The sequence below is a fragment of the Onychostruthus taczanowskii genome, unplaced genomic scaffold (assembly GCF_017590055.1).
Source record: "Onychostruthus taczanowskii isolate IOZ18803 unplaced genomic scaffold, ASM1759005v1 scaffold95, whole genome shotgun sequence".
Lineage (NCBI taxonomy): Eukaryota > Metazoa > Chordata > Aves > Passeriformes > Passeridae > Onychostruthus > Onychostruthus taczanowskii.
In genome coordinates, this window is record NW_024507546.1 from 1,796,837 (window position 1) to 2,050,074 (window position 253,238).

General features: G+C 42.9%; 3 protein-coding genes across 8 annotated transcripts; all 3 read right to left on the reverse strand.

Moving 5' to 3' along the window:
• Positions 1-431: 431 nt before the first annotated feature.
• On the reverse strand, positions 432-16,681 carry NOBOX (NOBOX oogenesis homeobox). The gene is made up of 9 exons (XM_041426821.1): positions 16,615-16,681; positions 13,560-14,183; positions 13,070-13,176; positions 12,816-12,934; positions 11,796-11,929; positions 5,387-5,660; positions 4,604-4,893; positions 2,226-2,606; positions 432-535 (listed from the first exon to the last, which is right to left on the reverse strand). Exons 1-9 carry the CDS (start codon positions 16,679-16,681, stop codon positions 432-434), a joined length of 2,100 nt encoding a protein of 699 aa, XP_041282755.1.
• Positions 16,682-20,007: 3,326 nt separating this feature from the next.
• Positions 20,008-54,640, reverse strand: ARHGEF5 (Rho guanine nucleotide exchange factor 5). 5 transcript variants are annotated; one of them, XM_041426777.1, is made up of 16 exons: positions 54,406-54,640; positions 53,435-53,835; positions 32,314-35,863; positions 30,858-30,939; positions 30,425-30,489; positions 29,899-30,158; positions 28,845-29,005; positions 27,828-27,980; positions 27,061-27,190; positions 25,423-25,497; positions 23,953-24,042; positions 23,483-23,637; positions 22,663-22,824; positions 22,217-22,287; positions 21,783-21,887; positions 20,008-21,578 (listed from the first exon to the last, which is right to left on the reverse strand). In XM_041426777.1, exons 3-16 carry the CDS (start codon positions 35,846-35,848, stop codon positions 21,424-21,426), a joined length of 5,199 nt encoding a protein of 1,732 aa, XP_041282711.1. In that variant the 5' UTR covers positions 35,849-35,863; positions 53,435-53,835; positions 54,406-54,640; the 3' UTR covers positions 20,008-21,423. The 5 variants fall into 5 exon arrangements, with proteins under 5 accessions (XP_041282711.1, XP_041282710.1, XP_041282709.1 ...); XM_041426776.1 differs by lacking the exon at positions 53,435-53,835 and having other exon boundaries at positions 32,314-35,860; XM_041426775.1 differs by lacking the exon at positions 53,435-53,835.
• A 36,884-nt stretch (positions 54,641-91,524) lies between these two features.
• On the reverse strand, positions 91,525-205,610 carry LOC121347878 (fatty acyl-CoA reductase 1-like). Of its 2 annotated transcripts, none has more exons than XM_041426853.1 (12): positions 205,525-205,610; positions 153,439-153,664; positions 120,078-120,253; positions 117,094-117,273; positions 112,221-112,398; positions 111,093-111,137; positions 106,295-106,413; positions 105,180-105,247; positions 101,955-102,126; positions 98,058-98,187; positions 97,093-97,220; positions 91,525-96,086 (listed from the first exon to the last, which is right to left on the reverse strand). In XM_041426853.1, exons 2-12 carry the CDS (start codon positions 153,625-153,627, stop codon positions 95,924-95,926), a joined length of 1,548 nt encoding a protein of 515 aa, XP_041282787.1. In that variant the 5' UTR covers positions 153,628-153,664; positions 205,525-205,610; the 3' UTR covers positions 91,525-95,923. The 2 variants fall into 2 exon arrangements, with proteins under 2 accessions (XP_041282787.1, XP_041282788.1); XM_041426854.1 differs by lacking the exon at positions 205,525-205,610 and adding an exon at positions 204,781-204,891.
• Positions 205,611-253,238: the final 47,628 nt, after the last annotated feature.

The window sequence follows — 253,238 nt, forward strand, 5'->3', positions numbered from 1 at the left end:
TCTGAAAATGTGCATTTCTCAAAAAGCACACTGAATTATTTTCTTCTTCATTCTAGGAGAAGGGGCAGGTAGGGCTGAACAAGCTGGCATTTTGTTGGTTTTGTCCTCTTCCAAACCTGGAAGGGCTGGTTTGGGATCCAGGCAAGATTCCCAGCCAGCCCTCACTATGATGAATTTTGCAGTCATCACCAGGAACAGCTTTCAGAGTGGCTCGTAATTGCAATGAGAACTCCTATTCACACGTCTTGGAAATATTTGTTTAGGCTGTTCAGCTGAGGATGAGTGAAGCAAGTGTGAACTAATGAACATTCCCAACCATTCTCAGCTTATTACAGGTAAGAACTAACTTTTGCTGTAGGAAATGGAAATTCTGGAATAGCCACACAAAGCTGTAGACTCAAAATCTGTCCCTGTCTATACTGCTTAGTCTTTCAGTAGTGTATACCACTGCCAGACATAAGCCAGTGTTCTACAGGAGGAAGAAAAAGGAGAGGAGCTGCAACATCCAGTTCCTGCCGGATGCTCCATGGCGAGACTGAAACAATAGGCAGTACCAGGTCTTATTTCACAAGGTACAAGAGGGACACCCTCATCACAGTAAATATAAAAACTATTTGGGCATTGTCTGTGTCTAGAAGCCAGTGGACAGACTCAGGGTTAAACACAGCAAGTAACAAAGGAAATGCATGGCCCTCTTCCTACAACATGATGGTCCTCCCTCACAAGAACAGAGCCTGATATCCATTTTAGCCACTCATATTACACATCCTACACATCCAGGTGGTTACAGCTCCTCTGGGAAGCATAATTCCTGGGGACTGCAGCTCTCAGAATGAACAATCTCTTCACTGGAGTCCTCTGCTGCTTACCACTGATTTTAGAGAAACAGATGAAATGTGTCCCAGGCAAAGCAGGAGCCAAGATGATCAAGCCAAGTTCAAACAGATCAATTCAAATGGGATACTAAAGCACTTAATAATAGACAGGGATCTGGTACACTGTCAGCATTTATAGTTACAGTGCTGCTGTTTATTGTTACAGTTTTACAACAAAAATAATTTTTTAGAAGTAGTTCAAAGCTAGTACCAAATCGGTGGTGGACTTCCAAACAACACTTTTCTGCTGTCTGGAGCCCCAGTTGCTGGAGTTTCTCCTCCTGTTTTGCATATATCTCATTCCTTCTGGTTTATCTTCCTGTGTATTCCAGGACAGCAGCCAGACCTTCTGACACTTGCATGATCTGGAATTTTCACCCATGAGACTCTGGTTCCTGTATCAGCTCCTTCCTGTCTGAGGGTTTGAGGGCTGGTCAAGACTAAAATTTGTTAAGAAGGATAAAGCCAGGAGACTTGCAAAACAACAAAAAAAAAAAAAACAACAAAACAAACAAAAAAAACAAACAAACAAACAAAAAAAAAACCAAAAAAATAAAAACAAACAAAAAAACAAAAAAAAACCAAAAAAATAAAAACAAACAAAAAAACAAAAAAAAACAAAAAAAAAAACCAAAACAGAGCAGGAACTTTTATTGAGTGCAATATCCCTGCTTCTTTCTTCAGCAAAAAAATAATCATGGCAACAAGAAAAAAAATACAACCAAAAAAAGCAATAAAAAAGTGCATCTGTTGCAAATATTATCCTTGTCTCTTTTTGACTCTTGTTTTGCAGAGTTTAAAATAGTAATTTTCCCTCTTCCTTTTTTCCTCAGAGTGCAGCTTCAGTCATTAGTTTCTTCTTTAGTTTCTGAAAAAAACCCCAGATTCGTAAGAAAATGTGACACAAAATACCTTGAATTTTTCAAATGTTTTACATCTCGAAATTAGATACGCACCCCTCACAAAGACATCCTTTCAAAGACTATTTATGGCATATGACACCTTTCAACAATTCTAGAGTAAGGTAATTCTGTTTCCAAGACAAAAGCCTGAGAATCCAAACAGAAAACCCTCCCTTCCTCTTCTCCCTTCTTGGTGAAGTTTCACCTTGAAGAGAAGTGTCCATGGCTCTGGAAGTCTTAGAAACAATCAGTTCTGTGTAGCCATACAGCTCACAACAAATGATGTCTGAGAAAATACAGAACTTCACCACCTATTTTAGTGACTTTTCTGTCACCATTTAAAAAAAAACAGATGGATCTAAGAACTAGGTATAAGATAGGTGTAGCATCATGGGAATTGTCTCAGGCAGCAGCTCACAAAAAACATTTGCTAGAGTTTTCATCCTACATTCAGGGGAGCTACTGCTGTCTTGGAACTCTTTCCCCTCCTCTTTCTCCAAGAAAACATTTAGCTGATTACCAACAATAGTCTCTCCTTTCTTGCTGCTGCTCTCTAAGTCCTCTTTTTCAGCGAGTGCTGCCAAGTCTGGCTCTGTTTGGTAGCTCTGGTTGGAACTTTGCTCTGGTGGTGTCACTCCCTTTTGTCTTCCAGTCTCTGGCATGGATTCCAGTACTGTTCCATTGGGCACTTGAAGGAGATATGGCTCTGTGAAGTATTGCCCTCCTGCCACACTAGAAAAAGGCATTTGGGAATGCAGCTGATTGGAGAAAGGAGCTCCCTGCATGTAGAAATCACTCCAGGGCACAGCTGGATAGGCAGGGATATCTGCTGAGGAAAAAGCCACCAAGAAAAGAATAATGAAAATAATGCCTATGCACAAGATGTGTGCGTTGTGCTTTACTCAGCGCAAACACAGCACTGCTGTGCAGCAGACACCACACACAGAGCAAGGATCACTTTGCTCTTTACTCTGCAGTGTATTTAACCAAAACATGGTTCTTAGGAAGAAAAGCTTACGAAGTTCATAGCATTGTTATAATCTAAAAAAAAACCCATGCCACTCAGCACTGATCCTGAGTGTATATGATGATAGTAGACACCCCCTCCGTTTTTTTTTTCCAGTCCCATTTTCTAAATTAGCTCTGTCAGGCATAAGATGGATACTTAATCTTCACTTTCATTTATAAAAGCTGTAAACCAGCAATATTTTGTTAATTAATATCCATAATTCAACTAAGCTGCTCACTTGCTTATGTGCTGATGTAAGACTCACAGGTGTGTCTGCACTGATAGACTGCCCTGCACTTTGGGAATCCTGGAACCTTTTCAGAAAGAAATTCTTCCCTTGTGAAGGCACTGGAACTCAGAGGAGTTGTGGCTGCCTCATTCCTGGAAGTGTTCAAGGCCAGGTTGGATTTGGCTCTGAGCAGGCTGGGATAGTGGAAGGTGTCCCTGTCCATAGAAGAGGGTTGGAACTGGATGAGCTTTAAGGTTCCTTCCAAACCAAGCCATTCCAGGATTCTATGATTCTGTGAACTTGGTCATCCCCACTGCATAACAGAAAAGCCATTCACTGCTGATTGTGCTCTGGACAAAAGTATTGAATAAGAGAATATCAACTCTGCCTCTGTTCCTTCGACAACCTTCCAACTTCACCAGCTTGCACCTTTAGAAACCCCTTGATGCGCATACAACATGCCCCACACACTTGGGCATCAAGCTAGAAACACATTTAATTTGATGCAGTTTGGGGCACAGCCCTCTTATTTCTGGCACTTCAGACTGAAAAACCACAGAAAATAATAATTATACCTTGGAACTAGAGCAGGCAAGCAGGGCCATGTGTGTTAGATAGTATGGGTGCTGCCAACCTGTCTTGAACAATGTCAGCTCTGAAGAGTGGGGACAGGAGCCAGCTTGCAGCCTGATGTGAGTCAGACTGAGTCAGACTTGCCTCCCTGACAAGGTCCACAGAACTGGTACAAAAACAGCAGCAGTATCTGTGGCCTAAAACTCTTTGTTCTCTCATGTCATAAGACAAGGGATGGAACTTTTGGAGCATGACCTTAATTTAATAAACCTGTCAGTCCAAATGAATTAACTACAACAGTTTGTCATTTGATTATACTTGGGCCTGAATAACTTCAAAATACAAAGCCCTAACACAAAACAAGGAGATCAACAATGCCATTTTTACCTAGGAGGTTTTTTTTTTTTTTTTTCAGAAAACTATGCTGGACTGCCTTCATCTCAGTGCTGTTGCAAATTCAAGTCAGAGGAAGAATCTGTGTCCATACTCTGTTGGCTCCTGTCTCTCTCTTCTTTTGCACTACCCTAATATACATAACATGATCTCAAACTGGTTTCTGCAGAAGCCAAACAGAGAAGGCTGTTGGCTCCAACTACCTCCAACTATCCCATCTGCTGTGGCATCTTTTCCACTTTGCACCCTTGACTCACCACATGCAACAAAGGGATGTTTGTGTACACAACAGGACACTCCTGAAAAACTAAAGTTACTCTCCAGTGCAGCCAAAACTTCTGCACTATATGACACATTCACATTTTATGCTCTTCCTGACATGTGCAGTCTGGGTAGTAACTTCTGATTCAAATGAACACGTTACTCAGCACTTAAAAAAAAACAAGCATACAAGGAAATTAAGTGATAAAAAGATGGGCACATCTATAGATTTGTGCAGGCATGTAGACCATTCCTTCTTTCTGTCACAGTCATCAGTGAACCCACTGATCATGCTGAATGTTTCAGGGTATTATTTAGTAACTCCAGAGGAGCGGGATGCCAAAATAGTTCAGAAATTTACCTGAATTGTCACTTGGCTGCTGTGGCATGACTCCCCCCATGTGGTTTTGTACATAGCCTTGTGTGGCTCCATAGGTTATGGCTTCCTCAGGGAAAGCTGGATGGGACTCCGGGGGTGTTGGAGGAGGAAAGTGGTCACTGGAGAACATATTGTTGGCCAGGTGACCCTGGTGACACAACTGGGAGAGCTGATAGATTCCCCCCTGGCTGCTGTACTGACAGTAGGTGGCCTCCAGGTTGTCTGCAGGCTCCAGCTGCTCCGGATAAGGGCAGGAAACTGGTGAACTGAAGCTGCAGGAGCAAGGAGAGAGGCAACCCAGAGATTAAAGGAGGGTCAACAGCTACATCAACCTATCCAATTAACAACTGTTTTATTGCCAACCCTTCCTCCCAAATGCCAGGCACAGAACAAGGACAACAAAAGCCACTTGATCGAAGTGCTTTCCCAGCAGGGTCCCTGAACAATGGGAATTAGTGGGTATTATCTTCCCACTCTCCAAAGCACCCCCAAAGCTTGAACACCCTCACTTTCACTTGACAAGCATGCAATTCTGAGAGCACTCTGAGTACAGGTAGCACCTGTCTCACAGTAGGCATCCTGTCCTATTATGCACTCTATACAGCTTTCCATACTCCCTTTAAAGGATATCGTCACATCTGCCCCTCACTTTTCATTAATGCTCCCACCTAATTCCTCATCCCCCGTCCCACGTTCACCCTCCCAAGGCTTCTCCCAGGGACTGCTTTTTTCATCTCTCTCAAAGACACTCTCATCTGCCCCTACCCTTGATTCTGGACGCTGTAAGAGAAGGCTTCCCCGGAGCCATTTTCCTGACGGGCCAAGTTGCATTCACTGCTGGGCGTGTCCAGCATCAGGGGAACAATGTGGCTGTGGGGGTCGAAGGCCAGGCTGAGCGACAGGCTGGCCCTGCGGATGGGAGGAGGGCTGGGAAGATTAGGAAAGCACTCCACACCGCTGGTATCGAAGAGCAGCTGTGGCAGCACCTTGCTCTGAGCTTGCGCTTCACAGGGTGCCACCATTCCTGCCACCGAGGAGGCTGTGAATAAAACAGACTGTCACACTGGGAATCTGCAGGAGCAAGCAGAGGGAATGCCAAGAGGAGCAGGACAGAAAAGCAAGATGCCAGTGAAAGAGTGGACGTTGTTGATGGGAATAAAAGTAAGTGAGTACTAGCACTGCTGTTGAGAAGCAAAAGGGAGTAGTAGCAAGCTCTCTGGAACACAGAATGATGTTTCTTGGTTAAATAAAATTACCTTTGTGATTTCAGTCTCTGCATACTATCTTTATCCAGCTCTCAAGAAGGCAGCCAAATGAAGCAAAGTACTTTTTGGAAAAGAGCCAGGAACAATTCCCAAGTCATCTTCCATTTCTACGGTCCTCCGGGAGGAGTGTGCTGCACAGATCACCCTTTAGAAAAAATGAACTGTGCTTTTAAAGAAACAAAGCTGTGCCTTTACAAATCCACTGTCTAGGCTGTTTTGAAACACATTTTCACTCCCGGTTTGGCCCCCGATGAGTCATGCCAAAAACAAAAATTAAAAAAGTAGAAATGGCAGCTGAAGGTCCTTGGGAAAAAGAAGATGGGAGATGGGAAACACCTTTTGGTTGGCAGAATCTTGTTCAGTGACCTGTCTCCTCAGTGACTGCTGGAAAAGAGAGAGGAACAGTCTCCTACAGAACAGCCTGTGTGGAAAGACACAACAGAGGAAATTGAAGATCAGAATCAGGTATGCTGGCGATCCAGAGTAACAATTATACTCGAAGCTCAAGAAGCTTGGGCATGGTGCAAGAAAATGAGTTTCTCTCTTATTATGGCAATTAGCAAATGGTTTCTCTCTTCACAAATGCAGTCATCACGTGTGCAGGAAGCTGCAATGATTTCTCCAGTCTAGCTAGGCTGAGCCAGCCCAAGGATGAGGAAGAGAAGAGAAAATATCACCAGCTGCTCAGGTGAAGCTCTCCCACACAGGCAAAGCTTTCACGGAAAGTCTCAGCTGCACTTCACCCCTGCAGGCATAGAGAGTTACATCAAATGCACTCCACCAGGTGTGACTCAAAGGCCTTAAACACAAACCTAAACATAAAGATGCCACAACAAGTATTAGCAGCCTTTAGAGAATTTTGGAATGCATGTCCAGAGAGCTGATTAGGAGTTTCCACTTCAACATCTTGCAACTTTTCATCAGCAGTTTCTCAGATTGCTCAGTGTGCTGGGCAGTTTTGTGCCTCTTATTGCACCTTCCCACATTCTGGTTTTTTCCATCTCTCTGCAGCCATGGAGAGAAGGAATCAAATGTTTCAATGAAAACGTTTCAAGTTTTCAATAGCCCGGATTTTGGGCTTAGTCAGAAAACTGAAGCAAAATCTAGGATGGCATCTCTAAAGCATTCACATACCCAGGCAGTTCTCAGTCGTTTATTTTTTCTGTTTGACCACACTATTTATCCATGCCAGGCAGCATCTCGGATGTACTTGTTGCATTCCTGGGGTTTGGCTTAGTTTCATTTCATTTCAGAAATGAAACTGAAGACCTCTTTTGATTTTTTTTAAACCCTTCTTTAGCACTGGTTGCCCTGACCACTGTGCCTCAGAATGTTCACACAAACATTATGGAACAGCAGCCATGGGGAGCACAACTTACCTGAAAAGCAGTCTATATCCAGGTAAAGCTCCAGTTCAGTAATGACAGCTGTTCTGCAGATGGCCCTGCTCTTCCTCAGGATGAACACAACCAGCCCAGGAAATCACTTCTAAACCCACTTCCATACCTACTAAGAATAATTTAATTTTTAAAAAATATTTGCAACATTTAGTGCAGGTAATCTTTGTGGATCATGGCAATAGGATCCTCAGGCAGTGAGACTGTGAGACAGCACCCTCGATCTCCAAAGAGCTGGTTCAGCCTTTTCTAAAGTTTCCTCTGCTTCTCTGTCCTTTCAAAAAGACACTGACATTTTGCCTTCTAAATAAAGTCACAAATGCAGTAAGAAGAAACAATTCCCAGAGAAGTCGTATCTGCTGAACCTGAAATATCTACAGAAGCTTCCAGAGTTGTTCCATGAAGAATTCTGACCCCTGGCTTGACAACGCTTACATTGTACAATTCTGTGTCTCTTCCTGATGCTGATGTAGAGAGAGAGAGAACCTCAGAAAGCTTTCCAGTGAACATGGGAATGTAACAGTAGGATTTTTATTTCTTGCTTCCATTACTTCTGGGTTCTCAGTCCATGAGACAACCTTGGGAATTTCTGGAGACCAATTTAATAATTTACACCTTCAGATCTCTGAACCAGTCCTGGCACTACACTTGACTTAACTCTAGAATGGTTATTCTGTTTGCAGCCTTTACTGGAACATCAAGGGCCATCACAAAGCTTTTGACAGACTCATCCTTGTCTTAAAATTATAAGAAAAGAAATTTTTTCAAAATTTGTTTGAAAGCCAGAGTCGTATTAAGTGAAGTAATTGGACCTTGTAATTATTTACTGTTCTTTGACAGGCCATATCCAGCTTCATTTGCCTTCATTGCTCCCAAGATTTCCATTACAATCCCATCTCTGCCAGTGAATTTAATCACCTTGCTATTTGCTTAATAGAGTTACCTGCACAGGCTGGGCTCCTGACAGGTGTCTCAGCAAGGCAAACATGAAACAAAGGATTTCCTGCAAAAGCACCAGTGGGACAGAAAAATCTCCTCCCACAAAAATCTCTCTACCAGAGGTACAAAAAGGAACTTTTCTTTCTAATGGGTTAACTCTAAAGAAAACATAAGCCAATTAATCACAGATACATATGTATCAGCAAGAAATCTCAGAAGACCAAGCTTCAAATAATTGCCAGTGTCTAAAAATGCAGCCATTAATTTCAATCATGCTGTCTAGCAAAAGTGAAAAAAAAAAAAAAAACACCAACAAAACATTTCTAAGATCAAAGCAAGCTCAAAACTGAAGTTTTGAGTCACAAAAGGCTCTTATGGCAAGTAGTGTGGCTACTATATCCAAATCAGAAGCCATAACTGCCAGCAAGGTAACACACTCCTCAAATACAACTCACTGACATTTGAAATTAGCTTGTTTGGGGAATTGGTAAAAACAGTGAGACATTAAAAAAACCACCAAACCCACACACCAACAGTCAGAACTACTGGATAGAGCAAGGAAAAACAATGGAAATTGCAGCACTGAACACTCTGCAAAGGTCTCATGCACTTAAGTAATTTTCTTGTCCTGGTGAAAGTGGTTAAAAAGAAAGCACCTGAATAGCCACTCCAGCAGGCCACACTCTGTGGGCCCAACTGCACCACAACACAGAAATCACAGAGGCTTTTGCTGAAACCATCCATGAGCTGTTTCCACAAGGGACACCATTAAGCAATTGGTTTTGCCTTGTAAATTGATAACCTTTTTCATTCATCTGTTTCCTCTTTTGAATTGCTCCTGTTAATTTGGATTTTATCCTATCCAAGTTTTGTCTCCTTCATTTTCTGAGATACCCTAATAAAGAAAAGGGGCAGTCCATGGATGGCCATATTTCTAGGCAAGCTCTTTTTTCCTGAACAAGAATGCTGAATGGATTCAAGTCACACTGGCTTTCATTTTCCTTCTGTTTCATTTTTTGTTTTCATTTTTAAAGAGAAGAAGTCTGACTTTGCAATGGTAATCAACAACAAAAAAGTGAGTTTTGTTTCCCATAGCTGTGTTATCCTGCACCTAGTAAGGCAAAACTGCAACTGGAGCTTTCCAGGTGTTTGTGCCACGCAGATCTCTCTTCTACAAGGATTCTGATACAAGTAGTATCAGTCTTTTCTCTCAGAGAGGACACTTGCCCTTTTTCTTCCTTACACATTGCACCAAGAATTCAGATGGGACCTTTCTTTTCTATCAGAAAGGATTGCTTGTGTTTTCCACATGGAGAGCTGGATCTCAGTGCGCAGATTCCCCAGAAGGAAATGGATCAATGCAAGCTGAGGACAAGATCATGTCCCTGAATTAAGCTTTATTTCTCTGACAGACATTATCTAACAGGGCAAATAGCTTCATGCTGAGAGACAGTAGGTTTAGGTTGGATATTAGAAGGAAACTCTTCCCTGTGAGGCCCTGGCACAGGTTGGCCAGAGCAGCTGTGGCTGTGCCATCCCTGGCAGTGTTCCAGACCAGGTTGGATGGGGCTCTGAGCAACCTGGGCTAGTGGAAGGTGTTGCTGCCAATGGCAGGAGAGATGGAATGAGATGATATTTAAGGTCTCTTCCAACCCAAACCATTCTCTCATTTCCTGATATTCTCTCCTGACTAAACAGTGTGTCAACTGAGGTACTTTAGGAACCGGGAGAGGTTCCTAAAGCATAAAAATCACAGGATATTTGGTTTGTTTCCTTTAAATTAACTGTTTCACAAAACAATTGGTTTCTATCCAATTAAATACAGGGCTCAACAGACTTCACCACTTCATCACTCTGAAAGCAGTGAATTACTCAAACATTGTGACCATATACTCAAACATTTTGACCTCTGTTACAAGAAGTGGAAAAACTGGAACTGACTGAATAACAGTTAAAAAGGTCATTGGATTGAGGAAAGGAGTCGTTGCCTTGGGACGATGGCAGGTAAATTTAAATGACAGAAGTACCAGACTAGGTTATAAAGCAAGTATTTCAATTACATACTTTTAGCAACACATGAAGCATTCTAAGCTTACAGTTGCTTTCCCCCACACCAAAATACCTTTAAGGTAAAAACACTATTAAAAAATTTGAGTAATTTCTTAGAAAATGAATTGCAGGAACTGGCCTTAATACTTACAATTAAATACTGATATATTTAGAATACAACGAGGGGAAAGACATAATGGCATGACATTCCAAAGAATTAATTACAGTGGGAAGCAGGAAAACACACACAGCAGTACCATATGTCAGCATATCTACTGCTTGGGATATCCATCCCTAAGGAAGTGGCGGAATCCTCATCACTTTTTGTATTGTGCCAACTTGGAAACACAAATGTATCTAGGAAATGCTTTAGGGAGCACTCCTGACTCGAGGGAATGCTCTTGGACTGCACACATCAATAAACAATTAGACAAATCCTCTCTCTTTCATTGCCATCAATCTTTTAACAGAGATTGGGTAGAAAACTGGTTGAACAGCACACCCCACTGCCTTAAAACTCCATTGCAACAGTGATTAAATTCATCCCTCAGCTTTGGAACTCAGCTACTCTCACTCCCTCAAGGTCTCGCACAAAATGGAAACCTGCCCTGCCTGGAGAAGCCAAGGAAGCCCCTTAGGATGTTTTAAGGTGTGGTGTAGCTGATGGAGCCTTCAAAACACCAGCAGTTCACAGAGTTCCCCTTCCTTACGCAGCTCACGTGGCTCATGCTGTAACCAGAAAGTTTCCATCCAAACCACAATATGGGGAGTGTGTATCTGCCATGGAGAACATCAGAACCAGAACAACACTCCCCTCATCGTTTACAGCAGCAGGACCAGGGTCAAACGCCTGTTATAGAAGAATGCCCTGCTCACTTATGCTTATGAAGTCCTACTCAGAATTCCTTGCTGCCTTGTGCTAGGACAGAAACAAGGGCTGCAAATCTGCCTCACAGAGGCACCACCATGCTGGTAGATAACTGGTTGAGACTCAATCAGCAGTGAGCTGTCATACCTGCAGTCACAGAATCATTGGAAGAGACCTTAAGGACCACCTCATTACTCCCCCCCTGCCATGGGCAGGGACACCTTCCACTGTCTCAGGTTGCTCAGAGCCCCATCCAACCTAGCCTTGGACACTGCCAGTGATGTGGCATCCACAGCTACTCTGTGCCAGTGCCTCACCACCCTCACAGGAAAGAATTTCTTCCTATTATCTAAACTAAATTTCCCCTCTTTCAGTTTGAAGCCATTCCCTCTTGTCCCACCACTACAGTGGCTGATGAAAGGTCCCTCTGCAGCTTCTCTGTAGGCCCCTTCAAAAACTAGAAGGTCTCCACAAAACTTTTTCTCCTTCAGGCAGAACAGCCCCAACTTTCTCAGCCTGTGGAGTGATGTGGTGCTGCTTTTTGCACTGATGGCACAAGGCTCTGACATGGCCTTTCCTAAAGCCTTTGGGAACCTCCCAGCTCCACCAGCTAATGCTGCAGCTGTGCAAAACACACATTCTGGTCAGGGTCTCACCTGAGGCAGAGGTGGGTGATGGAGGGTGTGTGCTGAGCAGGCTGGAGGAGTTCCCAGCTCCAGGGTCTCCTCCCAGCACACCAGGCTGGTCTCCAGCAGTGTCAGTCAATGGAGGCACAGGCAGAGGAGGTACCCTGCAGCAGACACAGAGGACAAGGCAGGGCATTGTGACCAGTCATGCACTCCTCTATCTGACAAGGGGCAGATCCTACATCACCAGCAGGTGCAAAGGGAAAGCACTGGCTGACTACAAGTGCAAGGAATGCTGTATCAAAAGTCTTTGGGGAAGCAGCCCCAAGTCACTTGAATAGGAGAGGCAGCAGAAACAGTGCAATGGAGTAAGGTGCACTTCAGTTTCTCCTCTTCCACTTAATTTTTCCTCTTTTCATTCTGTTTTCTTCATAAGAAGACACTCACTCCAGATTGCCATAAATACATCCCCATGGAGATTGATTTCTCCCCTCAAGCATTCACCATCCCTTGAAAGATCCTCTTACATATTCCCTTTCCCCCTATTAATGTCCTCTGCTCACATATGAGAAGTGCTACCTTGGATTTCTTCAAAGAAATCTATGACTTTCTAAGACTGATGTAATCAAGCAGCATTTCCATCAGCAAGTGAAAATCCATGGAAATGGAAAGTAGTGGTGGGAGAACCAGGTTAAAAGAATCCCCAAGCACACTCAAAGCACCTGGCTGATGCATTCACAGACAAACTAAAAATGAAGAGATGATTCCATAAACTTCTCCACCTCATCCCTTGCTCTTTACATGATTTCAGCCAGAGCAATTTCAATTGTTTTATTTCAAAATTAATTTGATTAATCTGTGTTACAGGTTAATTAAAAGGACTTTTAAGAGGGTCCATCACAATTTGCCCAGAAATCTGACAGGCTACCTAGATCCAACTCAATGCTCAGCTGTTCACTGTTAAAAGGTGAAGGGGAAATGGCAGAAGAAAATATTTAATTGCTTAGGTATCAGTTGTGGAGAAATGAGAAAACAGAGTAAGTTCCTTACCCATAGCCCTCTGATCCAAAGGGGACAGACAGAGCTGATGATATTGGGTATTTTCTGTTGCCTTTTATACTCAACTTCTGCAATTTCCGCCACTTTGCCCTGCGATTCTGAAACCAGACCTGAAAAATGGGAAGAAAGGAATGAATTCAGGGAAGAAACCATCTACACATGGGAACTCTGACAATGTCCCAGTCCCTGCCCATCCCTTTTCTGCACAGAACCCACAGGCAGCACTGTCCCCCAGCAGACATTACCAGGATACGCCGTGGTGTCACACCAACCACAGCTGCAATCTCTCTCCTCTTCTCATTGTCAGGATAGTGGTCTTCCTGGAACATCTTCTCCAACTCTTCTAGCTGCTCTAGAAATGATGCATTGTCCAAAGAGAGAGAGAGAGAGATGGGAAGTATGTGACAAGAAAATAAGAAAAACAAAATTAAAAGGAGAGGGAAACAAAAACAAAAAAAAGAGAACATTTTTACTATACTAGAAATACATGAGTAACAAACGATTTTTTAAAAATAAACCACAAAAATAAACAAAAATCTTCGGTTGTTTCAAAAGCAAATAGCATTGCTAGTGATGCTTCAAATGAAAGACACTCAGCAACCTTTATTAGTGGAAGTCTTCACACACTTAATGGTGTGGAGTGCAGTGTGATACTAGTTAGAGCAGATCAGCACGGGGAAGGGAACACCAAGTGCCACTGGCACTGCCAGTGTCACTGTGTGCCCCGGGATCTACCTGCACTATAGAAGGTGCGGGGTTTCTTCTTGACAGGTAAGGATTTTTTTCCCTTGGCCACATCACAGCTGCCTCTAGACTCCAGGACTGAAGAGCCCTTGTAGGAATTCTGAGCTGCAGTACTGGTTGGAGCACCTGTGGATTGGTGAGGGGCCAGGCCGATCTCCTCCTGCCTGCAGGCAGCTCCAGCCACTCCACTGGATGCTTGTGTAGTTTTTTCCTTCTTTGCCACCTTTTCAGTCCCAGCAGGGCAGTAACTGTCAGAGTGCTCTTGTGACCCTGACTGATCTGTGGGCTCCTGTGCTAATCCAACCTTCGTGTCACCGCAGAAATCCAATGGTTGCTCACAAGCCAAGGCAAAGTCGTGCTGGCCATCAGGGACAACAGAGCCTTTGGAAGACAACCCAGTTGCCTGCAGGGTGCTGCATCCCCCATCTTCTTGCACCTTCTTTACAGAGCTATTCCTGTCTTCTATTCCCAAGTTATCCTCAACTATTTCTTGTCTGACTGTGCCTGGGAATGCAGGTAGCACACTACTCCCTGCACCGTGGCCACCAACGGCATCAGCATCCACCACAAGGTGCTCTGTATTCAGCAGCATGTTCTCCTTCTCATCCTGGCACTCTGCAAGGCAAAAATGAGGGAAAAAAACCCCAAACCCCACCCCACATGCCCATTGCCTAAGCTGGATGTGGCTGGATCGGGAGTTTCAGTTATGGGGGAAGGAAAAGCCCACACAACAAAACCCAACAAGAACCAGAGAGCTGAAATAAAGACAGGTGCTGGCAGGAAAGCAACAGCAAAGAACCTGATACGGTCAATATGGAGATGTTCAAACGTGTGATGAGAAAAGACTAATTTTAAAAGCAAACTGTAAACTACAGAAGAGGGTAATTCCAGACACAGAGAATAAAGGGAAGCTTGCATATTACAAATACAGTAGTGGGAAAACAGCCTCAAGGGTAATACAGGTCTCTGGAATAAGCAACAGAACAAAAACCTGACAAGATCCTGCCCCCTTATTAAAATGAGCAGAAGAAAGAAGCAAAATTCTGGTCTGCTGTGTCAGCAGGGATTACCTGACAAATGTCATCACTTTTTAACTTTTATAGAGTTCTATCATACCAAAGCTGGCCAAGCAAAAAACCATTAATTGTACAAACTTCTAATAACTGCCTCAAATTACTTCTCTGAAGCTTCAGCCACACTTCTGAATAACAGATTTACGGGATAGGGAGCGAAATAGGGGGATAAGGACAAAATTAGGTACAGAAGTCCAACTAAGTTTAACAAAAACCACAAACTGTGTTACAATAAGACAGACTAAATAGTAGAAGACAGGTCAGGAAGAACACAGCAAAAGAAATAATTAAAACAGGCAACAGAATAATATAGAAGCCTTATACTTTCCCAGCTGGCACATACATTTCGAAATAAAAAGTCAAAAAAATCTCCCAATTGGCTCAGAATGCATGAGTCTGCATGATTTCTGCTACTTAATTTTTTTTTTAAGTGATTGTTTCATAAGAATGGGAAGTAGAATAATAAACCCAAACCCATGTATTTGCCTCTGTCTGGAGAGAAGAAAGTTTGAGCAGACTGTTGGCAGCATTTCAATAGCACATGACAACAGAAAAACTTGATAGTTTAATTTTTTGGGGAAAATATAAAAAATAATTTCATTTCACTGTGCTCTGCTTTTGATATATATTAGAGCAATGCCAAAATAAAAGATTTGCTTCTGCCTCAATGTCTCTTTCTGAAACAACTGTTAATCAAGGAGGAGCCCCACAATTCCAAGCAGACCAGAGAAACTTCACAGAAGTATGAGGGAATGGCAGGCTGCTCCAAGAGCATCTCATTTGCTTTTTATAGGATTAAGAGAACCAAATTAGTTGCAGGGGAGAGAAACAAAAGCAGGAAACTACGCAGCTATAATAATTAGCTCTTGTTAAGCAGCAACAAGTTCCACTGCAGTTAAATGAGATTAAATATCCTGATGGGGAGGGTCAAGAATTGAATGAGGAAGAAGATGTCTCTGGTCTATATAACTCCTTTTTCCACCATCCTCCTGGTTGCATCTGAGCTTATCTCACTCATTATATGAAAAAAAAAGAGTATGTGCCCATTATTTGCGCAGGGTTTTTACTTGTTTCTACATAAACCCCTGTATGTGTTTACCGCACAAGTGTCCAAGTCTTATGTGGGTACCTTGTATCTGTAGAAGAAATGGATACCTGGGAATTTAATATTCTTTACAGAAACAGTCCTCCAAGTGAAAGTAAAGTGCTGTGTTTTATTTCTAGAACAGACAGCAAAAATCTCACAACCATCTGGGACTGCCAAGGAAAAGAGATTAAATGAAAACCAAGTTTGGAGAGAAAGATGGGCCTTCCTGGTAACAAAAGGAGTTTTAAAACCACTCCTTTCTCCCCTCTGTTCAGAGACCAGACTGAACATCACTTTGTCCCACTTTTAGAAAAACAGAACGTTAACTAGAAGGGATTTTAACGAGCGGGAACGAGTCAGGAATAGGTAGTCTAGAACACCTGGTGTACTTGCAGCAAGTCAAGTCCCCTTTTCCATCTCACAGCCACCTCCTTAGACATTCCTCGGAAAAAGCCAAGCACTTGAACCGCAAAGTTTTTAGGGTTGTTTGGGGCATTTGGTACAACGCCACCTGAACACACACACGGCAGGGGACAAGTAACAGCCCCAGAGGTCCCTCCGCACAAGGAGGGACAAAACTGGACAGCGGGGGAAGGTGCAAATGAGAAACCCCGAGGCAGAGGGAGCCGCCCGGTGTGACACAAAGGAAAGACCCCCTGCCCCTGGCCAGGTGCTTTTACAAGCAGGAGACACGAGTGCCGGAGAATCCATCATTCCCAGCCGCGAGGCCCAGGACATGGAAGGCTAATGAGTGGCCAGATAATATCGCTGAGGAGCGATTATCCTCCCCTGGGGTTGCTCATTAGGCTCATTGCCGGGTGCCTCCCCCCAGTCATTAAGTCGAGCCGGCATCACTCATCCCCCCTGCCCTCATCCACACCCTTACCACAGCCCATTCCAAGCCCTCCGGCCGCCCGCTCCTCCGGCCGCTGCTCCTCGCCCGCCCCGTCCATGGCGGCTCCGTGGCGGGCCCGCTCCGGCCCGGCCCGGTTAATGCCCCGCCCGGCGGCCCGTGCTGCCCGGCGCCGGCCGCCTCATCAAGGGCACCTGGGCACAGCGCGGCAGGCCGCCCTGCCCCGCAACCCCAGCACGGGAACCACGCTGGGCCCCTGGTCTCCACACGGAGGGAACGGGACTGTTCCAGCCTCGGTGAAGAATGCTCCTCGTGAGGAGCTGGCTAAAATGTCGTCGTGTGCACCTTGGTGTTGCAAAACTCGCCACCTGTGGATGAGGGGAACCTCCTTGTCAGGACTGCTAGACCCAGTTCTGGGCTCCTCAGTACGACGATAAGGAGCTACTGGAGAGGGTCCAGCGAAAGGAAACAAAGATGATGCGGGGTCTGGAATATTACAAGGAGAGACTGCAGGGTCAGGGTCTGTTCTGGCTGCGGAAGACTGAGAGGGGATCTTGTAATCCATATAAATAATCTTTAATGGGTGGCATGAGGATGGTGCCCGACTCTTTTCACTGGTGGCCAGCAACAGAGCAAGGAGTAATAGCCATGAACTAAAGCACAATAAGTTTAATCTCAATATGAGGAAGACCTTTTATTTCCATAGAGAATGGCAGAGCCCTGGAATAGCTGTCTAGGGAAGGAATAGAGTCTCCCTCTCTGGGGACATTCCAAACTCATCTGGACATGTTCCTGTGTCACATGCTCTGGATGACCCTGACTAGACCATCTCTAGATGTGCCTCCCAGCCCTAAGAATTCTGTGATTCTGTTGTTTTCCTGTGGCCTGGCAGGAACACATTTGTTTAGGTGTCCAGCAGCTTGTGGTTCTTCAGCAGCTGGGGGCTGCAAGGAACAAATGGCATTTCCTGACTTGTGGGCGCTGTAATTGGCGTCCTTTCAATGCTTAACAATTCTTACTAAAAAGAAGGCTCCTAAGAGAGCAGCACCAGGCATTGCTTGCATGAAGAATGAGACTCGTGTTCTGATGCACCAAAACAGAACATCCTTCATCCTCCTCCTGTTTATTAGCTCATCATCGTGTTGCTGGCACAGTGCTGTTCTCCTGACTCAAAATTCCTGTCTTTATTTCAAGGTTCACTTTTGGCTTCTAAGGCCTTGCTTCTGCACATGCTTTCACCTGAATCGTTTCATCAGGTTAAACGAGTGTAAGCTGAAAGATCTGTTCCAACATTTTGGAGCCAGTATAATTGGTCTAACAGTGCACCTAGTTCAGCCATCAGCTGCAAGAAGTTGGGGCTAAAATGGCATTTAGTTTGTTAACAGGATTCAGCTGACAAGACACAACGTCTTGGAGGGTCATGGGACCCCTTCAATATTAGAAAAAAATGCAAATACAAAAATCACTATCTGCTTCAAAAGTTGTTTCTGAGCAAGGTTGTGTTTATTTACTGAACTCTGGTCCCAATATCACCTTTTTTGTGAAAATAATAAGAACTGTGGAAAATGCTTTCATTTATTTTCCTTGAGGAGGGACCAACACAGGTCTCCAGCACCAGGAATTTTTGGGGGTTTTTTGAGCCATACATATATGTGTTTGTGTGTGTATATGTATATATATATATGTATATATAAAACCATGTATATATATTAAACGACTTTATACTTATATATACATATATATATTAAACTACTTTATACTTATATGTATTTTAAACTACTTTATATTAAAAACATCAGCCATCATAAAATTTGATTTTCAGACAAACACCCTGACTTCTCTGCTTCTCAACAAAACTTTTTAAATGCAGCTAGTGCTTGTACTTCACTGCTGTCCTTTTCACAAAAAGAAATTAGTGTAACTGCCCTCTGAGAGTTGTCTGTAATTATTTCTTTTTTTTGGAAATCCTGAATTTGTTTTGTCCATATACACTGTGTGAGTCTCCACAGGTTCCTGGGGAAGATACAGTGGCACCTCTCACAGAATCTTGGTGGATAGCAGGAAAGTGTTGGGATTTGCATGACATACCCTATGCTTCTGTTTAATACTGATTTGCTGGTAAATCAGGTAATCCACATTAGATAACGTGGGGAGAAATTGTGGCACAATTAAGACTGTCATAGGACACAGTAGGCACTCCGCTAACTTGATTCCTGTATTGTGAATGTGCAGTTGGGAGGGATATTGTACTAGTTTAATTAAGTTTATACAAATCAAAGATACATCAATCAGTTTCAGTGTAGATTTGTTTATGGATTTTGGTGGCAGGATGGTGCTGGGGCTAGAAGTTTAACTAAATATTGAGACGTTGAGGCCTGTCTGAAATGTAAGAAATCAAAGTAACCTGGTGTATAAGCACTTGTTCTTAGAAGCGAAAGCTGACCTTGAAATGCTCCTCAACATACAAAGGCCTGACATCAGGAAATTAAGGCTGTACCTGTGACAGGGACAAGTTAACCTTTGATCCAACTAGTTAAAAAGAGTATAGAAATACTGTCAATCATGACAACAGTACCCTTGAAGCTTCCCATGTCAAGTGGAATTTTAACAACATATGGAATTAAGCATATAAACCACTTTGGGAGGCTCTAATGAACAATCTACTGCTTGCTTTCAAGAGCAGAATTTGAAAGAGTAAAGAACTCTCAACCTGAAGCGTTGAACAAGATGACGTCTAATTTAGAATGGGAATATGTATGGCTGGCTCTTCCTGGATGAAGCTGAAGTGGATGTGGGATGCCTCGACTGCCTGTGTGAGATGACCTTACACAGCTGAACTGATCCCATGGTAGCGTTCTGTGTCCCACCTGACACTGACAATCCTGGGGACTTGGAACTGAATAAATTCATGACAGCCTGGGACAAGCAGGCATTTGGGATATCTCAGTATTCTGGGTCTTGCAAAGGATTATAACCCTTCTTCTGTGAGTCTGAGGTAGAGCTCTGCTTTGGCTTTTAGCTCGGGACCAGCTCCAGTCCTTCTGGGGGGGTGGGGGGGAAGTGTTAGCAGATTGTTGTCTGACCATAGATTACAAGTTGAATAACTGGGTCCTGTCCTTCTGCTCTAGTGGGCTGGACTCCCATTTTCTGTAGTTCATCCCTTCAGTTTACCTTCAGTTATGGATGACTAACACCACTGTGGAAGAGCTGCAGCATCAGCTCTCTAGGGCTGGGGATAATACTGAAGAACCTTAAGGCTGGATAAACCCAGCTTTCCTCACTGTCTTTGCTAAAGAGAACTGTTTGTACTTAACAGTCACTTAGAAAGGAAAATTGTAACAAAAAAAAAAATACTGCATGTATATTCAGTAAATTGAATTACTTACACTTGAGAGGAAAACCTAAGTAACAAGGCAAGGAGAAAGCTTTTTAACTGGAGAAGTGCATGAGTTTATTAGGACTAAAAGCAACATTTTTCTTTTAATCCAGCTAAAATTATTGATATAAATAGGCCATAATAAGCTATTCTAGATACAATGTAAATGGGATTTAAGGGCAGAATGTTATAGAGACAGAAAGCTGGATATACAAAGGTAACTAATTCTTCAAATATATTAAATGCAAGAGGCTACACGTGGCTTTCTTTGGTGTATTGATTCTTAAACTTGATCTTGCATTGACTGAGCTGAACACTTTAAACACAGAAACAGTATTTTACACTTGAAGGCATATCCTCAAATAGACAGGTTCTGCACAAATGCATGTAAACTGGACTTAAAACCAGAGAGTCCTTAAAAGAACAAAGACCCTGGTGCATATTTTGCCTTTATCTACAGTGGCTAAATATCTTGGTGCTCTCCATAAGTGTGCAAAATGGTGCATGCAATACCACATCAGCAATCAGAGTAAGAGCAGCACTAAAGTGCCACTTCATTACATGTGCCTAGTCTTGGTTATTTTGTACGGGGCGTGAACCAACATCAAATATTGATCTTTGTCAAAAGTCACTGATCTTCCAGGGGGAGGCAGAGGAAAAAAAAAAAAAAAAAGGTCAGTTCAGATGGCTTGGTGGGATGCTTGTTCAGAAGAGAGGTGACCTTTGTGAAGCAGATTTCTCAGCATGATACTTCTTATGTGGGGGAAATCATCATGGTGTCTTCTGAAAACTCTGCTTAATTCCAACGGATTTTGTAATGCTGTCAAGGACTCTTAACAGCATTTAGATAGGCAAATATTTGCCTATCTAAACCCCTGTAGACTTGCATGATCTAATACATAAATTGCCCTAAATGGAAATTACACTATGGAGATCAACGCCATGAAGGTATCCAGAGGATATTCAAACGGAATATTCTCCTCAGCTCTGTTGTGCTTTGCACTTAGCACCTTCCTTCTCAGGAACTCGAAGCTCTCAGGCTGCTAATACTAGTGAATTTAGCCTCACAACATGCAGTGAGGTAGGTAAGTTTACCCCCATTTTGCAGATGGCAAAACTGAGGCAGAACTCTGAAGTGACTTGCATAAGGTCCCGCAACTTGTCAGTGGCAAAACCTGGAATATACTTCCAGAAGTCCAGACCCCAGACCTTTGTCCAATTTAAGTCCCTCCCTACTACCACAAAGCAAGCAATACATGCAACCTTTATCCTTCCTCTTGCTGCCATAGTCCTGCTGACACAGAGGAAGTTTTTCCTGATTGGATTCCCGCTTTCTTTGGCGAAAAGCGCCTGGTCCTGTCAAAGTGCTGTGTATTATGCTCTTCGCAGAGGCATTTCTTCTGAGGCACAATGGAAAAGCCATGGTTTCCCCATGGCACAGAGACTGTACAGGTCCAAACAGAGTCTTATTTCTTGCAGAAGACCTGCTGCTTGGCATTCTTCACCCGTTGCTCCTCCTTCAGGTTCTTCTGCCGTACGTGTTTGCTGGAGATGTTTTCCACATGTTCCGAGGGGAACCAGCCTCTCTCCCGGTCTGAGAGTTTTACTCCTTCTATCCACCCTGTGGTGTAGGGAAAAGCACAACATGAGGCAAGTCACATGTTTTTTTCATTGTTTCCCATTAAAAAGCCCCCTTCAAAAAGACCTTAAGGGCAAAGGAAAAGATCCCCTTTTGGCTTCCAAATAAAGCATACTAAAGAAGATGAAGAATTCCTCTGCCCTCTCAATCCTACAGTTTAAGACAGGCACTGTTCATTCTGCTCACCATCATTGCTGTACTGCATAACCATGATGATATCTGCCTTCTCCAGAGCCAGTTCATCGTTTTCCCGAGCCTTGTAAGTCTTTATGCACTGAACCTGTGGTGCATCTGAAGGGGAGGAAAGATCACATTGATATACTGGAAAGCAACAGTAAACCTGTGGGCATCAGCTCCAGAGGAGGTGGAGAATAAGGAGCTGCCCGAATAAAAAGCAGAGAACTGGAAGGGAAGCTGCAGGACTTAATCTAAAATGAAGCCTTAAAACATGTAAAATAACTGCCAGCACCCAGCACTGAGGGAAAGCCCATGAGCATGTTCTTTATCTACAAAACCCCAAGTATTCTGCATTGGAATCCTTCTGGGGTGTCCCACCTCACAGTGCTTGTGACTCCTGCGAGCCAGCCCACCCCATTGCTGCAGCAGCAGAGCAGTCTCACCAGGGCATTCCAGGAGGTCCGGTTCTCCCCGTGGAGGAGCCAAAGCAGAGATCCACCTCAGCTTCTCACTGCTGGAAAACAGCACAGCATAGGTCTCAGCATTCAGTGTGAGGGACAACAGCCTGGTGACTGAAATGGGGTGTAGTGGAGGGGTGTTTGCTCACACAAAGGGAAGCAGAGAAAGGAGGTGGGAAAAGGCAAAAATTCCCATTTTTGGAGTCTGATGGTATGACATAATGTGGTAGTATTGTATGAGCAGCTACGATGAGAGAGGAGGAAGGTGTTTCACAAGGAAATAGTTATAGCAAGAGGATGCTTTTCAAGACTTCTGCTTAGCAGCTGCATTTGGTATTTCAGCATTTGAGTAGATGAGGGACAACCATCAGGCTACAGGAGGTGTCTGGCCATGGTAACGAGATATACTAAAGGTAAACCTGAGCTCTTACTGTGTCTCTGTCCGAAACAAGAACTCCACTCTTTTTCCCTGGTTATTCTGAAGCAGAAAGAGACGGAACAGATTCTTGTTTGCCCCGTGGAGTTTCATCTCACACTTCTCCCCGCGCACGTAAGAGAAAGCAGCATGGTCAAACACAACAAAACGTCCACCCCTGCAGGTCAACAGGAGGAACAAAATAAGGTGAGAGTTTTAAGGTGATGAGGGTTACACGTAGTCTGCAGTAAAGCAAAAAGCTTTTAATGAGGCTTCTCTGCTTCAGACATCCTAAGCAGTGCTCTTGTTAGAACTCTCAGAAGACCAAAGAAGAGAGAGAAGGGATTTAATGAAAAGGGTAGAAATACTAAGCTCTGTCCTGTCAGAATTTTGTTTGGTAGCTTACAGCTTAAAAACAAACCCACCACCCTCAAAACCCCAACACAACAAACCAACAACTCTCTTGACAAACCAGTGATTTGCACATTCACCAGTCCGCACACGGTGCTTTAGGAAGAAATTATTTACCAAGTAAAACTAGAATAACTTGAACACTTGTTCAAGTGTTTCACATTATAGAGATACAAAGGCAGAATAGAAGTGTTGTGCTAGGGATCACAAGATATATTTTTGTATTACAATATGTAATTAAGCGCTGGCACTATCAATTTCCACATACTTGCATGATACTCACATCAGGTCGGGACAGGAGAGTGACTTGACAAAGGCTGCCACTTGCTGGCAGGCAGAGGGAAAGGACTCTGTCACCAAAGCACAGACCCCGAAAGAGACAGGTATTTTAGAAGGGGCAGCAAGAATTGTGTTGAAGCACTCACTCCTTGGGCCGAGACAGGAGCAGACAGTCATTGAAAAGGTGTAGGTAGATGGGCCGGGTCGTGACTTTCCATTTTGGACTCAGGTTATTGAAGTCCAGTGCTGTCAACTCTCCACACTTCACAAGTCGTCTCGACTGTGAGATGAGTGGGAATATCTGCAAGACAAAAATCAATATTTATGCACAAGAAAAAGGGTCCCTATGAGTTTTGAATTTGCATTTTTGCCTTTCTCTTGAGGAATTGCGCTTTCAGTTCTCCAGCTGGAGAAGTGTAAGTCATGGCAGACACCTTCATGAGAAGGCTGACATGAATGACTGGGCAAGGGAAGCACTGATGAAGAGCTGGCCTGTGGATGATGTTCTGGTTCAACAGCTCTGTGTACATCTGAGAGGAAAACAAAAAGTGGCTTTGTGAGGAAAGACAGAAAATACATTAGGCTAGAGCAAGGCCCAAGGAATGGATGAGCTCACCTTGCACTCAAATTCAATCTTCTGGCTGAGGTAGATCAGCTCTTCAGTGCTCTTCATGCGCTGGACGTTCTCATTGCAATCTTTGATGAGCTGCAGAGGAAAACAGATAAGCAGTGAGGTGGGAGCAGAACTGCATGGTGGGATCAGTACTCCTCCCAGGAGCCCCTCAGGTGTAAGCAGTAAGTGACAATTCCTTAGGCATTCTCCTGCAAAAAAAGTATATATTACAATCAGAGAATGTTCTGAGATAGAAGGGACACACAAGGATCATTGAGTCCAACTCCTGGCCCTGCACAAACACTCCAACAATCCTACCCTGTGCCTGAGAGCATTGTCCAAACACTCCTGGAGCTCTGGCAGCTTTGGGGCCGTGACCATTCCCTGGGGAGCCTGTTCAATGTGCCATGACCCTGTGGGGGAAGAATTTTCCTGATATCCAACCTACCCCTCCCCTGACACAGCTCCAGCCATCTCCCGGGTCCTGTCCTTGGTCACACAGAGCAGAGATCAGGGCTTGCCCCTCCTCCTCGTGAGGAAGCTGCAGAACTGCTGTGAGCTCTGGCCTCAGTCTGTTCTTCTCCAGCTGAACAGACCAAGTAACATCAGCCACTCCTTTTGTCTTCACCTCCAGGCCCTTCACCATCCTAGTGGCTCTCCTTTGGAAGGTCAAGGCTAGTCGCCTCTGCATCAGAAGAGACACTGGAGACATCGGTAGAGGATAAAAGGCCGACTCTCAGCAGGGGGCCAGTCCAAGGTTTATTCGGAGCTCCCCAGGGAGCCCTACACCTCAGTGGTATGCCTTGCTCAGAGTAAAACAAAAGGAATCTCAAGGTTACATTTAAAGGGGGGGAGGAAACCAAAGGTAGATACATTTGCTGACCAATAAAGACCCTCCAGGGATGCAACCTTAGGGATGGACATTTGGGATAGTGTATAACATCATCCTTGGGGGGCTGACCCCTGGCCTCGAACTAATCACTCGACGACTTGGACCGAAAGTTCTAGATAGAGGGGATGGGATGCTGAGTGACTGACAGAGTGCCAGGGCGGCGATTTGGGGATGACCTCAACACAGGAGAATCGTTACCCAGGTAGAGGAAGGGGGTACACCATTTGGGGAAAATAAGGGGATACAAAACCAAAACTACTACAAAGTATTACAAAGTATAAAAGCACACTACAACACTTTTGTCTTCACCTCCAGGCCCTTCACCATCCTGCTGGCTCTCCTTTGGAAGGTCAAATCATCCCTAGACAGAACAATCCACCTTATGAAGCTGTAAAAATTTTAGATAACCATGTGTCCCAGAAAACTTTAAACCTTGCCTCTATAATAAACAGGATAAGAGGAAGGGATGCCATAGAGTAATGCTGTGGGTTTTTTTCAAGTAAGATTTTCTTGCAGGGACAAGGGTGGGAGTTGATGATTAGAGACAAAGGTAAGACTGCAGAAAGGATAGGCACCTTTACCTTTTCAAGTGCATCATAGGCCTGCGTTGCTTGCACTTCCTCCTCAGACCCGGGCCGAGTTCTTTTCAGGATGTTCTGTGTGAGAAAAGATGATTTTCACGATGCAAACAGAGAAAGGTGGACATTACCACCACTGAAGAGCACAATAAATAATAAAGCAGAAGTAGCTGATGAGACATGTGGAGACAAGAAAGCCAAAAAATTGAGATGCAGAATGTCACTGTTAAGTCATACTGACAGTGCGTTCCTGTAAATCTAAATTGTATTAATTATCACATAGAAGTTATATGGCATAGGAAGCAACCACTAGCTAAACCACAAGTGGATGTATGAACAGAACAGAATTGTCCTTTTCTCCTGTTAAAAAGAAGCTCAAATAATCAAAAAGAAGAATTTCATAGAAAGAGCTCAAAATTAATTCTTTAGGGGCTGGCTGGTTCCCTGTCTGGATGGCTCTTGATTAGTCAAATTTGCAGACAAAGCATAGACACAGACTGTCTTCAGGGGGCAGCCAAGGAACCCTTGCTTTGTTTTCCTAGCAGGAAGCCAGAAAGTTCAATAAAATGTAAATCAGCATGTTCTGAGAAGACTCCATAAATTCTTTATTGGGGTACAATTAAAGTAGTGTCACAACAAAGCCCTAAATGATTCACAAACAGCAATGCCTCATGCAGTGCCACATCCATAATTTCCTGAACACCTCCAGGGATGGGGACTGCATCATGTCCCTGGGCAGCCCCCAACCCAATACTTCCCAACTCGTTTTGGGAAGAAATCCCTCCTGATGTCCAGCCTGAACCTTCCCTAATACAGCTTGAGGACATTTCCTCTTGACCTGTTGCTTGTTCCCTGGGAGCAGAGCCTGACCTGCCAGCTGCACTCTCCTGTCAGGGAGCTGTGCAGAGCCACAAGGTCCCCCCGAGCCTTCTTTTCTCCAGGCTGAGCCCCTTTCCCAACTCTCTCAGCTGCTTCCAGATCTCAGGTTCCCTCTGGCTGAGATGATCCCGAGGTGTGTTGAAAGTCTCTTTTCCCCAACCCAGCCATCAAAGAACTGATCAGGAGTCTTCAGCTCATGTTCTCAAGGTTGTTTATTATTTTTTATCTAAAACAGTTGCTGTCTGGCCTGCCGAGATCTGTTCTGCAGGTCAGTCTGAGGCACACTCCCCGCCCACAGGGAGTGTTGTCTTTTATACTACAAACTACATATTTGATATGTGGCCCAATATCCATACCTATGTTAGACAAGTGACTTTATAGTCTAAACCAATCCCAAAGTGCCACCATCACCAATAAAACGGAGGCCAGGAAGAAGAAGGAAGAAGGACAGGACAACGCCCAGATTCCTCCATCTTGTGCCCTAGACCCCCACAGTAAAATTCTTCAAAATTCCACCTTTCACCCTGTGACAACTACTGTTATGCTACCTAAACTTTTGTGACCTTTAATTCTTCATACAGAGGTGGTAATTTGTTCCATGGGTCAAACTCAAAGCTACAGGGGTCTCTGGCTGCATGCCAGGGTCTCCAACCCCCCTGCCAGGGCTTTGAGCCATCCAGGGCATCCAGAGTGTCATGGGTTCTGATATCCAAACACAGCTTGAGGGAAACTTGAGGGAAGGCAGAGAATCACCACAGTTACCTGTAGGAGGAGTTTGAGTCGAGTGATACGCTGGAAGGGGAGGATCAGGAAGGATTTAAGTGAGAGGCGCTGGCACACTGGATCACTTTCTAGTCTCTCCAGGACTTGCTGGAACCCTGCATTTCCATTTCTGTGGGAGCGGCAAAGAAAAAAAAAAGACATCCAGGCATCAGAGTAAATAAATAACCTTCCTAGTATCAGATTTCAGGGAATGCTGGAGTACTCCCAACAGTCAGGTTTTGTCCCTGGGGCAAGAGGTGTCAAGAAACTGCACTACTCTGCTGCTGAAGAGCAACTATGGGTTTCTAACAGCTACAGGATGGCAGTACAGCTGTTATTATCTCTCTCCTCTTTCCACAGCTCTCTGGAGTAAAAGCCAGAAGTAACATCTACATTACAACTCGCTCTATCAGCAGTGCTCCTTTCATGGGGACAGTGGTGATTAGCACTCTGGCTCTCAGTGACCAAGCCTGAAAATCACTACCCAGGATGGTAATTTTTGCTCTCTTCAGTAGAGGGCAGACAGAGAACAGCCTGCAACAAGATCAGACATTACATATTATTTTCCTCTCCAATGCTATGGGACAGAAGCCTGCAGGAGCTCTGTCCTGCTGTCACAAATGCCATTGAACTGAGGAAGGTTCTTCTGGGGGGTGTAGCAAGAGCACTGCTCAACAGCCCATTCCTGCAGTATTCCCCATTGTTTGAAAGAGTCAATATTCATGGAAGTAAGGGGGAGAAGGGTGCAGCAAATGAGAAAAACTTACAGTAACCTCTGGAAGGTTTGCTCCTGATATGTCTGGTTTGTCACATATGGTAGATACACCCGGCGGAAGTCGGGGGCGTGTTTCAGAGCCACATCACACACATGGAAGGTGAACATGTCCTCTTCAAATTTCTCCTCCAAGTCAAAGAGGAAACTGCAGCACATGGATGTGGTGCCAAAAAAGGAGAGGGAAATATCAGTGTCGTTTAGTCTTCTAAAACCCTGACGGCCCACAGACAAGCACAAGTCAGCTCTTTAGTTCTAGAGAGAGTGTAATGTCTGGATAATAACAATATAGGGCTTGGTATCAGCAAGGAAAAAGCAGAGGCGAAAGACCTCTGTTCTTGAGAGGTCATGCTTCTACAGGCATGGTCAGGAAACAGCTGAAAACTAAGACCTCACCAGAATAATCTTGGTGGTAGAAATGGAAAAGGTAGCAGCAAACCTTACCAGCTTAGTCATTTATGTAGTTAAGCTTTGCAAGAGGAAAAGCAGAACAGAATCCTACAACACATAGGATTCCTTGCATGTGGGGTCATGTTCACATTTCATGAATTACGCTCTATTGATTCACATTAGTTTCTGTCAAGTGATGGTTGTAACTTACTGTTTTCCCTTTTTTCCCCCCGCTTTTCATCAGTGCTCATGCAGCTGTCCCTTTTGTCTTGTATTTGGCAGGAGCTGGTTTGGGTTGAGGTCTAGTTAATCAAGTTTAATTGTAGTTGAAAACAGTAGCACAAGGCTACATTACCATTTTGATCCCCTGCAGTGAGCTCTGTGCACAACTGAACCATAATATCTGGGATTTAACACCAGAATTCACACTGCCCTGTCACCTAAAAAGGTGAATATTCCTTTCCAGGCATTAGGTGAATATTCCTTTCCAGGCAGTGTTGGTGTGTCATCACTAGGTGCTGTGTCTGCCTTGAACAGTGAACACACAGAAGAGGAGTGAGAAACCTTCCTGATGGAAGCACCATGTGCCTGTTAGACCTGGAAGCAAAGGGCCACGTCTCACCTGGCACTGACATCGCGCACATCAGAGAGGCGTGAGAAGAGCCACTGGCGCTCCTGGTTGGTGAGCATTGCCTGGAGCTCTGCCGAGCGCTGGAAGTGATCCACTGCCACGTTCAAACTGCGCAGGTAGGAAGCCTCAGATATTATCAGCTCAAACTTGGCCTTGGGAGAGAAACCAAGGGAGCACAGCATCAGTACATAGCACAAGTCTGTGAGGAATCCTACAGAGAGGAGACGGGGCAAAGCAGGAAAACCTCCCAGCACATCTTGCAAGGAGTGTGTAATTACAGAAGAGAAGCTTTAGAAAGGAAGGGCAAGCATGCTATTATAGACTTTCTTTAAAAAACAGACTTGTGGTATGACTTAAAAATAGTTACTTGCTCTCATTTTACTTTTTATTTCCCCTCAACACCACTTTCACAAGCTCCCATAAAGTCCAGCATCTGTACCACACACCTTTTCTCTTTCATCATGCTTCTCATGCTGTTGTTTTCACCTCTTTCTCTGAGTCCTCCTATCCACTTCTCAGATCCTCTTATTTTCTTTACCCAGTTTCTCTGTACCATTGTGCTGAATCCATACATCTCCCAGTCTCCTCTCAGCCCTGCAGCTCACACAAGTCAATTTACTAAATTCACACAGGTCAATTTGCTAAACTCATATTCTACCACAGAAAATAGAATTTACTGTGGTTTTATTAGAATTTCTCACAAGCTTATGTATGGGAGAATGCTGCAAGTCTTCTACTTTTACACACCCTTTTGCATTGAGCATACGCAAAACTCCCTATCTTGTTACCACTTTTCCCCATGTCTGTTTTCTTGGAGTTATTTATACAGTGCAGAGTGCGTCCTTCAGTGCTGCTTTTCTCTAAAATTCAGCACTTCAGCATTGCTCTGCTTCACACCCCATGCTGCTTCCAGTGGTAGAAGTGACCTCTGCCTCAACCACCTGCATTCCCACATCACAGATTTTGCCCTCTGCTTTAACCCCTCTTCCAGAGACTCTTTCTTGACTACAAGACCACCTATTTACTTGTCACATCTGTCTCTTACCTCTTGCAGCCTCTGTTCCTCACGGGACATGTTAAGCAGTATTCTGCTGCCCCGTACCATGGGGATGTCCTGCCAGAGGGATGCATTAGATGAGACTGACAGACGTTGCAAATATGAGTCCTGGGGAGACAGCACTTTCCTCCGTAGCCTCGGGGAACTTGGGAAACTTGATTCTATATCCTCTGGATAATCCACCCTCTTCTGGCTTTGGATGGCCTTGTTCAGAGCCACATCACTGTACTCCTGATACAGCAATCTTGCTGTGGAGAAAGATACATACATTTATCTTTTTTGTTGTAGCAACTCACCCTCTGCTTCAACCTGGAGAAAACTCTGCCCCAGACTGGGAGAGCCAAATTCATGCAGAGCTCCCCAGCTGCCCGAGTGTGCTGCAGGATTCCAGCTGCTTTCCTTGCTCTCTAACACTACATCCTCACAACCACCACGTGGCAGGAGTCCCTCTCCTTTGTGCTCACTGCAAGGTGGAGAGGGGACTGCCACAGCACCCCAGGCAGGAGGCACTTACAGGAGTTGATCAGTTTGGAGTGCCGGCGCTTGAAGTTCTCTGTTGTGTCTGCAGATTTTTTCTCTCTGCCAGGGAATAAGGATTTCAAAACACAGAATGAACGGAGGGCACAGCACCAGAGATGGCTTATCCAAACCTCAGAAACTGCTCTGTCACAACAGGGACCTCTTATTTTCCAACAAACTCAAGCTCCACAAGCTTTACTTGACACAAAGGGAAAACTTTGGCTTAGTGGAAAGGCTGTCCTGAAGGCACAGAAATACCTCTGTTGCAGTAGGGTTCTCTTCAAGAGAGCATAGACTGCAACACAGGCCTATGGCATTTAATTAAAGTTTTCCACTCCTTATCATCATCTTTGGTAACTCAGAAACAATGGAGGTGTCTGTGCTGCACAGGGATTGGGGCAAATTCTATGGGTCTTTGAGAGACTCACCGCATTATAACTGTTTCTGAGCTGACTGGTGGTTCCCTGTGTGCCTTGTGAACTTCTTCCTCTGAAGGAACAGAAGAAACCTCTGCACAGAAGACAATTGGAAAGTAAACACATCAGTCAATTTTTAGACTTAATCTACAATCCAAATGATGCAGATACCACTTACCTATACCCCACCTAAGTGGCAGTCTTGAGCTGGAGTACAGGTGCCCTCGTGGCATTTATTTCTGGGTCAGAAACATTCTAGTTTTAATAATCCTTGACATTACTTACACTTTACATCTGTTAGCCACATTTACTCTTCACACAAAGAAAAAGGTTGACATTTTAGGTGCGACAGTAACTCTAAGAGCTCCAATTATGCAAGCAAAGACATTGCCTGTGTGCCCTGTTTGGTGCTGACCTTACATTTTGAACTACTAGGGCCAGGCATGAGGAGATCAATGGAGATGAAGTGTAAAATTGGAGAAGTCCTTTTGATCTGTGAGGGATTTAATCAAATAAGGTGTGAAGAAATTCTAAATCTGAAATAACTGGAAGCAGAAAAAGGAAGAAAGCCCAGAGACTGAGCTGCAGTTATGGATAAGTGGAAAGACAGTACTATTGCCTTGAATATTTTAAAATTTGGAATCAAGAAATTACAGGTCAAACATATTAACAAATCTTGAGATTCAAGTTCTGCCTAACCTTTTACACCCTTCCATATCCCTCTCCTTTTCCTCTGTGCCAAAAATACAGCATGTTTCAGAGCTTCAAAAACAGACTAAAGTAAGAGCTAAAAAGAAGCAATTATTTAAAGTTCATGTAAGATATAGTAATGAACAGACATACATCCTGATAGCAAATACTGCTGAATGAGCTGCATTAGAGAAGATGCATGTTTTCCCCTTGTGACATCAGTGATTTGACTTCTGTGCAAGCTGGGACCTTGGGTTTGACAAATTTCCATTCTTATCTGTACTCTCAAATCCTGCGCTCACAGGAAAAATCTTCTTTTTTAGAGGCCAAGTGGGAACCTAAAAGTGCCAGTTGCAAAATAACGGGAGGCAGCAAATAAACAACTGATAAAGAGATGTGGGCTACTGAGGGTATGTGCGTGGCTAGTTACTGCCTCAGGGATCCATGAAATAAGTTTATTTTAGCAGGTATTAGTGTGGAATGGGGAGACTGAGCCCCAGAGTGCATCCCTCAAGGATGCATCACTCAAGGGAACAAGCAGGATTCACAGGGAAGCAGAGAGGAAGGAGGGGACAGCTGGAAAGGTCAGCTTGGGGCAGGATAGGAGAGGGCTGTAGGGCTGGAGCAAGGAATATCACCGGCAAGGCAAAAGAGCCATGCTAAGCTCTCAGCTCTCATGCCTCTCCATCACCTTGTTTATTTAATTTAATCCTACTTCTTGATAACTGTTCTAAGTTGGAGGGGGGAAGGAGGAAGGGAAATGGAAGAGAGGACTCACGCTGCAAGATGTCTGGTGGTACTGACATCCTCTTCAGGCCCTGACGGTGCCAGTCCTTGGTTTTTACTCGGCTTTTAATTGGGTTTTCTTGATTGGCTGCTGGGTCCTGCACAGCTACCCCAATAGTTTTTTTGTCTGGCCAACTTGATGATTTTTCCAAGGGTGCATGTTTGGCCTTTTCTTCCTTTGGCAGGTGTTCTCCTCCTTCCAGCCCTTGCCTGACCCTCCTCTCACCTTCTGTTTTCTCTGTGACTGCCAGTGGAGCCTGGATGGTCTTTGTGTCCCCACCGAAGCTACCTGTGGGCTGCTCCCATCGCAACTCCTTGTCCTGGCAGGTTGTTCTGGTGGTCAGTGGCAATGGAGGGCTGAGACGGAGGAAGTGGATAGGATTGGTGAATGCAAGCATTGGAAGGAGCTGTGCAGAGTCTCTGCTTTTGGAGTCTGGGGATGTTATCAGGCCTTCCAACGAGGGCCAAGAAGGGTGGTCAGGTGAGGATTTTCCACTCTCTATATCCATGTGGTGATCTGCTGTTTCAGGACTGGTGTCAGAGCAGCCAACCAGCATTTCGTTTCCAAGAGCCAAAAAACTTTTGGTCAGCAAACTGACCCCTGAGTCATCAGAAGTCTCTGTATCATGGGGACCTGAGTCACCAAGATCCCACTCTCCACTCACTGGAACAAGGTCATCTCTCTCTGCTAGACTTTCTCCATCAGAAGCAGAGGCTACGGAGTTGGCATCAAATGCAGAGGTAGCAGTCCGGAGAGGACGGCTTGGAGCAGGGTGAATGGCTCCCAGCTTACCATCATCCATCCCACAGCTGAGGGGGGGCCTGGAGTGCGGTCCAGGAGCCACCAGCTGGTAACCTTCAGGGGCTGGAGGTGGAACAAGGTGATTTGCATGGAGTGCAGGGGCCTGAGCTTGACTGGGCATTTGGACATGGGAAGGAGGATGAGGAAGCTGTTTGGCATCAGGCTCAGACACCAGAGGTAGGCTTGAGTGGGACACAGGGGACAGAGGTTGTCCTTGCTGGTTCACAGCAAGGACCGTATCATCTTCGGATGGCCAAGTTAGGGTGCTCAGGACACTGGAAATTCTGGATCCAGGCTCTTTTTGGTATAAACTGCAGTCAGGCTTATCAAATAAAGGCACTTGTGCTTTATGATCCACATCTGCTGTCATTTCTTTTCCTTGTATAATGGCACTTTTTTGAGGAGAGATTTGCTGAATTGTCTCTGGGTGGCTCAGGGGAGTGGAAGTCCTTCCTGGTGTTTGGGATGCTTCCAGAGGTCCTGCAGTACTAGCCACAGACCCCCTATCCCCATGAAAGCTCCCTTGTAGAGGAAGGGAGCTCGTGTACGTTACAGAGAAAGAAGATGGGCCACTAAGGTCCTCATGAAAGCCTTCCTCAGAAGTAAGGAGTTCATGGGAAGTCTTGGCCTCCCTTGCACCTGTCCTTACAACAGCGGTTTCTGCTGGCGTTGGGCCCCACCCTTGTGCAGGAGCAGCTTGGATGGGTGGCTTCCCTGCAGAGTCTGGCAGCTCGTTCAGGCTGGTGCCAGGACAGTGCTTGGGGGTCACAGAGGGTATTCTGGCACCCTCCTGCTCGGGAACAGATGCTGACACCACTGAGGTGATCTCTGAGGGGGAAGCCGGAATGAAGTCCCAAAGCTCAGCTTTTCCTGTTATAGGATGAAGATCTATGGGATCAGGTGGCTCCAAGTTACTGGTAACAGAGGAAGGGTGTGCTGGAACAAGAGACTCTGGGTTCTCTGTGCTAAAAGGTGCTGTCACCCCTCCACAGAGTGATGCATCTCTTTTATCAAACCTCTGGACAGCTTTTCCATGACCATCACTGTGCTCATTCTCTCTGCCTAATCGTGTCTTATCATCCCAGTGAGTTTCTCCAATATCCTGACCACCGATGGAAAAGCGGCCAGAGTCCTCCAGGTCTTCTGCTTGGTCAGAGACATGGCACATGTGTGGAGTTTCCCCCACTGGGTTCTGGTTATTTGAGGACAGAGGGCCAACAGCAGGTGGCTGACATCCAGAACCTGCTTCTGTGACATGAGCTTTCAGCAACACGTCCTCACCAGGATGCTGATCCACAGAGACAAGTTCCCCAGGAGGAAATACTGATCCTGTTTGCTCAGACAAGGAAGCATACTCCAAACCACACACATCCACATTATGCCTGGGAACAGAAGGTATCTCTGACCCAAAAGCTGATGATAGAGCCTCTAGTTTCAGCTCTTCCCCCAGTCTGAGCTCTTCCTTCTGCAGTTGCTCCTGCTCATTTTGTTCCTTGTTTTTCTGATCTTTGAGCTCCAAAGGTTTGCCTTCTTCTGGCAGATTCTGCTCTTTGCACTCTTCCTCCTCCTCTTCTTGCTGAAGTTCAGACACTGCCTCCTCCCAAGCTGGCTCCTTATGCCTTCCCACTTCCTCTGTGCTTTTAGAAGTACTCTTTCCTTGGAAAGCACTCTCTGCTGAAGGGGCAAGTCTGCCCTCAGTTTTTTTGCGATCATCTTCTTGATGAAGGCATTTGGAAGCAGATGAGATCTCTTCAGGAACCATTCCCTGGTCTTTGACCATACTGGAATTCCCTGTTTCACCAGGTGAGTTGTTTCCTTCTGCTGGTAGTGAACTTATTTGGCTGTCACATGTCAAGGTGGAAGACAACTGATGGAAAGAGGCAGATTCTGTATTCTTTTCCAAACCCTGGGGTGCTCTTAAGCTTTCCTGAACATCTTCGGAAGGGTAAGGTTTAGCTTTAGTGTAAGGTTCTACTGCTCCCTCTGAGGCAGGCTGCTCATCAGGTGCTGGTGCCAACTTTTTGGTGCTTTGCTGCTGCTCTGCACCAGCATCAACCTCCTGCAAAGAATCCTTGCAGATGTTATCCAGAAAGGGTTCAGCCTTATAATGTCCTTCTGAAACAGTTTTACACACCAAAAAGCACTTAGGTGTCTCTCTCTGAGAGGAAATGGCATCAGCCAAAGGGGATTTAGTTTCCTGGGCCTGAGGGTCTGAACCATGAAAAGCCAGTTCTGCCCGGCACTGAGGAAACTCATTGCTGAGCTTCACAGCCTGCAGGATGGGGCTGCCAGGGGCTGGCTCATCCTGGACTCTGCTGTGAGAGGAAGGGTCCTGGTTGGTTTCCAGGTCAACCAGTTCCAATTGCCTAAGTTTAGGAGAATAATCCAGTCCACCCCCCTCTAAAAGCATTTCTCCTTCCAGTTCTGAGAGTCCCTTTTGAGGCTCTGTATCCCCTTGGCCTTGTTCCAGTCCTGCTGGCACTTTTTGCATAGAGTTAGAGGGCCTGCCCAGCATCTCTGCTGCTTTCCCTGGAGCAGCAAGGCAGTCCTTGGGTGTGCTGAGCTCTGGTCCCTTTGCAGAGTTAGATGGGCTGGTGCTCATTTCGGCTGCTGTGTGAGTGGCATGATGCTCTGCTTCCACGGCTGAAGAATCCCAGGCTTCCCCAGTGATGCTGCTGGCTCGTGGGGGAGTGGTAGCTCCCTCACTGGTTTCTTCAGACTCCATCAGTGACACATCCTGCTGAAGAAAAATGTATTTTTCTGTTACTACTTCACAATGATATGATGGATCTAATTCACTGCTTCTACTGCAGCTGATAAAAACCAAAACCAACAATGCACACCTAGTGGGTGATAAGAAACACAAAGACTGAGAATGGCAAACACCACATGTAAGCTTGAAGTATTAGACTAACACCAAAATAACCCCACTGGTGTCTTTTTAGTTTCACATGCAAATGCAGAAAGTGATTTTGGTTGAAGAGCAGAGGTGCTGAGCTCTCTGCAATGGCCACAGGGCAACTTAGGGAAAGTGGTGACCATGGCTGGTTATCTCAGACGCAAAAGGGGGTACCAGGAGGCATCAAGAGAACAAGAAAATTTTCAAAAATCTCCACTGATTTTCATGGGGCAAGGTGGACAAATACTCCTGGCCTCTTCTAGCTGACTTTAAAAGCTCTCTCTGATTTTTGCCTGTTCTTTGGAGCTGATGGCTCTCTTTGCGGATCTCTGTGTAGGTCTGGAACTCATTGCAAATGATCACAGAAATTAATTAACAAAACATAGGAACATACAAATTTGATTAACAGGTAACTAGGACATGACACAAGACACAAGATATTTGCAGGCTGTAAACCACATGGGTTGAGAGGAGTAGCTCTGGTGTGTGTGTGGACTAATCTACAGACTAGAAAGAGAAACTACGTCATCATTTAGTCTACTCTTTTAGGGAGGGGGAAAGGAAAAAAAAAGGCATCTCAGGATTGTTGGACAGTTTGCCAAAGGATATAGTGGAATTTCCCATCCACTATTCCATTTGAAGTTCAGACATGACAAAGCACTAGACATTTGGGGTATGTCTGTGAAACGGACAGAAGAATCTGATTCACAACTTTTATCTCTCTGTCTTCTACCATGATCCAAAATCCTTACCTGGAAAAAACCTGAGAAAGAGACAAACTGTTGTGGCTCCCTCTCTTTTCTTCTACAGTGATTTCCTTGTGCTAGAGTGGCTCTGTAGTCACAAGTACCAATCTCCGATCCCACACAGAAAGTAAAAGCAGTAAGGGCACAATTACATCTGAACTAATTGTCCCAGTTAGATCCATGGCCAGGGCACGCCTGGCCTGAAAGCTGGTTTAGCTTCTGTTTTCCCTTACATCAAGTGAAACAAAACATCTGTTCTGAAGGGAAGGAGCGCATGCTCTGGAGTTAGAACTGAAGCATTTTAAAAATCTTCATTACAGAATTGTATTGTCATCACAGAATGGTTTGGGTTGGAAGGGGCATTAAAGATCATCCAGATCCAAGCCCCTGCCGGCAGGGGCACCTTCCATTATCCCAGGTTGCTCAAAGCTCCTGAGCAAAATGTGGCCTTGAACATTTCCAGGGACAGGGCAGCCACAGCTTCTCTGACCAACCTGTACCAGTGCCTTCCACCCTCATATTAAAGGATTTCTTCCCAGGATCAAATCTATATCTCTCCTCTTTTGGTTTAAAACATATCCCTCTTGTCTTATGACTACCTGCCCTTGTAAAAAGTAGCTCTCCTTATTTCTATACACCACCTTTAAGTACTGGAAGGCTGAAATTAAGTCTCCCTGGAGCCTTCTCTTCTCCAGGCTGAACAACCTCCATTCCAAAAGAAATTAGGAAAATAATTGAGTTAGCTAATTGACTTAACTCATCAGCTAACTACTTCCTGTGTATTTTTTCTCACGTAATCTTTAATTTTTGTTTATAGTGAAAAGACAGTCTTTCTTACAAAACCAGGCCAAAACCAGGGTTTTTCAGCAATTTGGATTTTCCCTTCCAAGCACTGCGTAGTTGTAATAGCTGTAATTTTAACAACCAGTTTGTTTGTCTTTTCAAAGAGGTATGTCCATTCAGGGAGTTCCCACGGACTTTCCAGCTGCTGTCAGCTGCTACTAAACTTCCTGGATACTGCTAAACTCTTTTCAAAGGTTCCACATCAGATCCCTCTTGTACTACATTGCTATTGGCTCTCCTGGCTACCCCACCTGAGTCTACTCAGCTCCAGACCTAGACAAGTACTACTTCTCACACCTAACACAGACAGTCTTCAAACACAGGCTCCACAAGAGCAGAGAGACTGTTTAGGGAGACATAAGCTCCTGGCTAAGGAAGGTTTACTATTACCAAAGGTAGGATGGCTCATAAAGATCTGAATAGTAAAGTGCTCAATCCCACACTTTGTCAGGGGAAGAACTCTTGCTCACTGTGCTGTTTCACAGTGAATTTCCTCTTAAGCTCAAAATGCTAGTTTCCACCTCCATGGCTCTGTTGCAAAGGATTTGGACAGGTGAGAGGACAAGTTTAAAGCTGCATTTGGAGCAGTTCCATGATGATACTGGGAGGCAGGGTAGAGGGAGGTGCACAGCACATCAACACTGGAAGCTGCCAAGTGAGATTTGTCTTATCATATTACTGCTAGGTGTTTTGCACACCTCAGGGAGAGCAAGAGAGGAGTTTTGAGAAGTGAGGCAAGAGAAGGAGCAGGCAAACTTTCTGCAGAGACACAAGAGGAGGACTTATGCATCTTGCCAGGGAAACTGTTAACCTCCTGGTGGAAGGCTGGGAGCACCATAGTAGAAGACATGTCTGCAACAAGGATTTCATGGAGATGGAACAGGAAGTAATAAAACGAGACTGACAGCACCTGTAGTCTTCGCATGCAGAGCAGCTATGTACAAGAGCCCAGTAATTACCAGAAGAGAGTGTCTGTGGAGCACAGTCACGTTAAACTCCTAGTGCAGGTCTTCTCTATCAGAGGAGGGCCCAGGAGACCCCCAGGAGCTCAGCTACCCAAAGCAAACTTGCAATTAGCATTTTCAGCAGGGCCAATAATGCGACAGAGCAGCACACAGGACCTATCTAGCCTCTGCCACTATACAAACTCTCAAAGATAATTCACTGTTTCCCCTTTTGGGGCTTACTGATCTTTCACATCTCTCACTGGATCAGATGATCAGCTGGCCATCACTCCCTCATATCCTCTGTCTGTGAAACAAAGTAAACTGATGCTCCCTGTTGAGATAAAGCCAGGCTCTCCTCTAGAGAGGGCCTAGAAACACCAGACTTCAGCTCCCATGCACTCAGCTTTTAGGTGATTCTGGGTGCACAGAACCCCTCCAAGCTGGAACAGTGAGAGGGAGCAGCTGGCCACATGCCAGCACAAAAACAGAGGGGCAATGCTTGGTCCTGCTGCAGTCACAGGCACAAAATCTGAAAGGAGAAGGGTGAAGGAGGTGGCCTGGTGAGCAAGAAAAGGACAGCAGTGAAAGCATGAGGGCACAATCCATCCGCAGCTTTCCCAGATTACAAAAGGCAACGTGAATGTTGTACTTCCTTCCACTGTGGGTTAATTCACCTGGACGGAGATGACAAACACTTCTGGTTTTAAATAGAAAGTACCTCACCTTCCCTCCCCCCCTCCTCCAACAAACAAGAAAGGAGCAATAACAAGTACTATCAAGCACAGACAAGCCCTTCAGCTAGCCAGGAAGCAAGGCTACACACAAGTGGAGCCCTGAGATCCTCCTCCTCCTCCAAAAGTGGGGAGAGATGGAGCATTCTGCCTGCCACCTCGGCCCTCCCGCATGGTGCCGGGTGCCGCCTGGCCACCCTTGGCCCCACTCCCCATCCTGCTCCCCTGCCGCAGGCCATGGAGCAGCCCACACGCCCAGGCTGCTGTGAACACGCTCCCAGCAGAGAAAGTCCTGCCCTGTGACGCGGGGATGGAGCTGCTCCGGCCCAGCTGCAGCCATGAGCTTCTGGCAGCTAGAGGAAAGGCGTTCACAATAATGTTTGAACGGCATGGGCGAGGACACCCTTTTTCTCATTGAAACAAAGGGTTTCCCAAGTAGTCCCTAGTTTGGGTTTATCCTTGCTGGTGCAGCCACACCATTGTGTAGAAATGCCAAAGCTGGATTTAAGGACTGCAGCTCAGGCAGGAAAAGAGTTTCATGTTTGGCTCTAACACCCACCCAAAAAACAAAAAGGCTGCCCTGAGCCTTTTCCTGCTATCTCAGCTTGGTTTAATCATCTTGGTCACACAGTTCAGGTACACTTTAGAAGGAGCTGAAAGAGGGGAAATTTATGTTAGATATTAGGAAGAAATTCTTTCCTGTGAGGGTGGTGAGGCTCTGGAACAGGTTGCCCAGCGAGATTGTGGCTGCCTCATTCCTGGCAGTGTTCCAGGCCACATTGGATAGGGCTCTGAACAACTTGGGCTAGTGGAAGGTGTCCCTGCCCACAGCAGATGGGTTTGGGACCAGGTGATCTTTAAGGTCACTTCCAACTCCTTATCATTCTGATTTGAATCCGCTCAGAGCCAGCCTTTCTCCTTACAAAATCCAGAGCTCAGTGTGCAGGACAGCACCATCTCTCCCAGGAAGCAACACACTGGACTTCAGTTTGGTGAGACGCCCAGGAAACTGAACACAAAGCCTGCCCTGCCACAAGCCTCAATTTTTATACTTCCTCAGCTAGTCCTGCCATGCTTAGGCTGGCTTCCTCAGCTGCATATATTCCTGCACATATATCCCACTGCACATATTCCTCTGCAAAGAAACAGTCACCAGTCTTCACACACCACCCCCGGCTGCTCTATCACTGTACAACCCATCAAGGGAGGTGAAGGAGGGGGGTCAAAATTCTTGAGCTCAGGAAGAGATAACACAGGGTGCTAGAGATAAGAAGGAAGGAGGGAAATAATGCAACGTGGAGTCAGCTTTGAGAGCATACAGAGCAGAAGGAGCTTGCTGAAGGAAAAGGCTTAGAAGGAAAGTAAGATGATCTAAAATAGCAAAATAATGTAGAGTTTACTGCTGTGCTACACAGCGCTGGTAATGTTCCGGGAACCAGGAGCTGCCTCAGGTGTCTTAGGCAGGGGAGAACAAAACACAGCTGCCAAAAGCACCTGACCTCCTGGAAAATGCATCTGAGCTGCTACTGAAGCTTGAGAAACACAGGTGAGACCTCCCAGTCACACACAGTGCAGAGAGTTTGCCCGAGTTTTAACATACCCAGTCGCAGCTTTCACTCGTCATAGGCACACTCAAGATACGCTGAGCCTATTAATTATGTAATGACTCACTAACTGAGGGGGGAAAAAAAGAGGATACTTTTCCATACTTTTCTTACATTGGTTGGTATTTAAGTAGATTATAATACTTAATGCTAAAAAAAAAAAGGCGTCAGAGAAACATAATTTTGGGTTGAACACAATTTCATCTTGGAAATTGCTACTGAACATTTGGCAAACAGCAAGTGAAGCATGGGGCTTGGATTGTACATTGCACTTCCCAGAGATGCAATAAAAGTGATTCATTCTTAAGATAAAATGGGGTCACCTGTAAAGCAAAAAACCCAGTTCACTCTAAGCAGAGGTTAAGTTTATATTCGCAAAAGTAATGGGTAAGCCTTGATATTCTGCAGTTTTCTAATGAGAATAAACAATAATAGTGTGTGATTCTCACTGCTAGAGCTCAGTAGAAAGATAACTGACACTACTTGGTGAACAGCAGAATTCTCACAGTGGAAGTAATGTATTGAGTCACTGCAAGTTGCTCTGTGTAGGTCTCTCCATAAACTCTGGGAATGGAGACACAAGTGACAGAAACATCTAGAGCACAAAAAGAGGCAAGAACTTCCCAAATTACTTTCCCCGTGACATTTTATGCAGAGGTGGCTGCTAGCAGCATGCTGTACACATTCCTAGATGGCATGTCTGCCATGAACCCCAGGAGTTCTCAGTTCCTCTTTGAGCAGGATGATTCAGGACCTTCATGGGACAGATTCTCCAGTTAGAGGGAGAAATCTGAGAGTCTCTCACTGCGCTATGGATGTGTGAGCCAGAATCCCACACTGCTGGTTTTGAGTCTCAGATTAAAGAAGGCTCATGTTTGCACCAAACCATTCTGACAGATGCAAATGCCCTTAAGACATCAAAGGACCTGGAAACACTTGAAAGCTTGGCCTTGCCCAGTCTGCACAGTGGAGCCATTTGTGTAACCTGTACCCATTCTGAGCACAGTTAAGCTACAGACAGATAAGGATGAACAATATTCAGCAAACTGAACCGGGAAAAACTGTCCTGCCCTGCAGAGAGGCCCTCCAAAGTTATCCTGTCTGATGCAAACAGATAATATAACCTCTTTCACAGTCAGACCAAGTTGCACCTGGAAAATTGTCAGATTTCTGGTAGCTGTCAGAGCCCCAACAGAAGATAAAGTTGGAATATTTTAGCAGTGTGGGATGACTCACAAGCTAAACACTGATATATACCCAGCCATAAATAAACTGGCAAAATCCTGCATTTGTATTAATAGGTAAAGCACATCCTATGCAACTAAAAAAATGCTAAAATACCCACAAAACTGCACTTTCTGTGGTAGTGATAGCACAGTGTCATAAGCCACAAGAACAGCAGAAAACCATCATTCTCTGGCTTCAATATCGTACCATCAATTGGGGAGCACAAGAAGAATTGTTGGATTCAGAATCCCACGAGATAGCAACCACAACAACAAAACCACACATTTATCCTTATGTTGTGCCCTTAGAATGCATGTTTTCAGCCTTAGCTCCCCATATCAGCTTTAATTACCTTATGACTCCAGCAATGAGATTTATTTTAAAAAGTTATGAGATGTGTATCACAATAAAATCACAAAACTACTTGGCAATACTGTAGCAGTGATGGAGCTTTGTACTGAAAACTGTAGCTAAAGAAAGAAAAAAAAAACCCATCCAAAAGGGATGTAAAGATGTATGTGGGGAAAAACAGGTTTTGGTACAACCCTCCCCTAACCCAGCTTCTCAGGGAAGAAACCATTTTTTTCTTGGAAATTTAACTGGTGTCTTTAGATCGAAGAAGCTACCACGAGACAAGTTTGGTATTGGAAGCAAAAAGTATTAGATATAAATAAAATTTTATAAGAAATGTAAATGTGGGAAAGCACCAGCAAGGACCCCTTGCCTCTCCCTCGTGGAAAAATAGCTTCACACACCCAAAGCCACAGGAATTGTGTGGGTGCTGAATAGGAAGGTACTAATGTGAACACACAGAAAACTTGTTGTTCCTCACGGTCTAAAGCTTGTATGGCCAACTGGCACAGGTTTATTGTGCACATCACAACATTTTCTGTTTCTCATACAGTCCCACTTCCTAGAATCATGTGGTTATGTGAGAGTTTTGGCTTACAATTATGAAAAAAAGGATGAATGGCCTTTAATGGGCATGGAAAAGGCCAGAAAAACTAAGTATGACTCAACAATTAAATCTCACTGTCTGGGTTCATTTTAATTTCTTAATCCTAAACTTAAATTTGTAACTAAGGAGAGGAAGGGCAACTCCCCATTCCCTCTCTGCCTGACCCCTGTTTTTCAAAGGTTGGGACTCATGACACTGCAGAATATTTAGGCCTGATGCAGTGAGTTACATGAGCTATCAGAAACTAAAAAGGGCAGTGAAATACACTGTGATATAACTCAAGTTAACTAAGATGAATAATCAAATTTGTCAGGCCCAATTTAGGTATTTGCAGATATCCTGCAAAGTTCACTTGTTTATATTCCATTCCTTAAAAAAAAAAGAAAAGAAAAAAAAAAAAGAAAAAAGGAAAAGAAGAGTTTCTTCAATTCCTTCTGCTGCTGACTGTACCAACACCACTTGGATCTTAATAAATCTCAGTTAAGACCTGACATGAAACCCTGAAAATCCAGAACACCTGAAATCCAGAATAGACGAATTTACTATTCATCCAGGTTGCTGCCAACATCTCCCTCATGCCAGTGCACACATGACCATGCATGAGCCATCCCAGGGAGTTGTCAAGACAAAAAAAAAACAACCCAGGAGCAGAATGATGTGAGCAGCCATAAAGGCATGGCACAGGAGAAAAGATAAGTAGTAAAGCTAAATCTGACAGCTTCCTGCAGTAGTTGTATATGGAATAAGAGAATGGTTTGGGTAGGAAGGTTCTTTAAAACCCATCTCATTCCCACCCCCTGCCATGGGCAGGGACCCCTTCCACTATCCCAGGTTGCTCAGAGCCCCATCCAACATGGCCTGGAACACTGCCAGGGATGGGGCAGCCACAGCTTCTCTGGGCAAACTGTGCCAGGGCATCACCACCATCACAGGGAAGAATTTCTTCTTAATATCCCATCTAAACCTACTGCCAGTTTGAAGCCATTGCCCCTTGTCCTGTCACTTCAGGCCCTTGTCAAGAGTCTCTCTCCACCCTTCCTACAGGCTCCCTTCAGGCACTGGAAGGCCACAATGAGGTCACCCCAAAGCCTTCTCCTCTCCAGGGAACAATCCCAATTCCCTCAGCATGTCTTCATAGCAGAAGTCCTCCAACCAGCAGGTCCATGTCCTCCATGTGCTGGGACCCCAGAGCAGCTGTATAAGCTGCACAAGAGGACAAGAACACAGGACTGGGCAGCAAAGCAGGAACAGGAAAGCAGAAACCTGGACTTAGCCCTACATTCTGGTGAAACCACACCCAGGATCCACAGGCCAGTCCCTGCCACTCCAGTGTAGGTGTCTCTCTGTGTGTGACTGCCAAGCACTCTGCACACAGAGCCAGTGCTCCCTTGGCAGCCCACACACACCAGCAGCAGCAGAGCAGGGGGGTTTTACACCCTCAGTCCTGGCCCTCTGCTAGGAACACATCTGCTGCTCTCCCAGGTGAGAAGCAGGCACCAGGGAAGCAGGACATTCTAATTGGGTTCACAACCATTTCCAAATGAGCGATTGTTTTTATGGTTTTATGTTTCCTTGTCTAGTTATTGCCACTGACTGAGCCATTCTGGTGAACCCACAGCCAGCCTTCTTCCCATAGGAAAGGGCTGGCTCTGAGGGGATGTTGCATGGAAGAGAGGTGAATTAGGAGACAGCCCCTGTCCAACTCTGAAAACAAGTAACAACATGTAGGAGATCCTTGGAAAAGCCCTGGAAACCTCCTCAAACCACCTTCGAAGTCTAGCAGGGAAATACTCCAAAGGGAAGGGAAGGGGAAGACATTCTTGTGATCTTGTCTTTCAGATCAAGCTGTGAAAAGTTGTGTAAATCAGGGGTTTAAATGCTGTTACTGATATACATCAGTCTTAGAAAATGCTTTTTATAACCAGCTTTACCAATTAGTACTACCTTATTTCAAGGTTTATAGTAGTAATTACAGCCCATAGATGTTGTAGTTAAGATTTAGCATTAATTCCTAATACTGTCATTAACAGTATATTATAAAAATTTTAAAAAAAAGGTAGAGACCCACAGATACAAACTTAAAAAAATAAGAAAGAGCACTGACATTCTCTATTTCAGTATTATTTCCCCTTCTTTGTCAATGTGCAAAAATTACATCCACATATTTTCAAGTTCAGTACACCTCCAAGTGTGAATTAATTAAAAGCATTCATTTTATACCAGCTCAGAAATATTACTAACATTTCTTTGATGCATTAGTTAAAATATTTTTCCCACTTTAATAATTAAACAAGTTTCAATGCATAAGGAACAACTAGAGATATTTTCATCCTTCCTCCCTCTGTTTTCATTTTTCTGCAAATGAATGAGGGGCAGAATCCATTTTCCACCACCACCCTTCCAGATTCTCTAAAACTGCACTCCTTGCTGGCTTCATGATCTTCAGATATTAGCTGAGCAATCAGGATCTTAAAGATTGCCTTTGGGAGTCTTTGAAGACATCAACTCTGCCTCTTCTTGAACTGGCCTACGGCTTCCTTTTGCTCAGCCCTGTGGCACGTAACACCACCTCTCTCTTTCCCCTCCCAGGTCCCACCTTATCAGATGGCAATGCTGAGGAGTAAAATAAGGTCTGTGTGCCTCAAATTCACCCCAAGCTCCTGAATTCAGTGTAGCAGTGAGAAATCAGAGGATGAGGCAACTTAACAGCGGCCTGTGAGTAACAGTAGAAAATCGAGCTGATAAAATTTCCTTCACCTCTTTTATGACATGGTCACAAAATGATAGCTCTGGCTGAGGAATGCCAAGTCCTCTTGTCCCCCGGCCTACACAGGCTTGCATGGCATATTCCAATTGGACTGGTGCATACCTTCCCATCCACAAGAGACTTCCCCCAGGAAGCCATAGGCACCAGGCAAATGAAATCAGAGACTCAGCTCCTTCGCCTTCCCATTACCTGCAACACGCTTTGATCAGCGGGGCATAAATAAACACGTAAACATCCCATCTCTGCCAAGGTCAATGAGATGCAGCAGAGTTCCTCCAGTTACCTAAAGGAGTTCATTGGACTTGGGATGGGTCAAAATGCTTTGCTGTGCTTAAGAAAGAAATCACTGGATGTAGCAGCAAAGCATATGATGTGGTGTGACGACTGTAGCTTGGGAAAGCTAAGAGCAATAGAGAGCCTGAAGGGGGAAGGGTTGGGATTGTCAGTGGACCATGCCCAAGAAGGAGGGAAGAGCTAGAACTCTCCTTCTTGGAGTCCTGTTCCCAAACACCTTCCTGTATGGAAAATTTGGTCTAACTTCTGCCAGACTGATACACCTGGGAAACCCAGCTTTCAGCACAGATCTTTGCTGCCTATTACTGAAGCCAGCACCTCACCTCTTCCATTCGTGCCATTGAAGGTGCAATTACAGATATCCCCACAGCAGGACATGCAGCATTGCTGCTTTTGATGCAAACATGCCAAACCTTTGGCTATTCCTGCACTTGCCCTAACAGAAGGTGGCAAAGACGCACCCTGCTGTTTTAAGTCTTGCCTCTCCTCATGGCTAGGGCTTATAAGCATGGGTGCAGTCACTAGAAATTTCAAGCCAGTGGGGCCCACAAAGGATATCTGTTATCACCAGTAACATAATCCAGGCTGGAAGGGGAACACACATTAGGATATGGGGGGGCTCTCCTTCCTACAGTGCCTCACTGCAGTCATTCACTAAAAGGAGTCTCTACAGAAGACTTAGATTGTAACCAGTTTTGGCGTATTTTTAGGGCAATGAAGAATGGCCCCCATCCAGCAGAATTTCCAGTTCTGTATTCTAGCTGTTTGCAGCAGTTTCTGCCTGACTGAGGGTCATCTGTGCAGCTGGGGTAATAGTAAACTCTCCTACCTCCCAGCCATACTCAGAGGATAAGGCAGGGAGTGGCTGCTCAGTGTACTGAATATGCAAAGGCCTGTTATAAACACCATATCTGATTGCAACCATAAGCAAAGTCTTATTTAAGCAATCCCTTCCCCAACAAAAATAGATCAGCTGATCACTCTATTCTTTCCTTCCGTGTCTTTCTGCCTCCAAGTTCTTCCAGATAAAAAAACACATTACTAAGATATTTTCCTTTTGTGCTGTAAAGTTGTTTACTACAAATAAGAGAGATTTTCCCCACAATGTAGCATACATACTTGATTGTTTTGGCTCATTCTGGCATTGCACTTTTACTGGAGGAGTCTCACTGCCCAGTCACTGAAAACCCCACTCCCATAATCTCACGCATGTCAGATATTCATATTCTAATAGACATATCTAATAGATATGTCTTATTTCTCACTGTGCTCACATTCAGGGGAGACCCCTTCTCCAATTCCATTAATTTTATGAACTTAGGACAGAGAGCATCAGTTACTTCTTGCTCCCACTAAACACAAAACTGTATTTCTCTACCAAACTATAGTTTAAAACCAAGCTGGTGTTTTTGCATGTGCCTTGTTTGACACTTCTGTATTTGTCTCCCACATCAGTTAATACCTTTTTCACCTTTCAGTGCACTTTGTTCACTCTTTTTAGCAATCACAACAAAACTTTTTACAATGCCACCATTTAAATTAAGCTTTCAAGGGCAACATTCTAGTAAAATGCAGTTATGATACATTTCAGGGCAGATTTGCTTCCATACTGCCTTGCCGAATGTGAGATTTCTGATCATGCCAGTTTTCACTGCATACACAATGCAACACATCTCACCTTTTCTTGTTCTGGTCTCTTCTAAAGTCATTTGGCTATGACTATCAGAGTCAGAATCAATCCATCTTTCCCCTTTTACACTCAGATGCTTATTTTCATGTCTGATATCACTATTATCACGCACTCAGCAACTGAATAGACAAAAATGACGCTGGTAGACAACAAAGGAAGAAATGTCTGTGGTTCATCTGGATAACACCCACTGGGCAATTCAGCTGTCATGATTCTAGACACACAGACACAGTTTTTAGCTGCTTTTCACAGCCCTGACCCTCCCTTGTGACAGAGCACACACTACAATGACATAACTTGCATGTCTGGCCTTGCTCTTCCAGGATAAGGCATATTTCATTGCTCCAGCACACCTCCAAATTGCTCATCTTCCTCTCTCTGCCCTCTCCGAAATGAACCAGCTCAGTTTACTCATTGTGCAGGGGCAGAAGACAAGGCGAACTGTAGGACTGATGCGAGAGGACGACTGCCTTCCCAGATGGCACCAAAACAAGCAATGTTCACCCTGTGCCTACAGGAACACCCTACAGCCTCCCTTTCAGCCTTCCCCACATGCCCTGACAGAACATTTCCTCTTCCCAGCTGTGCCCAAGGATGAGAAGAGAGTGACAGTACAGTCATGTATTCCCTATACACATCACCAGTTGCTATTAAGAAATTACTTGGTGACTTGAAGGGTAAACCCATTTCCCTCAGTCACTAGCACATTTAAGCAAACATGCCACAACCTATAATTTGTTGTAAAAATATGGATGGTCCCACTTCCCTTTGCCTGTCTCCCCACAGCATCCTCTCTCTGTCCCACGGTTTGTCACAGCAAAGAGTCGTAACAGGGTTGTGTGTTGTACTGCAGCCTTGTCAGTGCTACCACCCTTGCCCATAGTGAAATTCTGCTTTCCTGTACCTGGGACATGCCTCTCCAGGAGAACACACCTTGCCTTGGGTGCCTTCCAACTCAGGATATTCTACAGTCTTGTGGGGAGGAGTAGAGAAAGGAGAGGAAAGCGCAGCATTCTCAAAGCACTCTAAGATCTACCAGCTCTATTGTATGCAGACTCAAGCCTGAAATACCTTCATGTGCAAAGCAAGTCACAGAAAAAGAGAACAAACAACGAGAAGAGTTACTTGAGCCATACCAACCATCAGGACTGAATCCTCACTGTTCTAAATATTGTTCACTGTTCCTGTCCGAAAGAGCTGGCAGCATACTCAGAACACCCTTTCTTCCCTAAATCCAGCAACAGAATGGAAATAGATACACTGCACCTTCACAACTTCACCAGCAGCTTGGCAGCCCTCACCTGTAAAACCAGACTGTGATCTCGGAACACCTCAGAAAGAAGAGTGACTCAAATGTTGCAGATGGATTACATTTCATAGTCTAGAGTTACCCTTGGATGCCAGCACTATGGAATACCTACAGCAAAACTTCTGCATCTAAACTCAGCCTTAATCCAAGGATTTAGCCTGGAGCCTAGACCCACTAAAGACATCTGATGCTACTGCATCAGAGCTTCGCTAGGCACTGGTATGGCATCTTTTTCCTGTGAAAGCTATAATCTTCCCATCTACTCTTTCCAAGTTTCCACGAGACCATCATCACAGACAGCAATCTGTAGTGAAGATTTCAGGGCCCAAGTAAGATTTAAGCTATTCAAACAATCTGTGTGGGCATTTTTGATCATTACACCTGTAAAGGTGAGTGTAAAGCACACATACCATACAGCTTACACATCCTGATTTTTTGCAGTTGCCCAGCAAGATCACGGGCAAAGCATCTTCTACTCCTCCCGACAGCGGCCTTTGTGTTAGCTTAACATTGCTTTGTGCACCTATTTCTATTATCAAGTGAATATACAAGTGTAGCTACGGCAGTCACTTTGTGGCAGATGTGAACTTGTCCCCGGATTATCCCTGGGCTTCTGCAACCTGAACAAATCATGCCCTAACATGACCAGGATCTTAATCCCCTCCCCTGCCTCCAGAGAGGTGTATTTTGGATTCATAAACTCTACTGCTGGATTCGTTGATGAAGCAGGAGCTCTCCCTCCCCTCACCTCCTCCAGTCACACCCTGTGCAAGGCTGGGTCTGCTCACCAGTGCACAGCTCTGCTCTGCCCATGGAGGGGACCACCCAGCTGTTGGATCCCACTGGGCACCACCCCAGCCTGGCCCCTGGTGGAGATTTGGGAATTTCTGTCTATGATCAGCCTTAGGAACCCCAGTGCTTAATGACTCTGAGCACCAGCAAGGCTGTGGGCAGTCACTCTCACACACTGAGCCCCTGCAAGCAGCTGGGTGTTCAATCTGAGATCACAAAAAGGTTGTTTGGTGTCCAAATGTCACACACTTCTCTGTGACACTGCAAAAAGGATATGTTTTCAGGAAGCAACTTTATGACCATCTCTGCTTTAATGCAGTATTCTCCCAGCAGCAAGTTCCTGTGCTTCCTCCTACCTCAGTTCCCTCCTTGTCTGCTATCCAATTACAGTTTCTTCAGCCACTCCTCCTCAACCTCTCCTAGCATCAGAACGCCCTCTATTTTGTATACCTTTACATATGTGTGTCTATATATGTACATTTGTACACATGTCATGGTAATCACCTTCCCTCTTCTAAATTTTTCCCACTATCAAAACCAATAGCCCTCCCCCTGACCTTACATTGAACTTGTACTAAAGTCATGGGAATTTCTTCTTTGACTTCATCTCGCTTTTAACCCAACCCCCCAAACATCAGGCCAAAACAAGTCCCCACCATAGGCTCTGTTCCTCATCCTGCAGTGTTCTGCATGGGACTTGAAGGAATGGCGTCTAAGAATAGATGGGGAACGGATTTTGTATCAGCAAACCAATTCTACTCTAAGGGCAAGAAAGCTGGAGTCACTTAATGGAAAATACAAGATTAATGAAGCTTTCCCAAAAGGGCACCCCACCTTGCTCAGCACTGAGAACTCACATCTAGAGCACATGAATGCATTAACTTAGAACTTTTCTGCACCACTGAACCCTTCATAGGTAGCAGTGTGTCACAGCCAAGGCTCAGACCTTCTTCTTACACTAAATGCTCTTTCCCACACAACAAATTTCAACACGCACTTCTTGACCAAAGACATAAAAGCATCTGACCTAAACCCAGTCCGGGCTAAACCCAGTTCTCCCAAGCCACACAACAGAGTTAACCTGCACTACTGAGTAAATCAGGGCAGCTGCTCTCACATGTCAGCTGCAGAGGGAAGGCAAAACGATACACTGCCTTCTATGAAGATTTAAAGGTAAGGTGTGCTTGTGACACCTCCTAGTTTCACCAACTCTTCACCTTGCCAAAAGGAGTTCCATCCTCTGCCCTTTCTCTCCTGGTGCTAGAGGTGCATGTGTGGTCTCACAACAAACCACAGCAGAGAACCAGCAGAGATGACAACAGGCAGGCACGACGGCTTCTTTCAACAGCAGTGCCAGCTGAGAGGATTTGTGCAACCACAGCCTGTTTACCCAAGCACAGAAATGTAGGAACTAAATGTGTGATTCCCGCTGGCATCTAATCCTGCTGTTGGAAAAGGTGGTCCCTCACCACATTTCTCATGCCCGGTGTCATGCTACACTTCAGCAATCTCTCTGGCCATAAGGCAGGCTACTCCAACTTCTATACTTTTTTTCTTTAGGGAAGGGGGTTAATATTCAGTTGGAGCAGTGACTGGACTGATCTGAGGCCACTTGGTCACCAGAGCTGATCCGAGGGAAGCAGCAGGAGCTTGCAGTCAGGACTGGATGAGAACAGGATCATTCCTTCAGCAGCAGCCTGTTGTGCTGCTGGGCTGCTCATTATGTGAAGCCCAGCTCCAAGCAACACGAGTTACTTAAGCACAGTTCCCAGGAAGCCCTGCCTGCACAGAGACACCAGGCCAAGCACCCTCCATCACTGCTCTAAACCATGCTGATCACCCAGACTCCAGCTCCATGGCTGCCCTCTTCCCAGAAGGAAGAGCTCAGCATAGCTAGCAGCCATGGGCTTGCAGTAAAACAGACCATCTTTTAGCTGGAATGTGTCATCCTGGCAGCAACAGGCTTTCATGTCAACCTGGCATGAAAATTTGTAGCAAGACTTTGTGGTTAGAAGCCAGGTTGGACAGATGGAGATAAGAAATTAGCGAGGGTAATCAGCCATTGGAATAATTTACCCAGGGAACCAGTGCAGCCTATCACCTGATACCTTGAAATCAAGACTGGGTACTTTTCTAGTAGAATTTTGGATTCGATGCAGAGATAACCAGCTGGGAATGTAAATACCTGCCAGGGGTCAGGTCAAGGTATCTGTCCCCAGCTGGCTGATACTCTGAACTGTGTGATTACCTCAGGAAAGAGGGAAATAACCTCTATGTAGAGCCCAATTGTCAAAACAATAGAGCATTTGCACTGAAGTCACTTCTGAGTACTTCATAAAAGATTCAACAGGAGCTCAGTGAGGAGCTGCAAAGCGGAAAGGAATTGCAAAACTTCCGAGGCATGACTACTGAAATAAACTAGCAGTGGATAATTTAGCCAAACAGTAACTAAGCAAACAACATCAACTGGAAAGATACCAGATGACAGAAAGCACAGTAAACACTTAGAATCAAACATCCTTGGAAAAAAATGTGATTCCAATTAAGAACTGGAAATCCCTTGCGGGCTGTTCCTTAAGTTTTGCCTGGGACAACTATGGAGAGTGAATGTAATATGAATACAAACTAATTAAATAAAACAGCCCATTTTAAACAAGACTCGAAAGTAGATTACATAAAAAAAGAGAAAAAAAGGAAATAAAAAATCATCAAAAACGATAGCATTATTTGGCTCTTTCCTGCTAGAAAGCACATGGAATAAGCATACTGTAAGAAAGGATAAGATTCAACAGAACAAGCACAAGAACATCCATCTAAAATTAGCAGAATGAAAAAAAAAAAAAAAAAAAGGCCTGCAGAACAGACTTACTGTCAAAATCTACCAGGACGCACACAAAGTTCTCAGAGGAACTATTTGTGTCCCACTGTTTCAGAGAGCAGGAGCATCAAGCTCAAGCCCAGTTGCCTGCTGTCACAATCAACTGGACCCCACTGAAACTTACCCAGACCATGAGGCTGCTGTACAGGCAGGACAGGATAAATGCCACCCTCAACCACAACCTGGCAAAATAAGGTTCTACACAGAAGACAGCTGAACTCTTCATAACATTAACAAAAACTAAGAACTCAGATTTGTTACAACTTCAAGTCTGATTATGGATGCCTCCTCCTCACCCAATTCAGGTGCAGTTCTGAAATCTGGGTCACCCATACATTATTCCTCCAAACCAAGCCACCTCCCTCTGGTGCAACCCTTTAAAAGTACTCTGCCCTTATCCAAGCCATCTCAAAGTCATTTAGGTTATGAGAAACTCCAAAACACCAGGGAATCAGGTCACAAAACTTCTAACAGCACATTACACACGTGGCTTGATCCAGGAGGAACAGGCACCCAGCTCCAGAAGAAGCCAACATAGGCATCCATATCCAGCAGCACCCTCGTAAAGTCTGCAACAAGTCAACACCGATGAGCTGAGCTCAGATCTCTGACCCCATAATTCCTACCAGGTTTGATGCAGTCTTAGCCAATATCTGGGAATAAACGAAGCATCCAGCAACGACAAACGTGGGTGCTGGGAGGACGATGGGTCAGGTGAGAGCCGTGGGAGCTCTGGATCCCCCCCTGGCAGGTTGGTTGGGGCGCTGGGGTTGCCATCGGAGCTGCTGCGGTGGCCGGGGCTGCGGGAAGGAGGCAGGAAGCGAGCAGCAGGCAAGGATCTCTCGCCTTTCGTTCGTCTGCCTTCCCTCCGTGACAGGCCATAAAAGTCACGAGGCAAGGAGGAAAACAAGGAGGTGTCCAGAGTTCAAGAACAGCACCCCCGCGACTCCCGGTCCGCAGCTCCCGGCGGGAGCTGAAAACCCGGCGAACACCGTGGGATCTCGCTCCTGCGTGGGAGGCACCATTTCTGCGGGAAGAGGCTCCTGCTGCTGCTTGGCAGCCGAGCCTGGGACCGGGCCTGCGCTCCGGGCCCTCCCTGCTGCCGGCAGCGGGCGGGGGAGCGGGGGGCGGCGGGCTGCCAAGGATACGGCCCCCAGCCAAGGATGCGGCCCCCGGCCGGGCGGATCGGAGCCCCCTTCGCCGTCCCCTCGGGGGGCACCGGAGCTCCCGCGGCGCCCGGGACCCCGAGGGGCTCCGCGCCCCGATGGCGTCCGTACCGCGCACTCGCACCGGGCCCGCCGCGGGAGGAGCGACGCTCGCCTTCCCCGGAGATCCCTCCTCCCGTCCCCCTCGGGTCCTAAAATGGTGGGTCGGCCGCCCTCCCTCCCCTTCCTTCTCCCCCTGGTCCCGTCCCCCCCGCCCCGCGCTCCCGGAGCCCGCCCGTCGCCCCCGCCCCGGCCCCCGCGGGGCAGCCGCCCCTCTATCCGTCCCGGCCCGGGCTCCGCAGGGATCCGGCGCCAGGCCCGCGCCTCTCCCGGGAATACGGCAACGGCGATCCCAGGAATACGGCAACGCCGCCCCCGGCGGCCGCCCTTACCTGCGCTGGGCTCACATCGCGGGGCCGGGGCCAGCGGTGACCCCCCCCGGCGCCCCTCAGCCGCCGCCTCGCCGCCGCCCTGCGCGGGGCCGCAGGTAAGTCATGAGTGCCGAGCGCGGCTCCAGGTGAGCCGGGCACACCTACAGGAAGGCAGGCGGGCCGCCCTGATTGGCGTGCGGGGCCGGCGGCCGCGCTCCGACGGCACCGCGGCGGGGCAGGGCAGGGCAGGGCAGGGCAGGGCAGCGCAGGGCGGCCGAGGGGCCGCGGCGGACACGGCGGCTCTGGCCCCGCTCCTGCTTCTGGCCCCGGCCGGCCACAGGCCCTGACACGTCCGAGCGGAAGGTATTTTACTTTTTTTTTTTTTTTTTTTTTTTTTTTTTTTTTAATTCATTAGTTAGAATACGGGTGAAGGTCCTAGAGGGAAAGCCGTACGATGAGAGGCTGAAGTCGCTCGGTTTGTTCAGCCTGGAGGAGACTGAGGTCAGAGCTCTCAGCAGTTCTGCAGCATCCTCGTAAGGAGGAGGAGCTGGCCCTGATCTCTGCTCTGTGTGACCAGGGACAGGACCCAGGGAATGGCTGGAGCTGTGTCACGGGTGGGTTAGGGTGGATTTTAGGAAATGTTCTTCACCCAGAGAGTGGTTGGGAACTGAACAGGCTTCCCCAGGCAGTGGTCACAGAACCCAGCCTGACAGAGCTCCAGGAGCATTTGGACAATGCTCTTGAGCACGGGGTGGGATTGTTGGGGTGTCCGGTGCAGGGCCAGGCGTTGGGCTGGATGATCCTTGTCGATCTTTTTCAGTTTCAGACTTTCTGTGATTCTGCAATAGCTGCATCCCTCTCAGGTTTCGACACAGCACTTGTTTGCTTTGTCTCTGGAGTGCAGCTGACCCACCAGCCTAGGTCTCTCGTCCAGCTTAAGACTCAGATGCTTTTTATTTTTAAGCTTCCTTCATTATCTGAGTCTCTTGTTTTCCCGCTCCTTAATTTCACATGTGTGAACCCTTTGTGTTTTCTCCCAGCAGGCAGCTGGGGGTTCAAGGAAAAGTGTTGGCTTTATAGGAATACAGGATCCCAGGCAGGATTACATCCAAGATCATCAAATAAATGTAAATTAATGAAACACCTGAATTCAGAAGAAATTGACCAGGCCATGGGTAGAAAAATTCTGTAGGCCGCATTAAGAAGCTGAGTCCACAGATAGAGTTCCTGGGCTTTCTGTCTCTTGTAGGTACACAGGTGCTTAAAGGGATACAGGATTTATGTGAGGATGCACTTTGCCATAGTTCTTTGCTCACCAAAATCACAAAGTGTGCAAAGAATTATCTTATACAGGTGGCTGAGGAAGGCGTTACCTATATTATATATTCTGTCTCTTCAAATTGATATCCAGAGTTGTCTCCTTGCTAAGTCTGCTTTTTTCTGCTAATCATTTCTTGAGGCTTACAGGTGTGTATCCTCCAGGATGTGCTCTGAAGATTTCAGCAAAAGAGAAAGAGGAGGCTTGGCTCAGCCACCAGAGAAGCCCTGCAGCCCACATCTAGGAATCCTGAACCCTCCCTTTCCTGCGAGACCTGTGTGGAGTCTCCCAGGCAGGAAAACTCCCCTCAGAAGTGGCACACTGAGAACTCTCCCCAGCCAGCCATGGAATCATCCTCTGCCTGCTGCTGCCTTCTGAGTCCTCCTTTCATTCGTTTGTGTGGGTGCATTTTTTCAGCAGAGTGGATCAGCTCCTGCAGCTGAGATTCAAATTGCACATCACTGCATTTACAGTCAGATGGAAGGAAAGGGATGCTTCAAATTCCCAGGAGTTGACTCTGGATCATGTCTCTCTTGGTTTGGTGTCAGACCTCAGGGAGATTATAAAAATAGCTAGTGCATCTTCCCACTGCATTTTCTAAGTTCCTAGGAGCTGGCAGCAGGTTGGAGTTGGTCATCCTGACTGGAAAACTGCTTCTCTTCTATCCAGAAAAGGGCAACTTACTGTCTGAGGTGAGCTTTCCCCTGTCCTTGGCACCTCCAGCAGCTGCAGAGGCAGTTTTCCGTTTGATTTTGTGAATCATGTCTTGAGGTACCTTGCTTTCTCTGCCTGCTGCACAGAGTTTGAGTGCCTGAACACATCTGGAACCCAGCAGAGTGTGAGCAGGAGAGGGCTTGTCCCATGCTGTGAGTAGCCCATGTGGATTGGGCTGCACTGTCTCTTAGCCCACAAAACTCTGGGCTACAGCAGTTGAGTATGCTCCTTTCCCTTCAAGGACATACCTCCTTGGTGTGTGTATATATATATATATATATATATCCCTGGTGTGTCCCTTCCCTGCAGAGAGGCCCAGCAGCACGAAGAGCAGGGCGCTGTACCCTGAAGAGCTCCTGCTTTCTGCAATGCCGGGCTGAGGGGCAGTTGGGACATTAACCTCCCACTCCAACATCCTCCTCGTAAACATCCTGTCCCGCTCAAGTCCTGTGCTGTCACATCCTCTGTGCTCTGCCCAGACACTATTCTGGGTTTAGTACTACATGCAGAGCACACAGCTGGGCATTCCAAAATTCAGGCAGGCAGCAGGACAGAACAGAACAGTAACTTGGTTCAGCTGCTGACATACTACAAGTACTGCAGAGGAGGAGAGTTGTTTAAATGTCTTCTTAAAACTAAAATCATCTGCTTGAGCCCTCCTTGGAAAGCCAGTTTGCTCCCCTAGGTGTGTTCAGCAGCTGTACCTTACTCCAAGCAGATGCAAACCTGTGCATATGGCATGAAAAACCTTGGTAATAATGGAAGGGAGCAGAAGAGAGAGCTTGGAAACTGCAGCACAGTAAGTTTACACAAGCAGCAAGTAAAACACCCATCCCCGGTGAGTCAGTCCTGGCCGTTTCCTTCATTTCCTCCAAGGCTCGCTGTGAACATCCAGTGGTACCAGCCCTTCTGAAATCCAGTCATCTCCTTTCCTGCCTCTTGTTTACAGCCTCCAGCACTGCATTTTCACTGCAGGCTGAGAGAAGTGCAGACTCTCCCCTGGCCTCAGCTTAGCTTTGGTAGCGCAGTGCTCTTGTTGCTTTTGGGGGTGCCAGCACCTTCTTGAGCTACAGCAGGTGCTGAATTAAGAGAGGAAAAAGTGTCACAGTTACACAACAGGGTTTTAAAAAAAAAAATCTTGAATGCAGCTGTATCATTGACAAAGGTTCTTTATCCCTACAGCCATACCTTTGGATTCAGTCTGGTAGGGTAGAAAGAAGCAGTGGGGTATTAGGTTGTTTTAAGTGTGCAAACCATCCCTCAGAGATATGGGTTGAATCTTCCCTGCTTCAGACTGAGATGTATCTCATGCTCTGATTTCCCCACATGACAGCAGCTATGGAGGAGGACTATTTTTAGCTTTTGTTTATTGGTTTGTTTACAGGAAATTCTTCATTTGTGAGAGTGAGCTTGGGTCTGTGTTAGTCTGAGAATCTGCTTCAGTGCCAGTTGTGGATGTATTTACAAGGGTGAACTGCTGCTGTTGTCTGGGAAGAGGCATCATTTATCCCAGGTGTTCAAGAAACTATGGGTTTTACACAGACAAATATTGATTTCTGGGATGTTTCCTGAAATTTTCTCAAGGAGATGTCCAGGCAGCTGTGACAGAAAAGTTTAGGAAAATACAGAACTAGGAAATTCTTTTGGGTGATATGGATAGAAATGCTTTTCTGGATGAAACTAATTATAAATCTACATTGCTGCCATAACCTGAGTTAATAACAATAGCTCTGAGACAAAACCCATATTGTCAAAGAACATGAACATCCCAAGACAAGAACAGACCAAAATGGGCTTCCTCCATTTCCTTCTCCAGTATCCTCTCCTGGGAATTCTGAATAGCCTCCAGCCAACAAGTGTCCTAGATACAATGCTGTGTCTGCTCTTATGGAGTAAAACCAGGAGCAAAATAATCCACCAAAATTATATATCTTTATAATCCTTATTCAACTTCACCCAGGTTTGGGTTTTGTTTTGTTTTGTTTTTTCCATGCAAAAAGCAGTAAGGATTGTTTGTACAAATGGATACCTGCATATGAACCACAAAGGGATAGTTTTTTGTCATGATGAATTTTGTACAGTTACAGGGAAGGTGTACATTGGATGGATTAAGTGTGAATGGCCCGTTTCATATGTTGTACAATTTTTTTCCAAAGTAATTGCAGTGCCTGGGCTGATGTGCATGTCAGGCCATTGTCCTACACAGCTAAATTCCCCTTTTTTAACAGGGTCTGCCAGGAAAATTTAAACAAAAGGACAAGGCTGCAGACTGTCTTGAGACAAAGGCAACTCTTAGAGGCATGAGAGTAAGGAATGGTCTGGAGAGTCCCTGCCTGTCTGCCATGAAAGGTGATAAAAGGATGTTTTTATTTGCACACATCCTGTAGCCTGACATTGCCCAGCAGTTCACTTGATTATAACTCCTGCCTGTTCTAAAAGGGATGAGGTGGTTCTGAACTTGTGGATGTAGGCCTGGGGGAGGCTGATGTGCCTTCCCAGCTCAGTTTACAGCTGCAGTCCAGACTGATATCAAAGAAAATGACTGCTCATGCCACAGCTTCAGAAGGGTGTGGGCTGCACACATGCAAATGTTGGTTTTGTTGACCTTCCCTGATTTGGATGGAATTGAGGGTAGGGATGGCCAATCTCAAACAGCAAAAGTACGCAAGATCGCCTCAGATGTTACTTCATTCTTGCCAAGGATGTAAAAATCATCAGCTGGGCAGAAGGGAAGACAAAGTACCACTCAAAGCATAGCTACAAACTGAAGAAAGAAATCCCCACAATGTATCTCCTGCTCAAGATTTTGCATGAACAGCTGCAGCAAAACATGACTCAAAACTTCACATGTATTTGCTTATATACTATTTTTCAAAAGACAGAAGGAAATAGCTTAAAAGTTAGTCCAATTCCATTAAAATCCTTTTATTTGGAATTAATAAAATATGGATTCCTTTCACAAGCAAGAAGCTCCTTTGAATAAATATTGGGGGAAAAAAGGGAGCTATGCTAAAGAGGTTATAGTCTCTGAAGCAGTTACCAGCCTTTAATGATACATACTGTGGTTAAAACCTGTTTCCTGCTCACCAGTAGCATTTGGCAGCTCAGATGGAATTCTCAGTGGGACAGTAGTAAGCTCTTACATATTTAGAAGGATTTCCTTCAGCCAAACTTGCAAAAATTGCATTTGATACATGTAATGCAGTGTAACATCACATTCTTTTCTTCCTGTTGAATATATGGCTTTTTAAGCCCTATTCCCACCTGATTAATATACAGAGATTTATATGGAAGTGTCCGTGCAGGTAAATAACACAAACTTGAATTTAAAGGGTTTTTTGAAAATATGTAGTGCAGGGAAAGAGTGGTTTATGAGCAAGAACATTAATGAGGGTATTTTTAGTACTTTACACTGAATGTCAGCAGTGTATTTTACTGAACAAAATTATGGCAGTAATTTCTGGCCTGGAGTCCACACATATCAGGAGGTCCATGGGCTACCTGAGGAAGATTCACAAAAGATACCCAGGAAACACAAGGCAATACCTGTAAACAAGGATCCAAAAAAATAAAAGCAGGTTGAAAAACCCCAGTGCTTCATACTATTAAGATGCCTCCAAAAGGGCAGAAAGACATTATGGAGGAAAATATATTTACTGGGGGAATGAGTAGTCAGACAAAGAGGAAGACAGAAAAGCTTTTAGTGGGCTTTGACTTTTCCCCATCATCCAAAGTTTTAATTTTTGGTAATCCAGGATCACAACATTGATATGTCCAGAAATACCACACACAAATTTTGAAAAACCTTAATGAGAACTGGTTATGCAAGCATTTCCAAACAGCTGCTCTTTTATAGCAGTCAATATAGGCAATTCCAAGCTCATTTACAATTTCAAGGAAATCAAAGGGCTTATCTTTTTTCTGCCCTGAGATGCTCCATGCAAAGGATATCCCAAGCTGCTTGTTCCTGGCAGGTGCCTTTCCCAGACTGAAATCCCCAGTTGCAGCTCCCAGGGAGCCTTTGGGAGGCAGCCCTTGGTTTCTTGCAGTGCTTTCCATTTCTGTGTTGTGGGATTCTGAACTCCACAAAAAGCTGGATTTTTCCCTAAATCCTTCTGTGATTCTTCTGTTGCAGCTAAATCCTTGTGCAAATCTGAAGCAGAGCCCTCACACTGCAGTAAATTGTTGTCCAGCCCATGATACCTTTCACATCCCTGTGCAGGTAATTGCTGGACTGGGGTCTCAGCCTTACCTGCACCTCACACACTGATGTTTCCCTTCCTTCCTTAGCAGTGAGAAAAAGCCTAAATAGAGAGGATCCAGGATAATGAGCATTGTCTGCTTTTCCCCTTTGAGAAGTCCTGGAGTCCTGGACTCTTGAAATACTTCTACTCCATTTGGAAATGCTAAAGCAAGAACTTATCAGAGTCTTCCTCTGCACTTTTATATATGGGTGTTAATGGCAATAACTTCAGTAGGGCTGGGGGGTGACACTCAAGGGCTTCTGTAGAAATGATTCTGAACAAACCAACCCACTCACTACCAGAACATCTAGAACATTTCATTGTGCTTTTCTGTTTCTTTCACATTCAGGTAGGCCACTTACCCTGTGGTCATTTCTTCAGGCTTTCTGCTCCGCTATGAACTCTAGAAATAAATTACGGTAAGGGAAAGGCAGAATATGGACAAAGTCACACCACTGCAGGTACTCTTATTCTAGTCCAGACATGCTAAAATAGTTGGGACCTCTACAAAACTAAGCATGGAGAGCAGAAATGAAATCAGCATGCTGCTTTCAAGGGGCTTGCCAAATATTCCTCTGGTTTCAGCTGAAAGAGAGATGTGGCTGTGTAGGAGCTGCACGTGTACAGGCTTTTCCCATTGCAGGCAGCTGCAGCACCTGAGTGAGTGCAGCCAGGTGGGAGGATGACACTGAGCAGCTTTGCCCCATGCTCAGAACAGCTGCCTCTGCCCCAACCCCATCCTGCCCATCCCTCTGCACTCGGAAACCTCGGTGCAAGGAAGTCACTTCTTCCTAGCTAAGGTCCTCATATGATCATGTCCATTTAAGTGTTGTTGCTTGTGGTGTAGGTCAGTAGTAATGACTTGGGCCAGCCCTTCACTTCCCTTCCTCTTGTTGGCTAGACACAAAATCCAGCCCACAAATTAATCGGTCCCATTTTCTAATAAAGAGGAACCCCTGTTCATTAAAAAATTGCACACAGAAGTCATTAGTATGTATTAAGGTCCTCTTCAGTAACTGTGAATTCAAGCCCTTAAAAGTTCAGAAATCCCAAATTCTCCCTGCATTCCAGATTTGTGTTTGGGATTTTTTGTTCTGGTTCTCTTGCTGGACAGAATTACACATAGTAGTGTAGCTTTTAACAGGATAAACACAGTAATTCTTTTTGCAGAGGAGGATAAACAAAGCTGAAATGTGCTTCCCTCTCTGTTCAGTGTCTTTGTACAAGTCCTGGAGGTAAGAGATCTCCAAGCCTGGATGTGTGATAGTGGAGTGCCCCCTCATGGGAAGCTGTTCCTGATGCTGATTCCTGGCTGCATCCAGGTGAGAGAACGTGAGCCCAAACACCATTCTGTTTGCTGTGCCTGCTCCTCTATATTGGTTGTTGTCACACCAGCAGGTTTAGAGAGCAATTTCCCTTTTCCTCCCTCAGGTACTTTTTGTTTTGGGCACTGGCTTAAGGCTTTTTGTCAGAATGTTGAAGAAACGTCCACCGTTTTATTGTAGTTTCACCTTTTTTAAAAAATAAAATCTCTGGGATTTTAGCCACCCATGGTGGCTTTCCTGGCGGCCCTAAAGTTACGTAACATGAGTCCTGTAATTAGATAACAAATCTCATAATAGAAAAATGAGCATATATTCCTGAATCACCTCCATGATGTTGGCCTGTTGTATACTGAGAGAGGATTCCCTGTGCCCCTCACTCTCCTCAGTTCTCAGAAAAGTAACCTTTCCATGGGAGGGATTATAATGGTGGATGTAAGCTTGCACAAAAATACAATCATGCACACAGGGTGGGGAAGCATTGTTTGTTTGGAGTTCTGATGCTGTTGTTGGAAGGGCAGACTGAAGCAGGATTGTTTCCTATGAGCAAAGGCACGTTTTTAATGAATTGAGCTTTTGTCCTTTAAACACAAAAAGAGCCTTTTTTGTGATTCACACTGTGTGATATTTTCTGTTTTATTTGCATTTAGTTAAGAACAGCACAAGAATAATCCTACAAATAAAACATCAAAGCAGAATGACCCTATAAAAAGTGTGGGGTTTCTGCCTCAGCAAAAAAATTTGCTGCATTACTGTGGAGGCTCAGGGTGTAAAGTGGCTGTGGTAGAGGCCACATTCTTGTCCGGTGGTCAACATGCATTGTCACACTCTTCTGACATTTTCACACCTCCTGAGACACATGAGTTGAAGTCCCCAGGGAATCAGAGAATAAAGAAACAAAGACCAAAAGGTTATTTAAAAGCTACCATAAGTAGACCTTCCATTCCTAGGACCTCCCCCTCTCTTGTTAGTGATTCTCAAAAAAACCATATGAGGCCCATCGTCTTAGTAGGGTGCTCACATCCAACCCCTGCTACCTCTGTGTCCTGGAGCATTGTCACATTGTTCTCTGTGATTTGGGGGTTGTGCCTCATACTCCCTGCAGGATTCCCCACTTGAATATCTGTGCCTTTATCCTACCTCTGGTGCTGGAATGCCTTCCTGGAAGATCTCACAGTGAGCACATTTCTTTCAAGGGCTGGTTTCCTGCTGAGGTGCTTTCACTGATGCTGAGTAAGGACGGGGTGAATCCTGGTTCCAGCTCTTCTCAGTGGGAGCAAACAGATCAGGCTTTTCTCTGGGGTCAGCCAGCTGATTCTGAGTCAGGTCAAAATTCCCATCAAAACCCTTTCCACATATATGCCCTACGGGAATCTGCCTAGATTGTTTTGGCTTAGATACCCATTCATCAACTGAAAAGAACCCTAATTCTATGTCCTTTAGGTACTCCATTACAATAAGATGTACTGGTGGCCTTAATTACTCCTGATGGACTGGGAAGGTCAGAATGCCTCTCTGTCTTGGGAGTATTCTCTGCAGTGGGTCCCAGAAGAACCATATGGTCTGGTTTCTTCCAGTGCCTGAGGTATCTTATGGCCCTATATCATCAAATGGTGGAGAGATGACTCTGTGATCTTGCTGTGAGACTGGCCCAGGCCACAGACGTTTCAACAGGAGTAAAAGTGCTCCACAGAATATAAAGTGGCTGCTGCTTCTCTACATGGGAGCAGACTATAACAAAGGAGAAAGGTTGGTTGCAGGAAGGAGGTGCCATGGGACAGAAATAGCACTGAAAAGTCTTGGCAGCATTTACCTGCTCAGCAACTGCAGGTTTCTTTGAGAGGAAAGATCAAAGTTTTCTATCCAAATAGTGTTTTGAATTTGAATACCTGCATTGAAATCAGGATTTGTAAATCTATAGTAGCTTTGTTATCCAAATGCAAAACTTTTTACTCATCACCCATATGTTTAATGACCCATGTGACATGCATGGGTGGTTTTTAGTTTATATTTGAAAAGGGTAGATGGATTTTTGCTTTCCAAAGGCTAGCTTGGGGAATAGCTCTTGGCAGTCCATCCTCTACTGAGAGAGCATGTTGATGTCTGGTTAACTTCTGGTGAAGGGGGTTTCACAACCTCCCAGATAATATTTGCCATCTCTGGCTTACACAGAGAAAGTTTTTGCAACATCTACTCTTGTTCTTTTCTCTTGTCTTTTTTCCTGGAAATTAAGTTGGTTAGATCTTATCTCTGTCCTTCCAGCAGTGTAATCACTGCCTCGTTTAACAGCAACCTCTCGTGTACTGCAACTGCACTGTCATGTCTTGCCCTATTTCCAGTCTTCTCCTCTAGACTCAATAAACCCAGTTGCCTGCTTTCTTCCCAAAGGTTGTTTTGCAAACCTCTTATCGCTGCAGATGTGTTCCCACACCCAGCCTGCACCAGCCTGGCTGTTTGCTGTTGCCTGTCCTGTGCCAGCGGTGGCTTCTTGCTTCTCTCTGGCTGTGTTCTGCTGCACACCCTTCCCTGTTCCCAGTGGCTTCCCGTGGTGGGGTTGGCCAGGATTCCTGAGTGGGTGTAGGGGGCCCTGCTGGGCCAGGTGCTGGGAGCGGGTGCCAGGCCCCCAGGCCCTGCCGAGCACAGGAACCGGTATGTGCAGCTCACTCCTTGAGCATCCCATTCCTGCCAGGAATGGGATGTCCCTGTGGGGCTTCGGGGCTTTGTCCTCAATTCCCAGGTTCAGGAATGTCACCAGCTCTCTCCTCAGGGGCTCCCAGATTACAGCATCAGAAAATGGTTGGAAGGGGCATTAAAAGCTCATTTCATTCCAACCTCCTGCCATGGGCAGGGACACCTTCCACTATCCCAGCTTGCTCCAAGCCCCATCCAACCTGGCTTTGAACAGTTCCAGAGATGGGGCAGCCACAGCTTCTGTGCCAGGGCCTCACCACCCTCACAGGGAAGAATTTCTTCCTCATACTTAATCTAAACCTGCCCTCAGTCAGTGTGAAGCCATTCCCCCTCATCCTGTCACTCCAGGCCCTTGTTAACTGTCTCCATCTTCTTTCCTCTGCATATTGAAAGGCCACATAAGGTCTCCCTGGAGCCTTCTCCAGGCTGAATAACCCCAACTCCAGGCCTGTCCTCACAGGAGAAGTTAATTAATTTCTGATTGATTTTTGGTAATCTGCTTTAGAGACTCTCCTAGGGGGAAGAGGTTCCCATGTTCTAAGGAGCGTGAGCATTTCAGGAGCTCCTGAGGAGGAAGGGCTGCCAAAGAATAGGTGTAAATCATCTCCTTCGTTTCAGGAGCACCAGCTTCCATGTTCAGTTGGAGTTATGTAGCCTCCTTGTATCACCTATTCAGGGAAATCATGGTCACGTGCAGTGTTACAACACCAAATCCTTCCAGTCTAAAGAGCACAAGGAGTATCTAGAGAGCTTGTTATTACCAGTAGTCTAATTTATTATAAAATTGACACATTCTGCTGTCATTTATTTCACTCTCTTCCCAGCAACCTTCTCCCCCAGATTATCCTTATATCATTCCCTTGTTCCCAAGAGATTCAGTGACTCCAAAGCAGGTATTTTATCCCTACTGCCTGGACAAGATACCACGTAAAATGCCTAAGAGCATGGACAAGGCAGGTTCTCCCTGCTGATCCTCCCATGGGGATGCCAGTAAGAATTCTCTGCTGCATCTGGCCACTGATCCCTGGCTATAGGACCATTGATCCCTGGATATAAGAACATTGATCCCTGGATATAGGAACCTGCTCATCTCTAATTCCTCTACATGCTTGTATTTGATTGAAATAAGACAGTTGGTTCCTAATGGGCAGCTGACAGTGGGATAAAAAAAAGCTGTATTTCCTTCAAAAACTAGAGCTAAAAAACATCCCATGCCTGTCAAAACTACACCATGAAATTAATCTCCAAATCTGAAAATATGTATTAAAATCAAAGAGAGCTTCTGAACTGTCTTTGATTTTGAAAATTCTTGGGAGAAATGGACACTGTTAGGTGGTGATTCATCTGACCTGTTTTAGGTGTCTACCTTAGGAATAGGTGAATCATGCCCTAGAAAGGCTGCTTCAGTATTTGAAAAATGGGCTTTCTTTATTTTGCTTGATGATCTATTCTCAGTTTGTTATTACTGATAATATTTTACTATTTTTTTAATACTCAGTTAATCTTTGCTCAGGACAAGGATAGGCTGATAATATATCTCTCTCTGAGAACTGTGATTTCAAAAAATAAGCCGTTTCACTCTTGTGATTTTGCAGTTTGTCTTCTGAAAGGGATGTGTGGAATAGAAACAGTGAAGTCATAAGACCAGAGAAGACAGAAGCCCAGAGGGGAAAAAGGTGAGCAAGTCAGAATCTGAAACAACACAGTCAGGAAACAGATTATATGGTTTCTCTAAAAAGCTTGTTAGGTCAGTTAGAGGAAAAGGAAATGTGTATATGTATAGCTGTAGTTTTGCTAACTGTATATGAAAAAGGCAGATTAATTTATTGCACACACTATCCAATGCCATTATACTAGATATTATACAATACCAGGATATACTCTTAGAGATTTTATATGTGCGTGTGTGTACTGTGTGCAGATATTATGTGCAGAGCAGCTTTACAGAAAAGGGCCTGTGTGTGGAAAGTGGTGGAATAATTAATTCTTTTCTTACATCCAGTGAGCCAGCTTTTTAAAGTTGCTGAGACAACTCTAATCCTTCAATATAGGATTATATATACACCTGCAGATGGGACCTCACTTAATGGATGGTCACTAATGTAAAGATTAACTCAGTGAGGTGTAGACTTGTGCTCTAATTCATGTTCCTGTGGTTGTCTCCCAACCCTAGGCCAGGTTTAAAGGTTCTTCATCACAGATATTTTATTCTCTCTGTTGTATTTGCTTTCCCCTCCCAGTGAGCCTTTGTCAAGAGCAACTAATGAGCTGCATTGTGTCCTTTTCCATGTATAGGCTCTTATGAAGTCTGTATTTTAAAGTAGAAATGTGTTCATAAACCTTATGTATGAAAAGGGTGATAGACTGAAAGATAAAAGTAATTTCGTTGGGCAGAAGTTAATTTACAGTAGATGAACACACTGTTATTCAAAGTAAACAGCATCCAAGCTATTCATGGAATGGCATTTGTCTTCAGTAAACATTTTACATAATACATGCAAGTTATTCATGGAATGGCATTCATTTTTCATAGAAGTAATATGTAATGCTGGCCACTTGGGACTCCCAGGAATTAAAGATTTGATAACAACATGGTCTCTCATCTTATTTTCCATTATTTTGATCTCAGAGCTACAAAAGTGGTTGTAATGTGAGGGTTTCATTATTTTTTTTTTAATTCCAGACTCCCTGAACATTTCCAGTCAACTGCTGTACATGCAGGTGTACTAACAAACCTTTGCTTTCCTTTGTGACCTCTCACAGATCACTCAGCATTTGTCCTAATGCCCTCCAAAAAGTCAGCAGCTTGTAAATTGGGAATTTGCGATGTGTCTGTGATGACTTCAGTTTTGGGAGGTATGGGATGCTATTTTAAAGCATAACTGGGGGGCAGGGGCTTTCTTTGTTGCAGGTACTGATGACAAATTCCCCTACAACCTCAGACATTAATCCTTGGGAAAAGTGAGTGTCAGGAGCCATGGGGCCATTTATGGACAGCCTTTGCTGGAGGTGGGTGTGGGCCACCACAAACTTCAGCCAGGAGGAGCAGGAGATACTTTGCCTACTGAGTCATGGCACTAAATGTGCTTTTTACAAATATTAACAGTGAAATTCAGTGGAAGAATGAGTCAGGTCATTGGTATTTAGTCTGAACCAGAGTTGTGAAACTTCAGGTGATTGTGTAGGAGGGAGGTTACCATGATGATGTGCATCATTCATGGAAAACACTTGCTTACACCTTTCCTTGTGTTTCTTCTTGCTTATGTAAAAATCCTGTAGGTATTATCACCTGAAAGATTGAAAGGCTTTTAAAAATTTCCTAAATTAAATTCCTGCTTGCCATCCCTGGATGCAATTCTGAGATTAAAAAAAGCATCAGTATTTGCACAGCTTTGTAGAATTTCCTAGGACAACCCCAAAATAAGTGGTGGCTTTGTCCACATTTTCAGAGTGCTGCTGCAGTCATGATCATCATAAAAAAAGGAAAATACATAAATGGACCGTGCAAAGTAACATGGTTTGTGGTTGGACTTAATGACCTTAAAGGTGCTTTTCAACCTAAAAGATTCTGAGTAGTTTTGTTTGACCTCATTGCAGCCTTCCAGCATCTGAAGGGAGCCTGCAGAAAACATGGAGAGAGACTATTTACAAGGGCCTGGAGGGACAGGACAAGGGGCAATGGCTTCACACTGACAGAGAGCAGGTTTAGGTTGGATATGAGGAAGAAATTCTTCCCTGTGAGGGTGGTAAGGCCCTGGCACAGGTTGCCCAGAGAAGCTGTGGCTGCCCCGTCCCTGGAACTGTTCAAGGCCAGGTTGGATGGGGCTTGGAGCAAGCTGGGATAGTGGAAGGTGTCTCTGCCCAGGGCAGGGAGGTTGGAACCAGATGACCTTTAAAGGTTCCTTCCAACCTAAAGCATTCTATACTGTGAATCCTTTCCGTACTTCTGCCTTTGGATGGTACAAAGTCTTGATGGAACAACATCTCCACAATTCCCTGCCCACAGCAGCAGTTGGTCAGGCACCAAGGAGCATGTCATATGCCTCAGTAAGTGATTTTAATTGACTAAATATATTTTTTTGCTTCTGAATAAATCTCTAAATTTTTAATTATTAACTTTCCATCTTTTGTGTCAGAATCACTGTCTTTTGGTAGTGGCCAGTATTTAGCCTGTGTCTCAGGCATGGTTTTTGACCACTATAAACACATTTTGCACACTTCTGGATAGCTGCTTATTGCTCAGGAACTGATCCAGCTAAAAATAACCAAATTACTTTTTAGCCACTGAAATTTCAATCTGCATCCCCCTGCAGCTGCACACAGAGCTGCACTGACACCACAAGCAGAGCTCAGAAGGAAGTGACCACAAGTAAACACAGACGAGGAGATGAGGCTTTTGGAAGAAAGGAAAGTGGAACCAGAGCTCCAATGGGATGAGCAAAGTAGTACAAACCTGGCAGCTCCAGTCCTCAGAGGTACTTAGCAAGACATGAGCACCGATTTCAGCTGTGTGACATCCACTTGGAAAAGATGCCTGAATTGAACCTCCTCTGAGGATACTTCTCGTGTGCAAAAAAGGGCACATTTCTGTTTAATGCCTTTGTTCTGCTTTCTCTTAACTCCCTGCTGCTCTCCCCAGGTTCCTGTTTGATGGCATGGATATATGGTTGGCATTACCAACTTAAGGAATCCTGAGATGTTCGTTACCACCCACCCAAGACTGCAATTTTCCCTCACTTGTGCCAGCCTTGCTGTTTGTGGAGCTGTGCTGAGCACTGGATCAGGGAAGCAATCCAAATTAAAAATAACCCAGTGGCATGGCTGGCGATGGCAAGAGCTTTAGCCATCCAGGATAATCTGCAGTCACAAATCAGTAAGAGCTGCTTGCCATTTCAGCTGTCATGAAAGCCCAGCCTCAGAGATACCTATTTAATACAAGGAATATGAACCTTTCAGCCAGTGAAGGAGCCTAGGGAATGAGGAGGCAGGAATCCTTTGCCCATGTTCATAAAGGACACAAGAGCAAACCTCATTGTGCCCAGATGGCAGCACAAAACATTTTCACACAGGCTTTGCTTTAGCAGTCCTTCACGTGATGCTTTTGGAACAAAAGTTAGTGGCAGTGTGTGCCATTCCACTGATGGATGTTCTTTATTCTGTGGATTAGGGAGAAAGCGATGTGGATTTTTAAGTGTACTGCAAATACGGGGGCTGTGCCGTCGCCAAGAAAATGAATAAAAAAGCCTTCTTCACTGACAGTTTCATGGTACAGAGTGAAGTAACAAGTTGTGGTTGCATTCCAGAAGAGGATGTATTCCTCTTCTCTGCTCTAGAGAAACAATGCCACTGCTGTGATGCACAAGCACTAACATTCATGATCATACCAGCAGTGACTTTACTGTCACCTACTGACAGACTTGGAGGAAGTCTGTAATTAGTCATTCTCTCTTGCATTCCAAGAGCCATGTCTGGTTTTCTTCTGGCATCTCTCTTCAGTTCATGGTTCATGCCTCCTGGGTTGAGTATTTTTAAGTACCAGTCATTTCCTTTTTCTTTCCCTCCTGCTTCTGACTTGGCACTTCACCTCTGCTCTCCCCAGGAACGTTCCTGCTGGGAGGTGACTGACTTGAGCACTGATGGCAAAGGTGGTGAATTCAGAGACTCAGAGCCTGAGGAGTTTCAGGATCTTCTCAGGTTACATTTCTAGAGAAAAGGAACTCACTCTCTTTCCACATGCATTCCTAGCTCTGGTCAAAACAAGGTGGAAGATGCAGGTGAAAGCCACAATCACATTGGCAGCTGCATCCCAAATTAGCTAAAGGAAAGTGCCTGAAGCTTAGGGCAGGATGTGGCTGCCCTGAGGCAAACCCTGAGTGCTTTCACAGCAACCCTGTCCTCAGGACAGCCCTGACAGGTAACATCAAGGCTGACCATGCTAGGGAACTCGGATTCAAGGGTCCAGACCAAATACCATCATGTTTTACCATCTTCTTTCACCTCTCTAAAAGTATGAGGATCTGTGTTCATTGATCTTATTCTTCCTTCTCTAGACACAGGAAAAATGTTCTGTTTCAGCCCCTTGATCCCTACATTCCATTGCTGCTTCCCTTTTCCCAATAATTGTTAAAATACTTTTTTTTTTTTTTTTCAGTAAAGCATCTTGTGGTTCCTTTTTCACCCTGTGTTCACATAAAGGCTTGATCATATGTCCAAAGAATTGAGAAGATGCCTGAAATCCCTCTAAAGTGTACTATATGTAAACTCTGTTTTTCCTGTTTTGTTTGGTATTTCTGCCTGAAGGCATCAGGAGAAAACCAAAGGTCATCTGTTAAAGAAATCAGGCAAGAAAAGAAAGCAATTGACCAGCAAAGAGGCACCTTCTTAAGCACAACAGCAAAGCTGTGGGAAGAAACTTCCCAGTCCTTGTCCTGGAAGATATCTGCTAAGGCTGGGAGAAGGGACATGGAAGGATACACACAGGCCTGTCAAAAGCTCTGCCGTCTGTAAAAGCAGGGGCACATTCTGTGTGCTTGGAGGTGCTCTGGGGTAAGCAGGGCGAGGCTGCCCTTTTGTGAGGGGAGACACTGACAGAACAGGGACAGACACAGAGAAGCCTCCTCTGTGGTTCTGTGTTTGAAGATGGGAAAGCACAAACATCTCAGCCACAGGCAGGCAGAGTTCAGCAGCATTGTGGGGAAGCTCAGCTAGAGGGAGAGACAGAGCAGAAAATGTCCCAAGGAAACACATGAGCAGTAGGGCAACTGTAAGAGCTCTGGAAAGCAAAAAGAAGCAAGTCCAGGTATGAGGGATCAGCGGGGGATCTGAAAAGTTACAGCCCTTCTTCCATGCAGCTATTATCACCCCCAAATTACATTTTCCCATGAGCTTCAGGAAGTCCATCCCTCCTCCAGTCTTCCTTCCTAGTTGTTCATCCAATTTCAATCCCTTCTATTCTCCCTTCCCCTCATGTGGCGGCCTGGTTCAGCCGTTCACCACTGCAATGGGAACATGCTTTGGGACACCTTGACTTTGGGACTGTTGCCTCTTCTGGCTCCCTTTGCTCAATCTTCTGAAATTTCCTTTAGTTCCTTTTTTTTTCCAGAGAAGGGGCTCCTGCTGATGTGTCTCTGTCTATTCAGACCAGTGTTGCTGAAGTGAAGAAGAAACAGAGCCTGAAGTAAAAGTCTCCTGTGCATGCAGGGACACTTTTTTTTGATATATCTCAAAAATGTTTTAGAGAATAGGCATAAAATACTTATAAAATTTACTGAACACACAAAAACACACCTCTTGTGAAAGACCAAAAGAAATCTGTTTTTCCAGTCACAATGAAGCAGAGTGTAAAAAGCTGTATTTCAGTCATCACTATTACATGTTTTTTTTTTTTTCCTAGCAGCGGACTAGAAAACTGGATCCCATATATCCCAAGCAGCACTGAGAAAATAACCTCCTCAGAACTAGGTTCTTCTACCAGCAGGATGGTGTGTCACTGCAGAGAAAAAAAGACAAACCACTTTCCATTACAAAGGAAAGGTGAGCACTGAGTGCCCTCCTCTGGCTTTTCAGATTCTTTCAGAAATGTGAGAAAATTAAGCCAAATTTTAAGAATGTCCCTCAACTCCAGATTCTTGGGCTGAGAAACTGATGGGAAACTCACTCCGGGGAGAAAGAAAAAGCAAGCAAGAAAAAGGAAAGGGAGGGAAGGGAATGATAAAAAGAAGGGGAGAGAGAGAGAGGGAGAAAGTTGGGATAACAACACCAGGGTGACAGATTTTATTTCAGAGACGTCATTCATCCATTTGTCTCTCTCAGGTATTTCTCAAGTGCCACAGTCCCACTGAAGGATCTGAGCACTGTTAGCACAACAGAAATTTGCAGTATTCTACATCCCACAGCTGGCAGGACCATTTGGGCACCAGCTGCTGACCATAGGTCTGGCATGGAGTGTGCTAGGGGTGCTCTGCTGGAATTGGAGTAACTAGTTGGCTTTATCCAGTAGCCTCCCACTGGTCCTGAGGGAGGAACTGGCTGGTAGAGAAGCCAGTGAGGTGGCTGCTGTCAAAGTGAACCTTCTGGTTCTTTCCTTGTTGCACATCTCCAGTATGTTCTGAATTTGTCTTGTGAATTTATGCTGCCGACAAAGTGATTAAATCCCAGGAAGAAGAGGAATGAATATACCCTGTAACTTCTGCAGCAGCAAGCGTTTCAGACTCTCAAGCTACATGACCACAGAAAGTGAAGTGCAAACAGGCCAGGGGAAATTAATTATTTCAGCCAAGTGACACTGAAGAGGCAAAACTAACAGTGGCTGTGCAAAGGAACTCCAGTTATGTGCTTAGACTGGTGAACAATCCCATCATCCTAGCTGCTAGGGAACAGCTGTGAACCCTAAGGGCACCTCCATCTGGCATAGCTCAAAATAAATTAGTAAAGATCTTAGAAATAAATCCATGTCAATCCTTTTAATTTATAGAGCATTGCTAAGTATACATAGTGCTTCACAAAGCATGGGGAAAGGAAAATAAATGCTCTGAGTGTTGATGTGAAGGGGCAGACACCTATCATAAGAAAGGGTGAGAAAACACCTGCACCTTGGCCATGTGGCAAATGGCATTGGATTCTGGTACCAGGGAAAGAGGATGGCTGGGCTTTGGGATGCAGAACTACAGCCTGGAACCCCCTGCACAATTCCAGTCCGTGCTGGGGATGTGTTGGGAGGAGGTGACTGAAAAGCAAAGTGTGGGCTAAGGGCATCACCATGTCCAGCTGTCTGGAATCCAGGCAACCTGGTGTGGTCATGCCCTTGACCCCCACCTTGTACCTCAGGCCTGGACCAGGAGCTGCACACCTTGGCTCACACCCAGGGATGCTACCAGCACCTGTGCCGCTCTGGTGTGACATAAGGAGAAGCTGTGACTGAAGCCCTTCCCACAGTGGCAGCATCTGAAAGGTGGGTGAGGGCAGTTGTCACTCAAGCAGATCCCACCCTTGGCTCACTGCTGTCCCAAAGCACCCCTGTTCCTCTGAAGCCTTTCTGGGACCAAGTCTCCAGGAGAAGGGACATGTTCCCATCACAGCTTGGAGGAGAAGCTGCCCTCATGAGAAAGTTCCCACAGAGCTCTGCTGCGCCCAGCCCATCCTGCTGGAGACCAGCTTTCCTTAAACACCTCCTCTCTAGGCAGCCCATTCCGGTGCTTCATCACCCTTTCAGTGAAAAGTACTTCCTGATGTCCAGCCTGAACCTCCCCTGGTGCAGCTTGAGGCCATTTCCACTAGTTTTGTCCTTTGTTCCCTGGGAGCAGAGCCCAACTTCCACCGTGCTGTCCCCTCCTGTCACAGAGCAGGGATAGAAGGCCCCCCTGAGCCTCCCTTTCTCCAGGCTGAGCTCCCCCAGCTTCTGCAGCCACACCTCACCAGATCTGTGCTCCAGACCCTTCCCCATCTCGGTTCCCTTCCCTGGACATGCTCCAGCCCCTCAATGTCTATCTCGCAGTGAAGGGCTCAGAACTGGACACAGGATTTGAGGTGTGGTTTCACCAGTGCCCAGTATAGGGCTGTCCTGCAGCCCCTCCTCTGCTATGCAGCCTTCACAAGCTCTTTTACACTGCCACATTTTTCTGTTGTCTCTCTTTTTGTCTTCACCTGACACTCCCTGGCATCTCTTTATATCACAGTTGTTCTCTGATTGGGCCCTCACAATTCTTCATTCCACCTCCAGAAAGAAGAGAAGGCTCTGGGGAGACCTTACTGTGGTCTTTCAATATCAATCGTTTCCATCTTTCACGTAGGCTCCCTTCAGGTACAGCACAGGGTAAATCTTACCTGTCTTTTCAGAATTTGCCAATGTTTTAAGAACCTTCTGGCTTTTCATGTGAGGCATTTTGGACTTATCCCATGGCTTCAGTGGGTTTTATTCTGCCAGCTAGCCCTGGCAAGACTGCGATGGATGTCTGCCTGCATTTGAGTGCAATGCAGTTTCCTTGAGTACCCAGGTGGTGGCAGATGTGGAGTATATTAAATCAGTCCTTTCAACATGTTTTGCAATGGAACCAAACTTTTTCTACACGGGTTGAAGATGAAACTGTTACTCTTTAATTTCTCTGACACCATTTGAATGGTTTCCATTTAAAATGGGAAATCTCTGCTTTCAAGTATAATTAGTCTCTAAACCCAAGTTATCTTCTATCTTATTCAATTTCTTATTCAATTTCTGCTAAATCAAACTTTATTGACTAGACTTGTTGGGGAAGGGCTACTTATTATTTTAGGTTTAAAGTAACTAATTAAGTACTGTTGAATTACAGCATCTGTGTGTGGAATTAATTCCTGTGTCTGCTGTACGTTGCAAACTATCCACAGTATTTATTAAGGTTTCCATAGAATTTACGGGGCTACCAGCACAGTAAATAACATGGGGTTTGCAGAGGTAGGGTGAGCACAGAGGATGCCGGTGATAGTTTGATTTCTTGCTTTCATACATGCCAAGGAATTTATTTGGTTTAGTTCTTTCTTCAAACCCAGCAACTAAGCTGTGACTGCTGTACAAATTTTCCTGGGTGACAAATATAGGGTGAATATTTTGAGTCTCTTCAGGTTTGTGCAGCATTCCCTGGTTTTTGCTCCTGTGGGCATCCCAGCAGCACCACTGGAGCTTATGTTGTGCTGATACTCACCATGGCTTTTGAAGTCTTTCCCTGAGTCTGTGCTTCCCATGACAGATTCTCCATTCCTGTAAGTCTAGTCTACCATTACAGAAAATGAAATCCTCTGCCTCTGAAAAATTCACTTCATTATCCTTCTTTGAAAAACAAGAAAATCCTCAAAACCAGGGAGCCTGCCAAAGTGCAAAATGCATCTACAATATACTACCCGAACCAAAATGCATGGAGTAAAAATAAACGTGGTAAATCAAGCTTTAATCCCAGTCTTAGATTCCTTTGATGCTTTTCCAACTGTTTGTTCATCCCAATTTTTCAAGTGTTTCCAGGAAGCATTCATTCCAATAGCCATACTGTGTGTAACCATACTTTGTGCAATTCCTTCATTTCCTTGGGAATATGGTGGGCTCTCTTTTGTCCTGGAGATTTTGGAAAGCTGAAATTTGGGCCATATTCAATGACAAAAGGCATCATGCAATAAATCGTACTAGAGCTTATTCTCTATGAAAGTGCTTCCCATTTGAGGGAATTGCATTAATGCTGCTCTAGACTGAAAGTTGTTTGTGATATGAAACACCATTTCACTTTGTATTTGTACAATATCTAAGTGCAGCTGCCTCCGCCCAGTTCAAGGTCCCTAAGAAGCTGCTGTTGTATAAATAAAACACAGTTGTAGATCCCCAACTGCTGGGTTTTTTGCATATTGCTGCTAAAATTAGACTGAACTACTGAATTTGAAAGGAAAAAGTCTGGCTGTAACTCCTGCTTGTTAAGGAAAGAAAGAACTGTATATAATATTCAAGCTGGTGAATTTGTTATCCACTGGTGACCATGCCATTGAGATCTTGGGCACATTCCCAATAGCTCTGCTGAGATGGAAAAGCAACCACTTTGGCCTGGGTTGGAAGGGACCTCAAAGATCATCTAGATCCTGCCATAGGATCCTCATCAGGGAAGACAAGCTGCAACACAGCTGTGTCTCTGTTCTCTGTTTAAGCTCTGTGTAAGTGAAGGGCAAATGTGCAGCTCCTTCCCTTGCTGTTTTCAAGTTTTATCATTTGGCTCAATTTTGCAGAGAGATTAACAAGAGAAGATGATGAATTAGAACCAAGGCTGCCTAAAGAAGCAGCAACATATCCACTCTGTAAGCTGGAATCCCTGCACAACCAACTTGACAAAGTGCTTGTTCCACAATGACCTCTTATTAAAACTGAATGAGGATTTGAAAGATGAAACATCTCAAATTACCACAAAAGGTACTCCATATACAGCTACTGAATTGTCTAAACTGAAAAGGGAATATAGCTGGGAATGTGCTGAATTTATCTGGAACTGAGTGTTGCATTACCCTCCACAGTGCTTTATCCACAAGCTATGACGAAAGAACTAAGCGATCAAGCTGGAGAATTATTTCAGTCTATGCAACCACAAGCCTGGTTTGATGGATTAGAACCTGGATCATGGGTTACTACCCTGCTAAAGCCTTTAGGGCTTACAGGCCAGAGAAAATGGTTAGCATGAGTTGGAACTGCAATTGTCACTGGAGTTATATTTTTAAATATTGGCATTAGCCTAGTTAAGTGCATTATAACATGCTTATTTATCCTTGGCATTTTCTACTTTTCTATTTTCTCTCTTCCTTTTCTCCTTCATGAGGAAAAACCACAGGTGAATAATTGCTTTGGATCTCAACATCTAACCTCATTTGTGTTTTCATCTCACTTTTGCATGTGTTGAGAACCTAACTCCTTTCAACAGCTGTGGATTCAGGCAAAACTTGCCTTTTTTTCCCAGCAAAGTACCAGAAAATCCCAAAACTGATGCAGAGTGGAGATATCTTCTGCATCACCACTAATGAATGATCATTTTCAGCCCTAGAAATTTTACACTGAAGAACCTTTGTAACTTTTAGAATATAATTAATGTCTTATATGCAACCACACTACAAAAACCACAATGTAACTTAGCTGAAATAATTATCCTTGTCTTACATGATTAAGAAATCAGGATCCAATCCAGATTAACAAGGCTAAAAGCCTTTAAGGACTGCTGGGCCACCAGCCACAACAATCTTTAAATTTATGGATCCACGTTAAGACCTCAATGTCATCCAGGATTAGTATTTCACACTGGCTGTCTCTTTTTCCAGAGTTATCTTGCCATAATAAGTTGTGTGACTAAGGTCTAATATGGGGCTGTGTTAGTTCTTTTTGAAATTATTCTAGCTGTTGACCTCCATACAGTTATCAGCTTCAGAAACTTCCACTCACAACAGAAACACCTCAATTACCTGCCTGAGTGCATAATTTCTTCAGATGCACTTTAATCAGCAAACTTTTTCAAAATTCTCTCCTGCTGTCAGCTTAGTAACAACTTCATGAGTTATTTTATTTTCTCTGATGAGAAGAAAATGATTCTGAAGACTGACAGCTTAAAAGCAAAATTGGGCAAATCAGTGCCAGTTTTACAGATCTGGAATTCCAGCTGTTTCTCAAAAAATTGCCCTCAATTTCCTGTATTTTCAGATCATTATTTCTTATACTTGTACCATTCCATTGTTATTATTATTATTCAAAGAGAAGAAAATGGACATCTCCAGATTTGCGATCAGCAGAGAAAGGGAAAACCCAGACAAAAGTTGCCAGGAACAACAGCTCTGGCTGGTCTTGGACTCCCACCTCTAGGGGCCACCTCTATGTAATATTTTAGGAAGGACAAAAACTCAAAGATTCATTTCTAACAGGAGTGAAACATTTTAATAATGAATACCATAAACCCAACTGAAATACAAACTTCAACCATTGACTTCACGAGGACATTCTGCTTTATGCAGAAGGACATTAAACATCAAAAAAGTTACGAACAGTACCCCTGAGTTTTCACTTTCTGAAATGCTCAACTGATGGAAATTACAGCTCAAAGATACCACCACAAGATCACATTGAAGGGATGTCCTTTAAGGCCTCTTCATTTGCCTTAAATTAATATCCTGATTAATTAAGACTAATCCAAAATCCCACACAGTAGAAACAAGTGTGTGATTTTCACAGTCTGTAGTCTCACAGCAGAAGTGACATACCTGGCCCCACAGTTTTAGCTTTGGGACAGAATGTGACATTGTCAACAAGAAGAAGACTTGTTAAGAGAACCAGTCTTTCCTATCCCTAAAATCTAAACCTTATTTTATTAATGACTAGGAGTGCATCCTTTTAACAAGGTAACGTAAAAAACACAACTACAAACCACAAAACCAACCATGCACAAACAGCATCAGTTCAAGAGGTAAGACTTTCTGGCAAAGGTACAAGCCCAAAGGTTTTTTTATCCCAGTTCAAAGGTAAAGGAGCTTATTTTTTTTTAACACTTTCAAAGCTTAAAAGGTTCTGAGACTGCCCCAAGTCTGTCACTGATGGAACAAGGTAGGCCAGACCAACACGTCTTAAAACTCTGCACTTTCCAACCCTGACAGACCCAATGTCAGAGTCCCACAGGGGAAAAGAAAAAATTAAAAAAACCCAAGTTTCCTCTGCTGTTTTCACAGGATGACGCACCTGAGCCTCTCAGTGTTCATTATTTACACCACTCCTACCCCTAATTAATACTTAACAGCCAAAACCACATAATGATCCAAACAGGATATGACAAAGTAAACCCAGGCTCAAATGAGTTCACCTTTGAACAAAAGAACATGGGCCCTATAAATCAATTTGGCTTTTCCTCATGAACTCTTGGTAAGCAAGGTAGACCTGAAAGGTGGTATTTTGTTCAAGGCTTTTTGGTTTGTGTTTTCAGGTAGGGTTTTTTGGGGTGGTGGGGGGGTTGTTTGTTTTGCACAAAAAGCAGAAAGTACTTTTTTCTCTTTTGAGCAGGAGTACCGACCTGAGAATCAGCTAAGTCAAGGACACCTAATTTAAAGAATTCCTAAAGGAAGGAAGTTTTTGCAAACAGATGCTGGGAACAGGGGTGCTGTTAAATTGAACATCTTTACATAAACATCCTGCTTCCCTCTATATAAATCAGACTTAACAGGAGAAACTTAAGTCATCCCTGAGAACTTTATCATTAGTTTCATTAGGAAAGGTGCGATTGCCCAAGTACATGCTGAAAGACATACCAGGTAAAAAATACACTCAAGTTTGATAATTATCTTGTGCACTTCAGTGCATCCCAGGGATAAAGATCTCTTGAGCTGCCTCAACAAAGGTCATCCCTGGCCAAAATCCCTACAGGCTCCAGGGCAGGGATTTGATCAACTGCTGCTTGTTGATGCATCTGAGTGTACAGTCAGCACCTTCACAGGTACAACTGCAACACCAGAGCCCAGAGGTCACCTGCCCCAAGCGACAGAACGGTCAAGAAGAGTCACAGATGTTTACACTGGACACGTTCACAGCACAATGCTGAGCAAGCTGCAGAAGCCACAGGATCTTGAGAAACTGGGAGCTGAAGTGCAGGCAGAGCTCCAGAGGCAGATGAAAGGGATAAGGCACTGGCACCTTCACAGGAGAGGAGACCGCTGGGATTCAGAAGGGGGCAAGAAATGGATGCTGCAGCAGCCGCCTGCTGTCCTAACAGGAGTCCTAAGCTATAAACATTGGAATTTAGGAGAGCATTGCCTGGGAGCAGTATATTCAGTTGCTTCTGAATTTCCTGAAGCACCTGCAGCTGACTTCGTTGATTCAGGAGAAGCATATCCATGTTTTCCCTCATTTTCTTTACTGTACAAAGAGAAGGGAATGTTAATGCTTGCTATGTAAAAACACAGGCAGTTCAGAAGTGTTTTTCTACTTACACTCTTCAGAAACAAGATTCCAGTGATCCACCTCACTTTCCTCTGCACCACACCTTTGCTCTTCTTTCTGATGCAGAGATGTAAACTCAGGTTGATTTGCATCTGAAAGGAAGACACTGGAAGTCAAAAGCTGCAAGGTCTGCATTCCAAACATGGCAGCTCAGCAACAACCCTTCCTCTCATCCACATCTTAAAATTCAAACTTCATTCAAGTCACAGGTGGTCCAAAACCTAAGATTAGGTACATACAGGTTTTTTCTTGGTTTTGGGGTTTGTTTTTTGTTTTTGTTTTTTCTTTTTTTTTGGTTTTTTTTGTTTTTTTTTTGTTTTTTTTGGTTTTTTTTGTTTTTTTTTTTTTGTTTTTGTTTTTGTTTTGTTTTGTTTTGAGGTGGGGGCACAGGGAAAGGAGGAAGCAAAGCTGAAGCAAGGGATCTGCTCAGGAAAGGGAAAATTGAGATTTAGTAAAAAATAAGTTTGTATTTGCACACTTTCTCTAGAAGCAGATACAGTGTTAGACTAATCTGATACTACTCAGTGTCCAACTGAAAGGGCAAAAATGAGACTTTTCTTCAGAAATTATAAACTCATCTGAAGAAAAAACAAGGTTTAGGAGTGTAAGGTTCCATGTTTAGGGTTCTTAGGCCACCTCTCTGTATCTATGTATCTATGGACTGAGAGTTCTCAAACCCTACGTTAAGAATTCAGTTTTGCCATTCTATCACAAACCTGATTATAACTTCATCATTATTCACATTGTTAAGGTGAAAGCCTTGTTTTTTTTGGTTTTTTTTTTCCCAGAAGAAACAAACAAAAACAAGTAAAACAACTCCAAACAAACCAACCACAAAAACCGAAGACCTCACAGGCAAAACACCTGCTTCTCAGGCCAACACCCACAACAATTCTGTGGGTGTCTAGGCAAGACTCAAGATGAAAATCTAGAATATTTTTGACCAAGGATAAAGGGACTTTCCAAATAAAGGTACAACAACAGGGAAAAACACCCCACAATGTCAGTTTTTATCCCTGAGTTTCAGGTCATTACTAGAACACAAAATATTGTAAAATCCAGAAAACTCCCTACTTGAAACAATCCCTTTGTCTGTCAGCCTGTGCTGTGCTAAGAATATTCCAGAGGCTTGCCACTTTAGACAACAAGCTAGGATTCAATATCCACATATAACAAAATTTGGCTGCTAGAGATGACCAAGGCACTGTTTACAGCCTTTTGCAAGTCAAAATTCCTTACATCTCCCTAAGCTTAGCATTTTGGTGGCTGAGCTCTTCTGAAGATCTAAGGCTAGACATCAGGCAACATTATGAAGCATGAGTTAGTGAGATCTTTATTATTAGTGGGATCTGAGAGCTTTGGGGAGTCTAAGGTGCCAGGCAATCTTCGTGGTAACAACTAAATTTCAACTTTAGCTTTTTCAAGTAACTTCCTCAGGTGGCAGAGATAAATACTGGGTGGGGGGGGGAGAGTAACAAAACCAAATCAACCAACACTCATATTCAGAGCAAAGAGGAAAAATTCTTTAGGAACAAACAGAAACCAGAATATTTCATGTAACTCCTGACATTTTGTGTAACTTGAAATAAACACAATTCAGTTACCTCCTGTGTGTTCACTGGGTCTCTCTCTCAGATGTTGGTGTCTGATGAAGTTTGAGCTCACATTGAAGCTATTTCCATGCTCTGAACGCCTACAGGGCTTCTCATCTGTATGGACTCTCTGATGTTGCAGCAGAGCTGTGTTACCACTGAAGTTCTTTCTGCACATGGTGCAGGAAAAGATTTTCTTTTTCAGATGGGTTTTGTGATGAGCAAGGAGGCTCGAGGCACGGCTGAAGCTTTTCTCACATTCCTTGCATTTGTAAGGCCTCTCCCCCGTATGGACTCTCTGGTGAACCACCAGGTTAGCCTTCCTGCTGAAGCTCTTCCCACATTCTGCACACACAAACACCTTTTCTCTTGTGTGGATTTGCAGGTGGGTCAGGAGCCTGCAGTGCCCCTTGAAGCCCTTCCCACATTCTGGACACTTGAAGGGTTTCTCTTCACAGTGCAGTGTCTGGCCATCAGCACCAAGGATGAGCTTCCTGGAGTCTCTTGGTTCATGAGAGGAAACATCACAGGCTGCCCCCGTCTCTGGGCTCTGGGCTTCACGTACCTGAGGCAGCTCCTCTTGCTTAAGGTCTTCAGGGAAGCCTTTCTCCTCCTCATTGTCCCCCAAAATGCAGTCCCCTGATGGAGTAAGAGACCCATCTTAATACTCCTCTGTCCCTGAGGCAGATAGGCTGCTCCTTGTAAAATAACTCAATTTCTCAGGGCTACCTTCAGCTTACACCAGATTCTCTTTTCCCAAAGAGGAATGGAAATTCTAAAGACTAAGACAATAAGGGGGAGAAAAGTGGCAAAGGCAAGAAGAGAAAGGTAGGAAATGTTCCTCTTCTCTTCCTTCCCCCCATTTCCTTGTACTTCTTCCCGTCAGAGAATGGCAAAACAGACTGCCAAGATGAAGGAAGGAATGGAACATGCTGAAGCATCTCACCCACCCCAAATATCTACTTTGAGCTATTTGTTCCTGCAGACTTAGCTCAAAAGCTTTCCAACCGGCTGAATTATCATTAACACACTATTTCAAAGCTGGGCATTTGGGTGGGGATCTTTCAGCACAAAAGAGCCCATCCAACCTTCACTAGGCAAGGCCAGCAGAGAGATTCAGGTTCTCACTTGTGCTAGTTCATATTTTTTTTCAGAAAACAGTTAAATTATGTCTCTTGTAGGTTGGCACACCAGGTTTTTTTTCTCTATCACAACACCAGTTGTAAGTACTATAAGGATACTGTATATTTATGCATCAGAAGGCTGGGCTCTTTATTGATTAAAAAAAACCCAAACCATCAGCTAATTCCCAATTAACTATTACAATCTCTTTTCATAGCTAGATCTAATGCAACATTTACTTTCCATGCAATGCCAAGCCAGATAAATTGCATTCTGAAGAAATGCATCAGAAACATGTCCCTTTCATTCCTAAAGAATGCAACCTCTTTATTTCAGAAGGGTATATGCACCATCATACACCCCACAGTAAGCTCTAGCTATCTTATGCAGATGGGTAGATCTTACATTTACAGCTGTTCAGCACTTAACAGAATTATAAGGATCACCTAATGAACACTTAGCCAAGGCAGATTTTTGCAAGCACGTTCAGGTGTTTACTATTAATTCAAGCAGAGGCTTTAGTAACTAGCATCTCTGATACAGCATTAAAATAGTACTCACACATTTAACACAAGAAGAGTTTGTTTAATCCACTAACAACACCAAACCAGGCTTTCTACATTCAAGACAGAACTCTGCAGCGCAATTTCAGTCTTACTTTTATGATCCAAAAGAATAAAATTCTTAAGTAATGTGTCCTTGAAGAGGCAAAATGCTCTGTTTACATAGACATGGCTACCAACATCTGAATAGCAGCAATAAAATAAACAAACTTGCTGACAGAGGGAGTCCTCTCTCTTATATCAAGGAATTACACCCAAGAAGAGCTTTCTCCCAGAGGGATGAAGAAGGCTCTCTCTGAAAGGAGCACTCATTCCTGACGCTACAACCACGAGACTGATTGTTCCCCGAGAGCCTGGCAGGTCCCTGACAGTGAGAGGGAACCACAGAATCCTCCATTCCCAAACACACCCAGAGCCAGGCACTCACACACTTTGGATTCAGCTCCACAACTCCCTCAGACCCTCCTCACCTGTGAGAAACCCTGGAAAAGGAGTGTGCTGGCTGCTCATCAGTCCTAACAAACTGTATTGTCTCATTTTAGAAGAGGTGCTGGAAAACCGCAGCAGAAAGAAACCCTGAACACCACTGCAGCCTTGCCTCAGCCTGGCATGGCATCCCGAGGACGGAATGCTGGCACCACGCTTCCCTGCAGGATTTAACTAGCAAGAGTTTACACCTCACCTGGATATTCTGCAGCATCACTCCTCTCAGGGCTCTGGAAAATAGAAAATATGGACTCCATTGCTGGCTCCATCTGAAAGAGGAGAGGACAAGGAGCATGGAACCTTTCCCAGCAGATGCGAGCAGAAGGGGAGGGGCAGACGCTGGTACAGCACGCTTCGGCAGTGCCCGGCCTAAGGGCGGCAAACGTGCCGAAGTCAGCGAGCCCGCCGGGACCGAGAGCAGCCTGCAGACAGACCTGACCTGGGTGAGCCGTGAGCTTCATCCAGAAACTAGCCTGATAAGGAGCGCCTTTCCCTAAGCTCAGTCTCCCTGGAAGCACCGACCAGCCCTCGGGCTACGAGGCCCGCTCAGCCACCTTACCTCGTGTTTCCTGCCACGCTTTAATCCCCGGCCCGCTCGTCCCCTCCCGCGGGGCCGCTCCGCCTTCTCCCGAGCCCCGGGCCTGCTCTGCGGGGCTCTTGCCTCGCCCCGGCCTCGCTGCTCCCCGGTGCCGCCGGCGCTTCCCGGCACGGCCCAGCGCTCCTGCCCGGGGCCCAGACCCGGCCGGGGGGTCAGTGCTGCTCCCCTCAGCCCCGGGAGCAGCGGGCGCTGCTCGGGTTCGCCCTTCAGCATCGCCAGCCCCTGGAAATGCGGCGGGAGCTCTTGCTCCGCTACCCTGCGCGGCTCCAGCCCGCGCTCCGGCCACGTTCGCTCGCTGGGTTCCCCCAGGGGCACCACAGGGCTGAGCTGGCAGGGGTGCAGCTGGGCAAGGTGAGTCAGGGAATGGTCATCGTCCTACCCCTCTGCTCGAATCCCCCAGCACAGGATTGCATCCGGATGGTTCTGGAACACTCCCAGTGAGGGAGACTCCACTCCCTCTCTGTGCAATCCGATTGCGCAGCCTTAGGAATAAGGTGCCGCGATAGGCTCGTGGAACTGAGCAGGAGCTGTTTAATGTGGTGCTGCCTTAGGTTGCAGTGCAAGCTGTGAGCGGGTGTGTGCTCTGTCTGCTGCTCTTTAGGTGGGGCAGTTATCATCTGTTAATAGGCCATCGAGTCTCACTGCATGACTGATAAAATCACATCATCCCATTGTGAGGTACTCCAGCCAGTGGGAGGAGACAACCATTCCTACCTGGATAGAATCTGAGACTTGAAAAAACACAGGCAGCATTTTCCCACTGGATTCCTGGAGGAGCAGCTTTCTTTTGCACTGGATTCCCAGAGGAAGACCAGGCCCATCTACACCACCACTGGGCCTTCAGAGGAGAACTACACCCTTCTACAGGATCCCTGCTCCAACAGAACCATACCTGTCATTCCAGGAGGACTGCAGCCACCATTTAATCAGACTGCTACCGACACCCTGACCAACAGGGTGTCAGGTTGTATTCTGACTCTGTCACTGTTGTTTTGTATTACTGCATTCTTATTTTATTTTCCTAATAAAGAACTGTAATTCCTACTCCCCATATCTTTGCCTGAAATCCCCTTAATTTCAAAATTACAGTAATTTGGAGGGAGGGGGTTTACATTTTCCATTTCAAGAGAGCCTCCTGCCTTCCTTAGCTGACACCTGTCTTTTCAAACCAAGACAGGAGGGAAGAAGTTCTGTTGACATTTACCGTTCTTTTGACATGTGCTTTTGTTGTTCTAGTTTGGTTTTGAACCCTTTTCCTGTTCTCCCTTCAATCCTCCCTTCCCCTTTGTGTGGTTGCAACCTGTGCCAGGATCTCACGACCCTTACAGGGAAGAATTTCTTACCAATATCCAATCTAAACCTGCTCTCTTTCAGTGTGAAGCCATTCCCCCTTGTCTTGTCACTGCAGGTCCTTGTCCATCTTTCCTGCAGTTTCCCTTTAGGTCCTGGAAGGTCACAATGAGGTCACCCCATAGGTTCACTCCTCCAGGCTGAACAATCCCAATTCTCTCAGTGTTTTCTCATAGGAGAGGTGCTCTAAATTTGTTTAGGGAACATTAAATATCTGGGTATTAACAGATCATAGGGAGTCTTAGAGATAAGGAACTCCTAAGACAGCAAGACTCTGGGCCAGAGCTGGGTTTCCAGCTGTGTCCTTTTGGCTCACTGCAGTTGTTAATAAAGGATTGTGGAGGGACTCACAGTCTGTATTTCCCATTCCAGAAGCCCTCCTTTGCTGTGCCAGCCCTTTTCTGCCCTGTGGGATCATGGCTGCCTCTTTCAGACCTTCTCTCTGCTCAGGCACACACCAGGGCCACGGAGCAGCTCTTTGACAGTGACATCCTGCAGCTAAGGGCACAGGTTTAAGTCCCATGTGCTTTCAGTAGTAGCCACTCCTTGGTGCTGCTCTAAACTAAGATAATTATTTTGTTTAACTTCTGGTTTTCAGGCCATTTCCCCTTATTTGTCAGGATTAATTTTGATTTGGGAAGAGCTGGATTCCATGATCCTTGCGGGTCCCTCCCAGCTCGGGATATTCTGTGATTTGATGATGTGACCTTGTTTTATGGCAGTTTCAGGTGCTGCTCATTGAGCAGTCTGAGCTTTTCCTTCTGCAGTTGTGTGCTTTGGAGGATAGAGGTATCCCAATCACAGTAACAGCCAGTATTTTGCAATAAACAGGATTATTTTCCCTTGCCTTCAGAGTCCATGATGTAGATGTGAATGAGCTTGTTGCATTAGATGCTGTTGGTTGTCAATAGACCTTTATGCAGCATCCTAATAAATCACATTCCAGCAAGGTCTGTTCTTCCCTGCAGGGAAAAATGGAAACCTGGATTAAATGACTTCAACATATTGGAAGTTGGTGAAAGAATACTATTCCCACTATCTAAATGAATCTAGCCTATAGACACCAAAGTGACTGAGTGTCATAGAAAAATTAATTAAGAAATTAATTATTTTCTTGGCCCAGCAGAGCTTGAATTGTGTGGCATGATAGCTTGTAAGACCACCAGGTAACAGAAGTGCAAAAAAGATTGTGAAGAGTTTTCTCACTCATCCCTCAAGTTCACTAAAGAAAGCAGTGGGTCTTCATGCAAAAATAGTGTGTAAGTAATAAAAGAGTCTGTTGTAATACATGAGTAGGTTACAACACATAGCTATGGCATTTTATAATTTTATAATTTAAAATTATTGCATTTGGGAAACTAATAATAATCATTTATATAAAATTCTTTCAAGACTGTATCTCAAATTAGACAAATCCATGTTAGATGTCTGTGCAAGTAATTTTAATTTGAAAGACATCATTTTCACTAACTTAAGTAGGAGGCTTGGGTTTCAATTTAACAGGAATATTCTGAGTTCTAACTAGCCCTGTCCCCTGCATTGTTCACAGCCTTCCCACCTTGATGCCAAGGTTTTAAAGAGCCTACTCTTTATCCCTGCATTCAGATCCTTAATGAATCTGTTGAATCCTCTCATCTGGGGTTACACATAATATAATTTCCCAGGTTAACAATGAATTGCAAAGAAGTATTGTGATTTTCTGTCAGGTTTTGCATTAATTTTGCATTAATTTTGCAGTGTTCTTGCCTCAGCTTATTCGTGAGAATGATCATGTGAGATAAAAACCTCTTAAAGCGCAGACTGTATGCCATCTCCAATTCCTCTGCTTTTAACAATGCCTCTCACTCTATTGTAAGACAAAATTTGATGTGACATAATTTGCCTTTGGAATTCCACACTATTATTCTTTTCCTTTTTAACTGCTGAGTGACTGCTGAGTATTGTTCTTGTACTGAAGTCAATCTCACTAAAAATAGTTCCCACATTCTTGTCCTCTTGTATTTCCTTTGTCTTCTGCAATCTTGTCCATCTTTCCTGAGCTCTCCAGGATATATACCAGCCTACCTCAGCTTGCTCCAGCCTACAGGTGACAGTAAAAAATCTAGATTAAGTACTCTGTAACCTCTTCTCTGTCTGCTCTGAGTTTTTACCCTTTTGATGCTGATCTTATGTTTATTACATAAATTATGCTAATTTTTCTACAAAGACACAGATTTTTTTTGTTTGTTTTTTTTTCCTCTGTTGTCTTCCAGTCAATAACCTTATAGAATGTTTTTGGACTGTTCTGTGTTCCAGTTACTTAGTTGTTTGGCCATGCTTTATTTATTTTTTTGTAAATACATTATTTTATGTAATCTGACCTACTTGTCACCTCCTGTGCCATTCCTGTTCATGACTTCTGACCAGTAGGGAAATTTGTGGCTTGTCAGATTTACTCTCTTAAACTTTTTTTTTTTTTCCTTTCTCTAGTTGGAGACAGTACATTCTTTAGCAGTTCCTTAAAGGACATTTAAGAGCCCATCTTCCCACAAGCTGTTCTCCAGGGGATTTACCTGCCTTGGGATCTTACTGCTGGTTCTCTGAGATTGCAGACACCTGATTTCTGGAAATACAGTCCTTTCTTTTGTGGTGGGTATCCAGTTCTCACCATTGCTTCAGCAGAAGGGTGGAGCAGGATTTTTACTTGCTTTTTATGCCCTGGGGTAGTAGATGTTGCCTGGGATCTTTTCTCTCAGTATTTTGTCTCACTTCTGATAAGGTAAAATCCTTCTTATCACAGCATCACTGATGTTGGAAAAGACATCCAAGAATGTAAGCAAAACTTATCAATGTTTCAAATCCATATTCATCGCAGGACACAGCACTTCCAAATAAAATGCCAAATGCTGTAATAGAGCAAGCTGTAAACAAAAACTTCTCAGCAGATAAATTCTTGCTTTATATACCAAAATATATTTACCATTTTGTATTGCTCATTGACTGATTTTTTGCTTTCTAAGGCTAAACAGTATCTTAATTAGAAGAAATACTAATAGAAGCTAGTTGGAAGTTTACTGCATATTAAATTCTAGCTAATTCCTTTGCTTGCTTTCACGTTCTATATTGTCAGTAATTATGACAATGAAGACTAGGAAAACAATTTAATTTTTTTTTCCTGGAAATATTAATCTCACCCTAATGCCAAAAAAAATAAAGAATTAATAAAATAATGCAACTGTTGCTTTTACTATCCCACCACTAAGACTGTCATCTATCAGATGCCTAAACTCACATCCTCTCTCCCAGCTTTGACTGCAGAGTGCCAAACTTGCGCCTCACTTGGCTTTTCAAGCTAATTTACCTCATTAGTCTGCTCACTGCTGAATTTGCCCTTGCTGACTCAATCTCAGTTTATTCTTTTGGCATATCCTTCCTGGCAGCCCTTTATTTATCAATAAAGCTTTCCCAGAGGTGCTAAGTGGTAGCAAACTTCCCATGGGCAGTTGACATTTCTCTTTCCCCAGACCACCTGTCACATCAACCTCAGCTGGGGGGGGAGTAACAAAATGTGCTAAAATTATCAATAATCATGGATTGTGAAGAGAGGACACAATTTTCTCTTAAACTCAGTGTTGCATAAACACAGTCATTGTTGAACAGGTTCACGCTTTCAAGCAGCCAGTTTTATTTATTACTCTTCAATTACAGTTGTGTTTTTACTGTCTGTGGTTTTAAATTTTTCTTTCCTCAAGTTCCTCAAGTTCCACAATGCCTCCATTTTTAAAAGCCTGACGCAATGAGAAAGATACATTTAAATCGACCTGCCTCTCTCTGCAAGATTGTGCCATGCTATAAACCTATTACTTTCTGGTCAAAACCTAACTGCCAGAGGCACTGCCAGTGCCTGAATTTCGGGGGCTCTCCAGTGTCTCGCACAGCAAACACTTGGTGACAAATGACAGTGGCAAAGGACCTGTGTTATCAGTAGCAAAATATCAGTCTTTGTGTGTCTCAGATCTTGCCCATCTACTGATCCAAATACACTTATAACCTCTTCCTTCAAACATTTTTGCTGGCATTTTTACCAGCCCTGATTTCTCTGGCCAGTTTATATAGGTTTAATCCAGCGAATTATGTTTCATTAAGCCAGTGGTTCCCAAGGGTTTATATTCTCTGGAGTGGTTGTGAATCCCAGTTGGAGAGGAGGAGCGTGCAGTGAGAACTGAATCAAAAATACAGAAGTCGGGCACAAGCTGAGGTGGGAATTCCTGTTTGAAAGCCCTCTGAAAGCTCTCTCCATATCTTGTTCAGGGAAAACTGGGAAAAGATGGATCACATTGGCAGCTCCAGAGCTATTGTCTTGATCCTCTCTTGCCTGATCTTCTTTTACAGATGATGCATTTCTTTGCTGTGCACTTTTGCTGTGGCTTTTTTATCTGGGACTGGGTGTTACCTGCTGCTTCCCTGGAAGGAGCAAGCCACCTCTGAGACTGCAGTGCACATAGCTGCAGGAATTTGTATTATCAAGGCACCTGTGGCAAGAGAAGTAGATGAGTGTGTGGCCCTCTCCTGGCTCTGGATGGGCTCTGGTTAATTCAGCTTCCTCTGCTGTGGTATCCATTCCACAGGTAGGGTGTGAGTCCAGAAATCCAATTTATCCACAGCACATTTCATAGCCAATAATCCTGGGAGTTAGGAACTGGGACCTGTGGCCTCAGTTCTTAATGAACACCAGTTGTCCTTAACTGAGGGAGATGGCGGGGAAAATTGAAAATTGGCTGGGGTGCCTTCCCTTGAGACCTGGTGCTTATTCTGTGTGAGCTATGGTGTTATCAGCTAAGGATTTTTCCTACTTTACATAATTTTCCTCCCCCCCTATTTTTGCTTCCCTTAAAATATGAAAATTAATGCAATTTTCCTCATTTATTTATTATTTGCCTTGATAATACTGGGCAATTAGAATGTCGGAAGAAAAGCTTTAAATATTGAAGACTTCAGGTTGACCTTCAAATCTGTTCCTTGAAAAGAGGTCAAACTTTCTTGCTGATGGCTTTAATTCATTGATGCATCTTAATGGAAAATTGATTATTTTTTTCTCCATAAAGATCACATTTACATATAAAAAATGGAAAATGGTATTTTAAGGAAAGACTTGCTAACAAAATGAAAGCGGTATCTTTGATGTATGCCCTGGGTTTCAGAATTGGAAATAATTTTCGTTAAGCAAAGGGTCATGATAATGCTGTGTCTTTTCCACTCATTGAAGTCTGCTATATTGCAAGGAAGTGAGAGATAATTACTAGACATTATTTACTCTTGCTTGACAGAAAACTAACAATATGAGGTGAGGTCTCTATACTTAAACTAAAAAAGTGGGGTAATATACTCAGGTACAAATGGGATGTTTTTTGGGGAAGTTGGCTGGGTTACTCCAAATTTTTCTTTGCTGCAGACCTGTCCCTCTGAGTTTCCCCAGGACACTCATTACAGCAGGACCTTTCAGTCTTCTGTATCAGGGTTAAAAATCTCACTATTGCAGCCTTTAAAATTTTTGTTTCCCTCCTGTAGGCGAAGCTGCCATTCCACTGACAGCTGTGCTGCAGATGTGGGCAGATGTGCTGGATAGGCAGCCTCTGCTCAGCTGCGATGGCCAGCAAGTAACCACCTCCTCTAGCAAACCAAGCAATGCAAAATTACCGTAGCGTTAAAATATTTTGTTTTATTAAATGTTTCAAAGAACATAAACATCATATTAACAATTTTATGGCTGAGGTTCACGCAATTTGTGGTTGGACCATTTTATCTGATTTGAGAGCTCAAAAGGTTACGCCTTAACATTAGAAACTCTGTAATTAAGATTTGTAACAGGAAGTTGTCTCATAGCTAACAAGAGGATAGAAATAGCAGATAGAACCGTAGAAACTTTGGGCAGTGGGAGAGTACATATTTTACTATAAACTGGGGTCTGCCAAGGTCATGTAAGGATAAGAAACCTTTTCTAAGTGGCTTCATATTCATCTGAAAAAAAACAATTCATAATTGGCTTTTAAGCAATGGAGAAAAGTGGGATAGTACATCTTTAATTATTCCCCAAATACGCTTCTGGATTTTAATTCTCTTTAAGTAAATCTGTACCACCTTCATACCAATATTTAGCACCATGTAATGGGGTGTTCACCACTTACCTTCTGGGGAATGTTATTTGCTCTGTGCTAGAATAAGGGGTCCAATTGTACTAAAGTTGTACTGAAAGTTCATCCTTGCTTTCAGCGGTAGTCAATGCTGGAAGAGCAACAGCATGCTTTCAACCATGAAGCTGTAGCTTATTTACAAATAAAAGGATGCCCCCCTCCCTCTTTTCCCAGTTGCTTATTCATAATGACTCAATTAACAGCTACAGGTTAGGTTCCTTTTACACTGGAAACAAGGGTATGTTTTAATCGCTTTGCGGTAAACTGAAGTGGAGCAGGGCACTCCAAACAAGCACAGCCTCGCACTTCAGGATAAGCTCCACCGCTTTTACCGTGTCTGGTTACTGTTGTCTGGTGCTGGAAGATGCAGCTGTACACACAGGCAGATTTACTCATGTTTCCTTAGAAAATGTAAAAGAACACATTTCTGCAGGAGGCGGGTAATGGGCCAACAACCTGTGATTTATCAGTGGGTCTGTTACCTCTCCCTCTCTACTGTGGAAAAATTGTTTCTTAACATGGAACAGAGGAGGGTGGAGGGGTAAGAAATTAATTTGTTTTAGGAACAGACATGCTGATGATAAACAGCTTTGGTTGTTGTTCAAAAGCAGTTAAAACACAGATTAATTGTAGGGATTTGTTGTGGTTTGTTATCACCATTTAATTAAAAAAAGATACTTGTTAATTGCAAGCTTCTGCCTATTGCTGATGGTGGAATGATATTCAGTGTTTTCTTTCAGATTATCTTCCCCAAGGCTTGGGTTTCTTCAGAGCACAAACAAATCCACTGAGAAGCACAAAGTAAACCACTGAACATCAGCCACTGCTTGAGATGCAAACAAGTTCTTGTACCCAGCTCTCCACAATGACAGTCACAGCTGGCACTCAAGGGCCACTGCCACACATCAGCCCCTGCACTGAGGCTTTCTGAAATATGTCTGTGCTTCAGACCATCAGCTGGAAACATCTCAGGCCACAAGAAAATGGATTAAAGATTCAAGTTCCCCTTGATGTTACATGAGTGTTAAAACAAGCTAACAGCTTGATCTACCCCAGGCAAGGCCAGAGCTCTGGAGCCAGCTGCTGGCAATGCTGTGTGGGCTACAAAAGGTCTCCAGAAGAGCAGACACCATCTGCAACAGCTCTGTTTTTCCAACCCAATCAACTCTTGCTGTTTTTTTGGGGCTGAGTCGCTTTTCTGCAGCCATTTCCTTTAGCAAAATGCTGAAGAGCCTTAAAATGACATACCACCACTGTTCTGAATGCAGCACATTTTTGTGTGTTCAGAAAACCAGGTCTGGATATGCTCAGGGGAGCAAAAAATACACTTCAGACTTGTGGGGACAATACAGCCTGTGCACACAACTGTGAATACCTACTGGCATATTGTGAGGAATTCCTGGCATGAGCAGGGGAGGGGAAGAAAAGGTGGGGCTGACTGGTGTTGTAGCAGCTCTGCACCTTTGACTTTTCTGAGACCCAAGCTTTTGTCTATCACGTGCACAGCCCAAGACTTATGATCCCCTTTAGTGTTGCTTCTCTTTGTCCATAAGGCAGGCACTTAAAAAGACTTTCAGGATAAGTGTTGAAATGATTTCCTGATGTTTGAGTGGAAGTTTGTTTCAAAGTGATCTACAGTTTTGGTTTGCTTTGTGTTTTAGCCTTTTTTATGAGGACTGCAAGCTGCCTGATGACCAAATGATGTAACTGAGGGAATGCACTCTTCCTGGAAGAATCCCTGCAGCAACCTGCCTCAGCCCCACCAAGGTAGCAAACTACAATGCCACAACCTTCCCCAAAATATTGCTGTGGCAGCACTGGACAGGGAACGTTGGTCCCAGCCCCTGAATGCAGAGCTCCAGGTTTCCCAGGTGGTGACACCTTGCACAGCATGCCCTGAAACTGGAAAACATATGCCCAACAACCAGTTTCACTACAGGAAGAACATTTCCAAGGCAAGTGCTTCAGAAATTGGCATCTTTGCAAACTGGGTGCTTGACCTATTTAAGCACAGATCAAAAGCAGTATGTGACAAATACAGAGGTCTGTGGCAGGCAATGCCAGAGCCCTGCCATACTGGACAGCACATTTCTGGCCAGGTTCTGCTGCGGGCACCCTTAGGCCACTGCTTGGAATCAGACCTCTGGGGCATACAGGGCAAGATTAATTCCTTGAACCTGTAGAAGGATTTCTGAACCAGCTTGAAGTGCTCAGATATAAATGCACTGTCAAAATTTGCTCTTACCTTCATTACCAAAACCAAGTATAATTTTTGAGGAATGCCAGGTTTGCAAATTCTCTGCTCTTCTCAGCTCACAAAAGAGCAACTGTGTCACTTTGTTGTGTTTTTTGTGTAGCATTACTTTTTCAGACAGCTGGCATGACACAAGATTAGAGAAACTGGGTGCTGCATTGAAGACTGATCATCTTAAAAGTGCTTATTCAGTGTTATCTGAATAAATAATATTTCAGTGTAAGATTTGACTTTGAAAATCTGACAATGCAGTAAATTTGTTGCTGTTGTTACACCGCTACTTTCAAGAATGCTCTCTCTCTCTGGCCCCACAGGAATTTACAATTCACTACAAGAAACAAGGATCTCCAACAGCTATGAGCATTGGGAAGGTCCTTGGCTTCCTTTCTAAACTGCAATTGAATTCTAAAACTCTGAAAAATCGAATTCTAAAAATTCTAAACTGCAGGACAAAGTGTGTTACCTTCACAGCTGCATGACTGTTCTTACAGAGAAGTCAAAGAATCACAGAGCTGCTTAGGTCAGAAAAGACCTTTAAGATCATTAAATCCAACATTTAACCTATTCTCAAGAAAAACAAGTTTCAGACTTTTTAATGCCTCCTGACAGGAATGGCAGCAGAACAAGCCCAATGATGTTTCCTCCATGTGTGTCTTTACACTTTCTTTGCCACTGGAAATGATCAACTGCAAACTGATTTCGCTGTAATGAAAGGCCAGTATCAGGCTGGTTTTGAGCTACAGGGAGAGAGATTTCCTGCAGGGGAAAAAAAGACCCATACTTCAAAAATAATGACACGTTTCTGTATTCTTCTTCTGAATTTTATGAAGCCTTCTCTTCATTCTCAGGGTTAATACAGCATTTTTCAAGACCCCCAAAATGTCCCAAGCAAATGTGATAAATGAAAGACCAGGAATTTTTTAATAGACTGAAACCTTAACCACAGGGAGAAAAGAAGACCTCTCTGTAAGAAAGCAGCTTGTGAGTGAGCAGAGTTAACACAGGTGCAAGAATACTACATGTGTCTTCAAGTATGGCTTGAAAGCATCAGTCCTCAGCAGCAATACAAGACAAGATCTGAAAACTGTCCTGTGTGTTCACTGGCCTCATGTGACTGATGTTTCCCCCTCCTAAGTTTTGAAAAACTGAGAAGGTGTAATCTTGTTTTTTTCAGTAAAGTACCATTTCACTGAATGAGAATGAATGAACAGCTGCTTTAGGAAGACCTCTTACAGGTGATTTCCTCAGCTGGGTCTCCTCTGGTGGCATCCTTGTCTTCCAAGGTCGTGCTTTAAATTTGCCTCTTTTGAGGAAGAAGATGGGATTAAGATAACCTAAGGAGTAGTATATGGGAAGACAATGACTTTGGTTAATCCTTACTCTTGCACATCAGACTTTAGATGAGAGGTCCCAGCTTGACCTGTTCCTAAAGCTTCAGTTATGGCTTTAAAAATTGGCCTGGTCCTATGGAAAAAAGACCATATATTAAAGCATTAGTTAAAATTAAAAAGGTGAGCATGTAACAGTGTACAATAAGTGCCAGCTGCTGTTGGAGGGAGTGGATTTTTCTGCTACTTTCAGACCCCGATGCCCACAGTTGCTGATCAGAGGAGATGGAGGTCCTTCTGGAAGAGGCTGGTTGCTGATGAATGGCTTCAGTGCCTGAGGGTGCTTGATGCCCTGAAGTAGGACAGGAACTTGTAGCAGAGGCTCACCACAAAGTACCAGATGTTTCGAGCCATCTGCGACCTTGCGATGAAGATGCGCCAGATGATCACAAGGAGGGTGGTGTTGAATGCGTATCGGATGTTCCTCAGCCTGGGAAAGAGGCATCTTGTCAAGAAACACACAAACAACGAGAAGCTCACCAGCCCCCTGCATTTCTTACAGGTAATTCAGGAATAAATCCTATTTACAAGTGACCTTTGGGCTTTTTGCCATTCCTGTTTTAGTGGAGACACTGTGCTGGAGTCCTTGGTCTTGCCAAGGACTGTGCTGAAGCTGGAGCACAGTGAATAGTTCATGATGTAGGTGGAATAGCTAGTATTGGAATTCACTCTTGTTCTTCTCTCACTTCAAACCAGAGTGAAGTCATATGGTGAGGTTTTTCTTTAGGACAGTCTGTGTCCAATACTTTCTGCTTTGGTCTTATATACTGGCTATCTCTGACTTTGCAGGATTTGGGGCAGCCTTGAGAACCTCACAGGAGTTGACAAGCAAGGTTCTCTTATTTGGGTGAAAGCTCATCTTTAGAGTTGTGAAATTATACAATGATCATAAATGGTCTTCACTGTTGCAATACTGCAGCACTGGGATATTTTATGTTTTGCGGGGAGTGGGTTAGTTTACAGCATCAATTTCAGTGGTATTACTGAATTTTTCAGATTGTAATGATCCTGTCTTCTTTCTGTCAAGCAGAAGCTTCTGCAGTTCTCTAATTCTCATTTTCCCAGTGCTTGACCAAGGGAAAAAAGACAACTAAAGACCTTCATTTTTTTAAGACCCCTTTTAAGATAAACTTTATCACTGCACCACAGTCCACGGTCTGAGGCAGTCAGCAGTCCATTCCTGAGGTCCCTATAAACTTCCTAAAAATGATCCATGAACAATGAATTTGTTTAGGATTCCTTGCTATGGCAAACTATCCCCTTATTCTATGTTTGTAAATACCGACAAACCGCTGTGGTAAGAAATAAGTTATCTCCATTTTAATTAATAATAATAATAATAATAATAATAATAATAATACTTTTGCAATGTAGCTAGACTTATTTTCCCCAAAGTTAACCAGGAGCTCTTCTCTTTGTCCCTGAGTGTGACTTACTTGCGTAGATGCTGCTTTGCTGCTGGAATTCCAGCCATGTCCTCATTTAGCAAGTACTTCTTAGCACCTATGCAGTAGCTCTCAATGTACTCTGACCAGTGCAGCTGGCGAACATCAAAGTTGTATAACTGGGATTTAAAGACAAACAGTGAAAGCTGAACACCAGAGTTCAAAACCAGTTCATTTGAAGCATCAATTATTCATTGATCTCTGTTCCTGACAAGGCCCTCTCTCTGAAATTCTCAAAGCCACTGAGCTTCCAAGCACTGGCAGACTGTGTTTCACAGCAGCTGGTTAATGTCCCACCCAGTTGGGAATCTGGGCAAAGCAAGCAGAAATGTAGTGCTAGCTAGCAGAAAATAAAGGTGTCTATCTTTCAGGTGGCAACTTTTCCACAAATACATATATTTGTACACACACACACACACAAATGCACAGACAATCATGGAAGAAAAATGGCATTCCACACAGGCAAACGTTCAAATGAAAACCTCCAGAGAGTTTTAACGTGCCACTAAAATTATGTGTAAATAAATTAATTGGACATTGAGTCAACAGGTCCCTCTGCATCGGTGTTACTCTCAGCTCTGCAGCTAGATCAGCAGAAGTCCAGGAAATGGATCACTTTGGTGTTTGGCATCAACAAAATCTTGTTGCAGAGCCAACTACCACAGTTAAATTTGCGTGCTCATACTGGACAAATGGTTAGCAAGCCTCAGGCAGCTGTCTCTTGGAGCAAAGAAAGGCTTTGTAGAGAGGAAGAAGTTTTCATAGAATAGGTTGTGTTGTCAGTGACCTGAAAACACTCTCCTGTGATAAATGGAAAGCTCCTGAAATAAATAATTTCAGATTAAAATCAATTCCAATCATCTAGATATCATTTAAATGCTCCACAATACACCAAAAATAATTTCTGCAGATGAAGAGAATCTGAGATTAGCAACTCATATTCAAGACATATTTACCTTTCTGTCCTCTGTGTTAAGGTGACTCATTAACATATTCATATTATCTGAAGACCAGTTCCAGGACTGGGTGGAGAAATACTGCAGGAGTGTCATAGACTTGTGCAGCCGATTGATAATCTTCATCATTCTGAAAGAAAGGGAAAGCATCAGAGGTGAGCAGGGAGTCTGACCTTATGTAGAAGCTGCTGCTTTGTGTTTCCACCAATCCAGGTGAATAAACATTCCAATTCCTCCTGAGCACTGCCCTGCTAGTTGCTAGGCCAAGAACTTGCCCAGCAAGTCCCAACTGCTCCAGCTGAGCTCGAGCCTAGAGCTACCCAGCTTTTATTGTTGGCTCCAACACGGGAGCCAACATCATTGCCACTGATGTCCACCTCACTGTCTGACCTAAGCAAGGGCTGGAAGCTGCACCTACCGCATGTTCCACCGCTGTGGACGGAAGAGCCCATCTGAGCTGGCATGAAGTCTGCATCGCAAAGGTACAGTGCTGCTGTTCCCAAGGTGGGTACTTCTCTTTCTGCCACAGGAATTTTCTTGTGCTCCCAAGCCTGAGTTGTGAACTGAAGCAAGGCTCTGATTTTTGGCATTAGCTCCAGTATTTGGTGACCACATCTGCAGTATGGACACTGAGCTCAGAAGTCATTTGCTCAACTTCAATTTTCAGACACAACCAAAGAATCACAGAGTAGTTTGGGTTGGAAGGGAGCTTAAAGATCATCTTGTTCCAACCCCTGCCATGTGCAGGGACACCTTCCACTATCCCAGGTTGCTCTGAGCCCCATCCAATCTGGCCTTGAAAAGTTCCAGGGATGGGGCAGCCACAGCTTCTCTGGGTAACCTGTGCCAGGGCCTCACCACCCTCACAGGGAAGAATTTCCTCCTATATAATCTAAATGTACTTTTTTTCAGTTTGAAACCATTCCCCCCTATCCTATGATTACACTCCATGTTAAGTGGCTCCTCTTTTTTCCCACTGGTCTGCTTAAAGTACTGAAAAACTGTTACCAGGTCTTCCATGTGCCTTTTCTTCTCCAGCCTCAACAGTCCTGGCTCTCCCAACCTGTCCTCATAGGAGAGGTGGTCCAACCCTCTGACCATCTTTATGGCCCTCCTCTGGACCCCCTCCAACAGCTCCACGTCTCTGCTGTCTTGCTTCAGAGGCATAACTGCTTAAGGGCTTGGGAATGAAGGTTTAGGTCCTCTGATGTGTCTTGGCCTTTTCTTACTGATTTTTTATACAAAAGTGGATGACGGTAATGCTGACTTACGCTGCAGGATTACTTTAGTTGTCCCAGTGATCATGAGTGAAAAAGGCCTCTGGCAGTTGTTTTAAAGTGTGATGTACAGGGCTCGGTCAATTCTGAGAGGACACCATGTCCTCTCAGACTGGGTAAGGGCAAGAGAAAGCATTAAAAGGCTGATTTTTGTGGAAAACAGCTGTTTTCATTGAAAATATTGAGCTGCCCAAGGGGTAACACAGTTGCTGTGACAAATAAAAGGTGGCAGTCTGTGGGAGAATGGTGTGAGGCTGGCCTCTCCCCACGCAGATGTGACTGCCACCGTGATAAGCACTCAGCACAGCACAGCAAGACACAATGAGTCCATCAGTTTAGAGCAGAACTGTGCAGCTCATCCAAAGCAACTGGAAAGAGCACTAAAACCTTAGACAGGCACTCCTTCTTAAAGTGGCTTTCATTTTAGAAGCAAAGCAGACCATCAGATTAAAGGAACCTTCATTCTGAATAATTATGTGCACATCGACTGAATGCAGTTTATCTGAACTGCTTTAAATTTATTTCAGAATAATCCTCCTGTGTAGGGCAAGCACCATGGGGCAAAGCTTTATGAATATTTTAATACATTTTAGGAACTTGGGAAGAAGAAATGCAGATAGATTGGAAAGATCTGAAGCTGCCCGTCAAGCTGACTCCCCGAAATCTTTAAAGTGCTTAGGACTAATGGAAACTGACAGAAAAAAGAAAGGATAAGAGAACCAACTCGTTAGTATGTGGGAAAAAATCTTCCCTGTGAGGGTGCTGAGGCCCTGGCACAGGTTGCCCAGAGCAGCTGTGGCCGCCCCATCCCCAGAAGTGTCCAAGACAAGGTTGGATGGGGCTCGGAGCAACCTGGGATAGTGGAAGGTGTCCCTGCACATGGCAGGGGTAGAACTGGATGATCTTAAAGCTTCCTTCTAACCTAAACCAGTCTGTGATTCTATGATCTGAAGAGGTGTGTGTGAAAACTGCGTTTCATGTCAACTGTCTGAGCTCAGTTGATGTGACCACATTCAAAACATTGACTAGTAATTTTTATGAAGGAAAGGTCTTCTGCAAAATATCAACTGAATAGAAACATGGCAAAGATTTCTTACAGGAAATCTCATTTTCCACTATGGAGGAACTGAGAGGAATAAACTGAGTATTAGCTCTCACTGTGGCCACACTTCAAACATGCATTTTGTCTTCTAGAAAACTTTTTACAGCAATTATTTCTTTATTTGCTCCCATACAGAGCCGTGCATGAGGAGATCCTCAGGTGAGACAGGATTGCCCCAAGGGACTACTAAGGGTATAAAACCACATTATGTTCTAAGTCATGGATAGATGTGCAGCACTCATAGGAAGCCGCTTAGGGCAGTTTTGCTTGATATCTGTAAATTTATGTGAAATCAGCTTACACCTAAAAAGCTTCTTTTTTTATTTATTTATTTATTTTTAATTTCATGTGGTTTACTGCCCTTAGACCATAAAGGTCTGATATTCAGGTATCTGGGAAAAGAAGAAACTATGAGCTGTTACTGTTCTTCCTACCACATTTCAGCAATACCTGGATGAGCTGAAGTAGTGTTAAAAAAAAAAGGAGAACTATATTAAAAAAAGCGAAGACTTGGAAAACTCCCATCTTCATTGGTGAGCCATCTTTGCTGAGGCTGCAAATCTTAAAGTTCAGAAGATCATGCTGAGTTTTGTTTGACATTTAACTACAGTATTTTTTGCAGACAGTGTCCACTGGTTAATAATGCCAATCAGCTTAATGAAAAGAAATGTCAATTGCAATGGCAGTGCCAAGATCTTACTGCTGCCCATTTCAACAAAGACTGGAGATTCCAGCCTTATTTTCAGTTTACCTCTATTTCTAGGGTAATTCTTTTCTCCTGGATAACTGGAAGTCTTTTTACAGACCAATTTGCCTCCAAAGCAGAATGTCAGGGATAAATCAGAGCAGCTGACATCAACACAGCAGTGGCAGCCTGTTCTCACACTGCACAACAAATCCTCCTCTGTGGTGACAGGGAGTAAAGGAGGACAATGTCTGGAGTAACATTACTTACAAGAGGATTCCTTCCACATGGAACATGGATATTGCTGTTCATCCAAGCCATACCACTGCCAATGCTATTAGTTCACAGTAATGGTGAACTGCCCTCCTAAATATAAGTAAAATTTAATCATACTCAGAAATAGTTGCTTCCTAGATTTCAGACCAGTGCTGGAAACAGCTACTTAGGCATTTGATTTATGGGAAAAAAACTGTATTGGCTGGTATGTTCTAAACCTTGCCAGACTCAAGTCCATACGCAAGCTCATGCCACACAGGGGTGATCCCATTGGAAAGCTGAAGTGGTAGAGATCTGGATATAGAGAAGACAGAAGACTACCGGCCCTCCTCTGCCTGGGGAACCTCTGAAGCATGTAAAACCGAGTTCAAAAGATGTGCTGTTCTCCAGGTGGTGGGAAGGGTGCGAACCCTGGGCTGCGCTTAACTACAGCCATGCATTTCCTCAAGAGGAGGAGACGGGAAGAAGCTGAAGGACTCCAGTTCTCATCACTGGTTCAAGCTCAGCTCTCCACAGGAGTGGCAGGCATGCAGGAGGCTGAGGGCACCATTCCTCACCTGGGCTTTCTCCCCGTGAGCCTCATGTACAGGTCGTACAGGATGGCAGGTGCCTTGTGGCTGACTGTGATCCAGTACTGGTTAATCAAGTAGCTGGAGGTCATGTGAGCGTTGGGTGTTCGGAAGGCCTGCTCCAGGGGGTTCCTTTTGAACGTGGACATGACGTACTGCCCTGCAAGGGAACAGGCATTTTTAGCAGGCAATCACTCACTTCCAGCTGGGCTGGAAGCACAGTGCAGCACAGCCCAAGCTGTGCTTCACACCTCCAGCCCACAGCTCTCTGAATTGTGTCACCAGAGCTTGGACCAGGTTCCTTCTGCTATGAAAATTGATGACTCCATCTATTGCCTATTTGAAACCCAATCCTGCTCCACACTTAACACTGGCAGACAAAAACCTCCTTGTCAAAGCACCTAAACATAAAGGAGGAAAAGCAGGCAGCTTTAAGAGCTTCAAGGAGCTGCAGTTCTTCTTCCACCTGCAGCAGATGTAAAAGAAATTGGTAAGTGCTAACATTTCATTAGATCACTGAAACTTTGATCTGCCACCATAAAATAAAAATGACAGGGTGGGAATCTTCCCTTCCCTCTGCATGTTAAGGCACAAAATATGCTGGGTCTGATTCTGAGCTCTGGCAATGGCACAGTGCCACAAAGCGGTATCTAGATGTGCATATCTAGGATATTTGCATATTGCAGAGGCTTAACAGAACTGCATTAATTGAGTGTAAGACTATCATCCTAGGGACTGATAAACAGATGGTGCTCCTACTCCTGAGCACCAGCAAGCTCCAGAAAGAAGAATTTGTGGGCTTTTTTCACTTTCTAAAAAATTGATTTGAGAGTTAACGACATCAGTCTGTGCTCATATTATCATTTAGTCTCTAAGCTTATGTTACAAATAGAAGATCAGGTGAGAATTTGCAAGCCACAAGAAACGTCCAGATCATTCTCAGATGAGCAGATTCCAAACGTAACATTCAGACAGGACTCTCCAGTGTCTGTGCTCAGCTCATTACTGCACTTTAAGTAGTGACTTTTGCTGCACTTCTACTAAGAACCCCAAAGCAGGAATTTGTCACCTCTAGGAGCTACTCCAACGACTTAGTGGGTGGGGGGATCTTTCCCCTCCAACCTCAACAAAAAAATGCAGCAGCAAATCCTACAACTCAAAGGCAGGTTCTGCAGGGGGAGAACTGGACACAGGTCACACCCAGGTTAGTTTATTCTAACAAGAATAAACTGAACTTAGTTTTTGCTACGCTGAGCATAATCTCCAGCCTGTTTTATGGTTTAGTTTTGAGGAGAAACTGCAAAATGTACTTCACAAAGTCAGACTAACCAGATTCACACTGCAGCAAAGCAGAATATGCTTCTTCAGATAAAAATTTAGTTGTTTGACAACATCTTTGTAAAAGTAGGCAAAGTACTCAGAAAGTAAGGAAAAAGAAAAACCCCAAGGCATAGCACTATTTGGAAAATAAATAAATCAGTTAAGGTCCCTTTTAACACTAGGAGTTTTTATCTGTGTCTGAGGAGCTTTAGAATGAACTGCCTTGCAATGGGTGTTCCCTCCCTCCCAGCTCATCACTCAAAGTGTACTCAAAGCATCACCATCTCCACCACTTCAGTTCCCAACCCTAGGTATCCTAAGCCTAATCCAGACTCAATTTCTCTGTTTGATCTTTCTCCCCTTGAAAAATCCCTACTCCCTTGTGTACTCCTACAGCAGGTCCTGGTGTCATCTGGCCTAACCAGGTAGCCCAGGCCCATCCCTCTAAAATGCTCAGTCTCAGGCCAGGTGACTCCCATTCACTTTCCTAGTTTCTCAGCAGCTTCCAGACACCCAGAACCCTCCATCCTGATGACCAGTCACACACCCTGACTCCTTGAACAGAATTATGTGCATTTCCCAAAAAGAAATTAGTAGGAGTCTGAATAAGGATTCAGACTGCATGCCTGCAGTCATAACATTGCAATGCAGTAAATCTTTCCCAAACTCATTTCTTCCGCCATGCAACATCTTTAAAGGCAAAATTTTGCACTTTCATACTCCATCCTAATTCTCTGCAGCATGCTGCTCTCAGAAAAACTGTGGCTACAACATGGTGTAGAAAGAGCTTCACAGTGTCACCCAAGGAGAAAATTTTGCCTTCAGTTCTACCGCACAGCTCAGCTGCTCATAGAAGCTGCTGCTGCTGCACCCAGATGATTTCATGGCTAATTCCATAGTTATAAGCAGAAGAACAGAATAAAATCAATGACAATGCACTAAATACATTGCTGTTTTCATCACTAAATTTCCACTGAAAAAGGGTTAACAAAGGGCAAGCCTCAGAAAGTGGTGCTATGGTGGCTTTTGCTGAAGTAGCAGCCTGTGAAGAGCTTTGCATTCACTCATGTGAAAAAGCTACAGAAGATCTTGACTAACCACAACATTTCACCTCTTAAAAAAAAAAAAAAAAAAAAAAGAAGCCAAGATCTGTATGTCATGTGGTGTCCTCAACACTCAGCCAATTGCTGAAACCTCTTCCCTGCTAGGCCACGTGATTAAATATCATGGTTAAGACATTTATTCTGTAAATGCAATTATGGTCTCATTCTCTGCTGACTTAGTTTGCCATGTAAATAAAGCAAGGGGAAAAGCAGAACAAAGGCTGAGAGATGGCGTAGCCAGCCTCCTGTATTTAAAGCATGAAGATATGAATGCAGCGGTAACAGAAAGTAAACCAGGCCCAGTACATCTGTCCATGAATGTACTAACTGTACACAGTATTTCACAGTACACAGCTGAAACAAATTCTGCTGCTTGACTTCAGCATGAGTTTTTCTCTTCAAGGATGGCAGGATGTGTCTCCCTTTCTTTCACCCCTGCCTTGGAAGTACATCCACTTGAAGAAAAGTCAGCCATTAAAATAATTTGATTTTTTTCCCACAAAATTCATGATCAAAATACAAACTGCTCTTGAAGCCCACGTGTCATCTCAACATTTTCCTCCTGAAGTGCACACCTCTTATTTCTGTTCAGAATTTTCTGACGGACAAGAAAGACCATAATATCACAGAATCCTAGAATGGTTTGGTTTGGAAGTACCCTTTACCTCACAGGACCCTCACCCAAAATGCAGTTTGAATGGCAAACACCAAATGCCACCTAAATTGTGGAAACCAATTCTTCAAAGTGTAAGGAACACTATGGATGCTCTCCATTTAAATGAGACCTTACCCATTTCTCCCCAGAAGAAAGGGTTGATTCCTCCTGTTGTGCAGTTGTACACCAACAGGTTTTTTGGTCTGGAAAACAGAAAGAAGTATTATTTTGAGATGTGAAGAAACTCTGTTTTTTAAGGATGGGATTACAAAAACAATCAATTTCAAGTAAATTCCCAGTTTAATACCTAACAAAGCTTGCATTTTTTAGTGTGGAACTAAACATGGATCACATTTGTTTTATTTCTTCCTTCAACATAAATCAAAAATTAATCAAACAGTTTTCTTGATCTAAGCATACCTTGCCAAGCATGTCAACTGATGAAATCAATACAGCATTTTTCTTACTGTATACCTGAAAACTGCACAGTTTTAATTTGGCAGATTTCTTAATAATGCTTTGAGGGGAAAGCTGGTGAGCTGCTCTTCAAGGTCCTTTTAGGATCCTTATTTAGCTTACTGGATGTAGCTCTACCCTCAGCTCAGAAGGCTTACTCTGTCTTTCAAAGTAAAACACTTCTGCCTTTTATTTGCCTGGGTTTGATTTCTCAGAGTTGCATAAACCTCCAGAATAATTCATGTGGTTTATTCTCTGTAGTCCTACCTAATGATTAAAGGCCAGGCCAAAGGTTCACAGGAAAGGACCTTAAATCCTTAATATCACTTCTACATACTCTTCTCAACAATGCAAAGGGACATTTTTTTAGATCATATAATCTGTAAGCCCATAATATATTTACATTGTGCAGTGTTTCCCAAGGAAAACACACAGAGCTTTTTTGCCAAGAAAACTCCAGAAGACACTTGAGAAGCTACTCAATGAAAAGGAGGCACAAAAATCACTGCTGCAAAACTCTTGGCCTTCAGAAGAGTGACTTCTGAGAGGCAAGAAACAGGTCTCACCCATAGTTGTAGAGATTTCCTAACTCTAAACCCTGCCTTTATTGCATCGCCTACGCTCTCAGTCCTTGCCCACCACAGGGAGAAAACACCAACCAGAAAATCAATCAGCCAGCCTCTTGCACTGATTTTTTAATCAGTTCCTGGTTCCCTTTAAAGTGCTGGTGCAGGGAGCAAATATTCCAGGTGTGTGGCCAAAGAGGAATGCTATAAAGAGGGATGTCCTCCCACCTGTGCACGGCCGTGTACCACCCGGCTGCCAGAGTCAGGTTGATGGCGACGTCGACGGGAATCATGTCTGCTACCGCTTCATTGTTGGCGATGACGGTCCGTAGGATCCCTTTGCCTGCCTGTGGGACAGGGAGACAGGGAAACAGCCACTTCAGGCTGGGCTGAGATTTAACTGGCAGGACTCCAGCAGCATGCACTGGGCACAGGCCAGCACTGTAGCATGTTTTTTCTGTTGCAGATTATTTGGTTTCTGTGACAACAAAGATGGATCTCCCATGGATCCTGCTGTCCTGCATTTCCAGAGGATGCCTGGAAACATGATGATGTCTGTGCTGTGTACCACAAGAAAAGCTGTGACTCTTAATTTAACTTAATATGAAAGAAAACACCCAAGGAGAGAAATGTATCAGAATTTGCTGCTGTGAAGTGCATGCCTGAAAGTTACATTTTCTTAAATGACACAGGCAGACAGTGGTCTGAGTATACCTCAGAGACTACAGTCACTTTGGAAATGACACCTGTGGGACTTTTGAAAAGTTGACTACCTTTCCTTTGGATGTATTCACACTCTCCTCTTTTCCAAAGATGTCTGTTAAGCACAAAGATACAAAGGATGGCCCCTGCCTTGAAGAGCACATCACCCACCAAAACTCAGTAAAAGGAATCACTGCAAATACAAAGCACTGACAACCAAAAAGAAGAAATAGGCAAGAACAAACAAATTTTCACCTTGCTTCAGTAGGAAATGCATTTTTCAGGGGATCAGGCTACCCAAAATATGTACATTTAGCCTGAATGCTTATCAGGGGGTTTCCATGATGACCAATTAGGCTTTGGAGGTTCCACAGGAGAGGTATGGCAACAGCATGGCAGACCGGATCAGAGAGGACAAGGCAAAATACAGAAAGGTGGGGGTGAAATGGGGTGAAGGAACTTTACTTGGTGCGTCACAGATGAGGGCTCAACAGAGCACATAACAGAAGAAACCCAACATGTCAGAGTCATGGTTGCAATCACGTTCTTTCTTGTGTGGGAAACAATGCAGTGAAGCTGAGGAACAAGAGAAAAAGCTGATAGGATAAAAGTGCTGGCGAAGGAAGGAAGGATAAAAGCTCTTGTAATTTAGATCTGTGCAAAAGCAGAGGGAAGGACTAAATGAACGAGCAAAAGAACATTTGCTACAGATCCATCCATATTTAAAAGATAGGGCAAAGGAAATGTTATAGCTTTTCTTAAATTATTTTCATACCATCTGAAACTCGAATTTCATTATAAAACAGATTAAATTTTTCTACAGCAGCTAAACAGGAAGTGTCTAGTTGTGGAAAACCCCTTGCCTGAAGTCTGAGGAGAAAACAAAAGTCATTAAAAAAGCATTTAAGACTTGCTATTAACTTGCAAAGCACATACCACTATCTAGTGGTCATTGGTGATTTTAAGGGACACTGTATCCCCTCTTGGAAAGGTGTTTATCTTTTGGGGTCTTTTTGGTGGCTGTTCTCCTCCTCCTTTCCCCGTCTGCAATCAATGTGTTGATTGCATTGCACAGCTTCCAAGTAATGGAATAATGCCTCTGACTGATTTAATTTTCAGAAACTAGGACTTCTGAGCAGTCCCATCTCATCCTTGGTGCATCAGCCAGAGGGATCACAGACTCTGACACAAACAATGCAAGATTCCCTACATGGCTCACTCCATCGTCCTCAAACCTGTGTCATGCATTGAACTCTGCTGCCCTAAACTGAACTATGATTAGGCTCAGACACTAAAGCTTCAACTTGCAACATCACTGTGATTTTGTGTTCTTACTAATGGGTTTTTTCAAGGAGGAAAAAAAGGCAGAAAGAAACAAAGGAGGCAACCAAGCTCAGCTCTGAAGTTTCCACTTCTATGAACATATGTTCACTTGGGACTACTGTGTGATTAACTATCACATTTTCACACTAAAAACCTTTCTGAGGTCTTCCAAATGACGATGTTTGATGGATTTGCTGCAAAATGTATTCAGAGCAGCATGTGATGGTCATACACACATGAATGGTTTCGAGATTTCCTATGTTTTGCATGTAACAAAGGCCCGAGGTTTAAGTTTTTTAGGTTACTTTTTACATAAAAAATGGTTCAGTGATACTTCCATCAGGTATGGCTTAGTTTCTATTTATAGATACTGACATTCTTCTCTTTAGTTAAATAGAAGCTACTGCCAAGTGAAGCCTCCAAAATAATTTCCTGTCCAGAGTCTGATGTTTCTGGACAGCCTCTCAGCTGAGGTGCTTTGGGGCCAGTCACTGTCCACATCACAAATTAAACCAGTTGTACCCTACAGCTTCACTACCTTGCAAGGAGTAAGATCTTTGCATGTAATAGGGAACAATAAGACAAAATGCCTTAATTACACTCCAGTGGAAATGTAATTAATTTCATTTTATTCCTCAATCAACAAACACAGCTCCCCACAGCAGCTGGAGCAACTGTAGGCGAAAGAAACATAATTAGATTATCAAGAACAACTTGGGCTCCCATATTTCATGAATATTGAAAAGAAATGTGTCTATTTATGGAATGAAATGATCAGACTCACACTGAAACTGAGGAAGAAGTCTTTGCAAGATTTGGAGTCCAGATTCTGCCCAAATGACATCAAAGATCATCTAAACCAAATCTGAATCTGAGGGATGTTCTCCCTATAGGAGAGCTTGGTTAGAAGTTGAAAGTGAGTATTTTGGTATGGAGAGACACTTCAAATGAACAAAACCAAATCACCAAAACCACTTCCCTTTTGCTTTTTTCAACACTTAATTAAAGCAAATAAAGCTACTCATCTAATAATCACAGTTTAAAATACATTTGGCCAGGAGAGCTAGTTGTACTGACACAACTTTCAGGTAATCAGACTGATGCATCACTCAGATGTGTTTAAGAGTTCATTTTCAAACAACTCCCCACATTCAAGAACATTAATACATGTACTTATTAATTCCCCCCCTTCAGAAGAAAAAAGTCTCTTGGGTCCCTAACAGTAAACACTTTTCCCTTTTGGAAAACATTCCAAACAAGTTTGTCTCTACACCCTGCATCCTTGTCATTGTTTTTTGTCTTTTTGTTGGCCAACTCTCATTGTAGTTACAGAACACATTTCATCACCCAAGAGCTCAGTGTAGATGACACAAATTTCATGGTCTCTTCTACTATACTGAAAAACCTCAGAGTTTCAAACCTGGACCAAAAAAAAATACCACCTCTTTTTCAAATCTCAGTGCAAGTCTAATATTTTTATATTAAAAAAGAAGCCATTTCCCACAGTGACCCTAGAATCTCATAATCTTTGCTCTCCATGGAGCTATCTTGGATCTAAAGATACAGGCTGCATCTGCATTCAAAACCTGGCCCAAGGTTTCTTGCAAAACAGTTCTGGATAAATGGTGTGACAGACACCATCGAAAGTTATGATTAAAAAAAACCAAACAAACCAAAACAAAAAAAAGTCCAAAATAAAATTAATGTCATTACAAAAGATAGAGCCTGACACATGAGAATGTAAGAAGTCCATCCGCAAAATTAAGGAATTGCAAAGCATTCCCTGATCTTGATAACATCATAAAAGAACCCAGAAACCAGTGCAAGATCCTGGGACTAGAGCAGAGAGGCAGTACAAGTTTCTTCAGCTGTCACCAAGGAATAGAAAAATTTCTTTTTTTTAAAGAAACTGTAACATGATTAGAAGTCAATAATTTGAGAACAAAAATTGAATGCCTCTGAAATGTATAGATGGGGTTTGCATGAAAGCATTATTTGTCCTGTGCATTCCACAACTGTAAGTTTCTATTTATATTCTACTTCAGATATAAATTAACTTTTTTAACAAGATAATATTTGGATTTTATTCTGCGCTCCTATGATTGCAGACCACTAATCCTTTCATATACTACCCCAGGCTGATTAGAACATAGTTTTGACAAAGTAATGAAGTTGGACATATATGAACATAAATATCTGCCCAGAGCTACACAGCATTATGGATTGACAGAGAGGCCTAAGGCAGTGATTTTAGTTCAGAAAAAAAAAATTGTAAGGCAGAAGAAAAGGTATGCAATTTTACTCCTTTCATGTATTAATTGTAATGATAATTTTCATCTTACAGGGAATATTTTATCAAGTTAGGAAAAAATATAGTGAATTATCCATGTGACTGGCAGAGTCTGAATCAATCATACACATTATTTAGGTGTAGTCTGTACAGGGAGAAATCCTGTAAAAAGCAGTGGCAAGTGGGAGGCAGAATCTTTGGTATTATGGAAGTATGACGAGTTACAGCACTAGATTTGGAAACAATACACACAGAGACAAAATGGAATGATAAATACTGCTACCTTGTATTGACAGTGTGGTAACCTGGCCTGGCAAATAAAGTTGTGTTAAAAGATTCAAGCTGTGACACCCATTAATTACCCTCATTTCAAGGATACATCTTTTGCCTTTTCTTTGAAAATTTGGCTGTGTTCCAAACCTTTAGTTTTTTCAAAGTTTTTGGGAACTGCAATTCACACTTGAGCAAACCAGTAACATGAATACTCTCTCAATGTCCTTGTTTGAGCTCAACACAAAAAGATCTTCCTCTGGGTCCTACCAGCTGACAGATGTGTGGCAAGTGAGTGACATCTTTCTCCCAGACTCAGAAAATTCCTGTGACCCTTTATTGCACACAGTTTCTAAGTGGGGCTGTAGAGTAACATCAGAATTTCTATTTTAGTAACTCAAACTCTGCTTTAAGGGGAGCTTAAATAGTAACCAGACATACCGCAATAAATATTCCGCTGGTCCCGTTGAAGTTGTCAATCCAACCCTGTGGAAAAGAAGAATGATTAGTGTTCCTTTCAATGATGTATTGCTTACATAGGCTTCTAAACGATGACAGTGGTGTGGTGTAGACAAAGAAGGAAGGAGACACCAGTTTAGATGGATGCCAGCCTATCTGGGACAGCTGCCAGGATGCCAACCAGTACCAGGGGATGCATTGCCTGCAAATTACTCATCAACAACAGAATCTAGTTTTGTTCTTAGAAACCACTTCTTTCCTATTCCCTGGCCTCAGGAATAAACTTGCTGAAAACAGCTGGACTGATATTTACCCTTGACAGACAATATGCAGCTGTCACCAAGGGTGATCTGGTCACTCCAGATAATTTCTAAAGCAAGGAAGAATAAAACCCCAAAACCAAACCACAACACTCCTTTTGAATCCCATCCTACTTCAGGTCAGGGAAGCTGCCACTTGTGGGAGCTGGAGTCCAGAGCAGTGATGAGCTGTTTGACCTGGAACAGGTTGCAACCAAACAGAGCTCTTTGTCTTTCCAAGATGGGAGCTTGGCCCAAAGCCTTGGCTGTATCTCAGCCATCTCTGGCACAGAAAGGCTTCTCTTTCAGGCTTCATGAAAGCCAAAGGTGACTTTGTGCTGCCTTTCCAATTTGGCTGCAATGTTAGGACACGTTATTCCTATCGGTATATTTAGCTTAATTAATTATCTCATTCCAAAGGTATAGCTGCATTTAATTACTGAATGCCTGACATTTGTACCTCAACCACAATGCACCAGGAGTACAACTGACCCTCAGATTCCATGTTTTGAGCACAGAAACTCCCCTGGCATGCCTGAATGGATAATCAATTGCAAGCCCAGCATTCTGCACCATAACTATCCCAGCTCTTGTTATTATTGCTTAAATGTGGTCTTTTCACAGGAGTTCTAAGGTGCTGAAGGTGTCTTGCAGTTCTACTCCAGCACGGGATCTCCACCTCTTCTGTACATCTCCCTGTCAACTGTGGACACCTGTTTCTCAAGACACTGCTACAAGGAGGGACAGATTCCTGACAGTACCACAGCTGCATCCAAAGGCTCTCGGTAGGGAATTGTGTATTCATGCTTACTGGAAAAGGCTCATGCCAGCTGGCTCCCACGATGGATGGCCTGATGATAGCAATGTTCAAGTTTCCTTTCTCTTGCTGAATCAGGTACTCTGACAAGGCTTTGGTGTAGGTGTAAGTGTTGGGCCACTCCCCAAGCAGCTTGGGTGTGATGTCTTGAATGATAGATTCATCCAACCACCTACAGCAAACAAGGAGAACATCATCATCATCCACTGTGCAGGGAGAGAAAAAGATTCAGGTAAAACAGACCAGTGACACGGGAATCCTCATCTGAAACAGAGGATAAGCCAGTCAAAGATATTTAAGGTTTGGATTTAGAACTGCTCTGTGGGAGAAAGTTACTTTTGTCTTCAAGGTGCAAAACAAACCCTGGTGAGCTTCATGCTACAATGCCCTGCTGCAATTCAGGTACCTCTACAAACTCACTTCAGAGCAATCTCTTGCATGGGTAATGCTTCACTGCAATCTGTAACATAAATATTGCCATGATCTACAGCCTGATGGAGCTCTCCCGGCCAGGAATCCCACTAGGCAGTTCTCATCCTCAGCCAACACAGTCCCTGTATACTCCCAAAGATGTTTCAGGATATTCCAGGTAACCTTGAATTAGCAAGTCACGTAACAACACAAATGTCTCAAAAGCTAGAAAAACATCCTACAGGGATATTATTCCAACAGTGGATTTCCATAATTTGCAGTGTTAGATGTTCCTTCTAGCAGGCTTACCACAGGTTTGTTCACACAGGAAACAGCTGGTGCTTAAAAAAAAATCAACCAAAACCAAACCACCAAAAAACCCCAAAAGAACTCTGCCAACTTATACTCTGTTTTTTATTTTTTGAAGGTATTCAAGTACCTAATCCATCAGAAGCAGTTATGCAGATAGCTTTTAAAAAGCAGGCCTTACCATCATGGAGCTGCAGGAAGGGCCTAACATCCAAAGGCTCTTCCTTGGCGCAGCACCAGGACCTCACAAGTCCTGCCAGACTCTGGGTGTAAAGGACAAGAACTGGCTGTGCTTCCAAAGCCCTCGCTGCCAGTCTCTGACAGGCTCCCAGCACCCTGGCGTTACACCACAGAATCAAAGATTAGCTCCTATAATCCAATTTGTAATTAAGTCAACGGACTTACAGTTCAGTCTGAAGGCGTGGACTCTTCCCAGGGGCACTACAAGGATACTGCTTCCTGCAGATCCTCACTTCACCCCTCCTTGTCTTGAATTTCAGAAAAAGGCAGAGGTCAAGGGGAGAGAAATATGATGCCAACTGTCACACCTGAAAAATTGCTTGATCCTGTCAACCTTTCAAAGACATGGTGGCTCAGGTGGCACAGCACTTTTCAGATGACTCTCATTGGGCACAGATGGGAAGTTGTTGTATGAGAAAGCACTGATACACAGGGGAGGGCTGGATGCAATAAATCTCTCAGTTTTGGAATGCATTTAAAATCTGACAATTTGTAGTATATAGGAATTTCTTCTTTAAATAAAAAACCCCTATGGAGGCACAAACACCTTCCTTTGCAAGCCTGGTCCTGTGCAGCAGAAACAAGGCAGAAGAAGGCATTTAAGCATAAAATATTAGCTACACAGAGGTTACAAGCAGCACATATTATTGACATAATTTGCAAAGCCATTTAGGCAGCCATTGAACCTCAAGGTCTCAGTAAACTGCTATTGTTTGAATCTGTGGAGTAGCTAATTACCAGCCTACCAAGAGGAGATGGCTATTTCTGCAGAGCCTGGAGGAAGACTAAGTTAATTTGGGAACTCAGGTTAAGCTGTGTGCAAGTCTTTTTCCCCTTCTCTTTTTTTTTTAAAGTTTTCTTGATAGGGGGTTGCAGGTTTGCATGCTCACAAAGCAAAGACAGCTGTAGAAGTACAAGGAGAGGTAATTTTCCCTTGCCTTCATCCTTCCAGAGAGGTCTCTGCGTCACCTGAGGACCTGTCCCAAGCCTGCCAGGTGATTTGATTGACCAACATTCCCATCAGGGAGGCGGAGATGACACTTCAGCAAGAACTGCTGTGTGACCTACTTGGAAGATTCTGGAACGCTAGCTCACAAAAGCTGCTGCTTCTGCTCAGTGCTGCATCTGCCCCTTCCAAGTGAACAATGCAAATTAAACAATTAATAACTTCTCCACTGTATGCACCAAATTACTCTGCCACAGAAAAACAAAACTTTCCATGTTAACGCCTTTGCATTAATAAGACTCTTTCTTGTAAACAATGACGGATCTGTATTTTCTGCAATAACCAACCCACAGCTTCAGCTGAGACTTTGCTGCGTGCTGTGTTCCTTACCTCAGTACACTCTTCAAAGCTGATTTCCTTCAGCTTTAGATTAAGGCAAACCACGCTTGATGCCGCAGATTATATGTTTACCCTACTGGCCTGGCAGCACTCAGAAGTGTGACTTTTGGTTTACACAGCTTAAACATCAGGGTTTACTTGCAGGTTAAATATCAGAATACTGAAACAGCAAGATGTAACAGGAGGATAAGAGCAGAAAAAGAAACAGCTGAGAATCCTCTTTGAGATTTCAAGTGAATAAGTAATCATAAGCATTGGTCAAGTGCATGGCCAAAAGCACTGTTAAATGGATCTGTTATTGCATCCAGTTGTTCAACTACCCCTCTGAAATCACTTCCAAGAGCAGCACCTTAAGACAACGGTTGGCTGTGAAGGGAATCATCCACAGCTGGCTGAAGCAAAACATAATCTGTATTTTTCCCCATTTTTGAAGGCAGTTTATATTTCCTTGTCTGCTTCCCCTCCCTCCCCTTCGAAGGTAAAATTCTTCCTGTCACTCCCCTCTCTCTGAAACCTCTGTACACTGATACCCACACACTATTTCTTTCACTTACATGGCAAATATTAAAGGTGCATCTCAAACATCATCCTCTCTGCTGCATTTTCAAGCTACGATACATAAATTCTTAGTGTTAAAAAAAAAACAAACCCAAAAAATAAGCAGCTGAAGTAACAACCTCTGAGGTAGCCAAGCCCTTCTCCACACTTCTGACTAGCAATCAGACCTGTACTGCAGTCTTTTTTTAAATCTGAGCCATCAACACTAATAATTTTCAGAGTTGCAAGTGATGGTAAGCTTTTTGGGACAGTGAAATGGAGTCAGTGATGAACATCAAAGGACATAAAACTGAATCAGTGGGCAAAAAGATGACAGAGCAGCTTCACTTTTAGGGAAATCAGTCTATCAGAACTGGTGTTAGAGGTTGCTGAGCTTAGGACTGGGAACTGTAGCTCAACAAAAGTTCTTGAATCACAGAGGACAGCTCTGAAACCTCCATGTCAGTGAGAAGTGGCAGGCAAAAAAAAAAAAAAATCAATGAAATGCTGGCCATCATCAGGTACCGAAAATGAGACCAGTGGTATAATTTTGAAGCTACTTAAATAAAACTTTGAGTGACTGCAACTGGAGTACTGCATGAAGTTCTGTCTGACCCCCATACAGGGAGGGAGTAGAGTTAAAGAACAAGTAGAGAGGAAGAACAACTAACACCAGCACTAAGACAGATCCATCAGCACATGAGGAGACAGTAAAAAGGCTGAGACTCTTCAGGGAACAGAAAGAAGTAGCCAGGCTGTTATTACCCTAAATAACATCTCGCCGTGACATTCTTGAGGGCAAGACACTGGACCAGGGAGCCCATTGCTCTAATGCACTAAGACATTTCTCAAGTTTTTTATCATGTTCCACCTACTGAATAAAAGAGAAATGATTGATGACTACTAGCTAGAAGTAAACACATCCAAGAATATGGGCTACTAGAGAAATTCAAATGGAAAAAGTAGTTTGTACTAACTTTTCTGGAGTAGTGCTTAGACAGTTAAATTATTTCTTATGTGATGGGCACGTTTAACTGTCTAGTGCTTAGACAGTTAAATTATTTCTTAAGACAAACTTATTTTATTAAAAAAACAACCAGTGGTTCTCTTAGTGAGCATGCATTAATTTCATCTTCCACTACCCTAAATCAAGAAGAACAAAGATTTTATACCAGCTCTTTGGTTAACAGATCACAGATCAGTTGCTTGTATCACCCACTAGAAAATTAATGAAAACACATTAACAGTTGTGGGAAAATTCTTTTAAGGATAATGTCTTCTAGGACTTTTATCAGCTGATTTTGTTATTCCTTCTTATTATTCTTTATTTTGGTAAATTCAGTTAACCAAGCTTTTTTTGGTGTTTCACCAAAGACCAGTATTCCTGTCCGGGTTGAGAGGACATTGCCTTGTGCTGTGCCAGGAGAGGTTTAGGTGGAAATCAGGAAGATTTTCTTCACTGAAAAGGTGACCAGGCATTGGAAGGGGCTGCCCAAGGAGTGGTGGAGTCACCAATTCTGTAAGTGCTCAAAACCCAATAGTATGTGGCACTCTGTGCTCTGGTTTATTTGACAAGGTGGTGATCAGTCAAATCTTGCACATGGTGATCTTAGAGGTCTTTTGTAAACTTAAATAATTCACATAGAAGTGTCTAAAAAAGCCTGTTTCTTACTCATCCCCACATAACTCTAGCTAAATACCACAGGATTTCTGAGAGAAGTGGAAACAACGTTGGGAAGCTGAAAAGATAAAAGAAAAAAAGTGTATGGAAAAAAATCAGTTCTTACTAAGGCAGCAGCAGAGCTGAATGTTACAGAAAGCAGCAACTCCATTCCTGGCAGAAAATACACTCCTGCAGAAATTAATACTGGACTCTCATGAAATCAGAGTCATTAAAAAAACACAAAGAAACAGCAGTAACAGCACCTCTGACAGAAATCTCACCCGATTCTGTGAACAGATCTCAGGTCTGCTGCAGGATGAAGGGAAGGCAGCACTGGAAGGGGCAATGTGGTTCCTACTTACTCTACTAAATCAAAGAGCTTCTGGGGCTCGGCTGGGGGTGGGTAGATGATCTCCTCGATGCATTTCCGGACGCAGTTTGCATAGGCAGTGGAGATGTGGATGAAGGCCTCGAGGTTCCGCATCTGCCGGGCCAGCTCGAGGAGCCGCTGCGTGCCCATCACATTCAGCTGCAGGGCATGTCTAAGGAACGCAAGGGGAATAAGCAAAAGGCATTTCACTGGGAAGAACGTATAAAGGCTGATCTTTATCCATACCTCATCACAGAAAGGGAAGTCAGGGAGAGCAGGTGGAGCAGAAAGTGTCACTGAAATGCAAGTGTGAAACCAGTTTTGAAAGCAATGCTGCTGGGTTTGCTGTTATGGACACTGAACGTCTCAAATATTTTTACTCTATGTGAAGGGTCACATGTAAGACTTCACTAACATCTCTAAATGTGACATGTTGATCACCCTTCCCTGGAACATGTATTTCTAAGCCCTGAGGCACTGTGGTTCCGACAGTACACATTCAGTGTTCTCTGGAGGGACCACTGCTAAACCAGAAGAACACATGGTTCCAGAAAGCAGGAACAGGTTATTGGGCCCAGAAAAACAGATTCATAGCATCACAGAATGGCATGGCTTGGAAGGTACCTTAAAGACTATCCAGTCCCACTCCCTTGCCATGGGCAGGGATACCTTCCACTATCCCAGGTTGCTCAGAGCCCCATCTAACCTGGCCTTGAACACTTCCAGGGATGGGGCAGTCACAGCTGCTCTGGGAAACCTCTGCCAGGGCCTCAGGACCCTTACAGTAGGGAATTTCCTCCTAATATCTAATCTAAAGCTACTTTCATTTGGTGTGAAGCTACTCATAATCAAAGAAGATGCCATTAGAGAACAGCTTAAGTTCACAAGGAATAGAGATGAGAAGTGATAAGCATAAGAGAAAGAATGTCCTGGTTAGCAAGGCTGACCTTCAAGCACTCAGCATTGCTAGAAATTATCCTAGAGACAATCTGCAACACATCTCAACCAGCAGACTCTGTTGCATGATTTGTATTGGAATAGAGACACCTTCCTGCACAGAAGGGAGAAGACTTAGGAATATGCAATCTGCTCAGCCCAGGAGTAGAAGCTTTCAAAGACATGTACACTGTTAGGAATTATGCCATCAAGCACAGTGTACACTAAAAAAAACTTAATTACACTGAAGAGAAAATGTAAATAGTCCAAATGAATGAAAACATCAGCTGAAGAGTACAATCAATATTTGGATCACTGTATCTAAAGCTAGAGATACTCTTCTTTTTACATGCTGCTATTAAAGTGAAGAATTTTCTGTAGATTTCTATTTTCTCCTGCCTTTTCAGCAGGATGAATACTTCTACCTGAGCTACCCTTCAGATAAAACTTACTTTTCCATGCACATTGCTGTTTGACTGCATCCCTTCTGAGAAGTGATGAACAGAACTGTGCTCATAATATGGGCCTAGCATGGATTTTTGCTGAGTTGCTCAGAGTTCTTTAGCCTTCAAAGGGAATATCATCTAATGCTGGCGGTTTGTTGTTTGCTTTGTCGTTCTTTATTTTTTCCTATTTCTATTAAACCAGCATCTATTAATATTTCAATATAACATAAATTTTGAGATTTCTGCCCTCGAGAGTTCCATCTGGAGAATTCCCTAAATGTACTGCATGTTGACGCCAATAATTCATTTAGTGTCTCTACTGCTGCTTCTCCAGTATCTTCACAGCAATGCTTTTGCCCTCCTCCTTATCTATTGGCTATACATATTCTGTTGTAATCTTGGAGTTTCTGCCATGTTGAAAAAATAATTTTATTTCTGTCATCATCAAGTTGCTGCTCAAAATTCTTAACTAAGCAGCAATATTGTGCTTTCACATTTAACTTGCTAAAACTTTTACCCATCTGATATATTTTATTACTCAGTCAGGAATATTTTGAGTTGAAGAACTTCTCATATTTTGCCTTCTGATCATCATTTTCCTTGTTCTGTTAGAGAGATTTTGACAGATCACATACAGTCTTTAGTTTCTCCACTGCCTCTAAGCTGATGACCTTTTAAACTTTTAGCTTCTTTCTAGCTATCCTCCATATTAAAAATGCGGTTTCCCTTTGATGTTTCATGCCACTGAGACTTATTTTTAAAGTGGGTTCATTTGTGCATTGATTTAAGAACATTTGTGGCTACTTACATACTGGCTTAAGATCACATCAAGAGCTGCTTTCTTTCTGGTGTTTCTCTAATTAGTTGTTCTAAAAAGCAAATAATTATGGTAGACATAGTGGATATCTCTTTAGCCTATGAGCAAACAAAGACTGATATTACAAATTGTGTTTTCTACTATGATCGCTTTAGTGTTTTTTCAGAAGACTATGACGATCTGGCAATGCAGATCATCCAACCCGGTTTATTGAAATGGATAATCTACACAGAAGCATTTACACATCTAATCTTGTTTCAGTGGCTTATTTCTGCTGGTTTCTCTTAATGGAAAAGCCTGCCTGGACAGGCACCCCCAAGGGAACTCCCTCAGAAACCGAGCACTTATTGTAAACAGTTAATTACTGTGAGAGCTGGGTATTTTAAAGGTTGTGATGGGCTGTTTTCTCAAACCACAGCTCATTTCCCTCTCCAGCTACTCAGTGACAAAGAAAGGCCATTAACAACACCAGCTTTAGAGACAGACAGAACACAGTTTCTCTATCTGCAGCTCGGCCAAAACATCTCCCTGATGACCTAAACCTCCTGCACTTCTTCCTTCTGTTCCCGTGGGACTGTGCCAAGACAACTCCCTTTTGACATGCACACACACACACACAGAGCATTTTCAGAGCACACCCCTTCCACGTTCAGCACAGAACCACGAGGAGCTCGAACATGGATGGGGAAATCAGCACTGCAGCCATGCAAGGGATGCTCCGGGCAGTGCACGGTGCACCCTGATCCCGCTCAGCAAACACAGAAAAGCAGGACGTACTTGAGGGGTTCATCAAAGCGAACTGTGGCTGCACAGTGGAAGACAACATTGACCCGGGTCAGAAGCTCCTCCTCATCTTCAGCACTGATGGCCAGCTTGGGCTGAGTGAGTTCAGCATTAATAGGCTTAATCTTCTCGTGGAAATTAGGGCAATCTTCTCGGACCCTGTCAAAGACCTTGAAGCACAAACAGAGAGAGATCAGGTACCGAATTAGGCTGCTGAGATCGCTTTGATTAGTAGCCAGTCTGATTACATCAATCAATGCAACTGGCACAAAAGAGAATTCCTGTCTGGGGAATGACACAGGTGAGATGATAAAATAGTCCATTCACTTGTTCCCTCCCAAGGGAAACAGAACAAAAATGTAAGTCCTAAAGCATTGCTCTGAAGAGATTAATAAATCTTCTCTGCCATCACTCGTTTCCTCAGACATCCACCAAAATTCCTCTGTGTCCACATCTGCAACCACTTGCTACTTGACCTCAAGGGCTGCCTGTAGGACCAAAACAGGCGCTAAAGAGCAAGAGGGCAGAGTATGGAGCAGGAAAGCCTGTGCAGCTTTACCCAGGACAGGTGGTTCTACGAAGGACTTGCAGAAAGAGGAACTGGGCAGTGTTGCTCCTCCTCCTCCTCCTCTTCCTTTGCTGCTCATTGTCTACCGTCACTCTTTATTCATGTCAGAGGAATCCAGTGGGAACCCGCTCTTGGGATTGAAGGATAAGGCATCCCAATAAGCCCCACTGCTGAAGCTGCTGGGTGCCACCAGCAGTTTTGCATAACTGAACATCTGTAGAGCTGGCTGGCCTCTCAAGCCATCCTCCAGCCCTTTTCTCCAAGACTCATTTCTGCATTATTATATTTGAGCTATTTCAATTGAATTAATAGAAACTGTTAAGTACCATAAGATCGTTTCCTTTTTTTTTTTTTTTTTTTTTTTTGAGGGGGTGTGGAGCAAAGTGACATCATGAAAAGTAGAAAGAATCAATAGAATAGAATGGCTCTGGGATCTGAAGAGGTATTATCTAGATTCCAAAGGATAATCACACCTCCAAGGTAAGAAGTCTACTGTCAGGAACACCTAATACTGAGAGAGATTACTGAGGGATACAAAGGATGAATCACACCACCTTTGGACACCTTTAAGAGCTGTCTAGACAAGCAGTGCCAGGAAAGGCAGGGAACAGCTGAACCTTGGGGAAGGAGGATGGACCACCTGACTATTCAGTAGCTCTGTGTTTCCCCTCTTCTGTAGCCTATACACCAGTAACATTGAGTTTGGAAATATCTTTACTACCATGGCCTCTTGTTTTCTTAGAGTTTCTTCTGCCTTTGATGTTCCCAGTGCTTATGTACAAGCAGAAATTGTGTGACATAAATTAAACATACTAAGAGACACATAAAAGATTAAATTTACTCTAATAGCAGTACTTTTTTGGTCTGACTAAGGGATTACCATCTTTCCACTTATCGACAAGCAAATCTAGAGAAACCTTGAGGTTCTTAGGGATAAACAGGTGATAAAAGAATCATTAGCCTTCTCCATTATGCACCACATTATACACTTATTTTAAATTGCCACACAGCTATATATGCTTCATAAACATGAAACTTCAGCCCAAGTTAGGACAAGACAAAGCCATTTCACTGTTCTCAGCTGCACCTGAGTACACACATCTTTCATCAGTGTGGCTAGGCCACAAAATAAATCTCTAGAGAGATATTAATGGGCAAAGGTGTTGGTGAGAGCTGACTGGACTGTAGGAACTAAATTTCCAGGCACTGACAGCCCTAATGTCTGCAAAAAGCTTGTCTCCTACAAGATGCTACACTGGCTCTCCAAACATGCATCATCTCCTGAGAGATGACAGCAAACCGTAATGGGACACAAAATAGAAAGGTTTCTCAGAGAACACACGTGAGACCAAAGCTATCTTGTGGGACTCTCAGAAATATTCGTTTGCATTTGTTCTGTTGCAAAGAGAGTACAAAATGCCACAAAATGGGAGTTATTTTCTACTTGTTTGGCATAAATAATGCAAAGGCAGAGAAAGAATGAATCAGCCCCTTGTCCATTTCCATCATGGTATATAAAGTAAATGTAATATTTCTGCAGTACCAGCCTTGGACTAAATTCTTCCTACATCTCCTCCTGATATTCCCACTGCAGATAATATCCCTTTTGGCTTCTGTGCCTGCTGCTACCATGTGCCACTCAGCTGCTGCAGCTTTTCATCCCCTCCAATGATCACTGCATTCCTCTGAAGGATGAAGCAGTTTCCAAATGCAAGCACTCAAGTCAGCACACTGCTTTGGAAACCTTCTGCACCACAGGAACATTCAGTACATTGTCACCATTAAATCAGATAATGTGAGCAGCTGTTTAATTAAAGTCTGCTGCTTCTTTTATGGAAGCTGAAGGGTTCATTCAGAGTTGTAAGTGCTTTACAGGGAAATGAGGGAAGAGGTAAAGGCAAAATAAATGCAGCTTATTTTATACTGCTTCCTGCAGTTTAAGGAGTACTTGATGATGCTTAGTCTGAAGGTAAATTGTACTTGCATCTCTAAATTCTGATGAACTCACCAAGAGCATAAATAATAAATCCCCAGTAACTGTGTGAGGCCTGTGTGAGGTTCTGTCTTTTCTTTTTAGAAGCCATCTGCCAATATAAAACACAGTCAGTGGACTGGCCTGATGTACTGCTGAAATTACATATAAAGACTGGCCAGGTCAGCAGCACTTCTGAAGGGATACAGGAATTGCTACAGAATCAGTGAAGAGAAAGGAAAGGCCTCTGACTTCAAGTTGTCCAACATTAATGAAACTGAGGGAAATCACTAATAACATTACCCTGATTTCAGTGTCTTTTTGAGCATCCTAATGCTGCTATTCCCATTTTTAACCTCAAAACAGATGTAAGTTCAGCATGGGCTATGTTCCCCCTCAACAGAGGGGAGACTTTCTTATTTCTCATTTTATAATCAGGCAATTCCCATTTATAATACTAATCAAATCTGTGTTTTCACTATACATTGTCAAAAATGTGAAAACAAGACATCTGGAATTTCTCCCAACATTCTAGTTGAGTGTGTCTAAAGTTGTGGACACTTTCCCTATTCCTGCCCTCCTAAGCTCTGACCACCCATTCCAAAGCACATCCACAGCTCTTGGTGTTCCCTGCTCTTGCCTTAAAGAATGTAATAACTCAGAGAAGTTTCTGCCTACCAATCCTTCAATCAGAATTTTTTCCGTGCCACAAAGATACAAAAACCTCAAAGAAAGGGCCGATTGCACATCTATAGACCAGCACAGCTGAAAAATAAAGGAACCACTGAGCAGTGCAAAATGCCAAAGGCTTTGCATCTTCCTCAGGAGGCATTTTCAGTGAAGCAAATACAAAGTAATGAAAAGTAAAGTGCCTAAGCCATGGTCCACTTCAAAAAAAGCGCTTGCATGAGTTTAGTCTTGTCAAAGCCTTCTCAAAGGCCTGGGTGGTCCTTTCTTTTTTGGACAGTACTCCTGGATCTCCCTCTACCCCACTGCACTCGTGGGCAGTAGTGACTGGTGATTGGTGACTGACCCAGAAAGTATCAAGTTTTGAAGTATGGCCAAGATAGGCAACCTTTTTTCCTCAGGTCTGTTTAACAGGTGCCAGGAAATCAGGCTTCTCTAGGAGAACTTGTAATTTACATTACAACATGAACATTTCAAAGTATTACTGTATGATAGCCTTAAAAGTGGAGAAAATCCAGAGAATTTCCACAAAATGGAACTCAAAAATGGCAAACCAATGAGAACTTTAAGGTCGAGAGAGCTCAACTTAAACAAAAGAAAGGAAAAAAAAAGGACCAAAAGCTTCCACCTGTCATATAAAGAAATGGAAGGGATTGCTTAGCATGATTCAGGAGAATATAGGCAAGAATTGATCCTTGTGAAGGAAATACATAATTTATCCTAAAAGAGACACAGGCCAAGGGATAAAATACCAGGGCAAGAATTTCTTCAAAGAAAAAGGTGCTCATGGGCTGTGTAGAGCAATTTTAAACCCAGGGTGTTTGAAATCCCTCTTCTGAAAAGAGCATTGGCGTACAAATAGAGGGGAGCAGCCTATATATAAATACACAAAACAATACCCCCCAGGCTGTGCATCCATACCTCGGTGACTTCAATGACAGCATCATAAATATACAAGTGATCATCACAAATTTAAACTACTGAAGGCACCAAAGACATGCAAGAAACTCTTAAAAAACCACCTGATGTTTGTAATTCAGTCCTGCTAAAAGGGTTTATCAGACTTGTGTTTGCCATTGATAAAATCCTCCAATACATTTAAGGAAGGAAGGTACACAACTATTTTAGAATTGCCATTGTAGCAAGTCTGAGATGTAACTGGGCAGCTTCAAAGTAATTAGCAAGCAATTAACCTTTAGCCTGGTAGACTTCCAGCAATGAACACCAGGATTATTCAGTCAAGTAATGTGTGAAAATGCAGATCAGGGAGCTTTAATTGGGACAGAGCCTTTTCTTCCCCCCTTTTTGCACTCTCTGCCTCATTTCCTCTTCAGAAAATTGCTTTTAAGTACAGTTCTTCTCAAGGCAAACAAAGCATAACTCATCTCATCAGTGGGAAAGCAGGCAGCAAAGCGTTTCTCATTACAGAAAAAACAAATGGCTTATGGTTCAATCCAGAGCTATTACTTTCCCCTGAGTAGAGCTAATGTAGTGGAAATAGAGAACCCACCACCAACACCCAGTAAACAAAACAGCTGATTACTTAGAGATGAAGACAACAGAAACAAAGAAAGGGACAGAAAGTTTCAACAAAGGTCAGCTAAGACTAATATGTATATCCAGCTATTTGGGATGTGGTTTTGAATAGCCAGCTTCCTTGAAAATTGTCTACTGACCAAGCCTGCTGCTTTCTAGCAAGAATACTTGAATTACACAGCAGTGAATCTGGAACACTTTTCAAGGCAGACACTGTGGACAGCAGCATGAGGGATTTGAGAGACATGGAAAAGCTTTCCATGGTCCCTAGTGCCATCTTGTATGTGGGTGGACAAGTCATGGATAGTACAAGGAGTTTTCTGATGTTTATCACAGATGTTCCTGGTGACCCTGGGTGGTACTTTGAGATCAGCATTGGTGTTTGACGGGGAAGAATGTAAGTGCAGGGAAGGAGAATAACAACACTTGGAACTTTTCCTACAGGAACCACTGAAAATGTTTCTTCCCACACATTTCCTAGGACTAGTTTCCTTCTCACCTTCTCCATAACTATGCCCCAATGAGACCAGGGGTCAATAGGACCAAAGCATGTCTGTAGCAGCCACAGGGCCTGCAAGGCCTCCCTGGCGGTCAGTCGCCTAAGATAAGAAAAGCCTAGTCATGATGACTGGACCAAGAGACCCCTCTTCTGCCTCAGACCCTCATTATCTCTCTGCAAGACCATAGGTAATATTTACCTCGACCCTTACTATTGGACTGTTTCCCAAAACCCATATACCCTGTATAAACCCCTGCCTCTGCCCAGTTCAGCAGAAGAGCTGACACTGTCACCCTTCACAGAGGCTGCCAATGAAGACACATCTGTGGAACCTCACACAGTTCTCCTCCTCTCTCATTCCTTTGTCTGCCAAGGCACCTAACACGCAAAGAGCTGAAATCACTAAAGAGTTGAATTCACCAACGAGCTGATCTCACTTAAAGAGCTGAGCTGCTTGCTAAGTTCACCTGTGGCTGGGAGCCTGCCCGAGACACCTGGACAGGTTGTGCTTAGCGGTACTTCGCTATCTGGGACGCTTACGGCAGCCGGGATCACACAGATCCCGAGAACTCAGACCATTATACAAGTCAGCAGGGTCTGGAGTCAGATCCCCGTACCCTTGCTCAGTTCCTGCTGAATTTGCAGAATTGATTACCACTGGCTTTGAGAATCACTGTATGGACCTGGAAATATCAGTAAGTATATAGTTATCCAGACAGAGGATCTTTATCTGCTTTTCCACACCCATTGCCTTTAATCACAGATCTTTAAAGTTTCACTGCCTGGACACCTGGGAACTTCAGGAGTGTTTGCTGAATTCCTGAGGATAACCAGACAGGACTAAGGGCTGTGTTAAACACAGACCCCTACTTTTTGGAGATGTTGTTAGAAATTACCAAGAAAGACTCAGAAAGGTATTTAAAGAAATTACCAAAATCTACTTTCTAATTTGAGAGCATAATGGCTGTCACACAGACACAGAGGAGGCAGCACTGTATAAACCACAGTGCTGGGATGCAATTCCAAATTTTGCTTCAAGGACAAAACATCTGGGCCATTCAGCTCCTAGGCAAGTCTTGAGATGCAGTCTTCTTAACTTGGGTCCCTCCAAAGAGCTCCTCCAAAGGAATGGCAGCCTAGGGTGGGTGCCCTGCACTTCCTCACCCTGTCCTCCTGAGGCAGAAAGCACAGAACATCACCATCAAGAGAATCAGGGGTAATGTGGGCACTAAAGTGCACCTTAATTAAAAGGGTAAAGGGAGGTAAAGATCCTTTCATGTCACACACAGCAGAAGCTGAACAAATCAAGAAAAAGGCATAAAATATTTAAAGTTACCCAAATAAAAGACAGAAATTCTTCAAACATTGCAGTGAGAGGGCACTCAAGTGTAGAGAGCCGAACATCTGGGAAATGAGTACAGCAGCATAATAATTCACTCTTCTAGAATGAATTGTGCTAGAAGATTACCAGAAAAAAGAACAAGTCACTGGTCACAAGTGAGGAGTTAGCCTGGAACCAGGTTTTTTCCCAACACAGATATCCTACCTGTGACCATGATGTTTTGGAAGGTAAGAAAGCTTTCTGGCATGAGTGTGAGCCATTTCCTGCCAGCTGGTCTCAGTGACGGAAATTCATGCTAAGAATATAGAATTTATGGATGCATCAAACAGTACAATCAATTAAAGATGAAAGTTTTGCCTGTTCCTGGAATGTGTTGATGAGAACTTCCTTCTCTAGGTGATACAGGAACCAATGAGGAGAGGTGCTTTGTTGGACCTTGTTCTCAGCAACCTCTTGTTCTCATCAACAGGTTCAGATGGGATTTCCTTGGAAATTCCTCCCTGTGGGAGTGGTGAGGTTCTGGCACAGGCTGGACAGAGCTTGGAGCAAGTTGGTATAGTGGAAGGTCCATGGCAGGGAGTGAACTGGATGATTTTTATGGTCCCTTCCAACCTAAACCATTCAATGATTTTGTGATTTACCTGGACAATTTCTCATTTCAGCATTTTTTTTTTGTGCTCACATCTCTTAAAAATATTTTGTCAGATCCCACATATATTTATGTTATCGTCATCATGACAACGTAATTTTTTGAGGGGTGCTTAAAAGTAAAGCCCTAAGTTGGGGTACCCCAGCCTATTGAATACCTGCCTTTTTCCTTTCCAACCCCTTAAGTAGGACCATATTCCCACACTCAGGCAGCATACACAGTGAGAAAACAAATGGGAAAATCCTTGAGAGATTATCAGAAGCTAATGCAATTTAGAAAACTGATAGGAAGAGCAGGGACACTACTAGAAGTGAGGGCCCTTGGAACAAGAGACCAGCCCAGTGAAGAAGAAAACAGTTGATATTCTAAGAAAACATCTAAGAAAGGATGTCTTAATCATTGTAAACCGATTTTCTGTAGTGTCACTATTCCAAGCAAGCAAGGAAGTAAGGCAGTTACAAGTAATCCTTGATTTCCATCCAAGGAGCCTTCAGCTTAGGGAAATTAAAACTTCTTTAAGAAGATAGAACCATCTGTCCAAATAGAGTCTGCTACTTACAGCACAGTCTGGCTCTGCAAGTACCCCTGCTACTGGAGACAAACTGTAACCAACACCTCTGATGATGGCCAGTTCTCAGAAGAATCCATAGAAACCTTTTGAACATGGTTGCAGAAGCCCCTCTAGAATCACAGCTCAAACCTTTTCTCTGAATCCAATCTCTTTGCATGTTATTCAAAATATGGACTTTTTTAAAACAATGCTTGGCTCAATTAGTTCTGCCCATAATCAACATTCTTCAAATTCACTAATTCCTGGCCATGGGTAAAAGCAAAACAGTTATTAAAAAAAAAACAACAACAATTCCATTGAATTTTGTCAAATTGTCTGGATGCAAGGAAAAGGCAGAGTTGTGCCAGGAAGTCTGTAGCAGCCTTCCCTTTTCCAGTTGCCTGGGTCTCATCAAACAGGAGGTGTTGTCTTGTTTCACAACAAAGATACCTGTTGTCAGGAGGGCCATTTCCCCTCAGCCTGCGATAGTAACACGTCTGCCAGGAGCAGATGTCGCTCACTTTCCTGTACAAAGATCAGAGTGTTGCCACAGATGGCTTAGCTACACCCTCTGAAGTGTTTCTCCCTCTCCTGTCATTGCAGTTGCACCCCCCTAGAATGTTCTGACAGGCCTGATGGTAAAAGACAAGTCAGATGATGTTTCACACACCTGGCAAGACTGCTCCTCTTTAAGGCAGGGAAAGATGAGTTTTGTCTGCAGTCAATTAGGACTTTTATCTGTGTTTTGTTGGGGTTTTTGTGTTTGGGGGTTTTTTTTTGGTGGTTTTTTTTAGTGGTTTTTTTTTTTGTTGTTGTTTTTTTTTTTTTTTTTTTTTTTCTGTTGTTGTTGTTGTTGTTGTTTTTTTGGGTTTTTTTTAGAACAATAGAGAAATCCAATTATTTCAGTATGGAAAGAAACACACACACATTTTAAGCAGGATCAAGAAAACCATATCAAGTGTCCTTCAGCCAGGCTCAGGTTTTAGCTTGCTTTGGCACCTCAGAGACTACTGAAGGGTAATCAACAAGCTTAACTCGTCATCTCTGGCACTCTACTAATTCTTCCAGCTAAAGCTAGAATATTAAAGCTTTCTGAGCACAGGATTTGTGGCTTGAGACATCTTTCACACTTACATGCACTTTTCAATACATCTATCAAGAGAAAAGTTACTTTTCTCTGCAAGTTCATACTGCTTCCAAGGGAGACCAAAGAGGATAATCAATGTAAACTGAACTGGAATTCATGCTCTCTGCCTTTAGCTTCCAGCTCTAGGTTGCACCAACTAATTTTATGTTACCCAGTCCATACAAGGCAGAAAAGTGAATACTTGGGCTAATTATGCTTCAGGTGTAACAAACCACTTGACCGTGTGTCACCAGAAAGAGCAATGCGTCCAACCAGGTTAAACTGTGCAGGGCCAGGAGTTGGATTTGATGATCCTTGCGGGTCCTTTCCAACTCGGGGAATTCTATGATTCAATGAACAACAAAAAGCTGTTTGTACACAAAAGCCTCCCCATCTGTCTGAGCAGGGATTACCAGTAATGAGCCTGTGTCCTTGGCTGTGGTCCCACAAGATTATAAATTCTTTTAATGCTTTAATCTACTAGTGAAAAAAATGTGGCAGAAGGAGTGGAGGAGAAACAAACAGAACATACCCCAACCAACCATCCTGAGGTACTGAAATGCACCTCTCAGCCCACACAAGTAAGAAATACACAATGTTTGCAAATACTACTTGCATGAGGCTATCCTATATATCCTAACTACGTATTTAACTGAGGCAAGTACAGGTAATTTCTCCACCTCTCCTGCTACAGTCAGTAGAGGCAGCCTATTGGTTTTCCAGATTCCTGTGGGAAAAAAACCAACCCAATACTTAAAGATCTGCCCCAAACTACGTGTTTGTAAAGTTAAAATCTCTAGGGCATACAGTACAGCTACCACAGCGTGATAAGGTGTATGCAGAAGGTCCTGATGGAGCACCAAGAAATGCTTCTCCTGAGAATGAGGAAAGCCATTAAAACAGCTCAAGGACAACAAGCTGCAGGAGCACAAAACCAAAGAGTGATAAAATGGGCTACTCTGGTGCTGTGTTATGCAGGCTATGCACAAGAGGAGAAATGGCTTGTGTTTAATTAGAACTGGGTAGAAGAGTCAAGAATAAAATAAAATTGTTTTAATGAGTGAATATGGTAAACAATATGATGCCAGAATGAACTGGATGCTGGCAGGGGAGTTTTGTGGTGCAAAGTCTTCAAAGTCATCTATAACCAGACAACCACGTAAGTAAAACTATACAAATTAAGACTGCCTGAGGAACAGCACTGAAAAAATCCACCAAACTTGAGTATGAATACAGCAGTAACGGGACCAACTAGGAGAAAAAGTAACTGGGGACAGACTGTCTGAGAGGAGTTTGGATAGAGAAAGTGATGTGCAAATGTGGTCCAAAAACAAGACCGCAACTGGATAACCTGCTGGAGTTGCCATCATGTCTTCATCTGAAAAGAGCTCGTGTGAGACAGTGGAGAAAGGAGAGGTAGACTTGAAGTGGTTAGGGAGATAGAGTTGTAACTCAGCACAAGTTGGATGTGATTCATAATAATTGTAATGATAATTAGTAGCTTTACAGTTGTGTGTGCTTTTAGATTAGTCATCATTTAATTGCTGTATTGGCTCTTTGCAGTGTATTGCTTAATTTAACATCATCATAATCTCTTAATTCAGGTTATGTCTCAAGCCTGGACCCTGAAGGGCAGAGCCAGGATCATAAAGTAACCTATGCCTACCTGCTTTGGCTCACCAGCCTTAAAGACCAGCTCTACCCTTCAATCAACGGGGACAGCCTTCAACCCACCTCCAGATGGATGCTCAGCCTCACACCCAGCCAGTCTCAGTCTTCATCCTCCCACCAAATCACACCTGTAATTCCAAAGCACTTAGAATGAAAAATCACTCATCTTAATGTTCTCAGATTTTCTGTGCTCAGCTCACGACATTTCTGCTTCTCACACTTGTACAGGAAAATGACAATCCCACTGGTGTGTTTTGATTGAAGAGGGATTCTGGAATTGTTTTGTGGTGTCATCTCTGAGGGAATCATGACAGCACGAACATACCTTCACTGCTGAAGTCAAAATTGTGATGGGGGGACTCTTGTACTCCACTAACCCTCCACCTTCTTCTGTGCTTTTCTTTTGCAGAACCCATTTTTGGTGTTGCCATATCACTGAATCTCCACTTCTCTGTGACCCTTTGTACCACCCACAAGTAGGGATCTCCTGAGCAGCTGTATGGGGTGCCCAAGCAAGAAAGGAGAAAGACTGCTGTGCTGCAGCTGCAGAAAATTACATCTGAAGTGGCATGTGCCCCAGAGGTGAATGTGTTTTGGATTCTCCAGCAGTATCTGAGTTAACAGCCAAGTATCTCACAGATTGCTCTAACTGCACAGATATGCTGATTTCAGACTCATTTTCACAGCAAAAAGGTTTTGAGTCACCAGATCAGCAGAACTATGACAAAAGGACAAGGAAAATCCTAGTCCATGCCATTTTCCTTATGTAGAACATTTGATGGCAACTCACCCCTTTCAAATGAAAGGCATTCAGTTTTGGCATCTTCTCTCCAGGGATAATAGCACTGCTATTATCTCTCCATCATTTGCCCAATTCATCACTCAGAGCATTTCAATTTTGTCTAATTCAGAGAGAGTAAAAACATACTAAACCAAGAATATCTTCTTCCCTTTTACACTGGAAGAGATGTAAAACACTCTCCAAAACACTGTGTTTCCTTCCCTCCCACATGCCTAAAAGCATCTCTTGAAAAGGCTCAATTTATATAATAATATCTGACTGTCACTCTCTGAACCAAGAAAAATAACAACTAATATAAAACACTGACAATGCTGGAGCCATTTGTGTCCCATAGGGTATGAAGATCAGTGATGTGCCACCATAAAAACAGCAGCTCAGAAGATCATCTCCAAGATTAAAGCCAGATTCCAGAAGGATACCAATCTACATTCAGCATTACAGCCATGGAAATCTGAGCATATTGAGCATATTGCTCAAAAGACCTTGCCAGTTTAGGTATGATTTTACCAGGACATATTCAATTTCTGAAACATTATTGCTGGATGTTTTGTACTTAAGGATAGCCCTGCAGTTTAATATCAGTTATTGTAGCTAAGAATAGTTTAGAGCATGTACAGTAATTTATTTTATTTTACTGTAATGCCAACGGGAAGGAGAATTTAAGTCTCAGACTGCTTAGCACTGCTTCTATTAAACCCAAATGAAACTCTGCCTTGTCTGCTACATTTTTAGTAGCAGCAGCAGAGTATCCTGGACTACTGGTTAACATAAGAGGTTGGGAATTCCCTACTACACTGCAGTCAGCCCTAAACTGAAAAGTTTGCCATAGATATGGACTTCTAAATAATCTCCTCTGAGCTGTGCTGGGTCTGCAGGCCTAACAGACCTAAAATTGCATTTTAATCAATGTATCAACCAAAGAAGTCCTGAAAAAATACTGCCATATAAGAAAGGGCCACTCAATTGAACTACTTTAAGATGGCATGCTGGTAAAATTGAGATGCTAACTCCTAGCTAGTGGGATTGTTAAATACCCTGAAAATGAAACATCAGCATATCAAATGGCTGACAAGGAGCTCTTAAGAGATTACTCACAACTGAGCAGTAGTCCACAGTCCTGGGTATTTCTTTTGAAGAGGAAAACCTGTTTCATGGGGAGAGACTTTAATCCACACACTCAGACATTGTTCAGTATTGGTCATGAAAGTCATTAGCAGCACCAATAATTAAACCTGACCTTTAAGGGAAAAGTGTGTTTTTATCAACATTACTGGACTGAAACGAGCTTAAGTGAAGAATTTGTCCAACTGTACATATTGGTGGGTATCCCATCCTTAATGGTTTCCACCTTCAAGCAGGCAGACACAAATGTGTGGATGCAAAGTTCTCCTAGTGCAGAATTCTTTTTTTTCATTCTGAGTTTTGAGTGTCTGGTTTTCTGGCTTCTTGTGTTCAATCATAAATACATTAGCATTTGAAAAAGAAACAGCTTAGAGAATCCCTTCCATAAGAGAGCTTTTAAAAAGCAATTTCTTTACCAGGGAGAAATACCGCTGTCAAGCATAAAACAGGCAGCCTTCCTTCATCGTTGATTTTTGCGGTTGTATTATGGTCATTTTTCCTATTTCTGTTCATCAGCAAATCAGCTTGATAAATTAATTTTTTTCTGAGAGTTGGTCTTAGTCACTGAAGTCTGTTCACCAAGAACCATCTGTTCCCCAAGATCTCCCTCCCACACACCCTGGCAGAATTACGCCTACAACCAGTTTCTTCTATTAGGAAAGAAACGACTGTAACAAGCTGGGTGACATGAGTCCCCAGGGAGACAACACATGAACTCATAACTTCGTTCATTATTACTATAAAGCAATACCCACTGCTCAAGGAGTGACTCTGGATGACAAGTGAACCTGTGAAACCCCTTTCCTCCCACTCTCTTGCTACAATACCAAAAGGTCAAGACCTGTCCAAGAAGTGGGAATGGGGAAAGACCGGATGATGTCATGGCAGCCCTTGTTCCCCTTCCACAGCCTGGGCCCCAATTTCATTGAGTGTGTTTATGTAGGAGTTAGGGGTGATGCTCCTCAAATTCCTTCCTCTGCCTTCAACCTTTTCACAATCATGCAGAAGTCTACTAATCTTTCTGACTCCGACTCATCCCATCTACCTTACCTAAGTAGGTGACTGGGGGACTTTAATCAGATTAAACCGAACCAGCTAACAGATCTATTATGAAGGTATCACCTCAGATCAAATCCATGACATCTGCCAAATAACAGCAATGAAGTGGGATTCCCATCCCAAGTGCAGGACAGACAGGCAGAAGCTGGACTGTAGCTTGTGCCAGGCATTCCAAGACCAGGATCAAGTGCACCTTTGGGTAGCTGTCACCTTTGCTTCTGTTACTCAGACTGCCAAATTGCAGTGGAGGAGTGAGCGAGTAAATGCATGCCTTGCCTTCCACAGGAAAGATTCTGTCCTGGGAAGGACTGAGAAAGGGAATTGCTGGTTTCAGGTTAAAGACAGCACTTCTCTTCCGTCTCATCTACACAACATTTTCCTTCAGTCCCTAAAGCAACCTGCTGAACTGACTCCCTGGCGGTGTGCTGCTGGCCTCAGAAAATCTCATCTCTTTTAACAAAACATTAATCTTTTCAGAACAAAAATGTCATTCCTTGCCACTTCCCCTTTTCAGTGCTGCAGCTCAGAAGTCCTGGCACTTTCCCAGTTCATGGGTTTGGCTGTGCCTTTGGAGCTGGAATCCATCTATCCTTGCTGGCAGAATAAAATCTAATGAAAAGAAGAGAAAAGGACTGGTGAGTTAATTAAATGCAGCTCACATCAGAGGATGGGAGCACAAAAGCAGGTGTAGGCAAAGAAATTATCCAGAGGCACAAGAACTATCATGCAGGAGAAAAGCAAAGATGTATTTGATTTGAGCCACCATCTAACAAGACCTACAAAAAATGTTTTGAAGAAAGATTCAATTCAGCAAATTACATCCTCCCAGTCAGGTCTCATTGTGGTTTATAGAAGGAAGGGAGTGGTTTAAGTGTTTAATTTACAACATTATCTTATATATATATAAATATGTATTTTTAGCCATACAAATGTTTAGTACAGCTTAAATCCTTGTTTCATTGACTAAACATCATACATAATTAATTTAAAAATCTACCTATTATTTAGTAAAATACTCTTTCCTTCTTCAGTGCTGAATTACTTTCACTGAATGCTGCCTTTCCTGGACACTGAGCTTATCTTACTTTGGGTTTATTTATTTTTAGCACAGATATCTCTCACCACTCTAGTTTCATGTTCTGCTGATTCCACTGATGCCAGGGATTTGAGCATATATTAGTACCTGAATAATCTGCAGACAAGCACAGAAAGCTGACTGCTTTCCTAGAGAGTGCCTGCACTCCAAGGAACTCAGTGCTTCCATGGGTGCACACAGAAAGCAAACTGAAAAAGGATGGTCTCAAAGTTGTATCAAGTGACCAGGGAATGACACTGACCAAATGTCCCTCAACCTCCAGATTAGATATTAGGAATAAGGGAGAGAAGGGTAACTAAAGGTCTCCAGACATGTATTTTGGATTTCAAATAGGTTTTTGTTTAAAGCAAATATTCCATTAAAACCTATTACATAGTTTTCTTCAATCAGTAAGTTCTTTATAAAGAAGAGTCACATAATCTTTCACAGGAAGAAAGAGACACATAGATTTGAAGTGACTTACCCAAGCCACACAAGTGGAAGGAGAACCTAGCTATTTTAAAGCCCTTTAGGAGGCAATATGCCTTCCTTAACCAAGTGCTTCTCTCCTGAGAGCTGCCTTTTGAGGATCAAATTTGACTTCAAAATTTTGGCACTAACTCAAAGCCTGATCTATGCTTTAAAAAAAACTAACAAAACCACATGTTTAGGCTTGGGAATATTATCTCTCTGTAACTGGACAATAAGAAATTTTGTTTAAGAAAGGCAAGGTTCATTGCGGTGAATAGTAGAGAACTTGGGTAACAGGCTTGTGGAAAAATCTGCTCTTTCTTGTAGGTTCCACGTGCCCTCCTCTGACACTGTTCATTGCTTTTCAGTCCTGTGAGAGAGCACAGGCCTCCAGGGAGAAGCAAGGGAGAAGCACACAGGTGAGGCAGAGGAATGCCAGCCCCAGAGAGTACCCACCAGCCCTGGGAAAAGATGAAGTTAACTGGAGAATGCCTCTTCCCTCCAAGAAGCTGGGAACATCACTCTTTCCAGCTCCAAGCTTACTAAGAAAGGATACAAATAACTGCTGTGCTCTCCACACCTTCCCTACCCACCATAAACTGCTTTTGACCGTTCTAACGAGGGGCTAACATTTATATGGAGTAAACTACCCACAGGTAGCAATCCTGATGTGTCCATGGAGTTAACATGGATAGAAAACACAGAAAATGCCATTTAGTGATCTGGGGGATTCATCTAAACCAAAGGAAAGCAGCAAAACCTGTCCTCAGAGGACAAATCTGAGAGGGACCAAGGAGTGAGTGATGTGTGACCAAAGCAGACACTGGTAAATGGAAAAAATTGACGGATAGCAACTAAGTAGAAAATCTAAATAATCTTCCGTGCAATGCACAGATGAACACAGCAAAAGCTGTATCAACTCATGTTTGATGCAGCACAGACCCCAAATCAGTGCTGAAATGGTACATGAAAAACACAGACAGAAAGAGTCACAGATCTCAAAAGCACCAATTCCACTTTTCATGGAGTCCATTTTGTGCAGATGAATGGGTAACACACAATTGGATGAAGTTAAATGTATACCACCACTATAAGCAGCAGAAAGGAGTGATGCCTCAGGATTGCTGGTGCTTGTTTTTCCATGTCCACTTCAGCTGGAGGTTAATTTTTATCACAGACATAAGCAAGGCTTCAGTTTAGCCACACCTTTGGGCCTCCAGCACAAAAATGTTTGGTCTTACAATAGTTGCTCAGTCATCCCCTGCTCTTACTCCAAATAAGCAATCCATCACATTCCCTAAAATCTGGATCCTCCCAGGAAAACTAACATTACATTTCATTTTGACAAATCACATACCAGTGCATTTCTTCTGCAACTGATTCTATCCAGCACAACGGGTAATTTCACAGCATGTATTTTTGTGTAAAAGTTGGGACTTCTACCTGAATTATTTGCTTTCTCCCACTGTTACTAGAGAAATGTTCACCTTTGAATCAAAACCAATATACAAATCTACAGGAACACCAAAACATATCCCATGTGCACGTACTTCAGGTTATTCTCTGCTATTTAAAAGACACAATGGCACACATGGAGAGTTAATATCACATACAACTGGCTTCTCAGTTAAATGGAAAATTTAACATGAGAGAATTTGGTTTTCAGCCCGGTTTCCTAGGAAACATTTCCATCTACTATTGGTGGAGGCCACAGGTTGACTGTCAAGCCCATGATTTCCTTTGTTCCCAGTCCATCAGTTTGATTTCTTTTATCGTTTGGTCTTCCCTACTGAAATACATCTAATACAGGGGGAAAGGTTCCTAAATACATGGAAAATAATCAGTATTTCCCAAACAGCCTCCCTAAAAGACAGACACAAAGTGATTAAAGAAGAATAAATGAAATTAAGTTATTTGAATTATTTTAAAATGTGATATCCAGATTTGTATATGTTGAGTCTGCACAATGTTGATAAATATCTGCTAGAGATAATCTACAATTTTACTATTTATCCCTAACAAACAGATGGGCTTCCTCACTGCCATTTACAAGAGTATAAACACATTCTGAAAACAAAAATGAAACAAGGAAGAATTTAGGAATACATGCAGTGGTGTTTAACCAAATGTGCCGTTACTTAGGTGAGATTTTATAACCCTTTAGAACACATGTATTTTCTAAAATTAAAGCATTACAGACAGCAAGGACTGCAGAAAATCTATCCCCAATGACACTGCTCTTTGAAGACAAGAGACAAAACACACTGGAGTATGTACAGGAGAGAAAACAGGTCCCAGCCCCACAGACAGGCACTGACCTGGGCATGGTGCTTTAGTCTGGAATCTTCCTGGCTTTGTTTCTCACCAAAAAAAGTGATTGCTCCAAAGAATGAGAAGGCAGCTGGATATTTTCAAGCATGCAGAAATGAAGCCTTGCTTGCAGTGCTTAATGAAATTATGCTGAGTCAAAGATGTTTCACTGCTGTTTTCTCTCACATTTCTGCTCGCTCTTTCTTTGTGTCTTGGCAGGGAAAAATACGGACAGCTGTGGTGGTTCCCTTCTTCTTCCCTGCTGGAAGGAGACTGGATCCCTCCCTTCTTCACAGGACATTCACATGAGCTCAGACTGGAGTATTTTTGCAGCTCCTCTACCTGTTCCAAACTCACTGTAGTGGGAGAAGGCTGGTGGGAGAAGGCTCTTTTTAAGGACCCTATTAATAACATCCTTCAGACACCAGAGGAAATTCCTAGGAGCTATTCCCTTTACACCCATGGAATGTCCAGTCTCCTTCCTCAGCTGTTTCACTCATAAAAAAATGGGCATACAAGCAGATATTGTTTTTGTGGAGGTTTTTTTGTTTAACAGACAATATTTCCAGTGTCTTTCCATCATACTTTAAGTGACTCCTTCAGCTCATGAACCCAGTAGTCATTAAAGAAATCAGGTGCAGAGATTAAAGACTGTGCTTCATGTTAACAACTGGGTGATGACCCAGGCCTAATAACTTCAAAACTGGAGCTTGTGTAGAAAGCACAAACACCGATGCTGCTACGAGCTGAACCTGCCCTTGTGAAATGGCCTCCTTGATTCCCACAGAGCAACACTTACTCTGTGGATTTTCCCTTTAGACATCCATAATTTAGTATTATAAGGATAAAGGTGAAACTTTTCCAATCATGTCATTGAAACAGGAATGCCAGAACACCATAAGGGTTCACCTTTCTCTCCTGAGCTAAACTATCTGAAGATACTACATCATTATGAAAAAACTGTGGGCAGCATGAGAGCAGTGGTACTAATCAACACTGAAACTGTTGGAGAAATAAAAAGCTGTCATTTCACTTAAAGCTTGTGGCAAAATTTGCCTAGTTGATAGTGAACATTGCAAAGGTTAATTTATTTTATGCATTTCTGTTCTCAGCACGACACACCTTCTGTCCAAGGATGTGAATATATTTGCAGTGTACCTCAGAGGATGGAGTATGACCATCAACAAATTCCACTGTTTATTTATGGTTAATATTTTACAGCAATAAACATTATATATGTTCCTATTTGATTAGGTAACAATCTGAGGCCAACACCTTCCCTTCTGAGGCTCCCAGTAAAATGATAACCTTTGAAACACATCAGCTGCCTGATATAAAAACTGAGAACTTTCTCCATCAAACAACTCAATAACTGATCTATATCTTTATGACTACAACTTCTCGTCATGGAGATACAGATATCCCCTAAACCACTTCAGTAAGTCACAAGCAGATGTGGGGTTAGCTCAGCATATCAAGACACTGATATGAGGAAGTTCTGTTGGGAAGTCTTCCCAGCTGGACAAATCCCAAACCACAGAGCATTTCCCTGGTTGGTATCCACGGGCTGCATGGCTAATATTCCTGCAGTGCACTTCAGCTATGAAAAGAAAAGGAGAATAAATAGTTAATCCCATTTGGGGAAAGGACACACACTCAGGAATAAGAGGCTTGTATTATGCTGAGAGGCAGCAAAGATATACAGAGGGGTATGGAATAAAGAACTTTGCTTCCTGAAGGGAGATGGCCTTTAAGATCAGCTGGTTTAATGAAAGGCATGGCAGAGTGCTGGAATGAGATGAGCTTGAAGTCCCTTCCAAACCAAACCATCCCATGACGTGAAGATGGGACTTAGCAGATCACGGCCCAAGGATCTGCAGATCATTTAACAGATATGAGCAGTACAGCCACACACTGCATTTGGGGCAGAGCTGACTTGGAAAAGATGCAGCTAGAATTGCTGCTGATTGAGTGATGTTCTGACCAAAACCTTCCCAGGAGATTTCTGGGGTTACCGAAAAGTGGGGAAATGGGTTGCTAGGCCCCAAGGCAGCAAATCCTGTCTGTCAGAAAGAAACGGAAGAAGTGACAGGCAAGGGCAGAAAGAATAATCATCTTCCAAGCTTCAAAAGGAAGGGCTGAAGGGCAGAATTTTGGAAGAATGACAAAATGATTTACTGCTTCCATGCCCTATGGAAGCTCAAGATCTCCATGCTGCTGAGAATGGTTACTGTCCTCTCACTCAACATACTGTGCACATAAAAAACCTGACAGGGAAGAATCTAACTACCATTCCCTAAAGGCTCAGAGACTCTCCATTGATAAAACTCCATCAAAATCATACAGGCACTACATTAACAATTCTGAATTGCAGCAAACTTGATTTATTCTGTATTCCTTTCCTTTTCAGGCTGCAGCGCAGAATCCGGATGCCCTCTGAGCATCCCAATAACACCCAGCCCATTGCCTTTGATAAGCTTGTATTTCTGCTCACCACGAAACAGAAACAAGCAAAATCAGTACTTAGGACTTGTGGAGACAATAATATTTTAAAGGATCAGGTTTAGTGGGTTAATTTTTAACACATATAAGCCTTCACATACAAGAATTTTCTCCACCTCTGAAATTCCATGCCTTGATCTCTTGTGCATCCTTTCTTAGTGCAAATCCTTTAAATAGATTAGATTTAAAGAACTATTTATTTGATGCTAGAAAGAGATGCTAAAGCAATATTATGGCAGGCATTTATGAAGTGATTAAAATCTTCTATTTATTCTACACAGATGTAAAAAAATGATGGTCATTTATTTTGCTAATTGATATGAAATGGTGGAAAGATAGAAATCAGAACTTGATTGTCCTTTCTTCATTGGACAAAGCAAGAGCCCCATGCAGAGAAAATCCCGTCCTTGAGGAACCTGTATGGTGACAACATGAAGGAGATGAATGAATCAAAAAGGATGGAGAAGAAAAAGAGAGTATTTTCCCTACATATCTTTCTGGGTAACTCCCAGTGATGTTATACGGCTCCAAATTCTTACCTACAATACAGGTTTTCTCTGCAGGCTATTTCTATGTTTCACCACACTTATTATGACATTAACAGTTTAATGTACATTCATTTAGTCTTCTCTGCCTTTCCTGGAAAATAAAACCAAACAAAACTCCAAACAAATGAACCCATACCCCCAAAAACAAACCAACCAAACAAAATGCCCTGAACAAACCAAACAAACAAAAAACCCCAAACCTATCTCAGCTCTTCTACTACCTTGACACCTGTAAAATAGCAAACCCTATTTTCACAGAGGAAACCCTTGGGTGTCTCAGAGAAGGCATGTCATGGGTTTAGGCCTTACGTCTCAAAAAGATGCATCACCTTCCCAATACCACATATGTGGAGAGAATGTGACACGGGAAGTAGTCAAGTGACAGTGACATTTTATAAGAACTAGTTACAAGCTCCACCTCCAAGTTCTTAGAATCTTGGGTAACTTGCATAGTTTACCTGGAAAGCTAAGTTGCACCTTGGGCATGAAATCTGGTAGAGAAACCAGCTGGCAAGAGCATATTTGAACAAGCAGCCACATGAATGAGCTCTCAAACACATCTCTGGCAGCGCAATGTGAAATTCTGTGGCTGTGTTAGAACTTCTACCCACATGGTAGAAGCATGGGAATAGATTTCACAGCTTAGTATTCTAGCTAGGGAAGATGAACCCTGCTCTTACAGGTCTTCAGATTAAAAAAATCAGGACTCATGAGACACAAGCTCCTTGCTTGCTTTCTGACGGTACACGTCAAATAAACCTTGCTCCAGAAAAATGCCTAAGTAGGTATTTTATTTGTTGAAATGGGAACTCACTGCAAATTTTGTATGAGCTTCTGACATGCTGCATCTGTAAGCTGCACATCTGGCTTATCCCACATTGAAAGAGGGAAAACAATTTTCATTTATTTGACAGAAGGAGTAACTGATTAATCTAGATATTTAAACAGTTGTCCTGAAGGAAGAATATGAAGTTTTGGTGCATCTTATATATTCTCAAGTTCTTCTTCAGCTTTCTCATGGGCCTCCTTTAGGCACTGGAAGAGCTATGTCCTTCCTAACCTGCTCCCTGGGTGGTCGAAATCCAGGTTGAGGACTAGGGACTGTGAACATGAATATTAAGAACTGTTAATGGCATTGCATCTGTTTTAATCCCTTTTTTGTCAGCCACTCACTTGCTTCACTATCTCCAAGTGCAGTAATTCCTGTGACTTAAAACACCCCACCAGGACATGCTGAAGCAGCTGGAAGAACTTATCTCACTAAGGTTTGTTTAGGGAGTGACCTCTTGAACACAGAAGCTTCACTGTAATGAACTCTGCCCAGCAGAGGCGGAACAGTAAAAGCCAAAGGATGTATAATAAGACTGGGAAAGCTACTAGCACCCAGGAGCTCAGAGATCCAGATCCTATTTCCTTTCTCTGGATTCCTAAGTTAGATATGACTTCTGACAGCACTGCTAGTTACCAGCAGAGCCTGTGGCATAAAGAATGCACTACAACCTGGAGATTTTTTCCTCTTTTAAGATACTAAACAGGGTAAGTTCCCAGACAAACCCTTAGGGAATTCTGCTTATAAGTGACCTCCAGGCAAACCATGAACCATTAAACCCTTGCAGTCTGAATGTCCAGCCAGGTTTCTCTTCCCCACCTTGACTGTAACATCCTTATCTGCATGCTGGCAATCTGATGGAGACAATGCTGAAAGCTTTGCCATTGACAAGGTAAATGGTTTTCCCTTCATCCACAGATTCAGTCATTTTATCCCAGGACCTCATTGGTCCAGCTAAGTATACCAAAGGTAAATCATAAAATCATGGAAGGGTTTGGGTTGGAAGTGACTTTAAAGATCAGGGATCCAGGGGCAGCCACAGCTTCTCTGCACTTCCTGTGCCAGGGTCTCACTACCCAAAAAGGGAAGAATTTCTTTCCAATATCCAATCTAAATCTATTCTGTTTCAGTTTGAAACTGTTCCCTCTTGTCCTGTCACTCCAGGCCCTTTTCAATAGAGTCTCTCCATCTTTCTTCCAGGCTCCCCTCAGGTACTGGAAGTCTGCAATTAGGTCACCTCTTTTCCAAATCCATGCTGACCTTCAAGTCACCTCCTTTTCCTTAAAGTACCCAGAAATATGTCAAGAAAATTCACACCATGATTTCCTTTTTCAGGGACAGGAGTGAAACTGCCTGGTCTGCAGGTGCCTGAATTGATCCTCTTGACCCTTCTGACAGAAGGTGAAGCATTTGCCCTTTTTTTTCAGCCATTAGTGTTATCTAGAATATAGAAATCCTGAAGGCTACTGAAATAAATGGAATACATAGTTCTTCATGCTCTCTTTAGCCCCCTGGCAAAGAAATTTGCTGCAAAACATATCCACACACAGAGTTCTCATCAAGTCAGCTTTCTGGAGATCAAAGCAAGGGCAGCAGCTTGGGAACTGCCACATCCAACCAGGAGTCAACCATCAGGGAGAGAGCGTGCCTCTAGGCATGGATACAGCACAGTAAGGAGCCTTGATTTTGAGTTGGTGAAGGGAAAGGGTTGCTAGTCTAGCTAAATATTTTTAAAATCGAGGCATACTTTATTCACTCTGTTGAAAATTATCACTAGACTGGTTTTTGACCCTATACAGTTCAGTTATAAGCTTTCACTTGTTTTCTTTGAAGAAGGTTGGCGTGTCTTCAGTGGTGCATCACTCTTGTGCTTATCTTAAATTCAAGGAGATTGTGTTGAAGTGGGTGCCACTGAAGAGTTAACAGAAACTTGCCTTGTGTTATTACAATCTGAATTGGGTGAGTTTTGCCAAGTGTTGTGGCTTATTGTTTATATGATTTAGATGAGAGAGAAAACTTAAGAGTGATCTCCTCATACATGAAGCTTTGGCATAGTCAATGTCTGATTGCATCAAGATTTAAAAGCAGGGACTGAGCGTGGGATGTCTGGATGGGACTTCTGGGCACTGCTGCAGTAGAAATAGCAAATATGAATAACAAAATCAAGCACTAACTTGTGGCTTTTTTAAAAATCAAACAAACCTTTGATACTAACTAATTGTGTGTGTACTTTTGATCTCCATTATTTTGTGTCTTCTTCTCATCTTTCTTGTCTATTCTGCCAGTTGTCTCCTTGCGTTGCCATCTCATCCTAAAAGTGGGATTTTATAGCTTAGTTTAGGAACAAACTAAGTTATTTTGGTTTTGTATCTGCCAAACACTAAAATGTGTTTTCAAGCCTTCAATCTACTGCTGAGCTCAGCAAAACAGGAGCCTGGATCTGACTTACTGGGATTACAGTTGAGTATAATACTGTGAGTACTTAATCTGTATAATAAAATGTTTACAATGAACAGTCAGTATCTTCCTAGTTGGGAGGAGAAAAAAATGCCTCCCATATGTTTTTTTGGCAAAGAAGGTAAGGACTTTTTTCGGGAATTACCTTGACTGCTTTGGTAGAGCTCTAACCGCAGGGCCCTACAAGGAGGGGAAAGAAATATCCAAACCCCAAAATACTCTTCCAAAGTAACAATTTGGCAAAGAAGGTAAGGACAAGCAAAATGGACTTTTTTCGGGAATTACCTTGACTGCTTTGGTAGAGCTCTAACCGCAGGGCCCTACAAGGAGGGGAAAGAAATATCCAAACCCCAAAATACTCTTCCAAAGTAACAATTTACTTTTTTAACTACTTCAGTGTTTTATTTTTATAATTACTGAACCAGAGCTCTAAATTACAGCAAAAATTTCTAGTCAGTGGCCAGTTTCTTCCACAACATTGAAAATTTGCCCTTTGGATGAAGCAATAAAAAGTTATTTCGATCCTCTTTTTTTTTAGTGAATGCATCTTGAAAAACTAGGATGTCCAGAGAGCTCTGTACTTGTCTGAAGTTTACATTAGTTTTATTTGTTAAAGATGTATCAAAATCTGCTAAGACATACACATACACACTGTAAGTATTGGTAATTACACCTCCACTCGAAAGTTTCATGACACTTTCTGTAACAGCTCTCAGTCTGACCTCTTTAAATCTTTTTTAGAAGTACCTCACTCATTATTCAGGATGTTCAGGTATAAAGCAGTCTGTGAGAATGCAACAATAGGGAAGCAGGACGGTAAAAAAAGGGCTTATCATTCTTCAAGTGATAAGCTCACGTTTCAGAGGACCAGGTGAAAACAACTGTGCCTCTTCTAGCCTTGTATGTGTGCCCACACCCAAGGAATTAACCACCTGAAGTATCCACCCACAGATAATTTCAGCACTGGGAAGGGCATCTCAGTACAAAGCGTGACAAAATTCTCAATGGTGGAGGAGGGAAAAACATTTTAATGGCTAGATTTCTGCTTGGGGAGGTTGCTTGCAGAAAGGCAATAATCTGTTCAGAAAGCTGATGTGGCATTTTGATTTATGCATGCAATGATGCAAGTCAGAACCTCACAGTTTTTTAAAGCAATCTCCCTAATATATTTGGCAGTTCTTATGGCTCTGGTAAATATAATAAAAACAGAAGGTTGGATTTGCCAGAGTAAACTGCAGTAAAGGTGACCTCCAGACAACTTTTAAGCTGTGTGATCCTCTGGAGGATGGATTTTAGGATCAATTGCAGGACACTCAGAAGATCAAAAGCTCTGGATTGTGACTATCAAGATGCACCCTGTGTCACAAGCAGGAGCTCTCTCAGAGGCCCAAAGGACCAGAGTACTCTGCCACTTCTCCCCAGTATTTCAACAACTTTTGTTTATCTGTGTACTAGCCAGGGATCAGGTTTTGAAAGGGAAGTAAAACCAGAAGTTTAAAGATTCTGCCCCACTACCTTTAGGATTTCTTCTTAAACTTCTGTGTTTTGTTGACAACAAAATTTATTTCTTTGCAGGGTGTCTCACTCAACCCACTATACAGGGTCTTCTGACAAAATTGGTCTTAGGTTTCATTATACAGTCACAGTCTGCTGCTACAGAAGAAAAAAATACTGGTAAGGAATGCCAGAGTTCAATTTAGGAAAACAGAAAAGCTTTCTTTAAGAAAAAAATGGAAGAAACAGCTGAGGATAGAATGGAATAAAATCAGACACAAAGGATAAAATTTAAGTTAATTTGAGTTAACTTTACATTGTGTTGAATGACCAAATAGCCAATTCTGCTCTTTGGGTGCTGACTGATGGCTCCATTGCCAACCCACTGCAGAAGAAGACGAGCCTGCGTTCTTAGCTACGATCTGCCGGCCCTCAGAGGGTGTCTGAGGTCAGCTGTCCTCATTCAGCCCCTATTCCAAGCAGAGAACCCACGCCCACAGATGGGCTGTGGAACGTGAGCAGCTCCGCTGGCGTCCATAGTGGTTCTGAAGCGCAACAGTCCAAAAAGGAATTGTGCCAACTCGCATACATCAAGAGCCAAGTCCCAGGCTCCAGTAAAATGACAAACATTGTTTAAAAACATATTTGCTGGAGGCCTTGCTGGTGAACAGGTCACTTGGCAAAACTGTGAACACAAGGCATGCTGTGCAACTGCCTAAAAGCTCAGCTCTCCTGTGTGCCTGAGCAAAACCAGGATCCAGGAGAAATCGGCAGCTTACAAAGGATGCCCAACAGGACCTCTCTAATGATGTTGCTCCATGGCCTTGCTGCCAGCAAAAGCTGCTGGGAAATGGCTCTGATTTCTGCTACTGATGTAAAACTCTCAAGCCTGCATAGGAGAGCTTTTCTCTTCAATGCTCTTTGCTCTTTTCCCTTCCTCTTTGCAAATGCCATGCTGAACTCCTCCGTCCCTCTCAGCACACTCCCCCACTTCCTTGACCTTTTCCTTTAGGATATGTAGACAGCAATGGTGGTGATGCTAAGAAGTTTTCTCCTGGCAAGGAGACCTGGAAAGATGAAACTTTCCAGATGGAGAGATCTCCAATTGGCATAAAAGTGAATTTTGCAGATTAGAGAATCTAAAGCTTCCCCTCAGTCACATGAAAAAAATTCTAACATTAGGATACTATTACCCCCTCCAGCTTGACACAGGCTGAGTTCATATGCAACCACATGGGAAAAGAGGTGGATGAGAGCAGTACCAATAAAGGCGAATGCAATAGTGCAATAAAGCGTTACCAATAAAACAATTACTTCTTGGGTTTAGTAGCTTGCAAACCCAGAAATTGTTTAGTTTGCTCATGCTCCAAGGCTGGAATCAGACAGTACTGGTTTCCCAGATTTAGAAGAGTGATGAACTGCATTTTCATCTCAGTATCCAACACTTTTCCCTGTGTTTAAGTTGCTATCATCTGAAGTTGAAATACTGGCAGGAAAATCAAACTCATACATGTAATTATCCAGAACAAAAAGAAAATCACCAGAATGCCACAGAATTAAAAGGACGGCTTGTAAACTACTTACTTGGGCCCATCACCTCTTTGAAATCTACCTTTCAGGAGATATTCAACCAAAACTAAATGAAGTTACCAAGAGAAATTCCACTGATTCCAGGAACTGGGCCTTGGCTGCAAACCAGAAACTACACAGGCAGAAATGCAAATTCAAGCAACATTATGAAAATCCTTTAAAGCTATGACTCAACTGCAATCTTAGTTTGCTAACTTCCTTATGAGAGTCCCTCTTTCTTCTGTATGACACCCTTGCACATCGAAGAAAAAATATTGTGAAGTTGCGGGCTGTAAGTGTCTCAAAATATCACTGCTTATGGAGCACTAAAAATGCATTCCATTTTACAGATGGCAGCAAATGCAGCTTAACCACAACATCTATGTTGTTACTGGCAAGAGAAAAATCTTATTGTTGGTGGTTTTTTTAATTGCATTGTTCTCAAGGTACTGCCTGCTCATTTGTTTCAAGGACTGAACTTTTATTTTGTCATTTATCAGCTGGTGGAATCTTCACTGCAGAATCTTCACTAACACACAAATCCCTTGAGATACCCATCACTAAATAAAACAAAAATGGCTAGCTTGAAAGACAGTGCCCTTATGCATATGTGTGCATTTGTGTCTATATAAATGTGTACGTGTTAACTGGGCTGCAGAGCACAGTGCTTTTGTGCTGGCTGCATAAAAAGCTTGTCAGTAACATTTCCTTGGACAAAATGAGGTCTCTGACCACAAGAGTTGTCAGACAGCAGCATACTATTAACCACAGTATCTTTACAGATTTAGCAGAATAACTGAATATTAATATTTAAACATGTGCACGTCTCTTGTCAGATATCTTATGTGAAACTGAGAAAGTTCTCCTTTGTTTTCAGCTTTTTTAAAACTTTACTGCATGAGCAGCACATGCGATAGTGCACAGTTGGCCACAGGGATTTTTCTGGAATGCTTCTATTTGATGCTCTGTATTCTCTTCTGGAGGTGCTGCTGTATAGATCACCATCTACTTGACATCACAAAGTGATTTTAAGGGGGAAAAAACCCAGACCAAAAAAAAAAAAAAAAAAACAACCACTTATGAAATCTGACTGATTTATCATGACCCCAGTCCAGGCCACAAAAAAGGTGCATGAACCCAAGAAGTAAATATAAAGGTGAGGGGCAGCCTTTACAGATTGCTCTGCAGATGGTGAGTATGTGTGTAGAATGACATGAAGACAGAAACCATTAACCCCTGTGCTGTTGCAGCTGAGCAAGAAGATACAGAGAAAGCTGAGCTGTCCAAAATGATGTTGCTTTACCCTTCATACAAGGCACATTTTCTGCACACACACCTTGCAAGGATCAACACTGCTGAGCTGGCAGCTGCTGCCAGGGAGGTGGCCCCTGGTTAATGTTGGAGTACCCTGATTCATGCTGGGTTTCTCTTTCCAGGGTAAGATGAGGAAACCGATGTGTCAGGTTTTGACACCAAAACCTTTTTCTTCACAGAATGATGAACACACTTGAAATTAACTGAGAAGCATTTCTGCTTTCAACAACTTACTAATTGCAGAGCAATCCACCTCATTTCTACACTTTCATATCATACTGTGCTTTTGTTTTTAATTTAGACTCTTATGTCATTTAAACATTCTTAATTCCTTTGTGATTTACTGTGTACCTTTGTACAACTGGAGGAAACTGAAAACTGCAGTCTATTTTAAAAGAATTGACTTTACTACTGTGAATACCTGCAGGAACTGAAGGACTGAAGACAGTTTGCAAAGATGGAGCATTACACTGTGATCTCTCCTTAACAGCAATAAAACTGAAGTTTGAATTCTGTACCATCTGGCAGAGCTTGTGACCTGGAGACAAATAGCATCCCCAAGGCTTGCCTGGGTTATTTCAGATACATTGTTTCTTTTAAAAGACAATGTACAACACCATTAGGTCATAATCCTTCCTAGAGCTTCCAGTACTGCAAGTTCTGCTTTTAAGGGGCCAGATCAGCAGAACCGTGCTGGTAACACCACAGAACTGCATCTCTAAGTGATCAGAGACTGATGTTTCAGGCAGAGAGTCATGCAGGAGTACAAGCAGAACCAATGTAATATAAGGGACACAGCTTCTTGCAGTTGGAGATGCCTTTAGGAAGGTCTAGAGCACAAGTCTTAGGAGGAGTAGCTTAGAGAGCTGGGGTTGTTTAGCCTGGAAAAAAGAAGGCTCAGGGGGTACCTCATGGCTCTCTACAACTACCTGAAAGCAGGTTTTAACAAAGTAGTGGCCAGTCTCTTCTCCCAGATAAAAAGCGATAGAATGGAAACGCAACAGTCTTGAGTTGTGTCAGGGAAGGGTTAGATTGGACATCAGGAAAATTTTTTTCAACAAAGGGTTATCAAGCATTGAAACAGGCTGGGAGGGTTGAGTCACCATTCCTGGAGGTATTTAAAAGATGTGAAGATGTGATGCTTAAGAACATGGTTTAGTGGTGGATTTGGACGTTCTGGGTTAACAGCTGGACTGATCATAGCAGTTTTTTGCCAAGATAACTGATTCTATGACACTATGATTCTATAACTCATTTGTTCTTCAAACACTCAAAGATAAAAAATATATTATTTCAGTCTTGGCCTTGAACACTTCAAGGGATGGGGCATGTACAGAATCAGAGAATCAATTAGGTTGGAAAAGATCTCTGAGATTATTGAGTCCAACCTATGACCTAATACCACTGTATTCCATCAGCCTAAAATCTTCATTAACCCTGATCCAAGTACAAGCGCCTCTACAGTGATCACAGCAGATTTCAGGGATGCTGTTCCAGGATGGAGTGACACTGCACCAGTTTGGCATGGAGAGCCTTTATTGGTTATGGTTATGATTGAGGGGGCAAAGTCACAGGAGGCTGGGAAAGATACATCTGGAATGATTTGCTGAAATTTACTGGGCCTTGCTGGATATTTACTGATAAATACAGCACACTTCACGAGGAAATACTGAAGAGACAAAGGTGTTTGACAGCATTGCCCATCCCAATGTGCAGGTCCAGACAAAGCTTTGCAGGGAAGAGAAGGTCTGTCTGTAGCATCCACTAACTGGAAGGGTTAACTGTGGCTGGATGACAGGAAAAAGCTGCAGCATTTTACAGTCATACCCAATTCCCCATTTTCAGCAGCCTTATTCACAGCCTCCTCATTTTCTCTCTGAATTATCAGAGACATTAATAAGAGCCTTTTCCACTCCCCACTTTGTCTGACCTTTCTAATTAGGAATACTGAACAAATGTATCTGAGAAACAGCCTGGCAGCAGCAAGCGGCCTTGGTTCACTGAATTCAGGGCCTGGAAAATGTTCTGCTCTCCCAGGGACAACGGGAAAGCTACAATTGGTGACTCAGCATTAGCCCAGTAACTGCTCTCCAGGGAATCGAAGACAACCCCTCCAAGCATTCCTGCCTATTTTTGTGCACAGAGGGATCAGACAGCAAAAAATGGTCCTTGAAGCAATTCCCTACCTCTGACAAAGATTCCCATCAACTAACAACTATAAAGCCCTGTCAAGCTTTGCCTCACGATCCACATCCAGGCAGCAGCCCATACTGAGATCCGGGGTTTTTTGTAAAACAGATGTGCTCTGTGCAAGGCAGACGTGGCATTTCATTAAGCACAGGGTAATAGCTTGATTCCCTTAGGGACCTGCTGCTGGAAAACAGAACATCTCCTTTCATAAACAGGCAAGGTCACCATGTTTGTTTTGGATTTGATGCTAAGATAATAGAGTATCTGTTCATTATACACTGAATATTAATGCACTAATGCACCTGCATGTAAAACTAATTTTACAAAGGAAAGCAGCATTATATTAAATTTCAATGCCTATTCAGCTACAGAATGCAGTCAAAGAGTTCTGATTTATGCCCAAACTATTTTCTGTATTTTCTTTTCCATGTTGGATTCAGAAGTTGGAAAATTCCAAGTAACCAACTGTTGAAAAGCACAAACTAAGTTATTTTGCCTGATCACACTGTATCACCCTTTTGTAACCCACAGCTCCTCTTGTATTTAACAGGAGTCATCTTCCAGCAGATTCACATGCACACACTGTGAAGAAGACAGGGCACGAATGTGACACCTCAGTGTTTAAACCCCTGCAGATATAATGATAAAAGCCACACAAATTTCACAGAGATATATGAAAAGGGATCAAAATTCTAGGCAAGTTCTTTCAAAATATTTCTAAGTACTATCAAAAATCAGGAGTCCCCACAGGACCTTACCTGAAGAACCTAAACATTATGCAATTTATTTTAACCAATCTGGTTCACTCTGATATTACTTCATCCCAAATACTCATTTTATCTCTTTGCTTAGAATATTTATAAGTTGGCAACCTGTATTTCTCTGCTCCTTTGGTTCTTGGAATACTTACTTTCTGGATGTGCAAACAAGAAAATCCAGAAGCCAATACTAGTTCAAAATTAAATGTAAAAAGAGGAGTTACTTGCAAACTGAATGTGTCATGGGTCAGTAGAGAAGATTACACAGGGCAGGATATGAAAGAAAAAATAAAGTATGTTCTCCTAAACCTAGTACAAATACTATTCTGCATTAAATCAGTAGTTTGTGGGGAAAGGAATAATTACTCACTAGAGTTTAGAAATTATAAAGGTACACATAAATAGCACACATAAATACGAGAAAGGATTTTATTCTGAAGCTTCCTGTGCTTACTCCAATATATCTCATCAGAGACTCTGATCAGAAATTTCAAATGCGAATGTTGTCTGAAGATTTGGAACGAAGTTTTGCTGCATTTTTATTTGTTATATACCTCAGGGATTTCCCAAACTGGAGCATGCAAACCAGAACAGTAAATGAAAGGGCAGTCTCTAGACTGTGATCAACTAGAAAAGATCTTCAAAAATGTTAAGAGTAATGTTTCCTGCCCTCCTCGTCTGTCATTAAATTAACATCTAGTGGAATTAACAGTTTCATTTTTAGAAAAAAAAATCTCCAAGGGTGTCAACATTTGTACATGACCATCCCCTTTGAGGAGCAGGGTTGTTGCCTTAGGCAAAGATTTTTGAGTCATTTTAAAATTATCAGCATCAGAAAGACACCTTCTTCCTTAAGAGGACCTGGATGACTTGTGAAAGTTTTTTTTTCTTCCAAGGGCTGCAGCAGCCTAACTTAGAGCTCTGCCTTCTCCTTTTCTTCATTTGACACACATTGGAGCAGGCTGCCAAAGGTTCAAGTAGAGGTTATCATGTCCTGTTTGCTGTTGGCAAGTCTAAAACTGCTGACACATGCTAGGAAGAAAAATAGGTACATCTAATACAGCTGCAACAATAAAAAAGCTACTAGGGAACCCCACCTAGAGCTAATAATACCTCCAAGCTGTGCTGCCCAACTGAAGAGATAAGCCAGCAGCATTTATACATAAAATGCAAACAGACCTTACCTTGATAAATACTTAGGTTTATCATTTCCTCAAGTGTTTTAAAACACAAAAGGCAAAAACACACCACACTTGGGATTTTTTCACATTATCCACTGAGATGAAAGCTGGGGGTGGACTTGGCAGTGTGAGGTTAAGGGTTGGACTCAAAGACCTTGAGGGTCTTTTCCAACCTAAATCATTCTATGACAGACTTGCAAAAAGCAACTAATGCGACTGTTTCCTTTTATATTACTCACAAATTTTCCTGAATGTGAAAACAATCTATCCTCTGTTAAAAACACACCAAAACCAAACAAACTGTTCTTGGGACATACGTAAGATTTTCCTAGCTTAATGCCTCAAAACATTAAAAGGAAAAAAGCATGTTTTCTGCCAGACCTATTTGTCTCAAAGTCACCTATTTTATCTCTAACTTCTGCAGAAGGAAGAGGATTCTTCCAGTCAAGTCTTGTTCAAACTTTTAAACCAATACTCCATAAAGATATGTTGACATTTCTCAGGTTAATTCCCAGTAATTCCTTTCCTGCTAGGGCCAGATCTGTCCCTTCCTCTCATTTCACATCAGCTATGTACAAATTCGCACTATCAATAGGCATGAGCTTGAACTCTGGCATTTATCATAGCTGGAGGAGTGTGAGCAAGGTCACAACCTCACCTCTGGCTTCAGATCCAGAGGATCTTGAGAATCTTGAGAGCCTCAGACCAAGTCAGTGCCTCCTTACAAATGCTTACATTAAATACAGTAAAGGGCTTTGACACCCTTCTTGCCACTATAGATTTTTTCACTGGTATGGCAAACTAAACAGGATCAAGACACATGGGTGGAGGTCATGGAAAATGGGAAGTGAAAAGATTACATTGTTACAGTGTAAAATGCTGTGGTACCCATCAAAATCAGACATACACAGGTTTGTTCATGTAAAATTCTTTTGTCTGTTTGTTTTAGACACAGTAAAAATACACAGCTGTTACAGCAGAAGTCAGCATTTTGCTCCTGATGAACTGAGCCCTTTGCTTCACCCAGCTAGATGGATTTCAGATTAGATTCCAGAATAAACCATATGGACTTACCTTACATTTCAACATGTTGGCCACTCTCTCTTGCATTGACTGTCCAGCCTTTGGCCTGACAAGAATATAAACTGCTTTCACTTCAGGGCTGGAGCGCAGAAGTTTTTCCACAAGTACTTTACCCATGAAACCTGTAGCTCCTGTGATAAGTACGGTCTTCCCATTGTAATAAGCTGAGACTGAAGACATGGTGCTTTCTTGTTCTGTCCCTTCCTGCAGCAGGTACCTGAGAAAATGCAGAAATAAAGTTTTAAAAGCTTTTGGGATAACCTTTTTAGTCACCTAGGTCAATTCAAATTAGTTCAATCAATGGCAATTTTAAAAATGATTTTTTAAAAAAAGGCTTTATTGCTCTAAAAATCTGAGAAGCTTAAAAAAAATCAAGCTCAGCCTTATCCTCCACATGACACACAGCTGCACACAGAGGTCAAACACAGCTCATGCTGTCCAAGGCTCCCAGCAGGAGATGCTCACTGCAGTGCTGACAGTGTTTATCTGCTACTGTGAAGTGGCAGCCATGAAGATATGCAGCTATCCCTACAAGACAAAGGAGAAAGAAATTTCCTCACAAACACCGCTGTGTTTTCCACTTCAATTCCATTGTGCCTACGGCATTCCTTGTCAGCCGTCACTCACCAACACGCTCAGTCTTTTCCTGTTGCCCTGGCTTGGAATAACACCATGAAGAAAGCTCTTCTTCATGGAACACAGCGCAGTGACATTGCTCTGCACAACTGCAAGACCACGTGCAGGTCACAACCCTTCATGAGCTGCTATGGTCAGAATTCATCCCAGTTCACTCTAAGGAGTGTAGACATGATAGGCTCCCCTACGGAGATCCACTGACATGGACCAGGCTCCCACATTATCTGTCCCAGTTAAATATTTTAATTAGATGCAATGGTTTCAGGCCTGAATGTTCCCAGCCATCCTGATTCAAACTCTTAAGTTGATTAAATGCAAACAAAGCTGGACTGAATCCTCTTAGAAAAGCCCTTCTTCCCCTATTAGCCTAATAGAGGCAAAACAACCATCTTTGAAGTGGGGCAGACAACAGCAAGCACAAAACACACACTGTAAGGAAAAAGCTCACGAAAAACAACCAGTAAATGTTTTGAAAAAAGCCTACTGAATTTGAAACAAAAAGAAACAAGAAAAGTAGAATGCTGCCAATCACCTATTCAAGAATCAGAATGATGATCTTCAAGTATCCCAGAAAAACTCTTCCAGCAGAAACTTCAGAGACACAAACTAGGGAGTCAAACCTAACAAAGTATTACTTTTCTTTCCCACGTCTGAGTGCTGCCTGGGACCACAGCACTCAGCATCAAACAAATTAAAATCCCCAAATTTCTTTATCCATGACAAATCATCAGGTGTAGAATCCAGTTTAGAAAGTGGGTCAAGCAGAATAACCTCTCAGGGACACTATTTTACAAACTAATAGCTGTGGGTATTCTGGCTCAGTGAATTTGGTTATTAGCCTACTTTCAGATGTCATCAAGATTGTAACTTAGATGAATACAGAAGGCTCATTTAGGCCTATTAAAAACCTGTTCTTATTAAAGAGCTGGCCACTTGGGAAGTTAAATCAACAGGTTAAAACTACTGGATAATTAACTTATTTATAACAAAATGTCACATCTTGTTCCGGTTCAGAAAAACTGACTCATACTGGAAGACAGGAACTTGCAGAGCCAAGGAGCATGTGAAAAGTGTGTAGGGCCAGAAGAAAGTTGTAGTTTAGCCACATGAAGGCAAAAGATCTCAGACCCTTGGAATCACACATGCCCTGCAATGTAGAAAAATGAAGGAGAGAAGTCCTCAGTCACTAGAGGCCATACCAATCTCAGTGAACAACAGGAAAAAAAATATAAGAACCACTTCCAGCCACTGGATACTTGCTTTGAATTAGTATCCAGAAGATCATATCTGCACAAACAATAGTACATTTATAGAGTACTTAGCACCACAAGCTTGGAGAGGAGTTACTCTCCTTCCCACACTTCAGAAGTAAAGAGCATTTCCAACCTGCATCACTAAGAATTGCTGCTTTGCCTTAAGATTTATAGAGTACTGCACAAATAACTGTGAAAGGCTTCCACGTGTGGACATCAATTTATTATGTTGTTTCATTTGGGTTCCCTGCTTCAGTTATCTAAAAAGGTCTTCAGTTGTTGTGGCCAGATGTTCAATGCCTGCTAAAATAGTAAACAAATCACACTACGTTGAAGTGTCCCTATAATTAACCATGCAGCCATGTTTCACTAAGCATTTCTGACAAGGACTACATGCACATAAGTGACAGTTCTTCTCCATCTAGTCTGAGACCATTTTGAATATCTGAGTCAAAAAAAACCCAAAAATTCCATCTGCCAAGCCATTCTTGCATGATGAAAATGGAAGTACCAAACATAGCCACTGAAAAAGCAAACTTTCAAGGCAATCTGCTGTTACTCTTGATTACTGGCTTATCCTCCTAGGGTTAAAAGAAAAGGGAAGAAACATCCCATTCTTTCTATTTTCCATAATAAAGCAGTGCAAATTAGGCAGCCTAGAGTTAGTAGGGCAAATTTCAGAGTTGGATCCAGTTATTTGGCCTCATCCCAAATAAAAAGCCACAAAGAATGAGATGGTGTTTGCCTGTTATGGGAGCAGATTCATGTCTCTTTGCAGTACATTTACTTTTCTATTTCCTAAGTAAGCTTCAGAAGAAATTATAAAAATCTTGTACTCATCTGATGCCATGTTAATTATCAGGAAAAAAAATATGTGGATTTGTTTAATGCACACAAACAAATTCATGTTTTGAGATCGTGACACAAAAGCCAGAATGCTGCAATTTGGTATGTTCAGACAGATCCCTGAATCTCCACTGGTCAAGCAAATTTAAAGAGGCTTTTATTACATTTCAGGTTCAAAGGTAGATTCCAGTTTATATTCAGGATTGCTAAGGTATTTTCCTTTCAACTTGATCTTGAATTTTTTTATTTTGTACAACTATTTTTGATTTTTTAAATGTTTTTAAGAGTGTGATTAATTGTTCTCTGTTTTTATTGAATTTCCTTGGCCTTTGTAAAGAAAGTACTAAAGAACATATGGAGATTTTAAGGAACCAGAGGATTTCTGAGGTCAAAGGGTGTGACCCAAGTAATGCCTCTTAACCCAAGCCTGCTAACCTGACCCTTTGGAGGTCTACTTCAAACCAGGGAGAACTACATGCATGCCTTTTTGGCTTTTTACATTCAAGTTGTTTCCTGCGGAAGGTTATACTTGGCCTTTCATCTTAAGGAATAAATAGCCAATATTGAGCACTGACTATTTTCCAGTCAATTAAACTACAAGGCATTAAGTGCCTGGTAGAACTACTTGGACTATAGTCAGAAGTTGCAGAGAGACGACCCTTAGTGAGGTAAAGAAGGATAAAAACTATTTCATAGGCTGAGGTTCCTGGCTCTTCCAAATCTGACTGGAGGTGAGAAAGCCATTGAATTGTGGGGAAAAGCCCATGCAGGAGCTTCCTGAAGCCCAGTTCAAGTGAGTATATACAGGCAACTCAGATGCTTTAGGCACTAACTGGAGCAGGACTGTAATCTCTGATCCCACCTGAATTACTGAGTGCAGCATCTCTGCAGCAGCACAAATCTCTCTGATGCTGACTCATTTCCAGCCAGAGCATGAAAAACCCACGAGCCAGGAATCCCACTGAGCACCTCTGCAGACAGAAGTGCACAAGCTGTTCTGAGGGTACTGCTGCCTCTCACAGTCTCCTCTGGATCAAAGAGAAAGGATGGGCTACAGTGCTGCGTTACAAAGACATGCTCTTGTGCCAAAGGACAAGCAAAGGGAAAGGTGGGAATCCTAATCTTACCAACTTAATGCTTCCCCCCTGCAAAAGACAACCCTTGTATCCTCAGCTGAATAGCACAGGAGAACCTCCCCCACCAAGAGCAGGCACGACTGAGCTAATATTTAACAGAACAATTACTCCACATCCTCATCTTCCATGCATTTCGGTGATGCCAAATCTGCATCCAGATTGCACTGGTGTGATGCAGAGGGTTGGTTGCTACCAGAGCCAGAGAGATGGGAAGGGAAATGTGGACCTGAACCTCACTGAATGCTGTCACTGCCACTGCCCACGGCAGCCCCATGGCTGCAGGGGGTCAAGGAGGGACAGCAAAAGGGAGGATGAGCAATGGAGGTGGACTGAGGTGAACATTTCAGTATAGTTTGGATCACTGCCCTGTTCAAACAAGACAGCAGTCATTTCAGAAGTTTATCTATTGAGATATTTGTCTTTTCAACTCAACTGCATAAAATGAAAAAAAAATTATTTTTGTGCAAGAGCAAAGGACCATATGCCTATAAATGTACATCCAGGTTCAAAAATGGTATCTCTGACATCTCCTTGTACTTAGACTAGTTTTGATGAGCTTTTTCTTGCACAACTTTACGCAGGGATGTAATTTCCATAAAGAAGAGGATCAGCCTCTTCAGACGAGTCTTTCAGGCATCATATTCAACGTAATGAACCGGCTTCAACCAAAATTACACTTAATGACAAGCAATAGGTTTTGGAAAAAATGCTACAGACAGCAAGAGTCCTTTAAGACAAAATAATTTTTGGCCACTTTCTGAAAATAAATTTTTCATCTTGGGTGAAAATATCCAATCATACATAAGACAGTTTTCTTTAATCAGGATTCTAGAAGAGTTATAATCAACATGGAACATGCAGAGAAAGAAAGAAGAACTTGTATAGCTGAGGTCAGAAAGAGCAATATAAAGTGATCACAGACTATTTCTGTCTCATCAATTTACTTCCTCAGTCTATTAATTATTCTCTGAGTTTTAAATGGACTGAGCACTGGGGATGCCTGAACAATAAATCTTCATAAAATTATTTTGTTTTTTATATTTTGTCCCAGAATGTATTACAGAGACTCTCCAAAGTAGGCAAGTAATTATAATACATTAAAGTAATTATTTCCAATATGGGTTTTTAGCCTGAAAGCATTTATTGTTTGTTTAATCATCAGAAAATAAATACACACCACGCATGCTAGAAATAGCTGAAATAGTGAGTGACTTGTTTCACATCATACTGACTTAACTCCTGGCTCCTCAGTAACAGCAGGAGATGGTCACTTTGCTCCTTTGACTTCATTTTCTGGGCCAAACTCACAACCAGAGACGTTCCAGTGCAATGGCCAATGTTTCAACAAGGATTAACATGAATTAACTTAGATTTGAGCCTTTGGATTTAAAATATTTCCTGCATTTTCAGTAAGAAGCAACAGTGAATCAGAGCAGAAAATGGCAGTAGTTCGACACTGCACACGATTTGTGACAACAGCGCTGCTGACACAAACAAGCAGAAAGTACCAGCAAGGAGGCACTGAAGTTACATAATGCATTTCCAAAGGTCTTTAGGCACAAAAAGATTTGTGTAGCCTGTGAAGTCAGGGAGATTTTACTGGTGACAGAAAATGAAGCAAAGAGGATGATAAAATGGCTGTTCTACAGAAAAATTAAAAGTTCCTTACAGCTTGTTGAACTTCCACAGTTATTTAACATCACCTAACATCAACAACAAAGATAAAACTCCTCTCATTTAGCTACAGAATTAAAAGGAAGGTCATAATCCACCCTTTGTACAGGCACTGTAGAAGCTAAAGCAGCAAAAAGAAATAAAACCCTGCGATGCAAAGATGGGCACATTTACAGCCAGACTGAACTTCTGATGATAATCCTCTTGGCAAAAGAGATTTTGCTTCAAGCAATTTGCACCAAATATAAATGTTGTTGTTAGACGCCTGAAGGTTAAATCACTTTTCTCCAGCTAATACATTTCAAATAATTTTTTGTTTGCCAACAGTAGCAATTCAAATCCATAACAGCATCCCCAAGTAGCAACATGCAAGGAGAAATTCATTGCTCCCTGAAACCCTTCATGCCTTGAAAAACCACACTAATTTCTCAATCCATTTTAATTTATTGCAGTTAAATCTAAAGAGACACAGACGTGTGACACCATAATTAAGAGGTGGAGACAACAAGCAGCATGCACAGCCGGATCCTGCAAACTGCTGAATGCTACATGACAGGCAAACAGACACGGAAACCTCTGGGAATTGTGGTTGCTGGGCCAAAGACCTGCCCCCAGGACAGATGTGGGCAAAAGCTGAAACTTCCAGATTGCTTAAGCATTACCTACACAGCTTCACAGATGTTCTGACCCTCCCAAGTGGTACAAAGTATTTGACCACCATGAAGAAATAGAGAATAAAAAAGAAAACAGAAGGGCCACTGATGCAACTCAGTGCAGGAGGAGCCTTTTGATTTTTTAGTAAAACCTGTTCAGTCTCACTCAGCCTGTTTTTTCTCCAAAATTAAGGAAAACAGGGCTGCAAACATTTTAGACCTGAGACGAGGCAATGGTGTTGAGGACATACCTACACGTGTCACGTAGGATTTTAAAGAATAAATATTTTTCAGTAGCCCAAATATCAATGTATTCTGCCTCAACCCTATTTAATTATCCACCTGGTAATAAGAACAGCAGCTACCAGAGACTTCAAAGGTGCAGCTTCTGCAGGCTCCTTTCTGCATCACATAGTCCAGCATATGTATCCACTCTCCCTTTTTTTTGAAGCTAGTTGCTGCAAAGCCATTGAGCAGGTTACAGGATCAAAGCATTGATCAGAACTAGAAGGGGGTTTTTTTCACAAGCCAAAGAGCACAACAGCAAGAAAGACCATATATACTGTAAGATACACTGATTTCATCAAAGTTATTGTTACAGTACTACAATTTTATCATTATCGACCACATACATTAATTTTAAGAAGTATTTTGTTGTTGTTCTTGTTTTGATTCTTGGTAGGTTCTGGTTTGCTGCTAGGTTTTTTTTTTGCCGTGCAGTTACTCCTCTCACTCAAGAGCAAAAAGACAAAACTGTGGATTCAGGAGGGAAATGATAACTATAGGTGGAAGAAGCCAAACTAGAAGACCAAAATTATATCCCTCCAAATTAGATTTTCTCACGAACTGCAAGGAAAACTTACCTCTCCTTGGTTTCTGTGGAAAACAGGCACCGCAGCCCGCAGATTTTTCTGCCCTAAGTTCTCCAAGAAACATAAACATTTACCCTTCAGATAAAGGGAGAAGAGCAGGAAGAAGAAACTGAAGAGAATTCCCTGGAGTTAGTGAAAGCTGCATGAAGGAACTTTTCCTCTTCACATCAGCAGCTCTGAATAATGAGGCAGCAGAGAGCTTTGCCGCACTGGGAACCTTTGAAACACACGTCTCCAGAAAGAAGAGACAATAAAATGTCAATAGAAAATGCCTCTTGGCTGGCACACACTGGCACAGTGAAAACTCTTCCTCCTTTTGCACATAAAGGGACCAATTCTTTTCTTTCCCTCTTCTCCAATATTTAGAAGACAAGTTGATGAGAGATGACAAGGCACTTTTACAGAAGTTAAAAAAAACCCAGCACTGAATAAAACATAAGTGCAGCATCAGAAAAGGATGGTCAGACTGTACCAATGTCATCTAATACATTCCCTGTGCACTGAAATTCAAGCAGGGAATCAAAAGAAGAAATTCAATGATGATTTGGTTCCAAACATCTGAGAAAAGTTTAAAGTACTCGAATAATCCTGTTGTAATCAGTGCCAGATTCAAGTTAGTGTACATGTTTGCCTTAATCACAAACTTCCTTCTCACCATTAAGAAGCTCTGCATTCAAAATTTCCATGCTCTTACAGAGAATAAAGGTATTTAATTACTTTTTAATATATTTAACAATATCTTAATTATCTGATAAAGAAAAATATCCACAAAGTTTGCTGCTGGCTCCCCCACCCTTCAATCTCATCCTAGCCTGATCTATAAAATAAAAAACAAATCAAATAAAGAAATCCTTCTTATTTCTAGGGAACCCCACATAGTCCTAGTAAAGTCAACTCATTAAATTTTTAATTACTCATTAAAATGATCTCAAAATTAAATTTTGAGATCATTTTAAACCTGAAAATGAGGTAGGTGTGCTGACTTCAGAGGCCTCAGAAAGCCCAATCCCATGGAACAATCCAATGTCAATCCCTGCAGCCTGTCTGGTGTTAGTGCCTCTGGAGGGACTAGTATGTGCATGCCCTGAAAACTCACAGGACCACACAAAGTTGGCAGATTAGAATAGCTTCATGGACCACAGAGAAGCACCAAAATAAATATGCCTCCTGATTATTCTCTTTTTTAAGCCCTTTCCATTCTTGCAGGGACAGAAAATTGCTACGTGTTAAAATGAAGATATTTAAGACCCATCTAAAGGGAACTATTTATCCAAATCATTTGAGAAAAAAATAACTTTCTACTCAATTTTTCTGAGTAATTTTTTATTTTTCCAAGAAATGATGCTCTCTTTAACTTTTGTATGACCTCATGATCTTGGAGACAAAGCCCACAGTCTGAAGATAGAAATATCAAGCACGCGGTACTAGTTCTGAAGCACTAGCTCCGCCACAAGAAGACGTGCAAAGCAGGCACATTCTATCTTAAACCTCTCTGCTCTGTGTATTTTAAACTTTGATATTCAGAACAAGCCATGTCTCCCTCTCTTAATTAATTTGTGCCAAACAAAATACAGAAGATCTGCATCTTAAGCAAGTTCTCTTAGATCCCTGGATCTCTGCAATCACAGGATCAGTCTGTCCTCAGCCCAAACCCTGGAAATGCTGTGAAAATAAATATTAAGGGACTTGGTGTAGCAACTTAAATTATTACAACTCCCCACTTCTCTGAACAGCAGCCAAAAGGTTCGTGCTGGTGTCACCAACTGAATTACTGTCCACATTCTCCAAGGCTTGTGACACTTGTTGGCTATCCCTCATCTTGGATTTCTTCCTGCTAATCTTAGGTCTAGATAAGAGTCCTATTAGGAAGGGCTGACATGAGGTACACAGAGATTGTCAGGCTGGAAAGTTGCTGCCAAAATACACAGCTCAGTTGGGCAAGGACATAAAAAGTAGCATGTAACCCCACTAGGTTTGCCACAAGAAATAAGTAAGTTTTGTTATTAACTGCCAAAACATATGCTGACCTTGACAGAGTAGTCTTCAACACAGGATACTTGGTGCAATACAGAGACATTAACTAAAATCTGCACACAGATTAGGGCTCTCACTCAACTCCACCTCTTAGGAAAGTAGTAGGTATTAGTATATGGTAGCAGCAACAATATTTTTTCTACAGTTTAATAGCATAAAACAACTTCTCTGTTGTCAAGAGACCAAAGGAAAAACAAAGCAGGAGAGGTGTTTCACTCTGCTCAAAAATTTAGTTCTTGAAATCTCTGTAGCACAAAATGCTATTTTAGGAACAACGTATTTCCCTCCCCCTCCTCCCCTGCCAGTACCAAACAGCCTGAAACTCAGCATATTTGGCTTCCTGAAAATTTTTCCTGGCTGAGTACTCACAGCCTACAAGATCCTCTGTTAAAATTGTTGCCAATTCTCTTTCTTGACCCCTTTCCAACAGGATGAGAAGAGAAAAAAGGTGGCAGTCAGAGAAACAGTAGAACCCAAGTACGCCTGTTTTATCTGAAAGGTTTTTGAAGCCACAGTAAACAGTGCAACAAGGTGGCCTTAATTTGCACTGGAAGCCAGTGTAGGTTTTGGGAGATTGCCACCACATCCATCGTAGCACAACATCCTTCCTCTTTGATCTTATACTGAACGAATGCCAAGAAACCTGGATTTTAACAACTGAATGGCAGAGATGTGCTGCAAGGAAGACAGTCCTTAATGACCAGAAGGGAAAGAAATCATGTCTGGAAATGCAGCATGAGCCTTTTGACAGAAGGAAGTTTAAGCACAGATACAGGAAGGAGATGGTAGGTGATTTGTGCTGGGGGAAAAAAAATCTTGCTTAGATGATACTTACTCAGGAATTATTTGATCTACCTGCAATCTCCAAGAAACACAGGATAAAATGGCTGCTGTCAAGACATACAAACTGAGGGGATGAAGAATAAATACAATAGAGTGATCCCGTGTACCCAGGCTTCAAAGAATACAAAGAGATCCAGTCTAAGGAGTCTGGATGATCCATTTCTTACAAATTAAAGGCAGGCATTTTTGTAGATTTTCAAGCCCTTCAGTAAACCTCAGCATTCAAATTCAGGTTAGAAAGGCACAGTGCTTAGCAGGACAGAAAGAACTTAACAGAAGTATTTCACAGAACAAGTAGAGAATCTTAGAAACAGTGACAGAAGATGAAAACTATTACCTATGACCTAGAAGTCAAATTATGAACTCAAGGAAGAGTAGACAATAGACACCTTTGCACTGCCCGGCTTCCCAGCTGGCTGTGAGATGTCAGGCTTGCCAGGTGCCAAACACTCCATAAAAGCTATAAGCAGCTCTAATCACCATACCAAGCAGCAATGCCCACAGGTGACAATGACATTTTTGTATCATCTTTACAGTACAAAAGAATTTTCTTATAGAAGGTTGATTCTTCCAGATTTAGACTACATGTAGTTTAACTGCGAGACAGAGCCTAGGCCAATTAATTTATTAAATATGTACATTCATAAGCCTTAATTTCAATACCCTTCAGGTCTGACAACAAGCCTAAGACAATCAATTCAGTGTATGCACAGGGGAAACTCATCCCAATCCTCTGCTGCTCTCTTTTATGAAACCCAAAATGCACTATGCTTAAATACAGAGGGTTTGGCAGTAGCTTTAAGGTTTTTTAGAAATTCTTACATTTAGCAACTCAGGCCATGTTGTTCTTGTCCCTTTACATGTGTAGGAAGAAATCTTGTGGGATCATGTTGTGAATTAAATAAACTGGACTGGTTTATGATGTGGCTTGAGAGAGAGCTGCGTCAGCACTGCTGAGGGTGTTGTGAAGTAGCAGTGGGATGAGAGGCAGAGAAAGGAAAGAGCAAGAATTTGCTGGTCCTGTATCACTGCCAAAGCTTTCCCACAGTGAAACACTGGCCTTCCAGCAGGAACATTTCATGCACCTTTTTTCAGCAAGTACTCTAGTGTTAGTATTTGACAATCATAACAGTCTCAGCAACTTTCCCCAGGATTTGCATGATGCCTCAAACAATTTCAGACTATCTCTCCATCTCCTTGTGGATGTTTTGCCAATACTCTGCTAATTCTCCTTCTCCCTTTTCTTTCCCCTTATTTATAGAATCATAACCTTGTTTAGTACAGAAAAGACCTTTAAGTCCAACCTGAAGTTTTGTCTTCTGAATGGGGAAACTTATGGTAGGAACAGATCCTCCATGGCCACAAAGCAAGAAAGAATAAAAGAAATCCCTGACAGCTACCATCAGCCTAAATACATCCCTTCTATGAGAGGGTGACTGCTGATAGTGGAGAAGTGAAGACCAAGGATGACTTGACTGGGAAAATCCCAGCCCAACATTGAAGAGGAGGACTTACAGGACAAGGATTTACGAATATGACTCACCTGAAAAAATCAGCTGTCACCAAACTTTATCTGCAAGCAGTTAGTTTAGTCCGGAAAGTCAGCCAAACTCTCAGGTAACATGGGAACATTTATTGCGGAGTGTGGGGATCAGCTAGCCCCTCCTTTCTGTTTGCCATGAGGGAGGTACTGGGAGGTTTGCAGTAGAAGCCACTAGTTATTAAGAAATAAAACAGCTCTAAGGACACATGCAATCAGGGCACACCGTGTAATCATGATGCACCACAAAACACGCAAAAAGAATTGCAACATCTACGGACAAGTTGACACTATAGGCCAGGTGAGATTTTTGTTTGACAGCTATTTCTGGAAGACATACCCTGCTCTTTCCACAACAGGTTTAGCATTTTTCAATTTCAGCTGAATTGAAAGGTAAGTCACTTTATCACAGAACAACTCCAGCATAGCTCAGGTTTCAGCCTGTGAGAGCAGAACTACTGTGCACACAATATAATCCATTAAGACAATTTGACACTCCTTTCCTAATGCCTAGGAAAAACAGCCCCTTTTCTCCAGAATTTATTTTATCTTTGCTTTCACTGAAATAGCCTATTATGATGCTTTCATGTTCTTCTCCACATATCAGAGCAAACAGATCTCAGGCTGTAAGTCTTCCCTGTACTCTGTCTTAGAGCAAAATCATTCCATTCAGCAAGAAAGGAGAAGAAACCCAAGATAAAAATAAAAATTCCTTTCTCTCCCCATAGAGAATATATTTATCTCAGCTGTATCCAATGTATTTTCTTGAAAAGCATTGTAAAGTCCAAGTGAAAAAATGTATGTTTAACTCATGCAACTTGCCCTCCCACTAACAAAGGACAATACTGACACAGTCAAGACAGACAAGAAGAGCTTGCTGCTCTTACTGTAAGGACCTTAAATAAAAATCCTAAGCAAAAAGGATTTAACTCCCTACTGAAAACAGCCTCCCTTAAATCCCAGGGCGTTGCTGTAGGGAGGAAGGTGGAAGAGAAGGGCATGAAACCCCTTGAAAAGAAAGAACAGTGATCTCTACCCTGTGTCTCTTGCCTGTTGGCATCAGTGCAGGGAATCTCCTTGCTCTGAGACCCAGCAAAGGGCCCTTGTTTCCAAGGAGGCTTCCAAGATCTGCTGGAATGCTAGACCACCCAAACACAGGTGTGGATTGAGGGACCAGCCCTGAGCTTCCTGCACTTCATTACTCCCTACCCACTGAAAACTTCCATTTCCCTTGTAGGAGTCACTTTAGCCCACAGGATAAAAACTAATCAAGTAACAGTTTCATTATCTTTGTAGCATGACATCTCAAATGAGCTAATTGGAGTTTTTTCCTCTGTTATTCTGACTACTAGGGCAGGTGTTTTAGAGACTCAACGAAGAGAGAAATTTGTGTGAGCTCCTATGGAGGTCTTTTCTTCCTGAAAAATTACATAAAGAGCATCCCAATTAAATCCTCTTGCACATGAATAAACATCCCTTTCACAGAAGTATCTGTTGCAGAATAACAGCTGATGGCTGTTGTACAGCCAATGGGTGAAGCACAACTGCTGATCTGGAGATCTTCATGGCAAAGATGAATTAAACATGATCTTTACAAAAGGTTGCATAAATGTCCTGCTTTTCTCTCTCATTATAGAACCTACTTGTCATCTCAATAAGCTTCCAGAAACAATGTATTTTACTTTCCCTTTTCTACCCAGAACAGCACGTGTTTGCCTTTGAGAGCACACACCACCCTCCTCCTTTCGTACACATGACATGACAACGTTCCCCCTTTGTCACAACCTACAATCCATTATCACTATCAGCTGTGCCTCTTGACAGGCTGTATCTCCCAACAGAGACACCCTCATGCAAAATCCTGGCATGTGCTGTTCCTCCACTCTGCCAGTGCCCTCTGGATGCAGAGCTGGAGGTGCATCAATGTCACTCCTGAGGGCAAAATGCTTGGTCAGTGATCCCAGCTCAACAGTGATCAATGCAGAGATCTCTGAATTGCCATTCCCAGGACTCATTCAAAGTGGTGGGGGAACACAAAATGTCAGAATTGGTCCTTAAAAAAAACCCACACCATCCTTTTGAAAAACAAGATTTGTCACAACCATCCATTCCAGCACAGAAATTAGAATTTTATTTTTTTTTATTCCTATCCAACATAAAGATAAATGCTGAACTTAGGAGAATTCCCTGAGGGAAGGAAACACCAACTTTTAAATCAGGAATGGTTATTCCTCCTCCTCATTTCTTCTCAATCAGAGCTTGCTATGTCTTCTACTATTAAACTGTTTCTCATTTATCCTTCCCAGTCAAATCTTTTTGTATAAGCCGTTTTTTAAAAACTCTCACAGATTTGCTGATTTCATCAGAGCGAGATGAGGCACGGAATTACAGTCCTCCCTCACAGGGAAGCATCACAATACCTTTGCCTAAACACATGAAACTATATTGGGCTCATCTCCATTTCATATTTCAGCATCTTGGAGGCTTCTCCTGCCTGTTCACCACAGAGTAGCACCTGCCTTTTTCTCAGCCGTCCCTGCTCCTCACCATCATGCCACAAAGGTGGGCTTCATTTTATTACCTTCTGTGAATCCTTAATTTCTTCGGACTGCCTGTGTAAAAAGCAAAAATTGTCTTAGGCTACTCATAAAACCCATTCTGTCAGAGTGGGACATCACCAGTTACATAGGCTGGAGAATCTTAGGGCAGGACATGCTTCAGGCACTGCACTCTCATGGCACTGCACAATCACGGAAGGAAAAGTAGTCAGAGCTGCAAAGAGATTAAGGTAGAAGTCTTCACCTTGGAAGTAAAAAAAAAAAACAACCCATCCAACCAAACCTTCACAAGCTTTTTAAAACCACTTCAGGTTTCCTGCAACTTGAAGGCCAAATGAGACTCTCCATTTTTCAAGCTGCTTTAGATCAACTCCACATGGAAATCTCTGTATTTAAAACACAACATTTTAAATGGTGTATTTTTATACAGTATGTGAAAGTACTTGAAATAGGTCTTATCTTTCTAATTATCACTCTTTAGTTTTTTCTCCATTTTGCCTTCTCCTTCGCTTTGTTTATGTTTATTTGGCAAATCACATCCTATACACCAGTATAATGAAACCTCTGAAAAAATCTGGTGAAGTAACAGCTAGTTTTTACCCACTTAGAGGGGAATAAGTTATTATTTGCAAAAATGCCAAACACTGATGCATGGGATGTCAGAAAACCAGTGTTCCATCAGTTAGTTCTTTTTTTTGCTGCTATCTTACCTAAGTCCTGATGTTCATTCACAAGTATTTGGATAGAAACTGTAACTTCAGTACAGGAAACTCTCTTAATTTCCGCTACATCTGTGTAGAAAATATAAATTTGTAAGTCTGCACTCTAGACTTCTCAGGTGTCTGTGTCTCATAGGGGAATCTGATGGAGAAAAGTGTTACTCTGGTACAGAAATCTTCCTGTGTGGAGTGTGGCACTGGTTGGGAAGCATCCAAAGGACCTGACTGAATTTGTTGATGTCATTGGAAATAAACAATCTGGTATTTTGGGAATGCCATGGAGACTGAGAGCAGACCCATGGACAATAAAAGGCATATGTCAAGACCATCTTCAGGATGGCAAGGAGAAAAAAACTTCCAGAGGTGGAAGATGAACCATTCTGTATTTCTAGAATTCTGTGTTTTGTATTATCCTATAACCACATTTTATACCACTTTTTATTCGAAAAAGACAAGGAAGAAGAAAACAAACACATAAAAGGGGAGAGGGGAGCTGAAGTTTAGTTAATTTCTGGGCTGGCATTCAGTTGTGCTTGCTGTAAATGGTATGCTGGCCTCTGGCAAGTATCTCCAAATACAGGCCTTAAAAATAGACTTCATTACCACTAATGAAGATGATAAAAAAAAATAAAACTCAATACAAATAATCCTGTAGCTTAGGCAAAAACAACTTAGACATTATAGACAGACATAAATACAGATAATTTTTCCATGTAGCTAATTTTTCCAAGCTAAATAAAGAACTCTATTCAGAAAGAAATAAAAATACTTACAAAACCACTGAGTTTCACAGAGTTATGCAACTTCTCTATAGTATTGTTTTGGTTTTGGGGTTTTTTTGGTGTGATTACTAATCAAACACCTGGATTCTGAGTATGACAATTTCTGGTTTTGAACAATAGATTACCATGGAGCCAATAATTATTTTGGCCAGAAAGGCTTTCCTGAGATGTTTCAAGTCTCCTGCCTCAACCTGCTCCCCAGGAAACAATTCCTTTTCATTGAGGGAACACTGTCTGCTTAATGACAACCAAAACCAAATGCTTTTATCTTTCCCATATTGGGAAAGCCTCCAAATAGCTACTGAATGACTAAAACCAGGGAGTGTCCAAGCAGGGAGACAGATCCAGAAAAAAAGGCTTTGTCTCTGCTTTCTAGAAGCCACAGCCTGTGAGCTGTCCTTTTACCCTGGGAGCAGATTTTTACACCTTTCTTTTCTTTTATCAGAATGAAAACCCCAAACATAGTCTTACTACTCCAGTGGTATTTCCATGAAGGTTTCCATGGGAAGCTGGAATGAGCAGCGGTTCTGTTCCATGCACAGCCAAGTGCTCTTCCTGCTTGCCTGCTGCTGTCACTCAAGGCCAATAATGTGCACAGTGCAAATTTAAAAAAAAAAAAAAAAAAAAAAAAAAAAAAAAAAAAAAAAAAACAAAAAAAAAAACACCAAAAAAAAAACCAGCAAAAAAACAATGGAAAGAGACTCTGACTCTCCTTGTTGGACACCCCTCTTTCTGCCCACTGAAAATATGAGGAGGAAGAAGTATTTGCCCTTTGAGGTCTCAGATGCAAGAGCAGAGTGACTACATAATACTACTTTACTGTTACTGACACTAGCCTCAAAAAGGGCCAAAAAGTGAAAAGAGTACAAAAAGCAAGAAATAAATCAGCACCTAGAGCAGAGAAATTTTTAGACATGAATGAGTGTTTCAGATATCATATAAGTAAAAGAAAATGTTCAATTGAAGATGTTCTGGTGTGTGAACAAAACAAAAGCAAAAAGGTATTGGTCAGGAAGTTGTTTTTTGAGAGGGTGTCTTGAGAAGTTCTTTAAGGGAAAATATTTTCCTGACCACCAAAAGATAAATAAATTTTGTCTTTGTTTTGTTAAATATTTATTACTTGTCTTCATCACTCTCTGTCTTTCCATGATGCTTGTGCTGCTCTTTTTCTCCTTTTCTGCAGATCTCTTTCCTTCTCCTCTGAGTGCTTTTTCCCTTAGCTCTGAAATATTTCACTTTTTAAAGAAATATAGATGATCTGCTGCTTTCCTAGAGCATTCTCAGAGGCAGCTGTAAAGGACTTTCAAGGTAATGCTGCTGCCTGGGTCATCTACCTGACCTAGCTTTTTCTACTTTTGTTCATTAAAGTCAAACCAGAAAAGACGTAACATTTAAAAGCCCTGTAAAGTGGGAAACCTGCATGGCTAAACTTAGAATTCTTGGATTCTCTCAGAAGACTGCAGAGAAATGGTACCATAATATAGTTGCCTGAATAGCTATGGTGGATTTGAATTAATTTACTTAAAAACTCAGCACCTTTGCTGCTGAGTTATTTCATATCACCCTGCACCTTTTGATTTTTACTCTCAGATTTGAATTAATTTACTTAAAAACGTATGAAATGCACCTTTGCTGCTGAGTTATTTCATATCACCCTGCACCTTTTGATTTTTACTCTCTGACTTTCTCATATAAAAGCACAGTTAAGGAATAAGGGAAGGTATGTCCATCTACTTTCAGAACTGCTGAAGGTGCAGGACAGCTGGTAGCATTTATTCCAATATCAACTGCAATAATTAATTTAACTTCATGATAGGGTTTTTTGTTCAAGAATGGCCTCTGGTAGACTAGACCAAACAGCGACTGAAACTGAACTATATTTCTAGTCATTGCACTCCTTCTGGACAACCTTTCACAAAGTCAAATCGAAAAAAGCTTTACGATTTTTACTAACTTCTCCCACATATTATTCTTTTCTAATCTAAGCCATACATAGCTGTTTCCAGCTCACTGCATCATTGTAAGGTAGAGAAATAGTGCTGTATTAAATTTAGATTTCTTAATCTAACAAAAGAATAAGGAATTTGATCAAAAGAGACAGAAATCACATGGGGAAAAAAGGAGCAGAAAAGATCTGCTCTGGTGGATTTCATTCTTCTATAGTGCTCATTCAGTGTCTAGTAATTCAGGCTGGAATGTGGATGCATCTGGGTTTGGGTGCATTCCCTCTGACGTAACAGGAACACTGTAAAGCAAGAAACTTCTAACAAACCATATGCAAAACAATTTTAGTTGCTGCCCAGTTATGAGAAAAACCTTGTTCTTAGCTGCTCAAAGAAACTGAAAACAGCTGTTGGAGTTGCTGAAGATGCTGAGTAATTGTTGAGTGAAGTTGTTATGGCAATTGACAAAATCAGATTGCATCCTGCAGGCTGGAGCTGTGGCAGGGAGGTTTAGGCTGGATATCAGGAAAAGTTTCTTCCCCCAGAGGGTGCTGGGGCACTGAACAGGCTCCTCAGGGAATGGTCACAGCCCCAAGGCTCCCAGAGCTCCAGGAGCATTTGGACAACGCTCCAGGCACAGGTGGGATTGTTGGGGTGGCTGTGAAGGGCCAGGAGTTGGACTGGATGGTCCTTGTGGGTCCCTTCCAACTCCTGATATTCTACAACTCTAAGGTTCTAAGGAGGGATTCCAGAGAAAACTGAAGGAGGAACAAATCTGGAGTGAGAAGCAGAGGACAAGGCATTGTTGTCGGAGCAGTTTAACACACCAGCTGCATCCTCCAGGGAGCTGTGAACAGAGTGTGCCGAAGGTCACGTGGCAAGAGGAGAGGAGAGGAGAGGGTGACTATGAGTTCAGCCAGAGCTTGCTGAGGACTAAAAGCAGCTTGTGGGTTAAGGGAGGACAAGTAAAGGCACTGACCTCTGAGAAGTCTTCAGAAAAGAAAAGCTATTTTCTGTGCTCTTGAAATACTGATTTTCTAATTGTACCAGTATAACCAGTTAAAGAGCCTGTCCTGCAAAGTTAATAACCTCAAAGGATATCATTAAGCACCCCACTTCTAAGCATGTTAGATCACTCTGGAGGCAGGAAAATGGAACAGGGTGATAGCATGACTCATGACTTTCCACAATTAGGTATGACAATGCTGTATGTGGCTCTTGTAGAGGCTGAGACTCATGTAGCCTCCTTCTTCCAAATCCAAAACTGAAAGAGCCAAAATTGCCAGCACAGCTGCACACTGTGTGAACTGGTTTATCCATTCTTTCCCCAAAACCACAGTTAGTTTTAGACAGGTAACAACAAAAATCACTGTTAAAGTGCAACCTACACTTCATCATCATCTGAAACAGGATTTCCTCACCTATTCTGGTTAACGTGCCACAGACAGAATTACGCTTCAAGCCATCTTTAAAAAAGCCTTACCTGCAGCTCTTCCTACCCAAAGAGGCTCTTGGTACTCCCAGCTGGTACACAAACAGACTGCATCTAACTTAAGAGTGGCAAAATAAAAATCTGTATATCTTAATATTAAAGGACACTGACATCAGAATGATGTTTCCTTCAAATCACTCACACAGCATCAAATCTGTTCTTAGGCTGCCTCTCTCTCCAGTGAGGGACAATGGGATGAACCTGGCTGAGTGCTGGGAAGAGAAGCTTGCTGTACAGAATTAAGCAGTGATACTGCATTAAGTCCAGGGAGGGGGCAGGAAGTATGGAAGGGTGAGGAACACAGGATACATGCTGGGGAGACACATAACAGACAAAGTGGTTAACAGCATTCACCTGGAAACTAGATTAATTAGATTTAAAAAGCCTGACATTTACTGCCAGTGAAGCTGCTGTGGAGGCACCAAACTCCTCCCAGAACTAAGCTACAGGCAGGTATAGGAACACTTCTGATTCAATCAGTCCAACTAATCCAAGCCTAGACTTACAGTCCTTCTAATTCACAAGTCATAAAGGCATCTAGTTAGAAACAGAATTTGCTGGATGACCACTGGCAGAACCTGCAAAAGTCTCAGACTGTCTTCACTTGCTCTGAGAAACCAGGCTTCTTCTCTGTCACCAAGCATATACTAAAAATACTGGGTTTAATCTTTTGGCACTGTTAAGGGAGCATTTTTTCTTTAAGGCTCGGTTCATTTATGGTTTTATATGGGAACAGTTAAGTAGGGAGCTCTCTGAAAATCCTGATACAATATAAATATTTAATCCTTAAGTAAACCCATTGGACCTTGCTCCTCTGTTCTCAAGCTTTGAATCTACCAAACATTGCAACAGAAATTACGAAGTTCTACTGTAATTCCTAAGAAAACAAAGGAGCTCCTCCACAGGCCAGGTGTGTAGCAAGCACATTTGAAGACAACAATACACACTGACACAAGCAGAGGTTACACCCACACACAGACACTCGTGGGACTCAGGGGATGAGAGCTGGAGTCAGAATTCATTGCCAAGGTTTGGGTGGCAACAGCATGTTTAAGTCAGTGAAGTATTGATTTTACAACTACTTTCAGACATACAAAAAAAAGTCAGCTTTTAAAGAAATACTTCAAATGTTGTAAAGCTTAAAAATTGACTTATTATTTCATAGTGTTGCAATATTTACCATTTCAATGTCATCTGGGCATATATTCTCAATCTTCCATTGAACTTTTCTACTCCAAACATCACTACAAAGTAAAATACTCATAACTTCATTAAAATAATCTTCTTGCTGTGCCTAGAAAGGGATAGAATTAGGATAAAATCCTATGAAATGCCTATCACTTTTAATTATTTCATAGCTGCGTGTTTTTTGTATATTTCATTTATTAAATCAGAACAGTAAAAGTTACTTTATAAAGTTTTCCATTCTCAAAATATATTGATTTCTCTTACATAAAAGTCAGAGCTATTAAACACAGTGATCTGATGTACTCTCCATTCAGAGGAGCTTTCCAAACTTGTTTGTGCAAAGGAACATGTGTTCAGGCAGGGCAGCTTTCCAAATTTGCTCATCTATCTGGCTGCCCTAACAGCTACGTTGCCATCCGCCACCTGCCACCAAAGCTGTAAATGATAAGGAAGTTCATGAGGGAAAGTAGTTCTTATCTTACAGTCACTCATGGACAATTCTCAGCAGTAACTGCAAATATTAGCAATGCTTTCTTTCCCAGTCCCAGATGGCAGAAGACACAAAACCCGAAAAATCCTGGCTCCGATGCAGACACTGGCGAAGGACTGCTCCTTCCAACAGAAGGGAGGATTCAGGCCCTAACTCCAAGCAACCTGACCACCCTGTCACCATCAGAGACACCTCCTTGTTTTATCAAAACAACCTGGAGAAAAAGGGTGTGGATTTGCCTATTTTCAACTACAATAGTCATCTAACTGGGAGACGACTTGAAATCTTTGTTGCCCAAGACATCTTACGTGTTATGGACGGTGCCATTTTCTTCTCTTCAAGAGAATGAGGTAACACCCTCATCTCCCGCCCTGGTCCAGGGGCCTTCTCTCCATGCAAATCTTTGACTGTTCCTGTCAGAGGATGCACTTGTTTTGCCGAGCACCAGCTGCACTCTTCAGAAATCTGACGTAACCAGAAGTGAATTACAGCCACTCTCTGTCATGAATCTCTGCAATCCCTCCCAGAGCAGGGTAAGGCACGTCCCTCATCACTGCATGGGAGTGACCATCATGTTGACCACTCGTCACCGGCCAGTTTTAAAATCTTTCACACAAATACAAATTAATTAAATCTGTCCCCTTGCTGCTGGCAGCCCTGCCTCCTCTGACTGCATACCTGTAACCTTCCTGCTTCTCTCCCAACTATTAGGCCTTTTTTACCTGCTTCAGCTCAAAATGTGGTGGGGTGTGGAGCAGAAGTAGCAGGAAACACCCAGGAGTCCTGGGTAACTGGAGAGCTAAGAAGGAAAGCACAAAGCTCTCTGGCAGTGAACAATGAATATTCAAAAATATTTCTAGATTACAGGAAGAAAGGAAAAAAGAGAGATGAAAGCTGACCTTGCTTCTTCAACTGAATCAGCAGATTGCAGCTAGAGAGGAGGGGCATGTTTGTTTTCAAAACAATAAAATGCAACAAGCACACATGACTCTGCAACTACCATTCTTAACAGCCCTCTTCACACAATGCTCTTCTGTCACACACTACAACTAGATCCTTTGTTTTTACTAATAAAAAACCAAAACACCAGTGTAAGAAAACAACTAACCAATCCCCAAAAAGATCCCTTCTTCCCAAAACAAAACAAAAAAGCCCGAAGGCAATCCCAGTATTGTCAGTACTCTAAAGACATGATACACTCACCAGAGGAAAACAGATAGAGATGTGTTTACCAAACCCATTTACCTGTAGCATCCAAACCACCAGTCAAGGAGAGAACATCCTGAAATCACCCTGAAGCAGCAGAGGACTGCAGGGATAACCTGGTCTAGCTGTGATCAAGCTGCTTCCAGCACCAGGAGTGCTAAAATCCCCTCCAAACAACACTGCTTCTCAATTAATTAACACTGCTCGTTTAATTCATGTGCCAGCTGACACTCTGGATGTCCCTTTGAAGCTCTCAGCTCACACCATGCCGCTGTGCTGCCAGACTAAGGTGCCTCACAGACGTGCCCTTAGCTGACACAACCTCTTAGCCCTCTTTTTTTTAACATCTCCATCTAACAGCAATCTCCTTGCACAAGGGAAAGACAGCATCAGCAAAAGCAACAGGCTGGGAGCAAACTCATCCTGCTGCCTGCCCCAAGCCAAGCAGAGCAGTGGATTTGAATGCTGGGGCACGCATTTTGGATCTGCATGAAGAAGAACCCCAGGTGGCAAGCAAATAGATGTGACTTGAAAGAGAGAACACAAATACAAGTACGTGCAACATTTAGGGCTGTAGAAGACTTAGAGCTGTGAGCAGTACCTTCCTATTTTGACCATTTTACATTCAGGGAAACAGGTCTTTGCAACATGGAGACAATTCCTCTTCCTCACCAGAAAGACTTAATTTTTAACTAGTCAACCATATTTTGACTAGATGAAGCTGTTATAGTATGAAGGGTTCAAATCAGAATTCGTGCCTTGGTCATTTCCTGTGCCTACCTGTTGATGGTCAGCTTGCCCTATTCACCAGCAACACCAAAGAGCAGAGTTCTGTAAAGACAACTTTAAGAAACCATTAACACACACAAAAAAACCACCCCAAAACTTGTCAAATTCGGCCAGGAACTTGTCAAGCCAATGTGGGGGGAATGTTTCCTCCTCTCTGCATTGTCAGAACATATTCTGCCAGCAATCCAGAGAAAGCTTAAATAACAAAACTACTTTTTGCTTTGTCATGACTTAGTTTGAATCAATGTTCTGATGAGGAAGAGTGTGTGACTACAGGAGTAAATTCTGTCTACTCTAAGACCTTCCACATGGGTACCATGGCAATGAGACAGCAACCCAAGATTCTCCCAAGGAGAACAAATGCAGCTTGGTTAGGGGAAATGCAACCAGGAGAAAAAACCGAATCCATAGCATTAATATTATTAGAAATTGCCAAACAACAGAGTTTTACTCAGTGCTGGGCCACAAAGGGTTTTGAAAAACATGTCATTTCCTTTCTCAAAGTCTACGATATTTTCAAATTAATCTATTAGAATTTTGGTGGTTTTCTCATAACAAAATGCAAGGTAGAAGGCTTGTTTCATTTCTGGAATATACATTTAGGAGGAGTTTTCCTATGCTAAAGGCTGCATTCCAGTTGGCAGCAGTGTGAGAAGTTAGTGTGTTAAGCCTAAGATAATGTCTACTGCATTATCAAGGGCATGGTGACAAAAGGCAGTAAAGCTTATCATTACAGGTCAGCCCTCATCCTGAGCTGTTCCCAACTTGATCCACCTGGAATCAGGTATCTCAGCTATTATATCTAATCTAGATGGATACAATCTGATTTTGGTTAGAGGCTGAAGTGCTTTGTACCCACTGCAAATTGATACTTCACCAAAACTGACTTAGGACCTTCTTCCTAGTTTGATTCCTTTAACAGGAACCAGCGCCCTCCTGACAAGAGAGCAGGAGGAAACCCAAGCAAAAGTGAGAGGGGGATGAAGTTTTGCAAGAAAAAAGGGTGTAGGAGCAGGAAGGCATCTGTGATGCACTCTCTAATGAAACATCACTGAGGTGCAGGAAGTGAGACATATGCTCCAATTCCCAGCTGGCTGACAAACATGTTTCCAGCCCTGAGGCTGCGGACTGTTTCAAAAGCAGCTGGCTGGCAATACAGGAAGCTCTCCTCAGGTGAGGAGAATTTTTCCAGGACTGACCAAAGACTAGAACTGATGCTCCTTATTACCTGCTGGGAAGAGTCAGGTCTACAGTCTTCATTTAATGCAAAACCTGGGTGATATATTTACTAGAGCAGCCACATCATTGTTCTGGTGTGGAAGGAAGACAGTCCAACACGTACTGCTCCCACAAGACTTGTTATCTGCTCCTCAAGCAGAAACTGAGAGGCAAACCAGAGAAAATCTTAGTCACAAGCTCACTTGCAAATCCAAGACAAATAAGCAACAGAATCATCTCTCTGTCAAATGAACAGATATATGTCATAAGTTTAGTACTTCAGGGTGATGAGCAGACTTTCAAAAGGATAGAGAATCATAACTGTTTTGTTTCAAAATTTAGAAAGTGAAACAGCTTTGCTTCAAGTACTATCACTTTGGTTTATCACTTGGGGAGAGGTGGGCTGACAACCTGAACAGTTAAACCAGAACAGTTTGCCTCCTCAAATTCACAGGCCAGTAATTTTTCCTCTCTAATTTTTCAGAGAGCACTGAATTCTAATGGCAAATAATCTTCATCCAACAACTGCACCTTCACCTGTGTAATCTGCCCAGACACAGTCTGTTTTCTTTCATGTTTCAAAATACTGTAGAAAACCAACTAGTCCTTGCTTAGGAAAGAAAAAGAGAATTTCTAGAAGACGCTTCTTTTTGTTCTGCCCAGCTCCCACCTGCACCGCAGACAAAATTCAGGAGCAGAACTGGGGAAGCTGGCCCAGAATGAGGGATGGAAATGTTTCCAGCCATCAGCATCTGAGTTGCAATGTGCTCCCCTCCTCTTCACCAGATGGGTGTGAAAAATCAAAACATGAATTAACTGCTCAGGTTCTAGCTTCTCTCTCCCAATCCACAAAGGAATGCAGCCTCTTCATTTATCTCCAGGCTTTTCTTACCTGCCAGTGCATGTGTTGTGGTGTAGCAAGGTGGAGGACTCTTAATAAATGCATTATTATCTGCAATCTTTACAAAATGCTATCAAGAACAGGCCTCTCCCTTTCTGTATCTCCTGTGTTAATGAAACATTTTGTTAAACAATGGAAAATTTAGAAACTATACAACTGCTTGTGCTATTTCAGCTTCTTGGAATAACAAGCTTATATTACATATGTGCCTTCAACACTAGTTTAAGACCACAGAGAATCAAAGATGCAACAATTTCAATAATAATTTTAAAAACGCTCTTGATTCCACAAATATTATTCTTAAGTATCATTACCACAGCCTCAGTGACATTTCCCGTTGGACATAAGGCAACCAGAGAAAAGAAAGACAAGACTCCCCTCCACTGGAACAAGATGAAGTGTTACAGGTACCTATCTACAGACAATTTGCCTTTTATGCTGCAGCCTGTGACTGTGCACACCACAGAAGAAACTGATTTTTCATTTATCTTTCACTGACAGAGCTGTTGAAAGATTAACTATCTTCTCCCAATTGTTGTATTGTTCAAATTCTCTTAGCCTCCTACAAGAAAGGCTAGAAGAATTGGGATTGTTCAGCCAGGAGAAGAGAAGGCTTTGGGGTGACCTCAGTGGAACCCTCTGGTATCTGAAGGAGATGGCAGGATACTGACAAGGGCCTGGAGTGACAGGACAAAGGGGAGTGGCTTCAAAATGACAGAGAAGAAGTTTAGATTAGACTGTAAGAAAAAATTCTTCCCTGTGGGGGTGATGAGGTGCTGGAAGAGAAGCTGAGTCTGCCCCATCCCTGGAAACGTTCAAGGCCAGGTTGGTGGGGCTTGGAGAACCTGGGACAGTAGAAGGCATCCCTGCCCATGGCAGTGGATTAGAACAAGATGATCTTTAAGGTCTTTTCTAACCAAAACCATTCTATGATTCTTTGATTCCATATCCAGTATCTGGGAAGCATCTGCTGAGCAAAGCAGATGGCTGGCTAGAGGCCCTCAGAATATTACAACAGTTCTCCCAACAGCGTTCTCCTCACTTGGCATTACAGGATTCCACAACCTGTATTTGGTAACAAGAGCTGCAGGAAGGAGGGGCTGCTGAAGGCAGGTTCCTTGGTTGCATTGCTTCTCCATGCCATCACACCTTCGACACAAACCTGGCTGAACCCTTCACATTACATGAGCAAGGGAATGATTGTGACACTGCCGTCAAAAGCTCCAGAGAGGCACAGAGGGTACTCCAGAGCTCACCTGCAGTTCACATAACTTAGTTTGGTCTGCACATATCCTGCAGTCTTTGTTACATCCTCCATTGTTTCACAGTTGCCCCAAATTAGGGTGGGAACTTTGCCTTATCATGGGTGTGTGCTGCTGCACCTACAGGATGTGGATAGACAGAATGGCAATTTTTTTTCCCAAGCAATCCCAAAGTGGGCTGAGTTGGAACAAGATGATCTTTAGGGTCTTTTCTAACCAAAACCATTCTATGATTCTTTGATTCCATATCCAGTATCTGGGAAGCATCTGCTGAGCAAAGCAGATGGCTGGCTAGAGGCCCTCAGAATATTACAACAGTTCTCCCAACAGCGTTCTCCTCACTTGGCATTACAGGATTCCACAACCTGTATTTGGTAACAAGAGCTGCAGGAAGGAGGGGCTGCTGAAGGCAGGTTCCTTGGTTGCATTGCTTCTCCATGCCATCACACCTTCGACACAAACCTGGCTGAACCCTTCACATTACATGAGCAAGGGAATGATTGTGACACTGCCGTCAAAAGCTCCAGAGAGGCACAGAGGGTACTCCAGAGCTCACCTGCAGTTCACATAACTTAGTTTGGTCTGCACATATCCTGCAGTCTTTGTTACATCCTCCATTGTTTCACAGTTGCCCCAAATTAGGTTAGGAACTTTGCCTTATCATGGGTGTGTGCTGCTGCACCTACAGGATGTGGATAGACAGAATGGCAATTTTTTTTCCCAAGCAATCCCAAAGTGGGCTGAGTCCATGCATCACCATCTTTTTAATGTAGTTTGTAGTGCACTGCCCAGTGCAGACATCCTTGTCTTGCTGGGGTGCAAGGATGAGCAATTTCTTTCTGACAGCTGCATCCAGATCACTTTCTCTCTTCATGGAAAAGCAGGATAAACCCCTGCATCACACAAGGATTGTAGTTTCTGTTCAAGACCTGCCTTGGGACTCTTGCCTCAAGGAACAGCTGTAACCCTCACCTACTCCAGCAGGTCTCTGTACTGCAGAATTCACTTGGCAAAAGGAAGGCACTGTGGCATGGAAAATGCAAGCAACCAGTACACCAAAGCTGCAGAATACCATTTTGAGGCCAATACAATGGCTGTGATGATAGCAGCTGATAAAACAAGAGTGGTAAAACCATGCGTAGCAACCAGTGATTCTTATGCAAGGGCAGAGGATGATGAGATGAAGTGTTTATCACTTTGTTATTGCTGTTGCCTGACATCAAGAGGGGAAAAAAGGGTGGAAGAATATATTACAGGTATCTGATACAAGATGCATAGCCCTTCCCACCTTACAGCCCCAACAAACCTAATTTTTAATTACAGTCTTACTACTAGATTGATCAGATTGCAGAGCAAAAAGAGTCAGCAGGCAGAGGTTTTTATACTAACACATATCTACTGATATTTTAAGAAAAAAACACAGAGAAAACAAGAGGAAAAATGTCAACTAAATGCACAGTATTCATTAAACATAAATGTGCTTTTTCTAAATGAGGACCTTTGACTTGTAGGTCTTTCTTGGATGAAACAGAAACAACGTACAGCTCCAACCTTGCTGCTACTAAATTTTTCAGTGATTTCAGAAGTTCCCCTTAGTATTCCTACAGTTTGGTATTCTGTAGGCATTTGGGCTTCAGTGCCTAACAAATGGAGATAACTGAGAATCAGGTAATTTGCTTTGTGTGATTTAAGGCTGCAATTTCTTTATAGGTACATTTATAGGAGTGAAACTATCCCTTCCAGGGGTGAAAAGGTGCAAGTCTCAGTCTAAGAACCCATACAAATCTAAAAAACAAGGAGGTCACATCATGGCTGGCAGAAAACAACAACCTAATTTTTATCAGAGAAACAGTGTTTTCCATTCTAATCTATTACTCTATTTCAGAAAGTTTACCTGCTTGGTTGAGAAAGCTATAGAAAACCCTGGTTTCCAATTCATATCATTAAATTGCAGCCATAGGCCCAGAACTCATTATTTAAGTCTGCATCAACATAAAGCAATGAAACAGCTCTTGACCAAAAAAAGCCCAACTGTTTAAAGCAGTACCTGGAAGGAAGGAAGTTTTGACAGCGAAAGAATGCATTTATGCATATCTGGAAGAAAATATATTCCAGTTAGTTCTACTTAACATATTATGGCAAGAACAATAATTTATGTATGGCAGTTTTGTAATTAGTTATGTCTACCTATCTGACACACCCAGTGTGACACAGTATCATATGAACTTTTATAATAAGCTATCTGGGGGAATATCATGCATGTATTTGCAATATTCTTTTGCTGATAGGAAAACATGCATGGAAATGAAAAATCTGTTTCAATATTTGCTATTACAAAATTTTAAAAGAGGCAGAAGCTAGCAATCTACAGTATATCATTTTCTGCTTATTTTAGGATATTGGAGTGGAGGGGGAAGCAAAGGAAAAATTTTCTGTAGATCTCATTTATGGAAAATGAGGCATTACATAAAAGGCCAATCACAGCAGAATTCCTTCTATTTCTCAGATACCTTGAAATGCTGCCAGAAAGTCACATTAAGAGTTATTTTTAAGAACGATTTATTACTTGTTAAAAACTGCTAATTAAGCTTCCTACTCTTCCATGGTATTTCTATGAAACATCTTTAAACAGCATTGAGCAATGCCTCCAGCTATCCCTGTCTGGCTGCTTTTTTAGCTTTCATCTTTCATGCTCCTGTGGAAAAGGAACTTAGTTTATCCCCAAAGTTTAAAAAGCCCCCACTCCTTTTCCCTTCCCGCAGATGGACAGGTGATGGAAACAGTTAAATTCTTACCATCTCCAGCTCATGGATTTGTTAGGTGCACATACTGCACGCGAATGACAGTAAAACTCCAGGTAGTAGCATTTGACCTACAAAATCAGTGGCTTTGAAGCAAGAAGAGCCAGGAAAGGGGCAGCTGCTCAGTTTTCTCTGCTAGAAATCACTCTTTGCATAGCTTATAATAAAGCTGTTCTCAGCCTGACACTATCAAACTAGCAGGCAACAAACACTATTCTTTCCGGACACCTCTCTTCTGGTTTCCTGCCACTGATCCAGGTCCCTGATTGTGGCCACAGACACAGAGACTCCTGTGGGGGTCTATAAATCACTACCAAAATCTGCAGGTTGAAGAGACAGAGAGAGACATATTGTAATACAGGTAATATACTGGAATGTCCACAATAATATTGTAATTTCCACAAATCAAAAAAGGTTCAGAAACACTGCTTATGCCAATTCTACCAATTTACTGCTTGGGAAAGGAAGGGGTTCACACTGTGCACCACACCAGGTGCTGAGACTGGAAGGCAGGGAGAGTAACATCAGGTCCCAGGCTGAAGGTTTTACAGATGCTGGTACCTTCTGCTGCTTTTCATGCCATCCTAGCTTGGGGCAGTATGAAACACATAAAACTGTCAGTAAATTGAGTAGATGACAAATCTTGGTACTTATCTGAATTTTCCATGTCTTTGCCCTTAGGTTTGATGCTGTAATTCAAGACTGCTCTCATGTTACCACACCTACATACTCTTATCTAAACCTAGCCTCCCCCTTTGAAGCATGTCGGCATTTATCAACAAATAAAAAAGAAAATACTCTAATTTTTTGATATTGGTAGATACACAGCTTAAAGAAAAATATAAAATCAATCAGAGTTCAAGATGAAAGAGAAACTCCCAGAAAGCCAAACAAATAGCTACCATTAAATATAAACACAGTAATCATTTATGCTCTCTGAGAGAGAGGTCACAACAACTCTGATGTATCAGTACCACTGAGACATAAGATGAAGTTCCTGTGGTGCTCCTGTTACAAGGGGTCTACTTCTCTTTGAGTCTGTCATGCTGGGATGCTGCATACACATTAAGAACTATTGCTTTCCACCAGAAAGGTAAAATATCATGTCTGCTAGAAGTCAAGGCAGTTATTACCGCATAATGCTTGGTTAAAAAAAAAATAATTCCTTTTCTTCTTTCCTTTTCCTTTCTGCGGTGAAAACTCTTCAAATTACGGTAAAAGAAGGCATTCTTGTTCATCTTTCCTTATGCTTATCAGTACAAACAAGATAATCCCTTAGTAAATAAAATGTTTCAGGAAACACGTGACATACAAAAAATATGGAACAAACCCAAATGAAAAAAGGTGTATACACCTTTTCTAGTTTATTCACCTTTGACTTTGCAGCAAGTACATTTCCATCCCTGAGATCTGCTAGAGGGCAGAACGTGTGGGAGGATAATGGGACAATTAAAGTTCTATCGTGATTTCAAAAAAGAGAGACAAAGCAGTATGCATGAAAGAAGACAAAAGTAGTAAGTCAGCCTGAACAGAAAGTCATGATTGTACTGTGGTTAAGAGGTACATTTACCACTAATTCCAAAGATCATTAATTTTAACAACTGTTCAACTGTGCCAAATACCTTTAAGAAAAGGTTAGTGCCCTGGCAGGGATGTAAAAAAATTCCACCTTCCATCCTCTTACAGATGTTAGACAAATCAGGAAAGAGGTGCTTATCTTACATGCAGAACACATACACAACTCACAGAATGGTCTGGGTTGGAAGAAAGCCTATCTCATTCCGATCCCCTGCCATGGGCAGGGACGCCTTCCACAGGTTGCTCAGAGCCCCATCCAGCCTGGTCTTGGACACTTCCAGGGATGGGGCAGCCACAGCTTCTCTGAGCAACCTGTATCAGGGCCTCCCCACCCTCACAGGGAAGAATTTCTTCCTGATATCCAATCTAAACCTGCTCTCTGTCAGTGTGAAGCCATTGCCCCTTGTCCTGTCACTCCAGGCCCTTGTCAAGAGTCTCTCTCCATCTCTCCTATAGGTTCCCCTCAGGCACTGCAAGGCCACAATGAAGTCACCCGAAAGCCTTCTCTTCTCCAGGCTGAACACTCCCAGTTTCCTCACCCATTCCTCACAGCAGAGCCGCCCCATCCCTCTGGTCACTGTGGTCCCTCCTCTTGCACCAACAGGCCATATCCTTCCTGTGCTGGGAAACCCATATTCTCTATTCAAGTTTGCAGCACTACTGTGCTCCTGTTGGTGGATAGTTAGTAATTCCCAAAGACTTCCTTAATTATTTGTAATTACTGTTTTTATCAGTATTGGTATTCAAAGATGCTACTGTATATTCACAGCAAGATGCAAGAAACACCCAGCAGCTCTTGGGTGCAGTGTCCTTCCAGGAAGACTAACACAGCTCCAGGAGTAAAACAACTCCAGTCCTTTTAAATACTTGAAAAAGGACAACAGCAGGAAAAAAAATTCTTAAATCATGCCAAAACCAAATTGCAGCTTTTGACACCATGCCCTTCCCATGAAAAAACCACAAATATCTTTAATGCACAGGCCAAAGATCAGCCTGGCCAAGTGTCAAAATAGTTTCAAAGGCACAATTTCAAATAACAATGACAAGGTGGTTGTTTTGATTCTCCCTGGCACTTAAGGGGAGCAGGTCTTGGTCAAATAAAATACGTGACAAAAAAATTGTCCAATGTTCATAAATTCAGAAACAGTTCAGAGTTAAAAATCAGAAAGACAGCACGACAAACAAATTAATATAGTCTCAAGCCAGCCTGAAAACTGACTTTCCTAAGAAATTTTTCCTTATTAGCAAAATACAAATTCCTAACTTTTCCATCTCTGTTCTGAGCCTGACTTGTGAAATGAATTTTGAACAGTAGCTTTAAAAAACTTTTGAGTTCCCTGAAAGGATGCCTGTTAGAGAGATGACTATGTTCCATAATGGTATTAGGTTTTAGCTGTTCTCATGAATCAAAGAAATGATACTGGGAGTGCTCAGCTCCAAAGCCAGTTAGAAATGATGGAGATAGTGCTGCCCTTTCCAATTTTCAAATGCATATTTATCAGGTCTTGTGGGCCTTTTACAGTCTAGTGAAGCTTTAATTTTAGAAGATACAGAGATACAGCTTAGTGGAAGTGGGATCTTCTGTTTCCTTATCTTCTCAAAAACAGCACTGAGAGTAAAGCACATGGATTTTGCAGAGTGCTGCACTCTCATCCCCCATTTTTATCAGCTGTTCAGCTTTAAATAGCAGCTCGTTATTCGTCATTTTAGCAGTACTGCCCTCCAGGAACTGCATCCCCAGCCAAACCTCAAAAGAATCACTTCTTGGCATGGGCAGCTCCTCACAAGCTGCTCTGCTTCCTGCCAACCACTCTGGATTGAGGCTTACCTTCCACCACCCAGCCACAGAAGATGCTACCAACAGGAGCACAACTGATACTTTCGACCCACCCATCCTTTCCTCTCATCTCAGAGCAGTATCCAGAAACAGCTGCAAAGCAGCTCTGCAGTGGCTTAGGAGAAGAGCCACTTGTGCTCTGGCAGGATTTTTAGGGCACAACTGGAAGGCATCTTCTCACAGTGAGAACTTTTGCCTCAGAGGGAAATGCTCAGTGGAAGCTGGCTTCTTTTAACACCATTCCACTACGTGGTCTGTGGCACCTGAAGTTAGCAGCTCCACAAGCATGAAGCAGAAATTCCTCTTGGTTGTCAAGTATTTGTTTGACTCGGATCACACTGAAGCACATTTAGCACAACTGGGATAAAAGAGGTTTTACTTTAATGTACTGCTTAGCAAGGGGAAAAAAACCTTATAAACCAAGAAGCCAACAACATGCAAACTGAAATTTAATTACAAATTATCAAGGACAATTGAGTAGCACTTAATGCAGGCACAAATCAAGAGAGGAGATTCAATGGTTCACCAGAGACTCCCCAAGATACATAATTTTGTAATTAATGACACTGTTTTCTGTACTTTAGTGTACAATGTGTACCACCCCTCCGGGAGTGAAACACAAGTTTTGTTTTGTCGTTTTATTTAAGCACAGTGTTGACCACAATTAGAGGAAAAGAAATTATGCATTTATATGTCATCTAAATGAATTGGTTTTTTTTGAGAAGTCTTTCAAATCTCCCAACTACCAAATCAAGTCCAGTAAAGTAATTCAAGCATGCTATAGGCCATACCTACATAACAACATGCCATTTCTTAGAGTAAAACCAAACCAAACCAGAAAAATCCCATCATCAGGTTAAATAACTCTGTTTCCTCCTCAGTTCATAGGCTTCATTGAACAAAACTAAATTTACAGCGGGCAAATTTAAAAAGAAAAGTGACAGTTCATAGCACAGTTGTATTTACATAGCATTTCATAACACTTTTTAGCAAGAAAATGAAGCAGTTTCAACAACTTAAAAAAACCCTAAACTAATACAGTTGACAACCTCCATATCTAAATGAAAACCATTTACTTGAGTCATCTAATAAACTTACATTCAGCATGATAACGCATTTCCCTTTCAGTCTGCAGCAGACAGGAACTAATACTCTCTGGCATTTGGAGAATACACAAGGCAGTTTTGAAGCATTAGATCTAACCAAGTAACTACCATGTAGGACAGTACACTCCCTTTACTGAGCCTTTGAATTATTCTGGTTCATAAAAACATGCTGAATGCCTTGACAATTAGGAGATTTACTAAGACAGTGTAACACAGGAAACCAAAGAAAGCTTTGCCTTCAAACTTGGCCAAACTGTGTTTCTGTTTGTAGCACTTGTAGCATGCAGACTGACTCCATCCCATGGCAAGAGACCACAGAAATGCAGACTGCTGCTCTGGTAATGCCTTGCGGTTTGGGTTTTTGCTGTTGCTTAGCAGTTATGAAAACAAACCACTAGACAAGGTCAGAATTCATGACAAAGAAGTGTGGCGAGCAGAACAAAACTTACATATAGAGCCCTATCTTTTGAAATACCAGCTAAGGCCTTAAAAAGAAAGTTGCTGTAGTCATGATGTTAAGGTTACAAATAATGCATTGCCTAGTACAAAATCAGAACAAACTTGACACTTTTTTTCCCCCTAAGTTACCTCACACTGAAGCACAAAAAAAGATTTCTGCTGGTTACCAAGTCCTCTGCAATTCTAGTTTACTTAAACACCTTTTTTAACCATGAAAATGTAAACCAAAAGTTTTCAGTGACCCCAACCAACGCACATCACTCATTCTGCTGGAATTCCATTGCAGATCAAATTAATAATAATACTAATACTACTAGTAATAATCAAAAAACACCACCAAATATTAAATTACACCATCAAAGTCATTCCAGCACAAACATGAAAGACAGACTCCTCACTAGCGTAGTGGAAAGAAGTGATAGATAAGGGTTTTGAAGGCACATGTCAAGCTTTCAGGTCATGAAAAAAGTGAGCATTCCATACCCAACATCTTACAGGTAGGCTTGGTTGAGAGGCAAAACCTGGCTTGCAGCACAGTCCCATATAACACTGCCTTTGCCTCTCCAATTCTACCAATTCACCATCAGCAGTAGCCTGGAGCCAGAGAGAAATCATCCACAAAGACAGAACTTCAGAGAAGAGAAGCCAATGAACTGAGTCTCACATGTGAAGCATGAGACTCAACAGGCCAGTGTCAGAAATGGCTCACAGCCTTTGGGAAACACATTTACACATAAAAAGTTTTGCCTACAAATGCCATGTTATACTTTGTAATCTCATGCTAGTGTTCATATACAATTTTCATTAGGAACAGCATTCCAAAATCAGAGCAGACTGTAGGCTTGTCATATGTATAAAGTTCATGTTGACTCCTGGGTTAAGTAGCTTGTAACCAGCTTAACCACAAGATTTAGAGGCACTTGTTTCCAATAACTCTCAGGTGGCCACATGGCGATGACACTAGTCACACTCTTTGTTTTAAACATGTTTGGGTTCAAAAAAATAACTGTGCAATGTGACACTCCCTGACGATAAAGCTTTAGCCATATGCTTCAATCCTTCTCTCCAGTGACACAAGTGATTTTACCTCTACCCTACATGTTTTTATGCCATAACAACAATCTCTTCATTCCTTTCGGCTTAAGGCACCAAGCACGGAAAGAGAGGTATTAGCAGGGGCAATTTCAGGAGAGGGGAAACTGAGTTACAACCTGAGGCAGAGGTGAGTCTGCTCTCAGAACTCCCTGAAAAAAAAAGAGAAGCGGTGGGATCATGTTAACACCATGACTTTGTACCAAAGTGCCCAAAACCACTTCTCAACTATGCTATGGAAACAAAGGCCCTTCAGTAAACTGTATTTATATCACACCTCAAGAACCTAGAATCTCTTACATAAAATCCAGTCTAAAGTCTAAGCACAAAGTGGAATTTAAAATTAAAAAGCCACTTACTACATGACAAACAGAACCAAGAAATCCAATTTATTTCAAAGCTATGTGACTGCAAATTCAGCCCAGAATTCCCAGCTGGGCTGCTCAGAGAAGAAAGAGCAGACCATACCCAAGAAACTAAAACTTATTTATGCTTTTGTTTTCGTAACAATGACCCCTCAGCTTCTTGAGCAAAATGCGATTACACATGATTGATTGCACTCTTACCTTAGCTGCTGTCACTCTGTAATTCTTAAATTCATTTCATAAATGCTCTTGCATAATCTGTGGGGTTTAACCAGAATCAGGTTTGTATATTCTAATTCCTACGTGCTGTCGCCCTGATTTTGTAAGACTTTGTTAAGCCTTCTGATGTTTACATTCTTTCAACAAACTTTTTCACACACAGTTTTGTAAATAACTTATGTTTTACATTCTTTCATGGAGGTGGAGAGAATTGATAGACTCTTGGTCTGTCCAGTGGCATTGGAGAGGTGGCACTGTCACCCTCCAATCCACTGTCACCTTTAGAAAACTATAAATGTTAGAGTCAGAAAATAAAAGTAGTTCTTTTTTGTTCCCCTCGAGAGCAGCAGTGTCTGTGTCATCATTTCGTGCCTTATCACAACAATGTGCATGTGGGTTTATGCATGTAGACTAACAATGAGATTTGCTGGCTGCAGTCACACAGTTCACTTTCAGGAAGGATACCCAAGAAGACAGGTACTGACCTTCCCATCCTGTCTTCTTAGATAACCCTTGAGCATACCTTTACTTCTGACTGCTGCTCCTGCTACTGGGCTGAAAACAAAAATGAACATGCACACATTCCACATACATGTATTATTATTCCACGTACATGAATAATGTAATTTACACCAGAAATGTTTGCCAGAACATTTTCTCTTTGAAATGTGTTTTCAAGATATTCCACATGTAAATAATTTCTGGTTTATTGTATACCTCCTCTGAAATCTATACGAGGTCATAATTAACCCCCAATATATCCAGCAGAGGCAGAGACATTCCTAACAAGAACCTTTCCAGTAAAACAGCCACAGTGAACACTGATGCTTAAATTAAGCTACAAGAAACATATTAAATCTAGAAACTGAAAAACTGTTCACATCTAAAAACATCTTACTGAAAATCTGAATTCTTAAAAATAAAATTATTTTGTTGAAATGAAAACTGAGGCTTGACAGGGGATGAATAGGAAAAGCAACTATTTATTTCATTTGACAATAGTAGTCCATTGCTAAATACAGATATCATTTACTACACAGAAGATCAATGGCAACTTTTGTAATTACAATCATGGCTTGGAGGGATAGAGGGAAATGTTGCTATAGCAATACCAACCATAAGAAGAAAATCCACATCTACTCAGAGCATCATTTCTACACTGCATTGTTTTTATAGCAAAGCCCTTTAGCACAGAAGAGTGCAGTAAATCAAGAGTAACACCAATTTTTATCACATAGACACAGTCTGGGCATGTATTTCACAGAAATATCTGAATAAGGAAAGGATGGCCACACATCAAGTAACATTTTGTTCAGTTTAGTACTTTCATTCAGTATATGTCAATTGAAGTCAAAAGTTTAAATCCAGGCCCTCCTAAGCCAACTTCTCAGAAGCTGAATCAGAAAACAAAATATTTAGGGGTTGGCTGGGTGTTTTCCCCCTGTTCTCCACATAATCCCAAATAGCCTACATGAGATCTGATCCTCCTTAAAGTGGTTTGACTTAGGTCTGCAGCGTTTCTTGGCTCAGGCAGTAAGTGAAAAAAATAAAACTGGTTTGGAACTGGAATCAGCCCTGAAGTGAATACAGGCATGTTTGCATGTTCCTACCCCTGATGCAGCTGGAATCAGTGTTTATCTGAGAGTCAGATAAAACACATTGTATGACCAACACACCATTCCAACCTTTTCCTGGCCAGCCTCCCTGTGGGAGGGAATTCCCACCCACAGGCTTTTGGCAATGGGACTTCCCTGTTGGTTTGGGGAATCAGAACTTTGGGTGTTGCTTTCTAGCTTGTCAAACGTTGACCCCATTCTGTCTGTCTCTGCTCCTACCCTGGATTACTGATAAAATCAAGCTTCCAATTATCCTGGCTTTTAGCTGACTACTTTTTCACCTTTCCATGAGTTGGCCTCTTCAATTAAATCTTGCAGCATTCGCAATCAATCACAGTCAGATTTAAAACAAGGATCAAACTCAATTGAAAACAATCATCAACACCGATCTGTGAAAACAGATCTATTATCATTCTGACAGCTGATTTTCTCACGTCTCTTTCTCTCTTACTTTTGACAAGTTTCAAAAACAGATTTCTATACATTTTTACAGTTTCTAGAACACCTACAAAGAGAGAAGCAATGACTACAGTACACGTAATGCTCAATAAATAATTCATATTAAATAATTCTGATTAAATACAAATTACCTGGCTTTCCATGGTCATGTGAACATGGTGGTGTTTATTCCCAAAGCATGTCAAAAGAGCAGAAAATTTGAAAACGGCTAGGCAATATAAACCCACATCTCACACAGAGTTAAGGACTCCTAGTACATGGATACATTTCAAGCTGACATTAAGGAGGAAGTCTTTATAGAAGGACTTCCACTGTCCACCATTTCAGATTCACCCTCGTGGATGCAGGAACGTCACAGCTGTACAAAATTCTTCCTCTCCATTGCTCATCCCTGATGTCCTGGGCAGAATCACAGAAAAACATAAAAAACCCTGCTGCAATTCTTTGCAGATCAGTAGGTCAATTCTCCATTTGGAGAAGGACTCTCATCAGTACTAGGTGAGGTCTGCAACAGCTTGGTCCAGCTGAGTCTCAAAAACACCCAAGGAAAGACTCCACCACCTCTCTGGGTGGCATGTAAAAATTCTTGTGCTACTCAGTGGTGAAAAATGTTTTCCTAATGACCAGTCTGAACTTTTCAAAATAGCCATCCTGAGCTGCAATTTGTGACCGTTGTTCCTTGTTTTAATGATCTGCCACAAACGAGCTCATTTCCATAATCATCAGAACTTGTCTTCAAGACGCTACAGGCTTCTACAAGATGGCCTCTTCTTTTGGGCAAACTAAAACAGCCCAAGGACCCTAATCCCTCCTCATTACTTACGGTTCCCATGGCTCAGAATCACCTTGGTAATTCTCTCTCCATTTTCTAAACATTGTGCTTTGCATTTGAGGAACCTCAGGACTGACTGAAGAACCAGAGCATGCAGCAATGCTGAGAAGCACAATTACTTCCCCAGATCTGCTGGCCATGGAGACCACCATGCTGTCTGCCTTATTTACAATGAAAATGCACCACTAACTCATTTCCAACTTGGCAGCAATCATCACGTTTCCTAGCTTTCCCATAAATGTTCTCTTCAGCCAGCTGCCTCCCAGGCTACGTGGCTGCAAGGAGGTGATCTGCACAGGCACAGAACTTCATGTTTATTCTCACCGAACTTCAAAAGCTTTCTGTTAGCCAAATCCCAGGCTTCCTAAGACTCAGCTGAATTGCATTTCTACCACTTCATGCACTGAACTCTCTCTTGCCAATTTAATGTGATCTATAACTTTTCTCTGGGCGCATTCCATCCCACCATCAAAGTTATTAACAGAGAGGTGGCATCACTGGCCCAATCCCTCACAGGCCACTTGTTATTTGTCTCCAGTGAGACACTGGGTCATGGAAAACTACACTTTGAACTCCAATATCCACGCAATTTTCAATTAATCTAACAATCCATATACTTCCTCATTGAGAGATGATAACAAAAACTGGAGTCAGAGAGTCACAGGATAGTTGGGTTGGAAGGCCCTTAAACACCAACCAGTTCCAACCTCCCTGCCATGGGCAGAAACACCTTCCACTAGACTAGATTGCTAAAAGTTCAGTCCCTGGATCGGGCAATCACAACTTCTCTGGACAACCTGTGCCAGTGACTCACCACCCTCACAGCAAAGAATTTACCCATCAATATGCCCACATCTACATATTTGGTCATTAATTCACAAAAGGCATTCAGGTTCATCAAATACTTCTTGCTGGTACATTTGGGTGAACTATTCTTGATTATCTTCTCATTCTTCTCACACTTGAAAACAAATTCCCTGGAAACATGATATATAACATTTCTAGAGATTGCAGAAGGCTGACTAGCCCTGAACTACCCTTCTTTCTCTCCTTAAAAAGCTGGGTGCAATAAATAAAGCCTTTCCCCAGTTTTCAGGAACCTCTCTGATATACTTTCATGGAGAATTGCAACTGCAGAATTGCAATTGCATCACCTCTTTCAGCATCCTAGCATCAATCCCATCCAGCCTGACAGATCTGAACACAGCCAGCTTTTAAAAATAGTTCTGAGTAGTAAAATATTCTGTTTCCTGTGCTGCACTGCTTATTTAAGTTCTCCTAGGCAAGCTTTGCTTTTGTACAAAACTGTGTTTGGAACAAGAATGTACCATGACTCTTGCCTGGTGGGACAAATTGCAAGACAGGCCACCTGTTGCCCATGCACTCAATCCCACACTGCTTGGGCTCTGAGTACACAGCATTTATCCTCACCCCACCCCTATAAAACTGGAGAGGGCTCTGCCCTCAAGCTCCATGAGCAGCTATCTACCAAAAAGTGCTTCTCACAACTAGCCAGTGACATTAAAGAGAAGAGACCCCAAATACTCAGAGAACTAGCCTCAAAATACTGATTAAGGAAGAAGAACAGAGAGCCAAGAAATACCCACAGCACAAAGAAAACTTTCAACCCTTCCCTTAATAGTATCTTCAAAGTAACTGAAGGAATGAAGAAAAAGAGTAACTCACCTTTCTGACACATGACGTTAAATTTACTTAACAAGACTAAAATTACTAGATTCCACATGGATTCTGCTAGGATGTGGTTACTCCAGGGGAACAGTGGAGGCCCAGTGAGACTACCTTCACTGACACTAAAGAATCTCACTGCTGCCTTGACAGATCTGCCAGGCTGACTTCCTGAGCGCTCAGGGCAAGACTGCTACCTATCCTTTCCTCTGCCTTTACCAGGGACCTGCAATCCACTGCAGACTCATCACTACTTGCTTCTGAGTTGAGAAACAGGAGGACCCAAAAGCTGTCTAATGGCAGCATTTCCAGAGGTCTTCAGACAAAGCCCTCTGTGCAGATGCCAATTCTCAGTACTCAGAACAAAAGAAGGGAAGCTGTATCCACCATATGTTGTTTTTGAACACTACTCCCTACTCCATGTGTTTAGACAACACATACACTCTGCTACAGAACCCCAGGATGGCTCAGGCTGGAAGGGACCACAGTGGGGCAGCTGGTCCCACCTCCCTGCTCCAGCAGGGCCATCCCAGAGCACAGAGCATAGGACTGTGTCCAGAGGGGTCTGGAATATCCCCAGTGAGGAGACTCCACACCCTCTCTGGACAATCTGTTCAGGGCTCAGTCAGTGCCCAAGGAAGAAGTTCTGCCTCCTGTCCAGGTGGAACCTCCTGGGATCAGGCCCTGCCCGTTCCTCTGGTGCCATCGCTAGGGCCCCGGAGCAGAGCCTGGGCCCTGCTCGGAGCCCTCCCTGCACACAGGGACACCCAGGGCTGAGGGCCCCTCTCAGCTGGGGCTCCTCTGGAGGCTGGACAGCCCCAGCTCCCTCAGCCTTTCCCTGCCAGAGATGCTCCAGGCCCTAAATCATCTCTGCAGCCTCCGCTGGCCCTGCTCCAGGAGCTCCATGTCCCTGCTGTCCTGAGGAGCCCAGGACGGGACACAGCACTGCAGATGTGTCACACAGGGCAAAGCAGAGTTAATCTCATGTTCTTTGTAACAGTGAAGTGGGAAACAAGTGCAAAACACTGCCTTGCTCCTCTTCATTCAGCCTATGTCACGCTGGCAGACCTCTTTCTCTGATTTCAAATCTACCATGTTTACCCAATTTTCACATACTTTGTACCACTTATTATCACTCGTGTGCTTTGCTATGTTCCCTTTGCTTTTCAGTAATAATGCCACACTCTTACAAAGAAAACGCACATCTCCAATGAGTGTGCAAGTAAACACTAAGTGCAAACTTAATAGGACCACTAAAATCAATGTTTTCTGACAGAAAATATTCTCAAGAGGATAGAGACCACACTACCTGCAGCCCAGCATGTCTTGTAGTATAGGGTCCTGGTGGAGAAATATTAGTAGAACTTTCATGCTTATGCTAAAACATCAGAAGATATGTTCCCCTGCTAACACTACACCCAACATTTATTTGCATTAAAGAAATTATTTCATCAATGAAGAAATACTTAAAACAAAAACAAAACCAAAAAAAAACCCCAACCAAAAACCACCAAAAAAAAAAAAAACCCAAACAAACAAAAAAGCCTCACCCATAAAAAAAAGGTTCTACAGTTATAGGTTTACAACTTATGAACAGGAGGACAACAGAAAGAGAAAACTGGTAACAGTGCACTCAGATCAGAATTTGCTCTTTAAAGGAATTAAGGTAAATTTCCATAATGTATGAAAAACATGGCATTTTAAAACGCTAAGGCAATGAAATATGACCTTCTCATCATGGAATTAATTATCCTTACTGTATTTTCCCGGCCTTAATCTTCCTGAACTTTCAAAACAATTATCAAATAGATGCAATACCTCTATTACTGCAAGTGGAACTTTCTTGTTTGCTAAGATTTTTGCACAGCACTGTACAGAATAAAAACCTACGGGACACTCCAATGAAAATCTGTAAATGATTTAAAAGAAGCTGCTGCTGCTAGCAATTATGAGCACTTTAGATAAAAAGCATCTCTGACGATACTTTGGGCACTATACTCTGCATGGAAAAGACATAAGGTTGCACATAGCAGGTAGGATTTTTGAAGACTAAAAGACAGAAAGGAAAGAAAAAATAAGTGCAAGGAAGTGCCCATTTTATTTTTATAAATGAGTCAGCAGTACAGGGTGATATTTTTACAGAGCTGCATGGACCAAAGCACCAAATGCTGCCAATGCTACTCTAGAGTGATAATATACACAACACATTGAAAATTGTATGTTTAGTGTAAAAATCCATATGAGGACTTGCATGCATTTCACAAAACCAAATCCTACTGTCTTAATTCCAACAATCAGATGTAATAAATTCAGCTTACCCTTCTTACCCAGGAGAAAAAGTACCAGTTTCCTGCTCTGTATCTACAAATGCTATGAGACCTATTTCTTGAATTCCACTTTTTATTTAAGGGCTCACAGTCACAATCACATTAGTCACACTCAGCGTAGGTGTACGTGGAAACCAAGAGAAACTCTTTTAGAAAGCACACTGTAATTTAATGAAAGACTTACAGTGTTGTAACTGTTTTAACATTTTGAACACATGAACCTCAGATGACAAAAAAGTTCCTATGAAGGGCTCCAGATCACTTTACTTCATCTCCCAGAACAAGACTTACCTAGGCTGCCAGGGAAATTAAATGTTAGTGACAAGCAGAGAAGTTGGATTTTGATAAATGCAGATTACGTCACTTCAGAAGGCAAGAACTTCCCCATCTTCAAGGATGCAGTCTATGGACAGCAATGGAATCTCTGGCATTATGTATTATTTTTTTCTTTTTTTCAACATGCTTATCTATTTTTTAACGTTAAATAGCAACAGCTAGATGAGCCAACCTATAACCTTTAAGACTGGAAGTTTAAAATCATATTGAATGTCAAGAGCAAAGCAACCTGTCCTCCTCTGTACATCAGCATCCTGGGCTGGGGGAATTCTGGCCTTCCAGAAAGGGTGACAAATGTGTTCAGTATTAATGCAACTTCAGCCTGTTGATGATTCACCAGCAGAGGGGTGACTATTGAAACACAAATATTCATTACTTGAAAACCCATGCTGCAGTAAATGTAGCACTGACAGGCAAAAGTTCCCAAGAGGAACCTGAGAATTAAGACACACATCCCCTGTCCAAGTGCAATAGTATGAGCAGCTAATGCCTCTGTAGGCTGTGACTGACTTGCTGTCAGATCTGTTTAATTTTGCATATGTGGTTGGTTTAACAGTATTACTGTGTTGGCAGAGTCCAGAGATCTCATCTTTAAAATATGGGTGGGGTGTTATCACATCATCTTGGAAGTATACAGTTCCACCTTCTCCTCAATCTGCTTGCTGAGAACTCTTTGTGGACAAGTTTATCAGCTGTAAGCAATGCCTTATCAGTTCTTGAAAAACCTTGAGCCAACCAAAGCAACAGGCTTTCCCCTTGGTGGAAAATTCAGTGCTCCCAATGGCAGAAACACAATCTCAGCTGTATATGGGCCAATACAAACATCCAACAGAAAAAAAATGCTGGGCCAAAACACCTGAGGCCGCATTTATGGAACATTCCAGTACCAGGAACTGATACTTCTCCACAAATCAGCTGATTTGCACCCTGTAGCAAACAGCAGAATGACAGGTTTGAGACAGGTGCCTGTAAAGCACTGATTTTAGTGTGAATACAGACAGCTTTAGAACATGGTGGAGACGAGTTCAATTCTACTCTTGGTCAAGGAGATTAATACACAACTAGCAGTCTGCCTGACACTACAGAGGAATGAGTGGTCAGGAATAGGCCAAAACAAAGGTGAAGGGATACACCTCCGGCAGGAAATGAGGCTTTGTGGTCACTGAGCTCTCTCAGCTTAATGAAGTGGCAGCAGAACTAGGTGAAGAAACAAACCAAAATGCCTGGGAAAGGACACAAAGATTAGGAAACAGGGGAAATTAAAAAATACTAACTGAGAAATGAATCAAAGATCCAGCATTTCCTATCAAATCACTGTGTTGTTTAGGGTACACTGAAACCTTAAATTCAAGTACAGCAGAAACCCACTGGCTGCTCTAAGGATGCACAGGCCAAGTAGCCACTGAACATAAATGTAAGAATAAAGAAAAATTAAAACCATAGCTAGACACTGTTATGGCAAATGTTACTGGTTATCTGCAGAACCACAAAGCTGTTCCACTGAGCTGGCAGGTTTGAGTACTGAATCTAGGTGGAAGATTTGATTGTTATTTTGCTACACACAACAGAGCATGGCATAAACACCCTGCCCCTGGGCTCCTGGCCCTCTCCTCTCTGCAAGTGTCATCAGTTTTATTTCAGATGCAAAGGCACAAAGAAATGCAGAGGGGATCACTGACATTTTGTTACATACTAGGAATGTATTGCTCTGGAGTGTCTAATGAAGATAGCAGCAATGAGGACTCAAAGGAGGTCACTGGTAGAAACTAGTGTCATTCAATGTCTGTAACATCTTGACCTGGGATTTCACTTCTTCCTGCAGCAGGGCTCCACAGGGACGCAGAAGCAGAACCACATCAAAGCAATAATGTACATTACTGGAGAAAGGATCACAGGGGATATAAAGAGCTAGGCTGAGAAATTCCAGCTGCACTCACAGGAATAAAGAAGAGTCTACTGCAAACACTACATGGCTATGAGAGCTCCAAGGCTGCACAAACAGATCTTTTATCACAAAAGCAAGCAGGTTGTTTCTTTGCAGTCTGCATGATGGTAAGCAGAGCAGCAAGGATACAGTTATACATGCAGAGGGTTAACTAAGGGTGTAATTCTGTCTGTCACATTCAATTTAGGAATGTGAATACATTTCATATGAGTTTGGGTGTCTTACTAATGGCCGGGGAGCAATAGCCTTAGCCTCTTCAAAAATTTTTTGTCCAACAAAGGAGTTGAGTCCTTTACAGCAACGACATTTAATTCAATAGCCAAAGGCAATCTAGAAGCAGTCCTGGACTGTGATGTTCTCCTTGACTTAAAGCTAGAAGCAATGAATCAGCTGATGTCAGTATATGCAATAGTTTTGCTAAGGGCTCCTTCTGTAACAAAATTTCACCCTCAAAATTGTCCTTAAAATTAGGTTTAAACAGAATCATGCCATGCATGCCAGACCAACAGATAACAAAAATAAAAGAGCTCTGTGAGTGTGTACTACATCAGAAAGTGCTTTAGGTCAGGGAAGTAAGTCCTTTTATCTCTCTCCCCCCCACACTCTCCCTCACAACAGAGCACTTCTGAAACTCTTCCATTATATACCCACAGCTCAAGCCTGGGACTGGATCAGAAACCAATTAATTTCTGTCCTTACAGAGAAAGATTTTTAAAACTAATGCCCAACAAGACCACATGTTAGTCAATAAGCAGAGACAGGTGGTAAAAGCAGATGGTTTTGAAAAGATTTGTGGCAGTCCCTGGCTCCACCATCCCAGAAGCTCCACAGGGTACTGGCAAAAGAAGTGGTTCCTTTCCTGTTCTTTCCTTACTCCAGAAAACCAGCAGCTAATCTTGTGGTTGCCACAAAGGCAGGAAAGGACAGGCAAAACCCACTCATGTTTTCATCCCGCCTCCAAACTGCTTTTGCCTCTCTGCAGAAGCCCAGCTGAACACAAGCCACTGCTCTAGGCTGAGCAGCCGGGTGCCCACTTGACAAGAGACACCAACCCACCCCCATGTTTGCTGGTCCCAGCCAGGATCAGAGTGGGCAGAGCTCCTAGGTTTGGCAGTCACTCAGCACAGACCATGATCACTTTGCTTCTGACCACAGCAGAGGATGGTACCTAAGAGAGCATCACAGCACACTGCAGTGCTGAACCCTGGCACACACACCACCAGAGCCCTGCTCAAAGCACCAGCACCTCTTTCTGAGGCCCTAGTGATGCAGGAGGCATCTCAGATGCTGCAACCCCACAAAGCCAGACTTTGACAAATGGCGAATGAGCTCAATGACTTCACATCACAGAATGACAAAGCAATGGGAGCAAAGCACACAGAAGCACAGCTATTCACATTATACCTCAGAACAGAAAAAGTGGGCAAAACCCCATTATTTCATGTACAAATAACAGCAGTGACAGAAAAATGTATTTCCAATGAGTGTCATGTGTTTGGCCAAAGCAATGTTGATTGCTACAGGTGCAACCTTCTCCAAGTTACTGCTACTTATGCTCAGGGAACAAGGACACACTAAAGACGAAGAGACAGCACAAGTGTCATGCTGCCATTTTGGGCACACTGCCTCAGCTGGAGCACAGCACCAGCTCCAGTCAGCTGTAACTCCCCTGAGCTATCACTGCTAAACACCTCATCACACCTAAAATGATGACTCAGACCATTTCTTATTCTGCCAATGAATCATTACATGGTGCTACCTCTGGCTACTATCAAAACCGCCTGTAACCATCTCAGCCATTAACTCCACACTACACCCATTCCAAAGAACCTTTCAGAACACTGCTCTGCTCTGTTAATGCCCACATATTTTGTGAGTAAATTAAGAATCTCTCTTTCAGCATTTACTGAAGTGTAGGGTAGGAACTACACTCCTGAAAGGCCTGGTACTTTTCCTACACAGCATCTCCATTTTTCAGATTTTCCTCAGAAAGAGGAGTGGTTGGCTCAATATCTACATAAGACTTATTCTTGCTTTACATTTCTTAAAACAGTACAACTGCATAGCTTTGCAAGAACCTTTTTCTTGTTTATCTATCCCACTGTTTACAAAATTGCAGTCAATTAACATTTCCATAATTTCACCCACATTATCAAGGTAGTTTCTGAAGGAATATTCTAGAAGAGATTGTAACACAATAGTGTAATTATACTCAGCAGCCCCCAAACAAGAAAAGGCCTTGTTGAACCATCTACAGCAAAATAAATCCCCCTTCTTTACATTAAATCAGGGAACCTTTATTTCCTTCAAACAATTAGGTTTATGGCTTCTTTCGGGAAGGTAAAAAAGAAAACAAACAAACCAAAAAAAGAAGCTGTCAGTCCAGCCAGTCCCAATTTTATCTAGCACTGCAGAACAGTACTGAAAACTAAGTCTGCTACAAAGGTAAACACAAGCCATTCAAAACTGGAATACAAAACCTTGTATTTGTTTACAGAGAACACTCCATGGTACAATTGCTTCTTACCTTTGGACACAATAAAACATGGATCTGGGCTTGGACAAAGGCACGGCAAAAAGATGGCTTTAGAAACTATATTGTAAGCATCCAGGTTTGTGACCAGTCCTGACATTCTTGAATGCATTAATCAGTCATCAAGTTTTATATTTTTTGGATACTGGTATAGAGGATTAAAAATTAATTGAAGTATGAGGAAAACCTATTATAATCATATTTTATGGGCACAGCTGCACCACAATTACATTGTGGAGAGAGAAAAATTAATTGGGAAGGAGAAAACTTTGGAGTCAAACACAACAGCGTATTTTTGAGGCACAAGATACCTTTTTCTGTGAGCATGAGTGAAAGAACAGAGCCCCATGCAATTTCCAGCCACGAAGAACTCCCTAAGCAGGGATACACACGAAGAGAAACAGATTCAAACAACTCCTGCAAAACACAGCTAATAAAAGTTTAGAACAGAACACAATTATAACTATATTACAGGTATTTTTGCCAAACCTGCAATATGCCTCATGCTTTAACAACAAATATAGTCAAAGATTTGAGGGAGAAAGGGTTTCCAGTTTTTAGTAACTATCAACAGAACATTAATTACATACCTACTATTATTATTTCACTATGTGAAGACCTAGTTTGCTGTAATTTTAATGCTGCATGTCACTCAAAGACAGGCTAAAGAAGCCTTAAAGCACTATGGAAATAAGATTAAAAAAAAAACCACAAAAACCTCCACAGACAAAACGTCTGCCCCAGATGGTCTTAAAAATGGGAAACACAGTCTTACCATTCAAAAACTGAATGAAAAAGAACTGTAATAAAAGAAAAAGCATCTGCTGTAGTCTTATCTTGAAGGATATAAAGTTTCCTCTTGACTCAGTTCATCAGACCCTTGAAGGGTACGTCTACACAAGTGACTGGAGACAGGCACGTCGCCTCCCTCTCCAAACTGGCCAGATCGGGGCCACATTAAATCGGGAGGCGGCGCGGAAGCATTGGCAAGCGCCAAGCGAGCCCGTGAGGCCGAGCGTCCCCTGCAGCGAGGAGGAGCGGCGCGCTCTTCCCCCGGCGCACGATCCCGCCGATCCCTCCCGCCTTTCGGTCAGGCGTTGAGTCACACGCAGGAATCCATCCAACTCAAAACCAGGCCAAGAGCAACACGAGCAGATTTGCATTCGGCCAGGAGTAATAGTCGCATCCCAAGCGGGAGGTCGGGAATGCGTAGCCAGAGGTGAGGCAGGCAGGCAGACCCCTGGTCAGGCAGGAGCCCACGTTTAGGGAGCAAGGTTTGGGGAGTGCCGGCGCAGCTCCACACGAGCGCAGGTGAAGAGCTCCCAACCGAGGAATGCCTTTGTGAAATAGCTGCCTGAGCCAGGGAAGTCAACGTCCTTCGAATTATCCTTATTTCCAGACACATCTGGTGATGCCTGACTCTTTCCATGACCCACTCCTAATAATTTAGATAATTTTAATCTCGCTGGATAATATTCAAACTTCCATTTCTTAAGCCTGCTTCGTGGACTCAGGACCCTTAGGGAAACAATGCTGTAATTTTTCATAGTGATAATGTGAAATAATGCATTATTATAGGACAATGCTAATATTATCCCCTGCAGCTGTTATTCCCAATATTTTCTTCCAAACACAGCAAAACCAAAAACAATAGTAAGATAAGCAACAGTCCCCAGAGTCAGGTGCCCATCAATACAGTTTTCTCCACCTCACTGAGTTGCTCATGTGATCTGTCCCTTCTATAGGTCAAAGTAACTTGCTATTGGGGAAAAACCTGGCAAAATTTTCAGAACTAGGATCTTTCTATGGGAAATGTACGGTTGGGGGGGGGAGAGATTTTTTCCAATGACAGTCTAATTCTGCAGGCTGCTGTTCTGAAGCAAGGATCTACACTCCACCACAGACTCAAAATCACCAGTATTCAGAAGATTTCTGAAGACAATGACCACTTGTTTGTGTTCTCCACTGCACCATGCAGCCAAATGACAGCTTCTGTGCCTTTGGTCAAACTGCCAACAGTCCCTGACACAATCCTTCTGGCCTGTCATCATCCATGTTCCTCCCCTGCCAGCACTCCCACACCGTCTCAAGTCACCCACCTCCCCAAGATTCAGGTTTGTCAGATCTGAACTGACTTTGGGGAAGGTACAAGAAGCTTATCAGTCAAAGCTGCTTCCTGTAACAGAGCCATAAACTTTGTGCCTCTGTTAACAGGCCATTTTCTATTACTTTCCTAGTAGTTGATCTCTAGATATTTTTTTCCCAGCTGACATGCTTTGGGTCCTATTTACTCAGCCTTTTCTCACATGGTCTCCAAGATGTTTTAAAACTACATTTCCCCATCACTAATTTAAACAAGCCTTGACAAGGATTAAACTTGAATCCTGAGTTGGAAGAACTGAAGAATTTGCAGCTTTGTTACAATATCAGATCCATCCTCAAACATACTCTAAATATAGTAGAAAGCTGGCCTCAATCTGCTATTCCTTCATGTTTAATTCACATACCTTTGAGTGAATGCATCCCCACCTCCCTCAATTTTCTCATCCCCAGTTCTCATCACCCAAGTACTGAAATTTATGGTGACTTTAACTTAGACCAACACCCCAAAACACAAAGGAAATGTTTTAAAACACTATAGTTATGCAGAAACAAGTTGTCAGAACAACACAACAGATCTAGAGGTTAAAGCACTACATTGCAGCAGGGATTTTACAACTCCACTAAAGCAACTATCAATTTTTAAACTATGTAATTCCTTCAAACAGAAAACGAGTCCCTAACTCAGTAATGAACAGAACTTGGACTTTTCTGTCAAGAACATTACCACTAAGAAACTATGATGCTTTTGATACAGTGCAAATCAAAATAAACTCCAGTAGCAAATCTCTGTGCCACCAGCTTCTTAATAAGTGGGGAAGAAGGTTCCAAGAATGCCAGCATGCACAGAAAGTTACACTCTAACAAGCCAAAACAATGTGAGCTTTTGGTACTGAAGTTTCTGAAAGGCCTTGCACTTTGTTGTGTTTCTAGGATCATCTAATAGTTCAACCATACACTTGTTTTAATAGAAATTCAAGTGAACCAGGAGTAGGTATGGATTTTAGAACACATTTTTCTAGCCTAAAAATGACCTTCAGAGATAGCAAATTCTCAGTCTAAATGAAGATCCAGAACTAGCCTTTTCACTGAATTTATAGTGCAATATTTCTGGGTGAACTCCCATTTAGTTTTACTGCTTCCCCCCCACAAGATAATGGTCTGTCATTAGTTATTTGTTTCTCTAGCTATGCCCTTAAAAGGCTCCAAGGCAAACACGAAAAAACAAATTGTTCTGAGTAACGTTACTGTAAAGGACTGTATAAGACAAGACAAGGTCACATGTCTCTGGTTTCCAGAGAGCCGAGGATATCCTCACAGAATCCTGTACTAAAATCTGTGCTTGTGGTGCCCTGCGGGTGGGGGATAGCAGGGATATCCAGTCATTTCCCAATCAAGAGACAGAAAACATCAAGGCTCTGAGTAAGGCTCCTTCCCCACATGATTAAAATTCTATCGCTATCTAACACCACACTTCTATTAAAAAAAAAACAACAAAAAAAAAAAAAAAAAAAAAAAAAAAAAAAAAAAAAAAAACCGAACCGTATGGGCCTAATAGCAAGAAAACAAAAAGGCAATCCTCCCACAGAATCAGATTAGATCTTCCTTTATTTTGAACTGTATCGCACCGACGATTTACGCCCACCCGCAGCGGCGAGGCAGGGCGGGAGCCGCTCGCCACATCCTCTCCTCATTCACAGGGTCGCACCCCGGCGTCAACTCACCCAAGGAAGAGCCGAAGCACCAGTGGGGCCGGGGCCGCCGCTGCCGCCGGAGCACCGCCCGGTGCCAGGGGCTCGACCCGGCCGCTCCTGGCTCTCCCGGCCGCGGTACTTGCCCGGCACGGCCCCGCGGCAGCCGCCGCAGCCGGCCCGGCCCCGCCGCCTCCCGGGCATCCTCCCTCTCCAGCGTCGCCTCCTCCTCTCCCTCGCCCCCACACCATCTTCTACGTTCTTGGGTGTTTTGGGTTTTTTTCCTTCCCTCCGCCGTGCCCCAGCGGGTTGTTACCTTCAATTGCCGCTTTTCCGACCAATTCCTGTTTCCAAATCGCTGCCCCCCACCTTCCCCAGCACGCAAGCAACTCCCGGCAAAGAAGAGGCGGAGGAAAAGAGAAAAAGCAAGCAACCCAAAAAAAAAAAAAAAAAAAAAAAAAAAAAAAAACAAAAAACCCCCAAAAAAAAAAAAAAAACAAAAAAAAAAAACCAAAAAACCCCAAAATAAAAAACAAAACTAAAAAAGAAAAAAAACCCAAAACACGGAAAAAAACCCAAACAAAACCTACCCAAATAAAATTAACAAACCTCTCGTGGCGCTCCGGGTGTGACAGTGTGTATCCGGCCGGGGGAGGGAGGCGGGCAGCAGCAGCGCCTGCCTCGCTGCTCCGAGCCGGACCGGGGGAGATGCGCACCCGCCCGGGGTGCAGACTGGGGCCGGCTGGCTCAGCGCCGCGGGCTCTGCAGCAGAAGCCGCCAGGCACCGCCAGGGCGGGAGAGCGGCCCCCCCGCGGCAGCGCTCGGCCCCGCGTGTGCCCGTGAACCCCCGGCTCAGGCCGCCCCTTCCTCCGCAGTCGCCGCCGGCGTCGCCCCTCAGCTGTGGGGCACAGGCGCGTTCGGCGGCACGGCCGCTCTCCGCCCTGCCGTGCCGCAGGGTGTGCGGGCACGCCGCGCCAGCCCTGCAGGAACCAGCAAGGCAGACGAGAAAAGGCTCCCTCTCTCCCTTCCCTTCTCCCTCCCGGAGGGCTCCCCTCCTTACCGTGCTGCCGGGCTTCTCCACCGCCTCCGGGCTCGCTGGGGCGGGAGCGAGTGGCGGTGGCGGCTTCTCCTCAGCGCCTCCCCGAGCCCCTTCCCCACCCTCGTCCTCCTCCGCTCCGCCTGCGCCGGCGTGAGCCGGCGGCCGGGAGTGCGGGAAGCGCGGTCGGGCTGCGCTGGAGACCCGCAGGCATTCAGGGGAGGGCGGGGGAGCCCCAAAAGCTCCTAAATCCATGGTGAAGGGGCAGGGCGAGTGGTCCCTCGGGTGTCCTCCAAGGTTATTACACCTCCTTACTCTCTTCAGTTTACAGCAGAATTTACGGCTGCGATTAAAATGGTCAGGAAGAATGTTGTGCACAGAAACAGAGTTATAAAATAGGCATATTAAGTGAATTACGCAAATTGTCTTATAAGCGTTAGGGGAAAACCGAGATTTGCAGCTTACCTACTCAGCCTGGAATACCTGCTTTTTAACACCATTTTCTCTTCAGCAATAGAAGATACACCCTCAGATCTTTTCAACTCAGCATCAGAATCAGCAAGATGTGTGTGACGTTTTTATAGCCTCTTATTACCCTTGCAGCATGTATGAGCATTAATTAATTTTACAAGGTTGTGTTCATTTCATTTATTTCCTTCCATTTATTAGTACTGGGAAAAAGCTAGCCCGGGAGAGATTGGGTAAACTGCTCACTGATGAGTGAATCAGTATGAGAGCTATCAGCAGAACACCCCACACAAAAGGATTAAGTACTGCACCCACAGCTGCAGCTCGCCCACCTCTAGCTCCTTGTTTGGGGCGCTTCTAGGCTACAGGTGCCTGCCACTTCCACATGAGACCTACCAGTACCTATTGACACATCTGGGCACGATCTACAGCTAGGTGGAATCTCCAAAGCCTCGTTTACCTCATTCTGCCAGGTGTCCTTACAGTACATGTGCCAGTCGCCTTCATGCGTCACAGGACATAGGGCTCTAAGACCCAGGTGTACCACAAAAATCCAACCAGGACACAAGGTCTGTGTCACCTGCTCTATATTACACCTATGGGTTGGAGTAGGGTCATACAGAGCTGAGCAGGTGATTCATCCCACAGAAATGGGTGGGATGTAGAGAACTTTGCCTTCATAATTCACACAGATGGAAGAAAAGCTTCTGCCTTCTCCAGCACCCAGGTGCTGTCACAAAGGTTTGGAGCACTCAACAGGAGAGTGGAAGCTCTGTTTCAATTTAATTTTTGCATTTACAGGGAAAAACAACCTACAGCTTCTTTTACAGGACTTGGTGATCTTAAAGGTCTTTTCCAACCTCAGTGATTCTGTGATTCCAGCAAAGGAATTTCAGATTTCATTCACTGGAAGTGTAGCAGGAGGAATGAAACCACACGGAAAATGGTTCTACTGAGGAGGTCCCAGCTGTCTGCAGAAAGTGACTGATGGTTGCTGGGATGTTTCGGAGTAAAGAGAGGCATGTTTGTTAACATAAACATCTGCCTTGACAGGCTGGCCACGCCTCTGTCCAGACTGAAAAGGCCATACCTGAACTGATGGTGACTGACACCAAAATGAGGAACAAGTAGACAAAGATGTGATTTAAAAGAATAGACAGTGAGGGATGGCTTTGTTCAAGGACCATGGTCTTGCACTTTGAAAACTACCCAGAAGGAAAGTTTTTGGGAAGCCCAAAATGAGACAGAACTATTTTAAATATTATCTTTCAGGACCGAAAGATAATATTTAAAATAGCTTGATAAGCTTGATGCTTATCAAGCTCTCTATCTCTACCGAATAGAGAGCTTGATAAGCATCAGTTCCTTCAGAAACTCTTCCGAACGAGACAGAACTATTTTAAGTATTATCTTTCAGGACACTGAATAGAGAGCTTGATAAGCATCAGTTCCTTCAGAAACTCTTCCAAGAGACATTGTATAGGAGACATACAAATCTGCAAACTTAGTGAAATTCCTTCAGGAAATTTCCAAAAAGCAGGCAGGCTAGAAGAACAATTCCCAGCTAAGAACCAATTAGGACATTAAATTGCTCTCAAGTCAGAGTCAGTTCATGACAGCTTCCCAGAAATCGCTAGGAAAAAAAAATGCTGAGAGCATAATTTGATTGAGGAAATGAAGAAACAACAGGGAATTGCGCCAACCTGAGAAGGCTGCCCTTTGAACCCAGGAAATGGAGGTAGCAGTGAAACTCTCAAATGTGTCAAGGACTGGGGAGAACGTGGAGGCTTCAGCTCGAGAAACAATAATAATCTGTCTGAAGTCTTGTGGGAGTCTGTAGGAAAAAAGTGTTACATGCTTTTTGGAATGAGATGGGCAAGGATGAACTGCATGAGAAGAGCACGGAGTCAAAACATCTGCAGTTTCCTCTAAAGAGGACTGCAAGTAGTTTCATACACTGGGAAACATGCTACAGGTCCTCAAAACTCATTCTGGAGCATCTATTTTTTTTCTTTTTTTTTTTTTTAATTTCATTTAATTAAAAGAGAAGCTTTCCTTAGCTCCTTCCCAAATGTCAGTTTTTCTCTGAATTCTTGGCAATGCAAGCAATTCAGTCTTGGTGAGGCACTCACTCTGAGCAAAGCAATCACTTATCCATTAAACGTCCAGAGGGAAAAAGAAATAAAACAGAAAACATGCAAAAGTAATTAACCTTGACTTCTCCCCCAGAAATTTATACCTGTATCTTACAACGTAGCATCTTGACCTATGAGATTTCTGTTTCTTTGAGGCTGACAAAAAAAAAAAAAAAAAGTCAAATACAATAACTATTAAGTTTATTCTATGGAGAAAATCATGTCGCTATTAAAATTATTTTTACCTACCACTCACTCCTACTTATTGCTGCCCAGCTTCAACAGTCTGAGCGGTTGAATTGAAATATTGAAATCTTTTCTACATAATGCTTGTTTAGCAACAAAATGTTAAAGAGACACATGTTATCCCTATGGCTCCCAATACCCACTTCTTATATTTCTAATTTAGCAAGTCACCTTGTCCCCCAACCTTTTCTCCAATGGGTTGTTCCTCTGGATTTGGAAAGGGCATATCTTCTGCAGTTTTTACACGCCCTAACTTTACATTAGACTAAATGATTCCATGATTTTATAATACAGACCAAGTGAAAGAAACTGAAACATAATGGAAGATGTTGATGATTTTTGAATCATCTATTAGACAAACACTAAAATTCTGATTAATGGAATAATGTATCTTGAAGAGTCATAAAAGAGTCAAACTCTGAACAGAATATTAGTTGCCACATATTGCAAACATGTTTTAAAAATAATTTTGCTACTGGTAAATATTTAATTCTTTTTTTCTTGTGAGAGGGGGGGAATTAATTAAGTAGTGGTGCATTTATTTTCTTAATACAAGGAATTAATATTTCACAGTTTCACTTTTTTTCCAATGATGTGTTAGCCTTCGGCCAAGGTACAGGTGAAGATTAGGGACTCTGAGAAGAAAATTTAAAAATTCAGTTTACAATTAATACAATTAATATTTTAAAGTAAGCAGATGTTATTAACAGATCTTTTCATCTGTCAGCCAGATCAAGTTGTATCAAACTGGTGTTTATGAAGGAAAATCATAGCTATGCACGGAAAGCTGCCAAAGAGACTTTGGACAGGTTGATTTCTTCAGTAACAGTAATTTAACCCACTTATAGCTTCCTCACATGAACCTAATATCTGAGAAGAAAGAGAAGGTGGCAAGTTGTTAAGTGTAAATTAAAAAAAAATACTAAAGCTGATTTTTTTAAAAAAAGGATCCTACTAGTACAAGTGTGCACAGAAGGGGTTGGGCTCTGCTCCCAGGGAACAAGGGACAGGCAAGAGGAAACAGCCTCGAGTTGCACCAGGGGAGGTTTAGATTGGATAATAGGGAAAATTTCCTCACTGAAATGGTTATCGAGCATTGGCACAGGCTGCTCAAGGCTGCAGTGGAGTCACCATCCCTGGAAGTGTTAAAAAAAATGTAGATGTGGCACTTGAGGATGTGCATTAGTGGTGGGTTAAGGGTTGGACTTGATGATCTTTACAGGTCCTTTCCAACCAAAACAATTCCGTAATTCTGTAATTTGAAATTTGTTGCCGCTTTTCACCGATTAAGTGGCAGCACTGAGTACTGAGTAACCAGCAGTGGAATGTCACAGTGCTGCAAATAATCAGTAAAATATCTTATGTTTTCAGGTCAAATTATGCCTAAACAAGTAGCAGTCTAAGCATGTCTAAAGTGCCTCACATCTGAAAATGCCAAGCCACTTTGCATTAAGTGATTGATGCCTGACACAAATAGGCTCCTTGTCACACAAGCCTTAATCCTGCCTTTTTTAACCATATAACTTACAATGCTTGTGCTGTAATCTTTCTACTTTTTACTGGGAATCGAAAGGTAGATTGGTTATTTCCTGATTGGCTGATCTCTAAACCTGTAAATCTACACCTGGGAGCAGTTTTCTGCTATGGCAATTTTTTTATTCTTTTGATCTGCATCCAGAACAGTTCAATTTGGAAATCAGGACAGAAATGTGAGCAGACAACATCCCAGTATTTCCTGTGTTTAAGAAATGGAACTTGAGCTTCCAAAACTGTGTCAGTGTCCAGCCGGCAGCTGCTCTGCCCCCCGTGCTAGCCCCGGCACTGGCGATTCAGGGGACACTTCTGCGCTCGGGAGTGCTAAGGGGGCTGAGGGCTATGAGCCCTTCCCTCGGGAGTACACACTGACGATGTGAAGGAAGGGAGTGGACGCTCCTTAGGGTACTTAATCCAAGGCTTTACTGAAAAATATGAAAGGTGCCTACCCTCACGGGGTACAACTCCAGAGAGACCCCGAGATTTTAGGAACACCATCTTAAATGCAGGTGGAGTGACTAAGGAGTGGATTGGCTGTCCACCAATAAGCGAACAAGGGTGAGGAACGGCGAGATAATTGACAATTAAGGCAGCCTTCGAAAAGGCTTAATGGGAGGGGCTCCTGGCCCTGGTCCAACCACTCCACGCCTCTCCCAGAATCTTCTAGAGAAAAGGGATGGAGGACTGGGTAACAGGCAAGGTGCCTGGGAGGAGGTTTATGGACAAACTGGGAATTTTCTGGTGCAATGGGAGGATCGGGGGTAGGATTGGCATTTAGGGAAAGGGAGGTAACTTAGGGCACAAGCACATATGGAGGAAACTGAGAACAAACCAAAGAACACAACCCAACACAAAACGTTACAGAAGTCAGGGCAAAACCCAGTTCTGGGGTATGCATTTAGAAGCCTTTTTCATTTTTTTTGGATTTTCTCATCCTGGAATACAATTAGAGAAATAGTACCATGAGAGAATACCAAGTAGTATTTTACAGAAAGTCAGAAATGCACACTACATTTTCTGAAGGCACTTGACTTTTATATGAGATCATGCTATCCATTATTCCCTACTGATGTCTGGTAGGGAATATTCCAGATATTCCAGATATTCCTCAAGAATACTAGAGAAAATACAGACACCTTGGCAACTCCTCTAAAGAAAGCACAAACCCAGTTTATTCATAAAATTACTACAGAATATTGTATCATCATAATAATCAGCTACAATATTCAGGTTGTTATTTCTACAGCTCATTTGCTAGTATTAACTTTTTACAAGTGCAGATGTTTTGCCTTTTTTGCAGTTGGATAGCACAGGCTCTTCCTTTAGGTATTTTCAATTCCTTACTGACATTTCTTCCTGATACATTCCTTGCTATAAACTGTTTTTGCATGAGTAGGGAGTTTCAGCATTTCAGCAAGAGATTCACAGTGTGGCAGAGTCTTACTAGACTGTTACACCAAACAGCTGGTAAATATTATTAATTAATTATTAAATTTTGGGCTCCAAAACACTTAAAAAGTTCCAGAACAAATGACTGTGCCATGATCTACTCTACAGGAGTTCACCTATCCCTGGCCACTGCCCGCCTTCTAGAAGCACAGGTTTTGTGACCTCAGCAAGCTTTGAAAGAAGATTTTTTTTTCTGAGTTTTTTTTACATCTTATGCAATGTAAGAAAAGACTGAAATGAAATTGTGGCAGCAACAGTGAGAGAAAAAGAGTCAAGAGAAAAAACAACAACATGGAAAATAACCTCAAGCTATAATATTGTAATGTCAGAAGTCAAGTCAGCAAGAATTAGGATGATGCTGTACAGGGCAATAGTTTCCCAATGGATCCTCAGCTGCACAGCAAGCAGGCCCAACATCTGTGTGCATGGGGCTGGTAGGCTTTTAGGAAGGGTAGGACCTGGGGGGTTGCCTTTCAAGAAAACTTATAGAATTCCTTTGCCTCTGGAGACCTCTGTTCCCAGCATTTGGCCAATCTACTTTGTCAGGAAGAAAGACAGGAACATGTTTGAGCAGATCGCCATCCTTCTGTTAAAAAGTAATCTAAATGAGTGAAAAGATGTGTGTATTTTATGAAAGCTGCACTTCCCGACATCCTCAGGCTGTGCGGAGAACTTAACAAAATAAAACCCTGTAATAGCAAATGATTCAACCTAAGGAATCAAATTTTCAGGCAGCCTAAATTGCCCTGATGAGCTTCCTTCAAGCGTTGTTTCCACTGAAGGAAGATATTTGGATCACAGTAAACACAGCTGACTCAAGATAGCCATAGTTTAACAAAAAGGAACCTTAAATTACTAATTATTCAGGAGAGCAGAAATGTGTTGTCAGAAAATATCAGGATCAAAGTTTTTTCAGTTTTCATTTCTTCAGAATTCAAAAGAACCCTCAGCTATTTTAGCTATTCCTCTTTTAAAGGGCTCTGATTGTGAACTGGCAAAAATAAAAATGAGGACCACAAAAAAAGGAAGACACCACATGCAACTGAGACAAATATCAAAGAGCTCAAGTACCTGTGGTAATCTGGGCAGTTGGACTAAGATGTTGAAAGAAGACTGGATGGTTTTGTTTTGTTCTTTCAACTACCATGTAACAGCAACACTGAAAAAAGAATATATGTATAAAACATTTAAACACAGACACGATCTTCTGAGTACAAAGAGATAATAGCTAGATATTAATATTTATTTCTCACATGTGACCCAGGATCTATTTTCTTTTAGTTTGGTAGGAATGTTTTTATCACATCAACAAATCATTATTTTGCCTTCAGAAATCTCACTGATAGCTTACAGTGATAGTGCATTTCAAACAGGCTGCTTCATTCTCTTCTTTGCTGCTCTATTTAGTTACTACAGCATGGCATGACCTAGGGTAGCCAATACTGCATTTGTAAACAATAACAATTTATTGAAGCATGAGATAATGTTATTCATTTCCATCTCAGGCCACCATGTGCACAGATGAAGTAATGGAGCACTGAGCCCAAAATACCTCAGAAGGTCATGTGTGTGTGTGTATTTTCAGCAATTCCATTGTCTATTAAATTCTTCCACCTCTTCAGCTTCCAGTGATGTGATCAGATCAGTGATGAGCTTTGTTGCTCAAGCCCTCGTTTTGACTACCCTGTGTTGAAATATTCCGCCAACAGAAGCTGATGGGATGGCACATCCAGTCCAACCTTGTGGGCAGTGCAGCAAGGTACTTCCATAAAGCCATTTTCATAATGCAAATGCATCAACCTCCTCTATGCATAAATACTCTCTTACCAAGTGCTTTTTGGGCAGTCAGGATGTTTGACTCTTCCACTAGAAACACCTTCACTGAATAATTGTGGTGATTGCCAGGCTCTACCATTTTGACTCTGCAAGCATGGTCCTCAGAAGCTTTCTGAGTAGGTAAATCTGGATTAAGTTTTAGCTCTTAAAAATGTTTTTAAAAAATCCAGGAAAAATAAAACAAAAAGGAACTCCAAAGTGCTTGTGTGATTTTGTGATTGGTCACTGAGAATGCTCATTTTTCTCATATGAAAAGTTATTTGTTTGTGTGAAAAAAAAAAGTTTGAGAGAATGGTAAATTTGCTTTTCTATCATTGTAAAGAAGGGCAGAGAGAGGAAATTAACTTTCAGAAATTACAAATAACAAGTATAGAAAGCAATGAAACTAACAAAGCCATAATCTTCTACTTATTTCACTACTCATGTGGTTAAAAAAGTTATAAAGCAAAAATATATTTTAAATTAAACTTTAAGAAGATTTGTTGTTGTTTGTTGCTCTTTTTGAGTTTAGAAGTCCTTATATAATGTTTTCTAGACAGCAGAGACAATTTCAGAAATCTGGGCTTTTTGAAGGATTACTTTTCCTGCTTCTGAATTAACTCAAGTAAAAAGATCAGATTTCATAGCAAAGATGAATATACATCCAAATTTTGGGAGGGGAGACAGTGCTGGAGCTCAATTATTCCATCATGTCCAAGAGGATACTTGGAGGAAAAAAGAAATCACCAAAACCTCCAGAAAACACTGTTTATGTGTGGAGTAGGAAAGGCGAAGGCTTAGTTTAATTAAAAGATTTAATGGGAGGAGAGGTTGAAGAGACCCACAGAAGATGTTAGGCAGCACCAGGGATGCCTGGTGGATTTCTGGATTATCTGACATGAACAGAGTGTCCCATCTCTATCCACTCCTTTTTCAAACAACACCTAGGCTAAGCTTTGCAATACATGGCTTTGAAACTGCCCCCCTTGAAACCTGCAATGCAGGAAGCTAAGTGCTCTCGGTGCCGAAGTTATGAGGTCTGATGTAAAAAGGAGAGTTTTTTATCATCCAGCTTGAAAGAAACTGGAGAAAACAATTCCCTCCCCCTTTCCCTTCAGATGGAAAATGTATTGCATGATTCAGCCTCCCTGTTTAGAGCAGTCTGAAGGTAGCGAGAGTGAAGAAAAGAAAAATGGGTGTTGAGCAACCTCACAGATGCCACTCAAACCCTTCTTGTAGCAGCGAGCTCTGAGTCTTCAGGACAAATGCAAATGTCTGGCATTTATTGGACCTGCAAAGTTGTTTAAAAAGCATTGTTTGAATGTTCATCAAGGTTAGGCGGGAAGGGAAGGGAAGGGAAGGGAAGGGAAGGGAAGGGAAGGGGAAGGGAGGCAGGATGACAGCTTTCCACCCTGAGGGGGAGATTTACTTGGCAGCAGGAGCCTCTTTTACTGAACTCTTTGCAATCCTCATCCATACTAGTCATCTGGCTTTGAAACCTCCAGTCATCATTATTCACTCTATTTCTAGCATGACATTTTCTTCAGCAGAATTTCATATGCCTTCTGTGGCATGTTATTGTTTCTTTTATGAATGTTAACAAGTCTTCCTGGAGGAAATGGGGGAAAATTAAAAAAAAAAAAAAATTAAAGAAATTAACCAATTGAACTCCTGAGAAAAACAGAAAGGAATAAAACAAATAAAAATCAATCAATAAAAACAGCTCTAAATTTAAAAAAAATTTCTTCATTTACTTTATTAAAACATTATTCTAGCATTTTGAAATGTTACTATGGAGGAGTGGAGAATTAGTATCATGTTGACAAGGGAACACATGGGTAACTGAGAGAGAGGTTGTTAAGATGCTTAATATTAAATTTGTCTTTCTTCATTCATATCACTTTCAAGATTGAATTTACATGCAAAAAAATAATCCCATTGCTGAACACTTACTGTTACCATTGCTTCAGTAAAAATGTGAACGTTCAGGGGACATGTGTGGAATATTGCAATCCAGGGAGGAAAGGAAGAAAAAAATAACATAATGCTCCTGGGGTTTCTGAGGAAAAAGAAGGAGCACTCTTGCCATGACTTTAAACTGCAGTGAAAATATATGCTGTCTGGTAATCACTGCAAAGTTCCAAGACATTTGAAAAAGAGATCTAAAACCTTCTGCATAAATCAGCATTATTCATTGTTCTACAGAAAAGCAAAAATGCATGTAGACAACACTGACTTGTAACTGTGCATGAGGTGATGCAGCATTAACTCTGTTTAGTAAGGATTCTGCCAGAATCACTTCCTGGGGAAGATGTAACTCTCAAGCCTTCTGCTCTTTCCAATGCAGCACTTCTGACAGGGGATGGGGCATTTCTTCCTCAAGTGATGTGCTGCCAGTGTTTGGTGCCACAAAGTGACACTGACTTCATGCTGTGATGGAAATATACTCTTGGGGGCTTGTGTGCTGACATAATGAACTGCTCCTAATATATATTGTCTGACTGTTAGCCAAAGCTTTGATCATTCTTGAGCACAGAAGAACCTTTTACATAGTGAATGACGAGGCAAAGCACCCAGTTGTTTATTTTTGACTGTTCTACATTAACTATGATCTCTTCACTTTGTTTTATTCAAGCCTCAGTTTCTCCCAATAGAAAAAATATATATTAAAATATATCAGCCTCATAAATATGGCAGGAGGACTAATCAATCTGCTTTTACAGGAATTATGAGAGACTAGGAATTTTTGTAACCGTTTACTTCCAGAAATTTTTTCTTCTTCATCTGCCTACCATTTTCAAATATGTTGCTCTAGCTTTCCAGAAACATTTTTTTTTTTAAGCTGCAGATCATTTAAAGCAGAGGAAAGTTCTAAAAATACTCTCAATGTGTGAATATAGTCACTCAAAGTTTGTTTTCTTAGCTGTATTTCACTAAAGCCATAGCACTTCAGGAATTACGTAAAAATAAATATGGAGACTTGCAGACATTTTTCTGACATGCACTTTTCCTGACATATAAAAACTGTGAGCCTTTACCACTGTATTAGCTAAAACTGTACACCTGGGTACAGTTTAAAATATGAGGATGTAAAGGTCTGTTGGATCAAAGTCCACATTCTTTTTGAAAACAGATGTTGCTATAAATAAGACTCCTTCCATCTTGTATAAAGTAAGTCTGTGCATATATACAAGCAAGCAGGTTTTCAGCTTTTTGCAAAAAGTGTGAAATATCATTCTTTCTGAAATTCCAAGGAATTTGCCCAGGAGACGGTATGTCTTTGTGGACATGCACATCCCAGCAGGGCCCTAAGGAAAGATAGGTGAAAATTGTCTTGTGATTTCAGTGGAAATATCAACAAAAGGAGACAGCTCATAAAAACTGCTTCAAACTCATTATTAAATGTATTGAGGAAAAACACATACATCAATTAAATAAATTTTTAAAAATAGGCTTGAAAAACCATCATTGGGCACAAGATGCCCAAATATCTTGATAACAGGCCCCAAATAAAGAAGCTTTTGAAATCTTGCTGCGAGTTCAAGGGAACAGTTAGCAGAGCAAATCACCACTTGAGGGATGATGTTTAGCCATACATTTTGGCAACTTACAGCTACCACAAACTGCATCACATTCTCAGAGCCTAATTTAATATTTTGGACTGGGGCATCTTCTGCCCTTGGAGCCCCATTATTCTGGATTCTGTAAGAAGGGCAATTTCCTTGTCTAGATTAATATTTTAATGGCTTTTTTCCTAATTGTTCTGCTTGCTGCTATGAGTTAGATTGCCTGGAAGCAAAATTTGTGTGACTCAATCATTTGTATATTCTAAACAGAGATGGAGAGAGAGGAAGGAAGAAGCATGAATAAAATATAAAAATAAAATGCATTGCTTTGTCTGACCTGCTTTAAATGCCAGATTAATGTCTGCTTGATTTAGTTTTGGGGTTTTTTTCCCTTGTTCATCTAACAAATGGTTTCATAGCACTGTGTTGAACACACTTTAATTTTACCACTAAAGCCCTGGGTCCCAATAGAGGTTATTAGTACTACGACATGAGCTCTAAAAGCTCAATAGCTTGGACACAAATCTTTCTAAACAGAAAAGATTTCATGTGCATCGCTCCTGAATTAATTTAACTCTAAAGCACCTTCTCTAAATTGGAATATGTTTCCTATTCATTTCTTGAGCTGTTGTGTTTAAATAAAAGCCTCCTCATGGTCCATTTAGTTTTACTACCTGTACTTTAACCACTGGACCAAGAAACACAAAGACTTGGAAGTCATGATGCCTGCTCTCTGTACCCAGCTCTGTCATTCTCCCAGCGCTCCCAGCTGCTTTGGTTTCCTCAGCGGAGAGGGAAAAGGTGATAAAATTTTCAGATATTTAAAGCAATTTATACCAACTCTGTAGCTGTTATTAAATTCTAAAAGGTTGGCTTGTACTATATCTCTTACCATAATAAATTCCAGTGCAGGAACATTTTCCAAATGATAAAGGTATTGCAGCCCTTCTTTTAGGAAAAAACCAGAAGGAATCCCATCCTGTCAGCTTCTTCTGCCCGGAGAAGCTGTGGTTGCCCCATCCCTGGAAGTGTCCAAGGCCAGGTTGGATGGGGTTTGGAGCAACCTGGGATAGTGGACCATGGCAGGGTGTGGAACAAGATGAGCTTTAAGGTCCCTTTCAATAGAATATGGTTCTATTACATAATTTAGCTATAAAATAAAATAGAGCATTCTGCAGAGATTCATTAGTAGAACTGGTTGAGATCTGCATTTCTATTTTTTTGTTAAGTTTTGAAATTTGTCTTTGTCTAAATGACAAATGAAAATCAGTTTGTGAAACAAGTTTTCCTTTGGTTTTGTTTTGCAGAGCTCAGAAAATGTCACTGAAGAAAATTGCTTTGGGGAATTTACCATTTTTAAATTGCACTTTGAAATATGAAGTGTCAACCCAAACATGACATTAAAAAAAAAAGTACTATGTAGTGATTTTTCACTACTAACAATAACAACATTAGAGTAATAGTGCTGCCAGTAGTCTACTTTAGAATAAAATGGAATATTTGAAGGTTTTTAAAGTATTATGGACACTTGTCTCTTAATGAGAACTGAGATTTTTTTAAGTAAATGTGACTGGGTGTGACTTGTATTACTACAGCATAAATGTTCAGGTATCCGAGGGGAGGATATTTGACCTAGTACAAATTAGCTACCGTATTTAATAATCTTGTGAAGAAAAGTTATATTTTAGTATTGTAAGAAGACACTGAAATCATGCAATACATCATGAAGTTACAAACTGTGCAAAAAATAGAACCCCATGCATAATCACCAAAGCTATTTGTAGACAACTTTTGAATAAACACTTTTTATCTGATTTTCCCAATGCTCTTGACCCACTCTGATCATTCATCCCTTTCACTCCTTGTTTAGAGAGTTCCTTTAGCTGGGATGTGGCATTGCCACCCAGATTCACACGAGATTGTCAGATGTGCCAAATAGGAAAGCAGTAACACAAATTGTAGTCCTGACCTTCATCTGCAGCCACCTGATCTCATCTCCAAATTTCCCTTCAGCCACTCCTGATGCCTCTTAACGCACACTGACTTTTTAAGGGAATAAATTTGTCACTTACAGAACCCTGAGGAAACAGCGAGGTCACCTCAACTGCACATATTTCAGAGAGAGTTCAGAAGTGCTTAAAATGTGTTGTAAAAAAATGATGAGCGAAGGGAACAGCTCATGCAAGTGTTTGTGATGTCCTGTGTCTCATCTGAGTAAGGCCAGATGAATGAGAACAAACAAATGAGAAAAACATTTCTCATTCAGAGCAGGATAACCCTAATCTCTGCCAGTATTAATTAGATTAATAAGAATTTGCACTGAGATAATCTGTGAGCGTGTTGTTCATTCCCAGGAAACGGAGAAGGATGGGGGTCATATGGGGGTTGTGTGTGTGTATTAAATTTCTGTGAACTGCACATCATGGTTAGAGTGAATGATTAGGACAGTAGTTAATGCAGCTAGGCTTCCTCCTCCTCCTCCAATGGGCAGCTTCAGCCAGAGCAAACCTGTCTTCACAGAGCCCTTCTGCAGTCCCTGAAAAGAGGGAGGCTCATCCAGGGTTTGACACAGCACATCCCTTCAGTCCTAAAAGGCATACTGGGACAACTTTTCATTTTTTTCCTCAACCATAAAGCAATAATCCTATCCTATATTCCACAGGTACCTCTAAGGTAAGGTACACCTGCAAGGTGTACCTCAGAGCAGCAAACCTTTTCATAGTGTATTTGAATACAGTTTACAGGATTTTTCACCTGCAGTAAGAGGTTGTTAAGGACTGCAACGAAAAGAAATTGAGAATCACTGCTCTGGGTGCAGCCTAATAAGTTTGTCCTTGAAGATCTAAAGTTAAATGCTCTGAAAAAGCCTTATATGCTGTTTTCCATTTTCAAAGCTGTGCAAATGTGAGATTTAATCCACTGAACGAGCTCTGTGAAAACTTAGATCTTCCTGCAGTGTTGCACTGCATGGTCTGACACACTCACATAGCAGCTCTAGGATGCACCCAATTACCAATGCCTTGCTCTGTACTCTGATTTCAGCTTATTGCCTACACTGCTTTGGCACATTTTCTCTCTCCTTTTATTTTTCTTCTCAAAAGGATTCTTTGCTGCCCTCTACTTGTCACAGTCCATTACAGCAGCACAAAATGCTACCGAAGCAGTACAGTTCTCATCCAACCCTCACTTGAGTAAGGTACAAAGCAACTGTACGAGTAATCCCCTGTGTTCTTTTTCTTTTCTTGAACACTTTTAATGACAGTCACATTCTTTCAGCAGAACACTGAGGTGGCAATACTGCTGCTGCATAGTTCATCGGAAGCAGTTTTGGGAAGTGCTGGAGCAGAGCACAGCTCCTTTGAAATACATGGAAATGTATGTTGGCATCGTGCAGTTGGGTTTGGGGAGATTTATTTTCCATTTTGCTTTGTTGTATATCCAGATTTGTTTTGTTGATTATTCGGGAGGACATCCTTGCATGTCCAGATCTCTATTTCTTCCTGAAGCTAAGAAAAATATATCAGAGGGGTTAATTCACCTTATTCACCAGCAGGGAGGAGTGGGGATCCAGTGTAGACAAAGGATTCACCAGTGAACTGCTTTCTCTGTCCCAAGGCCCTGAAGGTGCACCCAGGAAATGCGGATGAGAGGTGAGGAGAGTATAACAACTCCCTGACTCTGGTTAATGCAGTCCCAGTCCAGACAGATCAGTAACCGGGCTCTGCCAGTTTTGGCAGTGAGCTCTGATTAGGTTGGATGTAGCAAGATACATCAGCTGAGGAAACAACTGCACCTTTCCCCTTGCTGGGTCTGTGTTTGCAGAACACCAAGCACATCAGAACAGCCCTGCGTGGTGGCTGTGGCTTGTTCTGTGGAAGCAAGAGGATGAATGGAAGGCAGTGTTTCAGGGTATGTCTGCTTTAGAAACCATCCAACCACCCAAAAAACAGCCCAAGACAGAAACAGGAGGTGTTCACACTACATGGCTTAGTAGCCAGATCATGTTAAATGACAGTGATCAGGCAAACTCCTGTATATCTAGAGGTTAAAACTTGATTACAAAAAAAAAAAAAAAAAAAAAAAAAAAAAAAAAAAAGGGGCACAAATAATTTTTAATTTTTTTTTTTTTGGGGTTAAAACTTGATTACAAAAAAAAAAAAAAAAAAAAAAAAAAAAAAAAAAAAAAAAGCTGTCACAATTAATTTTATATCGTTATATCATTGATGGGTGGTGAGAGAAGAAGTTGTGCCTCATATCTGAAATTATATTCAGAAGATTGTAGTTTTTTTTCAACAATAACTGTCAGCCTAAAGAACAGGAATAACAAGAGAGCAGTATCACATGAGCTGGCTGTATTGCCTGTTGTATGATTACCAGGAATGGATTTGATGCATGCTATCACTAAACAGTACTAAGCAATGACAAGTAACTGGTTTTGGAATATTTTGGCTGACAAGGAAGAGTTAAAAAATTATTTTAACAGGGGATGTAAAGGGTGCTCTCTTCTTTTTTTTAAAAAAAAAATTAAATCAGTAGTTTCAGTTTATCTGGTCTCTTCCTTTCTTAGCAGGGACATTCTATGTAAAGATGCTGCTTGTCATCATCTAAATCTGTTGTATCACCCTGGTTGGTGATATCCCACAATCAGCTCCAGAGGATGTTCCAGAAAGAAAGCTCTCAGACATCTCAGTAGGCTGCTGAACTTTTTTACTTTCCTGATTTGAGTTTCATACCTGAAGCATAAAAGAAGACAGACATGACCAGCTTCTTTACAGGATTTGTGTGTGAGGAGGGTAAGAGGAGGAAAGAGGGAATGACAAAATGCACACAAAATGATAATAACAGAAAAGCCCCACAAAGCATGTAGAAAAGCCCTCAGAGAAACAGGAAAAGTGAAGATGGTTAAGAAGCATAAATTGCTCAGGGACTGACAAGGAGGAGACTGTTGGACAGCACACAGGCTCCATGCAACCTGTGAAGGAAAAGTTGACATACAAGAAAAGGTGTTCTATAAGGGATGTGCTGTTCTCTCTCTTCTCCTGCAGTAGGTTAAATAACAGGTGGCTGACTGACGCACCAGTGCTGGTGTCAGATCTCATTAGACTTTTATCCCTCACTGTAGGACCTCTTCTTTGCTCCTGGGGTTCCCCAGAGCCACAGCGGCTCTAGAGCCTTTCTCCAGAGCTGCCTTTCGAGTCCAGGGCTGAGGAAGGACAGGGCATGTGCCAGGTGTAGGATTTCTGGCAGCTCAACGATGCTCAGAAGATGGATCAGATGAGTAACTTCAATGCTGAGCACAGAGCCAGATGCTGGCTAGATCCCAGAGATGTCTCCAGATGTTCCTCAGTGGTCTTGTCCTGAAGGAAAGTGGCTTCCTGATGTCTCTGTAGGCAGAGGTGGTGACGACCACTGGAAAGCTGAGAGAATGTTTTCATGTGGCCACAGTCTCTGAGCATAGAGGGGCTGGAAAAATACAAGAGGATCCTGATGCAGTTTTGGGGCAGGAGCAAGAGTATGCTGCTGACCAAAAAATTCTCACCCAGTGAGGCACTGCCAGAAGGATGAGCACCATGGCTGTCACGATCTGCTCATACAAGCGGGCGTCATGATGGTTTGTTAACTGATCTCAGAGTGCAAAAACAACACAGAGGGGATTTCAGTATTAATCAAAACAAATGCACCTTGTATTGAGTGCCCACAGCAAATGTGATAGAATGATTAGAAAGGAGATAAAGGAGAGAGAGAGAGAGAAAGGAGAGGGGGAATATAGCTACCAACGGAGAGACGAAATCCTCATGGTCCAGCCAATAGATCCATCTTGTCACATCGGGGAGAATCTCAAGGAATCTGGTTAACTCAAATTTCTGTTATAGTCCATTACTGAGGGGGGAACAAGTCTTGAAATCATTAAGGGGGAACAGATCCAATAAAGAATAAGTCCATTGAAATCGCTGAGGGGAAAAGAAGGTACAGACAGTCCATGTTCTCAGCAGCAGGCGAGAACCATTATCTTCTTGGTCCAATGGCCACTCCTGCAGGCAAACATCTCACTTTTGGTCAGGTCGGCTTTCCCACACACCTCCCCTGTGTTAGGGGTTTCAGTCTCAGTCCTTGGGAGGGGGGAGCGTCTCTGTATAGGGGTTTCATGTCTCAGTCCTTGAGGGAGAGGCTTCTCCCATCTCAGTCCATCCATCATGGTCGGGGGAGTGTCTCCATATAGGGGTTTCATGTCTCAGTCCTTGAGGGAGAGGCTTCTCCCATCTCAGTCCATCCATCATGGTGGTTAAAAAGCAGATGAGGGATTCTCTGGGGGGGACCATCAAAAGTTGCCCCAGAAAGACCATTTGGCCAAGAGGTGGGGGAAATTCACGAGATATTGGAGCAGGAACCACGAAGTGGGTGCAAGCATTCAGGGCAAGTCACCTCCCTTTCCCAGGCTTAGTGTTCCATGGCAGCAAACACACCTGCAAACAATAGCTTGGCAAACCAGCAGGGTCTTGGCAAGCAACCATCTCAAGCAAGGCCAGGATTCCGACCAGGGTTTTTTTGGTGGTCCCGATGTCTGTCCTTGAGACGGTGGTGAGGCAAATGAGGGGAACTCCAGACCGTCTCTCACAATGGCACTTCTAGTTCAGGAACAACCTAGAGTTGGAAAGAAGACCTGGAAGAAGAACTGCACAGAAGGTGGGGGCAGGAGAAAAACCAGGATTCCTGCTGAGTGAACCTTGGCATTCAGGACTTTTCTGACCTTCAAACTAGATGAAATACCACTGAGAAGTAAGTCTCGAAAAAAGCCGACTCTAGAATAACTCACACTTCTTCTGCACAGCCTCAGTGCAGTGACTGAAATAAAACCATGCTTGCAGCAGTCAGACAATGTTTTCAGCTGCAGGGCAGGAGAATGCCAGGTCTGCTCACTTGGCACAAGTATCTAGTACATGACTTCCAGATCTGTGGAGATACCACACCACATAACAAGTGATGAACAAGATGAGTGACAAACACCACATCTTAACAATAATCCCTTGTAAAAGCTCTGGAAGTGAAACAAACACAATTACATCAGTGGTGATTTGCACGTCCCTGGTGGATGCTAACAGGCAAGGCCTGACACAGCCCAAAGTTTAAAAGTTCCAGCTGCTCTCAGAACAGCTTCAGCATGGGTTTCCTTGGAAAGGTACCCAGGAACAACCTTCTCCTTGCAAGGGATAAGTAGCTCTGAAATGCAAATGCCAGGGCAAGCACAACAGAGGCATGATGAAGATTGGATGAACTCCTTTGTCAGCAAAAGGGGGGAAAAAAGAACAAGGAGGTGTGAGAAACAAAAAGCTGCTAAATGATCAAGATGTGAGATAAATACTTTTCTGCTTCAAGTATCCTTGTTTCTTCAAAACCATCTCAGTGTCCCTGCCACTGGCAATCAGTCAATTTATTAAAATATTAGTCTTATAAATGGAAATGGAAAATTAAAACCACAATGATTGTAAATAGCTATGGTGCTGCTGGCTGAAACATATGAAACACCAACACACTCTCATTTTCTGAAAAAAAAAATCATAGAAATTCTAATTTGAGCACGAAGTGATGCCTTTTAGAATTGCTTACAATGTAACTAGTGAGCGAGATACTATTCCTTAAACTCATTTTTAAGTGAAAGGACAGTCCTGACCCTGATGTCTTGAGGAGCTATAAAAAAATGCTAAATAATAGTCAGAATCTGCAAAAACAAGTATATTTGTCATTAATTCATAGCCCAGCAATGGTCCTTGGAAAAAATAAAAAAAAAGAAAGAAAGAGAAAAGGACTAAGACATGAAATGAGAAGCCACATAACCAGATTAAATCCATATGTTCAGCCAGAGATCTTTACAGTCTCTTCATGTCACTCAACCTGGCATTGTGTCAGATGAGCCAACACAACAGCAGTGCTGTCAGCTATCAAAAACAACAGAGGTCTCCGCATCTGTACTTATTTTGAGTGTTAAGTGTCTCTCTTTTTCAGAGACCTTGTTCTTCTGCAGTTGTCTTTCATTTTCAGAGCTATCAGGGGTGCATCGGGGTGCAGAGGTGTGCATCCAGCTCAGGGGAGACACACTCTTTAGACAGCATGAGCAGAGACTCAACTCACTGAGAGCAATCACCCAGGGCACCCAATTTGCCAAAGAAAACTGGTGCTTTTATGATGGATTGCACTGGGTTTGTGTGGCCAGGTTTTGGTAGCAGTGAGGCTGCAGCGGTGCCTTCTGTGGGAGCTGATGAAGCTTCTCCCATATCCTCACAGTCAACTTCAGACAGCTTCGGGATGGACCCATCGCTGACCAAGGCTGAGTCTATCAGGGATGGCAGGATGATGCATTTAGAAGGGGAAAAAAGTTGCTGTGCAACTTCAATTGCAGCTGGAGAGAGGGGTGAGAACATGTGGGAGGAACACCCCTGCAGACCCCCAGGTCAGGGCAGGAGGTGCTCCTGCAGCTGAGGCTCCCCTGCAGCCCGTGAGGGCATGGGGGATGCAGAGATCCACCTGCAGCCCATGGAGGAGCCCACACTGGAGCAGGGGCATGCCCAAAGGATGCTTGACCTGTGGCAAGCCCACACTGGGGCAGGTTTGTTCAAGGCCCTGTGAGGGACCCACTCTACAGCAGCCTGTTCCTGAAGAACTGACCCTGTGGAAGGGACCCTCTCTGGAACAGTTTGTGTAGAATTGCAGCCATTGGGAAGGACTTATACTGGAGAAGTTCCCAGAGGACTGTCTGCCGTGGCAGGGACCCTGCACTGAAGTAGAGGAAGGGTGTGAGGAGTCTCCCCTGAGGAGAGAGGAGTGGCAGAGACAGTGTGTGAGGGACTGACCACAACCCTCTCTCCTCCTAAACTGCTTCAGCCAAGGAGCTAGAGAAGATCAGGAGTGAAGCTGAGCCAGGGAAGAAGGGAGTGGTGGGAGTAAGATGTTTATAAAATTTGGTTTTGTCATTATCCTAATCTGATTTGATTGGTAATAAATTCAGGAGAAATAAATTTCACAGAGAACTGTCTCCCATGGGAGGGACCCACAGCATAGCAGGAGAAGGACTCCTCTCCCTGAGCTGTGAAAGATCTCATGTGATGAACTGACCAAACCCCCAGACCCTGAGCTTTCAGTGGGAAGGAGGGAGGGGTTGGAGAAAAAAGGTGTTTTTATGGGCTTATTTTACTTCTCATTATCCTCCTCTGATTTTGTTAGTGATACATTCACTTTGTGCTTTTAAGCTGAGTCTGTTTTGCCCTTGGAGTGTGTTTCTCACAGTCCTTATCTCAACTAAGGAATTCTTCATTCAATTTTTCTCTCCTCTGCCCAGCCATGCTGGGGGAGGGTGATGGAATGGCTTTCGTGGCTGCCTGGCCTTGGGCCAGCATCAAACCATGACAGCCTGAGATTAGGTTTAAGGCTAAATGTGGAATTTTCCTTAGGCCTGGGCTTGCAATTGCCCATATAGCTTTGCCACCCAAAAATCAGAGAGGGACTTTAATAGGCATGCCCTGCTCAGAGAGGTACATTGATTTACTGTTTTCGCCACATAATTCTGGTTTTATCTCCTTGCTTCCAAGGATTTTTTTAAAAGTTTTTTGTTTCAAAGTGAAGAGAGATGAGCCACTGAGTTTCAGCTAATTTACTAAAATCTTGAGTGGAGCTGAGAAGCTGTTTGGTGATGATTGCTACAAAGAGCTCGTGATGGTACCACATCAGAATGGCTATAAATGAACTCCACACTTGTTTGTCTCTTACATAAACTTTGCCTACCAGCAAGTAAACCTAAATAACATATTGAGAGAACTACTAAGGCTGAGATGTATCTCTGGAGACTGCCTAGTCCAAAGACCTACTCAAAGCAGGGTCAGCCTGGCCAGGCTGCCATGAAGATGTTGAATCATATTTCAAATATCCCCAAGGAAAGAGACTCCATGACCTCTCTGGAAAGTCTGTGCCTGTGCTCAATCACTCTTGGAGTAAAAGCACTTTTCTGTTGAAATGCATTTTTTTCTTTTTAATTTTTCTTGCAATTTGTGCTGATTGTGTCCTGCCCATCACTGGACAGTCCTGAGACAGTCCTGGTTCTCAGCTGCCTCGCCCTGCTGGCAAAACTCCTCCTAATGCAGCCCAGGGAATGTTTGCCCTGCATGGCTGCAAGTGCCCATCGCTGTCTTATGTTGATCTTGTCAAGCATGACCCCCAATGGTTTTCTGCAGAGCTGCTGTTCCTGTTCACAGCCTGAAGTGGTGCATGGGGGAAGGCAGGGGGCAGGCACAGGAGCTTCTCTGTCCTCCTCTCCCCTTTTGGGTGGCCAGGGAATTTCCATGCTTCTCCTTCTTGGGGGTGCCCGGGGGTGTCCACCCTCCTCTCCCCTATGGGGGAGGCCTGAGTGGTCCCCATCCTCATCTGCCCTGTGGGGGACCTGTAAGATTGAATCTGCCCGGGCTGTTCGGGTCCAATCCAGCTAGCTATGGACCTTAGCCCTTACAGTCTTACATAGGGCAGAAGCAAAAGACGAAAGGCAGTCTTTTCCTCTTGGGAACAAAGTCCTATTTTATTCCTTAATAGGAGTCACTAGGTGGTCCAGGTGACTTCCCAGGTGAAAAAGAGGTGGTGGCCTCCTCCCAGGGGGGGATTTTAAGCATAGGGGAAGGGGGGCAGAGGAAGGGGGCCACAGCCAATGGGATACAAGTGAGGAGGGCCGAGGGGAGGGTCAAACCAGGAAGAGAACACCAACACTTAGGTGGGAAACAGGAACACCATGTGATATGATAGGATACAAATCATGTGAGCAGTGCAAATTACCAAAACACCCAGTGCAAAACAACTAAATAACTATTTAGTGCAATACAACACCTCCCCCTTTTCTGTTTAAAAAAAAAATAAAGGAAAAGCGTCGGCCTATTTCTGATACAGATTATTAATTCATCCACCACTCATGATTTGTGTCCGTTTGCTTTAAATCCATAAACTCTGTGCAGTTGACTTCTGAGAGAGTGGAGATTAAACCATTGATTGCTTTTAAAAGTATGCAACGTAGAATTCCGAACTCTAACATGATTAGAAAAAGAACAAAGAACAACAAAAAACAATAGAATTGTCTTAATTATCAAAGTTCACCATCCTGAGAGTCCCCCAGTCCTTGAACAGTCTGTTGAACCAGTCCTCAGATTCTTGCTTGACTCGTCCGGTGAGGCTTTTTCACTTCTTGGAGAGCTGCGTGGATGTTGGGTGCATTTGATGTCAAGTACAAGCAGCAAAGTCCTTCATATTCCTGGCATTCATGTTCATGCAGCAGCAGGAGGAAATCTGTGGCACAACTTTGGAGTGTGGCCTGCCTGGTAATTTCCTCATCCTCTAGGAGGGAGCTGATGGCCGTGGATGTCAAGTTTGCCTGTTTGACTACACAGCACTCTAGGTGGCCCAATTCACCTAGAGCTTTGGCTGCTGCAACCCATGGAGAGAACAGGGATACAGCAATTTGCTTTGACCTTGCCCAATGAAAAATTTCTGAATCACAATTTGGGTCCAAATCATCAATGCTTCTGTTTTGAATTTTGCTGACCAAATTTTTTTTTTGGGTCCATTTGCCAATCATGGTTTGGTTAGGTGTCAGCACGGACAACCGCCCAATGGTAGATGGCCCTCCTAAAAGCCAAGAAGGGATTCCTGCCCATGCCCAATCCCCACACATTAAAAACAAACCTTTAGGGAGGATTTTGGGATGTGAATGATATGGGTTATCTGCTGTGACATGGCTTAAAACCTTACCACCTTCTGGCAGTGAACTCCTCTCAATTCTCCAGTATGTTGTTAAAAGGTTTGGTGTTGGAAAGTGGGGTAAAGACAAATTGTATGCAGTGTGGTGCAGGAGAGGAACCCAACAGCTCTAACTCTTGGGGCTCCTGAGCAGCTCTGGGTAACTTTGGCAGCCACTCTTCTATGGGGTTCCTAATCATTACAGCCCACCACTGACGGGTATTGTGTGGTTGTGTGTGATGTGATTTGGGACCTGGGTTAGGCATAGGTGTATCAAACTTGGCTGGAAACTCTCCAACTTGCAACGGAATCCCTACCAAGCAGGTAGGGATCTCTCATTGCTGCTGTGGACAGGCATATATATTCCTGTTGGAGTGTCCATGCCAGGGTCACCCAGATGTTCTGGCATCGCTGAGGGATGATCCACGCAGCTGTCAGACTGCTCAGTGCTGCGGGAGACCCCCGGGCAGATGCTGTCGGGGTGCCCACTTTCCCAAGTACATCTCCGCTTCAGGCCACACAGACAGTTCCCTCAGCCCACCAGATGCCCAAGCCCAGATGTTGTAATCAATGCCTCACCAGTAAGCGAGAGGACTCTTTGTGTGGAGAATCCAACAGGGATTATTAAAGGATGAAATGAGGGTGCAGGATAGCGCAGGGGACAACCACAGTGGAAGAGATCCAGGGAGGAAGAGCAAGTACAGGGTATCTAACTGGGACAGGGTGGGAGTGGTCAGGACACAAGACACACCAATGGCGATAGGGATGGGAGGAGGGGTTAGAATGGGGTGATGCAACTTAGGCCAATAAGGGAGCAGGGAGGGTGTGGAATTTGGGGGAAGACCAATAGGGGACCTAGGGATACAGAACCTTCCAGAACGGGGGAGTGAACTCTGAATGACAAACAGCAGTTCATTTACATAGACGAGCAGGGAACCCTGGGAGAATGCTTCAGCTTCTCACCCTAACCTAACTAGGGAGTTCTCCCAAGGCATCCTGTCCTTGCCACTACTACCACTGTCTCCCACACAGTGCAAACAGGATGACAACTTGGACAGGGCAAGGTTAGGTGGGAGATAGCTTTTCTTCTCTAAAAGGAAAACTAAACATTTTAAAAACACATTAAAGTTCAGGGTTCTTCCAGAATGTAATTAAATCTCTTAGGAAGATTCTTTCTCCTCTCTCGGTGGTGTCTTCTCTTTGAGGCGACAGCTGCTTGCTTCTCATCCCTGTCTGCTGGAGAAGGATTTTTGGGGACAAAAGGTTTTACCTACTTTTGGGGTATCCATCACAGCCCTGTGGGGGTGGATACACACACGTAGCCACGCCCCCAGCTGACTAGCTCATAAGGACCTTTGGTTTCCCAAGTTTCTGGGTCCTTAATGAGAACTGGTGGATGCTTAAGTGACAACTTAAACCGGTTGTTACTGTGGAAATGCCGTACTACCAGAGGACTCATATTTTCAAATGAACAATTAAAAAAATGGATGGTAAATAGGGCTTTGAAGAGCTGTTGTTGTGGTGTCATCCACACTACAGAACTGCTCTGCCTAGCCAGGGCTTGATTGAGTGTATGGTGGGCACGCTTGATCACAGCTTGACCTGTGGGGGAGTGGGGAATGCCTGTCTTATGCTCCACTCCCCACTGCTGAACAAACTCTAGGAAGTCCTTGGAGGCATACACTGGGCCACTGTCTGTCTTAATCTCCCTAGGGATCCCCAACACTGAAAAGATAGGTGTTGGTTGACATGCACAGCCCTTTCCCCTGCGTGGACAGAGGCATAAACCGCACCTGAATATGTGTCTATGCTGACACGCACATATTTCAGACTGCCAAAACTGGGAATGTGTGTCATGTCCGTCTGTCACACTTTGCAGCTCCCAAGGCCTCGGGGGTTAACCAGTGACGCTTCTCCAGGAAGCCTTTGGTGGCTTACAAGAACAGCACGAAATGTCCTTCCCACAGCTGGAGACTGTCATTGCTCTGGAGCAGGTGCTCAAACATCTCTGGTCAACCTCTCAGGAGAGTTCCTTCCCTCCTTAGAAAGTTTGACTGGGAGGTGAATACACTGAAAGTGACAACCAGCCAGCTCACGCAGTCTTACCCTAGCATTCCGGATCAGCTGAGCTATCAGCTCCTGTGGCTGTGTGATGGTTTGGGATCGCTGGTGGGAGAGGAAAACCCACTCTATGATTAAGAGTTAATCTTTCTGCCTTTCAATCCACTTGAATATCAACTTGTGTGGGTGTGGTAACTTTCCCAAAAAAATTAATTTGAAAGGCAGGTCGGGCTGGTAACAATGAGCCTGCCTCTCAGCCAAAGCCTTCTGCGCTTTTTGGAGGGCGGTTTTTGCCTCTGGGGTCAGTTCCCTGGGAGAAGCCAGCTCTCTCTCCCCTTTCAATAAATGGAGGAGGGGAGCTAGGTCCTTGTTGGAGAGGCCTAGCCAAGGCCTGACCCAGTTCAAAGACCCACACAGGGAATGGAGATCTGCTAGGGTTTTGGGATCACTCTTCATTTCCAATTTCTGTGGAACAACGGTCTGCGCAGTGATCTCCAAGCCCAGGTACTTCTGAGGTGGCATCCTCTGAACCTTGTCTTCCTGCAGATGGAATCCAGCAGAGGTTACAACTTTAACCACTAGGTCAAGCGTGCCTTGGAGTATTATATCATTGGGGGCACACACAAGCACATCATCCATGTAGTGTAGGATGACTGCCTCCCTTTTCTGGGCACGCACCGGGGACAGCAATGAAGCCACGCACCTTGGCAGATGGATGGACTGCATTTCATTCCTTGAGGCAATGCTCTCCAGTGCTAGTGCTTCACTGGGGCTTCTCAATTGATGGTAGGATCCAAGAAGGCAAACTGTGATGCATCTTCCGGGTGTAGGGGAATATGGAAAAAAGAGTCCTTGATGTCCAGGACAGCCAATTGCCAATTTTGGGGGAGCATCATTGGGGAAGGCGTCCCTGGTTGGAATGACCCCATGTCCTCAATTACCTTGTTTATTTCCCATAAATCATGGAGGAACCGCCACTTATCCTTCCCTGGCTTTTTTATCACAAAGACCAGGGAATTCCAAGGGCTAGCTGTCTCTTCAATGTGTCCTTTAGCCAACTGGTCCTCTATGAGCTCCTCGAGCACCTTCAGCTTTTCCTTGCTGACTGGCCACTGATTTACCCAGACTAGATTATCACCCAGCCATGTTAACTTCTGGGCTGGGTGCTCCACAGTGGCTGCTTCTAAAAATCCTGGGGTGTCTTACGGATGACAAATTTAACCCCCCACTGGGACATGGTGTGTCTTCTCCACAAGGGAGCTTTGTAACCAGTGACAAAGAGACGGACACTGGCCAATTTTTCATCTGGCCCCTCAATTTGCACAATGCTTTTTGAGATCTTTGCCAATGTGACTCCTACACCTTGGATTTTGCCAGCCATGGGTTGCAAATCCCAATGTGACAGCCACAACCTTTCAGGTATGATTGTCACATCTGCCCCCGTGTCAAGCAACCTTTCCACATGGAGACGGTCTGCTCCACGCATTAGGTAGCATCCCATAATTGGCTTGTCCTCACCAACCACTTCTGCCCAGTACACACCTGGTGCCTTGTTATCTACTGAGACTTCTGCTGGAACAGGGATGGCCCGGGCGATGATTTGCCCCTGGGCCAAATAGAAGGGTGGCTGTGGACAGCGCGCCAGGAGGAGATTAGGCATGTCCCCCTTGATGGTCATGGGAGCCCCCTCAATCTCCATGGGTGTGTGTGCAGTGTCCCCAGTAACAAAGTACTCACTGTCCAATATTGTGCGATCTACTGACAAATCCTGTGAGTCCTCCAGCTGGTCCACTCCAATGACTGTCCACTGGGTGGGCCTGAAAACAAAAGCTTTGGTGGTCACAAGCATGAAACACTTGTGAGGCTGCCAGATTTTGTCCTGTAAACATTTCTTTTGTTGTCCCTCCCTTCCTTCCCCTTTTGTGTTTTGAGGGAGGTTTTCCCCTTGGGGAAGCCTGCTGCATTTATATCGTGGCACGGTGCAGGCTCGGGCTCATGTCCTAGTTTTTTGGTTTGATGGTTTTCTTCCTGAGTTGCTGGCTTTGGGGGCAGTCTCAGGCATAGTGTCCTGGTTTTTTGCACTGGAAACAGCTGACATGTTGAAGCTGCTCCAGTGACATCTGTTGCCTCCTGACTCCTGGAGATACAGCTGCCACAGTATTGTATTTGCGGGGCCCTCAGATGAAGGAAAGAATTATGAATCTGATACCCATGTTCTCAGAAGGCTAATTTATTATTTTATGGTACTATATTACATTAAAGAATACTAAACTATACTATACTAAAGAATACAGAAAGGATACTTACAGAATGCTAAAAAGATAATAATGAAAACTCACTCTCTCCAGAGTCCCAATACAGCTTGGCACTGATTAGCCATTGAGTCAAAATAATTCCAACCAGAAACCAAATGAAAAAATCACCTGTTGGTAAAAAATCTCCAATCACATTACAAAGGAACAAAACACAGGAGAAGGGAGAAGCAAATGAGATAATTATTGTTTTCCTTTTTCTCTGAGGCTTCTCAGCTTCCCAGGAGAAAAATCCTGGGCGAAGGATTTTTTCAGAAAATATGAATGTGACACCACAGTCCCTGAGCTTGTTGGCCTTGCCCACGCCACCCATACAGCAAACAGTTCTGCCTTCTTGCACACTCTTTGATCATCTCTGCCAGGGTAGGTGGAAGGTGGAGAGGCAGACCCAGGAGCACCCTGCTGCAGACCTCATTGGCATTTCTCTGTGCCATCTCTTTGACCATCTCCACTTGTGTCCTATGGTCTCATACTTGTCTCAATTTGTACACAGAGCTGGTCAACAAACTGAAAGAAATGCTCTGAAGGAAACTGTTTAATGTTAAGGTAACTACCCCTAGCTTCAACAGTCGGCAACTGGTTAAAACCCTTGTCCGCAGCTTTTGAGATCTTATCTAGAATGAATTTTGATAACACCCAAGCTCGGTCCTCAGGCTTAGCCCACTCCCCCTCATCGCATAGATGTTCATAAGTGATGTCATTATCTTCTAAATCTTTGGCACCCTGTGTGCTTTGCTTCAGTTCCACCAGGAGTCCCCTCAGGGATCTCTTCCAGGAGCCTTCCCATAGATCAAACTCTGACTGGGTAAGCAGGCACTGGAAAAGATCTAGGAGGTCAGAACAAATTCAAGCGGTGTTAAAGTGGCTCTCATCGTACTTCTAAAGACTTTGCTATTTCTTCCAAATTCTAACTGACTTTTACACAATTCTCTGTTGGGTAGGAGAAGGGCTGTTAGTTTCTAGGCCAGCTTCTACCACCATGGTATTGGACCGGGGCTATTGAGGGAATGACTTCCTCCCCACCCCCCCGCGAGGCTTTTGAACCCAGGGTTTCCCTTTCGGCCCCACACCCGTGGGACCCAGCAGGGGGGCCACTCACTCCTTGGGAACTGGCAGGAGCACCACCTGATCCCCTGGCACCCCCCCCCCATTGAGAGCCGGGAAGGAAAACACCCCCTACCCCAGCCCCACCCCTTGGGGACTGGACAAGGGACCACCCTCCACCCCAGCGGGAAGCAGGCAGGGATTCACCTCCTCAGCTCCACCCTCTTGGGACCCAGGCAAGGGACGGTGTATTGGATTTTACCAATATTACTGCCTTGGTCTGTCTGGCCTCGGCTGCTGACCAAACAGCGGCACCTGTGGTGTTTTCTCCCCAGAGTCGCTGTTCAGTGCCTGTGCTCACAGCTGGGCACGTGGGGACGAGTCCGGGCATGCCCCGAGCCCCAGTGCTTGTGGGCTGGAGCTGGCTGTTGGAGGGGTCACTCCCCTGGCCTTCCTGAGCTGGAGAAACCTTTAAGGCGAGGTGAAGGAAGGAGTGGGTCCCGATGGAGAGTTTTTAATCCAGAATTTTTATTTCGGGCCTGCAAGAACTCCACCGAACCCTCCGACAGAACTCTCCAACAGAACCCCGATGGCGTGGTCTGCTCGCCCTTTTACCTGGGCAGAGGGCCAGGGGAGGGGACCTGGGGAACACCAACCAGGTACAGGGGGAGGGGGTCTCAGGTGAGAAGGACACCTGGGTGGGCCCACGGCAAGGAGAGCATCCTTTGAACCTGTGCCAATCACTCGATGCTCCCCTTGGAATTTCTGGGTGAGCTCCCACTCACTGCCATGGATTGGCAGAAGGACCCCGGATGAGTGCCCATTTTCTTAGGAAAATTAATCCCTGATGCCAGAGGGTTTTGTCCCAAAAAGGGACAGAGGAGTTCCGTAATTTTATTGGAATAAACGGAGAGGCCATGGGCCATTTCCCATGCCATCTTTCAAGTGGTTGGGGATGCAGCTCCCTTTTTATCCTATGTTTCCCACTGCATCACCCTCTTCTTTGCCCCACTGGCTGAGGTAATCAGATGGTAGAGACTTTCTCAATCGCTTACTCTATGCCCCACTCTAATATTCACTCTCCCTTTTGCTATATAAAACAAAGAAAAATAAACTCTTCTCAATTCTATGAAGTCTCTGTTTTCTTGCTCTTGCTTCAGGAATTTAACACAGCTGTGGCTGAGCAACAGTCTGTGTTGATTAGTAAAAGTTTCTAGAACTAAGAATTTCTTCTGTTACTTCACTGGCCATAAGTGAAAAAAGCCTGCAACAGATGTGACAAGTAAATGTAAATCAAAATACAAGAGATGGAACCCCCTTGGGAAACGTGAAACCGAGCGCGAAGGGGGAACATGCAATGACACAAATGCTCCCCCACAACCAGGCAGCTGCCTGGACATCCTCCACTCAGCAGCCCTAGGATCTGCAGGAGTGGACATGGAGACAGCAGTAGACATCACTTTGACAAACACCAATGTAGAGGTCATACCATTAACAGCAAATGGACTGTTGGGCTATAGACTTCGTGCTCTACTGACGGGAAGATCATCCACATCAAAACAAGGCTGGAAAAACATCCCCACCAAAAAAAGGGTTCTTTTTTTTTTTTTTTTTTTTTTTTTACCTAGATTGATGAATGCAGATTATTTCAGCAATATTGAGATAATGGTGCAGACTTGGAGGCTACCTATCCATATTCCAAAAGGCACTATACTGGCACAGTTAATTCCATTTGAGGCCAAGGTTCTGAAACAGGGGGTCATGCATAGGCAGGATGGAGGTTTTTGGTCAACAGGAACCCCTCAGGTAATGCTTATGTTACCATTATCAGGACCAAAACCAACTAAACCCATAACTTTTCAGCGCCCTGATGGAGGAACTCTCATGACAAAAGCTGCACTGCTGGACACAGGTTCAGATGTCTCCACTGTTCCCTTGTTTGCATGGCCTACAAAATGGCCTCTGAACACCTTGGGAATACCTGTTATGGGGATGAGAGGTGTGCAAATGACTTGAATTGGTAAAATGCTCTTAACAGTGTGGCTTGATGAGGATGCACATGTTTGGGCTCAGGTGAGATCTTATGTGATGACTACAACAATCTGGCTGCTGGGATGAGACACATTGAGCCAGATGGGTTTCTGTCTCACCAATGAGGGTTTTTAGCAGTGGTCATTGAGGGACAGCCAACCCTAAAATGAAAATGGTTAACAGAAATGCCAATCTGGGTTGATCAATGGCCACTTTCTAAAGAAAAGCTTGCCCATGTTAATGAACTGGTCGATGAGCAATTGGAAAGGGGGCTTATTGTACCTTCTCCAAGACCCTGGAACACACCCGTTTTTATAATTCCTAAAAAAATCAGGAAAATGGAGGTTATTACATGACCTTCGAGCAATTAATGCTGTAATACATGATGCGGGAGCCCTGCAGCCTGGCCTACCCTCACCATCAATGTTACCTGTCAACTGGCAACTATTGATTATTGATTTAAAAGATTGCTTTTCATAATCCCCCTGCACAAAGACAACAGTGAGAAGTTTGCCTTCTCAGTGCCATCCATTAACAAGGCAGAGGCAACAAAAATGTATCAATGGGTTGTATTGCCACAATAGATGCGAAATTCTCCCATGATGTGCCAACTTTATGTTTGTTGCCTGGGCACCAGCCCCACTGAGAAAACAGTACTCACAGTATCTTACCTATCATGACATGGATAATATTATTATATCAGAACACCTGGGTACAGCAACCCTGCTACCTGCCTTACAACAATTGCTGAAGGCAGACCTTCAGATTGCCCTGGAAAAAGTCCAACAACAAGCCCCATGGAAATATTTGGGTATGCTTATCACTCAAGCCCAAATTCCAATTTGTATGGGAATTCAGACCTTGAGAGATGACTCCCAAAAAGTTAACTGGGGTCATACAGTGGATTTGTAGCACCTGTAGCATTATTCATGAAGACCGTGAGTCCCTAATGCCATTATTGAAAGGGGGAAATCAGACCAATTTGCTGCACAAACTAACTGAAAAACAACAGAAGGCTTTGACTCAAAATGCCACTAAATTGGGTAATTCTTTTGCAGATCATTGGTCCCCTAGTTTACCATTGTCTGTGGCCATGCTGAATAGAGAAAAGCACATGATGGCTATCCTAACGTCGTGGCATAGCCAGGCTAATCAGCCACTAAAAACCCTGGAATGGGTGTTTTCATCATGTCATTTGAATGAATCCTTGACCACATGAATGGAAGCTATAGCAAAAATCGTTATCAAGGCACGAAAGCGGACATTGGAAATTGCAGGAATGGAACCCCAAAATATTCTTCTCTCACTAACAAAAGAGTTTTTACAATGGTCATTGCAGAATTCAGACACCTTACAAAGGGCATTGTTAAACTTTCCAGGTATTATTAGCACTCATTTTGCCCCTCATAAGCTTTTTTCTTTGCATCAACAGGTGGAAGAACTTCCTTGGCTATCAAAACAACCTGTAGAAGGCCTCACAATTTTTACTGATGCCCGTCAAAAAAGTTCTAAAGCAGGCCTTACTTGGCAAGACAGGGATGAATGGCTCAGTGAAATCCTTGAGGGACCAGGAGATTCTTTACAGCTTCTTGAGTTATGTGCTGTTATTAGAGTGTTCGAAAAATGGCCCAATGATCCCGTTAACATTGTTTATGATTCTCTCTATGTAGTAGATGTTGTTGAGCACGTGGAGCAAGCATTGCTAAAGGAAATTCAAAACCAGTGGTTATGGCAAATTGTGGGATTCACATTCTCTCAACCTGAGAAAAGCAGTGAGAGAAGCAGGGAAAAGAATGATCAAAACAATTCTTATCTCACTTGCTGCTCCTGTGTTGTGGCAAAGTAGAATGTAATATGGAGATTTTTTACCTAAAGTGATGGTGTTTTGCTACCTTGGCCTATCAGGGCCAAGTGCATGCCCAGACTGTCGGTCAGCAGACAGTCACAAGATTTTGTTGAGTTGAGTGCTTGTGCAGTTTCAGTTTAGATGTAGTATAATATAGTATAGAATAATATAATATAATAAAGTAATTAATTAACCTTCTGATATGAATGGGGTCAGATGCATCATTCTTCCCAGACGAATGGTCGCCTGCTTTTACAATAGCAAATCTTTTTGCAACTATGGCAGTTACTTAATTCTCGCAAGCAGGATTATTTTATTACCATATACAGAGTCACTCTGGATTGATGGAAGACCTGGCCTTAGGAAACAAAAAGGCTGACCAATTTGTGGCACCACTTTGGGCCTCTGCTTCTCCTAATATCAGTAAGTTTGGCCAAGCCAGAAGGGCTCACGAGTTTTTTCACCAAAGTGCAAAAGTTTTACCCAAACAATTGGGAATATCACTGCAGGATGCTCAAGGAATTGTCACAACCTGTCCACAATGCCAGGGTATGACTGCTGGATTGGGTCCTGGAGTCAACCCTCATGGCCTGGGGCCCTTGCAGTTGTAGCAAGCGGATGTAACTATCTATGCCTCTTCTGGTAGTTTTAAACACATTTGTGTAACCATAGACACCTTTTCTGCCATAGGTTTGGGCCACTCCTATGACAAGTGAAGGGTCTCATTTTGTCATTTGACACTTGCGAGGCTGCTTTGCCATCATGGCTTTGCCTCAGGAAATTAAAACAGACAGTAGGTCAGGATATACAGCCCGACAGACCCAGGATTTCTTAGCTCCTTGCGGGGTGAAGCATAGCACAGGTATTCCAGGGACTCCACAGGACAAGCTATCATTGAAAGGCCATATCAGTTACTGAAAGGACTGCTTGATAAACAAAAAACAGGAGAGGGTGGGCTGAGCCCACAGGATGGAGTGCTGAAAGCAGTCCATGTTATGAATCATCTACAGTTAGTAGGTAATTGTAGTGAACCACTAGCACATTACTCAGTTTTGCATCAAGATTCTGAATTGGTACAGTCCCAACCAAAAGTTCATTCTAAAAATCCTAGGACAGGGTAATGGGAAGGACCTGCAGATTTACTGATGTGGGGAAGAGGTTATGTTTGTATCATTACAGACAAAGAACCCTGATGGATACCAGTGAAATGGGTTCATCCCCGGCTTGAGAAGGACACTCAGATCCCTAATATCAACAATGAACCAACAACCAGCACTACCTGAAAACATCAATTACCGTCAGAATTGTGAATGCTTTTGTTATCCTTGGGAGAGATTAGAATATGTGGAGTGTGGATCAGATAGGTGGTGTGAGTTTAAAGGAAGGAGCTTCCCAAGGTGTATAGAGTGCAGACATCAGCACTCCCAAAAATTTAATACCTGGGTCTTGTTATCCCAAATGACAGGAATAATGGTTAATTCCCCTGAAATTGAAATTTGCACTATCAAAAAGTGCAGAATCTGTTTGAGTCTTGGGAACAATTGAAAGAGTAATATCATAATGAACTTAGGAAGCACAAGAAAAAGGAGAGAGAGAATAAGATCAAGGCCACTGAATGTGGAAAAGGAATATTTATTCCTGGGACGTGGGGAGTTACACCTGAGCAGTGGGAACAACCAAAGTGAAGGTGGGAGGAGAAGAACCAAAGGAGACAGAATAGGAGAAGAGCACAAAGAGCAAGAGACACAGTCAGTTTGGATTTTTTCCTTAATCTCACAGAGGAAGGGTTCTTTGCCCATGTTAAGGATGAAGAATAATCTTAAATTAGTTGTGTGGGTTTTTGGAGGTTTCTCTCTGTTAGTTGTGATATGTGGCAACATCTGTAGTGTGGATGGCATCGACAGAATATGTGGCTTACTTGGGCCAATGCTACTGGGGTGGCATTTGTTTATCCTTAACCATGCCAGGAGATCCTTTCCGCACATGTTTAATTGGTATCCCAATAAGTAACCTTACTGGTTTTGCAAAATGGGTAGGAGTTGGAGGAAAACCACAGGTAGAAGCAAATAAACCAAGTGCGGAGGATCGCTGGTGTGTCATAGCCAGCGGTGGTACAAAATTGGACATATGCTAAAGGTTGGGGATAAAGGCAAACGGCGAGGGCTTCCAAGCAGGTATAATAACACAATCACAGAATGAAAGCAGACTAGAGCCCCAAGAATTAGATTTGTTACGATCAGTACCTGGAAATTATTGCCTGTTTTTTAACTACTTTTTAAACCCAAAATCAACTTATATGAGCAATGGCCTAGTCCCATGACCCAAAAATAATAGTGTCATCCTTAATTCCAATTCTCCATGGTATCAGAACATGACCAAATATTGCCACAACTGGACTTATCCTGGAAGTGCTGGTGCAAATGTGACTGTAAGAAAGCTTCCACCAGGTGTCTTTTTAATCTGTGGGGATAGGGCATGGCCTGCAATTCCAAGTAATTTATTTGGTGGTCCTTGATTACTTAGGAAAACTAACCCTGTTTGCTGCTAGCATGTGCAAAATGCTGAATCAGACTATTTAGAGAGCGGGACATAGCAAGAGAACTGAAAGAGCAATCACAAGCTTAAGACCTGATTGTGTCAATCGTGTAGAGTTTTGGGGCGCTCCAGCATGAATAATAGCATGATTCCTTATTCCAGGTGCTGCTGCTGCTCAAGCTTTGTCTACGCTTAATAAGTTGGGATGCTGGACGGTCAAACAACTAAACGTAACTTCAGCTATTTTAAATCAGATGCTCACTGATGTAGATAGTATTAGACATGGCACACTGCAAAACAGAGCTGCTATAGATTTGTTGTTGTTAGCATATGGACACGGGTGTGAAGAAATTGAAGGAATGCGTTGTATGAAACTCTCTGACCATTCTGCATCTATTCAGAAAACTCAAACAATTACAAGAAAACATGAAGAAATTGACTGCAAATGACTAGCGTTTGGATGAATGGTTTGAGAGATCAGGAATAACTGGATGGTTGAAAGATATCATAAAGGGAGCTTTCTTATTACTAGTAGTCATTATTATATTGCTTTGTGTTATTCCATACATCATGAAATGGTGAGCCACTTGGTAGAAAATATGGTGGAAAGGGTCTGGCTGGTGCAAGAAGAAGGGGGAATTGTAGAAATGTATCTGAACCACTTAGACTGCAGTGTGCACCAGCCATCCAGCTTGTAACTGTTCTTATCAGAATTTTCTCAGGGTCCTCTGGAATTCATCAAGGTTACTAAGACATAAGCTGTGCTAAAATAACAAAGAAGAAGCTGAGAAAGCAAATTCCAGATCACAAGAACTCAATAACAGGGGGGCAGCAAAGCACTGGACTGTAGCCAAACACATCTTCTGAGAGGTGCACGCAGAACGCGTGGACAAGACAAAGGCACCAATAAGAAATGCGTGACTAGTGTGTGCAGAGAGTTAGAATGTATAAGTGCATCACGTAAACAATAAACAGCTTCTGTTTAATCATATTGGTCACTTGTCCAGGAGTTCTGATTTTCCCACAAGTGATACTTACTAAAAGGGCTTCAATTTTAATGATAGAGTTACTGTCTATATGATGGTTATTAGGAATAGTTCTTTAAAATCTTTCCCTTGCTGACATCAGTAAGTTTCATCTTTTCCTGATTGTACTGGTGGCTATACATTAGTTATGAATATAAGGGAATGAGTTTTAGGGATATGTTGCAAGTAACAAGATTGGTGGATCTGGTTCCATTTCCGTTGTCTAAGAAGAACGCCAATTATTTTTGGACCTTTCATAGACCTCTAACGAGATTAGCATTTGTCTTTGATTGACCCCATAAATTTTAGTCTACTAGGCTTGACCAATGGATCTAAAGGGGAAAGTCACAGAGCTTCGGTGGATCCTCTGTCAGCAACTTCTCAGTAGTAGGGAGATTTCTGTCCTCAAGTTTGTTACTTCAGCTAACAGATTATGCTCACTCCAAAAGAAGGTGATAAGGTTGCTTCCTTAAATGGTGAAATAATTCTTCCTGCTATTTGTGACTCTTTTGTATTACTGGATTTTGTACTACCAGAGTTTGTTACAGAAAGTTTGATTAAATTGCATGCATCCGGTCTTGGGGGAAACAGAGTATTTTTTAGACAATAGCATGTAGGCTTTTATGAAACTGAGATTGTCTTAACAGACTGGATGGACCCTTAAAACACAGTAATTCCTGCTAGTTCCAATTACATTTTTAGGCTCAACAAACTGAATGGTAAACCTGCACCAGTAGGAAAGGAAATTTAATTGGACTTTCTTCTTTTTAGAGAGAAGCTAATTAAAAAGTTTCACCAGAATCAGAGCAGGCTGTAAAACAAGAAGAGCATCACAAAAAGAGGCTAATCCTATCCTCTAAGTATTACTATTTGTGATTGGACTTGAATGAAATGTGTCAAATCTGTATTCCCGGGTATCACATCAGTAATAGGCACTTCAGCTGCTGTACTTCTCTCCTACAGCTAAGAATAGAATCCAAATAATCATGAAACCATGGTCACAATTCACCCTGTGATGCTGACAGGTGAAAAAGGAGTGGAAGGTGCACCTGTAAATTAACTTGAATGGCCTATCTAAATCAGTGATCACTGATTTCCTGAAGATTTAAACAGGTCAGTTGCCCACATCTTTCAGAGTTTTTGGTAATGTTTTTCTTGGGATTCTTTTAATCTTTCCCCATTAGTTCAGCCCCTGCTCTCAAACTTTGCTGACATTTGAAGTGTCTCGATAGCCTTGTTGTCTTTATTTATCACATCATCATTCCCTTCAAAGGGCTGTTTGCCTCAAGTCTCACTTTTGCTGATTTTCTGCTAGTTCATTGTCAGGTGGCAGCAGGTGTTTTGTAATAGCAAGTACACAATCCTATAGCTTGCTTTTCTTTTTATTTGGTCTGTCTAGAAAATGGAATGACTGAACATCTCCGACAGGATTTTCTCCCCACAGTATGTTTCACTTGAAGGGCAGATGCAAATCGTCTACCTAAACTCTTGGCACTGAAGAAACTAGTGGTTTGCTGTTGCATATAGGTATAACCTACAAAAGGAAGGCCTTGTAAAACCACAGCTGAGGCCTGTTACTTTGGCTAAACAGAAAAGGACTATGGGAAAGTGACGCAGATGAATTAAGAGGTAGAAAAACAAGTTCTATAACCATCATTTGTTCACATTTTGGCGTATGGTGGTTGGTTCAATTATGTTGTTATGGTTTAAAGCTATGTAACTGATAAAGGCCTGACTGCTTCAAAAGCCTGGTTTTTGCAGTAAAGCAGCTCTCCTTTGCACCTGCCTGGGGATTCTGCATCACTACGAACTCTCACTCCCAGTTTGCCAAGGAGATGATCAGTAGGAATGTTGCAGAGCTGCTATGTGCATATTAACGGAATGGCAGACAGTGAAGCAGTGGACATTTCTGGGGTTTAGTACAAGGCTGCTGCATTGGCACCAGTTTAGTCGGTTTTCCATCAGTGGCATTTCTGTCTATAAGTACTCTGCCCAGTGACACTACGTTGCTTCTGTCACAGGGGGATGTTCTCCGGCTGCTCACTCCCCGAGACCGAGGCAGTCTCAGAGGGGCCGCCCCCGGATCGGTGCGGAGACTCTCCGTGCTGGCGGTGCGTGCAGGGGCTCGCAGCCCCCTGCAGCTCTCGGCTGTGGCAGGGGCGGCACAGCAGCAGCACAGTATGAAGAACCAAGGTAAAGGAATAGGAAGTCATCACTTGTTGGAGTTCCAAGGAAGTTTATCTCCCCAGGGGAGTCAGGGACAGGTGACAATAATGGAGGGCAACAGAACTGCTTTTAAGGAAGGGAGGGAATAAGGGGTGGACAGAACTTTTCACCAATAGGAAGGCATTGGGGCAGGGGTGCAGGGTAAGGGCTATCCAACAGAAGCCAACAAAGGGAAGGAGCAAACCTTATAATCTGGTCTTGCTTCGAGGAAGGAATGAAGGACAGGGAACATTCCAGAGTAAAAAGGGTGTTCTATCTTTGACAGACAAGGGTAATCTCAGGGTTTTCTCTCTGGCTGAGATGATCCTGAGGTGTGTTAAAAGTCTTTTTTCCCCAACCCAGCTGTCCAAGAAGAAATCAGAAGTCTTCGGCTGTCATTGTCAAGGTTGTTTATTATTTCTTATCTAAAACATTTTCTGTCTGGCCTGCCGAGATCTGTTCTGCAGGTCAGTCTGAGGCACACTCCCCGCCCATGGGGCTGGTGTTGTCTTTTATACTACAAACTATGTATTCTATATTTACAGTTATTTTCCAATACCCATCACCTATGTTAGACAGTGACTTTCTACTCTAAACCAATCCCAAAGTGCCACCGTCACCAAGAAGATGGAGACGAGGAAGAAGAAGGAAGAAGGACAGGACAATGCCCAAATCCCTCCATCTTGTCCCTAGACCCCCATAGTAAAATTCTTCAAAATTCCACCTTTCACCCTGTGACAACTACTGTTACGCTACTTAGACTTTTGTAACTTGTAATTCTTCATATAATGTTGGTAATTTGCTCTATAGGTTGAGATCGAATTCCCAGGTGTCTTTGGCTTCCTGCCAGGGTCCCCAAGCCCCTGCCAGGATTTTGAGCCATCCAGGGCATCCAGAGAGATGTCCTGAGTTCCAACAGGTAAGACCAGGGAACAAGGGAGGTACAAGGAGTATGGCAGGGGGATTGACATACCCTTGGCTGGAAAATTTTAGGGTAAACAACTCAGGACTGAACCATCAGGGAAGCCAAATGAGGAACATGGAACAAACCATTACAAACTTATAACAAGGAATACTTAAAACACATTACAAAAGAACAAACTGTAAAATAACAGACTACCACAGCCCAGAGTCTTTCTAGCATTTGATGCCATTTCCTTGCTGCCATTTAAATATCTTCCTTCAATCTAAAGGATGATATAGTCTTTCCATTCTGAAGATCCCTGTTAGGAATCACTATACCAGAGCAGTCATCGCTCCCTTTTCTTTTGCCTAGTTTGTAATTTTCATAGACATTTCAAATTTGTGCTAATGTCAATAAGAATACTGAGACTACTTAACAGGGTTGATGCTCTCAGCTGCTTTCCTCTTTCATACTGCTTCATACTGTATGTGACCTAATGGCCTCATTTTGTCATCTGCATTTTGCTGTGGTTTGCTAAAAACTGGCATACACTGCCAACTCACACCTTGTATGTTGGGATTTCAAGGGCTTTGATGGGCTCCTTTCTGAGATTGCCATGCTCTGGACATTCACATTTGCAAAGACTTCATCTTCCATAAGTCCTATTTCAGTATTTAATACTCTTTCCTGGAATGTAGGCAATATACCAGCAAGTACTAAATTCCCTGCAAGCCCTGTCTTCCCAAAGGATCATTTTAAGAGATTGCTTTTCTCCTCTGACTAATCTACCAGTATTTGGATGGAGAATTTGATACCTTAAGTGAACCTCTTACAAGGGATCTCATCAATATGAGGCAATATCTCAGGCTTTCTTGAAATACTCGCTCCTTTGTATCCTAACTCCATTCAGAGTGCATTTAGGATTTTTTTCACAACATTTCATTCAACAATGACTCTTCTATTATAAAATGTGATGTGCGTGATAAAGATGGATCCCCATGAAAGGTTATACACATATAAAGGTGAATCGTAAGAATGGTGGCTCCCTCCTGCAGTTACATTTGTAACTGAGTTGATATTCCAAAGCTAAATATTCCAGGCCTATGAACACAAAAGGAAGTCTTTGTCTTTTGCAAGAATTACCCCTAGGAGGATTTGTGTTAATTTTTACTTCTATGGTGTTAGCCCTGTTGCAGAAAAAAGTAGATTGTACTGTCTTCTTGTGTACTCTCTTCTTGTGCTCTCATTCCCCCCCTCTGCTTTGCATGCCCTAGTTAATCTACCAGTGTGACTCATTTGGTATCATCTCATAGTGCAAATTCTGCATAGTTTCATGTACTTACAAATGCCAGTTGCCTAGGAGCATAACCCTTCAAGGGGCAAAGAACTGAAGGGCTGGGCAACTTCAGGTGCTGAAACTGTGAGTAGTTGAAGTCATGCCATATTAAAACGACAGAGCAAATTAGTTGATATAGGACTTTCAGCTGGACACCTTTCTTTCTGTGCCTTTACTTTTCACAGAAAACAGTTGGTTCTTAAATTTTTTTGTTGTTGTTGTTGGGTTTTTGTTTGTTTGTTTGTTTTATTTTGTTTTGTTTTGTTTTGTTGGCCTCCCTCTTTCCACCTGCAATTAACAATTTTGCCTTTCTTCTCTGACTTCTCTTTTTTTTTATTTATAAAATGTTGCATAAGGTCATCTAATCTTGTCATAAACATTCTCATACTGTGGAAACAAGTACAAGGTACATCTAAAGAGATAAAACAAACCCACAAAAACAGAGGTTTTTTACAGTCTTCTGTGAGAACATTAGGACACAATACATTTTTGAACTATGTTATGCTACACTGATTTAACTTTTAGTCTGCTCAAAAAAAACCTGGGGTGAACAGGAGAAAATCTCGCTTCTGGTTTATGTCATAGATTCAGCCAGATGATCAACAATCATTAGTTTAATGAGATACCAGTGTAGTCTTTCACTCTCCCAGATCCCCAAAATCTTAAAACATCCAGCAGCTTCTTCCTTGCAACAAGTGCCACAGCCAAAAGCCAGGCCTGGTCTTCACCTTCTTCTCACAGCTTACAAACTCTGCCAAACGTACGGGTGATTCTCAATTTCCTTTTCAGCTACATGGAAAAGCACATCCTATCAGTGTCACAGAGTCCTTAGTGAAACCAAACAGTGGTTCACCTTCAAACAGCTCAGTGTTCCAGGACAGAAAGCTTTCACTGACCTGTCCCCTTGCCTCTTCCTTGCAACCTTTTATTTTCAGAGCAAACACCTATTCACTCCACAATCAAGAGACAGCTTTCTTTGCTTTAGATCCTGCAAACTTCACACACTCACACACACACACACACACACACACACACACACGAGAACTATGCACTTTCTTTCTTTCTTATAAGTGAGCTGCACTCACCTAGCTCCCACCTTGACCACTACCACTCTTGGCCTTGCCATGCATGGACATTTCCTCTTAAGACACCCATTGTGTTGCCTACCCCTCCCCTACATTGCCTTGCCTTCTCTACCCAACCTTGCATTTCCTTGTCATTCCTGACCATTTCTTTCCTTTCCTTTGTCTTCCTGACCCATGCATGTCCTTCCCTTGCCCTTCGTACCAATCCAGTGCCTTGCATTGGCTCGCTCACCTATCCTTTTCCTTCCCATTTGTCCAGCTCCAATCTTTCATTTCCTTCTCCTTCTAGGACTCTCATTGCCTTGCCTCCTTCTCCTTTGTGTTGCCTTGCAAAGCCACCACTTGTCTTGCCTTGTCCTTGAACCCCCTGCTCACCCGTCCCCCACCTGGAATTTAACACCTCTCTTTTTGTGGAATTTCTTCAACTTGCATTGCCCGGCCTGCTTCTCCTAAGACTCTCCAGGCTTTCACTGGCTTTTTTTTCTCAAGGCCTCAGTGTTTCAGCATCATGTGAGAGGAAGCCCACAGGAAGTCATGTGCAAGCACACCTATCCTTCCTGGCAGCTTTGTTCTGACATCTATCCTTACATATCTTGAATTTTGGACACAAAATTAATGTTTCATCCTTGGGTTTCAGGACCAGACAGTTTTTTTGCATACAAAGGAAAGCAGGCAACCCAAGTATCTTAGGTGCAGATTAGAGATGGCTCATGTAAGATCAAGGCTGGACAGAGAGGTCTGTCCTGGCCACTTTTGTGTACCAGCAATCTTTAAATGTACCTGCCACTTGTCTTACTTTGCAAGTCAACAGTTTCCTTGCCTTGCCCTGCTGATCCTCCGTTGCTTAGCATTCCCTTGCATGCCCATACCCCACATTTAACCTGCCTACAGTTTTCCTCCAGGGCTTTACCTTGCCTAGCCCTTCTTATGCCCAGCCTTGCCTCTAACTTCTGGGCCTTCTCTCACCTGCCACTCCATTTGCTTTCCCCTCACGGCCCCATCTTGCCAACCTCTCCCTTGACTTGCCTACAATTGCCTACACTTGCTTTGCATTGCCTTACTGCATGGAAGGCAAGGCAGAGAGCGGTAGGCAAGGCAAAGCAAAGCCGGGAAGTTATTTGTAGGGCCAGGCAAGGCAGACATAGGCAAGCAAGAAAAGCAAAGGTAGGCTAGGAAAACTAGGCATGGTATTGGAGGCAAGGCAAAGCCAAGTGACTTGGAGTGTCTTTCCTTGGGAAGTAAGAGATATGCTGGCAGTGTTGGTAGGACAGCTGATAAGGTACTGTGGGGAGGTATAGTCCAGCAAGATATTTCTGTCCTGGCCCCTGTTTCCAGGTATATTACATTTGATCTAACATATAAGCAACAAAACCCATACATAACTAAAGTACACCTCCAGCTATTCACAGAGATCCTGGTGCTCCTTTCTGTACATTTAACAGGTTAGAGTTCCCATGCTAGTGCAGGTTACTCCTCTGAATGGAGGAATAAAGGCTGTGTTTTCCTGACATAAATGAGTCCTGCTGAAAGGCTGTCTATTAACTTTATCTAGTAGTACTGCAAAGAGCCTTTCTGGGACACAAGAAAAGAGAAATCATGACACATTTTCAAGAAGATGGCAGTTTGTGTAACCACAAAAAAATATATTCTCCCTATTAAAAAGATAAATATTTTAAATACATGTGTACATACATATGTGCAAAGAATAGCCTCGTTCTGGTCGTAATGTCTCTATAAGAGGATAGACATATAAAGGCAGTGCCAAAAGGAGAATACGATGATGAAATATTTCCTAAAAGGAGGAGGAACAACAAATCCAACACAGCTGCGTGCACGTCATGGACCTGGCAGGGCTGATCCCTCGACAGGCCACCAGGGCGAGCTCTCGCCCAGCAAATCCAGCCCCAGCCCCGCAGCTCCACCACTGGTTCTTTCCTCCTCCCGTGCTGTCAGGCAGGGGAGGGCAAAAAAGAAAACACTCTTTTTGAAGCTTAATATCTTCTCGTTTAAGCCTTTTATTCCTTCATGCCTCTGTTCTTGAGCAAAACGAGTGCCAGTGGGCAGAAATGGTGTTTGCCACAGAAATTTGTTGCTGCAGATGCAGATTTCTAGTGATACTGAAACTAACAGAGGTTTCAGTATTTGAAGACTCAAGGAGAGTTTCATAATGATCAAAACATGGTTGTTTTATCTGTACGAAGATTCTTCTAGATACAAAAATTCACCTTAACTTATTTTGCCCTTAGTGGTAGGCTCCTTAAAATCCATTCTCTTCTGTGAATTCTTCTACTATAAAGATATAGAGCATTAAACATCAATGAACACCTTGCAAATTTCAAAAAATATCTGAAGAGGGGGACACACCACAGATTACAGACTTTTGAACAGTGCCAGCTGCAGTGCAATTATCAGCCTCCAGAGAAAATGGATAAAGACAACCAAAAGCCAAATTATACCTGAAAAACAAATGCTTTCCTCCAAACTTCAAACATTAGTAGTTTAATCCTGCTTATATGTAGTTACTGTTAAAATTTTCTAGTATTTGGATAATGAGCTTGAAAAGCTAGCTACTGGCAGCATTTTTTTTTGTTTGTTTCATATTCACACTGAGTCCCAGATGTTGCAGAACATCTTAAGTAAGTGGCTTTGTCTTCAATTCGTGCTGTACACACAGTATTTAGTCCCTGATCCAGACACTGCAGAGCGAGGGAATATAATCTCTCAATGTATTGTTTTAAAAGATACCACTTAAGTTTAAATAATAGAGAATGCAGATAAGTAGTTCTTCATATTTCCAAGGCATTATCATGTAAGAAAGATAAGACTCAATTTGGTGGTACAAACTTCAGACTGTCTTAATTATTCTCACATAAAATCACTCACATATCTTTTTCAAATGCAGTATGGCCATAAATGGCTGATTAGCAGTGACATTAATTAAAACATTTTAATTATCCATGAACAAAAATATAACTTGCATTAGTTGCAGATTTCAATTTAACTGTGTACTAAGAGTGGTGATATTCTGACATTGCAAACTCTCTGTTTAGTTTTATGGCTTCCTTATGTTTGCACCTATGTACAATATCTTTGTCCTGTGTAATTTACATCCCAGGTTCAGCTCACCACCACAAAACCCAGAATATTACCTTCTCCTAGCCACAAACTCCTGCTCTTTACTGTGTGTGGTTCAGCCTGCACCTGATATAAGCTGATTTAACTACCAAGTTTTTTGCTGGGCTAGAGAGTTAAATCAACTCAGGAAAAATCTGACAGAGCCAAAGCAGGGCAGTGAAAGCAGGACTGGCTCACTGTTACAGATGGAGCCCAGAAAGATTAGCTGGCTAATTTAGCTGGTTAAGACCCACAGTCAGGTCTTATGAACTCCTCTCAATTTATCTCCACAGCTATTTCTGTCAAGGTTATGCTTCTTGCTAGTTGCAACATCGAGTTGGAATCCCGTAGCCTGCTTCAGAGAGGTGACTTCCACATGGACACGGGGATGACCTGATAAAGTGCTTTCAAGGCACTGGAAAGGGGCTGGCTCTGCTGTTTGCATGGGAGGAGACACTGCCTGTATTCCATTCCTTTTATCACCACAGGACCCTGACGTTTTACTTAACAGAAAAGCACAGTGCTAAAATAGACTATTTCAACTGTTATGCACGCAATTATCAAAACATATCTAATTGCTTTATAGAACCTCTGTAATGCAGCTAAGTTGCTGAAGAACTATCACCACTTGACAGTTGCATCTCCCCTTTGGTATTAATTCCTGAAAGGTGATACTCAGACTTCTTCTGAGTGGCAGCAGTACTCAGTGCAACTAAGAGCTTAAAAGCTCTCTTAACTTTTTTAAGCAGAAATTAAGCTGAAGTTTTCTCCAATTTACAGCCTTCTTGTAGAGAGAATAAAGTTTCTTTCTGAGAGCATAAGTACTCAGCTGCCTCGTTCTTGCCTATCGGTTTTGTCCTGGGTAATCCAAACTGGCATCCATGAAAGCAAACAGTATAATCTACATCAAGCAATCAGTGCTGGTAAACTCATTACAATTCTTACTAGCCTAGTCTAGCCTTTAAATTCAACAGACAAACACAGGTTTATCTGGTTTTGTATTTCCTTCAAAAGCAAAATTCTACACTGTATAATCATAAGGGCAAAGTAACCAATAAAATTTGAATTCCACAAAACTTAATCTAAAATCTGTGTTGGTTTAGCACAGTCAGTAACAGAATTGGTTTGCATTCTTACTACTCCAGCTACCAACATTCAAAATGATTGTCACAAAGCATTATATTTTCCTGCTGCCAGCAAAATGACTGCTAAAACAGAAATGCCAGAAAAATCTTCTAATGCAAGAATTCTACAAGATGGAGATGCCTACTCTGTTTATCTCTGTGCCCTTCAAATGCCTATTCACAGCCATAAAGCAACATATCTCTCTCTGGGAATCACAGAGGCACAATTAGGAAATCAAATCCTGAACTGCTTGTAGGTGTGTCTTAGAAAAAATAAACTTTCTGTGCTTAGACTCCTGAATAATGAAATTGTATTTTCAAACAAGACTACTCCTCAGAAAATAATTCTTTGACTTCACACAAATCTTCACAAAAACCTGACAGATTTTTTTTTTACTTACAGCCCTGTTACTGACCTCTCATATTTATTTTTCAGTCATTCTCACATACATGTTGGAAGAGTAACTGTCCTTTTTATTTCACATATAATTTGTGATCTAGGTGAGGAACACCTATTAAAACTTCAAATCATACAGAAAAGCTTCACAAATCTTTTAAAGAGGTTGCTATTCAATTTTGCTTTCTTTGCTTTCTTTCAACACCAGCTGGTGTTTCCTGGGCTAGAGTTAATTTTTCTTCACAGTAGCTGACACAGGGCTCTGTTTTGGATTTGGGATGGAAACAGTGTTGATAACTCAGGGATGTTTTGGTTATTGCTGAGCAGTGCTTGCACAGAGTCAAGGCCTTTTCTGCCCTTCACACCAGCCCAGCATCAAGGAGGTTGGAGGTGCACAGGAAGGTGGGAGGGGACACAGTCAGAACAGCTGAGCCCAACTGACCCAAGGAACATTCCGTGCCATAGGGTGCCATGCTCTGTGCATACAGCTGGGGGAAGGAGGAGGAAGGGCAGGATGTTGGGAGTGATGGTGTTTGTCTTCCCAAGTCACTGCTGTGTGTGCTGGGGCCCTGCTGTCCTGGGCACGGCTGAATGCCCACCTGCCCATGGGGAATGGTGAATTAATTCCCTGTTTTGCTTTGCTTGCGTGCATGGCTTTTGCTTACCCATTAAACTGTCTTTATCTCAGCCCATGAGTTTTCCCACTTTTACTCTTCTGATTCTCTCCCCCAGCCCAAGGGGAGGAGTGAGGAAGCAGCTGCACAGGACTTTGTTGCCAGGTGTGGTTAAAGCACGACACTTCATTAAGAAGAACCCAAAGATAGTCATTCTTCACTCCAATTCTTTACTACAAAGGCTCCTTCAGTTCCATAAACAGTAGTTATCAGGAGGACAGAATGGTACAACACTGAGTTTTAAAGTTTAAAAAAATCTATCTGGTCCATTGTATAACTAAAGATGATAAACATATTTTTGCCAAGACTTTCAGCTAGTGATAGGCTAAGCTCTGTGTTTGTGAAATTGTAAACACAATGAGGGCTTCTATTTTTTGCGTTGGACATTGCCAATCAATCTCTCAAATACATTCCTCTCCAAGTACAAAGTTCATTAAATCATTGCTTGCAAGTTTGGGGTTTTTTTGGTATTTGGTGGGGGTTTTTTTCCCCTAGTCTAGAGTTAAACGTGTAAGACGAAGCTGGTGACTGGCACATGCAAGCCTGGGCAGACTTTTTCAGGATGGTGAGGGGGGTTGTAAGTTATTTCAAGCTGCTTATTAACATAAGTTGCTAACAGCGGTGCACTGCAGAAGCTGCACAGGCTTCATTTCATATCCCAAGCTGCAACCCCTGCCAGGGACACTGGAAATGCACGGGAAAGGTCTCCTCTCTGAAGCAGCAGGGCTCCCCTTCAGCGTGCCACAGACCGCAGCTGCCCTCACACTGACCCTGCCCGGCAGTGCCGTACCCCTCACAGCAGTCAGCCGCTGGAGCCGCCTCTCCCCGGGAGAAGGGAGGGCCGCGCCTGGATAAACAAAGGCCCCAGGGCAGGCTAAGGAGCGCCAACGAGCTCCCGGGAGAACGGTCGCCCCGATGGGCGCTGGAAACCAGGAGAAGACGGAGACCTGCCAACCACCCGGCTTGATTTTTCCTCCAGCAGCACCGAGAGTCCCCAGAGAGGCTCGGCAGAGGCCAGCCGGTTTCTCCCACGGCGGTGTGAGGCAGCAGACGCGCAGAGAGGGGCCGAG

Coding starts and splice junctions, on each gene's coding strand:
- NOBOX (XM_041426821.1), bottom strand. CDS start 16,681: ATGGACGGGGCGGGCGAGGAGCAGCGGCCGGAGGAGCGGGCGGCCGGA. Junction 14,184..16,614: donor AGGGCTTGGAATGGGCTGTG/GTAAGGGTGTGG, acceptor TTTGCCTTGCAG/AGTGCCAGGATGAGAAGGAG. Junction 2,607..4,603: donor GCAGCCAAGTGACAATTCAG/GTAAATTTCTGA, acceptor CTTTTTCCTCAG/CAGATATCCCTGCCTATCCA.
- LOC121347878 (XM_041426853.1), bottom strand. CDS start 153,627: ATGTCTTCAGTCTCAGCTTATTACAATGGGAAGACCGTACTTATCACA. Junction 112,399..117,093: donor AAGCTCTTTGATTTAGTAGA/GTAAGTAGGAAC, acceptor TGTTTGCTGTAG/GTGGTTGGATGAATCTATCA. Junction 96,087..97,092: donor GCAAAGCAGCATCTACGCAA/GTAAGTCACACT, acceptor CCTCTTTCCCAG/GCTGAGGAACATCCGATACG.
- ARHGEF5 (XM_041426774.1), bottom strand. Junction 27,981..28,844: donor GTGCGCGATGTCAGTGCCAG/GTGAGACGTGGC, acceptor CATGTGCTGCAG/TTTCCTCTTTGACTTGGAGG. Junction 23,638..23,952: donor AGATTGAATTTGAGTGCAAG/GTGAGCTCATCC, acceptor TTTGTCTTGCAG/ATATTCCCACTCATCTCACA.